Genomic DNA, 284,380 nt, shown 5'->3' with positions numbered 1-284,380 from the left:
TCCCCAGCAGGGTCCCTGCGAATAAACTCTGTGCATACTCTCTCTCTTCCTGTCCCCCTGCAGAAGGGGCAGGTGTTGAAGGTGGCGTTTCCATCAGGCAGTGACGCCTCTTGCTAACCCCATGGGAAGCGCCGGTGTGCACCCATGCCAGGGGCAGTTTGTTTTCATGATCTCCAGCCTATCCACAAAGCATCTGGACCTTTATTATGAGGTGCAATAAACATGAAACATATTTGATTTTTATTTTGTCTATGTGTGCAGGCATGGGTGCACATCTGTGTGGAGGCCAAAGGACAACCCTGTACATCATTCTAACCTTGTGTGTCATTCTTCCTCAGGCACCATCCATCTTTTCTCTTTTTTTTTAACTTTTTTTTAATATTTTGTATTTATTTATGTATTTGACAAAGAAAGAAGGAGAGAGAGAATGAGCGGGCCAGGGCCCATAGCCCCTGTAAACGAACTCCAGACGCTTGCACCCCCTTGTGCATCTGGCTAACATGGGTCCTGGGGAATCAAACCTGGGTCCTTTGGCTTTGCAGGCAAATGCTTTAACCACTAAGCCATCCCTCCAGCCCCATCTTTTCTTTTTTGTTGAGGCAGAGTTGCATAGGCCTAGAGCTTGCCCAATGAGGCTAGACTGGTTGGCCAGTGAACCTCGGGGATTCTGCTGTCTCTACCACCCCAGTTATGGAATTAAAATCACAGGCTGGGGCTAGAGACGTGGCTCAGCCATTAAGGCGCTTGCCACACGGGGCCAGATGCACAAACTGGTGCACACGTCTGGAGTCCATTTGCAGTGGCTGGAGGCCCTGGTATGCCCATCTTATCCCTCCCTATCTCTCTCTCTCACACACAATTTTTTTTTATTTAAAAAATAACGATCCTTCCTTGATATCATTATGATCCAGACAATTACAGGTCACATCTGTGCCACGGTTAGACTCTGAATAGTCCCCAACAGGCTCGTGTTTTGAAGACTTACTGCCCAGCTTCGACCACTGCTTTCTGAGGCTGTGGAACGTTTAGGAAGTGGAGCTTATCTGACAGAAGCAAGCCATTAAGTGTGGGCCTTTGAAGATGATACCCAAGCCCTGGTTCCTATTGTGCCCTCCTCATCATGGTCCACCACTTCCCACTGCCATAATCTGAGCACCTTGATTATGTCAACCCCACCGCAACAGAGTTCTCTGAAACCCTGAGCCAAAATATAGCCTTCCTTCTTTCTAAGTTATTTTGTCAGGTTTTTTTTTTTTTTTTTGTTATCTTTTAAAATTTTTCTTTCTTTCTTTCTTTATTTTTTTGTTTTTTGTTTTTTGTTTTTTTGAGGTAGGGTCTCACTCTGGTCCAGGCTGACCTGGATTTAACTATATAGTTTCAGGGTGGCCTCAAACTCACGGCGATCCTCCCACCTCTGCCTCCCGAGTGCTGGGATTAAAGGTGTGCGCCACCACGCCCAGCTCTTAGAAATATTTTTTAAAGTTTATTTTCAAGCAGAGAGAGAGACAGAGAATGGGCACGCCACGGTCTCTAAGCACTGCAAATGGACTCCAGATGCATTGCCACTTTGTACATCTGGCTTTATGTGGGTACTGGGGAATCGAACCTGGGTCGTTAGGCTTTGCAGGCAAGTGCCTTAACCATTGAGCCATCTCTCTAGCCCTCTGTCAAGTATTTTGTCACCGTAGCACAATAGTAACTAGTATAGTCTGATTGAGTGAGGATTCTGGGCCAGAAAGCGTGCTTACAGAGAACAATGGATTTGAGTATTTGTAGTGGGCTAAAGAATACACAGCATGTTATGGAGTATAAGCATGTCACTATTCTCAGAAATACATGCTGAAGTTGGCATGGGGTAAAAGGCTTCATGTCTATAGGTAGTCCTCCCTTGACACCCGCAGAGGGGATAGTATATATGTAAGAAAAGACACAGCCGAGCCAGGCATGGTGGCACACGCCTTTAAATCCCAGCACTCAGGCAGAGGTAGGAGGATCACCATGAGTTTTAGGCCACCTGAGTCTACATAGTGAGTTCCAGGTCAGCCTGCACTAGAATGAGACCCTACCTCAAACCTCAAAAAAACAAAAAAATAGGGACTGGAGGGATGGCTTAGCAGTTAAGGCATTTGCCTGCAAAGCCAAAGGACCCTGGTTTAATTCCCCAGGACCCACATAAACCAGATGCAATAGGTGGTGCATGCGTCTGAAATTTGTTTGTGGTGCAGGAGGACCTGGCATGCCTGTTCCCTCCCTCTCCATCCCTCTCTCTCTCTCTCTCTCTCTCTCTCTGTGTGTGTGTGTCTCTCTTTGTGACTCTCTCAAATAAATAAAACTTTTAAAAATATTAAAAATAAAACACACAGCAGAGATTGTTCTAGAGACAGAGCAAATGGGAAGTGATGACTTGGCAGAGGGTTTAGGGATCTCCTTGTTCTAAGAGTTGTACTTACATGTTTTTCCCTAAAACTATGTTTTGTTTTATTTTTTACCACAAGAAGAATTTTGAACTGTTCTGATGGAAACACATTATGTTATTCTCATTGGAGTTGGTCCCAAGAAGCCTGGCGGGCAGCAGGAAGGGGAGGCTGTGCACCGGCGCCGCGGGGCCAAAAGCAGGAGTTGGGAACTCAGTCTGGTGGGCACCTCGTTCTAGGACAGTTACAGCTTTCTGGCACTATCACTTACGCCATGCCCCAAGATTCATCTTCCAGAGGCAGTCTGAGCCCAGCATTTTCCACACTCTCCCCACCAGAAGGCCCACGGCTGCCCAGCTCAGAAACGGAACACCGGCTGGGAGGGCCAGACACAAGGCCATCTTTAGCCAAGAACTCACTCAGCTCCAGTTGGCCCAATGCAGGGTCACCCCCTGACCAGGTCCCATAGTTCATAATTCCACCTGATCTCCATTCACTCCAGATACATGGATTCAGACCTGCCCCTTGTCAGCCGCTGCCTCGGGCCCCAGGCTAAGGTAGTGGCGGTAACGGTTCCATTGAGGCTCCCTGGATTCCAGGAAGCCAGCTTGACAGAATGAGTCACCCGCTCCCAGGACCCCACTCAGCCACTCCACCCGTGACTCTGGTATCTTCCAGCTCCTCAACCTGCTCTGAGACTCACCACTCCTTCCCAGTTCACTCTGATTTCTTACTTTTCTGTTCGCATTTTCAGAGATGACCGGAATGTTGGCCTTCACTTAGCTCCTCGCTATAGGAAAAGGAAGGTCAAACATATGCATTCGGGGCTGAGGAGATAGCTCAGAAGTTAAAGGTGTTTGCTTACAAAGCTGCTGGCCCAAGCTTAATTCCCCAGCCACCCACCCACACACCACTGGACCTGTCTTTGTTTGCAGTGACAAGTGATGATGGTGTACCCATAAACGCAAATAAAATTAATATGCATACAAACACACACACATACACATGGATTCATTATACATTCATGTGCACGCAGTCACTGGGCTAGAGCGATTCGGGCTCCATGCCAGCCTGTGATAACTATGCAGAAATGTTCCTGACACCCAGAGCGGGCACAACACAAGGGCAAGGAGGAAACAATGTCAGCGAGCCACTTGCAGAAACCCCCAGTCAGCGGGTCTGGGTAGCCTGGCTCCACTGGGTGCTGTTTGTGGGCCCCATGTGCGGCATCACTTTTGAGTATGAGCGTGTGCCACAGCCTCACGAGGTCTCCCGCGGACTTTGGCTCCACTGGTTTCTGCTGTTCTCACTATGGAACTAACAGAGAGAAGAGAAGGACCCACGTTTTCATCAAGAAAGCTAATTCCAGGGCTGGGGAAATGGCTTAGAGGTTTTAGGTGTTTGCCTACAGAGCCAAAGGACCTTGGTTCGATTCCCCAGGACCCACATAAGCCAGGTGCACAAGGGAGCACATGCATCTGGAATTCGTTTGCAGTGGCTGGAGGCCCTGGAGTACCCATTCTCCTTCTATCTTCTTCCTCACTGTCTCAAATAAATAAATAAAAAAGAAAGAAAGCTAATTCCAGAGAGCAAACCCATTTTCCTCTGCAAACTCCCACCACCTTCTGCTCTACAGGTCCCTGATAGGTGACAAGGGGCTGATGTAGGAGGTCAGTTAGATGTCCTCAGGCACACTGCAGACCCATCTGCCCGTTGTTATTGTCAAAGCCAGATCAACCAGATTGCTTTCCACCCCTGTCCTTTGGTGTCCTCTCCCGGCTTCTGCCTCTGACACACAACGCCCTCAGTGTGGTCCCCAGCAGGTTGGGGTGTCAGCATGGAACAGCCAAGGGCATGTGCAGTCACCCAGCTGGATTGACCCATTCGCCACCAAAGGGGCCCCACTGCTGGGCTGTAAACCTGACCTTGGCAGAGGCAGTCAGTGACCTCACCGCTGGCCTTGGGCTCAGCTTCATGTTAATGTCCCAAAGAAAAGCTGGCACAAACAGTTTCCTCCAGGACAAGGGACGTGACTCCAGAAAAAAATATGCCATTGGGGATGGCCCCAACATCTCAAAGGGAGTTCCATTCCACCAAAGTAAATTTCCTGGGGCTGGGGAAATGGCGCAGCAGTTAAAGGCACTTGCTTGCCAAACCTGTGGGCCTGGGGTTCAACTCCCCAGCCACCCAAAGGTCGGACACAAAAGCTAGTACGTTTCTGGTGTCAATTATACAAGTGTCATTTGAAGCAGCAGGAGACCCTGACCTACATATGAACAAATAAATCAATAAATTTTGTTGGGCTGGAGAGATGGCTTAGAGGTTAAGGTGCTTGCATGCAAAACCAAAGGACCTCAGTTCGATTCCCCAGTACCCACATAAACCAGATGCACAAGGTGGCGCATGCGTCTAGAGCTTGTTTGCAGTGGCTGGAAGCCCTGGTGCACCCATTCTCTCTCTCTCTCCCTCTTTCCCTCTTTCAAATAAATAAATAAAAATAAAAAGTATTGAAAATAAATGTTTTTAAATATTCAAAATGAATTTCTCAAGAGCCACTGTGGCAGCTGAGGTATGTTCTCCTTACCCTATAAATCTCAGATGAGCACTGGGTCTCAACCACAGGTGAGGAATGGTGAGAAACACTCCCTCAAAGATTCCTCCCAGGAGCTTAACCGTCCCAAACCCCATGGACACCACCAGCATCCCCACTGTGTGTACAAGAAACACTTAACTCCCAACCCTTCCCTCCCAGCCCTGCCTCTGGGAAAATGGCCGTTTTCCATTGCAACAAGGAGTGGATAAATGCTGCCAGTCCCAAATTCCACTGGGCTTCAAACACACATGGATGAGACGAGAGGGTATCTAATGTTTCAATCCTGGCTTGTTGGGTTTTTTTTTTTTTCCTGCTTTATTATTTTGAAAACAGTTTTCAGTGACTAAGACCCCCAGCCCAGCCATGATCTGAATCTGCTGAAATGACCTGGCATCTTTTTTTTTTTGTTGCTGGTGGGATTTAGAGACAGAGGCATGACTGGGAAGTGAGTATTGTCCTCCCTCAGCGCTGCGCCTTCGGAGAGGCAGCTGTGTGCTCTCAGTCTGCACAGGAGCCAGGCAAGGCTGAGCAGAGATGCAGTCAGAAGTGACTGTGCGGGCTGGAGAGATGGCTTAGCGGTTAAGCGCTTGCCTGTGAAGCCTAAGAACCCCGGTTCGAGGCTCGGTTTCCCAGGTCCCACGTTAGCCAGATGCACAAGGGGGCGCACACGTCTGGAGTTCGTTTGCAGAGGCTGGAAGCCCTGGTGTGCCCATTCTCTCTCTCTCTCTCTCTCTCTCCCTCTATCTGTCTTTCTCTCTGTGTCTGTCACTCTCAAATAAATAAATAAATAATTTAAAAAAAATTTTTTTAAAAAGTGGCTGTGCTTAGGGACAGCCAGGGGGACACTGGGAAGAAAGTGTGAAGCCCTGCTTCTGGCTGGCAGGTGGCAGAGGAGGCATGGTTTAGACAAAGGTACCTGGGGGAGACCTCGGTGGTGTCCCCAGAGCTACTTATAACTGATGAGCACGGAAAGCCCTCTGCATCCCTTGGGAAGTCTGGGTTGAGATGGGGACATTTCCTGAACTCGGTACATCGGAGCTCCTGTATCAACAAGAGCGCTAGTTGCCTTTCCTTGACTGTGACAAAGACCTGTGATCATGATCAAAAGGAGGAGAGGCGAGGGCTGGGGAAACGGCTCAGCCAACGAAACACTTGCCCCAAGTGTCAGGACCTGAGTTCGTATCCCCTCACCCACGTAAGCGTGAGAACACGAGTTCAAACCCCCCATCACCCACATAAATGCCAGGCACGGTAGTGCACACTTGTAATCCCAGTGCTCATGGGGCAGAGACACCAGGATCCCAAGGTGATCTGGCTTACTAGACTGGCTGCATGAGCTCTGGTTCAGTGGCAGATCCTATCTGAAAAAATAAGGCGGAGGGTAGTTGAGGAAGACATCTGATGTCAACCTCTGCTCTCCATAGCCACACACGTGTGCCCACACACATGCAAACATGCATACACACACCACACATGTGTTCCCACACACATGCAAACATGCCTACACACACACATACTAAACAGATTTTAAAAACAGGAGGCCTAGAGAGATGCCTTAGCCATTAAGGTCCTTGTCTGCAAAGCCAAAGAACCCAGGTTCGAGTCCCTAGTACCCACGTATGCCAGATGCAAAAGGTAGTGCATGTGTCTGGAGTTTGCAGTGGCTAGAGGTCCTGGCGGGCCCACTCTCTCTTTCTCTCCCCCTCTCTCAAACAAATAAATAAATAAAAATTGAAGAAAAAAAACAGAGGAAAGGCCTTACATTTTGGGGAGGCATCAGGCTACAGTTGGCTGGCTGTTGCTTTGGGCCTGGGGTGACACGGCGCACCATGCAGGAGGACCCAGCAGAAACAGGCTGCTCCTCTCTTGGCAGGGGGCAGGCATGAGAGAAGAAGAGGTTGGGGCCCCCCAGTGGCGTAACATTGCCCACCAGAGCCATCTTCTGAAAGGTTCTGCCACCTCTCCACTGTCTATATCAGAGTGAGGGTCTCTTGGAGGGTGACAGGAGAATGCACTCCTCACATCAGGGTGAGGGTCTCTTGGAGGGTGATCGGAGCACCCACTCCTCACATCATAGGAGCACCCACTTTTCACATCAGGGCGAGGGTCTCTTGGCGGGTGATAGGGGCACCCACTCCTCACATCTGGGCAGCCTGGCAGCCGTCCCCCATACAGGGTTTTCTGGCAACAGCTAAACTGGGCGCCACAGCTGAGGCCTGGAGGCTGCGCTGAGTTTGGCTTCCCTGAAACCTGACTCTGGAGAGGCACATGGAACTAGCAGTGAGGGGCCCCAGCACCCCAGGCCGGTCTTGGGACTCCTCAGAGACTTTGAGGCCCATAACTGCCACACAGTGGCCCGAGGCAGAGACCCAAGAGACAGGCAGGCAGAAAAGCAGGGAAAGGCAGGAAGCAGAGGCCCGTCTTGCTCCCACCCCCCACCATCAGCAGAGCCTCACGTGTCCCCTGCTCCGATGCCTTGCTGTTTTCTGTGGTGCCCAGAGGATATCCTTTCAATGCCACATCTGATATCAAAGTGTATGAACAGGACAGTGTGGGACAGTTTTGACTTTTCACTTCAGAGATGTTCAAAGAGTGACTGATTTTGCCATTCATATTTCTGCTCACTGGAATATTGCAAAGAAAGCAAGGGCCACCAGCAATGCTTACCCAAAGTACCGTTTCCTAACATCCTTATTTCTCAAGAGAGAGCCCCGGGCCCCCATCCATGCATGGGGTTGGCAAGCTTTGTTATTGGAAGGGATAACGTGGATTGTGCCCCATCTGAAATCCAGGGTAGAGAACCCAAGAGGAAAGCCTCAGAAATTCAATTGTTCTTTGAGTTTCTCGGGGGAGCACAGCAACCTTTTCAGAAAGGGTCAAGGATGTGCCGCAGTGTTACCTGCCTAGTGTGTGCAAAGAAGAGAGGAGGGAGGAAGGAAAGGAGGGAGAGAGTGAGGTAGGGAAAGACAAAGGAAAGAAAGGACGCCCGGAGGAGACCATGGCTTCGTTGACTACCTCCTCGGCAGGCCCATGAGCGGACAGCTCCTGCCACTGCTGGTCACACACAGAGGTACTGTTAGTCAGCATTTTATTTATTTATTTTTATTTTTTATTTAAAAATGTAACAAATCTGCCAGGTGTGGTGGAGCACACCTTTAGTATCAGCACTCGGGAGGCAGAGGTAGGAGGATCGTCGTGAAGTCCAGGCCACTCTGAGACTCCATAGTGAATTCCAGGTCAGCCTGGGCTAGAGTGAGACCCTACCTCGAAAAACAAACAACAACAACCAAAAAAAGAAAAAACAAAGGGGCATTTCATGTAAACCCCCACACCCCGCTCAGACCCCCTCCTGCTGCCCTTCAGATACTCCAGCGCTTCTCAGCTAGGGGGTGAGGTGGTCCCCCTGTGACAATGGCCAATGTCTGGGGGTAGTTTCCATTGTGACCAGAAGAGTGTGCTACTAAACACTAGTGGGCCAAAGCCAGAGTTCTGCTCAGGACAAGCCAGGGCCCCACTCTGGCTCTGTGGATGCCCTAGAGAACTCAGGTGACCCCAGAGAGGTAGGGCCTGAGCAAGGCGATGGCTCCTCCCTCAAGACCAGGATTTGGGGTGCTGATCAAGAGCTGGACAGCCAGCCAGCCTGAGGGAATTAATTCACCCCGGCTGACTGAAAGCCTACCCGAGATTGTTTAATCAGCTCAGCTGCTCACCAACCATGTATACACTTGCACGCTCATGTGTATAAATGCGCACACATCAGGACACACAGTCAAGTGTCCCCAACAGCAAGAGCTGGAGTTCAGGCGCCAACTTCAGGAGGAGCATACCTAGGACTGGAGTAAGTTTTCAAGGCTGTGGCACTTGAGATCCCGGCTACGGTTTTACTATCAGTCCCATTTCATTTTTCTCTCCATCCTAAAAAGCAGGTAAACACAACCATAAGTGGAGATGGCAGAGGTGCTGTGGCCCACAATCCTGTGGGGTCCCGAGTCTGTCTAAAGCTGCCATCCCGAGGCCCAGTGAGCCTTTGTGCACAGTCACCATAACCTGAGTCTGCAAAGGTCACGTATCACTGTCGTGAATAGAAAGGCTAATCCATACTACCTCTTATATGGTTCATTTTAACTTGAAGGTATACAAACCCTTCACTGGTTTTGAAAATGTAAGTAAATTCAGGGCTGGAGAGATGGCTTAGCGGTTAAGCACTTGCCTGTGAAGCCAAAGGACCCCGGTTCGAGGCTCGGTTCCCCAGGTTCCACGTTAGCCAGATGCACAAGGGGGCGCACGCGTCTGGAGTTCGTTTGCAGAGGCTGGAAGCCCTGGCGCGCCCATTCTCTCTCTCTCCCTCTATCTGCCTTTCTCTCTGTGTCTGTCGCTCTCAAATAAATAAATAAATAAAAATTTTTAAAAAATTTAAAAAAAAAGAAAATGTAAGTAAATTCAGAACTGTATGCTTATGTGTCCACTCAGCCACAGTTTTTTTGATATTTGGCCAACTGTTGCTCCAGATTTCTATGAAAATTTTGTCTCCAATGAGCTCAATGCTGACATCAGAAATGGATGTGGGGATACTATCCTAATCCCAGGGAAAAAGTCATTAAGTGACATTTTTTTAATGAAATTCAAGTCAACAACAAACACAGCAGTTTTAAAAAAAACCAAACATTCTAACACCATATGATCCAAAGATGTACTAATTTGGTACGTGCTGGGGAAGAATGGCAAGAATTGTTCTTTGTTTTCTGCAATTAAACCATTATGTTTCTGTATGAGTAGAAAATTGCATGTGTACACTCAAACCTGTGACTCATCACATGTGAGAGTCCGAGGTCTGAGCCGAGGTGTAATTGCTGGTCTTTCCTAACGGGACACACGCACAGTGCACACGTCGTGTGTTCAGAACCGAGCCTGCGCTGAGGCCACGCAACAGTACACGAGCGGTCACTGCCAGAAACACGCCTTGGATTCAGCGCATTTCAGGTTGAATCACTTCACTGTTTCCAAATTTTTCATGATGCCTACATTCACGTGTGTGACCTCGATGGAGGTTCATGACCCACAATTCAAAAAGCTGAACGCTTGCTGGGCGTGGTGGCGCACACCTTTCATCCCAACACTCAGGAGGCAGAGGCAGGAGGATCATCATGAGTTCGAGGTCAGCCTGGGATTACAGAGTGAGTTCCAGGATATCCTAGGCTAGAATGAGACTTTATCTTGGGGAGAAACAAAACACATCACCATCAGGTCCCCTCATTCATCATGCTGAACACAATGTAAATGCCATGCTGACAGGTGTCACTCTGTTACTTAAGGGGACAGTGACCAACAAAAAGTCTCTACGTACCCAAATACGTGTTCAGGTATTTGTTCAGACAGACGGAACTTTCTGAGTATTTCCATCTGCTGTTGAGAATGTAGGTACTGTGGGTACAGACACACACGTTCTTCTTACGTCCACAAAACAGCACTGGGAAAAGCTATCCAGTATGCGCACAAGGGGGATCCTGACCATGGGTGCGACTCCCTAGGGTCACCACAGCAAGACACAACCAAAGGCCCGAGTCAGTCAGCACCTGGCTCCCAGGAGGAAGATTCTGCCCAGGTAGGGCCCAGAGAGAAAGGGTACAGGAAGCCCCCCAATGTGGAGCAGCAACAGACACTTGGGGAGGGAACAGAAGCTCAGCGGGGTCGAGTCAGAGTCGAACTGGGTGCCAGGTGATCAGCTGGCAAGGCCTGGAGGAAAGCTGGTATCTGTGTGGGGATTCTGGGCACCATGTGGGGGGGGGGTGACTGCATGGTGGGTGGGCGAGGACGTGTTCCTATACCTCACTCGTCTGTCGTGGATTCTGGAATGCCAGCAATACTTGTCAAATGAACAAGATGAATGATAAAAAAACATAAGGATAAATGTATATTGTTACTTACTCATTGCCGCAATGAAATACCTAATGAAAGCAACTTAAGGAGGGGTTATTTGGGCTTACAGTCCAAGGTTACAGTCCATCACAGTAGTTCGTGGAATGGAAACGGAAGTCATGGCAGTGGTCCCTGGCTCTCTAATTGAGCTCACTGAGCACTAAGCACCTTCCCTGTAGGTCCCCTTCAGTCCTCACCGCGGGCCAGGGAGGCTGACTGGCAAGACTCACTTTCCATCCATGACATGACACTTCCCCATGTCAGCCAGTTGTTGTGCTGAAAGGCTGGCCCCTTAGGTATGACCCCCCCCCCCCACACGCACACATTTGTATGACTATGTCTCAGACACACTAGCTGTGCTTAGCAAAATCACAACAGCTCACGTTTCCCATCCACTGCAGCTAAGGGCAACTTCCTCTGCTCCACTTCCTTCATGTCTCCATGGCCCCACGAAGCATTCTTACAGTGGACAGGTTTGCGCTGTCAGGTCTGAAGACACTTCATTTCACTCAGTGTTCATTTACAGTGCAACTCTGTTCATGACAGTCTGATTATTATTTATTTATTTATTTATTTGCAAGCAGAGATATACAGACAGAGAGAGAAAGTATGGGTGCACCAGGACCTCCAGGCACCACAAAGGAACTCCAGATGCATGTGCCATTTTCTGCATCTGGCTTTACATTGGTACTGGGGAATCGAACCCTGATTATCACAGGCAAACGCCTTCACTGCTGAGCATCTTGCCAGCATTATGTGTGATGACACTCTGGTCTGAGCACGGTGGTTGTTCTCTGCACTATTCTAAACATATCAGTTGCTACAAGAGACAGGTAGTCAGTCTGTGGCCCTGGTTTTGAGACCTACACAAAGAAAACAGACCAAATGGCTGATGAAAAGTAACCTACGGGAGAGTAGTCCATCACAGCTGAGAAGACAAGGCAGGAGGAGGCTCTCTGACGGCCGAAGGACGCAGCTAGGACTCTTCACATCTTGGCAGACCAGGAAGCAGAGTAAGCAGAAAGTGGGGCAGGGTCTAAACACCTCAAGGTCACCCCCAGTGACCCACTTCCTCTTACAAGGCTCCACCTCCGGAGGGTTCCACTACCTTCCCAAGCAGAGTCGCCAGCTGGGGACTGCATGGTCAGACACAGGAGCCCATGCAGACAGTATCCAGGCAAATTACAGCAATGTCTTTTCTGTAGTCACTTGGGCCTTTCTGGAACCTGATCCCAGAATAGGCCCTGCACTGGCCAACAGCACTGGGAGGGCCCTTTTCTTTCACAGAATCCTGATAAGTTAACATCAAGCCCAGGAGAGAGAATGAGGGGTTTAATTTTTTTGTTGTTGTTGTTTTTTGTTTTTCTAGGTGGGGTCTCACTCTAGCTCAGGCTGACCTGGAATTCACTGTGTAGTCTCAGGGTGGCCTCAAACTCATGGCGGTCCTCCTACCTCTGCCTCCCAAGTACTGGGATTAAAGGTGTGCATCAACATGCCAGGCTTTTTTGTTGTTGATGTTTTGTTTTGCTTTGCTTTTGTTTTAGGTTCAAGGGTTTAATTTTTAAAATATTTGATTTTTATTTATTTATTTGACAGAGAAAGAGAGAGAAAACGGATGTACCAAGGCCTCCAGCCACTGCAAACAAACCCCAGATGCATGCGCCCTCTTGTGCATCCGGCTTACATGCATCCTGGAGAATCGAACCAGGGTTATTTGGCTTTGCAGGCAAGCGCCTTAGCAATTAAGCCATCTCTCCAGCCAAGGGGTTTAATTTTTGATTGCATTACTGGTTTGATAATGACCATATGATCTCGATATCCACACTGTGATGCCAAATATGGCTTGGTCATCATTCCCATTTCCTGGCATATACTCCTAAAATCCATGGACTCTTCAAAGTGCTAAGGGACATCCTTTTGTATGCTGTGAGCCAACTATTGACTGGTACCTTCCCAGGTAACTTGAGGGTGGAGGCTGGTCACAGGAAAGACTGAGGTGGGATCCGAGTAGAGGCTGACAGCCTCCACTTGGAGGGAGGGCCAGCCAAGGCATTCAAGGTTAGGGTGAACACCAATGGCAGTGGATTTTGTCAATCCTGTCTTCCATGGCTACTCCAAGGACAAGGTTCCAAGAGCTTTAGGCTAATGGACCACATGGACATTCCTGGAGGCAGGGTCTCAGGAGTGGGCTTGGAAGCTCAGCCAGCCCCAACAGCTTTCCTTGTGTCCTTGGTGACTTCCTTTACAATAAGATAGAAGTGTTTGAGTTCTGTGAGCCATTCTACTGGTCAAACCTGAGGAGAGGGTGTGGGAACCTTAATTGATAGCCATAGCAGACCAGAAGAATGCACCAGGACCTGGAACTTGTGACAGGTGATTGGCATTGGAAGTGTGGGATCTGGTGTTACCCCCAGGTAGATGTCAGAACTGAATCAGAGGATGCACAGCTGGGATCTGCTGCCACATCGCTCCTTGGTATTTGGGAGAAGGGGAACCCCGTAATCTAGTATTAAAAACATGTTGTCAAATGAACAAGAACAGAGTAGGAAAAAAAGTGAGTTTGTTTTTTCCTACAGAGGAGCCACCATGATACAATTGAGTAATCCCTCCCATCCAAGGATGCCAACCTGACTGCTGAAGGGAAATCAGGTCTCCAAGGGATGCCAAACACTGTTCACCCGGCTACCCTGGCACACGCTCACACCCTCTCATTGTGAAACTTTAGCTGAGTTTTATAAGGCAAAATCCTGGGAATATTGCCCAGGATTATTAGAAAATTCTAGACTTCTTACAGCCAACAGTGTGTCAAATGAATTCAACACACAGACTTTGTAAAACCACAGATGACATCACCGTGGTTTCGGCTCCCCAGCGTCACCCCCTAACAATTTCCAAAGCACCAAGACATTAACGGCCATTAGCCTACCTCTGGGGAAAATGTAGAGGGAGCTGAGCGCCTATTTTTAGAAGTCACCACAGACAAATCGGAGACCAGACGGTGCACCAGCTCAACTGAGTCACATCCAGAAGGGAGGAGGAAGGGTAAGGGCTGCTAATGGAGGAAATAGATTAAGTCATTTGACCTGGTTTTAGTGAAAGTGCCTCACATAACCACCATGCTTAGAGTGTAAATTCCACAGTGTTTCCTCAAGTCTAACGCTAGACCTGGGGGTGTGGCACGGTGGGTAGCATGCTTTTCTAGCACGCATGAAGCCCCAGGTACTGTATAAATTGGGAATAGTGGTATACTTTTATAATCCCAGTACTCAGGAGGTAAAGCAGGAGGATCATAAGTTCAAGGTCATCCTCCAATACATAGTGAGTTTGAGAGGAGCCTGGGCTAAATGAGACCTGGCCTCAAAAAAGTCTAATACGAAAATCTATGACTTACAACTTTGAGAATAAGCAGTTAAGACGCATACATATGTCCAATTTATAGCATTAGCGAGGCAAACATACAAACAAACGCCGGAGATGAAGTACAGTACGTGTTTTTGGAATGAAATGCTCACTCATAGCTCATATTTCTGTACTCTGGTGCCTGGTGCTCTACACCAGAACCAGCCAGCTGACTCTCACCGCGAGAGAGGGGTAGACTCTAGTCTCCATGGTTTAAAAACAATACCAGAAAGCACACACAAAGCCAGTGGCATCTCTGGTCTTTTCAAAGAGCTATGGGGTGAGATCATTGAGTCAGCAGGGGGAGGTGCTCTTTGTGGTGGGGGAGGGGCGGTGCCGTTTCCCTGCAGACGCAGCGGGCTGGGAAGGGGCTGCTGTATGAATGGTCTCTGGGGAGTTTGCTCATCCCCACCTCAGTATGATGTCTCCACCTCAGACCCGGAACAGTACAGGTCAGCTCCCTCCTGCCTGTCCAGGATCCAGTTCAGTCTCTGCTATAACTTGGCCATAGCCGTCTGTTGCAGTCAAGTTCTCATTGCTGGTAGAAATCACCCAACCAAGAGCAGCTTGTGGGGAAAAGAGGTTTATTTTGGCTTACAGGCTCAAGAGGGAAGCTCCATAATGACAGGGGAAAATGATGGCATGAGCAGAGAGTGGACATCACCCCCTGGCCAACATAACGTGGACAATAGCAACAGGGGAGTGTGCCAAAAACTGGCCAGGGCAAACCGGCTATAACACCCATAAGCCCGTCCCCAACAATACACTGCCTCCTGGAGGTGTTAATACCCAAATCCCCATCAGCTGGGAACCTAGTATCCAGAGCACCTAGGTTCACGGAGGACTCCACACTGTCTTCAGGCTCCCGCGGTGTCTGTTGGCTTTTGGCCCTTGCTCTGCCTCTCAGCCCTGAACACACAGGCTCCTTGTGTTTGCCACTGTCCAGAGATGCCCGTGTCTGTTTCCCTGGAGAGGACAATGGCAGAGACCATCTTTACAATCCCAAAGCCTGAAGGCTCCTAAGTGAGGCAGGTAAAGGCAGAAAGAAGGAAAGAGCCAGTGAGAGGGGGGCTGGCGCCATCTCCCCACATACCTCACTCTTCATAAAACAGTTCAGCCAGTACAACACTGAGCCAACACGGGCCTTGACGTGGGAATTCCTCTGTTTCTGGCCAGCTCATTCCTAGGCCTGCATTTCTTTCTGCCTCCCTAAGTCACCCTACCAGATCTGGACTCACATCTTCCCATCAAGGAAACCTAAGGTGCGAGGTTGGTCAGCTGACAAATTCAACCACCAGTATCTGAAATGTCCTGAGAGCAGCATGATTGATTTGGAGGTCATGGACAGTGTTCTCAGGCTGGCCCCCTGCACCTAGCCTTTGTGAACCCCACGTCTCAGTAGACAGAATTAGAGCATAGTGACTACGCAGATGATGTCACACAGCTGAGGGCAGTGGGAGCTCCTGTTAAACAGTGCCTGCCATTATTCACCCCAGACCTTGGGGACAGAGCACCTCCATTCTTCACTCCCGGCCCAGGGAATGGAGCATTCCCATTCTTCATCTCAGGCAGAGGGACTGGGCACCCCCATTATTTCGGATTTACCAGAGGGAGGAATCCTGTGGCTTTGACCTCAGAGGCATTGTATTTCTCTCTCCCTGTCCTGATAGCAACTTAAGGAACAGCATAAGAAATGCCATCTACACATTTCTTACTATGCACAACGTTTATAGCCTGAAGGGTATGGTTGCACACACCTGCAACCCCGGCATGTTGAGAGCTGAGGTAGGAAGACCATGAGTTTTGAGGACTGGGGGCTACATGGTGAGACCCTCAAAAAAAAAAGTCAATAATCAAATAGTCAGAATTACCACTCTTGCTACATTCTCTCTCTTCTTACTTTCTCTTCCAATTTGCTAAATGCAGAATCTGGCACAGGGGTTCTGATTAATCCATTTATACCTGTGCCATATGGTAACCTGCAGGGACTTCTCGGCTCGTCTTTGAAGTGAGAGCCAAACAAAAGTAGTGAGGGAAAGAGGTGGCCCCAGGCCCCTCAGAGAAAGCACAGCAGAGACCCCTGCTCTGCTGAGATGGAAGATCCTTCAGCTTTCTTGTCTGGTCATGTTTAAAGACTGGGCTTCTCAGTGATGGGATCCACTCTTCACCCAACCCACTCATAGTGAAGTGTACAATGGCTCAGGTCATTGGGTTTGCTGGGCCTGAGCTAAGGAGGTTGTATTGGAGGCCCCAGAAGGCCTCTCCAGGTCATCTGATGGGAGGTGGAAGAGGACTGAGCAATGGTGACTGTGGAAGCTGAGGCTGGAGCAGCCACAGCCCGGGGAGGCCAGCAGCCACCAGAAGTAGCATCGGAGAGGCCAAGACAAGATAAGCCTGTTATGGTCAACAGGAGCAGAGCCCTGTGGACAACGGACTCTAGCCCAGTGGTGCTCCTGCCTCCAGAACTGTGAAAAACAAACTTGCTATTCCTCTAAGGCTGGGGTAACTTATCATAGCAACTCTAAGAAATCGACATATCACCCTCTAGCCCAGCCTACATTTTTGAAGAGACTACTCCCCAAGCCACCGGTTGGGAAAACTTGGACCTCCAGATACATGTTCAAAATGAAACATACTTGAGAGACTTGTAGCTGAGTAAAACTTCCCCCTTTCAAATATGCAGAGGCTTGTTCCAAGCCCACGCGCACGTCCCAGCTTACAAAAGGAATGTGTTTGTTTAGCACAAGAAATGCAGACAGAGTTTTATAGTATTGCTAATACCACAGCCTTCGATACCATCATAACCCAGTTTCTGAGGGAAAACTCTAGCCATGGGAAGCAGCCAGGCCAGGACCCAGCCCTAGCAACGAGCCCAAAGCTCTGGGAACAGACACGTTACTAAACACGGTCTCCACACCGAAGGGTCACACACGCTGGTGTGGAAAACTGCCTTCACACAGCTGGGGCATATGGGATACATATTATTGAGGCACGATTAGAAGCTGGCGTGTGGAGGCTGGGGTCTGGGCATGAAAGAGAACTTGGGTGTGCCCAGCAGAATCAACAGGGAGCTGGTGAAGTGGACGTGGTGAATGTGGTGAGCACCAGCCCCAGGCAGGTGGGGAGCCAGGCCAGTTTGGCAGCCTCGACCCCTAAGTGAGGATACAGATCACCGGAAGCCACTGGAAAGCAACTCCAAGTTGACCAGACGCGCACTGAAGATGTATATGGCTAAAAACGGGTTATGCTGGGCGGGGCAAGAAGCAAAGCTACAGCCAGAAACTGGCTGAGTGGCTACAGACTGGCCAGTGATGCTGGAGGCCAGGAGGAACAGTTAGGGCTGATGAGGACACACCTAAGGGACACTTGAGAGAGAGTATGGCAGGACCTAATGATGGGTGAAGGTAGATATTAAGAAAAAACCAAGTTTCTAGCATGGGCAACAGAGCACACAACAGCCTGTTCAGGACAGGGAAATGAAATAACAGGTTCAGGGGAAGACGGAGTGCAGACGAGTTCAGAGCTAAATTGGGTCAGTGCGAGGCTAGGGGTCACCAGGTGGTGATGTCTGACAAGATGGTAAACAATGCGTGCTCTCAATGCGCGTGTGTATAAGGGGAGGGGATGGGGAACTAGAGATCCTGCTTGGAATGTGGCAGTGTGCAAATCATAGGAAAGAGCTACAGTGGGCTTAACCTTGGGCCAAGCATGGTGCTGGGTGTACAGGGGGCCTGAGGCAGGCAGCAAGCCCGTGAGGAATGAAACGCCCTGGTGAGCAAATGCAGTGGCACCCACGTATGTGGCATTAAGATACTATGGACACAGAGGGAGTACCAACCCGAGTGTGGCCAAGTGGTAGTTGCCTGGAACAGTGACAAATCCGAGGATGGAGTCGTGGTGGGGATGGAAGAGACACAGGACAGCTCCAGTGGAAGGTGGTCCACACCGAACCCTGAGAGGGCTTGCAAGAAGCCCTGAGACTTGTCTGTCTGCACAGCGATTGGTAGAGCCATCGGGCTCTTGTTTGAACTCTAAGAGCAATGGACAATTCACATGCTTGGGCAAGAGAGTTTTTCAGATGGTGACTTTACTTTGGTTGCAAAGTCAGGATGGAATAAAAAGCCACCGTAGGGTTAGCCATGTAGGGTGGCTGCATTTTCAGAGCATTTATGAGAGAATGGTGGCACACCCATCCCTGGGATGGATAAGGACAGCCGGTGGGGTTGGGGGGCAGCCCTAGTAAACCAGAAACATGAGCGCGGCAAGGGCAGAGGTGCCCCTCACACCAGGCTGAGAAGGAGCGGGCAGAGCAGGAAATCCAGGGTAATGGGGCTTAACTGCTGCTGACTTTGAAGAAGGAAGGGATCAAGTATCACAAAGTCAGAGGTCACCTGAAAGATCAAAAGGTTTCGGTTGTGTTTGGCAGTTAGGTCTGTTTTAGTGAACTGGCAACTTGTGGCTGACAGGGCAGCTGCCAGCGTGCAGGCAGCTGAGGGCACCCAAGGCAAGCCGCAGCCAGGTAGGCGATCGCAGAGGAGGCTGCTTTGCACGCAGTGTGGTGAGCTGAAGGCCAGAAAACCTGGCTTCCTACCTAAGTCCCCAGGGACAAAAGTGTGGGCTCGCTCAGTCTCACCACAGGGGACCCTAAAAATATCACCTTCTACATTTCTTTTAAGGCCATTTCTTGCTTTATGCATGCGGCCCCAAATAGAAAGATGATTTTAAAGTTCTTAAGTAGTTGTAGGAAAAATGTTTGAAGTGTGGAATCCTTAGGACTAACAGTCCTTGTGAAATGAGGGGAACTAAAGCAGCCGTCAACAGCTAGGTATTTGGAGACAATTTTCTTCATTTACATCAATCTGGTAAGACTCTCTTTCATATACTCCTCAAACACTTCATAAATGAATTTGCTTTGGGTCACGTACCCAAACAACCTACAAAAAGAAATTAGATGTGAAATTTTACACACTTGAAAGTTTTGAAATGATGGAAGCTAATTCAAGGTCCAAGCAGTTTTTTAAAGGTCTGTTGGAGAAATCCGACTTCAGGAGGCAGTCTTCCGTCCTGCCCGGTCCCATGTTTCGGGGAACGGACCACTAATTCTGTGCGGCTTGTCTCGAGACCCTTTCTGACATGTGACCTGGTTGTCTGAGAGTAGAGAGAGTCGTCTAATAAAGTGGAACGAATTGTCATGCAGGGAAGCCAAGCTGGAGACACATGTGAGAACTGGTGCTTCAGAAAACAAGTCATTGCCTTATCACCATTTAACTCAATACCATCTTCCCAAACCCACCTTATTATTATTGATTATTATTATTATTTTTGAGACAGGGCGTCACTCAGTAGCCCAGGCTGCCTGGGCCTCTGGAGTGCCGGGATGCGGACCGTGTTGGAGCGGCAGGTGTCACGCAGGTGACAAGAGGGAAGGACCCCAATGTGAACAGAGGGAACCTGGGAAGGGACTCTGGACCTGTTCTCTCTGCGGTCCTCCGGGCTATCAAGTCACTCTCGGGAAGGAAGTGGAAATTGGCAAGGCTGTTTCCCGCCAGCTCCCGCATTCGCATTCCGGGGTTTCCCACTCGGGCTCCCCCTCCTACTCCCCGTCGCGCGCCTTCCTCCACGGCGACCCGGAAGTGTGTGGCGGGTGGTCTCCACGCTCGGCCGCCGCTCGTCCAGGCCCGGGGGATCCCGCGGGGCGGAAACCGCAGCCAAATGACCTCGCCGGCCACCGGGGCCCAGCTTCCGACGGGCGACCGAGGACCGCCCGGCCCACGCTCCCTCCGCGGGACGGGCAAGCGCAGGGACCCGGACCCACGCGCACGCCCACCCGGCCCGGCTCCCCCCAGCCCCCCGGCCCCGCCTTCGCGGCCCACGCACGCACGCACGCACGCGCGCGCCCCCCCTAGCCCCGCCCCCCGGCGCCCGGCAGCCAATCCCCGCGCCGCGCACGTGACGAGCGCTGCCTGCGATGACCTCATCCCTGGTGTGGGATGACGTCAAATTCAAGATGGATGGAATCACAGCGGCAGCGGCGGCTGCGGCGCGCGCGAGCCGAGTGTGAGCGGAAAAGGGGGCCCGGCGCCTGTCCCCCCGGGGGGGGCTGAAGACAGGTGAGTAACTGTCACAACCCTCGCCCCACGTGGACTTCAGACCCCTGTGTGTGAGGGGGGCTACAGCCTTCCCACAAAACGCGGCCCTTCCTGACGTAACTCTGAGGTGATTTCTCTCCTCGTTTTTTTTTTTTCTCCCTCCATCGGCGGGTTGCGGGCTCCGGAGCCTTCTGCGCGTGCGCGGGGGCCTCAGCTCTCACCGAGCATGCCCGAGCTCCCACGTCGCCGCGTGCGCCTTCGCACTGCGCATGCTCCTTGCCCGCACCTGGCCTCGCCCTCGCTAGTGCGCATGCCCGGCCTCCTCGCCGGCTCTACGACTCACCGCGGCTCGGCTGCTGCCCCGGCCGGCGTCGCGGGCGGCGTGGGGGGCTTCGTGGGCGCGCGCGCACGCGTCCCCAGCGGAGCCGTTGAAACGCCCCTGCGGGCAGGGGCGCGTGCCCACCCCATCCTCCCTTCCCCCGTTCCAGACCAGGTGTAGGGTCCTCCTGGCCGGAAGCGTGGTGGGCGGCGGTGAGGACCCCGCACCTGTCCGCCCGGCTCCCCACTTGGCTGGACCTTGCGTGACAATCCCTCCGCGGACGCCCGGACCGCGCGGCGCGTTCGTGTCCACCCGAGCCCATGAAGACCCGGTCCCCCTCCCCTCCCCCGCTCCTGCGTGGCACTCTCCGCTACCCCCGGGCTTCTTTCCCCTCCCTCCCCCCGGCCGTAGAGAACGGCGGGGTGCAGAAGACCCCTCTGCAGCCCCCGACCCTGCCCCGGCCTTCCTCCTCCCCGGCCTGCTTCCCCTCCCTCCCTCCAAGCAGCGTCCCTGCGCATCTGCAGACACCCTGCTTGTAGTCACGGCGCTGGGCGCTGGCAGACCCCGCTGCCGGCTTCTGCAGCGTTCACAGCAGTCTATGCGCAGGCGGGGGTAGGAGTTTTTAGACAGGGATCCCCGACACCAGCCGGATCGAGCGGGGGGGGGGGGACCCCTGAACAGCTCTCCTACAGCCTGGGACATTCCTGTCGAGTGCATGAGCCAGTAGCTCTTTTCAACAGCATGACCCTGAGTCATAGGTTCCCGGGTCTGTTTTATGTGCCTCCTACCCTGTCTCAGAGGACAGCAACAAAAAAGCAGGTTAATCCACGTTAGGACGATTTCTCATTGAAAAATGTTTTTTTGCTGAGTAAACCCTACACCTCTGATGAGTAGTTTTTAAGTTTAAATATACCCCTAAATATTAATGTCAAAATAGAAATTTGACTTTATGTTTAATTTATCCCTCCTACTGATTTAAAAGTTTAAAAAATGTGTATATAGGTATGCGTGTGTGTGTGTGTGTGTGTGTGTGTATGTATGTATGTATATATATGGTTTTTCAAAGTAGGGTTTCGCTCTATCCCAGGATGACCTGGTATTCACTATGTAGTCCCAGGCTGCCCCCGAACTCAGCAATCCTCCTACCTGCCTCCCCAAGTGCCCAGCTTAAGTATAATATTTCTTATTTAAAGTGTAGTTTATTGAAAATCTGGTGTGCTTCATTCTGAGGAAATAAAAGTTGAAAACAAGCCCTCCTCCTGAGGAATTTGCAGTGTTATGTACTAGGGACTATTTGATGTGTGCATTGGGAAGGGAAAGCTAAAAATAATGGAGGAAGAATAGGTTCTAGAGGTCTCCAGACCAGGAGAAAATGGAAAGGACCATTTTAGTTGTGTATGGACTAGAACCGGTTAAGGTCTGGGGTTGCAGATGGCAGAGATTAGTCAAAGAGCAAAGGCAGAGACAAGCTTTCTGGCCAGGCAACCCTGGCTGGCCACACCTTAAGGAAGGAAGGTGTGGAGGCAGCAGGTGTGACAAGTGGCCGCCCCGTGGTACATGCTGGGTGAAGACCTGCAAACAGAATGACCTGAGGTGCTGGATGCTAGGAATTCCAGATACAAAAGGAGACCTGTGCACCATGTACCCCGAAGCCCAGAGACACAGATGGGGTCCTAACCCCATTGGCACTCCAGCCACGGAGCTCAAAGAGAATGCTCCATGCTGGGTTCCCAGGACACAAGGGAGAGGATGGTGAGCAAATTTAAGCCTCAAGGCCAGTGAGTTCTCCCTGTGCAGTGGACACAGGCCAGGCCTGGCTGGATGCTAGGAACTCTCAGGTGAAAACAAGCGCTTTTCCTTTCAGGTGGTTTGCCTGAGGTAGCCAGATACAAAGCAGATGCTTTGAAATCATTGTGGGCTTATTGCCGAGCGATGAGGTGATGTTGCTGCTGGCAAAGTGTAAAGACTGCAGAGGCCACGGCGTGGCAACTGGTCTGTCTGCAGGAAGTAGCCAAGTAAAGTAGAGGTAGGACAGATGCTTTAGGTGGCAGAAACTGGGGTGCAGGTTGTAAACAGATGGGAACGAATATCACCCTAGCAAGGATCAGAGGTAAACTGAGACTAGTGTGGGGAGTCTTATCAGCTAGTCTACAGCTTGGGTCTTTTTTAGGAAGTTATTAAAATGTTACAAAACAACAGTGAAGTGAGCAGCTTTATTTACTTAAATCTATTAAAAGCATAATTTCCACTCCTGCATTTGACTGGAGTAGTATAGGAAAAACTAATGGCTCATTGTGCAATATATGAAGTTGTGTACAGTGAAGAGTGCCCAAAGATAGTAAGAAATGGGTTGGTTTTTCCAGTGCTGGCCATCCTGGTGACACGGCTGACTAGCACTTCAGACAGTGAGAAAGCACTGGTGCCTGCTCTGCCTGGCTGAGGAAGTGGCAGGAGGTGCTTGTTCTTTTTGAGGTGGTCTTGCTGTCTAGCCCTTAATTCATGATCCTCCTGCCTCAGCCTCCCACGTACTAGGATTACAGACGTATGCCTCCAAGTCCTGTAGTATTTGCACATTCTATTGCTGAAGTAGTTAAGGACTGTATTCTTTTGGTTGGACCACTCTAATGAAGTACCAGATTCAGCAACCAAAACCACACGTGGATTTCCTCACAGTTACAAAGGCTGGAAGTCTAAGATCAAGGTGTTGGCAGGCTTAGTCTCAGGAGGCCTCTCTCTCTTGTGTGTCTTTTATAGGTGCTCCCTCCATGTATGTCTAGGTTCTCATTTCTTCTTTTTTTAAAAAAATATATAATAAAATTTTATTTATTGCACACAGAGAAAAAGAGGAAAAGCAGGTGCCTCAGGGGTCTCAAGCCATTGCAGGTGAACTCCAGATGCATGTGCCACCATGTGTGTCAAGCTTATGTGGGTACTGAGGAAATCGAACCTAGGTCCTTAGGCTTTGCACGCAAGTGCCTTGACTGCTGAGCTACCTCTCCAGCTCTTTCTCTCTCATTTTATTTTTTGGTTTTGCCAGTTAGGGTCTCCCAGCCTAACCTGGAATTTACCATGTAGTTCAGGGTAGGCTCAAACTCACACCTACCTCTGCCTCCTGAGTGCTGGAATTAAAGGCATGCATGTGCCACCATGCCCTGCTTTCTCTCTTTCTAAAATAATTTTTTTTTAATTTTTATTAACATTTTCCATGATTATGAAAAAATATCCCATGGTAATTCTCTCCCTCCCCCCTCATTTCTTTTTTCTTTTTTTAATTTTTTATTTATTTATTTGAGAGCGACAGACAGAGAGAAAGACAGATAGAGGGAGAGAGAGAGAATGGGCGCGCCAGGGCTTCCAGCCTCTGCAAACGAACTCCAGACACGTGCGCCCCCTTGTGCATCTGGCTAATGTGGGACCTGGGGAACCGAGCCTCAAACTGGGGTTCTTAGGCTTCACAGGCAAGCGCTTAACCGCTAAGCCATCTCTCCAGCCCCCCCCCCCATTTCTTTTAAGGATACCAGTTTTATTGGTTAAGGTGCATTTTAACCTAATTAGCTGTGTAAAGACCTCCAAACATAATGACCTTCTGAGGTGCTGGGTGCTAGGAATTCCAAATACAAACTTGTGGGGGGGCCCAGTTCAGCCCTGACAGGCTTCCTGAAGGATTGGAGTCTGAGTTAAACTGGAAAGAGGTTCAGTGCTTTCAGAATGTTCTGTTGGGTAGTGGAAGAGGGCTGATGGGCAGGTGGTATTTCAGAAGCAGGAGACACTATAGTAAGTAAGGGAAAGATTGAAAACGTAGTTTGAAAGCAGGTGTTTATGTTTTTTTAAGATTTTCATTTTAGACTCATAAGGAATGATTCTTCTTATTTTAACAGGGACAGAGGGTGATTGATCTAAAATGGTCAAGGCAGTTCCCAGACCTCTGCACCCCTAGAAACTGCCGGCCCTCCCTTTCAATTGGGGCACAAAGCTCTTTTTGGAAGTTATCTTTCGGGTTTCCTCGTTTGACACCTAATTTGCTCACTAGACAGTGGGAGCTTTGTTTTGCATAGTCCCATGTTTCAGATGCATTTGATCATGCCTTGCACATGAGAGGGGTTCAGCGTAAGTTGGATGAAGTACAGATATACTTGATGTGTGCGTGTGTGTGCGTGCTGGGTGGGTGACTGCTGAAAGCTTCTCTTTAGGAAGCTTAGTCTAGCCCTAGCTTGTGCAGGTGGTTTTAAGAGGCATCATGGGAAGAGTGAGCACCACTTGGAAACACTCCCTTTAGGCTTCTTCAGTAGTGAGGATAGAAACTGCCAGGCTAATGAGTTGAAAACAGACTTTATTGTAAAAATACATGGTTGCTCTTGGGGTTTGAGGAAAAGTTTAAAAACAGGCCAGGAAAGACAAAAAGGCAAACTGATTACAGGAATGACCAGATTAGGCCCTGCTGGAGTGTGTTCTCAGGCTGCCACTGCTGAGATAAGTCAGCTCCATTTATCTCTTGCTTTCCGGGAACACATATTACAGGGGAGAGTTTCTAGGTGGCCTGGTGTTGAGTGTGTTTCTACTACCAACAGCCTGTACTGAGTGCTGTAGAGCACTGTAGGGGCTCAGCTGTGCAGAAGGATTGTCTGCTGGATAGCCAGAGCAGACACAGCAGCAGCTAAGAGCCTAAGCTGTGTTATAGGCACCCACACTCAAAGTGGGGAGAGCCTAAGACATGGTGAGGTGGAGTACAAGGTAGTAACTTGACCCTCACGAAGATCTGCTCAGCTGGCCTGCGTTGAAATCTGAGGAGCTCTAGGTATCTTCTGGATATCTGCATCGTCACCCAGTGAGGATGACAGGACTGAAGTTCAGCCAGCTTCCCATCCCCATCAGAAGTGGGGTCAGATGGAGAATGTGAGGGCTGAATCCGGAGGTGAAGGGTCTGGGCATGAACTGTGTGCTTAGCTGTGTAGGGCTTTGGGTGTTTACCCTGTGTTACTGCAGCCCTTCCATTTTCAGGTTATGGTTGGGGTTATGTAAGTACCTCCCAACAGACCAAAGGGTAAGGATTCCCAGAGCTTGGTTTTAGGTTAGGGTTTGGGCTGAAGAGACACTTTTCCATAGAAATGGTAGGGCGAGTTTTGTGGGCCTGGCTGTGTGTCACACTCCTTGGCTGTGACAGCAGTCTATGAAACTTGAAAGTAGGTGAGATTATTTTGGTCCTTCTTTCCATCTCCTTTTCTCACCCTCCATGTCTGGTGTCCTTGTGTTGCATCTGACTGCCTGCTTCCTTTGTTATGCTTCTGTCCCTCTAAAAGTCCTCATTCCTTGCAGCCGAAATAACACTGACATCAGGATAGAAATGCTTGTATTGAATTTATATTAAGATTTGGGTGTCTCACCCCTTTAGCAGGTAGTGAGAATCTGTGAGGACATGCCATAATTTCCCAGGATGCAGCTGTGAAGCTTTATGGCCCTTCTAGGAGTTGGACCTGGAGGTCGGGGCAAGCATCAGGAGGTTTTTAAGCTCGGAAAGATGCAGTGAGCTTAATCCCTGAAGATTACAGGCCTTTGGCAGTAACTGCAGTGATGCAGTGAGACTCAGGCCTTCCTTGATGTTCCCACCAATCTCATGTACCCTCCTGCTGCTGGCCAAATTCTGAAAGCAGTGTTCTCTGCACAGTGTGTCTTCTACTGGCCACAGGAATGTGAGGGGCTGGAGACAAGGAAGCACCTGCCAGGTCACCTGCCTTCCTCCACACTCCTGTGGCGCTAGAGCAGGCTGATGGAGGAGAGGACAGGACTGTGCTCGCCAGAGGGGACTCGCTCTGCAGACGGCTTTGCTTATGCCTCGCGGATCGCCACACGGGACAGCCAGTGCTAGCCTCATAGAACAGGTGTGAAATAAGCGCTCAGAAAGGCTAACAAGTGTGACAAACTTACGTCCCTAACAAGTGGCAGGTAGACTGAAGAATTTTCCATGGAACTGTCTTCCCTTTAACTCTTTTAAAAAATAGTTTATTTTTACTTACTCATTTGAGAGAGTGGAAGAGGCAGAGAGAAAGAGATACAAAGAGAGAATGAGAATGGACATAGCCACACCTCCAGCCACTGCGAACTAACTCGTGGTGCTTGTGCCACCTTGTGCTTATGTGGGTCCTGAGGAATTGAACCTGGATCCTTTGACTTTGCAGACAAGCACCTTATCCACTAAGCCATCTCTCCAAGCCCTTCTCTTTAACTGTTAACGGTGGTGATTGGCTCATTTTGAACATTCCAGAAACAACACAAACTGGGAAGAGAGTTGTGAGGAAGTCCACATGCTAAGGGACCCTGCCTGTTTCAGAACCTGGATTTCCAGAGGAGTTTGTCTCAGCTTGTTCTGCTCTCAAGATGGCCTTACACTCCCTATCTCATCTACTTCAGAAGCTGCCAGGTTTTCCACCATGGCCAAAGTGACAGAACTTGAGCGTTTTGAGACAGATGGAGATGGGTAGTGGAGAAAGGGGTAGCCTGTGGACAGCCACTGTGGCATGCAAGTACACGTGATGTGTGGCCCGAAGCATGCAAGTTGTCAGTCCTCATCACTCACAGTTGAAGTGTGCAGGAAAACGATCCCGATGCAGCTGGACACTCTGAGAAAGAACACCAGCGACACCTGGCCTCCCTCAGGGATCAACAGCAGAGAAGCAACAGGTCTGGAGGCCTCATCCTACACCGTGTCAACCTCAGAGGACTGACTGTCACCTGACACTCACAGCTGTCCTTTCTCTTTCTGCCTGCTTCCTCAAGTAGCATGTTCTTTTCCATGAAGTTGCTAAACTCGGTAGTTATATCTATTGTAGTGAAAACACAAAAAGCCAAAATATGCACTGTTTTCAGCTAGATCAGGACAGGGCCATCGCTTTCAAGACTTCATAGATGACAACATAAAGGCCTTAAGTGGACATGAGGCGTCCACACTATCTGGTCCTTTCCAGCCCCTTCAGACCTTGGAGTCCAGGTCCTGGGGAGACTAGAAGGCGCCACACCCTGTGCCATGACCTGTGCTCCAGGATCACGGTTTCCGTAGCTCTCAATCTTCAGGGGCTTGGCTACAGCCACATGAATCCACCTACAGCTCCCAACATGCCTCCTGCACCATCCTGTCTGTGATACTGTGCTTGCTGCCCCCGTCCCTGACCACACCTCTCACCTTTCCTGCCTGTCTCCGCCCCATGCCCCTGACTGCCTTTGTCTCTGGGTGTGCTGGCCAGCACCTGCACTACCTCTGCGGAGCTAGCTGTCTGCCTGTATGCTGCCCTAGCCACCAGCTGTGCTGCTCCCGAGCATGACTCCACCCAGGAGCCAGGCCTGCTAGTGTTGGTGTAGTTCTAGCACATCCTGGTGGGCACTAACTTAACACCTGTGGTTTCAGTCTTCTTAATGTCTTAGTTTGGATTCTCCAAAGAGCAGAACCTGATATAAGGGTTTAGATGTAGATGTTTTATTGGCACTGAGTCCAGGAATCCCAAGAAAGGGAGCAGGGAAAGATGTCCATAAAGGGTTTATTAATAAATTAATTGCCACTGACCTGTAGAGTATCAACTGAAAACACCTGATTTCTCTGCCAAGCCTGTCTCAACACTGGGCATCCTTGCAGCTGTCCTGGCAGAATCCATAATGGCATCCCTGACTCCTCTCCTGCAACTCCACAGTCACTGCGTGGCAACCTGGTGGATCTGCCTACACATCTGCTGCTAGCTGGTCCAGACCCTTGAGACAGTAGATTGCTCCCGTGCCCTGTGCTCCATGGTCCCTGTGTAGCCAGAGCTATCCTAATTCAGACATAATACAGACTAGTTCTTTCTCTAAGTGGTCCAATGGCTGCCCACTTCCCACATGGTAAAATTCCCCCAGTGGCTCACCTAGCCTTACACATCTGCCTCCCTGTTGCTCTTGAGATGATTTTGTCCAGGGCTCCTCATCTCCAGCCCCTCCTGACCTTGGCTCCTCCTGATATGCTAGGACTCCCCAGGGTCATACCCCACTCCCTTGAGTTTCTCAAGTGCACTTGGATTAAGGAATGAATTAATGATACTGTTTGTGGTGTACTACCGATTCTAATATATCTAATACATTCTATTATATTAAATGGGGTAACATGGCACTTATCCCATTTGTGCGTCATTTGTCCCTGCCATCCTGTGGGAAAGGCTGGGGTTTCGGGTGGTTGCTTAGCCCTGGACACTGGTGGTCATACCCTTCTGACTCTGATCTCTTAGAAGAATGCTTTTTACATCTCACCCCAGTGCATGCATATGAAAAGTCTCCAAAGCTCTCATTCATTGGGTGCATTCTGACATTTTCTATTCTGACCTAATGGCTTTATCTCTTTTTTAGTTTCTGGCTTGAAACCACTGAATGGAGTTCAGTAACCCATTTGACACATACCTGTCCAGACTTTGCTCCTGTCCTGCTGTTGTGTCCTGAGTCAGCTTCTTCAGAGATTCTTGTGCTGCAGACCACCTGTATAGCGCTGAACTGATAATTATGGCATTATAAGCTCGTTTCTTTTTCTGATGACCTCTGTAGAAGATGAGAGGTGTTTCTTTACATAGATAGATGTACGGTTCTTGTGGTGGTTTGACTCAGGTGTCCCCCATAAACTTAGGTGTTCTGAAGCTAGGTTCCCAGCTGATGAAGATTTGGGAATTAATGCCTCCTGGAGGCAGTGTTATTGTTGGGAGCAGGCTTATGGGTATTCTAGCCAGTGTCCCCTTGCCAGTGTTTGGCATACTCCTGTTCCTGTTGTCCACCTTATGTAGGCCAGGGAGTGATGTCCACCTTCTGCTCATGCCATCGTTTTCCCCTGCCATCGTGGAGATTCCCCTCAAGCCTGTAAGCCAAAATAAACCTCTTTTCCCACAAGCTTCTGTTGGTTGGGTGATTTCTACCAATGTGAACCTGACTGCAACAGTAAAGTGGTACCAAGGAGTAGGATTGCTGCTAGACAGCCTGACTGTGGCTTTGGCCTTTTGTTGCCAATTTTCAAGAGGAATGTGGAAGGACCTGAAGCCTTGGCCTAAGAGATGCCTTGCAGTGCTGTAAGTACAGCTCGATGGACTATTCTGGTCAGAGTTGAAAGACCTGAATGCAGTGATTGTGAGGTTTGGCTTATGAGGGTGAGAATTAGCTTTGCTTGGACTGGGCTGGAGGCATTTTGTTTGGAAAGCTTGCTGTTATGCCCATGTCCTGAGAAGTTGTACAGGGTTGTTTTGCATAGAAATGAACTGCTGTGAGCAGAGGGATATGGCACAGAAGAAAAATCTTTGGGTGAACTGCTGCCTGTTCAGCTGCAATTGAGAGATTACAACCTTTGAGATTGGACCGGCTAGGAGTAAGGAAGAAATTTAAATGCCTAGCAGAAATCGGACTTGCCTTAGCCAAGCAGTTATAAGTGAGAGTTACATTTTGCCATTGTTTATAAAAGGGTCACAGGCAGGAGTAAGGGGAAACTAGGTGGACTCTAGTGCAGGTTGTGTTTTGTGGCCTAGCTAAAGGCATCTTTCCTACAAGAAAAGCCACCCATGCCCCTGATAAGCATTTCACACACATGCACTGTTTGCTCTGAACAAGTCCAGAAATCCTGGGACTTAAGAGTCCAGCAAAGGCTGGCCGCAGGGAGCCAGTTGAGAACTTGTAGGTATGCTACCGGAGGGGTGTGCTGTTTTGAAGGAGGCCCTCTCCAGGATAAGACTGGCAGGTGTTCTAATCACTTTGGATCCATCCTTATAGTAAAAATAAACTATACATTACAAATACAATTGTGTATGTACATATACATATATGTATGTGTATATATATCACACACATGCACACACATAGTGGTGCTGGTGTTAGGACAAGGGCCATATACGTGATAGACAAGCACCCTACCACTAAGCTACATTTCCAGCACTACAATAGGAGATGGCATTTTTAAACCAAATCAAGGCTGGAGACTCTGTAAATGTGCTTGCTTGCAAAGCCTGCAGGCCATGATTTGATTGCCCAGTACCCACATAAAGCCAGATGCTTAAAGTGGCACATGTATCTGGAGCTCGTTTGCAATAGCGGGAGGCCCTGGCGCACCCATACTCTATATCTTTCTCTCAAATAAAGATTTCAAAAACAAATTGAGGCTGGAGAGATGGTTTAGCGGTTTAGGCCTAAGGACCCATGTTCAACTCTCCAGGTCCCACATAAGCCAGATGCACATGGTGGCACATGCATCTGGAGTTCATTTGTAGTGGCTGGAAGTCCTTGTGTGCCCATTCTCACTCACTCACTCTCCCCCACTTGTCTCTCTGACTCTAATAAATAAATAAGAATCTTAAAAACAAATCAAGGGCTGGGGAGATGGCTCGGTGGTTGAAGGTGCTTCCTTACAAAGCCTGCAGCCTGGGGCAAAAGGTGTGTTCATTTGCAGTAAGAGAGCCTTATGTACCTCCCCACACCATAAATAGATAATTGAAAAACTCAAACATGGGCTGGGAAGATGGCTAAGCATTTAATGGTGCTTGCTTACAAAGAGTGCTGACCAGGTTGGATTCCCCAATACCCATGTAATGCCAGATGTACAAAGTGGCACATGCATCTGGAATTTGCAGTGGCAAGAGGCCCTGGCATGTCCATAATGTATGTGGGTGTCTGTCTCTCCCACCCCCTTTCTTCATAAATAAATGTATTTTTTAAATAGTTTTATTTGCAAGTAGAGAGAAGTGAAGGCAGTGGCCAAGAGCAGGGTGGCAAGTCAGGACCCTCTCCCTTGGTACTGAATTACATCCTGTTCATCCTGCAGTCGTGAAGGTTACTTGCACATGTGTTGAGCACCTGTTACACTTTAGGTGCTGCTTATCTCATCGCTGCCACACTCCTACAAAAGGACACAGTTGTTTGCCCACTTCATACCCAGCACCTGCAGAGTTACCTGCAGGCTGCCCAAGGACATCAGCTCATGAGGGAGAGGCTGGTATCTCAGCCAAGAGTCTGGCATGAGAACTCACACTTGCCCACCAGTCTTCCTTAGAGGACTTACTTAGAATTGCACAAAATAACAATGGTACTTCAGTTTAAAGCCAGGCTAAAATTATTTGTGTTCCTTCTGAAAATGGTGTTTAGTAAGAAAATAGTATTTCACGAGCTGAAGAGATGGCTTAGTGGTTATAACACTTGCCTGCAAAGCCAAGAGACCCAGGTTTGATTCCCCAGGACCCACATAAGCCAGATGCGTATGGTGATGCATATGTCTGGAGTTCTTTTGCAGTGGCTGAAGGCCCTGGCACACCCATTCCCTCTCTATTTGCCTCTTTCTCTCTCTCAAATAAAAGAAAAATAAAGTTTAAAAAAATATTATTTCAAAAAATCTTGCCAAGCATAATGGCACTCGGGAGACAGAAGTAGGAGGATCACTGTGAGTTCAAGGCCAAGCTGATATTACTACATAGTGAATTCCAGGTCAGCTTGGGCTAGGGTGAGATCCTACCTGAAAAAGAAAAAAGAAAAAAAGAAAAAAAAACCTCAAGGCAATTAGTGTAAGAAAGAAAACAAACTTTAGTCTCTGTTTAACCTTTGTTGACATTTTGGTTTAATAATTAGCAAAAAAGAAATTAGTCTCTTTCCAAGTTGTTACCTATTTTCTTTTTTATTTTAAAATATTTTTTTATTTATTTGCATGGGCTGGAGAAATGGCTTAGCAGTTTAGCGCTTGCCTGTGAAGCCTAAGGACTCCGGTTCAAGGCTTGATTCCCCAGGACCCACGCTAGCCAGATGCACAAGGGGGCGCACGCATCTGGAGTTCGTTGGCAGTAGCTGGAGGCCCTGGTGTGCCCATTCTCTGTCTCTCTTTCTCTCTATCTGCCTCTTTGTCGCTCTCAAATAAATAAATAAAAAATAAATAAAAAAATTTTAAAAACTAAAACTTGAAAAAAATATTTTACTTATTTATTTATTTGCAAGCATAGAAAGAGAGAGAGAGAGAGAGAATGGGCAAGCCAAGACCTTTTGGCTGCAGACACAATCTAGATGCATGTGCCACTTTTTGCATCTGCCTGTATGTGGGGAATTGAACCCAGAACTTTAAACTTTGCAAACAAATGCCTTTAACTGCTTAGCCATCTGTCTAGCCTTTGTACTTATTTTAAAAATAGGACTATAACCTATTGTTAGCATACCCACTGTTTCTAAGTGTATATGCTAATGAAACATTTATGGATATGTATAGCAATAAGCGGTTGTGGAATTATAGACCTTAGGGTCTTTTTTATAATTCACATTTATTCTGTGAATTAATCAGAAGTAGAATGCAGCATCAAGTGGGCAAAAACCTAATAATAACCCTTTATTTTCAAGTACCACTTCTCCAGGTAACTGACACATGCCAACAGCCCTTGGATGAAACAAAAATGCCTCAGTTACAGTCTTTGCTTTCAGTTTTCTGAACCATGAAGATAGGTTGTTTTACATCATTGATGTTATTCAGGAGCCCCTATAACCATCTGTTGAAGGCTGACACTGAGGAAGGCAGTAAGCTCCTAGTCCTGGAGAGGTTTGGTTCCTCCCTCTGGAGAGCAGTGTGTTCACAAGTGTATGACTGTGTCACCTTCTGTCTTCCAGATCAGCTGCATGATGGAGGGGCTGCTGCATTACATCAACCCAGCACACTCCATCTCTCTGCTCAGCGCCCTCAATGAGGAGCGCCTCAAAGGACAGCTGTGCGATGTGCTCCTCATTGTCGGCGACCAGAAGTTCCGAGCTCATAAGAATGTCTTGGCTGCCAGCAGCGAGTACTTTCAGAGTTTATTCACAAATAAGGAGAATGAGTCGCAAACTGTCTTTCAACTGGACTTTTGTGAGCCAGATGCGTTCGATAATGTTTTGAACTACATTTACTCTTCCTCCCTGTTTGTGGAGAAGGGCAGCCTCGCCGCAGTGCAGGAGCTGGGCTATAGCCTCGGCATTTCCTTTCTGACGAACATCGTCGCCAAAGCCCCACAAGCCCCCTTTCCAACGTGTCCCAACAGGAAAAGAGTGCCTGTAGAAGACGACGAGACCAGCTCTCAAAAGCGAAGTGTCATCGTGTGTCAGAGTAGGAACGAAGCACTAGGGAAAGCCATCAGTCCAAGTACGCCTGACCTCAGCCATGCTGCCAGGCCCCTTCCGAGCATCGCAGCCAAGACCAGCACCAGCAAGCCTCACGTGGCCAAGCCGCCAGAGCCGCTGCACAGTCTGTCCTTGACAGAAAAGGGCTGGCCCAAAGATAGTGCTGCGGTGTATGCAAAGTCTCTGTCTCATTCTGGGTCTTTGGATGATCCTAACAGGAGCAGTGTAGTGAACAGAAATGCGGCAGTGCCCTCAAAGACTCCAGACAGAGAGCCCATGGACGATAAGCCGGGGGTGAGTGGTCAGCTTCCGAAGGGAAAGGCAATAGAGCTGGCCCTGAAGAGACCACGGCCGCCTGTTCTGTCCCTTCGCAGCTCATCAGAGACGCCCTATCTTTTAAAAGAAACTAGCAAAGGAAGTGGTCCAGGGGAGGATAGGAACCTGCTGTACTACTCCAAGCTGGGCTTAGTGATCCCGTCCAGTGGGCCTGCTTCTGCAAACCAGACCATTGACAGGAGCGGCCCACTGGTGAAGAGCCTGCTGAGGCGGTCACTGTCTATGGACAGCCAGGTTCCTGTCTACTCACCCTCTATAGATTTGAAATCATCCCAGGGATCATCCACACTGGTGAGTGATGCATCAGGGAGTGTGTTTAGTGCTTTATCTCAGAAGTCATCTGTGAAAGATGGCAGTGAAAAGACAGCTCTAGAGGACAAGCCTCAAGTGCTGCCGCATCGCCTCAGGTCCCTCAGCGCCTCTCAGTCCACAGATAGGGAGGGGTCCTCCCAAACCCCTGTGGCTGAGGTGCGCATTAAGACTGAGCCCAGCAGCCCACTGTCAGACCCCTCGGACATCATCCGGGTCACCGTGGGAGATGCAGCAGCCAGAGACCTGCCTCTGAAAATTGAGGAGGACCAGAAGGACATGAGCAGGCTGCCAGCAAAGAGAAGGTTCCAGGCAGACAGAAGGTCACCCTTCAAGAAGGCCAGGACAGATGAGCATGGTCTTCCTGTCTCGGAGGATGCTGGTGAGGATGGCCTGAGTCCTCCTCCCCTGGACAGCAATTTCCCAGATTCTGACTTAAACAAAGAGGAATTTGGTGAGTTGGAAGGGCCGAGACCAAACAAAAAATTTAAATGCAAACATTGCCTTAAGATCTTTAGATCCACAGCGGGTCTTCACCGCCACGCTAACATGTACCATAACCCAGAGAAGCCCTATGCTTGTGACATCTGTCACAAGAGGTTTCATACCAACTTCAAAGTGTGGACACACTGTCAGACCCAACATGGCATAGTGAAGAACCCATCGCCAGCCTCTAGTTCCCATGCAGTTTTGGATGAGAAATTCCAAAGAAAGCTGATTGACATAGTGAGAGAGAGGGAGATTAAGAAGGCCCTGATCATTAAGCTGAGGCGCGGCAAGCCTGGCTTCCAGGGGCAGAGTAGCTCCCCAGCACAGCAAGTCATCAAGAGGAACTTGCGCTCCCGAGTCAAAGGGGCCTACATTTGTACTTACTGTGGAAAGGCATACCGCTTTCTCTCTCAGTTTAAGCAGCATATAAAAATGCACCCGGGAGAAAGAGCCCTCGGAGTAAATAAAGTCGCTAAGCCAAAAGAGCGGGCTCTGGCAAGCGAGGTAGAGAGCAAGGAGGTTTACCCGTGCCGCCTCTGTAATGCTAAGCTCTCTTCTCTCCTAGAGCAGGGCAACCACGAGCGCTTGTGCCGGAACGCCACCGTCTGTCCTTACTGCAGCCTCAGGTTCTTCTCACCCGCGCTGAAGCAGGAGCACGAGCACAGGTGTGAGTACAAGAAGCTGACCTGCCTGGAGTGCATGCGCACCTTCAAGTCCTCCTTCAGCATCTGGCGGCACCAGGTGGAGGTGCACAACCAGAACAGCATGGCTCCTGCCGAGAACGTCTCCTTGCCTGCCCTGGACCACAATGGCGAAGTCGCTGCCCCCAGGTCCCAGCCCCAGCCTGAGCCTGGCAAGGTAAACCACGTGGCTGCCCCCAAAGAGGACAGTGTGTTCAGTGACTCTTCAGAGCAAGTGAACTTCGATTCTGAGGACTCCTCCTGCCTCCCTGAGGACCTGAGTCTTTCTAAGCAGCTGAAAATCCATGTCAAAGAGGAGCCCGTGGAGGAGGCCGAGGAGGAGGCGCCTGAGGCCAGCACGGCGCCCCGGGAGAGCGGGCCCAGCAAGGAGAGCGGCCTGTGGCCTTGCGAGAAGTGCGGGAAGATGTTCACTGCGCACAAGCAGCTGGAGCGGCACCAGGAGCTGCTGTGCTCTGTGAAGCCCTTCATCTGCCACGTGTGCCACAAAGCTTTCCGCACCAACTTCCGCCTGTGGAGTCACTTCCAGTCGCACATGTCTCAGGCCTCTGAGGAGCCGGCTCATAAAGAGACAGAAGTGTGCCCTGTGCCCACCAACTCCCCTTCGCCACCACCTCTGCCGCCACCACCACCCTTGCCCAAGATCCAGCCTTTGGAGCCGGACAGCCCTACGCGTCTGCCTGAGACACCAGCCCCAGCCACCACGGACAAGCTGTTTGCACCCCAGGAGTCAGATACTCTGTTCTACCATGCCCCACCCCTTTCAGCAATCACGTTTAAAAGACAGTTCATGTGCAAACTCTGCCATCGGACATTCAAGACCGCCTTCAGTCTGTGGAGTCACGAACAGACGCATAACTAACTAATTGACCCGCATCTTACTGCCATAGCAGCAGCAGGCCCCAACTTGTGAACTGTGTCCTAAGACACAGAACTAAAAAAAAAATGAACAATAAAGGTTGGAAATTGTTCTGCTTAAATTTAAGTTTGAGATAAACTTCTTAGAAACATCCTCACTCACCTTCAGAAACAGACTGGGACTGACACGGTCTGGACTCAGTATCGGGGTTACCTCAGTGAGTGCATGGCTCCTCAGCCCTAGGTGTCAGCATAATCACTCAATTGAGGGTTTTGGTTTTTTTTAACTGGTTTCTATTTAGTGGGATGCTATTGAAGTGTTCCTTTGATTACTTCAGACACCTAAGTTCTAGCTAAGTCTCAGCCATGTTCTTAAGGCCAAAAATGTACCAGGAAGAAGTTGAGTAGTTATCAGTATTGATTTAGGTCTTAGAATTACCTTAGCAATAAAAAAGATAAACCTCAACTTTAATAAATTATCCTGACACTTGATAAAGACAAATATTTGATATTTTGTGGTCATGTAAAACTTTCTTTTGTATGAAAATTGTGAGAATTTAAATGAGCAATAGTCACACCTACGTTTTTATAAAATAATGAAAATAAGCTCTCGGTCATATTGTAGAATCAGTGAAGGTCATGTGCTAAGGAAGGCAGAGGTACGAAAACGGTGTGCAGGAGCGCCACAGCCAGTTTGCGAGAGCTTCAGCAGTGGTCGGCCTCGTGGCACCTCTGTGCTGTGGCCCTGCATCACAAGCTGACTTCAGACTACCATTTGAGACCCACAAATGCTTGATTTTCTCCAACTTCTGTCCCAGCTTAAAGATCTGAGTGTAACTGGGACAAGAAACAGTGCTAGCACGTTTTCTTTGAATTCCATATCAATGTAGATGCAGCGGGCACATGTGTTTAGGCAGCTCGAGCACACCACATTCTAGGCCACCGTTCCTTCTGGGGACTTGAGGGTCAGGGGAGGAGGCTTCCCCTGGGGCCTGCGTGTGCATTCCCAGTACACCGTGTACGTGCATCCTGCCTCTCTCTTGGAGGCTCCCATTGAATGTGCGGAGCTTACAGCATGGATGTCAGTGGCAGAGTGGCTGCGGCTTGGGTGGGTATGAAAGCACCGTGGAGGACCCGCCGCATACTTGGCCCATGGAGTGGGGCTCCTCGTTTTTGTTCTGTGGGAGATGTAGCTGAAGACCTTTCAGTGCGTGTTCCCTGGTATCCAGTGCAGTGTTGCAAAAGGTCGCACTTTGACTTTGCAAGTGAGGGGGGACTTCTCAGAACTGCCACGCCTTCCCGAGGTGGTGATGCAGATGGAGCTGGTACATTTTCTGCAAGCTGTTGCACCACATCTTAAATCAACCCCTGTGATCGAGAAGTCACTAGATGTGTGCTCCAGCAGTAAGCCTTCCGCCCAGCATTCACATTGCCTCCGCTCCACGCCAGTGGCAGGACTGAAACATTTTTATAAAATACTAATTGACTTTGTATATTACCTAAATTTTGTATGAAATTTTTCCTCACTTGAGAAAGGTGTCAAAAAAGTTCCAAAACAACTTCCACATTGACTCTGTAAATTGGATGAAAGGAAAACAAAATTGGCTTGTAGTCACAGATTCTTTCCATCTTCTTGAGCTATGCATTTTCAAGATGAGAGGAGCATCAGGACACGTGGCTGTACAAAGTGGTGGTCAGTGTGCACTGAGCTCAACCCCGGACAGTGCTGCTTTCCTCCTCAGAGCACTTGGAGCTGTCTTCACCTGTTTGAAGACAGTCTCCCTCCATGTCTGCTCCTGTGTGACCTGTAACTCCACGTGTGTGATCTTGGCATTCAAGTTCAGTATCCCGAGGACTTGAACCTTCATGCTACATTTTTGACGATTTATAAAGTAATACTGTTAATCAGTTTAAAAATATTTTTGATTGGAATATAGGCTCTACATATCTGTTAAATTTTAAAATTCACCAGTGTTTGGTCTTGTTCGCCTTTTTTTGTCTAGGCAAGAAATAAGGTTTCAAGTAAAATTTTGAACCAAAAACATTTATAATGCAGTTCTGGTTTTCTATTGCTTTTTATACTGTATCTTAAAAGCATCAGGCTGGAAGAGTTTATTTTGGTGGTCAAAAATATGCTTCCACTCATGTAACTATTTTAGATGTTAAGAAGTAAAATAATGAAAGACACATTAATTGATTTATTCAGCAAATGGTTTTTTAAAGAATGTTTATCTCAGCCACTAGGCAAATATTTGGTGTTAAATAATTTGGTCTCTCACTGTTGCAAATCTTTAGATAGTAAAGATATTCTTGTAAATGGTTTTCTGATTGTAATTAATTTTTGCAAGTGTAGAAAGCTCATTATTTCTTGTAAGTATTCAGGATGCCTGCTTTTTATACAGTTGTGAGAAGAATGTAAAATGTTTTAATATATTTGCTAATCTGAAAATTGTTATTGAATCATTTCTTTATGTGGGAGAAGAGGGAGTAACATAAAACTTGTTTTTATCATTCAAAGTAAGCAATGGAGGTAACAAATACGCATTTTAATCATAAGATTTCAAGATGACTGCTCACCTTTAAAACGAGTTCACATACATGTACGGACTGTACTGCTAACAGGAACCGTGTTGCTTGCATTCGCGGGAAGGTGTGCTTTTCTGTTTTGGAACATTTCCTGTGTAGCCTTCTCTCTGAACAGATTTCCACGGTTCTTGCTTGCCTGTCTCTGAAATCTGTGCGTAGGTCCTGCTGGTGCTAATGAGGGTAGCCCTGAGGAAGTATGCCTCTCCCCCAGGCTGGCTGGACTGTTAGGGCTGGGCTTCTGTGTGCATGCACACACGTGTTCAACCATACTTGGGAACTTAGTGAAATATTTCCGTTTTCTCTGCACAAAAATAGTATTTCTTTATAGATTTCATCCAGTTAACCATTGGAATATTACAAGTCAGTTTGTTGATTTCTGATGGATGGTTGATGTTTTCGCAGTAATTGTGAACTGCATTATTGACTTTATGCCAATACACGTTCTTTTAGTCAGTGTTCTTTAACACTGACAGATTAAACTTCATGAAGTTTTTTTATTTTGTTTTGTTTTTTTGTTTTTTTTCTGGTAGGGTCTCACTCTAGCCCAGGCTGACCTGGAATTCACTATGTCGTCTCAGGCTGGCCTCGAACTCACCGCAATCCTCCTACCTCTGCCTCCCAAGTGCTGGGATTAAAGGTGTGTGCCACCACGCCCCGCGAGCTTTTTGAAGTTTTAAAATGTGTTTTCAGCCGAGTGTGGTGGTTCATGCCTGAGATCTCAGGTAGCCTGGAGACTGAGACAAGAGGATCATGAGCTCAGGATTTTGAGATCAGCCTGGGCAACATAGGGAGAGACTGTCTCCAAAGAAATAAAGGAGTGAAGACGACAAGGTTTCCTCTTGTGGCTGCAGCACTGTGAAGTCTGTGCACGTTTTAGTTGGTAATGGACTCCTGGTGCGCCGAGTGAGCGCTCGGCTGGGAGGAGCCCGCTGTGGAGTAACCAAAGGAGAGGAGGAAGTTCATGTCAGATGATTTAAAAATTCCTTATAGAGACAGGCTTTGGGGAACCAAAGTATTTTCTGTAAATCTTCAAAATAATTGAATTCAGCACTCTTTAGTCATTTGTTAGTACTGTCTGAATGGCAAATACTAATTCTAAGAAGGTGATAATTTGTTACTGGCTTTAACTCAAGACTGTCTCACGTCTTTCCATTGAATGTTGTCTAACAGAAAACAAATGTGTGGTTTTACAATTGTGTACAAGTTTATCATCATACCTTCACAGAATAGGTCATTCAAGCTTTTTTAGAAATGACCTTTTTTGGACTGAAAAATTCATCATAAAAGATATCTCATGTTAACCCATTGCTTACTTAATATCCAATTCTACTGTCTGTTTACTTTGTTTAAATCTTGACCAAGAATGAGTGGACTCAATAAATTTGTACTGTATTTTGCTCTGAGTTGTGTTCTGCACTGACCTGTTCAGGCCGCTGGTGGGTTGTGGAGGCGTGGGATGCCCCGAAGTCCGCGTTTGCTAGTGTGTGCCAGAGCCGCAGTACTTGGTTTCCACGACCAGATAAGCAGTAGTCTGCTGGTCCCCTTTCATTCCTCTTCCAGTGAATGGTCTGCGTCCGCCTTTTTTGCCTTCAGCGGCGTGAATGAATGTGTATGGTACGTGGTTTTTTTTTTTTTTTATTTCAGTCTAGTCCAAACTGACCTGGAATCCACTATGTAATCTTTTGGGGTGGCCTCAAACTCATGGTAATCCTTCTACCACTGCCTCCTGAGTGCTGGGATTAAAGGCATGTGCCACCACACCCGGCTTGAAATAGATCTTTCTTTTTTTTTTTTAATTTTTTTTTTTCGTTTATTTTGAGAGCAACAGAGAGAGAGAGAGAGAATGGGCGCGCCAGGGCCTCCAGCCACTGCAAATGAACTCCAGATGAGTGTGCCCCCTTGTGCATCTGGCTAACATGGGTCCTGGAGAATCGAGCCTTGAACCAGTGTCCTTAGGCTTCATAGGCAAGTGCTTAACCACTAAGCCATCTCTCCAGCCCGAAACAGATCTTTCTTGAGAGCATCTGCCCAAGTTTCCTGGGCACGCTGTGCCAGTGACTAAGGGCACTTAAAAAAAAAAAAAGAACTACCCCTAGCTGGATGTGGTGGCTCATGCCTTTGATCCCAGATCCCAGCACTGGGGGCTTCACTGTGAGCTCCAGGCCAATTTAGGGCCCTCCCTTAAAACAAAAACAGAAACAGAAAAGCTTCCATTGCTACAGTTTGCCATTAATAAGCATTTAAGAAACCTTTTCTCTTACTCTATTTTCTCGTCGCTCGAACACACTCACCAATTAGAAGCACCTTAATGAAGGAAGAGGGTTTAATTCCTTACAGTTCCGGAGGACGGAGTCCGTCACAATGGGGAAAGCATCACAGGAGCAGGGAACCAGCAGAGAGGACAAGCAGCGAGCAGGGCTAGACTAGACCCCCATCCCGGGGCCTCCCCAAGGACATACTTCCACAGACAGGGCTTCGCCCCCAAAGGTTCCACAGTGCGGCAGCTGGGGATTAAGTGATTAAACGCAAGAGCCGCCCCCCCTCCCCCGTCATTGAGCAGTTTTCTGAGCTTGAGGTTTTCGTGCTCCTGCCTTACCCTCCTCAGCCTCCACTCACACTCTTAAGCGTGTTCCCAACTCTCCCTAGCCAGGGCTTCAGGCCTTGCTCTGTTCTTGGGAACATGAGCTCCAGGGGCCTGGGGAGGTAAGATGCAGATGTTGCTCATACAGGCAGACATCTGGAGGGGACAATTCTGGGTTGTTAAAAGGTGCTTTATTTAAAAAAAAAAACAAAAACAAAAACAATGAGCCGGGCGTGGTGGCGCACTCCTTTAATCCCAGCACTCGGGAGGCAGTGGTAGGAGGATCGCCATGAGTTCAAGGCCGCCCTGAGACTACATAGTAAATACAGGTCAGCCTGGGCCAGAGTGGGACCCTACCTCGAAAAACCACAGCTTCTTGAAACTCCTCTATTGCATCAAGTTGGGTTTTGTGACCATCCACCACCTGTCCTCCACGGTAGTGTTAGTCTTGTGTCGCTGTGACAAAACATTTGAGATAACTAATTCAAAGGAGGAAAGCTTCGTTTTGCCCCACGGTTTCACGGGCTTTAGTCAATGCTCAGCGGGTTCCATTGCTTCAGGCCTGTGGTTAGGTGGGGAGCAGAGGGGGCATGGGTTCCCATACCTCCGCCCGGGGTACAGCGTCACTGACCCGCTTCATCCCACCAGCCTCCACCTCCCAGTGGTGCTCCCTTTAGTGACCAAGCCGTCAACACAGGGCCTTTGGGGGACATTGTGGATCCAAGCCATAAAAGACCTCCTTTGCCCAGCTGAGTGTCCTGGAACGCGGTGTGGCTGGCATCTTCCCCCAGGAACTGCATCCTGACCCCTTTGCCACCCACTCTTCCCACCAATCCAAAGTAGATGGCCCTTGTAAGTGGTCCTGTGAAATGCTGATGTAGACACCCATTCCCCTTCATTACCTTCCTTCTTGTCCATGTATGGTCTTCCCTGAGGGTGTCTGCAAAGGCAAAAGGCAAGGGACAGCTGGCCGGTTTCTGTTTAGCCAGCGGCAGCAAGAGCAGACTGCATGCATTCTCCGTGCTTTCAGTCCCCTAGTCGATGAGATCCGCAGTGCGTTTTAGCTTTTGTGCGGGTCCCAGCGCCAGACCGAAGAGAAAGGTTCAGGTGGTCAGTGTCAGAACAGCAAGCCACTGGCTCTCTTAAATGCCGCGCACTGTGTGCTGCCAACAGTATTGTCCTGAGGAGTGTGATCCACTGAGAGGTGTGCACAGCCTCCCAGTGAACCCACTGGGTAGCCTCAGAACCATGGTAACAGCTGGCACCATGTGGTAGTTTGAATATGTCCCCCACAGACTGAGGAGTTTCATTAAAGCTTATCTCCAGCTGAGGAGGTGTCGCTGGAGGGGATCTTGGGGTCCAGCCCTAAGGTGTGCTGGAGGCAGATCTGAGTTCCAGCCACAAGGTGTGCAGAGAGGTCTGAGCTCTGGCAGGCTCCCTGCTGTTTGCTGCCAGGTTTTTTGGTGGGGTTTTTTTTTTTTTTTTTTTTTTTTTTAAGAGAGAAAGACAGAGAGTTGGTATGGCATGCCAGGGCCTCAGCCACTGAAATGGAACTGCAGAAGCTTATGCCACCTAGTGGGCATGTGCGACCTTGCGCTGTGCATCTGTCTACTGTGGGATCTTGAGGGTCGAGCACAGTTCCTTAGGCTTTGCAGGCAAGCTTCTTAACTGCTAAGCCATCTGTCTCTCCAGCCCTGATGACAGTTTTGTGCTTAACACTTTTGGTGTTTTCTGGCCGCCATTGACGGAACTTCCCCTGGATCTGTGCACTTGAAATGAACCCTTCCTCCCACAGTCTGTGCCTGGCTTGGATGTTCATCCCAGCAACGTGGAGCTCTCTACAGCACACTGTATTACTACCAGTGAGGCCCGTACACCTGCATGTATCATATTTGGAAAACACAATCCTGCACGGGTCTCGTGCTGGTAATCTCAGCTGTGATGAGCTCAAGGGTATAATGGTCACGTCATGTCTGAAAGAATGTTCCAGAGCATTCTTCCCCATCCTCTGACTCTAACATTCTTTCAACCCCTTCTGCCATGGTGTTTCCTGGACCATGAAGGGAGGGGTTCCCCATTTAGGGCTGTGGAACCCTTCATTTTCCTGCAACCCCAAGATTTTGTGTGGATCACCATCCTTCTGCTAGAAGGACACAAATGAACATTTCTGGTATAGATCTGCTACACAAAATTCTTTCAGTTGTGTATATCTAAAAAACAAATTTACGGGCTGGAGAGGTGGCTCATTGGTTAAGGTGCTTGCTTGCAAAGTCTAATGAGTTTGATTCCCCAGTACCCATGTAAAGCCAGATGCATAAGGTGCTGCATGCAGCTGGCATCCATTTGCAGTGGCTGGAGGCCCTGGCGCGCCCATTCTCTCTTTCTCTCTCTCTCTCTGTCTCTCTCCAGGGTGTGATGATGCATACCTTTAATCCCAGCACTCAGCAGGTAGAGGTAGGAGGATCACTGTGAGTTCAAGGCCACCCTGAGACTACATAGTGAAGTCTAGGTCAGCCTGGGCTAGAGACCCTACCTTGAAAACAAAATTTACTTTGCCAACTCTGAAAGATACTGTCTGGTCATCAAATTGTAGGTAAACAGGGTTGGTTTTGGTTTTGGGGTTCCCCCACCACCACCATTTATAGCTTCAGCCATTTCCAGCAAGAAATCTGCTGCCCCTGTCTTTGTTCCCATGTACGCAGTACGTGTTTCACTCCAACTGCTCCTAGCTCTTTGTCCTCAGTGCAAGTCTGTGTAGTCTAATTATGGTGTGTGGTGGAGTTGTGATGCTGTGTGGTCACGTGTGCATGCTTGTGTGTGTATGCATATGCATACCTGGGTTCACTTAATTTCTTGGATGTTTGAATTAATAGTTTTTTTTAATTAATTAATTAATTTATTTATTTGAGAGCGACAGACACAGAGAGAAAGACAGATAGAGGGAGAGAGAGAGAATGGGCGCGCCAGGGCTTCCAGCCTCTGCAAACGAACTCCAGACGCGTGTGCCCCCTTGTGCATCTGGCTAACGTGGGACCTGGGGAACCGAGCCTCGAACCGGGGTCCTTAGGCTTCACAGGCAAGCGCTTAACCGCTAAGCCATCTCTCCAGCCCATGAATTAATAGTTTTTTGATAGTTTGAATTTATACTTTTTAAATGATAGTGGGAAAGTTTTCAGCCATTGTATCTTCAAATACTTTTTTAATTAATTATTTATTTATTTGAGAGCGACAGACACAGAGAGAAAGACAGATAGAGGGAGAGAATGGGTGCGCCAGGGCTTCCAGCCTCTGACGAACTCCAGACACATGCGCCCCCTTGTGCATCTGGCTAACGTGGGACCTGGGGAACCGAGCCTCGAACCGGGGTCCTTAGGCTTCACAGGCAAGCGCTTAACCGCTAAGCCATCTCTCCAGCCCGATATCTTCAAATATTTTTCCCTACCCTCTTCCCCTCCCCCCCGGAAAGATTACTGTGTATGGTTGAGGCCATTTGACAGTTCCCAGAGATTGCTGTTGCTCTAAGGGTCCCTCTGCATTTCATCTTGTATAGTTTATATAATTTATAGTGCTACGACTTCTAGTCCACTAACTTACTCGGTATTACATCTTCCATAACCTCCCTTCTGATGTTTTTTGTTTTTTTTTTTTTGTCTCAGATACCATTTTTGTTTCTAGAGGTTTTTGTTGCTGTTGGTGCTTTCCTGTTTAAAAAAAAAACATTTTATTTATTTATTTATTTAAGAGAGAGCAAGAGGAAGATATATAGAGAGAAAATGAGTATACCAGGGTCTCTAGCCACTGCAAACAAACTCCAGATGTATGTGCTACCATGTGCGTCTGGCTTACATGAGTACTGGGAAATCAAACCTGGGTCCTTGGGCTTCATAGGCAAGTGCCTTAACTGCTAAGCCATCTCTCCAGCCCTGTTGTTGCTTTTGAATTTTATTCTTTTATCATTTTTTCCTTTTTTTGTTTTCGAGGTGAGGTCTCACTCTAGCCCAGGCTGACCTGGAATTCACTGTGTAGTCTCAGGGTGGCCTTGAACTCTCTGTGATCCTCCTACCTCTGCCTCCCGAGTGCTGCCATTGAAGGCGTGTGCCACCATGCCTGGCAGCTTTTTTAAAATTAAATTTAATTAATTAATTTAATTAAGAGAGACAGGGAAAGAGTGTGGGTGCACCAGGACCTCCCACCACTGCAAAGGAAGATGTGCATGCCACTTTGTGCATGGGGCTTTACATGGGTACTGGGCATTTGAACCTGGGCCATCAGGCTTTGCAAGCAAGAGCCTTTAACCACTGAACAATCTCCCAGCCTTGTTGCTTTCTTTTTGTATTTTTTAGACAGGGTCTCTCTTTATTGCCCAGACTGGCCTCAAGCCCACTCTGTGGCCCAGGCTATCCCCAAGTGGCACTGATCCTCCAGGATGGCTTGTCAGCCTCTGAAATCATCCCCGCACGCTGAAGGGCCTCTCTAAACACACCGGGAGTTGTTCTCGCTCCCCTGCCTCTCTTCTCTTCAGTTTCCCCTCCCTACCTCTCTGCAAATAGCAGTGACCAAGACTGCCCCGGCCCCAAAACTTCACACTTCACCTCCTCAAGTTGGGGCCATACCCGGTGCATTTCATCTGCTCTCATCGCCCAATGATCACACAGCTCTTCATTTTAAAACTCTCCTTTTCTTGGGGCTGGAGAGATGCCTCAATGGTTAAGGTGCTGGCCTGCGCTGCCTAACCACCCAGGCTCGATTCCCCAGTGCCCATGTAAAGCCAGATGCACAAAGTGGCAGGCACAGGCATCTGGAATTCACTTGCAGTGGCTGAAACCATGGCATGCCCATTTTCTTTCTATCTATCTATCTATCTATCTATCTATCTATCTATCTATCTATCTATCTATCCATCCAACTATCTATCATCTATCTCTTTGCAAATAAACACATAATCTTTCTTTCAGGGCTGGAAAGATGGCTAAGGGGATAAAGTGCTCACCACTCAAGCTATAGCATCTGAATTTGATCCCAGACCCCACATACAAAGCCAGAAGCTGTGGTGGACTTCTTTGATCCCAGCACACTGATATTGACAGTTAGATGCAAGGCAAGAAACCCTAAGATGAAGTAGACAGGCAAAGAGAGACCCATAAGTTGTCCTCTGACCTCCACACACTCACCTTGGCATATGGGTATCCATACTCCCACATGCGCCCTAACACACAAATAAATTATTTTAAAAAATTTAAGTCTGTGGCAGAACATGTGCTTAACATATGCAAGGCCCTGGGTTGATTCCCCAGCACCAGAAAAAGAAAATTTGTATATTTTGTCTGGAATTTAATTGCTTCTTGCAGGCTGGCACCTGCATCTTTGTTATTCCATATGCACTCAAAGAGTAGCTAAAACTCGTTATTTTATTACTGACAGATTAGCTAACATGTCCTAACACACCTGGTCTAGAGGTCTTGGGACATTATAACAAAAGCTTGTCTGTGGAAAAGCTCCTCAAACTCTACCTGCTTAGGTGGGCAAAAATTCAGTGAAGTTTTTCTCCAGCTTGATGAAAAATTGCAAAGGCATCTCGTTCAAGCCAGACAAAACCAGCGTGGTCCTCAACTGCTCAGCCACAGTCAGACCCAAATAGCCAGTGTTCCCTTCGATACCAATTACTAAGAAAGACGTAATGAAAACAGACCTCTCTCTCAGTCCAGTGTGTGAGTGATCACGGCTTCATAGAACTGGCCAAGGTAAGGTCACGATTTGGAAGTAGCTGGTGCTCCTGGGGCTGCAACCTAAGTGTCATCGTTGTCACAGGGACTCTGCCTGTCCAGTTGTGCTCACTTCCCAACGCCTCAGTCACAGCCCAGCGCTCGGATTTCCTAGCCAGGCAGTGGTGACGGCCTACCATCAGACGGCCTGTACCGTGGCCAGCTCTTCATGTGGCCTGGGAGCAAAGCTGCACCCCACAGGAGGAGCTTGGGGTGGCTCCTAAAATGCTGGCCTGAGGCAGAGCCTCCCTGTGGTGACATAGGGAACACACCAGCCTGCTCTTGTCTGCCGTGTGCTGAGGGCATCAGCAGGTCAGCGGGCGACCTTGTGTCCCCGGAAGTGGACACTTGAAGTAGGGGGAGGCTCGGGTCTCAGATTGACAATCGAGAAGTAAGTAGGTTTTCATGGAATTGACGCTGGATTGCCAAGTTATTTCTACAGAGCTCATCAGAACTTTCTACTCTTTAGATCAAAGATCACAGGGAGGTTATTGAACAATGTGAGGTCCGATGCTATTTTTGTCTGATTTCTTAATAAGGTAAAAGGACAAAAAGCGCAAAGCACCCTGCTAGCCCTTCACTGAACAGATGCGCCCTTGCCTGGGGACACTCGTGTCTCTGAGGAGAGCCCAGTTCTCTTCCAGCCCATGCACACCGCTGTTCAACCAGCCTGAGGGACGGAAGTTGGACTTAGTGTGGCCCCTGCCACCAAGGAAAAGCTGGCCGAAGTGCTTCCCCTAGAACTTTCAGTGTGACACTGGAAATGCTGGTCTTTGGAATTGTCATATGCTAACTCAAGGCTCAGGAGATTTTGTGCCCAGTCAATGGAGAGAATGTGCCCGTGTGTGTGCGTGTGTGTGTGTGTAATTCAGTGATGGTAGACTCACATTGTAACTTCTGTGGGGGAAAAAACTTGGAGGCATCTTTATTGCACATGTATTAAAAATAAAATTTTAAGCCAGGTGTGGTGGTGCACGCCTTTAATACCAGCACTCAGGAGGCAGAGGTAGGAGGATCACCGCGAGTTCAAGGCCACCCTGAGACTCCATAGTTCCAGGTCAGCCTGAGCTAGAGTGAGACCCTACCTTGTAAAAATCAAAAAAGGAATAAATAAATAAAAAATAAAATAAAATTTTAGAGCTGGAGAGATGGCTTAGCGGTTAAGGCACTTGCCTGCAAAGCCGAAGGACCCGTGTTTGATCTTTCTCTAGATTCTACATAATCCAGATGCACAAAAGTGACACAAGTATAAGATATCACATGTGTATTAGGTGACATAAGCATCTGGAATTTGATTACAGTGGCTCTCTCTCTCACTCTCTCTAAAATAAATAAATAAATAAAAATTTAAAAATAGGGCTGAAGAGCTGGTGAAATGGCTTAGCAGCTAAGGCATTTGCCTGCAAAGCCTAAGGACCCCAGTTTCATTCCGCAGGACTCACGTAAGCCAGATACACAAGGTGGCACATGCATCTGGAGTCGGTTTGCAGTGGCTGGAGGCTCTGGCATGCCCATTCTCTCTCTCTTTCTCTCTCTCCGTCTCTTTCCTCTCTCTCAAATAAATAAGCAACACACACACACACACACACACACACACACACACACACATAATAAAAGATAAATATTTACAAGCTGGGGGGACGACTAGGGGTCAAAGGTGCCGGCGTGCAGTTCCCCAGTATTCTGCAAAGCACGGGCGTCTGTGATCCCAGCACACCTGAAACAGCGGGAGGCAGAGTCAGGAGAATTTGCAACCTGGCAGCTCCTCCGCAGCAAGAGACCCTGTCTCAAAGAGGGCGGCACACGGACACCTTGCAGTTGTCCTCTGACCTCCACATGTGCAGGAGCACCTATGCCCCCATACACAAATAAGGAAACCAATATCAAGATAATGCCAATAATCGGTCACAGCCGTGTTGATACAAGAACAACTGTAACCTGGACTCAAATAAAAAAGAAATTTCTTCAATCATGAAAACTCATTTTTTTCCCCTTCTTATTTTGAAATAAATGAAGATATGTTTACCAGCCCTAAAAAGAGAATGTTTTTGTGGTACCACAGACTCTACCCTGAGCCTACTGTGTGTAAGGGGCCAGGTTAGAGGAAGCGAGGCAACAGGGTGAAAGGAGGAGGTCCTGCAAGCCAGCCAAGAGAAACTCAGTCCCAGAGAAATGGAAGTGTGCGGTTTACCATCTTCTAGAATGTTGCCCGGTAGATGACAGCCTTCCAGTGGTGATGTTTGGGGTTTCAGGTCAGATCAGTTGAGGAGTTCTTATTGGGATTTGTATCAAATTCTTTTAAAAAAAAAAAAAAGTAGCAGGATATTGTTCAGTTGTTAAAGGTGCTTGCTTGCAAAGCAGATAGCCCAGGTTGTGTTCCCCAGTATACACAGAGCTGGACCCAAAGTGTGTATGCGTCCAGCATTCAATTGCAGCAGCAGGAGACCTTTACACACATGTGCCTGTGAGCATGCGTGCACAGATAAATTAATTTTTAAAAAATAAATATGGGCTGGTGTAGGGAGCTAATGCAGACGCCATTACAAGATGGCGCTGGCTTCCTGCCAGTCTTGAGGTAAACAATTCCTTATTTAGGCAGCGCCTTGGCGCCAACCTCGCTTGAGGTTGCGCATGCGCTTGACGCACCTTGTCCCGAGCCTATCCCGTGGCTCCTGTGGGCGGGTGAGCCTATGGCAGCCAATCAGCAGGCGCCCCGTAGTATTCTGCCCTATAAAAGCAGCTACACTCCTGCGCCCCTCGCCCCTCGCCATCAGCTTTTCGTCTGGTGTTCATTCTTCTCCTGCAGGACAGGGGGCTCGCCCCAGGCTGGGAGGATGGCTCAGTGGTTAAGTCACTTGCTTGCAAAGCCTAAGGACCCCGGTTCAATTCCCCAGTACCCATGTAAAGTCAGATAGCACATGCGACTGGAGTTCATTTGTAGTTGCTAGAAGCCCTGGTGTGCCTGCTCTCCTCTATCTGCTTCTGTCTCTCTCTCATAAATAAATAAATCAACATGAATAAAATTTAAAGCTAAATAAGTAAATTTAGCTGGGCACGGTCGATGACTCATACCTTTAGTCCCTTGGAACTTTGGGAGACTGCTGTAGGAGGGTCACCATGAATCTGAGGCCAGCCTGGTTTACAGAGTGAGTTCCAGGTCAACCTGGGCTAAAGTAAGATCATGCCTCAGAAAATAATAAAAATAAATAAGTAAACAAAGTAAACGGGGCTTAAATTTCTGGTGTTTGGTGAATCTGACACTCTGTAGCGCCTCTGTCGTCCATACCTACCCTCTTGGTGAGACACGCCTTCAGATGAGGGGCTGGGACTCTTCCCAGCCTCCTAGGAAGTCTCTGAGCCTGGGGAAGTCTTGGGGGTCCCCATACCTGGTCCATAACACTGTGGGCTCACGGGAGAAGGCAGCAACAGTGGTCTTTGTGAAAGCACCTGGGCACGGACCTCAGTGAACTTGCAGGCCCGGGTCGTACCCAGCTAGCAGAGCAGAGGCTGCCAGAGCCTATGCAGCAGGTGCCCGAGCCTGCAGCTGAAGAAAGAAAGTGGGACAGTGGGCACAGGAGGACAGGTGCCCACATATCACCAGGCTGAATGGGTGGGCATAAGAAGAAACAAACAAAAAAAACGTGAAAAATTAAAATTTGACTTAAAATGGCGTGTGTGTGCAGATGCATGAGCCCCGTGTGCACGCGAGCAGAGGCCAGAGGTGGATGTCAGGTGACACCCTCTGCTGATCATTTGCCGTCCTTGTTTCCTTGAGACAGTCGCTCACACTGAATCTGGAGCTTCTGCCTCAGCGATCCGAGCAGTCTTCCTGCCTCCACCCCTGTGAGGGCTCCGATGCATGCACGGCCACACCTGACTTGAATTTTTCATGTTGTGGATGTATGTGTGCATATGGGTGTACTCGCATGTGAATGTGGACACACATGTGCCGCAGCGTGTGTGTGTGTGTGTGTGAAGGCCTTGTCTCCTCATTGGAGGAGGGGTTTCTCTCTCTGGATTCTCCTTGACCAAAGCTTCCCCTATCTCACCATCAGTTTGTGTTGGGATTACAGAAACTTGCTACAGCTTTTGGTTTTGGTTTTGTTTTTCTCAAGGTAGGGTCTCGCTCTAGCCCAGGTTGACCTAGAGTTCACTATGGAGTCTCAGGGTGGCCTCGAACTTGCAGTGATCCTCCTACCTCTGCCTCCTGAGTGCTGGGATTAAAGGTGTGTGCCACCATGCCTGGCTCAGATTCTGTCTTTTTTTTGTTTGTTTTTATTTGAAAGTGAGAGAGAGAGAATGAGAATGGGCACACCAAAGCCTCCAACCAGTGCAAACAAACTCCAGATGCATGTGCTACCTTGTGAATCTGGCTTACGTGGGTCCTGAGGAATCAAGCCTCAAAATGAGGTCCTTAGGCTTCCCAGGCAAGTGCTTAGCTGCTAAGCCATCTCTCCAGCCCCCCCTCTTTTTTAATTAGTTTTATTTATTTATTTGACAGAGAAAGAGAGAGAGAGATAGAATGGGTGTGCCAGGGCTTCCAGCCACTGCAAACAAACTCCACCCGTATGCGCCCACTTGCGCATCTGGCTAAAGTGGGTCCTGGGGAATCTAACCTGGGTCCTTTGGCTTTTCAAGCAAACACCTTAACCGCTAAGCCATCTCTCCAGCCCACTTCTGGCTTTTTAAGCTTGGGGGCTTGAGCGGTGAGCATTCTTATCCACTGAGCCCTCTCTCCAGTCCCCAGTTTAAAACTTTGTAAAAACTCAAGGACTGCATTGAAGAACAGCCTGCACACAATGAAAGAGAGCGGCGAGCAGCAGACACAGCAGCAAAGACCTCAGAGGATGAGCATAGGAGCGAGAGACGGGAGCTCAGTGGGGTCTGCTCCAGCCCGAAGGAGGTGCCATGGATGGCCTGACTTCCTGCCCAGAATATAGTGGTTCATTTATCATGCGTAGACACATACACACACACACACACACACACACACACACACACACACACGCATGCACACAGACACATAAATAAAAAGGTTTCAAACATACACTCATTGCACTGTTTTGCATTTGTTTGTGACTTGGTGCTTCTCTCTGCCGTGTCCAGCCTCAGCACTTTCTCTGTGAGCAAGAGCGGCTCCCAGTGCATTGCAGGGCCTGGAGAGGCAACGCAATGGGCAAGGGAACCTTCCTGCAAGGACACTCACTTATAGTCATAGCCCGAGCCGTGGCAGCCTTAATGAGCCAGCCTCCATCATCGTCCTCAATAAGCCAATAAAAGAGAGAAAGTGATAGTGAAAAGCAGAAGAAAACGATGTCTTCAATGTGGGGGCCACAATGGGAAGAGGAACAAATAGAAAGAGAGGCCCAGTGACCTCCCTCCCCCCCGAGTCCATCTTCAGAGCACTGATTGGAGGTTTAGGTTTAATGGAGGTCAAGAGGTACGCATAGCTAAGCAGACCTGCTCAAGGTGTGGTCCTGCCCATCCCCGACCCCTCAGTGTGGGCTGTAGCCTTTCCTGCGAGGTGGGCTAACAAGTGGGTGAGATGCGTTTCTGGGAGACACATTCCTCCTCTGGCTGCCACGAGGCTTCAGCTTTTTACCTTCCCCCAGCACAAGATGCCCGGGGAACTTTTAATTTCTTGGGGTGCTTTTTTCAACAATCTGATAACCAAATGGAAGGACTGTCTATTTAAAACAATTTCAGGGGCTGGGAAGATGGCTTAGCGGTTAAGTGCTTGCCTGTGAAGCCTAAGGACCCATGTTCAACTCCCCAGATCCCACATAAGCCAAACGCACAAGGTGATGCATGCACAAGGTCACACATGCACACAGTGTGGCACGCGCATATAGAGTTTGATTACAATGGCTGAGGCCCTGGCATGCCAATTCTCTCTCTCTCTCTCTTTTGCTCTTATTCTAATTTCTCTCATTAAAAAAAAAAGGCCAGACTGGGGGCTGGAGAGATGGCTTAGTGGTTAAGTGCTTGCCTGTGAAGCCTAAGAACCCTGGTTCAAGGCTTAGTTTCCCATGACCCATGTAAGCCAGATGTACAAGGTGGCGCATGCATCTGGAATTTGTTTGTAGTGGCTGGAGGGCTGGCGCACCCATTCTCTCTCTCTCTCTCTCTCTCTATCTGCCTCTTTTTCCCTGTGTTTGTTGCTCTCAAATAAATAAAAATAAACAAAATTAAAAATATAATAAATGTTAAAAAAAAGAACAACTTCATTCCTTCCAGGACTGGTATATTCTGAGGAGCAGGAAATGCACCTCACAGAAACAGAGGTGACATTTGTCCTTCCCCCTCCCATCTCCTGCCACCCACTGGTCTACATCTGCCTCTGGAGGTTAAGGTTGCGTCATCCCAAGACCAGGGAGTGCTGCAGAGCGTGGGTGCTCGCCCCGTGCACAGGTGGTAAAGAAGCCTGGGCAGGAGGCGGCTCATGCTGCAGCGGACCTACGTGAGGCTGGAGCCCATCTGGGCACAGCTGGGCTGGAGTGAGGCTCAGCCACAAGGTAGGTCAGGAGGACACAGTCTGGGGCCCTGAGCATGTGACTGGGGCAGATTGCACCTCTTCTCAGGTGTGACCCAGAGCAGGGGACAGCACACTGACAGCTGTGACTGAGGTGGGGGGAGGAAGGAGAGACACAAACAGCATCCTTTTCTTTTCATACATGTATTTTTAAATTTTAAGTTAATTTATTTATTTTATTAGAGAGAGAGAGAATGGGCATGCCAAGGCCTCCAGGCACTACAAAAAAAAAAAAAAAACTCCAGACACATGTGCCACCTTGTGCATCTGGCTTACGTGGATTCTGAGGAATTGAACCTGGGTCCTTAGGCTTTGCAGGCAACGACCTTAACCAAAACCATTTCTCCAGCCCTATCTATGTATTAAAAAACAATTATTTGCAAGCAGAGAGAGATTGAGAGAGGGAGAGAAGCCAGGCGTGGTGTTGCATGCCTTTAATTCCAGCACTTGGAAGGCTGAGGTCAGAGGATCACTGTGAGTTTGAGGCCAGCCTGAGACTACATAGTGAATTCCAGGTCAGCTTGGGCTAGAGTGACACCCTACCTCAAAAAACAAACAGAGAGAGAGAGAGGGAGAGAGAGAGAATTAGCAAACCATAGTCTCTAGCCACCACAAGGGAACTCCAGATGTGTCTTCTACTTTGTGCATCTGGCTTTACATGGGTACTGGGGAAGCAAGCCCAGGTTGTTAGGCTTTGCAGGCAAGCGCCTTAACCGTGGAGCCATCTCTCCAACCTGCACCCTTTCCTTTGTGGTCGGTTATCAGATTATCTCAGAAAGCGATCACTTCTGAGCACTGCTTGGTTACCAGCCTGTATCCCTAGGAGGAAATCTTTCCATGTCTGGACACACTTGTGGGCAGGAGGAACTCCCATACACAAAGTATAGCCCAACCCTGCAGGTGGCAGCCTTGGAGAGCAAGACTGAAGAATAGAGGAGGCTGGGCTGGAGAGATGGTTCAGTGGTTAAGGCGCTTGTAAAGCCAAAGGACCTAAATTCAATTCCCTAAGACCCGTGTAAGCCAGATGCACAAGGTGGCGCATGTGTCTGGAGTTAGTTTGCAGAGGCTGAAGGCCCTGGCATGCCCATTCTATCTCTCTCTCTATCTGCCTCTTTCTCTCTCTCAAATAAATAAAATAAATAAAAACAAATATATGTATATTAGTATCATTAACATGGTCAAAAAAAAAAAAAAAAAAAAAACAAGAAGAGGCTTGGAGCCAGAAGTAGAGGCTAACACCTTCATTTCCAGCACTCAGGAGGTTTGCGTGGGAGGATGCATGACTTCAAGCCAGCCTGGGGCTACCGAGTAAAGTCCTGGTCAGCCTGGACTAGATTGAGACTCTGCCTCAAAAGAAGGGCAGGAATTGGGGAGATGGCTCAGGAGTTAAAGGCACTTGCTTGTCAAGTCTACTGGCACAAAGTGACACATGCATCTGGAGTTCATTTGCAGTGCCAAGAAGCCCTGCTGTACCCATTCGCTCTCTTTCCTTGCAAATTAATACATAAAAATATTTTTTCATTTACTATTTATTGGAGAGAGAGAGAGAAATAGAGGCAGACACAGGCACAGTGAGTATGAGCACACCAGGGCTTCCTGCCACTGCAAACAAACTCCAGATGCATGCACCACTTAGTATATCTGGCTTTACATGGCTGCAGGGGAATTGAACATGGGTCCTTAGGCTTTGCAAGCAAGTGCCTTAATCACTGAGCCATCTCTCCAGGCCAATTTTTAAAATTTTTATTTATTTAGAGAGAGACAGAGAGAAAGAGGCAGAGAGAGAGAGAGAATAGGTGGGCCAGGGCCTCCAGCCATCACAAACTCCAGGCACATGACCACTTTGTGTGTCTGGCTTACGTGGGTCCTGAAGAATCAAATCTGAGTTCTTTGGCTTGGCAGGCAAGTGCCTTAACCATTAAGCCATCTCTCCAGCAACCACCGCCCCCCAAATATTTATTTAGTTGAGAGAGAGGGAGAGAATGGGCACCTCAGGGCCTCTGCCACTGCAAAGAAACTCCAGATGCATGCATCGATATGTGCATCTGGCTTACGTGGGTCCTGGGGAATAGAACGTAGGTCCTTAGGCGTCATAGGCAAGCACTTTAACTACTACTCCATCTCTCCAGCCCCCCCAAAAATATTTCTAAAAAGACCAAAAAAAAAAAAAAAAGAGGGAATGGAGGCCTAGGTTGTTCATCCTCGCTGACTCTTCCTCCACTGCTGTCATCCATTTATTGATGAAGATTTTGAAGCCACCAAAACAGTGGGAGATAGGAAAAAGTAGAATCTAGGTGAGCATGATGACACACGCCTTTAATCCCAGCACTTAGGAGGCAGAGGTAGGAGGATTGCCGTGAGTTCTAGGCCACCCTGAAACTACAGAGTGAATTCCAGGTCAGTCTGGGCTAGAACAAGAGCCTACCTCAACAAAACAAAAACAAAACAAGCAAACACACAAAAAGACTCCACAAGAGACCTTACACATTGGATGGAATGTGGGGAGGTTAGCTAAGACTTCGGAATGCATTTGGCACCCATTCCACACACACAGTCGGCCTGTGACAGTCCTTCAAAGGCAAGTGACAAGCCGGTCTTGGCAGGGCCGTGGGGCAGGATGGCCTGGGGACATGTTAAAGAAGGAGGCAGCATTAAGAGAACTACACTGTCGGCTTTATGCCTTGTGCCCACGAAAAAATAAAATAAAATAAATACAGGATGGTGAGGGGTGAGGCAAAGGAGATTTTTATTGAGCAAAAGGTAGAAATGCCCTGAAGTATCAAGGGATGCCTGCTTAGGATTTTGGCCAGCATCTAAAGAAGATAAAGAAAGGGAGAAAAAGGAAAAGTTACACTTCTTGAGTTAGAACTTAGAAAAAACATCCAGGCTCCACGAGGGTCTGTGAGCAACTGTGTTGCAGGAAGCGTTTTGTGGGGGTATAGTACATTATCTCATTAAGGGGGTAACTATTTCTTGCACTTGTTTAGTATATGGGGGAGCCGGGGTGGTCTATTGACCAGATGAGTGATTGACAACTTCCACCCAGGACCAGGGGACTTAGTTCCTCCAGTCAGAGGGGAGTGGTTTGTCTCTTTCTAATGCCACCAGGCGAACAGGAGGTGGGGTTCATCCTTCAGTGACCTCCAAGCCTAATGTCTGCCTATCTACCACAAGACTGCCCTAGGTCTGGTGGTGACAAGCGTTGACAACTAAAACAGAGAGGGAATACACAGTGGCTTTGTCAAAAAAAAAAAAAAAATACACACGCACGATGAAAAAGTGAGCCAAATAAAGCATTGCTTCTACTCCAGTTAGCTCACGTTGTCTATAATTCCTGACCACCGTCTCACATCTTCTTCTCCTGGAGTGACAAATGAACACTTAGCATCCAGGGTCCAACCTCCACTCTGGCCATAAAACCCCCAAGGCCCCAGGACAGCTGCATATAAAAGTCAGCACAAAGCTGCACGTGGTGGCGCATGCCTTTAATCCCAGCACTCCAGAAGCAGATGTAGGAGGATCTCCATGAGTTTGAGGCCACCCTGAGATTACATAGTAAATTCCAGGTCAGCCTGAGCTAGAGTGAAACCCTACCTCGAAAAACCAAAAAATAAAAAAATAAAATAGAAGTCAGCACAGTGCCTGACACTACCTACACAAGACCATCATAATAGGAGGAAAAGATGATGACATCAAAATAAAAGAGAGACTGATTGAGAGGGGGGAGGGATGTGATGGAGAGTGGAGTTTCAAAGGGGAAAGTGGGTGGAGGGAAGGAATTACCATGGGATATTGTCTACAATTATGGAAGTTGTCAATAAAAATAAATAAATAAAAGTCAGTGGCCCTTGCAATGTCTTCATGGGCAAAGGTCTGCTTAGTCAGTTGGGTTTTTTTTGTTGTTGGTGGTGGTGGTGTTTGTTTGTTTTGTTTTGTTTCAGGCAGGATCCCACACTGTAGCCCAGACCGACCTGGAATTCACTATGTAACCTAGTTTGGCCTCAAATATGTGGCAATCCTCCTACCTCAGCCTCTCACCTCCTGAGTGCTGGGATTACTGGCATAAGCCACCGCACCTGGCTCTGAACCCTATTTTTCATAAGAAGCCCAGCGCATGAGTCCAGAGGCTCGCTTCTCCCGCACCTGTTGATGTGGTTCTCTTCATACAAGAAACTTTCTCAAAGCACTAAACTAAATGCAGGTCAGAAGAGTTAAAACCCTAAGCACTGCTACACGGGGTGGCGACGCCCTTAATTCTAGCACTCAGGGAGCAGAGGTAGGAAGATCACCGTGAGTTTGAGGCTACCCTGAGATTGTTTTACTTATCTGAGACAGACAGAGAGAGAGAGAGAGAGGAGAAGGCAAGTAGATAGATAGAGGGAGGGGGGAAAGAATGGGCATGCCAGGGTCTCCAGCCACTGCAAACAAAGTCCAGACGCATGCACCACCTTGTGCATCTGGCTTAGGTGGGTCCTGGCGAATTGAACCTGTGTCCTTAGACTTTGGAGGCAAGCACCTTAATCACTAAACCATCTCTCCAGCCCAACCTGAGATTATATAGTGAATTCCAGGTCAGCCTGGACTAGAGTGAGACCCTACCTTAAAAAAGAAAAATTCCAAGCACTGATGACCTTAGCCAGTCTATGGCGGGCTCTGAAAGGGGGCGGCAGCAGCATCCACGTGGGGGAAGAAAGCAGTGGCACCTTGCATTTCCAGCAGAATGCAAGCAGGTACCCAGGACTCTAGGTACGAGGGAGCTGCAGGCTCGCACACGGCTGGTCCTCCAGTGTCACCAGCATAAGATGTGGCCAGGCTCCGGGTCTCCAGACAGTGCCTTAGCAGATGCCTGGAAGCTGGCACCACTGCATTCAGGCTTCCAGGGTGAATGCCAGCTGCTAAGGAGAGAGACCAGGGGCTTCCTGCCTTGGCTCTGGCTCCTTCCCATGGTGCTGGGAGGCAGGTAGGCAGGACACTTCCTAGGACAGGGAACTCCTGCAGCATTGGTGCCAGGGTATGGCTCCCTCAGCCCAAGGCCACTCCCATCCGGGCTCTCTGTCTTACTTATTCTTGTGCTGCCCAGCTGTGGACCCTGCCCAGGTTCCCTCCTTCCTCCCAGAGTGGAAAGCGTGGCCTCCCGTATTTTTCTCAACTTACAATGGGACTGTATCTGGCATCTCTTCTGGTGCCTGCTTCTGGGGTCTTTCCTACTTTTCTTTTCTTTTAAATTTATTTTTATTTTATTTTAGACCAAGTGAGCAAGAGAGAGAGAAAGAACTGGTGCACCTGGGCCTCAGCCACTGCAATCCTACTCCAGATGCTTGCACCACCTAGTGGGCATGTGCGGCCTTGTGCTTGCCTCACCTTTGTGCATCCAGCTTACGTGGGTTCTAGGGAGTCAAACATGGGTCCTTAGGCTTTGCAGGCAAGCGCCTTAACCACTAAGCCATCTCTCTAGCCCCTTTTCTACTTTTCACTGTGGAGAAGCTGGGCTGGAAGTGAGGGCGCATGGCCACATTTGAGGGGCACGGGTATCCCTCTTCCCGCCCTCCCTAGCAACATGGGCTGAGTGGTGACTGATTTCCAAAGACCTCGTGGGTGGGCCTGAAGTCCTAGGAAACCGTCCTTAGGCCTGTAGCTTAGTTGCATTGTGGTCTCTGCTTTTTGAAAAGTCCATTTGCAGCCAGTGGAGGAAAACATTCATGCGTGGGAAGCCCAGAGCTGGAAGACACATGACCCAGCTCTGCGAGAAGACAGGAAGAAAAGCCTGGTGAGAAGCACAGGGCTCTTGCAAAGGCCCAGAACTTTCTGTATTGCAGGTTCTGCACCTGCAAAGGAGGAGTATCATCTCTGTCTTACCCATATGACAGTGTAATTTTGAGAGCTCACGTCCAAACCTGGCAGAATCGCAGAATCACATTCCTTTTCAGGGCTTTCCATCCCTTCAAAGCCTCTTCTGTCACTTTTACTTATGGGCTAGTCCAAGGTCAGCTACATTGGCCAAGATTCTAGACACTTTAAACTCTTCTATCTTTCTCTCTTTCTCTCCTTCTTTCTTTCTTTCTTTCTTTCCTTCTTTCTTTTTGGTGAGGCAAGCTCAACAGACTGCCTTTCTAAAAAAAATAATAATTTATTTTTTATTAACAACTTCCACGATTGTAAACAATATCCTATGGTGATGCCATCCCTTCCCCCACTTTCCCCTTTGAAACTCCATCTCCTTCATATCCCCTCCACCTTTCAATCAGTCTCTCTTTTGTTTTGATGTCATATTTTCCCCCTATTATGATGGTCTTGTGTAGGTAGTGTCAGGCACTGTGAGGTCATGGATATCCAGGCCATTTTGTGTCTGGGGGGAGCTCATTGTAAGGAGTCCTACCTACCCTGCCTTTGGCTCTTACATTCTTTCTGCTACCTCTTCCACAATGGACCCTGAGCCTTGGAAGGTGTGATAGAGATATTGCAGTGCTGAGCACTCCTCTGTCACTTCTTCTCAGCACCATGGTGCCTTCTGAGTTATCCTAAGGCCACTGCCATCTGAAAAGAGAAAGTTCTCTATCAAAAGTGAGAGTGGCATTAATATATGGGTATGAACATTAAGAGAAGTGCTTACTGGGCAGTTTGATGAGCATAGTATATACATTTAGCCAGACAGCAGCAGATGTTACACCCCTAGGGCTCATGACTACCCCTGTTGTAGGTTTTCAGTATCAGGGATGTATTCCCTCCCATGGAGCCGGCCCCCAGTACAACTAGAGGGCAGTTGGTTTCTACCATGACATATGTGCCATTAATGCACCTATTGGCTCATTTGGACTGGCTGGCCAAACAGACTGCCTTTATTTAATGCAAGAGTGAGAAAGTTAGAGAGTGAACAAGAGAGAGGGGCGGGGGGATAATTGGTGTGCCAGGGCCTCCAGCCACTGAAATCGAACTCCAAACATGTGTACCCACATGTGTACCCCTTGGACGCAGGTGCAATCTTGCACACTTGCATCACTGTGCATCTGGCTTACGTGGAACCTGGAGAGTCAAACATGAGTAGGTTGTGCAGGCAAGCAGCTTAACTGCTATGCCATCTCTCCAGCCCTCATCTTATTTTTTTTTTTTAATTTTTTTTTGTTCATTTTTTTATTTTATTTATTTGAGAGTGACAGACATAGAGAGAAAGACAGATAGAGGGAGAGAGAGAGAATGGGCGCGCCAGGGCCTCCAGCCTCTGCAAACGAACTCCAGACGCGTGCGCCCCCTTGTGCATCTGGCTAACGTGGGACCTGGGGAACTGAGCCTCGAACCGGGGTCCTTAGGCTTCACAGGCAAGCGCTTAACCACTAAGCCATCTCTCCAGCCCTCATCTTATTTTTTGATGTCCCTGCTGGCTGTCCCTGGAGATGCCTTAACTTTGAACATGGGTTCCATGATGCAGTTTAGCTGAGACGTCTCTAGGGTAAATGAAGTTGACCTCCAGATGGGCTTCTGTCAGGGGTCCCGTGGTCTCCCAGTCTGACACCCCTGCAGTAGGCAGCATGTCTCTATCTCCCTCCAAAATCTGTGTATTAAAGCCCTAACCTCAGTATGATAGGGTGGGTGATGAGGTTGTGGGGGCAGGATCTTTGTAATGACATTAGTGCCCTTACTAAAAAGTCCTGGGGTGAGGGGCTGGAGAGATGGTCAGTGGCTAAAGTGCTTGCCTACAAAGCCTAAGAACTCTGGTTTGATTCCTCAGTACCCACTTAAAGCCAGATGCACAATGTGGTACATGAATCTGGAGTTCATTTGTTGCAGTGGCTAGATGGCATGCCCATTCTCTCTCCCTCCCTCCCTCCCTCCCTCCCTCCCTCCCTCCCTCTCTTCCTCCCTCCCTCTCTCTCTCAAATAAAACAAAAGTCCTCAGAGGATTAGAGGTATAGCTAAGAGGTGAGGCCCTGGCCTGGCATGTTTCAGGCTCTTCATTTTATCCCCAAGAAAACAACAAAAAATTAAAGGCTCTGGGTACCTTTTTAAAAATATTTTATTTTTATTTATTTATTTGACAGAGAGAGAAGAGAGAGAGAGAGAGAGAAAGGGTATGCAAGGCCTCTAGCCACTGCAAACAAACTCCAGTCGCATGTGCCACCTTGTGCATCTGGCTAGCATGGGTTTGGGGAACCGAACTTAGGTCCTTTGGCTTTGCAGGCAAAGGCTTTAACCGCCAAGCCATCCCTCCAGCCCCCTGGAGACCTTTTTTAACCCTTGTCACTATGTAAGGACACAGGAGAAGATAACCATTTGCAACTGGCCAAAGAGGTGCCTCACCAGAACCCCATCAAGTGGCCAACCTCCGACCTCAGCCTGTGAACTATGAACATCAATGTCCATTGTCCCCTAGCTGCTGGGCTCTGTTCTAGCAGCCTGAGCAAAGACACCCCTCTCACAGGATAGCTACGTGGATTTCCGAGGACCAGAGTTGGTATGAATGGGACCCCACAGAGCCGTATTCTTAAACTTGCCCTCACCCTCCACTCCAACTTCCTTGGAAGGGGCTGTTGGAGGTGGGCTCTCAATCTCACCTGCTCCTGTGGCCTTACACCTCTGTGCCTGGTCCAGGGCAATGGGAACATAGCCGCCCAGAAATCCCCTGCTCTCAATTTTTCCTCTTCCTTTCGGGGTGCCTTGAGCTTCTCTTCTCTCCATGGAGCTTAGCCATGCACTTGAAAGGCTACTGGCTAGACTCCATGAGCCAGGATGAGCATGACAGTGTGCCCTGGGTTACTTGTCCCCTGTCCTGTCGGGCACACACTGTGTAGTACAGCGGCGGAAAGATCAGCAAGGTGCGTCAGCCACAGGAGAAGCGGTGATGGGGGGCTGCTTGCTGTGAAGAGAGGATGGAGCCAGGCAGGGCCTTTTTCTCTCTCTCAGAGACTTTCAGTCACCTTCTTCCAGGGGCCTGGAACCTCTGTGACCTACAAAAAAAGAGCACACCTTTAATCCCAGCCCTCGGGAGGCAGAGGTAAGTGGATCGCCGCAAGTTCGAGGCCACCCTGAGACGACACAGTTAATTCCAGGTCAGCCTGGGCTAGAGTAAAACCTTACCTAGTAAAACCAAAAATAAAAAAAATATATAAAATAAGCATGTGGAGACAAGCCTGAACTCCTTTCTCCCTGGCTCCGTTTCCCCAACTTCAGGAGAGCCAGGCTCATCGCGGGGGATGGGGAAGTAGCAGGGTTGCAGGTAGCCTGTGACCCAGTAGCTGACTCCTGGGCAGAGCTGTCCCCTCCCTGGGTACACTCCAGAGGAATCCATGGGAATGAAGGGCCCAGAAGCTATGCCTGGCCTTAGGTGCTCACAGGTGCGGGCAGCCTTCCCACCGCCCTCCATCCAACCCGGGAAGCTGCCGACTGTAGACTGTCTGAGGGTACCGCCGCAAGGGTCATGCAGGGGTCGCCGGATTCCAGGCGGAGCTCCGCCCCCTCCAGCCTCTGATCCCCGAGTGGCTGGGCCTCTGTCTCTAAGTCTCCGCCCTGCTCCCCTGTGGGGCGATGCGCTCCGGCGCTGACTTGAGTCATTTAAGTCCTTGAGCCAAGCAAGCAGGGGCATTGGTGTTTTTGTGAGTCAGAAAAAAATATATATGTTCATTTTGTCATATCGGACTACCCGAGGGACTAAGTGACATAGTAAGGAATATTATTAGCATATTAGTTATTGTAGATAGGAGGTGCGCCTTGGCTGTTCATAAAAGTCCTTTGTGTGTGTGTGTGTGCATTTTTTAAAAATATTTTTTGTTCATTTTTATTTATTTGAGAGTGACAGAGAGAGAGAGAGAGGGAGAGAGAGAGACAGAGAGAGAGAGAATGGGCATGCCAGGGCTTCCAGCCACTGCAAACGAACTCCAGACGCGTGCGCCCCCTTGTGCATCTGGCTAACGTGGGTCCTGGGGAATCGAGCCTTGAACCGAGGTCCTTAGGCTTCACAGGCAAGCACTTAACCGCTAAGCCATCTCTCCAGCCCATATGTGTGTGTGTGTGTGTGTGTGTGTGTGTGTGTGTGTGCATTTTTTAAGTCAAGGTCTCACTGTAGCCCTGGAACTCACTCTGCAGCCCAGGCTGGCCCAGAATTTACAGTGATCTTCCTACATTAGCCTTCAAAGTGCTGGGGTTAAAGATATGAGCTGTGACACCTATCTAAAAGCCCTTCTTTAAAATTTTTTAAAGTTTATTTGTCCTTTGCCCTCCACCGGCACGCGTGTAGACATATACACATACACACTATGTACACACACTACTCCACACATACACACAAAAAAGAGAAAGAAAGAAAAAGAAACCATGCACTGTAAAACTTTAGCCCAGAACTCAAGACTGAGAGCTAATTGCAAGGAATGTGCAGCTGCCTCAGATGGGATGTGCGGTCGTCTGAGTGTGTTATGTAAATGCATGGCCGCATAGACTCAGGTGTTTTATTAAAACTGAGTTTGCGGGCTGGAGAGATGGCTTAGTGGTTAAGCGCTTGCCTGTGAAGCCTAAGGACCCCGGTTCAAGGCTCGATTCCCCAGGACCCACGTTAGCCAGATGTACACGGGGCACACACGTCCTGAGTTCGTTTGCAGTGGCTGGAGGCCCTGGCACTCTAGCAGGCAGATTCCTGCTACAGGGGGTGTGTCGCTGGGGGAGGGGACAGACCCGGAGTCCAGCTCTAAGGTATGTTGGGGGCAGGTCTGAGTCAGGCCTCCTAGGTGTGGAGAGAGAACTTAGAGCTGCGCTTGTTCATGTTTGTGGTGCTGGCCGCTGGTGATGTCTCTCCGGATCTATGAAAGGGAGCCGGCTTCCTCCGCCATTGACGGTGTTCCTCTGGACTCTGTAAGCCTGAAATAAATCCCTTCCCCGTACACTGTGTCTGGTTGGATGTTCATCTCAGCAATGTGGAGCTCACTGCGACGGGAGGAGAGATGCTCTCCTGTGTCCCCTCTATGTCTCTTGTTCAGTGGCCAAGCATGGCCTGTCCAGCCTGGGGGCTTGGCTTTCTTTGGCAGAGCTATAGAGCACACCCCTAAAATCCAGTCAAGGGCTGGAGAGATGGCTAGTGGTTAAGGCGCATGCCTGCGAAGCCTAAGGACCCAGGTTCGATCCTCCAGTTCCCATGTAAGCCATATGCACATGGTGGCACATGTGTCTGGAGTTAGTTTACAGGGGCTAGAGGCCCTGGCACACCCATTCTCTCCCTCTCTCCCCCTGCCTGTGCCTCTAATTAATAAATAAATAAACATAAATCTGAAAAAAAAAATCCAGTCAAAAGCCAGGCGTGGTGGTGCACGCCTTTAATCCCAGCACTCGAGAGGCAGAGATAGTAGAATCACCATGAGTTCGAGGCCACCCTGAGACTACATAGTGAATTCCAGGTCAGCCTGGGCCAAAATGAGACCTACCTCGAAAACCAACCAACCAACCAATCCAGTCAAGCCACTATCCTGAGGTCAGCCTTGGGAGATCCGGGAGGCTCTGAGGTGCCCAGCAAGCAAGGCCTACCTCAGCCACCTCCAGGGAGCTTTTGCACGAAGCCCACCTCAGGATTTTGTGAGGGGAAGAGATCTGCCTCCAGTGTGTTCATCCCTCTGTTCCTCAGAACACCCTCCTGCCAGGTCCCAGGTAGTCCATTCAAATAAGCTTCCAGAAGCTGCATGTGGTGGCACACGCCTTTAATCTCAGCACTTGGGAGGCAAAGGTTGGAGGAACGCTACAAGTTCAAGGCCAACTTGAGACTACATAGTGCATTCCACATCAGCCTGGGCTAGAGTAAGACCTACCTCGAACAAACCAAAATAATACCAAACCAATAAAAATTAAAAATAAATAATAATAAGCTTCCAGGAACGTTCTTTCTGATGGCAACGCCACAGAGTGACAACAAGTGTCCTTGAATCAGAGCCTGGACTCCATAGTTGGGAGAAGACACAGTGGAGGGAATCGTGGTTACACGACTTTGCTCATCAGGGTGGGCGAACCCCTGAGAAGCTTCCCCAAGCTCTCTGGAAGCGGCAGGCTGCCACCCAGTCACATTCGTCCATCTCTCCAGCTTGAGCAGAGTCATGGGCGAGTCCCCAGATGGCCCAGGGCAGGCGGCCCTGCTCAGATGTTGGCTGACTCCTCCCTGATGTCTGTGTGACTCAGGTTCCCCAACAGACACCCGCTGGGTGGATCCAAGACACCCAGTCCCATAGGTCGACCGCACTTCAGTGGGCGGCCTACAGGTCTCCTAGGTGGGGATCCTCTCTGGGATACCTACCGACCACTCCAGATGGTCATCTGAGTCCTGGCCATCTCCACACAGGTGTGGGGACTGGGGCCCTCTGCATCTTCCCCAGAAGGACTTGTGACCCACAGAGGCTCTGTGTTATCCCTTGGGTGAATTCTGGAATTACCTTCTTCTCCTCAGATCTTGGCCTGTGTTTGTGGGAAAGAGGACTCCCGCTTCTAGCTTTTTGATACATATATTTTAAAGTTTATTTATTTACTTATTTGGGGGTGGGAGGGAGGAAGGGAGAGAATGGGCATGCCAGGGCTTCCAGCAAATGGACTCCAGACACATGTGCCACCACGTGCTTCTGGTAGTCTTTGCAGGCAGGCAAGCGCCTTAATTGCTAAATCATCTCTCCAGCCCACTTTTTGTTTTGTAGGGCCTCACTCTAGCTCAGGCTGACCTGGAATTCACTATGTAGTCTCAGGGTGGCCTTGAACTTACGGTGATCTTCCTACCTCTGCCTCCCAAGTGCTAGGATTAAAGGCCTGCACCACCACACCAGGCCACATTTTGTTATTTTTAAACAGAACACATTACCTTTGTGAAAAGACTTGGAGAAACCTGGCTTTGGGGCAGATACCCACTGGAGTTGAACCTCAGTTAGACAAGTTCCTTGGCCTCATTGAACTTAGCTTTCTCATCTTTTTTTTTTTTTTCAGTTTTATTTATTTGAGAGAGTGGGGGGAGGGGGGAGCCAGGGCCTCCAGTCACTGCAAAGGAACTCCAGACGCATGCGCCACCTTGTGAATCTGGCTCACGTGGATCCTGGGGAATCGAACCTGGGTCCTTTGGCTTTGCAGGAAAACACCTTAACCGCTAAGCCATCCCTTCCAGCCCCAGCTTTCTCGTCTTTAAAATAGGACCACCTTGTCCTTCCAGTGCTGTCATGAAAACGAAGTGAGTCGCTGACATCCAGTGCCTCACACAGTGGTGACAGGTGCTCAGCACACATGGCTTTAAATTTTATCCGTCTCTACCAGGTTTCCTCACCGACTGGTGCATCCATGGGGGAGCTGTGGGATGTGGAAGTGGTGTCCCAGGCAGAAGGAACCTGCTCCACAGCACTGCCATCTCCGTTGGCCATGCTGCAATGGGAGGGTGGCTGGCTGCTCTCCCTCAGACACTAGACTTTTGGTTTCTACAAATGCTGGATATTGTTACTCCTCCCAATGAGTCGGGACTCGGCCACAGCCATTCAAGCGAGGAGCAAAGAGTCGGGACTCGGCCATAGACATTCAAGCGAAGAGCAATGCGGGAGGAGGTTGTGGGCCTAATGGAGGGGAGGGGGTTTGGATCAGCTGGGGCTGACCCTGGCCCAAGTTCACTGGCTCTTGCTTGGGCTCCACAAGCACTGCTGGAAAGTGGCCCAGAGCTCTTGGGAGCCCGTGTGGATGGAGACAGGAGCCAGGGCCAAATGTCTCTGCACACCCCCTGGTCACTCAGCACAGCCCGGAACATCCTGCGGCCTGCAGAGAGAGACTTCTCAGAATGAGGAGGGACAGCTGAGGGACGGAAGTGGGCTGCCTGTGGTGAGGCCCAGGGAGCAACCATCAGAGCCCCCGTGCAGTCCTTCAGGCTGCCTGGTACAACCCGACAGCCCAGCTATCATAGGAGGAGGTAATATGAACCATTTCTGGGTGCAGGGGAAGTTTTCATACCCAGAAACAAACTAGGGAGTGACTGGACTCCCATTTCCCCTTTCGCCTAGATATTCAACATAACTATATTGGAAATTTTTTTGAAAGTATGTTTAAAAACCTACAAGAATCCCAGCACTCATGAGGCTGAGGCAGGAGAATCACTGTGTTCAAGGCCAGCCTCAGACTACATAGTGAATTCCAGGTCAGCCTGGGCTAGAGCGAGACCCTACCTCAAAAAACAAATAGAAAAAGAACCCCTACAAGGATATCTGGCCCTCTGGTAATTAATATTTTCTTACATGAATAAATATAACTGTGTGGATAGGAAACATGTAACAGTAGACGTATCCATTGATTTCTGAAAATGTAACTGCCTTACAGCTCCTGGAAATGGGAAACATTCCAATCTTGATGCGCAGATGAGGAACTGCCCCAAGACGCGGTGACTCAGCAGAGACCCACTGGTCAGGGAGCTCCTGCTGGGACCAGAGCATGTCCGCACCGCTTGAGAACCAGACGGGAACACTGGAGCCGTGGCCCTGGCCCCTGCAAAGCGTGCCAAAGGGGAGTTCAGAACGTGGGTTCTGATTCCTCCCTAAGCTCTGGCTCAGGGTCACAGTGGTGCCCTCCTGAGTACCGCAGGTACACAGCTCTGGCTGTATTCCTGCTGGGTGAGGCGGAGGGTGAGGGGCCAAGGTGAGCAGCTGGTAGCCGTCTCATCACCCACCCACCATGGGGAGAATGTGCTGGGGGAGGGGTGGGCAGCATGCGGGGCTCCTCCCCTGACCCGGAGACCTACGCTGTGCCTGCTCATGGAAACTCAATGTGAGCCTGTTGAAAAACCCACAGTCAGGCTGGAGAGATGGCTTAGCAGTTAAGGCACCTGCCTGCAAAGTTTAAGAACCCAGGTTCGATTGCCCAGGACCCATGTAAGCCAGATGCACAAGGTGGTGCATGCACCTGGTGTTCATTTGCAGTGGCTAGAGGCCCTGGCTCACCCATTCTTCCTCTCTCTCTCTTTCTCTAATAAATGAATTAAAATACTTAAAAAAAAAAAAGACTCCACCATCACAAAGTTCCTTTGAAGAGTGGTTAAGCCTATCCAACAACCAGAGCACGTGACTGAGAACCAGCCTCTACCCAGTCTATGGGTGAAGGCCGTCTGTCTCCTTGAGTGCAGGGAAATGGATGCAGGAAGAGATAGATTCCATGGGGGAGCTCAGCATGTCACCAAGGGGAGGTGTCCACTGCTCCTGCCAGAAAACTGGGCCTCGCCTTGTTTCCTGAGCAGTGGACAGATGGCACGGAGTAGTGAAGAAGCCGTCAAACCCAGAGCAGAAACCAGAAAGGGGCTTCGCCTACAGTGACTTGCAGGAAGTTACAAGCTTTCCCCTTTCGTATTGTGGCCAGCTGAGTTGCCCTACAGGCCTGTGTCCTTTTTTTTTTTTCTCACACCCCCTCTGGTTTGCTTCTAGAAGCAAATGCTGACAATCGCCAAGTTGATATGTTGACAAGCTCTTTGTAGAAACATCCGGAGGTGTGTGACAAATTCCAGGCCAGGGCTGGGGGTTAATTGGCAGTTTGTTACAAGCCCGTCACTGCACCAGTGGGGTTGAGCAGCCACCAGAGACAAGGGCTGCAGGAATAAGACCGGTCCCACCAGTCCCACAGGAGGGACCGGCACCCCAAGTCACTGCCCACACAGCTGCCGGCACACACACGTGTCCACATGCGCTCGCACGGCCACAGGCGGACTTGGCCTAGACTGCCAGTGACCTGAACTGTTCAACCACACAGATCTCCACAGAGATCAGAGAGTAGACGTTTCCTGCAAACAAGAATGCCAGATGTCAGTAGAGAAAAGAGCAACCCCTTCCAGCCTGAGGCCTGGGCGGGCGGGCGGACAGGCAGTAACTTGCAAGTCGCGGTAGACCCGGGGAAGCTCCGCTTCCCTGGCAGCTTCCATGTGATCGCATTCTATTCCCTCAAGGTCTCAGCCAACTTCCAACTCCTTCCTCTCTCTCAAACACAATGGGAGCCGTTGCTCCTGCTCTCCAGTCCCAGCTGACTTGGCCAGCCACGGGTACAAAGACACCTATCTACCAGGTAAAAGCAGGCTCAAACCTAGTCCAATTTTGCAGGCTGAGTCCTTCCTGGGACCGAGGCTAGCGCAATCCGTAAGGCCAGGCCGGACTTTAGGCACCAGTCACAGGCTTCTGGATACTTCCAAGGACTTCTCATCCGGACATCCAGTCCTGCTGGTGGGGAAGTTACTGATCTTGGAAACCATCCTTTTAGGTGTGCGTGGAACATACGCGCGCGCGCGAACACACACACACACACACACACACACACACACAAACACACACGTGTGCACAGAGGACCCACCGGGGTCCGGCTGAAGATTCTCAAAGTCGCCGGGGGCGTGGCCGGTGCTGGGGAGGAAGGGACGGAGGCTGCGGGCGGAACGCGCGGGAGCATGCGCGCGCGCGCGGCTGGGTCGACTGGCCGCGGTCCCGGGACGTGGCCGGAGGGGCCGGGGCGGGGCTGGGGCGGGCGGTGGGCCAGCGGGGCCTTTAATGGGGCGGAGCGGTAGGACTGAGGCCCCGCCCCCGCCCCGCCCCCACCCCGGCCTCCTCTGGCCACCGCGGGGCCGCGGGCGGGACGCCCCCGGGGCGGCGCGCGAGGAGGAAGCCCGGCCGGCCTGGGCCCCGGGGCAACTTCCCAGCCGGCTCGGTCGGCTTGCGCGTTGCCAGGTCCCAGGCGTGCGGGGGCTCTGGGCTCGGGGCACCGTCCGGGGCCCGAGATCGCGCGCTCCACCCCCCCCCCCAGCCGGCGTTTCCCTCCAACCGCACCCGGCGGATGTCCTGAGCTCGCTCCCCGCGGTCTCTCTGCGCCCCGGCTCCGGCCCCTCGACCCCGGGGGCTGCTCCGGGGAAGTTGGGGCCAGGCGGGCCCGGTATGCGCCATCACCATGGACTCGTGGCTCGGTGATGTCCAATGGTTCGTTTTGGTGTCGCTCTTCGTCGCGGCCCTGGGCACGGTGGGCCTGTACCTGGCGCAGTGGGCGCTGGCCAGGGCGCGACCCCCTCCCCGGCCGCAGGCCGAGCCGCGGCGCCCGCAGTCCGACGCGCTCCTCTCCTGGATCCTGACGCTGGACAGCTGGAGGAGCCAGTGGCAGGCGGCCTGGGTGGCCGCCCTGAACGAGGAGGCTGCCAGGAGAGGGGTGAGTTCCTGGGAGGACGTGGTGTTCCAGGGTGGGTGCAGGTGGTCCGAAAGAGCCCCGCCACTTCCCTAGAACAGCCCCGAGCCTTCCCGCCGTGCGCATTGGGGTCCTGGCAAGTCAGAAGCGCCGGGGACTGTGCTGCACGAAGCCGTAATGGGGAGTGGGGAGCACATGATTCCGTTTCACACATCAAACATCAGGAGCTCAGGCCCTAGGCTCACCAGGACAGACTGCTCTGGACAGACACTCGGAAGGATGGATTCTTTGGGGTTGAGCCTGATAAATGAATAACTGACCCAAATATGCTTCTGCCCATAATCAGCTAGACTCTGCTAAGAATTTATTTCTAAAATTCTTGCTTCTCTGAGTACATAAAGCTGACTGACCATTTGTTGAGGTCTGCCTGCGCCTGAGGGTGATGGGGACCTGGAGTTTATGTCACCTCTTAATCGGCACAACCTTGCACATAGGCGTCCTCACCGTCACTCAAGTGGGGAAACTGAGGCCCCACGGCCTTTGGTGTCAGCCAAGATGTGAACCCAGTTGTGTTGCCCTCCCGCCCTGGGGCTCATCGCTGAGTTCTGCACCTCACACCCCTGCGCTTATATCTTTTGTTGTTAATTACTTGGTGACTTATTTTTACTTTTAAGAGCTCTTAGTTTAACTAGAAGCTCGTGGCGTCTGCTATTTGGAGGCACTCCTCAGGCCACTGAGAGCCTGGCGAACCCGAGGCAATACTGCTTGTATCGCAGCTGGCCCTGCCCTGAGGTGCATGCATCCTGTACCCACCGTGCCATGCTTGGCACCACTCACCTTGGGGAGAGGGAATACTGCGTGACAGGGCCCATCCACCTTCAAAATATTCTACAGTGGGCCCTAAGCCTGGTCTCTGCGGCCTGGTCCTTGGCAGCTGAAAATCAAAACAAGAAAAAAAGCTTTGATTATGAATTAGTGTGTGTGGGAGGGTGTTAGCTGGGAATGGTGGTGCATGCCTTTAATCCCAGCATTGAGGAGGCAGAGGTAGGAAGATCACCGTGAGTTCGAGGCCACCCTGAGAGCACATAGTGAATTCCAGGTCAGCCTGGGCTAGAATGAGACCCTACCGAAGAACTAAACAAAACAAAACAATAAATAAATAAATTAGTGGGAGGGGGGATACAGTAATTCAAGAGACATTTTTGCAGTCTTTTAGGAAAAAAGAGTAGCTGGTTTTTATACGCAGCAAGACTTCAAGGGCAGTTCCCTCCTGTCTTGGTGCCTAGAACCAGTGTACAATTATCCAGAGGTGCCCCCCACCAGGTCCAGGGGTAAACCTCAAGCTGTGTATCTTCATACCTGAGAGAAAACATGATTGGATGCCGCTGTCACTGACCTGTGGTGACAGGCCTGGCAGTGGCACCGAGTCCCCTGTGGGCTTGTGGCCTGAGCGGATGCCAGTCTGTTCTCCTCCTCTGGAGGGTGTTGGTTGAATGATCTGACAAGTTTCAGGTTCGTAGGCTGTGGCCTTTCCCGTCTATGAATTTGGGATGTTGTGTTTTATTGCCTGTCATTTCTTGGTTGGCTTCCCCATCCATGACCACCTCAGATCGAGTGCTTCCTGAGTCCCCTGTGCCTGGGGCGCTGACAAGGCCGAGGAGGAGATTCGTGCCTTGGCATTGGTCTTGGTTAACAATGAATCTGAGATGACTCACAAATATATATGTGTGTGTGTGTGTGTGTGTGTGTGTGTGTATGTATATATATATATACACACATATATATACACTAAATGTATATGTATATATTAAATATATATGTGTGTGTATGTATGTGTATGTACATATATATATATATATGTGTATATATATATATATATATATGGGTTTGGATGAAAGCCCTTCATCTGAGTTATTCATCATTTGTGGGGGTGGGGAGGCATTCAAGGGGGCGCATGGCCCTATCCTTTCTCTGCTCTTGGTCATCAGCTCATCCAGAGCTCCTGCATGGAAGTGGCCACACTGTGTTGGGAAAAAGCCTGGTGACCCACAAGGCATTTTGGCCTGGCTGTAAATCAAGAGTGGTGTGTCACTGGAGTAGCATTGCCCTGTTTGCCTGGCCCAGAACACCCTGGCACCTGGGGGTGGCTGCTCAGTTTGGCTTCGATGGAGGACTTCGCCGGCACATAGGGCCTCGGTTGCTCATTTTCCCGTTTCCGACGTGTGCGTTGTTGGGGCAGGAATGACGCGTGGGTGAGCGGGTGCTGCCGCGCGTGTCGGGGAGGGGACCTGGCCCCAGTGGCCATGCCTACAGGCCTCTCTGCCCTCCCCTTCTCGAGTGCCACTAATCCCCGATTACGGCTGGCACTCCCAACCTGCTCTAGGCACTGACAGCTTAGTGTCCCGCAGTCCCCCACCCTGTCCTGACATCACTGTCCCAGCGAAGGAGGTGACCGGTGCTTGGGCTATCACTTTTGGAGTGGGGGGACACTAGAAATAACTTGGCTGTATTCCGTGTCTTCCATGAAAAGTGGGATTTTCTACCTGGTAGAAGCAGCAATTCCTTCCATTCTAGGTTTTACCTCAGTTTTTGTAATTTAAAATAGAAACGAGGGCTGGGTAGATGGCTCAGTGGTTCGAGACGCTTGCTTGCAAAATGTGCAGGTTCAGTATTGACTCCCCAGTACCCACATAAAGCCAGATCACAAGTGGAACATGTGTGCTGGAGAGATGGCTCAGTGATTAAGGCACTTGCCTGCAGAGCCTAATGACCCAGGTTCAGTTCCCCAGAACCCACGTAAAGCCAGATGCACAAAGTGGAGCGTATATCTGGAGTTGTTTGCAGTGGCACAAGGCCCTGGTGCAGCCATTCTCTCTCAAATAAACAAAAATATTTTTTTAAAAAGGGACACATGTGTCTACGATTTGTTTGCAGTGACAAGAAGCCCTGGTGCCCTGATACACACATGTGTGTAAGTGAACATAAAAAGGAAAAGAACTGAGCTGAGCGTGCTGGCTCACACCTTTAATCCCAGCACTCGGGAGGCAGAGGTAGGAGGATCGTCATGAATTTGAGGCCACCCTGTGAATTCCAGGTCAGCCTGGGCTAGAGTGAGACCCTACCTCAAAAAACCAAAAAAAAAAAAAAAAAAAAAAAACAATAAGCTTTTTTTTTTTTTTTTTTTTTTTAATTGCTGAACCCCTTCCTTTTCCAGAAATGAGAGTCTGAAGCTTATGGGCTGGAGGGACTTCCCAAGGTCAGCAGAGAGCCTGGACTACTGGCCTCTTTGTGATCTGGTCCTTGCCGCATCCATGTTCCTTGTGACACGCAGATTCACCCCCGAGACCCAAGCATGTCCTCTGAATGTTGTTACAGGGCTGGTTTGTTGACATCCTGAGCAGTGCGGCTGAGGCCTGAGCAATGGCCTGGATTGGCCTCTTTGTGGCCTTAGCAGTTCAGGTGCCACTGCCTCGAGGCGACCTTGATTCCCACCCTTACTCCAGAAGTAGTTTTATTTTCTACAAGGGTGAGTTGGACAGCCCGGAGAGGAAACTCGGTCCACGCGCATCTGGTTGGCAGCCACCACGTGTTCTGGAGGCAGGGGGATGGTGAGAAAGACCAAGCCTGCTAGTCCGTCCCAGCACCAAGTGGGCATGGAGAGAGCTTGGGGGGTGTCTTCCACACATTCCTCAAGGGCCCCCCAAGGGTGAGACGCTGCTGTGCCCACCTGCCCCTAAGCCAGCTGTCAGCCAGCATTCCTGCGCCACCAGCTACACCTCCCCTTGGTAGTTTCATTGTTGTCCTCGCTCACTTCTGCACCGAGTCTGACCCTACAACCACTGACATCTGTTCATGAGCTCGCACTTCCTGATGGAGAGCAAAAGACCCCTGAAGAGCCGGGCGTGGTGGCACACACCTTTAACCCCAGCACTCGGGAGGCAGAGGTAGGAGGATTGCCATGAGTTCAAGACCACCCTACCACCCTGAGGCCCCATAGTGAATTCCAGGTCAGCCTGGGCTAGAGTGAGACCCTACCTCAAAAAAACCAAAAAAAAAAAAAAAAAAAGAGAGAGAGAGAGAGAGAGCCCTGAAGAGACGGTCTCGGTTCAGACTGTGAACCAAGAGCTGGTGCTGTGTTGTCCGAAGGGAGCTGCTGCTGTTTGCCCCGCGGCTCACCAGTGCTCACGAATGTGTCTGCTCATGATAATGATCAGTTATAAGAGGGATGGTTCACACCTTCATACCCCCACCCCAGAGGCTCTGTGGCCCAGGCTGGGTATGTCACGCAGCACGCTGGGAGGGGAGCAAATGGCCTCTCCCACGGCTGCAGCCTTCCTCCTCACTGATGGTCTCTGGATCATGTGTTGGTGGCAGCGTGCAGCGTGGAGTTGAGAGTCATGCCCTGTCACTGTGTCACGGCCTCAGACTGGATTAGGAGGGTTCCCAAACCTGTTGGTTTTAGTCCTTTAATCCAAATTTTTTTAAAAAAAATTATGCGTTATTTATTTGTTTATTTGAGAGTGACAGACACAGAAAGAAAGGCAGAGAGACAGAGACAGAGACAGAGAGAGAGAGAGAGAGAGAGAGAGAGAGAATATGAGAATGGGCGCACCAGGGCCTCCAGCAACTGCAAACGAACTCCAGACGCGTGCGCCCCCTTGTGCATCTGGCTAATGTGAGTTCTGGGGAATCGAGCCTCGAACCGGGGTCCTTAGGCTTCACAGGCAAGTGCTTAACCACTAAGCCATCTCTCCAGCCCTAACCCCAATTTTTTTTTTTTTTTTTTTTTTGTTCAGAGGAATGCTCTAATGCAAGTGACCAAGGTTGTTGGGTAATTGACAGGCTTTGTGAGGGAGAGAAGTGATGCTGTGTGAACTTACAACAAGTGAATAGCACTGATTTGTGTGTGCGTTTCTGTAACTTACATGTAAACAAAATGGCCAGACAGCAGAATCTTCCCATCACCTAATGACCTCTCAGTTATGCTTCCGAGGCCGGGCGTGGTGGCGCACACCTTTAATCCCAGCACTCAGGAAGCAGAGGTAGGAGGATTGCCGCTAGCTCGAGGCCACCCTGAGACTACATCGTGAATTCCAGGTCAGCCTGGGCTAGAGTGAGACCCTACCTCGAAAAAACAAAACAACAACAACACAAAACAACATGAAGACGCTGGCCACCACCCTGGAAGGCTGTCTGTGAGATGTGACAGTCACTCCAAGTAGGACCCACAGCCTGCCCTTCCCTCCACATAGAAGGAAAAGGGGCCTGTAGGGGCTGCGGCTCTGAGCCCTGCACCACAGTCTCCCCCTCCCCCGCCTCCTTTCTTTGGCTCAAACATTCGGGACTCTTCCCTGTTCAGGGCCCTTCCCATGAGTCATTCTGGAATTCCTTGGAATGCTTATCTCCTTTCTCCTGATTTAACTTCTCTGAATCTCTCAGATCCCAGTTTGGAGGTGTCTGGGTTCTCCCGCTCAGCAGGGGGTGCTGCTCTCCTGCCCCCCCCACTTCCCGCCCAGGCAGCCTGCTCTTGTCCCCCGGTTGTGGCAGGTAGCTCACTCATGCATTATGAGCCAGGCTAGCGCCCAAGTCTACCCAGGCAGAGCTGGCTGTGGTGCCAGGTTCAGGGCCCGGAGCAGGCCCTGGCTGTCTCAGTGCGGTGAATGGCAGACCTGATGAAGGGAGAGCACATCACCCGTGTGGACACAGGCCTTCTGACTTGGGAGCTGTCCAGGCCCAGGCCTGGGCAGAACAAGCTGTTTAATGTGCTTTGTTTTTCTCCTCTGAAGAATCAACATGAAGGGAGGCTGGCCTGTGACTTAGCAGATCAATGCGAAAGCCAGGCACAGGCGCCAGTGGCTCTTTGCACTCATGCGGGAATTCAGGAAAGAGTGGGGGTGGTGTCAGCGTCAACGAAAATGCTGCCAAGACTAACTTCCACCCCGGGGTCTGCAGCAGGTTGCTGAGGAGGGAAGGGACTTCTTGAGTCGCGTGGAGGACCTGTTCTGGCTGTCCAAGAGGACAGTCTGGGGTGTGTTCGAGTCCCAGCTCTGCACACACTAGATGTGTGACCCTAGTCAAGTCCTGACCTTTGTGTAGCATCTCCAGGAGGGAATGACTTTGTAGAGATGAGGCTGTTAGCAAAGTGTCTGGCATATAATGAGTCAGTAAGCAGCTGCTCTTTTGTGAGATCTCCTTTTTTTTATGAAAGAGAGAGAGAATTGGCATGCCAGGGCCTCCAGCCACTGTAATCGAACTCCAGCTGCGTGCACCACCTTGTGCTCATGTGCAGTCTTGCGCTTGCATCACGTTGTGCGTCTGGTTTACATGGGACTTAGGGAGTTGAACATAGGTCCTTAGGCTTTGCAGGCAAGCGCCTTAACCACTAAGCCATTGCTCTAGCCCTCCTTTTTTTCTTAAAATTTACTTGTAAGTGGAGCAAGAGAGAGAAAGAGAGAGAAGGGAAGAGACAGAGCACACCAGTGTCTCTAGCTGCTGCAAACAAATTCCAGATGCACGCACCACTTTGTGTATCTGGCTTTACATGGGTACTGGGGACTTGAACTGGGATTGTTAGGCTTTGCAGTCAAGAGCAAGAGTCAAGAGAATTAAGAACTGCTGAACCATCTCTCTAGCCCCGAGATCTCCTTTTTCAACTTGGGTTTATATTCAGAATTGTAGAAAAGTTGGAAAAATAATTGGGAGTGTTCCTATGTATTGCTTATCTAGCCTGCCATAGCCACCATTTGATTATCAGAACCTTGAATTACCATCGGCACGTGCTGCTGAAACTCACAACACAGAGAAGTTAACATTGTCACCTTATGCATCTGGTACTACTTGGGCACTGGAGACCAACTTTGGGCCAGCAGGCTTTGTAAGCAAGTGCCTTTGACCACTGAGTCATCACCCCAGCCAATACTGTCATAGTATGAGGAGTTAACCTCAGTACAATGTTACTATAGCCAATAATACAGAAATTAACATTGTACTAGTACAAGAGTTAACCTGTGTGCAGTTACTGTAGCTAATAACAGAGAGTCGTTAACATTGAGACAGCACAAGGAATTTACTTGGGTACAATGTTACCTACATCTTATAACAAGATCTAGAAGTTGCATGTGCTGAGCGTTCAGTGGAAAACCGCGCACGTATGCCTTCAGCATAGCTGTGTGTACAAACACATGGATGCACACACCTGTGCTTTCATGTCTTGTCAGTATCTTTCTTCCAAACAATGAAGGGTCACTAGTACCTTGCACCCCAGTTTAAGTCCCCTTGATCTTCTTTCTTACTGTCAGTTGCCTTTCCAGGAGGCCAGAAGTTCTGCCTACTCTAGGACGGTGTGAGAGCTCGGTTTTAGTTCCACACGAAACACACGGGGTTACAGTATCTTTGCAGGCAACATAGCTGTCTGAACTTATTTAGGCATGTGTGTTCCCACCTCTGTGGGGTGGTTCTGTTGTCCCTGTTATTTAGGTTTGCTGGTTCATATTTGTTTCCACATCCTGATTAAATTTTTTAAATATCAATTTTACTTATTTATTTGACAGAGAGAATAGGCACACCAGGGCTTCCAGACACTTGCAAACAAACTCCAGACACATGCGCCACCTTGTGCATCTGGCTAACGTGGGTCCTGGGGAACTGAACCTGGGTCCTTTGGCTTTGCAGGAAAACACTTTAACCACTAAGACATTCCTGCAGCCCCTGATTTAAATTTTTTTTTAAAGCCCACCTTATCCAGTTATTTTGGATGTCTCTTTTGCTAGATACATACACTTGAATATGCCTTATCCAAAATGCTTGGGCCAGAAATATTTTGGATATCAGATTTTTTTCTTCATATTTTAAAGTATTTCGTTATGTGTAATGAGGTGCCTTGAAGATGGTCTAAACATAAATCTATTTCATATGCACCTAAGTGGGTGTGTCCCAGCCAGCACAGACTGAAGGCAATTATATATATATTTTAAAATTCTTTTGCGCTTGAAACAAAGTGTCATGGTGTGGATTTTCTACTTGTGGCCCCTTGGCAGTGCACAAGAAAGTTTCAGATTTTGGAGGTCTTTGTATTTTTGGATTTGGAAGTCTCAACCTATACTGTTTCCACGTGTTTGGTCTGCTGTGGGCGTTTTGTTGCTCATTGCTAGGAACCACCGTTTGTTTCTGGGTTTTTTTTTTTTTTAAATCTTTTCATTATTTAAAACTTTTTTTCCTTCGAGATAGGGTCTTGCTGTAGCACAGGCTGACCTGGAATTCACAATGTACACTCAGGGTGGCCTCGAACTCACAGCGATCCTCCTACCTCTGCCTCCCCAGTGCTGGGATTAACAGTGTGCGCCACCATGCCCAGCTAAAACTTTTTTTAAAAAATGAACGACATATTTTGTAGGGGTACTGCATGTGTTGTTCCCTCTTTTCCCTCGTCCCTGCCCCCTTTCCACTGGGAACAACCTCAGTGGCACAGCAGGTTATGCATTAAACTACCATTTTAATCACAGCCCCTCACACATTGACATGAACTACAGAGACAACTGTGATTAGAACAATGGTTCTGTAGTGTGTGTCAATGTGTGAGGGAGGAGCCATTTGCCTAATAGTTTCTCTTTTTCAGAGTTTTCCTGGAAATTTCTACACATGCCTTTTCTCATGGGGATGCAAAGTCTTCCTTTATCCTGGGCAGGGTGGGCTGGGGATTGGCACAGTGTTACATGAGCAACAGAAGTGTGCCCATGTGAGACACACTGTGGGCTTACTGTGCTCCTAAGCCACCAGAATAAGGCACGCAGGAAACAGAAAGGCAGCCTCCTTGTCCTTAAGATTTATTTCCTTTGGAAGACCACCCTGTGACATTAAAGAACTTTCCAAAGTTTTACCTAGAAAGTGTCACCAGTAGAATGGGACACCTTGCCTGCCCAGCTACTCCAAGCCGGACTCTGTGTCCAGGCCAAAGGACGGTGGCTCATACCAGCAGCTGGGCATCTCCCTCACGGTGTGTGCCCAGCAGTGGATTCTGAGCCCGCACGTTCCACTGGCATGAGCAGGTTCGGGGGGACCTCTGGCCAGCAGCCCCCACCAAAGCCAGCGCTACCCAGGACATTCCAGAGCAGCCCCCGAGATTGACTTCATCCCTCTTTGAGACTGGAGAGCTCATCCCCCACATGATGTGTTGGGTGAGGTACGTGTTGTTAGCACAGGGTGGGGTTAGATTCCCTGAGCCACAGTGATCTTTGTCATCGACGGCCCAGAATTCTTCAGAAATAGCAAGGGGGGTCACTTCACCGCTGGCTGATGTGCCCTGTGCCTGCCCCAGCACCGTTCTGTCCCCCGCCCCTGCCCAGGCCTAGGGCCTAGGGGATCCCCACTGGGAGGGCTGAGCTGCAGCATCTGATCACCCAGTGAGGACTTGTTTACATCTGAAGTGCTTCCGGGCAGGAAGAGCCAAAGACAACTTGTCTATAGGTATGGTTGTCAATAAAAAGTTAATAAAAGGGCTGCGGAGATGGCTTAGTGGTTAAGGCACTTGCCTGCAAAGCCAAAAGGACCCGGATTTGACACTGCAGAACCCACATAAACCAGATGCACAAAGTGGTGCATGAATCTGGAGTTTGTTTGCAATGGCTGGAGGCCCTGGTGCACCCATTCTCTCTCTCTCTCTCTCTCTCTCTCTCTCTGTCTAGCTCTCAAATAAATTAAAAAAAATAAAATAAATTTTAAGAAGTTCAAAAAAAGAAGATGGTGACTTAGTCCAGGGCCACCTTATTGTCATACTAGTTGGAACTCTCTGGAGAAGTCACTTAAAACATTTTAAAAATTTGTTTCTTTATTTATCTACTTGCAAGCAGAGAAAGAGATAGAGAGAAGAGAGAGAGAAAGAGAATGGGTACACTGGACCTCCAGCCACTGCAACAGTACTCCAGATGCATGTGCCACTTTGTGCAGGTGGGCTTTACATGGGAGCTGGGGAATCGAACCCCAGTCCTTGGGCTTCACAGGCAAGCGCCTTAACCGCTAAGCCATCTCTCCAGCCCCAGAACTCACTTTTGAAAGGACAGACTTTGGTTGGCTATCCCATGCCCATATTTATTCTTTTATGAGACATCAATCTTGTTGCCTTATGGTTTATTATTTTAAAAAAATATTTATGTATTTGCAAGCAAAGAGAGGGGGAATGGTCATGCCAGGGTTTCCTGCCACTACAAATGACCTCCAAACGCATGCACCACTTTGTACATCTGGGCTTATTTAGGTACTTGGGAATTAAACCTGGACCACCAGGCTTTGCAAGCATGCACCTTGAACCATTGAGCCACCACATTAGCCTGGTTATATTAATTTAGCAGCACACCTCTCACTTGGGGATTTTTTTTTTTTTTTCAGTGAGAGCTCCACTCTGGTAGCCCAGGGCTGGCCTACAACTCACTCTGTAGCCCCAGGCTGGCCTTGAACTCGTGACTGTCCTCTTACCTCAGGATCCAAGAGCTGGGATTTAAAGCATGTGCCCTTGCACCTGGTTCCAGATTTTGTTTTTCCGTTTTCCTTTACTTTTATTTTTTAATATATATATATATATATATATATATATATATATATATATATATATATATATATATTTAACAGAAAAAGAGGGGGAGAGAGAGGGAGGGGGAGAGAGAGAAAATGAATGAGGATGGGCATGACAGGGCTTCCAGCCATTCTAACGAACTCCAGATGCGTGTGCCCCTTGTGCATCTGGCTAACATGGGTCCTGGGGAATCGAACCTGGGTCCCTTCACTTTGCAGGCAAACGCCTCCACTGCTAAGCCATCCCTCCAGCCCTATTTTTATTTTTTAAAAAACATTTTTATTGACAACTTCCATAATTATAGACAATAAACCATGACAATTCCCTCCCTTTCTCTGCTTTCCCTTTCACAATCCACTTTCCATCATAGCCCCTCCTTCTCTCACTCAGTGTCTCTTATTTTGATGTCATCATCTTTCCCCCTGTTATGAGAGTCTTGTGTAAGAAGTACTAGGAACTGTGGAGACATGGATGTGGGGAGGCCAATTTGTGTTGAACAGCTGCATTGTAAGCAGTCCTAACCTTCCTTTGGCTCTTACATTCTTTCCACCACCTCTACTGCAATTGTCCCTGTGGCTCCAGGTGTTTAATTTAAAAGAATTAAAATTTAAAAATAAAAAATATAAATTTAAAAGAGGGCAAGAGACATGAGCTGGAGAGGACTAAGGTGGAGTTGAACCCTGAGTTCAGGAGGCAGGAACCGGGCACTTCTGGCAGGCTGGGGCTGGGGCTGGGGACATAGCCACCAGGCTGGTCTCTTTCCAGCTCCTCAGTCTTGGGTGTGTGTGTCCTCATGTCCTGGGGGAGAGGCCAGGCCCTGGGTTCTCCCCCCAGACAGTGGGAGAGGAGACAACAGGACCAAGACAGCCTCATGGGGCAGGAGAGGTTATACCCCTCTACTCCAGAACAGAGCTGTCACTAGCAAGGGGCGGGCCCAGCTGAGCAAGCCAGCTGCTATGCCAGACCAGCGGAGGTGCCCACGTCGCAGCCCGGGGCTGCGCGTCTCTCCTGCCGTGGGCTGCAGGGCTCGCGTGCTTCCGCTCTTCCTTGGCTCCACCTTTGGTCTGTGCTTGCGCTGCTTGCCTTCTCCGTCTTTCTCCCCGATGTCCTGCTTGCTCTGCACCCACGTGGAAAGCTGGGCACACGGGCGATGCCAGTGCTGAGGGGGCTGGAGAAGGGAGGATTCCCGGGGGCTGGCTGGTTAGCCAGACTGACAGAAAGATGCTGTGAACTCCAGGTTCAGTGAAAGACTGTCTCAAGGAAGAGCCATAGAGGAGGATTTAGAGGACTTACCTAATGTCCTCTTCTGATCTCCGCACAAGGCATGCAGCTGTCCATATACATAGTACATATACCACATACACTACATACATAGCATGCATACACACACACACACACACACACACACACACACACACACACACACGGTCCATCACTGGCTGGTTCCCAAGCATAAACCTGCTGCTAACTGTCGCTGAGATGTTCTGTTCTCTTAAGTCTGCTGTTTTATAGAAAAGTGTGCAATTCAAAACCGTGAACAAATGAATAAAGCCATGCCTGCTGCTGCACACCTCCTCACACTGCTTCTCCCTTCCAGGGTCCCCCGCACCTCTCCTTCCAGCTGGACCCGTGGCCACAACCCCTGCAGCTGGCAGTCTGGGACGTCTCGAGCGTGGTCAAGTCAGCCCAGGAGAAGGTGAGTTACGTGTCCTCGCTGCATCGTGACCGCCCCCTGCAAGCAGAAGGGACCCTCAGGCTGGGGCTGGAGCAAGCCGATGGCTTCAGGCTCTTACTCTAGGGGGAGCGGAGGGTCTGTAAGTGGATGGATGGAGACAGCAGATGGGCCTGCGTGTACAAGGGCATGCCAGTCAGCCCTCAAAGGGACCGAAGCACTGACCAGCATGCCACAGGTGGGTGAGCCTGGAAAATATTATGCTGGGGGCTGGGGTGTGGCTCAGTGGGTAGAGAGCTTTCCTAGCATGTGCAAAGTCTTAGGTTCAATCCCTAGCACCAAACAACTTGTGTGTGTGTGTGTGTGTGTGTGTCTGTGTGTGTGTGTAGTGCAGACGTGTGCATGTAGTGATAAGAACAGGATGTCAGATGTTCTACTTTGTCTCCATTCCTCCTCATTTCCTTAAGGCAGTCTCTCACTGTAATCTCAGTACTTGAGAGGTGAAGGCAGGAGGATCAGGAGTTCCAAGTCATCTTCGGCTGTGTAGTGAGTTCAAGGCCAGCCTAGACTACATGAAGTCCTGTCCCAAAAACCACAATGAACCGGGCGTGGTGGTGCACGCCTTTAATCGCAGCACTCGGGAGGCAGAGGTGGGAGGATCGCCGTGAGTTCGAGGCCACTCTGAGACTACAGAGTGAATTTCAGGTCAGCCTGGGTTAGAGTGAGACCCTACCTTGTAAAACCTAAACAACAACAAAACCAACCAAACACTGCGTGGAAGCCACGCTCAAGCCTATACTGTCTGGGCCTGGTGGCGCACACTTTTAATCCCAGCACTTGGGAGGCAGAGGTAGGAGGATCGCTGGGAGTTGGAGGCCACCCTCAGACAGCATAGCGAACTCCAGGTCAGCCTGAGCTAGAGTGAGACCATACTTCAGAAAACCAAAAAAAAAAAAAAAAAAAAAAAAAAAAAGTTGTATATTCATCATACACGATACTGTGTTATATAAGTAATTTTCATGTACAGATATTATAATTTGCAGTATTTCCCCCATACTTGTCTCTTGTTTCCTTACCCAGCCTCCCACTCCTGTTATCTCTATCCACCCTTTGTTCTCCTCAATATTGTCACCACTACTTTCATTTAGTATATACATGCATTTTATGGATATCAAATTTAGGAACCACAACTAAGAGAAAACATATGTTTATCTTTTTCTTTGTTTTGGTTTCTTTAGAGGTAGGGTCTCACTCTAGCCCCCACTGACCTGGAACTTACTCCTGTAGTCCCAGGCTGGCCTTAGACTCATAGCGACCCTCCTACCCCTGCTTCCTGAGAGCTGGGATTATAGGCATGTGCCGCCACACCTGGGTCATATTTTGTATTCTTTTTTAAAAATAATTTATTTATTTGATGGGGGGAGGCAGAGAGAAAGACAGAATGGGCACACCAGGGCCTCCAGCTACTGCAAACGAACCCCAAACTCATGTGCCCCCTTGTGCATCTAGCTTATGTGGGTCCTGGGAATCAAACTGGTGTCCTTAGGCTTTGCAGGCAAATTCCTTAACTGCATATTAGGTCTTCTTGAGACTGAATTTGTTTCATATGATTGTCTCCAGTCACATCCATTTTCTTGCAAATAACATAACTTCATTTATCTTAAAAATTTTTTTTAGTTTATTAGTAAGCAGAGAGAGAGAGATAGAATGTATATATATGTATATGTGTGTGTATATATGGGGGGGGAAGGGGGAAGAAAGAGAGAGAGAAGGGTGCACCCAGGCCTCCAGTCCTTCATTCTTCTTTTTTTTTTTTGCCATTTATTATTATTATTAACAACATATTTCACATGGATACATCACGTATTGGTACCCTCTTGGTCCTTATCCCTGCCCCCAGTCCGCTAGGGACCCTTCTCAGTGGGGTTGCAGGTATTCCCTATTCCGTTGTGGGAACAGCAAACAAATTTTTTTTTGAGGGGAGGGATTCATTATTGTTTTTTAAAAATATTTTTATTTGGCTGGAGAAATGGCTCAGCAGTTAAGGTACTTGCTTGCAAAGCCTAAAAAACTGGGTTCCATTTTCCAGTACCCACATAAGACCAGATGCACAAAGTGATACACATCTGGAGTTCATTTACAGTGTCTGGGGGCCCTGGTGCACCCCTTCTCTATCTCTCTGCTAGGCATAGTGGTGCACGCCTTTAATCCCAGCACTCTGGAGGCAGAGGTAGGAGAATCACTGTGAATTCAAGGCCAGCCTGAAACTACATAGTGAATTCTACATCAACCTGGATACAATGAGACCCTACCTGAAACCTCCCCCACAAAAAAAAGAACAAAAACAAAACAAACATTAATTATTTAGGAGAAGGAGGAAAGAGAAAGAATGGGCACATCAGAACTTCTTGCCTCTGCAAAGGAACTCTAGATGCATGTATCACTTTATGTATCTGATTTTATGGTTACTAGGGAATTGAACCCAGGCCAGCAGTCTTTGCAAGCAAGCACTTTAACCACTGAGCTATTTGCCCTTCCCACTTAATTCCTCCTGGCTGATAAAAATCCCATTGTGGCCAGGCATGGTGGTGTACACCTTTAATCCCGGCACTTGGGAGGCAGAGGTAGGAGGATCACTGTGAGTTTGAAGCCATCCTGAGACTACCTAGTGAATTCCAGGTCAGCCTGGGCTAGAGCAAGACCCTACCTCAAAAAAACAAAAACATAACAAAAAAGTAATAATTCCGTTGTGTATATATACCACATATTCCTCATCCTTTTCTCTGTTGATGGAGACCTAGGTTCTACCATAATTTAGCTATTGTGAATAGTGACTTAGTAAACGTGGACAGATAGGTAGGTATTTCTGTAGAGAGAATGTAATTTTAGATTGTCACCACAGCAGTGTCCCATCCTCTGTCCCTTGCTTCGCACCTCCAGCGAGGGCTGTTCTGAAGCCAGGCTGCCCTTGCTTCCTAGCCAGCCTCCTGCGCGTGCGTGGCACACCCTGTGTGTGTGCTTTACTGATGCTGGGCTGTGTGTGTTTTATACCTATCGTGGTTCGGTCTCAAGTTAAGTTTGTAGGGTCCCTTGAGCAGACGGTGGGGAGGGGACATCCAAGTGCCCGAGTGGGGGAGAGCTCTGCCGCTCTCATGCACCCCCGTGTCCCTGCGTGGCAAGGGCTAATGTGCTTGTACACATTCAGCATGTGACACGGACAGTTTTGCACCAAGCTTTCTCTCCGGGGGATCTGACCCTCCAGCCGGTGGGTGCAGCTCTGGTTCCTCAGCTGTCACTACAGGTTAAGATCCAGCTGAGAGGAGCTTGTGTATGTAAGCCATTTCTGTCTGTCACTGTGGCATGAAGGGTGGACATTGTAGGGAGCTGTGTGCTCTCTCCTGATAGCCCACAGTCCAGGCGTCCCGGACTTGCTTAACCTGACTAGCTACGCCCAGATTGACCACCAGGTCATTGTACCCCTTAGGCTTGGAGGTTCCTTCCGTGTAGGTTTTTGCCAGTACCGAAGTCCCACCACTGTTTAGCCCTGTTAGTGTGAGTCCAGAGACATCTCTGGAAAATATTGGCATGACAGCCTTTGGTAACACAGACAGGCCCAGCCAGTGTTGCTGATAGGGGCATGCTGACGGATCCTCCATGCCTGTCTTAGGAGGGGGATGGGAGAGGCTCTGGCCTCACGGGGTCCCTGCTTTGGGAAGTGCCTCCTTGGAAAGACGAGCGTTGTCTCTGTTAATGGCAGATAAGGACCGCGGCTGTCCTTGGCAGGGCGGCTTGTATTTGTTATTTTCTGAATTTCCAAATTCAAGGGGAGCAGAGTGCACGGGACTGTGTGGCGGCCAAGTTGGGGGCAGAGGTGAGGAGATAACAGGAGTCCAGTTTTAAAGGTCTTCTTGTTGCTAGAAAAGCAGCCTATGAGAGTGGGCAACAAAACTATATTCTTTTGAGACCAACTACAGAAATGTACACAAACAGGAGCTGAGAGCAATGCGGCGTGTGTACCTCCATGTTCACAATAGTTCTTAATAGTGGTGTGCCCATTCTGACACGTGCTTCTGAATGGATGAACCTTGAAGATGTTATTATGGTCAGAGAGATAAAACAGGCATAAAGCCAGACGTGGTGGTGCACGCCTTTGATCCCAGCACTCGGGCGGCAGAGGTAGGAGGATCACCGTGAGTTTGAACTATAGAGTGAGTTCCGGGTCAGCCTGGGCCAGAGCGAAACCCTACCTCGAACAAACAAACAACAACAACAACATCATCAAAACACTGGCATAAAATTATGAACAAATACTGGGAGACTCCACTAGGACGAGGTTCCTAGAATCAAGTGCAAAGACAAAGAGTGGGTTGGGGTGCCGGGGCTTTGCCAGAGGCTGGGAGAGGGCATGGGAAGTTAGCATTTATGGGGACAGACCTTCACTTTGGGAAGCTGTTGAGGTAATGGTGGTGTGAATGTTCTCGACAGCATTGAACTGTTTGCTGAGAAGCAATACGGATGGGAAATTCTTTGTTGCCCCAACGTAGAAGAGTATAAACTTTTCTGAAAGGTTCAGTTTTTCTTTTTATTTTAAATATTTTGTTTTTATTAATTTACTTGAGAGTGGCCGAAGGAGAAGAGAGAGAGCCAGAGCAAGATTGGATGTGCTAGGGTCTCCAGCCACTACAAATGAACTCTATTGTTCATCTTGTGCATCTGGCTTACATGGGTCCTGGAGAATCGAACCTGGGTCCTTTGGCTTTGCAGGCAAGCGCCTTAATCACTAAGCCATCTCTCCAGCCCAGGTTCAGTTCTTTCACACAGGCCTTATTCAAAAGCTGTCTGCCAGGCGCTGGGCAGATAACTCAGTGTGGTTAAAGGCACTTGCTTGCAAAGCCTGCTGGCCCAGGGTTAATTCCTCAGCCACCCACGTAAAGCCGAACGAAAAAGTGGCGCAAGCGCCTGGCATTCTTCTGCATGGCAAGAGACCTGGGCACACCCCTCCCCACACACATATGCAAACTTAAAATGACTGTTTTAAATGCATCCAGAGCTGTCTGCCTCTGCTTTGGCTGAGTCATGGCATAATCCTTGTGGGGAGGGGGGGTCCTCAATTGGATGGCTGTGGGGGGCCCAGCTTCCTCTGTGTGGACAGGCACACTGCCCTAAGCTGATAGTGACAGGCTCTGGAGCTTAGACCCTGGGTGACAGCTGGTAATTCTGTCTCAGACGGATAAATTCTACGCTCGCAAACAAATCAACACACGTGTGCTGTAGAACCTCAGGAAACAGAAGAGTGTTTGTGAATATATCTAACAGCGTTGTGCAATGCGCTGAGTCCCCGTGCTGGCGGGCGTTGCGGGTTCCTTTCCGTCTCTTTCAGCTGGGAGGACATTACCCCGCTTCCCTCTGTGAGCTTAGAGCTCTCGGACCGTCTTATCAGTGGGGTGCACTGTACGCGCCCGAGGGAATCTGCTCTGTAAATAGCAGTTGTGTTATCCTGGGCAGGAGCCGGGCTCTGAGGACACTGTGCTGGAGTCCCCCATGCCTCCCGTGTCCTCGCTCTGTGTGGCTTGGCTCTCCATCGGTAGGTGTAACTGGTCGCCCGAGCTCTCGCTGGCCTGGGAGCTGGGACAGTTTAACTCAGACTGAACACGGACGTGCTCTGTACACAGCCGCTGTTCTCCAACTTTGTTTATTTCTTCCCCAAGCCTAGAAGTAGAAGTCCTTGGGAAAAAGAAGAAACATCTTATAGGGTAGCAGGGCAGCCGTAGACAATGGACGGTTACCTTGTGGGTTTTAATGGAATGACAGGAAATTAGCCCAAGCTCGTGGAAAAGTGGAAAATGGCACTGAAGTGTACGGACCACAAAACAAGTGTGTTCCTCAGCCTTTGCACACTCCTCTCCCCGCTCCCTGACAGGTGGACGGGGACTGTTTGCAGAGTTGTTCTGTTACTGGAAGCTTATTGCTTGCCCAAGATAAATGGGAAAGCATGCTATGTTTGCCCAGTAGCCAGTGAGGCATGGCTCTTCCTGGTGGGGCTCAGGCTGTCCTCAGAAGGTCAAGTGGACCTGCCAGGTAGGCGGACAGACCCTCCATGGGTCATTTTCTGTGGGTGTAGGAAGGGTGGTACTAGTGTCTTCAGAACCACCTGGGATCCTGTTCTTACCTGCTGAGGGGTGTGTGTGTGTCTGTGTGTGTGTCTTCCAAGGGTCTTGGACAGTAAGTTGATACTAAGTTGGTGCTTGGATTCTGTACATAGCCTTTCCCCCTTCTTTATTTTATGTTATTATTTATTTGCAAACAGGGAGAGCAGAGAGATGAAGAGAGAGACAGAATGGGCATGCCAGGGCCTCCAGCTGCTGCAAGCGAATTCCAGACATGCATGTGCAACTTTGTGCATTTACGTGGGTACTGGGCAGTCCAACTCAGGTCGTTAGGCTTTGCAGTCAAGCGCCTTGTCCATTGTGCACTCTCTCCAGCCCCCTTTCCTTTCTTGAACAAGTGGCTTGGCTAAATTTATTTTATTTATTTACTCATTTATTTTGAATTTTTTCAATGTAGGGTCTTGCTGTAGCCCTGGCTGACCTGGAATTTACACACGCATGCACGCATGCACGCACACACAAACACACACACACACACACACACACACACGCACATATAGTCTCAGGGTGGCCTCGAACTCACAGCAGTCCTCCAACCTCTGCCTTCCGAGTGCTGGGATTAAAGGTGTGCACCACTGCACCCGGCTTGGGCTATTTTTTGAACGGAATTGAGCCAGCTTAATGAGAGCTGTGGACATTGACACCCCATGCCACGTGAAGATGAGACACGGAAGCGTCTTTCGAATGTTCTGGGGCCAGTGGAATAATCCTGCTGAGTCGTCCACACCGGGCAATATGTCCTGCTCTTTGGGTGGTGAGTTCCCCATAGGTTCCAGTTTTACAGTGACGCCTTTGTCGGTCTCTCCACACATTCTCCCACTGGGTATTCCCCCCACCCCTCCTTTGCTCTCTCCTCTCCCTCACATTATCTCTTATATATTTCTGAGCCCTGGTCAAGATTCTATATCTTGAGCTAAGAGATGGATAAGCCCCCCTGAGCCAGTTGGGTTCTACTACATAATAACATCTTCTACTAGCTGGATAAGAATGAGGACCGACTGTCTGGTTTTTAAGCCTGCCTAGAGACCGAATATGAGCCACTTACAGGCAGAACACAAAGGCCTGTATGGAGAACCTAGCCAAGATTGGGGTCTCATGCGTCTTGGAGCAAAGCCAGTAGGACCAAGGATAAGTATTAGAGCCATGCCCCCTTGCCAGGTGCTGGCTGGGTTGGGAGGCAGCTGGACTAGGGTCTGAACCAATTTTGCACTGGGTACTTTGGACATCTAACATGTGGAGGGTTTTTTGTTGTTGTTGTTTGTTTTGTTTTGTTTGTTTTTTTCACATTACTGACCAATTCTGCAACTCAGTGGCACCTGCCGCATGTCTTGTGATTGTGTTCAATTCTGACTCTAATTCTTGGCACCTAGCACACCCCCATGGGTTCCAGGCTTAGGCCCATAGCCTGGCCTCTTGTTGCAGACATCAGTTGCAAACCTTTACTTTGATTGGCTACAAATTGGAGCTTTCCAGTAGCTCCCTTGGAATGGTTCACAGAACCTAGGAGCCATTTCCTCTTTCCTTTATCTCCTTCACTGTGGACTGGGGCTTTATTACTCCTTACGGCCTATTATGATCAGTTATCTGTTGAAGTAGATCTACAGTCCCTTCCCTTCCTGGGATTTTTGAGTCCAGCATCACCACCCCCACCACCACCCTTAAGCCCTCTGGGGACCCCCAGAGACTAGTGGGTCTCCCTGATACCAGTCATCTCATTAAAATACAAAGGGCATTCATTACTCCAGGAGATTCCAAGAGGTTGGGGGGGCTAAGTGCCTGGGCCCTTTCGGGGTTGCAGGGTTGCAGCATTGTTTTAGATGAGGCACAAACATGCCTGGCTTGCTGCCCCAAGCCCTGCAGCCCTGACCCGGTCTGGGCATCCTGTTCTTTGCCTCCCAAGCTGGTCTCAGCATGTACCAGGGGCAGCTGTTGTCCCAGACTTCAGTTATGCACTTACACAAGAGCTGGATTCTTACCTGCGTTCTTTCCTCACATCCTGGGAGAGGCCCGCTCCGGAATGTTCCACCCAGAAGATGCCAAGCCTCTATTTCCATATTGCAAGTGACCTGGAGCCAGCTTGTCCTCCTAGGGGTCCTCTTGCAGATCACCTTTGACGCCAGGCGCCTGACGAGGCCAGGTAGACACCTGACAAGATTGTCAGGACCGTGCTGCCAATGCTTCCATTCACAGGCAGCCCACGGGACAGGTGTATTGGAATGTGATGTTGCAACAGGCCTGACAGGAGCGAAGCTATAATAAAGAGAGAAACTCGGGCTCTTCCCTTCAGCTATCAGACGATCGAAACCAGAGTCCCCAGAGATTTGGAACTTCTCCAGGAATCTCATGCTATGGGAAGCAAAAGGCCTGATGCTGGTCAGGTGAGGAGCTGGTCTCCTCTGAAGAGATTTCACAAAGTGCTAACAACTTGGCAGACCCCCTTGCCGGAGAGACAGTGATGATGGCAGGGACCACACCTTGCATAGAGGCACCCACACTTGTACCTTTATTGAAACATAACCCTCACGTCAGGACCCCAAAGTGGACTTAGGGAGTCACTCTACCCCTTTGTTCCCTTTCCAAGTGTGGGCACACTCAATAAATCTTACCCTGCTTCTTGCCATTGCTTTTTTTTTTTTTAATTATTTATTTATTTATTTGAGAGTGACAGACACAGAGAGAAAGACAGAGGGAGAGAGAGAGAATGGGCGCGCCAGGGCTTCCAGCCACCGCAAACGAACTCCAGACGCGTGCGCCCCCTTGTGCATCTGGCTAACGTGGGACCTGGGGAACCGAGCCTCGAACCGGGGTCCTTAGGCTTCACAGGCAAGCGCTTAACCGCTAAGCCATCTCTCCAGCCCTTTTTTTGGCTTTTTGAGGTAGGGTCTCACTCTAGCTCAGGCCGACCTGGAATTCACTATGTAGTCTCAGGGTGGCCTCGAACTCACGGTGATCCTCCTACCTCTGCCTCCCGAGTGCTGGGATTAAAGGTGTGTGCCACCATGCCCGGCTTGCCATTTCTCTCTCTCTGTGTGTGTGTGTGTGTATTGTGACTGTGCACCCTCATGTTTGTGAGTACTGGAATGGGTGTCCCACACATTGTGTCCCACAGTGAGTGTATGGAGGTCAGAGGGTCACTCCAGGCATCTCTTTATCTCTCTCCTTCTATCTTTTTTTTTTTTTTTAACAGATCTCTTCTTTTTTCAAAAAAATATTTTATTTATTTATTTGACATAGAAAGAGAGAGAACAGGTACACCAGGGCCTCCAGCCACTGCAAACAAACTCCAGATGCATATGCATCTGGCTTAGGTGGGTCCTGGGGAACCGAACCTGGGTCCTTTGGCTTTATAGGCAAGCGCCCTAACCACTAAGCCATCCCTGCAGCCTTCTCTTTCTATCTTACTTGAGGCAGGGTCTCTCCTTTTTTTTTCTGTTTTTCATTAGTCTGCTGGGCTGAGAGCGTCTCCTGTGTCTGCCTCTTTTCTACCTGCAGGCTGGGATTACGCTCCCTAGTCCCTGGATTTTTACTTGGTGTCTGGCCGTTAGAACTGAGGCGCTCCCCGCCCCCCACCGCCAGCTCCCTGGCTTGCCTCTTTAGGTGGCGTCCATGGGGCCGACAGTGCTGCATGAGATTGCAGGGCGGTGCCGTCTTCCTCAGCGAGGGGCCGGGCTCCTGGGCAAAGCTCTAATTGTCTCTGTAGAGGGAGATACTTCCAAATAAGCTAAAGTTCCTAACGGTGTCAGGTCCACTTAGGCTTAGGTTTTAAATAAAAAGTGAGAACCTGGAGCTGGAGAGATTGCTCAGTGGTTAAGGCGCTTGCCTGTAAAGACTACGGACCTGGCTTCTATTCCCGTACTCACGCAAAGCCAGATGCACAAGGCGGCACTTGCATCTGGAGTCCGTTTGCAGTGACTAGAGTTCCTGACGTGCAGATTCATTCTCTCTCTCTCTCTGTCTGTCTCTCTGCCTCTTTCTAAAATAAATAAATAACTTTTTAAAATATTTCATTTATTTATTTATTTGACAGAGAAGGGGGGGAGGAGGGAGAGAATGGGCGCGCCAGGGCCTCTAGCTACTGCAAACAAACTCCAGATGTATGCCCTCCCTGGTGCATCTGGCTAACGTGGGTCCTGGGGAATTGAACCTGGGTCCTTTGATTTTTGCGGGCAAGCATCTTAACCACGAACCATCCCTCCAGCTCATAAAATAACTTTCTTAAAAAAGGGAGAGCCTGTCCAGTGTGTTGAAGTGACCAGCTCATCACCCAGGGACATGTTGGTGGGGTCTGGGCATATAGTGGGCACTTGCTACTCACTCTGGGCCATGAAGATGATGCTGGTGTTGGCCTCAGGTGTGAGTGGGCTGGCCCAGCTTGTGTTTATCCTTCATGTGTGCCCACGGTGCTCCCTCCACTCCTGGAATGTGCCTGTCACACTGAGGAAACGGAGTCAGAGCCTGGGTCACAGCACCAAAGCACCTGGCCACTGCACACAATAAAGTGTTGCCGGTTTTCTTTTGTTACATTCTCGCTGATGCTCCCACATCTGCAAGAGGCAAAAAGGAAAGGGAACCAGGGCCAAGAGCCTGGCACCCTTTGCTTATGTGAAACCATAGCAACAGTGTGGTCAGGTGCCTGCATCCCCCAGATTCCGACTGTGCACTGTGGGCTGGGAAAAGTAAGTGGCTGTTTCTACCTGTGTGTTTGACCTCACGGGAGTCTTGACATCTACCTGAGGTGCACCCATCTCCCAAGAGAGTACTCTGTCTCCTATGAGAGCACCCCGTCTCCTGAGAGAGTACTCCATCTCTTATAAGAGCCCCCATTTCCTGCAGGAGCCCCCTGTCTCCTAGGGGAGGACCCCACCTCCCCTGTCCACTCCTCACTGGCTTGCAAGGGCAGCAGAATGCACAGCGCTGTGTCCTTGACATGGGTGTCAAGCAGGAAGCTTGATCTTCCTGATGCTTTGTGTATGACTTGAAAATTCCAAGCAGTCCAAGGAACCTGGTATCTATGCGCAAATGCTAATAGGCTGTGCAATTGTGAGCTGGGGTTCTTCCTACAGCTGCATTTCTCATGAGGTGCTCCACCCACTGACTGCTACTGCCAGTGTTGCCCTACGACCTGGACCCTGGCCACCCCACAAACCAGGCTCCATCACCTGTCCTCAGTAAGCCAACCAAAAGAGCCAAATTAAAGCCAGGCGTGGTGGCGCACGCCTTTAATCCCACCACTGGGGAGGCAGAGGTAGGAGGATTTCCGGTGAGTTTGAGGCCACCCTGAGACTCCATAGTGAATTCCAGGTCAGCCTGGGCTAGAGTGAGACCCTACCTCAAAAAGGAAAATGAAAAGAGCCAAATTAATAACAGAAAGCACAAAGAGGAGATTTAGTCAATGTAGCCACATTGAGAAGAGGGACAAAGAGATCTGGTTAAGCACATAAAAAAATCCCACATAGGGATTTTTTTCAATGGGCTACCTCCTTTTATTTATTAGAGTCAGAGAGAGAGAGAGGGAGGGAGGGAGAGAAAGCGAGCAACAGAGAGAAAGAGTGAGAATGGGCGCACCAGGGCTTCCAGCCCCTGTAAACAAACTCTGTATGCGTGCGCCTCCTTGTGCATCTGGCTAACGTGGGTCCTGGGGAATTGAACCTGGGTCCTATGGCCTTGCAGGCAAGCGCCTGAACTGCTAAGCCATCCCTCCAGCCCCCATGTAGGGATTTTGACATAGAGTTTAGGTTTAAGTAGCCAGCGAGAGAGCTGCCTAGCCAGGCAGTCCTGGTCAAGGGGTACTCCAGCTCACCACGGACCTGTCATCTCCTGGGCTCCAGTCTCTTCTGCAAGGTGGTGGTCTGACAAGTTGACATCACTGTGTGACATCACTTCCTGAGAGGCAGGTTCCTCCTCTAGCTGGCACCAGGCTTCTGCCCTTTCTTTTTCTCAGCATGAAACTCCTGGAGGAAGGTGCAGGCCTTGGGCATCCTTGTTTTCAATAGTCCGAGAGCTGAAGGGAGGGGTGAGCCTTTCAACAGTCTCTTCGTTTCTGTCAGGGTGGTGATGCCCTGCTCAGCAGGCTGCCTGCGTGTTGGGTGCCAGTGTCCTAAGACCGCCTGACTCTAGAAGGAGACAGGGTGAAAAGATCCTTGGGGCTCCTAGGTTGGGTAACTTGTTGGAACGCAGAGCATGAAAGCTAGGTGACAGAGCGACCTGCTCCCAAGTAGGAAGCGTTCCGCACCAGCCAGGAAAAGACCCAGTTCCTTCCCGGCCTTCCTTTTAAAGGAAATGTCTTGACTATGTCTTTCCATAGGAGAACAGCGCAGCCAAAACACACGTGCAAGCTGTCGGCTGCTCAAGTTCACGGGGTTCCCTTGGTCACAGCTCCCCCGCTTGCAATGCAGCACTACGGCAGAGTGTCCTTGTTGGTCTCAGGAGAGTGGGTTGGGGGCGGACTGGAATTGAGCAGGGAGCCCGCGAGGCCCAGGCCCATCTTCTTAGAATGTCTTGGGGCTGGATGCCATCTTGTTTCCAGAATTTAAAAAATATATATTTATTTACTTGTAACAGAGAGAGGGGGAGAGAATGGGCATGCCAGAGCTTCTTGCCACTCTACATATGAGCTCCAGACACGTGTGCTATTTGGTGCATCTGGCTTTACACGGGTACCAGAGAATTGAACTTAGTCTGTCTGGCTTTGCAAGACAGTACCTTTAACTGCTGAGCCATCTTTCTTGCCCCTCTAGAATTTTGTTTATTTTTATTTATTTATTTGAGAGCGACAGACAGAGAGAGAAAGAGGCAGAGAGAGAGAGAGAGGGAGGGAGAGAGAGAGAGAGAGAGAGAGAGAGAGAGAGAGAGAGAGAGAGAGAATGGGCGCACCAGGGCCTCCGGCTACTGCAAATGAACATCAGACGCATGCGCCCCTTTGTGCATCTGGCTAACGTGGGTCCTGGGGAATAGAGCCTTGAACTGGGGTCCTTAGACTTCACAGGTAAGTGCTTAACCGCTAAGCCATCTCTCCAGCCCTAGATTTTTTTTAAACTCAGCCTCCTGGGAGAGTTCCTTATAAAATACATCCACATAAACCAGATGCAAAAAGTGGTCCAGATATCTATCATTCATTTGCAGAAGCAAGAAGCCCTGGTGAATTACCCCATCTTCCACACATGCAAGCAAATAAGTAAAGAAACTTAAAAAAAAAGAAATAGATCTTTAGGTATACATATATATTGTGATAAGACTTGGCTTACCACTCTGGAAGGCATTTTCAGTTGCAAGTACCAAGTCCATGCCCATTCCTCTAAAACAAAAGTTCTAAAAGACCGAAATCCACATGGTCAGAGTCATTGCACAGCCACACCCCACTCTTGGTACCAATTCTGTTGTAGTCAGTTTCAGGGTGCTGGAATGAACCTCCAGACCAGACACAGTTACAGGAGGAAGGGAATTTATTTGAAGCTCACAGATCCAGGGGAAGCTCCATAGTGGTGGGAAAGCTGGCTCCCTCTCCCGGGTCCGTGCAGAGATACCACCAACAGCAGTCCAGGAGCCCTAGGCCGAGGTTAAGTACTCTGCACACCTTCAGGCTGGAAGCAGATCCGCCCCCAGTAACACCTCCTCCAGGTAGGAGAATGGAAATTTCACATTATAACCTTGAATAAAACCCCTGAATCTGTTGGGGGACATCCACGCAAACTACCAGGGGAGACTTTTATGCCCTTGATGAAATGTGACTGTCCAGTGAGGGGAGTTCAAGGTGTTCAAGGAGGGAACCAGGGTGACCCCTGTTGAGTTTTGGCCGAGTGGTCGGAGAGAAAAGAGGAAGGGTGTGGAGCTCTGAGACTTAACAGGAGCTGATGCTGTGGCTGAGCCCAGCTTGATAGGTCTGTGGAGCCCAGGCTTTGACCCTTGGGGCGCTGCTAACAGTACCTTTGTATTTGTATTCTTTTGTATTTGGGTGCCGTTTCCTCCTACAGCTTGATTAAAGTGAAAAATATAGCAGAACCCCTTTACAAGCATCTTCTCAGCTTCTTACAGTTCTCTGGAGTGTTCTGAGGAGGGTCACCAGGGCTGGTGTGCAAAGCTTAATGGCAAAGGAAAGTGAAACCATGGTGAGATTGCAAGGTATGCTGGGACTTTCTTGTCGCCAAGCAACAGCACAACTTGGGAGTTCCTCGGCCTGGAATTTGGGGGGCTCCTTCCTCATCAGCACAAAGGGACATGGTTTCCAGGTTAGAGCCGTTCGTGCCGGTGTGTGGCTACTTGGGTTTAACCTCCTCAAGCTGAAAAACAAAATGCTGACGGAAGGACTCTGACTGCCCCCTGCTGTGATGGGGCCGGTGCCAGTGACCCTACGCCGTCACCTGTCCACCACGGTTCTGTGGTGCACGCCAGCTTTGACTGCTCTTCCCTGGAACGGAAGGGCATTTATTGGGAATGGCACAGTTCAGTCTTCGGTTGATTTTGAAGCTGCAGGTGGCATGGAAGATTCTGGGCTTACTTGAGGAAAAGGTCTCAGGAGTGAGGCAGGTCTGTGGCTGGTTGTTTGGCCTAGGTGTCCCATGACTGGGAGAAGGTGTCAGTTCTGGGGATTCTAGAGACTGCTGCCACTTAGCCTTGTAAAAAGCTTGTGCTTGGGCCGGAGGGATGGCTTAGCAGTTAAGGCGTTTGCTGGCAAAGCCAAAAAGGACCCAGGTTCGATTCCCCAGGACCCACATTAGCCAGATGCACACATTTGGAGTTTGTTTGCAGTGGCTGGAGGCCCTGAGTGACCATCCTCTCCCTCTCTCCCTCTTTCTCTATCAAATAAATAAAAATAAAATGTTAAAAATAATAAATATTAAACTGTTAAATATTAAAAATATTTTTAAAAAGCTGGTACCAGATGTTCCAGAGGGCAGCACTTAGAACCCCAGGCAAGGATTTAGTATGAGTGTTCATGTGTAAGCATAGGTTTGTGTATGCATGCGTACATTTGTTGAGGCCAGGAGTCAACCTCAGTTATTATTCTTCCTCCTTTTTTAAAAAAAATATTTTACTTTTATTTATTTATTTGAGAGAGATAATGGGTACACCAGGGCCTCTAGCCACTGCAAATGGACACATGTACCACCTTGTGCATCTGGCTTACGTGGATCCTGGGGAATCAAACCTGGGTCCTTAGGCTTCATAGGCAGGCATCTTAACCACTAAGCCATCTCTCCAGCCCCCACCTTCTTTCTTTTTTCTTTTCTTTCTTTTTTTGAGACAGGGTCTCATGGGACCAAGAACTTACTTATTCAGCCAGGCTGGCTAGCCAGTGAGCCCTAGAGACCCTCCTGTCTTGGCTGGTGCTGGGTTTACAGGCATATGCTATCACACATGGGCTTTTTTTCGAGGTAGGGTCTGGCTCTATCCTTAAGCTAACCTGGAATTCACTAGTCTCAGTCTCTGGCCTCCAATTCACAGTGATCCTCCTACCTCAGCTTCCTGAGTGCTGGGATTAAAGGCCTGTATCACCATACCAGGCTTCATGTGTGGCTTTTTAAATAGACACTTGGGGTTAAAATTTAGATCCTCACCAGGCATGGTGGAGCACACCTTTAATCTCAGCACTCGAGAGGCAGAGGTAGGAGGATCGCTGTGAGTTTGAGGCCACCCTGAGGCTACATAGTGAATTCCAGGTCAGCCTGGGCTAGAGCGAGACCCTACCTCGAAAAACCAAAAAAAGAATTTAGGTTCTCCTGCTTGGGTGGCAAGCACTTTATCAACTAAGGCTTATGGCCCCAAATGAACTTCTAAAAGCCCTACTTAAACAGGTCGCCATATTCCAGACTCTGGGTGGGGGTGAGGGTGGGGGTTCGGGTAGCTGGTAAACCTGAGAAGATTCTCAGCACTGGTTTTCTTTAGGGAGAGCTCTAGGGCCTGGTCTCTGCCCTCACTGGCACTAACGTAGACATTAGCTCTGGGCCTTCTGGCTGCCTAGAAAGGCCGATGAGTTTGGGGACCCTCTCTTGCAAGTGAGGGACCCTCTGCAAAGTTTGTGAAGCCCTGCCCATTGCATGGGTGGAAGAAGTTAATCCTCAGCGTAGCATAGCACTTTAATTCGCTAAAGAAGATTACTGGTTTTAAAACGTCCTTTCCAGTTGGTTGTGTCCATTTCGCAAATGGGGCAGCGTTGTTCCCAGGTGGCGGGGCCGGAGGGCGTCCCTGGGTCACCTGGCCCCGACTGAAGGCTTCCCCTCTGACACTGACACGGTGGCAGCTGTGAGTCTGGGTTTGCGCACCGGCGGGATGAGGGGGAGCCGGGCGTGGTGGCACGTGCCCGCAACCCCAGCCCTCGGAAGACTGAGGCAGGAGGATTGAGAGTTCCAAGCCAGCCCGGGCTACTTAGCGGAGTCACCCCGCTTATGCGGGTGCAGTCTGCTTAGTGAGGGTTTGTAGTGGCTGAAAAACCAGGGGGGCACTAACAAATGCCAGTCTGCCCAGCTGCTTGAGGGTGGGAATCCTTAAAGCTGGGGCCATGAAAAAGTTTTCCAACTTAGAGAGATTCCCTTAGTGACTATTCATCATAGCGTCAGTCTCATATGCTATTGTTAGTTCTGTTATTTTGTTCACTTTCTGACTTGTTTTGGAGCTTGAGCACCTTGCGTTTGAAGGAACGGGTGCTCTTAGATTTTGAGGTTAGGATAGAGGCACCAAATAAAAGTGATTTTATGAGCTTAAGACTTTATTGTAATGGCGGAGAGTGAGAGAGAAAGAGAGAGAGAGAAGGAGGGAGGGAGGGATGACCGGGAGGAAGAAAGGAACAGGAAAAGAAAGAGGGAGATAGAAAGGGAAAAGGAGGAGAGAGAGGAAGGGTTGTGCATGCACCAGGGAGAGAATAAAAGGAATCAAGAGAGGGAGTGGGGACAGAGAGAAGGAAAGAGAGGAGATAATGGGGATCCATGCAATGGAGCAGACAGAAGAGAGAAAGAGCACTGAAGGGCTGGAGGGATGGCTTAGTGGTTAAGGCATTTGCCTGCAATGACAAAGGATCAAGGTTCGCCTCCCCAGGACCCACATAAATCAGATGCACAAGGTGGTGTATGTGTTTGGAGTTCATTTGCAGCGGCTGGAGGCCCTGGCACGCCCATTCTTTCTGTCTCTCTCTCTCTGCCTCTTTTATCCCCCCTCTCTTTCAACTAGATAAATAAAAATAAAATAAAAAGAAAAAGAAAAAAAGAAAAGAGCACTAGAGGTGAGAGAGAGAGAGAGACAGAGACAGAGAGAGAGAGAGGTTTATGGAGAGGAGGGAAATTGCTTGGCGATGTGCTGAGGTATGGGGGGGGGTCATTCTTTCTTCTCAGCTCAGAGGTCTCTTCAATTACCATAATAGGAGGGGATTCTAAAATCCCAGGCCTAGTTGGAGCATGGCTGGATAGGAGTAGGGAGAAAGCTTTGGACTCTTCAAGGTGGCGGGCAACATTTTGTGGGGCTGGAGACCCACGTTTCTTATGAGAATCAAGGCACCCACCAAAGCCATCTCCATTCTTAGTAAAGTGGCTGGTTAGCTCAGTGTAGAAGGTTTCAGTGAACCTTCACAGCATCGCCCTGAGCCATCTTCTGTTTTATTTTCAAGCAATGAAAAGCTCAGGCTGTGGAGACCAAGGATGGTGACTTCCCTGTCATTGGTGCATCGAGTTCCTCTGGTAAAATTTTCCAGAAAAGATTGTTTATATATCACTTATTTTTAACATGAATAGGCATGCTTTCTTATCCAAATATATATATTTTTTAGTTCCAACTCTTTGTGATTGGAAACAAGAATATGTAGCTAGTCCCTGACATCCACTTGTTGAGTGTGACGTCCTGGGCATGGGTGAAGAAACAGTTGTGTCACATCCTACAGAATTGAGAAGCCAGATCTCTGTGTTTTAGACCTGCATGCCTGGGCTTTGCTTCCAGACACCAGGTCACCAAAAGCTGCCAGCCAGGGTTCGCACACCACTGTGGTTTTGTTGGAGGAGGGAGCGGGCCTGCAGAAGAGAAGCTTGTGGGAAGCCGGGGGTAAGAAAGGAAGAGAAGGAATGGATGGCCTAGCCCTGAACTCTGCAATAGCAGCCTGGCAAAGTCGTTATTTTTATAATCTTTCCATTTGGTGTTTTGGAGTCTGCTCAATCCACCAGAGAATTAAAGAATTTTCTCTGCCTCTCTTAAGTGCGCTCCCAGTGACGGGACAGCCATTCCCTGGGGAAGATGGAGGTCTATCTTGCGTCACCCTCAGACTTCCAGTGGCTCAGCTTGGGTCAAATCCACAGGCCAGCTACTGGGTTCCCATACTGCCTTCCTGGACAGCATCTAGCATCCCCTAGTGGTCTGGCCTCTGCCCACCTGGCATCGGGCCTCAGTGCGCACTTGGGGTTCCGCTGGGCATCTCTGGGGTCTGGCTACAGAAGACCCATTCTTGTAGGACTGTGGCAGAAACTGACTATTTTTCTGCATTATAATGGCCATAAAATTGCCCTTCTGGAACGCCTTATGATAACAGGATTGTAGTTTGGTTTATTGTCCAAATATGCACGTACGTGTGTGAGTGTGGGTGTGCCACGGCATGCCTGTGGCTATCAGAGGAGTTGTCTAGAGACAGGGTCTCTTGCTGCTGCAAATGAGCCTGGGCCTGTGAGCTTCCCTGGGCTTCACCTCCCGTTGTCTTAGGTATATGGGATCCCAGAGGCATGGGCCACTTTGTGTGTGGCTTTACGTGGGTGCTGGGGAACTGAAACTAGGCTGGGAGGCTTGGCAAGCAAGTGCCTTTAACTGCTGATCCATCTGCCTTAGGCCTACCTTTTAGATTTGGAAACAAGGTGTTTTGGAGCCAGGTATGGTGGTGCACACCTTAATCCAAGCACTCAGGAAACTGAAGTAGAATGACTGTGAGTTTGAAGCCAGCCTGGGGTCACAGGGTGAGTTCCAGGTCAGCCTGGGCTAGAGCGAGACCCTGCCTTATAAAACACACACACAAAACAAGTGCACGTTTGCACGCACATGCACGTGCCTTGGCACGTGTGTGGAGGTCAGAGGACAACCTTGGGATGTTGGTCCTCTCCTTTCACCTTGGTTTGGAGATAAGGTCTCTCTCGATTGCCACTCGAGATCCAGACTGTGGGTGCACCTCCCGCCACAGGACGGGCTGGGATTGCAGATGCGTACCCCACTGCCTGTCTGGCTTCACGTGGCTGCCGAGGGTCCCAATGCCAGTCTTCAGGTTGTGAAGCAAACACTTTTAACCACCGAGCCATCTCTCCAGCCTCTATCTTTTAGATTTATATTCTAAAACATAAGTTCATCGTATATTAAGCTCACATTATAATTCCATTTTGTTGTGCTCATATAATTTCGTATTCATTGACTATTTTACATGTTCTTTGAATTACTCTCACATTTTTGTACAACTTACATCTAGATAGAAACTGTTTTCATGTTCAGAGTTATTTTTTACTTTTTTTTTTTTTTAGGTAGGGTCTTGCTCTAGCTTAGGCTGTCCTGGAATTCTCTATGGAGTCACAGGCTGGCCCCGAACTCACAGTGATCCTCCTACCTCTGCCTCCTGAGTGCTGTGATTAAAGGGGTATGCCTCTGTACCCAGCATACCCACTCCTCTTTTTTAATACTTTTATTTATACGAGAGAGAGAATGGGTGTGCTGGCCTTCTTGCCACTGTGCACATACTCCAGACATGTGCACCACTTTGTGCATCTGGCTTTACATGGGCATTCAGGAATCGAATCCTGGGCCGGCAAGCTTTGTAAGCGAGCATCTTTAACTGCTGAACCATATCCCTAGCTTCAAACTTTTTTTTTTTTTTTTGGCTTTTTGAGGTAGGGTCTCACTCTAGCCCAGGCTGACCTGGAATTCACTATGAAGTCTCAGGGTGGCCTTGAACTCACGGTGATCCTCCCACCTCTGCCTCCCCAGTGCTGGTATTAAAGGCGTGCGCCACCACACCCGGGAAACTTTTCATTTTGAGATTGATTTTTAGGTTGGAACTCTCAATTCTTGTCCTTGCTGATGTAGAAAGCCCAGGTTATTGTGTTTAGTGAGATCTAGATGTCTGTGGGGCACGCTGTCTTTGCTCTCCTCTGAAGGGTCACCTGTTACCTGTTTCTGCTCCAGGTGGTGGTCTGCCACGCGGTGGGCGAGACCCTTCAGTTCCTGGTCAGCACAGAGCCTGCCTCAATGGCAGACTCAGGAAGCCAGCTGTATGATGTGCGCCTCACCCCGTTCCACTTACAGGTAAGGCTGTGTAGATGACGTGGGTCACAGGACTCTTCTCTTGAACTTGTAGTTCCATGCCATAGGAGGGACAGGGATAGGGTTTGTAGTACATTACAGAGCAGTGAATTTCCATCTTCTCATTTAATTCCCAGCATGAACACACATACACACACTTTTGGGAGCTGCCCTTGCGGGGCATTTAAACAAACCAGGTTGTGTGGACCAGCAGGGTGAGCTAAGAGGCACCTGAAATGAAGCGAGCAGCGCAGGTTCAGAGCCAGGCACAGGCCTCAGAGGTCTGCTGCATCTCGGACAGGTAACAGAGCCCATGGGCGTTGTCGCTGTTTCCTTTTTGTTGACCAAAAGCAGCTGAAGGGAGGAATGTTTTTTCTCATTTCGGCTTACAGTCTCGAAGGCAAGCTTCACGATGGCAGGGGAAAGCATGGCACGGGCAGAGGCTGGGCAGCACCTCTGCCACAGCAGATGGAAACCAGCAGCAAGAGAGCGAGCGAAACTCTAGCAAGCTGTAGCATCCCTATGCCCGCCCCGAACAAGCAAGTGGCCACTTCCCAAATTGCCATCAGCTTGGAACCAGATGCTCAGAACACATGAGTGTGTGTGTTTGTGTGCGGGGGGCATGCCTGATCCAAACCACCCCTGGTGCGCATTGCTTTCTACTGAGCCTTTGAAAACGTGACTATCCAGCTATGGTGACACAAACCTGTAGTCCTAGCTTCTCTCAAACCTGGGACAGGTTGACAAGTTCAAGGCTACCCTGGACTACACAGTGTGATGCCGTGTCAGCCTGTGGATCAGCGGTAGAGCACTTGCTCAGCAAGCTTAAGCCCTGCCTTCAATTCCTGGTATTCCCCTAAAACCACATGGTGCAAGTTAAAGAAATCAGTATTGTTTTCCTTGTGGTAGATTTATAGGAAGGCGTAAGTTACGTGTAACTTTATGGAATTCACACATGTAATTTTGTAGAGACAGATAGCTATAGTAAGGGTGATAGACTTGGTGAAACTTCTGGATGCCTGAGTCCTCAGGTTTACTATGCATCTCTTGCATTGAGAAAAATATTCACAGCTTCTACTCAGCTGGTGATTCGAATCTGAAATTTTGGGTCCCAGATTTTTTTTTTTCTTCTTGAGCTCATAACTATCTCCTCTGCCTTATACCTGGCCTCTAATATTGGTGATGAATCGGGTTTTGCAGATTCCTAGCCACAAAAAAAGAAAGGTGATCTTCACTTATTTTTCTTACAAAGACATTGATATAGTTTTTATTTATAGAAAGAAATTGACTCGTACATAACAGTGGGCAGTTATAAAAGCACAGCCTCCATCTGGCATGGCCTTAGCAACCAGCCCCAACAAGATGTTCTGATTACCTGTGTGGTTATTTTCCGACATCTGTTTCCCAGCTCCAGGCAGCAGGCACCCCATCTTCAAGGGTCTACTGACAGTTCTGTTGCCCATGCACCTGCCTGGTTGGGTAGGGACACAAGCTGGTTGCCTGCAGCAATAAAATGAAAGCATGTTTTTGCTAGAATCATCTGCATTTGCAGATGCAAGAAAGATGTCATTTCCCTCACACTTCTCATATGCGTTGTGTCCTGAGGATTCAGGTTAGCCCAAAAGCCATTCTTCCACTTTTGGCTGGAGGTGAGGATGGGAGTGGGGATGTGGAAAGCCTGGACTTTGCCCTAGAACGTGGGTCTGGCTGAGCTATGCAGCCTGGCATATTGGTTTGCTGTCACTGCTGCAGCAGTAAGTGACCACGGACGTGGCTCAGAACAGCAGTTTCTGGTCAGCGTCTGCATCTGGTGTTGAGGTGGTGTCAGGGCACCCCCTCTCTGGAGACTACTGGGGTGTTAGCAGAACTTGGGTCCTTGGGACTGTAGCCTAGGGCCTTTGCCCCTGCTGGTTGGCTGTAGAGAGCTCGCGGGCAGCCATGATCTTTCCTTGTGGGTTCATGGCACGATCAGTCTTTGCCAGCCCAGCCACTGTGTGTCCAGCCTTCATGTCCCACCTCTTGGCCCACTCTGCTGTCATCCTCTCCCTTTTTTATTTATTTATTTGAGGCAAGCCCAACAGACTGCCCCCTTTTTTATGAGAGAGAGAGAGTGAGAGAGAGAATTGGCATGCCAGGACCTCCAGCCACTGTAATCGAACTCCAGATGTATATGCCACCTTGTGCGTGTGTGCCACCTCGTGCACTGGCGTTACCTTGTATGTCTGGCTTATGTGGAATCTGGAGACTCGAACATGGGTCCTCAAGATATGCAGGCAAGTGCCTTAACTGCTAAGCCACCTCTCCAGCCCACCTCTCCCATTTTTAAGGATGCCTGTGATTCCTTTGGGTCACTAAAGAACCAGGGTGCTTTCTCCACCCAAAGGTCCCTTTTTGTCTGATCCCAAATACGGGGCTCCAGGGGCAGGGTGTGGCTATCTTTCCATGATTTTGCCGCCCCCTCCCCCACCATCGGTTAGATTGGGAAACTCGTTGAGGCTGCTGAAGTGGTCTGGGCTAGAGGTGGGAACGTGGCATGACGGTCACCAGGGATCCCTGAGTGTGGTGCTAGGGAGACCCATGCCCAGGCTTGGCAGTATGGCCTGGGTCTCTGCTCTCTCCTCTCCTATACCTTGTTGGCATGCCCAGAAAAAACAACGTAGAGCATAGTGAGTTTCTCACCTGTGGCATGTGACCTCCAGCCACCCGGCCCGAGGGGCTCGTTGCAAGACCTACCCAGGCAGAGGAGGGGCTGGAAAGGAATGTGAGGCTCTCCTCTTCCATTCTCAAAGTACATCATAGGCCAAGCGGGAGGCTGAGTGATGAGTTTTGAGAACAAATGAATAGAAAGACACACACACACACACCAGCTAATCAGAAATCAAGTAGAGGGTTGGAGAGATGGCTCAGTGGTTAAGGCACTTGCCTGCAAAGCCTAAGAACTCACGTTTGAACCTCCAGGTCCCACGTAAGCCAGACGCACAGTGACACAAGCCCACAAGGGGGCTCATGCATCTAGAGTTAGTTTGCACCGGCTAAAGGCCCTGGCGCACCCATTCTCTCTCTGCCTCTTTCTTTCTTTCTCAAGAGTAAATTCTTAAAAATTGGGTTTAAAAAAAAAAAAAGAAGCAAACTCTGGTGGAGAGAGCAGCTGTCCAGTGACCTTCGCTTGTGTGTTTGAGCAGCTGGAGTTCCACCTGGAAGAGGAGAGAGAGGACGTCCAGATCAGATGGTCCCTCATCCGTGTGTCAGAAACCGCCATTAAGATTCAGCCCCGAGCCCCAGGGGAGGTCAGTCCGTAAGTTTTTATCATTCTGTCCATTGGTGTGAGGACACACGCGTGGCAGGACACCTCGAGGAGGAGATGAGACTTGGATTGGGTGGCTCTGAGGTGGGTAGCCCTTGCTAGCTGTCCTCCTCACACCGACCCAGGTCACATGAGACAAAGCACCGTGGGGACATCTTTGATAAAGAGGACATTTCCCTCCTGCTTCCTGGGGTCTTAGGGTTTGAGCACAGGGAATGGTCTGCAGAGAGTCGCCACGCAAGGTGACCCTAAGGTGTCCCTTTCCCTTGCTGGGAAAGCCAGGCAAATCACCTATGACAAAAACTTAGGTTGTCAAGTGCTTCATTCTGGTGACTTTCATGAAATATATATATATGTTTGTTCTATTTCAGACTCCACTTTAGCTGAGACATCAGCACAGTTGAAATGAGGGAATTTATTAGTTTGTCAATAAAAGTTTTCCTTTTCTTGTTTCTATCTCTTTTTCTTTCTTTTCAAATATTTTAGTTACTCATATTCAAGGACAGAGAATATGAGAATGGGCACACAAGGGCCTCCTGCCACTGCAAACAAACTCCAGATGTGTGTGCCACCCTGGGCACCTAGCCTTACATGGGTCCTGGGGAATTGAACTCAGCCCATCAGACCTTTCAAGCAGGTGCCTTCAACTGCTGAGTCATCTCTCCAGCCCCTCTTTTCCTTTCCTCCCTCCCTCTTTCTTTTCTTGGCTATTCTTTTCTTTCTTCTCTTTTGGGGTTTTCATGGTAGCGTCTCGCTGTAGCCTAGGCTGACCTGAGATTCATTATGTAGTCTCAGGCTACGACAGTGCAAGGAAGGAAGGTTAGACTTCCAAGTTCAGATTCTGCTCTTATCCCTTTTGGCCCCATCCGTGCCCTGCACACGGTGACTTGTGTCATGAATGTTTGTCATTGCAGACATACCCCTCCTTTCGTACCCAGCCAATGGCAGGTGACAAGTGCTGCGTGTGTCCTGTTGTCTGTTCTCTGGACACCCCAGAGGTTTCTGCCACCATCACTGAGAGTGGTTGGTGGCTTTCTCTGTGAAGACATTCTGTCAGACTAGGCTGGCTCTGTGGCTCACTGGCAGATCCACAGCACCCCTAGTGGATATAGATGGCACTGCAGATGGAGGATATGGTAAGGGAGGTTGCCCAGGACCTGTTTTGCCATGTTGGCAGCCACTCCCCTGAGTGAGAAGAAATCGTGTATATCAGAAAGGAACCATAAACCCAGCCCGTGGAACAGCCTAGCTGTGGGGTAGGACTCAGACAGAAACAAACAAAAAAAGAATCGGGGGTCCTGGCGCATGTGACAGCCTTCCAAGCCTTGACAACACCGTACCAACGAGAGAAGCTGGGCTCGGGAGGCCACGTGACTGATGCGTGCGTGAGATTTGTCTAGAAGAGGCGGATGCACCGAGAGAGGCAGATCCATGGGTGTGGGAACTGGGGAGGGAGCATGGATGGGAAGTGACTGCTGTCGGGTCAGGGGTCTGCTGTTCGCTTTTGGGGATGGTGAAAATGTTGGGAACATGATGCAGGTGGTAGGTGCGTGCATCGTGTGCGTACTAAAGACTCGCGGTGGCCTGTGGCGTGTCAGGGGCCCTGGCGCCTGGCTTGCAGTCATCTGACTGCTCGTCTCTCCCCAGGTGCTCGAGGCCAGCGCCCTGTCCGAAACCCTCAAGGATCTGCTCGGGCGCCTGGTTAGCGCCAGCTCTCCGTCAGTGGTTCTGAGCACCAGAACCACGGGTGTCAAGGAAGCTCAGGTGAGCCCCATTGCAGGAAGCAGGTGCCTCTGAGCCCTGCTGGCATGCAGCTGCTTCTCTAAGAATTCACATCTGTTCCTTGTGCCTCCACCCCCTGAGGTCGGGCAGAGAACGCACCTATCCTACCGATACAAGGGGTCTTGGCCTGGAGCCTCGAGGTCAGAGCGCAGGATCCAGATCTCACGGTCGGGACAGGCTGCTGGGGTACTCCGTGTTATCCTGCCTGATGAGGCCACGGTCCCCAGGCAGATGGCACTGGCGACGGTGTTTGGTGCTAAGCGCTGGGTATCGAGGTTCATAGGAATGTGAGGAACCGTCTTATAGGCTAGCAGGGGCAGCTCGGCTAGCGGGTAATAGTGAGGGGCTCTTAGAGACACGAGGCTTGGGGCTCAGCCATCCCAAGTGCAGGGGTCAATCAGGCACCTCCAGGGTTCAAGAAAGTCCAGCCACTGTCCCTCCCAGTATTCCTGTCTCACTGGATTACAGCGGGTAAAAGGGACCGACTGACGGTAAATATAAAGATGGAGTCATTTCCACAAAATTTTTTGTGCTTTCCGAATTTATAGATTTAGAAAATGAAAAGACCAGAAGTATGATAAATTTGATAATGTTTTAAAATAAATTTGTAGGATTTTTGGCCAAACGGAACACTCACTGATCAGGGCTATGCAGGGAAACCAAACCCCTGGGGAGACACAGAGAGAGAGACTGATTTATGTCATAAGATGAAGCCACTGGTTCCCATAGTGACGTAGCTGACACACACATGGTGAGATGATAGCCCAAGTCTAAGGCCTTGAACACCAAGAGATCCAGTGGTTTGGCCCTAGCCCATAGGTCACAGGCCCAGGACGTGAGGACAGAAAGCTCTGGAGTTTCCATTTGAGTCTAAAAGCTGAATCCCAGCTGAAGCCGGCCGGAAGGAAGAATTCTCTTTCATTTGACACTGGCTCAGCCTTTTTCTACCCAGGCCTTCAACTGATGGACCGAAGCCCACCCACACCAGGAAAGGTGATCTTTTCTATCAGTCTGTCCATTTAAATGTCCATCTCCTCCCAGCACCCTCCATAGAAATGCCCAGAATGGTCAGGTGTGGTGGCGCACGCCTTTAACCCCAGCCCTTGGGGAGGCAGAGAGGTAGGAGGATCACTTGAGTTTGAGGCCAGCCTGAGACTACATAGTGAATTCCAGGTCAGCCTGAGCTAGACCGAGACCCTACCTCAAACAAAACAAAACAAAAAAGAAGGGCATGTGATCAAGTGTGGGACTTCAGGACCCAGTGGCACGGACACATAAAACCATCGCACACATTACACGTGTACAGTAGACAGAAGAGCTCACCTTCTGGGCTGAGGAGATGGCTCAGTGACTAAAGTGCCTGCCACATAAGTCTGAGTACGTGAGCTTGGATCCGCAGACCCCACGTAAAAGCTGGAAGCTGTGATGGGCTTTTGTGATCACAGTGTGTTTGCAGTAAAGGGAGCCAGGGACAGAAAAAAAAAATTCTTGGATGCCCTCTAAAGGAACCGTGTGAATAAAGACAGCACCCATGAGTGTCACTGGAGATATTAACAAGTGTCCCCCTGTGTTGAAAGCATCCCAGCCCCCCCCCCAGCACCCAGGATCACTCAGCACAGCTCTCACTGGCCGACACCAGCGCATCTCGGGGAACCTGCAGGGTCCTGTGTGCTTGTGCTAAAGTTAGGAGCTGTTGTGAAGGATGTCACAGTGTCCAGTGCTTGGTGGAGGCTGGCTTGGGCAGCACACGTATGTAAGGGACCTTCAGATGAGGGACGATTGCAGTTAGAAATGCTCAGATGCCCTGTGAGGACGAGATGAGAATGATGCCAGCCTTGGCTGCACCTGCTTCTACCCCTTGCTTGTACAGTGTTGCAGATCCCCAGATAACCCTCATGTGGGTCGTGGGCTCTGTGTGGAGGCGAGAAGTGACCACTCACACATGGCTGGTGTTCTACCGGGCACCGTGGCCTGCAGAGGGCATCCCCGCCATGTGACATGCCTGTCCGGGGTCACTGAGTGTGGAGCCATGGAAACTGGCAGGACCTGGGGCAGCCTGGCCTCTGGATGGAGGCATCGCCACATGAGGCTCTTCATTTGGGCAAGTCTATCAGGAAAAGGGGGTGTAGATTCCCGGCTGACCCGGTAGGTCATGTTCCCCGAGCTGGTTTCCTTGAAGATGCCTCATAGCCGGTGTCAGCATTGTCTCCCCAAACTTGAGCTCCCCACAGGCATTGCTCTTTTTCTGTGTAAAGAAATGCATGCATGCGTGTGTGTGTGTGTGTGTGTGTGTGTGTGTGTGTGTGTGTACATGTGGAGGTCGGAAACCAGAGGCTCACGTCAGGTGTCTTCCTTGATCAGTCTCTACCTTATTTATTGAACCAGACTCTCACGGTTGAACCCATGGCTTACAGATTCAAGTAGTCTCACTGGCCAGCTTGCCCAAGGATTTTGTCTTCACCTTCCACACGCTGGGATTACAACTGGGCTGTGGTTTCTGGGCATCTAAACTTTGGTTCTCATGCTTGCATAGTCAGCACTTTATCCAGTGAGCCATTCTTCCTGTTTTTATTTATTTTTTTTCTCAAAGTACAGTCTCACTCTAGCCCAGGCTGACCCGGAATTCACTCTGTATTCTCAGGGTGGCCTGGAACTCATGGTGATCCTCCTACCTCTGCCTCCCGAGTGCTGGGATTAAAGGATTGCGCCACCACGCCCGACCATTGTTCTTTTTTTTAAAAAAAACATTTAAAAACGTTTATTGAAATATATTTGCAAGCAGAGAGAGAGGGAGAGAAAGAGAAAGGGAATGGGCATGCTAGGACTTCCTGCCACTGCAAACAAACTCCGGATGCATGTGCCACTTTGTGCATCTGGCTTTATGTGGGTACTGGATACTCAAATCCAAGCCACCAGGGTTTTGCAAGCACCTTTAGCCGTTGAGCCATCTCTCCAGCCTTTTAAAAATATTTTTAAGCTGGGCGTGGTGGCGCATGCCTTTAATCCCAGTACTCGGGAGGCAGAGGTAGAAGGATTGCTGTGAGTTCAAGGCCACCCTGAGACTACAGAGTGAATTCCAGGTCAGGCAGGGCTAGAGTGAAACCCTACCTCGGAAAACCAACAAAAAAAACATTTTTATTTATTTGTTTATGTATGTGTGGGTGAGTGTGTGAGGGCATGCCAGGGTTGCTTGCTACTGTAAACATTTTGCATCAGGCTATATGTGAATGTTAGGGAATTGAACCCGGGCAAATAGGCCATAGGCTTTGCAAGCAAGTTCCTTTAACTGCTGAGCCATCTCCTCAGCCCATTGTTTTCTTTTCTTTCTTTTTTGGGGGGAGAGGGGTTCTGAGTTTTTTCTTTAAAAATATTTTTATTTATTTATTTATGTGTGTATGTGTGTGTGTGGGGGCAGATAGAGAATGGGTGCACCAGTGCCTCCAGCCACTGCAGTTGAACTCCAGATGCATGGGCGACCTTGTGCATCTGGCTTATGTAGGTACTGGGGAATTGAACCTGGGTCCTTAGGCTTCACAGGCAAATGCCTTAACCACTAAGCCATCTCTCTGGCCCCATTGTTTGCTTTTCTTTCCCACAGAATCCTCAGCGTGCTTCCTCTACTGCTCAGGAACCCTGCCCTCCCAAACCCCCAAGGGCTCATGAACTCAAATTACAGGTGAAGAACGTCCGAGCCACACTGCTGACTGGCCCTGGTGCTTCAGGTGAGAGCTGGTGCAGCGTCTCATGGGGCTACCATCCCTGTGGAAGGGGCATCCATGTACCCTGTCCTGCTGGGCCCTAAGGGGCCTGGGATTCCTTCCAGGGTGCCCTCATAGGTTTTGTGGTGGGATCTCTGTCTTCCTTTGATGATGAGCTCCTGGTCAGTGGCCTGGAGTGGTGCCCTCAGTGTTTTGTAGCATAATGGGCAAATTCAGCTACTGACAACCAGTTGCACATGTCTAGAGAGATTGTACAAAGGATTTGGAATGTTCCCAACATGAATAAGGGACAGAGGGCTGAGGAAGTGGATATGCCAGTAACTGGATATGATTATAACACATGATGTACATGCCACATTGTGCCCCATAAATATATACACATATTATCATGCTGATTAAAAATCCCTATGTGGGCCAGGTGTGGTGGCACACACCTTTCATCCCAGCATTCAGGAGGCAGAGCTAAGAAGATTACTGAGAGTTCCAAGAGACCTTGAGACTCTGTAGTGAATTCCAGGTCAACCTGGGCTAGAGCAAGACCCTACCTCAAAAAAACAAATAATAAAAAATAAGAAAATACATATTTATGCCAGGGGTGGTGGCGCACACCTTTAATCTCAGCACTCAGGAGGCAGAGGTAGGAGGATCACTGTGAGTTCAAGGCCTCCCTGAGACTACATAGTGAATTCCAGGTCAGCCTGAGCTAGAGTGAGACCCTACCTCAAAACAAAACAAAACAAAAAACAAAAAAAATACACGTGAGGCTGGAGAGGTTTCTCAGTGGTTAGGTGCTTGCCTGCAACCTAACAATTGGAATTCGATTCCCCAGGACCCACATAAGTCCAGATGCACAAAGTGGCGCATGCATTTGGAGTCCATTTGCACCAGCTAGAGCTCCTAGTGCACCCATTCTCTGTGACTCTTCTACCTCTGTCTACCTGCAAATAAACAAATAAAAATTTAAAAAACTACTTATGTATATAAATCTTATGCATCTTAGCACATAGGAAGGCCAAGGGAGAGAGGAATGTGGTGGCTGCTTTGCTTGTTTTTAGGTACTGGGCTTTAAAAACTTGAAAAAAAATACTTTTAATGTTTTATTTTATTTATTATTTGAGAGAGAAAGAAGGTGAGAGAGAGAAAGAACAGGCGCACCAGGGCTGCTAGACCTGCAAACTAACTCCAGACACATGCACCACCTCGTACATCTGGTTTATGAGGGTACTGGGGCTGGAGAGATAGATGGCTTAGCAGTTAAGGCGTTTGCCTGCGAAGCCTAAGGACCTGAGTTCGATTCTCCAGGTCCCACATAAGCCAGACGCACAAGGTGGCGCATGCGTTTGGAGTTCATTTACAGTGGCTGAAGGCCCTGATGGGCCATTCTCTATCTCTCTCTTTCTCTCCCTCTGTCCCTAACAAACAAATAAAAATAAGAAAAGAAAAATAAAGTGGATGATGTCCAGAGGATAACTCCCGAGTTTGTCTTCTGGCCTCCACAGTTATACATACATGCATATGTGCATACATACATACACTTAAGAGCACACAAACACGCATACCACCCCCCCACACAAGCATGCAAGTTATTTGTTTAAATATTTTTTACTTATTTGCAAGCAGAAAGAGAGAGAAAATGGGTGCACCAGAGGTCCTCTTGCCACTGCAAACGAACTCCAGGTGCATGTGCCACCTTGTGCATCTGGCTTTACCTGGGTGCTGGAGAAACAAACCTTAGCTGTTAGGCTTTGTAAGCAAGTGCCTTTAACTCTTGAGTCATCTCTCCAGCCTGTGAATTCTTTCTAGAAGCCAACATGATGTTGCTGTGTTTGATCGTAGGCAGCGTTAACGCTGTTTGCATCGCCCAGCTGAATGATCCGGCCCAGAGGTTCACCAGCACCTTAGTGAGAAACACTACTGACTTCTCCTGGGAGGAGGAATTCACCTTGTGAGTATAGCCTTCATTGTCACGTCCTGGTAGCAACAGCTAAGTATGCTCAAGTCCATCCTGAAACCACCATGTAGCACTAAAAACTAAAAACATGGAGTTAAGCCAAGCATCTTAAAGGGTGCTGTGCATAAAACCTGGATTTGGGCTGGAGAGATGGCTTAGCGGTTAAGGCACTTGCCTACAGAGCCAAAGGACCCAGGTTCGATTCCCCAGGACCCACATAAGCCAGATGCACAAGGTGGCACGTATGTCTGGAGTTCATTTGCAATGGCTGGATGCCCTGGTATGGCACACTCATTCTCTCTCCCCTCTCTGCATCTTCCTCTCTCTCAAATAAATAAACAAATAATAATAAAATATTTAAATATTTTATAAACAAAACAAACCCTTCGATTTCTTTCTTTTTTCTTTTCTTTCTTTCTTTTTTTTTTTTTTTTTTTGAGGTAGGGTCTCGCTCTAACCCAGGCTGACCTGCAATTCAGTATGTAGTCACAGGCTGGCCTCAAACTCACAGTGATCCTCCTACCTCTGCCTCCCAAGTGCTGGCATTAAGGACGTGTGCCACCAAGCCCAACTGGCAAAACTTAGATTTGTTTTTTCCTTTTTCTTTTTTTTTTTGTTTGTTTTCTGCAAGGTAGGGTCTCACTCTAGCCCAGGTTGACCTAGAATTTACTATGTAGTCTCAGGATGGCCTTGAACTCATGGTGATCCTCCTACCTTGGCCCCCTGAGTACTAGGGTTAAAGATGTGCACCACCATGCTCGGCTGGATTTCTTTTAAGGGCAGCTCTTGGGGTCAACTTTCTCCTCTTTTCCTGTTGTAACAATCTGGCTGTTCAGTGTTGCATAAAAGAGGGCAATAATAAAAATAATAATGATGTAACATACTAGATATGGTCTAGCAATACATGAAAAATAAATCGGTTGAGTTTGTACCAAAAATGTAAAGACAGTTTAATATGAGAATCTATCAATAAATTTCATTGTATCATCAGATCAAAGGAGAAAATAAATGATCATATATCCCAAATGATAGTTGGTAGCATTTAATACCAGTTTCTAATTTTCAAATGTTTAACTAGGACAAGTTCATGGACACTTCTATAATAAGTAATAATACAATTGTATTTATTTATTTGAAAGAGAGAGAGAAATAGGCAAATAGAGAGAATGGACACACCAGGGCCTCCAGCCACTGCAAACAAATCCCAGACACATGTGTGCCACCTTGTACATCTGGCTTTACGTGGGTCCTGGGGAATTGAACCGGGGACCTTTGGCTTTGTAGGCAAGTGCCTTCACCACTAAGCCATCTCTTTAGTCCTAATAATAAGATTTTAAAGATTCACTGTCAATGATAACTACCAGGAACAGCCCTACTGACATCAAAAGAAGGACAGCCATTGTTTTGCTCTAGAGATGGTTAGTGCAATTAGATAAAAAATGGCATGCAAAGAACTGGAAAGGATGAGTTAAAACTAATGTCTTTTTCTTTTTTTGAGATGTTAATATTGCCTAGAGGGATTACTCAAAGAAGTCAACTAAAACTATTGGGGATAATAATAGATACAGGACAGAAACTGGTAATATTAGTGTGGTGCTGAGAACCGGACCTGGAACCTCATGCATGCTAGGCAGGTGCTCTACCAACCGGGCCACATCCTTAGTCCCAAAAGGTGTATATATATATATATATATATATATATGTATGTATGTATGTATGTATGTATGTATGTATGTATTTATTTATTTAAATTTATTTATTTGAGAGCGACAGACATAGAGAGAAGACAGATAGAGGGAGAGAGAGAGAATGGGCGCGCCAGGGCTTCCAGCCTCTGCAAACGAACTCCAGACGCGTGCGCCCCCTTGTGCATCTGGCTAACGTGGGACCTGGGGAACCGAGCCTCGAACCGGGGTCCTTCGGCTTCACAGGCAAGCGCTTAACCGCTAAGCCATCTCTCCAGCCCTATATTTTTAATTTATCTACTTCAGAGAGGCAGACACACCAAGAGTGAGCATGGCTAGGCCAGAGCCTCAAATAAATGAACTCCAGATGACTGCACCAATTTGCACATCTGGCTTTACATGGGTAGTGAGAAAATTTCACCCAGGTCATCAGGCTTTGCAAGCAAGTGCCTTTAGCACCTGAGCCATCTCCTAAGTGCGTCCCACAAAAAGTTTATTTTTAAAAAAAATCTCTGAATTTAATTGCCTATTAAATGATGATTAAATTTATCCTAAGGAAATGATCACACCGTGAGGAGAGATTTTTATGCGAGGATGTTTTATCTCCTCTTGCTTCCACCTATGAAAATTTGACAATGCTCATCTATTTTTAACCGTTGGCTTTTAAGGATCTGGCTGAACAAAGAAACGAGGTTGCGGGCGCCAGGGGGTTCATTCCCTGGCAGAGGGCTTGTGGAGCCTGGCACTTGTCCTTAGCACTCTGGGCGGGGGGTAATGTTGCTCCTGTGATTAACATGAAATGCTGTCTTTAATATCTCAAGGAAATCAACTAAAACTAGTAGAAATGATAATGGATATGGGATAGAAATATAGTGTTAGACATACTATTTTCTTTTTTTTTAGATTTTATTTTATTTTATTTATTAGAGACAGAGAGAGGGAGAGAGAGAGAGAGAGAGAGAGAAGGGGCATGCCAGGGCCTCGAGCCACTGCAAATGAACTCCAGATGCATGTGCCACCATTGTGCATCTGGCTTACGTGGGACCTGGAGAATTCGAACCTGGGTCCTTAGGCTTCACAGACAAGCGCCTTAACCGCTATTCCTTTTGTTTTTTGAGGCAAGGTCTCACTCTAGCCTGACCTGGAACTCACTTTGTAGCCCCAGGTGGTCTCAAACTCATGGTAATTCTCCTTTCTCAGCCTCCCAACTCCTTCTTTTCTGAGAATAAAGGCATCCTCTTTTCTGTCCATAGAGCAGTGGGCAGCTTCCTCATTTGTACCAATACAATACTCTCCTCTATTGTCTGTATTCCAATGTTTTAATCCCAATCCCAAATGCTGGGATTAAAAGTGTGTGACACCACACCTGGCTTGGACATGATATTTTTTTTTTCTAGGTAGGGTCTCGCTCTCGCCCATGCTGACCTGGGATTCATTATGTAGTATCAGGGTAGTCTCAAATTCACAGTGATTCTCTTATCTCAGCCTCCTGAGTATTAGGATTAGAATTTCATATATACTGCAATGTTGTGTTTTGTGGAATTCATGGTTCTTCTCTTCCCACAGTGAGTTGAATGCCAAGTCCAGGGAGTTGTGCCTGCAGGTCTCAGAGGACGGGTGCTCCTCAGAAGGTAGGTGGGGAGGGCTGCTGGCCAGGGCGGTCACCAGCCCCACTAACTGCAGCCTCAGGAGGTGGGCTGGGACCCGGGTGAAGGGAGACCCTGCAGAGGAAGCCCTCCAAGAACCACTGTAGGTTTTCCCAAGTAAAAGTCAGCGTCAGAATTAATAAGAGCATACAGTTTTAGAAAGGTTTATTTATTTATTTATTTATTTAAAATATCCAGAGCCGAGCCGGGCGTGGTGGCGCACGCCTTTAATCCCAGCACTCGGGAGGCAGAGGTAGGAGGATTGCCATGAGTTCAAGGTCACCCTGAGATGACAGAGTTAATTCCAGGTCAGCCTGGACCAGAGTGAGACCCTACCTCAAAAAACCAAAAAAAAATTAAAAATAAATAAATAAATAAATAAAATAAAATATCCAGAGCCTTTCATTTGAAAATTCTTGGGTTAGGGGGCTGGACAGATGACTTACTTAGCAGTTAAGCACTTGCCTGCAAAGCCAAAGGACCCAGGTTCAATTCTTTAGGACCCACGTAAGCCAGATATACAAGGTGGCACATGTGTCTGGTGTTCGTCTGGAGGCCCTGGCGTGCCCATTCTCTCTCACTCTCTCTCTCAAATAAATAAATAAATAAATAAATAAATAAATAAATAAATAAATAAAAGAATTGCCAGAGTTTGTAGGGGAATAAAAGGTGGGTGTGGTATTACATGCCTTTAATCCCAGCACTTGGGAGGCAAAGGTAGGAAGATCCCCGTGAGTTCAAGGCCACCCTGAGACTACCTAGTGAATTCCAGGTCAGCCTGGGCTAGATCGAAGACCTACCTTGAACAACTAAACAACAACAATAATAACAGCAACATAAAATGTACCGTCATAGCCATTGTCCAGCAGAGTTCAGTGACCACACATGACCCCTGCTACGCAGCCATCACCACCCTCTGTCTCCAGAACTTTCTTTCTACTCTTCTAAACTGGAACTCTGTCCCCAGTGAAAATGAACCTCTGTCTGGCCTCCCCAGTCCTGGCAGCCACTGTTCCATTGTTTTGTCTATGAATTTCAGCTGACATCAGAACACCCACTCTGGCTTAATTTGAATTGGGCAAGAAAGCATAATTTCAGGTGAAGTCACTCACGTGCACATGGAATGTAACTGTGTGTCCATGAACACATCAGTAGTTTCAATGTTATTAGATTCTTCCGTTGTTGTTTTGCAGGTCTGGGCAATCAAACCTAGGGCCTCAAGCATGCTGGAGAAGTGCTCTGCCACTGGGCTACACTGAGCCATATTAGCTCTTTCAAAATCCCCATAAACAGACTAGAATTGGGATGGAAGGGAAGGGATCCTTTGCCTGGGTGATCCAGCTAGGCAGTTAGGTCACTTGGTTATCCCCTAAAGTTGGGTAAACAGTCTTTTGTCTTCTCCCTTTCTCCCTCCCTCCCTCCTATTCTTTTCTCACACTCTACCTCTCTTCTTTGTCCCTCCTCCTTCTCCCCTCCACCTCCCTTCTTCTCCTTCCTTTACTCACTCTTACTGTACACACACAACACCATCACACGGTTTGAGGATAGATTATCATACCTTTGACCCCTTCATTCTTTGCTGAGAATAAAGACATATTCTTTTCTGTCCACAGAGCAGTGGGCAGCTTCCTCATTTGTACTGATACAATACTCTCCTCTATTGTCTGTATTCCAATGTTTTAAAAAATATAGATGGGCTGGAGAAATGGCTTAATGGTTAAGAGGTATGCCTGAAAAGCCGAAGGACCCAGGTTTGATTCCCAGGATGTACGTTAGCCAGATGCAGAAGGTGGAGCATGTGTCTGGAGTTCGTTTGCTGTGGTTGGAGGCCCTGACGTACCTATTCTCTCTCTCCTCTCTCTCAAATAAATAAATAAAAATACAATATTTTTTAAAAATATTTTTTAAAACATTTGTTTATTGGAAAGAGAGGCAGATAGAAAGAGAACAGGCAGGCCAGAGCCTCCAGCCACTGCAAACAAACTCCAGACGCATATGCTAACTTGTGCATCTGGCTTATGTGGGTACTGGGGAATCGAACCTGGGTCATGAGACTTTGGAGGCAAACACCTTAACCACTAAGCCATCTCTTCAGTCCTATATGCCGGTTTTAAAAACATTTTATTTTCACATGTGCATGTGTGTGCATGCATGTGCCACGGCATCCAAGTGGAGGTCAGAAGGCAGTCTGGAAGGCTCTATGCTCCGCTTACTGTGAGGAAGGGTCTCGTCACAAGTCTGGCCTGCAAGCTTCGGGTTTTTCTCTCTCTGCCCCCTGTTGGCACAGGAGCTCTCAGATCACAGATGCATATGGCACTCTGCTTCATGTGGGTACTGGGGAATCGAACTTGGGCTGGCAGGCTTTGCCAGCAAGTGCTTTACCCACCAAGCGACCTCCCTAGCACCTTATTGCGGTTCTTGTCAGTAGGTTCGAGAATGGCCACAGCAACTCCTTTCTGCCCATCGTGGGTCGGGCACTGCCTCAGAGTGGCCAGTGGCCGAGCCTCCTTTCCTTTGGAATGGCCAGTCTGTCTTTAGTCTTTGGTGACATGGAGCCTTTGCAATGTCAGCTAACGGGATGTCCGGGGAGGTGTGATACTAGGAATGTCACCAGTACCCCTTCTTGTCTTCCTCTCTAGGTCTGTTGGCTACAACCTCCGTTCCCCTGGACTTATTCAGGAAGCAGCCTTCGGGACCACAGAGCTTCGCTCTGACCAGTGGGCCGGCAGCTCGTAACACCGTGCTGGGCTCCGTCACTGCAGAGGTATGACGGTACTCTCCTCGCCGCATTCTGGCCTGAACCTCTTGCTTGCAGGGCATGTCTATTACCCACCAAGGATCACTCTTGCCTCTGTGTGGCACTCAAGATTCACCCAGAGCCGGGCGTGGTGGCGCACGCCTTTAATCCCAGCACTTGGGAGGCAGAGGTAGGAGGATCGCCAAGAGTTCGAGGCCACCCTGAGACTCCATAGTGAATTCCAGGTCCGCCTGAGCTAGAGTGAGACACTACCTTGGAAAACCAAAAAAAAAAAAAAAAGATTCACCCAGGAAGCCCTGTTCTCAGCATAGGTCTCCAGGTTCCAGTGGGCACATCCTGCTGGGGTAGGGTTGAGCTGTTAGTTGTGTGAGATGACTTCTTCCAGTGTCATCTCATGGCCCAGCCCAGAGGCCTTCCCTCCAAGTTCCTTTTGCTTCCTCAGCTTTTATACCATTGTGATGAGCTGAATTTATGACGTGCTGTGTTTGGATCTGGCAGTCAGGGGTCTGACTAAGCAACGCACGCTGACAAAACATGTGGTGATCTCAAAGAAAGCCAGTTTTCTATGGCCAGTAGGTCTCTAGCTGTATCTGCATATGTGGCTATACCGAATATGCACAGGCTTTGTTTTCCTATCATAATTCCTTAAATAATACAGATTAATAACTGTTTCCATAGCATTAATAATTCACTGGGAAATAAAACCAACAATAGAAGAGATAGCTAAGGCACTTGTCTGTGAAGCCTAAGGACCCATGTGCAATTCCCTAGAACCCATGTAAGCCAGATGTACATGGTGGTGCATATGTCTGGAGTTCCTTTGCAGTGGTTAGAAGCCAGGGGTGCTCCCTCTCCCTCTCTCTCTCTCTCTCTCTCTCTCTCTCTCATAAATAAATAAAAATATTTTTTTAAATACAAAAAAATAATGATTCACTGGGTATTAAAAACCATGGTTGGGCTGGAGAGATGGCTTAGCGGTTAAGCGCTTGCCTGTGAAGCCTAAGGACCCCGGTTCGAGGCTCGGTTCCCCAGGTCCCACGTTAGCCAGATGCACAAGGGGGCGCATGCGTCTGGAGTTCGTTTGCAGAGGCTGGAAGCCCTGGCGCGCCCATTCTTTCTCTCTCCCTCTATCTTTCTCTCTGTGTCTGTCGCTCTCAAATAAATAAATAATTAAAAAAAAAACAAAACAAAAAACCATGGTCTGAGGAGAAGGTTCACTCAGTAAAAGTCCTTGCTTCAAAACCTGAGGACGTGAGTCTGATCCCCAGGAGCCATGTCAAATCCAGACGTGGTAGTGCATGCTTGCACCCCTAGTGCCGGGGAGATGGAGACAGGCAGATCCGTGAGGCTCACCAGCGGGCCCTTCCAGATTAATAGGTGACTTCCAGGCCAAAGAAAAAGAGATCCTGTTTCAGAAAGAGGCAGATGGTATTCATGAGGAATGGCACTCAAACATATACTTGCGTGCCCACACATGTACAGTCAAACACACACAAGCACATGTTCACAAAGAAGTCATCTAGGGACAGTTGGGTATATGGGAGCATGAGGGTAAGTTGTAGGCACATGCCAAGCTGTGTTGAGGGACTCAAAGCTTTAGGTTTTGATATCCCAGGGGAACTGGGAACCAACTGCCCATGGAGGCTCTGAAGCAATCTAGTTACCAAGGAATAACTGTATTTTTTTTTTTTCTTTTTGAGGGAGGGTCTCGCTTTAGCCCAGGCTGACCTGGAATTCACTATGGAGTCTCAGGGTGGCCTTGAACTCACGCAATCCTACCTCTACGTCCCGAGTGCTGGGATTAAAGGCGTGCGCCACCATGCCCAGCTGAACTGTAATTTTAAATATATTTTATGTGCTTATTTATTTGAGAGAGAGAGAGAGAGAAAATAGATGCACCAGGGCCTCCAGCCACTGCAAAGAAACTCCAGACACAGGCGCCACCTTGTGCATCTGGCTTACGTGGGTCCTGGGGAATTGAACAGGGGTCCTTTGGCTTTGCAGGCAAATGCCTTAACTGCTAAAGCATCTCTCCAACCCCTAACTGTAATTTTTCCATAGTTTTATTACATAGAACCCAGTGAGGTGAAGTCCTGGTCAGCCCCTCTCCCTGTTCCTGCTGCCAAGATAGAAAAGGACCGCACAGTGATGCCGTGTGGGACTGTGGTCACTACTGTCACTGCCGTGAAGACCACGCCTCGCTTTGATGTGGGACGGGCGTCCCCGCTGAGCTCAGGTGAGCCTCTGGAATGTGGTCTCGCGGTGGGAGATCTGCACTGCCCGCTGGCCTGGGTAGTGCCCCCCCTGCCAATACAGTGCGTGTCTTCCCAGGATAGATCACTTGGCCCAAGTTAGGGATGCAGAATTCACAGAGGAACCCTGGCTTCGTTAGAGTGGCTTTGAAATTTTATCCAAGCCTGGACTTTCAGCCCTACTTCTCTTTCCACCATGAAAAGGATTAGAGAGGATTTGAGGATTGGCTCTGGCTAGAGCCAACTTTGGGGCCTCAAGGTGCAACAAAGATGTCCCTTCACTTTCTGGATACTTCTGTTGAGCATTTCCATGCCCTTGGTAATGAATGGGGTCTTGCTCTGGCAGAGTCTCCTGTGAAGACACCCATCAAGGTGAAGGTCATTGAGAAGGACATCTCTGTCCAGGCCATCACATGCCACAGCGCGCCTGTCAGCAAGACATTCTCCTCGTCAGATACAGGTGAGATACAGCCGGTCCTCCCTCTCGGTGGGTCTGAGCTTTCCTAGGAAGCTTTGTGTCCTCCGAGGAGTAAAGACTTCCTTTTCTGAGTCTGGAGAGAGGCTCTCATTTTATCTGTAAATGGACAATGTGCATGGAGAGCAGGAATGTTGGGTTGAGGGAAGGCCAGGAGCAATGGCTGCTGGGATAACTTTCACAAAACAAACAGGGAGGCCTGGGGAGGTGGCTCAGTGGTGAATGCACTGGCCTGCAAAGCCTAATAACCCAGGTTCAATCCTCTAGTACCCATGTAAAGACAGATGCACAAAGTGGCACATACATCTGGAATTCATTTGCACCAGCTAGAAGCCCTGGTGCAGCCATTTTCTTTCTTTCTGTCCTTGCAAATAAAAATAAAATAATAAAAAATAAAGCCAGGCGTGGTGACGCACGCCTTTATTCTCAGCACTTGGGAGGCAGAGGTAGGAGGATTGCCGTGAGTTCAAGGCCACCCTGAGACTACTGAGTGAATTCCAAGTCAGCCTGGGCTACAGCGAGACCCTACCTTGAAAAACCAAAACAGCAACAAAAAAATAAATAAATAAAAAGCGGGGGAGGGGGAACCTGGCAGAGGCTCACTTTGCAACTCTCTCAACATTCTTTTTCCTGTCATTCAACACGTGGATGACATGAAAGTCAGCAGATAAGCACTGGGGACAGCGTCATCCTATGTTAAGAACAGTCTTCCCAGGCCTTTGAGCACTTATACCAGTTCATTTCACACACCTGCAACCAAAACAGCTGTCAGAAACAACTTAAGGGAGGAAAGGAAATACTTTGGCTTACTGTTTCAGACAATTTCAGTGCATCATGGTGATAGGAGTATATGGCAGAGACTGTTAATGTGACGAACCAGGGAGTAGTGAGAGAGAGAGAGAGATTGAAATTGTTTTATTTTTGTCAATAAAGTTTTATTGGAACCCATCCCTACTTATTCATTATATATGGCCCTGGCTCCTGGCTGCTTCCACTCTGCAGAAGGGTGAAGAACTTATTTCAGAGAATACCTTCCCTCCCTTTTTCCATAATGCTCGCCAACTTCCTCCCTTCCTCCCTCCCTCCCCTGGCCATTCCCTCATTTCTGCTAATGGCCTCTCATTTGGCAGAACTGTTGGTGTTGAATGGTTCTGATCCAGTGGCTGAGGTCGCCATTCGGCAGCTCAGCGAGTCTTCCAAGCTGAAGCTCAAGTCTCCGCGCAAGAAGAGCACGATCATCATTTCAGGGATTTCCAAGGTAGGCGAGGGCGGCCTGCTCTTCCCATGCCCAGTGACTGTCCTCCTCTCGGGGCCGTTGTCCCTGGCTTTGCCGGCACACAGGTGTTCTGTTGATAGGTACTTTCTGCTCAGTGATGCTAGGAGTGTGGTGGATTATTTCAAGAAAGATTGTTCGGGGAGGAACAGAGTCACGATGTCAGATGCCCCCCTTGGAATAGATGCCATCTGATTTCAAGGAACTCTCATTTTTTCCACATTACTCACTTCCAGATTATTTCTGTTCTTTTTAAAAAAATAAAAGCTTTTCGTTTATTTTTATCTATTTATTTATTTGAGAGCAACAGAAAAACAGAGAAAGAGGGAGAGAGAGAGAGAGAGAAAGAGAGAGAATGGGCATGCCAGGGCCTCCAGCCACTGCAAACAAGCTCTAGACACGTGTGCCCTCTTGTGCATCTGGCTAACATGGGTCCTGGGGAATCAAGCTTCAAACCAGGGTCCTTAGGCTTCACAGGCAAGCGCTCAACCACTAAGCCATCTCTCAAAATTAATATTTTAAAAAATTTATTATTTGCAAGCAAAGAGGGACACACACACACACTCAGAGGGAAGAATGAAAGGGAGGGAGGGAGAGAATGGACACATCAGGGCCTCTATCCACTGCACATGAACTCCAGATGCATGCCCCACTTGATGTATCTGGCTTTATACGGGTCATAGGGAATTGAACCAAGGCAGTCAGGCTTTGCAAGCAAGCGCCTTAGCCACTGAGCCATCTCTCCTGACCTATTTCAATTCTCATAGTGAATGTTTATTCTTATCTGAAGGAAATGGACGTTGCTAAATAAAATGTTCTTTATTCTCCTCTTCCCTTCTCTCATGCTATGATATCTGAGGGGAGCAAAAGGTGGGTGTTAACCACCTCTCATGTCATGGCAGCCATGTTCCTGAGCTTCCGAGGCCATAAAAAAGGACCCTGGCTCTTCCCTGGCATTCCCGCGGAGGGATGGTTGGGAGATTCTAGTTTTCAGTGAGAGACCGTGAGGAGGAAGTTTTGGACATACCTGGGAAGGAGGTTGGATCCTGCATGGTCACTGAGCGGGTAAGGCAGGTGCATGCCAGAAATCGGTCCCTTGGCTGCTGGCAGGTGCCAGAGGTGAATCACTAATGATGCTGTACCCGGTGCACGGGTAGCCTGGCCTCCAGACACTGACTCACCGATGGTGGTGAACACTGAGGAGCCATGTTCTCTTGGGTGGCTGAGTGCAGCAACAGTGGCAGCCAGCAGGGGGCGATCTCTGAGACGCCAGGCCCCACTAGTTTGGGCTCTGAGTGGAGGCAGTTCACAACAGGGGAGTAAGAGTTGACGGGACCTAAGGCATATAGTAATAAAGCAGGAATGAGGCCAAGTTGTGGGGAGAGCACCATGGAGGAGGAAGGCAGGAAGAGGAGAAGAGGAAAGATTGTTTGAAACACTGTAACGAGGGCTGGAGAGATGGCTTAGCAGTTAAAGTGCTTGTCTGCAAAGCCAAAGGACCTCGGTTTGATTCCCAGGACCCAGGTAAGCCAGATGCACATGGTGGCACATGCATCTGGAGTTCTTTTGCAGTGACTGGAGGCTCTGGTGCGCTCATTCTCTCTCTCTCTCTCTCTTAAATAAACAAATAAAAATAAAATCTTTTAAAAAACCCCACCATAATGAAACCCAATTCTTGGTATACTAATTATTTTTTTTAAGTCCCGAATAAGAAGCTGGGGAGATGGCTCAGTGGTTAAAGGCACTTTCTTTCAGAGCTGGTCAGGGTCCTAATCCCTAGTACCCATGTAGAGTCAGATGCAGAAAGTGGCATTATGTCTGGAGTTCTTTTACAGTGGCAAGAAGCTTGGTGCACCCATTTTTTTTTCTCTCTTTCCTCTCATAATATATATAATATGCTGGGTAAGGGCAGAGCAGGAGGGTCAGTGGTTCAAGGTACTTGTTTGTAAAGCCTGATGGCCAGGGTTTGATTCCCAGTACCCACGTTAAGGTCAGATACACAAAGTAGCGCATGTGTGTGGAGTTCATTTGCGGTGGCAGGAGACCCTGGTATGTCCATCCCTCCTCTCTCTTTCTTACTTTCTTTCTCTCTTTAAATAAACAAGTAAGTAATAAATATTTTTTAAAGTCCTGGATAAATGATTAAACAAGATAAGGGTCAATCCATAATCATGTCTTTTATACTTTCTGGCTTTATCTTAGCATCATCATATGCCTACAAATCTGGATATTGAGCATCTGCAGTCCAGTCTAACCATTAATTTTACTGAGGCTCAAACTTCTCATCAGTGGTCACAGTACTTCTGCAAGTTGGTGCTCACGCCAGGGATGCACAACTGTCAGTTATCAGTCAGTAACCTCACCTCTATAACTGCCACTCAGATCAAGAGCACTGTGCCAGTGCCCAATAGGCCCCACACCCCCTTTCAGTCATTTTTTTCCCCAAGGAACCTGTGCCCAGCTCTCCTTCCTACCTGATAGTTTGGTGCCTATATATTTTGACATACAAATATTCTCAGAAGGACACAAGGAACCTGCCTTCTACTTCTACTTGTACGCAGCATAAACATGCTGTAAGGACAAAGATTAAAAGACAGACTAGAGTTGGGGCTGGAGAGATGGCTTAGCGGTTAAGCGCTTGCCTGTGAAGCCTAAGGACCCCAGTTCGAGGCTCGGTTCCCCAGGACCCATGTTAGCCAGATCCACAAGGGGGCACACGTGTCTGGAGTTCGTTTGCGGTGGCTGGAAGCCCTGGCGCGCCCATTCTCTCTCTCTCTCTCCCTCTATCTGTCTTTCTCTCTGTGTCTGTCGCTCTCAAATTAAAAAAAAAGAAGACAGACTAGAGTTGGAGGGATGTCTTAGTGGCTAAGGCACTTGCCCTCAAAGCCAAAGAACCCAGGTTCGATTCCCCAGGTCCCACGTAAAGCCAGATGCACAAGGTGGCACATGCATCTGGAGTTTGTTTATAGCAGCTGGGGGCCCTGGCGCATCCATTCCCTTAATCTCTCACTCTCTCTCTTTCTTTCTGTCAAATAGATAAATAAAAATATTTTTTAAAAAAGACTAGCCGGGCGTGGCGGCGCACGCCTTTATTCCCAGCACTCGGGAGGCAGAGGTAGGAGGATCACTGTGAGTTCTAGGCCACTCTGATACTCCATAGTGAATTCTAGGTTGGCCTGAGCTAGAGTGAGACCCTATCGGGGGAAAAAAAAAAAAAAAGACTAAATCTGTGTTCACCTCCTTTGTCACTGTGGGTAGCATGTCTTTGAAGGAAGTGCTGGTTCTTGCCTCTTAGCCGGGGCTTCAGGGCTTGGTGGACCTGCCGGGAAGGATGTAGCTGACTGCCGCCCCTCGCCCGGTGTGCACTCGAAGCCTCAGCTATGTAGCTCTGCCTGTGTTTGTTACCGCTTTTTAGTAACGTTTGTTTTCAGGTCAGCTCTCACCCCAGCCCTGGCTGACCTGGAACTCACTCTGGAGGCTCAGGTTGACCTCGAACTCACTGGGCTCCTCCTACCTCAGCTTCCCAAGTGCTGGGATTCTGGGCATAAGCCACCACCCCCAACAGGCTGAAGACTGGGAGGCAGAGGTAGGAGGATCGCTGTGAGTTCAAAGCCAGCCTGGACTACAGAGTGAGTTCTAGGTCAGCCTGGGCTTGAATGAGACCCTGCCTTAAAAAAAAAAAAAAAAAAGCTTCTCTGACTAGACTAAAGGTGAGAGCAATACTTACTATGTCAGAAATATAAATATTTAGAGGGCAGTTTGATGGATACAATATATCCACTTAGCTAAACAACATCTGGCCTCCCCAGCCAGAGGTTCCTAACTAGGTTTTTTTCTTTCTTTCTTTTTTAACACAGGGAGAAAGTGGAGGTGGACAGGGAAGAGAGGTTGGGGAAAGAATGCGATTGAGATTATGGGCCACCAAGGCCTCTTGCCACTGCAACCAAACTCTAGACATAAGCAGTTACCACTTTGTGCTTCTGGTTTTACATGGGTACCGGGGAATTGAACCCCAAGCCAGCAGGATTTGCAAGCAAGCGCCTTGAACGGCAGAGCCATCACCTCAGCCCTTAACTAACTAGGTGTTCACTGCGAGGCGTGAACGAATTCCCTTCTGTGAAGATGGCCTCACATCCAATGGGAGAACAGATGGTCACAACCGTAATAGACATTCCAGTGTCGCACTGGGGCACTCCTTTTGTCCAGCTCAGACCCGCCTGTTTATTTTTTTTAATTTTATTTATTTATTTGAGAGTGACAGACAGAGAGAGAAAGAGGCAGATAGATTAAGTAGAAAATGGGCACGCCAGGGCTTCCAGCCAATGCAAACGAACTCCAGATGCGTGCGCCCCCTTGTGCATCTGGCTAACGTGGGTCCTGGGGAGTCGAGCCTTGAACCGGGGTCCTTAGGCTTCACAGGCAAGTGCTCAACCGCTAAGCCATCTCTCCAGCCCCCCGCCTGTTTTATAAACATCTGCTGTGTGGCCCCAGAGTTTTCTTGGGGGCCAGCTGCAGCAGTCAGAGTATGCTGGAAAATGACGTCCAAGTGGTGCAGAACTGCCCGCCTTCTGTAAGCCCCTTGGTCGCGTCCCCCTGGCGTGGTTTGTTTCCCTTGCCTTCAGCCTCTGACTTGCATCTGCCCCACAGACCTCACTATCTCAGGACCAGGACGCTGCCCTCATGCTGGGCTATGCAGCCTCCATGGACAGCGCCCAGCAGGGGGATGCCCCGTGTGCCCCGTGCCCGCCGGAGGCAGCCACGGCCTCGGCGCCACCTGTAGAAGATGAGCCAGCTGAGAGCATGCCTGCCCTCGAGCCCCAGGAGGACGAGGTGGACCCCTGGGACCTGGAGACGCAGCGCCCCGCAGCCGCGTGGAGCGGCGCCGCCCTGCCAGAGCCCGAGGCAGACGAGCTGTCTGAGTGCTCGCTGAGCGCCTCCGACCTCGGAACTGCCAAGAAGCATAAAGGTACCCGCTCCCGAGCCCCAGGCCTCCCGCTCAGTGGCTTTGCTCCTGTGCTGGGCTCCGTGTACTGTTTCCATCATCCCCCCTCATTAGCCTCCTTCCTTTTGTCCTCCACAAGCCTCTCCCAGCCTCAGCCCCCCAAATGCCCAGAATGACTTCATGCGATGGGATGCTCAACCACTGAGAGCCTTGGGGGGCCCCACATGGCAGCTTGGGGCCGAGTCATCTCTACATTTGGGAGCCTGTGTGCGCTTGTACCTCTGGGCATCCTCCCTGTCTCTGGCTCGCTCCATCTGGGGACAGAACTACCCAAGGGTCCTAGCGGGGGATCATCAGGAGCCAGATGCCATGGCCAGAGACCGAGCAGAGATTGGCAGTTCACCCTGTTTACCTCTCTCAGCCTCTGCCTCCAGCTAGAACCGAACCAGACCCCACTGCCTGGACCTAGCCGAGTCTGTAAGGAATGACACTCCCTAGAGAAACTACTGGCTAACTTGATTTGCCTCTGGTGGTAATGCCGTTTTGTTAGCATAAGCAGTTATTCTCTGTTAGCACTACGCCCCTGCCTTGGAGCTCTATGCTTCTCAGGGGTCTATCGTTTGGCCCAGACCTGGCATCTTAGGCACCTGTGGGTGCACAGTCCTGGAGCTCAGAGACTTGAGACTCACCGTGGCATGTGACTCAGGGACCATGCCCGCGGCTCAGGCCCTTCCCCACGGAGCAGGAGTGAGGAGGTCTCAGTCGAAGAGGCAGGATCAGGGCTGAAGGAGGTACCGAGGCCAAGCCGGGCGGTGTGGCAGCCCAGCGTCCACTTCACTCACGCTCTGCTGCCAGGCCCGTCTCCCTCCAGCAGTGATCAGGACTCCCTGTGAACACAATTTCCCCTGGAGTCCAAAATCCCAGGCAGCCATTGCCACCCTCTGTTCTGGTTGCCAGAGATACGTTGGTCCCCCTGCCAGGCAGTGTTGCCCCTCAGAGGACATGGGCAATGGCTGGGCACAGTTGCGGCATCGCAACTTGGAGTTGTGGGTGCTGCTGGCTCAGTAGGTAGAGGTCCTGGGTGCTGCCACACCCCCCGCAGGGCAGAGGGTGGCCCTGCTTAGGAGTGAACTGTCAGAGGAGGCAAGTTCCAGGTACTGAGGTTGGGAACCTGCCCGGGGGGCTCTGCCCACTCCAGCCTGATTTTGCTTCAGGCCCCTCCACTATCAACGGGTGGTTGTTCTCCTGGGACCTGAGTCCTTTGCCGGTGCCACTTGGGGACAGGTGAGGGGGGAACTGAAAGAGAAGAGAGGAAAGGAGGGGAAACTTCTGGGAGTTATTTCAGAACATGCAGTGTGTTCGGCTACCGCCTTGCCCAGGGGGTCTCCTGCAAACCAGCCTCAGGCAGCCCCCTTGACCCCGTTGTGGGGGGCCATGGCCCAGGTTGACAGGTGGTCTGTCTGCTGGCTATGTGCTGTGGACACTCAGGCGTGGTCTTCGTATGAGGCCCGGAGAAGCCACTAAGAGAGCGGAGCTGAGGAGGTTAGTGAGCAGAGAAGAGCAGGGACATGTGGGGAATGCTCTGTCCTCAGTCTTCTGAGACGATCCGTTTCCTCTTGTCCCTGCAGAAGCCAGACCTTCCCTTTTGCCCTGCCCCAAACGTCCAGCCCAGCTCTCCCACATGCCAGCTGCCAGCCTGCCGCCCTCCTCATCCTCTCTGGTTTCCTTCTGGGTCTCCTCTGGGGTTCCTGCCTTGCTGCACTCTCGCCATTCCGGACCCCGTCGTCACTGGCCATGGCGTATCCAGTGGCCACTCTTGGAGGGTCTGGGTGCTATTAGATGCACTGGGGACATGCCTTGCCTTTCTCCAGAAGCTGGGCATCTGGGAAGACAAGAGGATGTTTGGCTGGTTGTGCACGTTACACTGGGAACCTTCCAGGTGCTGAGGTTGAGAACCTGCCCTGGGGTCTTTGCATTGCATTAACCTAAGGTTAATGGGGTTATTTGGCAACATTTTTTAAAGGTTTTTTTAAAAATTTATTTTAATGCTTTCTGAGAGTTTGTACTTATAAGCTCTATGAGGTGTTGGCCGATTCTTAGGTGGGTGTGTGCTGCGTCATCAAATTGTTTTTTTAAATGTTTATCTTATCTTTTTAATTAAATTAAATTTATTTATTTACTAGAGAGAGAGAGAAAAAGGCAGAGAGAGAGAGAGCGGGAGAGAGAATGGGTACACTATGGCCTCCAGCCATTGCAAAGGAACTCCAGACATATGTGCCCCCTTGTGCATCTGGATTAAGTGGGTCCTGAAGAATCAATTTGCAGGCAAACACCTTAACCACTAAGCCATCTCTCCAGCCCCCAAATTGTTTTTATTTTAGAACAACAAAATAATTGTTTTTCAAACCTGGTGATACAGGCAGCTGCTGGGAGTTAGCTCTTCACCATGGTTGGCGCTTGTGGCTGAGGTGGCTCTGCACTTCCTGCTCTTAGTGACCGGGTTCTCCTGGACTCATGCTGGCTGAGAACTTACATATGGTGATGTTTCTGTCAACAAAAGAAACTGATTTCCCCAATTTAGATTTTTTTTTCCCCCAAGGCAGAGTCTCACTCTAGCTCAGGCTGACTTGGAATTCACTATGTCGTCTCAGGGTGGCCTTGTGCTCACTGGGATCCTCCTTCCTCTGCCTCCGGAGGGCTGAAAGAGAATGGGCATGCCAAGGCCTCCAGCCACTGCAAAAGAACTCCAGATGCATGTGCCACCTTGTGCATCCGGTTTTAAATAGAAGCTGGGAAATCCAACCCTGGTCATTAGGCTTTGTAGACAAATACTTTAACTGCTGAGCCATCTCTCCTGCTCCTTATTTTTATTTTTTTGCTGTTGTTTATTTTTATTTATTTGAGAGCAACAGATAGACAAAGAGGCAGAGAGAGACAGAGACAGAGACAGAGAATGGGTGCGCCAGGGCCTCCAGCCACTGCAAACAAACTCCAGATGCGTGCACCAGCTTGTGCACCTGGCTTATTTGGGTATTGGGGAATCAAGCCTTGAACCAGGGTCCTTAGGCCTCACAGGCAAGCGCTTAACCATCTCCCCAGCCCCCAGTTCCTTATTTTTAATTTAAAGTATCATCAGAGCTGGGGATATGGCTCAGTGGCAGAGTGCTTGCCTGGCATGCATGAGGCCCTGGGTTTCTTTCCCAAAACTATAGATAACAGCAAAATATTGCTGAAGCTGTGAGGTACTGAATACCACAAACCTTATGCAGGAAGTGTCACCATGGAAACTATCAAGCATTGTGAAGTACTGAACAGAAATGTCACCATGGAAACACTCGTGCAATGTGAGGGAACTGAACCCCAACTGAGTCCTGCATACAAAAGGGTCATGATGTAAAAAATCTCACACAACGTGTGCTTTACCCCCCCCCCACACACACACAGAGAATGGGAGAAAATAACAACAAAACACATCAGGGAAGGTTTCAGAAAAAAAATTCAGAATGTAAGAGATGTTACCAAATACCCCGCATGGCGACCTTGCATGTGTGCATGGGTGTGCCCGAGCGTGCAAGCGTGTGTGCATGTGTGATGCACATGACTCCGACTTACTGTCTTTCATTCTCTCGTGTGCTTTTCTTTTTGCTTCTCATATCTCTGCGTCTCATGCTCACTCCCTTTCACCTGAGAAGATTGCTATGCCAACCAGAATTAATTGCCTACACAGTAAGTTATTTCTGTCTTGTCGTCTTAAATTCCACGCCACGGTACTGCGAGGAACGTGCCTAGCGGCGGGGAAGGCTGCCCCCCACCTGCGCTCGCTCTCTGTTCACCAGCCTCGCCTCCCCTGGTCACGGGGCTGTCCATATTCTTGACTCTGACACGGGCTACATGGTCCCCTTCATCCACCAGGGGAGGGCACTTCCTGGCACACTGCCACCACTGGGGAGAGGGAGCCAGGCAGGGTTGTCTCCTCATGGGCCTCCTGTCCTAATAAGTGGTCACCTCCATAAATGAACTACCCATGGCTGTAGTTGCAATCAACTGCAAATAGGACAAATTTAGAAATATATGTAGAAGTAGAGCTATAATTCAGAATATTTAAAAACCTTTGTTGTTTTTGTTTGTTTTTTCCAACCTTCTTATTTGCCTCACATTACACACAGCAGTTCTTTAAATTGTTTGTTTTTTTTTTTCTATTGTGATTGTCTCCATTTTGCTTAAATTTTTTTTTTTTTTTTAAAGACAGGGTCTCATTCTTACAGTCCATGCTGGCCCGAAACTCACTATATAGACCAGGTTGTCTCAAAGTCACGGCAGTTCTCCTGCCTCAGCCTCCCAAGTGCTAGGCTTTATAGGCATGAGCCACCACACCTGACTAATTACTAATTTTGATCTTGCAGATTTAGGGGTACAGGGTGAGGAAGTGATATGTGCACATAACTGTGTTTTGAGCGAGTCAGGGTCCAGGGCACTTGCCATTCTGTAACAGAGCATTTGCCTCTCTGTAAACGTTTAATCTTTATTATCATGTGACAATCATATGAATTCACAAAGGACAGTGTGCTGTCCAGCACATGGGTCCATCCATACTGATCTTTCGTTTCTGCCTCCTCATCATGGCGTGACTGTCGCCTTTACTGCAAGGAAAGTGCCTGGTGGTGGGGAAGGCTGCCCGCCTGCCCGCGCTGTCTGTTCACCAGCCTCACCAACCCTGGTCGCTGGTTTTTCCGTGTTCCTGACACAGGCTGCATTGTCCCCTTCACCCACGCATCAGGGTTATTGTGATGAGGGTTATTGTGAGTGGTGGTCTCCCCACGGTTCTGGAGAACACCAGAACTCGCTCCCGTCATCACCTGACCTCTCAGCCACTCCTGCTGGCCTCCCGCAGTCACTGCCCACTGTGGGCCTATTACCCAGGTGGTAGCGGGAGGGATTGCCAAGGTGTGGGCCGAGTCAAGTCTACGTCTGGGCCCTGCCCCGGGGTGTAGAGGAGCCGAGGCCGGGATCTCAGTAGCCAGGCCTCACAGAGGTCACAACCATCCTTGCCAGTGTTGTGAGCTACTCTGCCAAGAAATGTAACAGGTTCAGTGGTACAAAGTCAAGTTGGTTGTATTGGTCAGTGTTTTCTGAAGAAATCAAATGAAGAGGTGGTATATATATTTTTTGTTCGATTTTATTTATTTGTTTGAGAGTGACAGAGAGAGAAAGAGGCAGATAGAGAGAGGGAGAGAGAATGGGCGCGCCAGGGCTTCCAGCCTCTGCAAACGAACTCCAGATACATGCCCCCCCTTGTGCAGCTGACTAACGTGAGTCCTGGGGAATCGAGCCTCCAACCCGGGTCTTTAGGCTTCACAGGCAAGTGCTTAACCGCTAAGCCGTCTGTCCAGCCCAAAGTTGTATATTTTTTTTGTTCAATTTTATTTATTTATTTGAGAGCAACAGACACAGAGAGAAACAGGCAGGTAGAGAGAGAGAGAGAGAGAGAGAGAGAGAGAGAGAGAGAGAGAGAGAGAGAATGGGTGCTCCAGGGCCTCCAGCCACTGCAAACGAACTCCAGACGTGTGCACCCCCTTGTGCATCTAGCTGGTGTGGGTCCTGGGGAATCTAGCTTCAAACCGGGGTCTTTAGGCTTCACAGGCAAGCGCTTAACCGCTAAGCTGTCTCTCCAGCCCAAAGTTGTATATTTTAAGGAACTGGCTTACAGGTCTATGGGCAATGAGTCTTTACTTGGATCTTCGAAACAGCCTGGAAACTGAGGCAGGAGCCAGTCTTTTCTAGAAGGCTTTCATCTGATTGGATCAGGCTACCCACATTATCTAGGGTCATTTCCTTTCCCTCCTATCTTTGATGTTAACCACATATATACAATACCCTCACTGTAGCACCTCAACTAGTGTTTGGTTGCACCACTGGGCACTGTGGCCAAATCGCCATGGAACACTGGCTATCCCTGGCATGGTCAATTAAGGTGGGCAAACAGGTGGGTTCCATATATTTTCATTCCCAGCAGGCAGGACAGCAGGTCCTCTGAGCCCACCTCCCTCCCCACAGAGCAGCCGTGTCTACACAGGGTCACGGTCGGTCACCAAGCAAGTCTGTAGCCACAGTTCTTCCAACATGAGGAATATTCCTAACCAGCACCATGCAGCCCCCCTTCTCAGTTGTTTCCCCTGTATATGGCCTTAGGGTGGTGGGGGGCAGTTGTACAACCCTTTCCCAGACTTCTTGTCTTCCTGAGTCTCTGGAACTTTCTTCCTGATCTCACCCCCCTGGAAGTAATGTTTCCGTTTCTAATTAACATACCCTTGGGTAGTTAGCTGGTCTCCTAACTGCCCCCAGATGTCATGCGAGTTCTTCATGTTTTCTGTGAATAGCTCGTGTGTGTGTGTGTGTGTGTGTGTGTGTGTGTGTGTGTGCGTGTGTGTGTGCGTGTGCTGCTGTTCCCTGTCTTGTGTCCAGCCACCTGTGGCCCGGGCTAGTGAAGCCCTGCTTTGAAAACTCAAAAAGGAAAAAAATTGAAGCGTCCCCTCTCCCTCTCTCTTTCATTCTCTTCACTTCCTCCCTCCTTCCCCCGCGTCCTTTCTCTCTTTCCTTGTGCTGGGGATGAAACTCAGGGGATTGTTCATACTACATAAGTGCACTGTCACCAAGATACATACAATCCTAGCCCAGCGTAAAGCTTTATAGATAGAAAAAGATCATAGCTGGGTGTGGTGGTGCATACCTTTAATCCCAGCACTCAGGAGGCAGAAATAGGAGGATCACTGTGAGTTCAAGGCCAATCTAGAACTACAGTGCATTCCAGATCAGTCTGGCTAGAGTGATACTCTACCTCAGACCAAAAAAAAAAAAAACAAAACAACAACAACAAAAAACCCATAAAAAGATCACGTAACAAATTTCATATGACTTTTATATGTGGATGGATAGATAAATGATGGATACATGGATGGATGGATAGGTAGGTAGGTAGGTAGGTAGGTAGGTAGATAGATAGATAGATAGATAGATGATGTCCTATTTTAAGTGTGTATGCACCTGAATGAATAAATCTTATTCTCCAATGAACAGCTATTATTTAAGTTTCTCATGGTTCTCAGGGCCTTAGCTGGGGTTAGGAGCATGGCCTCTCTTCTTCTCTCTTCTCTCTGAAGGGGAGGAGGTGGAGTGAACCCCAGCCTGCCTGCCCTTGAGGTGGCAGGGAGTCAGTTTATAAATGCCTCCTCAGAGGTGCAGACTTGCTGCTCCTACTGTGAGAATCCTCTTTGTTCCATCCTGAAAAGTAGCTTCCAGGACTGGGGAGGTGGCTTAGAGGTTAAAGGTGCCTGCTTGCAAAGCTGCCGACTCAGGATCGATTCCCCAGCGCCCATGTAAAGTCAGACGGGCATTTGCTTGCAGTGGCAAGAAATCCTGGTGTGCTCACGCATGCGCGCAAATAACTAAGTCCATAAATATAGTTTTGAAAAGTGGCTCCCACAAGCTAGGCTAAAGTGCTTACCCTGTAGGCAGTGAAGTGACCACTCTTTGAGAAAGTGCCAGGTCATTGTCACAGGCGTCCAGCGTCCTTGCTGTCTGGTCACCCTAGACGTGTCCTTCTCCATCCCCTGACTGCTTCTGTGCTTCCCTTTTGCAGGAGGAATTCTGAGGAAAGGCGCCAAGCTCTTCTTCCGCCGGAGACACCAGCAGAAAGACCCAGGCATGAGCCAGTCACACAATGACCTGGTATTCCTGCGGCAGCCAGAGGGCACGCGGAGGAAGGGCGCGACCTTCAGCCGGCTCCTCAACAAGAAGCTGCTCACCAGGCACAGAGGCAAAGCCACCATGAACGGAGCCCCCAGGGAGCCCTGCACGTAGCCTAAAAAGCTGGAGGGTGGGAACCACGATGGCTCTTTCAGGACATAAGGGGTCGGCTGGCATCACATACCCACTTGCCAAGCTTGGTCGCTCCCCGCCCCCTCAAAAAAACAACCAGGCTTTTAAAGGGAGAAAACAATCTATCTCCAGCCAGGAGGCTTCCCCAAAGAGGACTGAACCAGTCCAGTGGGAGACCGGCTGCCAGCAAAGGGCGGGTGTGAGGGGTTCATGTTAGCGCCTCCACACTCTGACAAGGGCTGCGTGTGGTCTGCATCTGGACCGCAGCACAAGGAAGAGATGTCCCTCTGGGCTGTCACTTATGAACGGGATGGTCACCTTACCTCACATGCTGCTTAAAATTAAAAAGTGCTCCTGGCCTTGGGGGTCTGGGGGTGGGGTGGAATATAGGCAGGATTTTTTTGTAATCCAGGAAGAAATTATGATAGGAATGGAAATGCTTTGCCAAGTATAGGAAGGCAGTCGCCTTGAACATTAGCCATAGAAGTTGGAAGCTTATGCAAACACTAAGTCAGTCCTATGCATCTTACGCTCAACACTTTTCCAAGTTGACCTGGAGCCTACTTGCAATTGACGGTGGATACCGTCAAATGTGGCTTCCTATCTTTTTCACGTTAGAGGCTGTCTGTACTCCTGGGTACACAAGTGCACCACAGGCCCATCAGAGGACATCAGGAGCAGTGAGCGACAGCTCATAGGACAGGACCACATACATATGGCTCTTGCCAGATATGGCCAACAGCCAAAACAAAGTGCTTGTAGAGCCGTCGAGGAAATCATTCTCCTTCTCAGGTGTCTATCTTAGGAATGGAAGCTTAATGACAAGTGGGCCAAACGTGCGTGCAGTTCTTTGTATGGACACTCCAAAATTCCACTGGGAACAGGGCGTCTGCGAAATTTTGGGGGTGACCTCGTTTGGTGTCCGATGGCAAAAATGATAAACCTGGCACCCAACTTTAAAGTATCTGTATCCATAGATCACTGTCCTGGGCATACCTGGCTCCGCGGGGTCACCTGCGGTCCCACAGCGCCCTGCTTCTGTTGATCGTGTTGAAGCCAGTGTGCCTGCTCAGGGGCTCTCACTGGGGTGAGGTGTTTGGACTGTTTGGTAACATTCGTTTTCCTCCTGTTTTAATGTTGAAAAGGCTGATAGGAAAATCTGACTTCTACCCTGGATGTGAAATTGAGTAAGCGCCTTCCCGTGGCCTCTTTGTTATTCCTTAAAAGCATGTATTTCCGGGGGAAAAGAGTCATTGATTGAGCAAAAATCTTCATAAGCCAAAGTTATAGGAATGTTTTACTTTTTTTTTCTTTCCTGTTTTTGAGGAACAGAGCAGAAAACTACAATAGAAATTTTACCTTTTTTGTGGCAATACTTGGGATTAATCCATGGGCCTTGAACATACTGGGCAGGCCCAAATCATCTGTCACATCCCTAGTCCTTTGGTCACTTTCTTAAAATTTTGAGACAGGGTTGCCCAGGCTGGCCTTGAACTCTCTCTAGCCAAGCAGGACTTGGATCTATGATCTTCCCACCTTAGCCTCCCAAGTGGCTGAGATTACAGGCCATTTACTTTCAAATAAACATTAGACCTTTTTTTGGGGGGGGGGGGCTAGATGTGGCACACACCTGTAATCCTGGCATTTAGAAGGCAGAGGCAGAAAGACTTTTAGCCAGCCTAGTTTACATAGTGAGACCCTTTCCCCATCTCTAAATAAATTTGATCAAGGAAAACCCTAAGGTGCTGTAGGATTCAGGTGACTTCAAAGTGGGTTTCCTAAGTCACACTTCGCTTTTGAAGATCACATACTCATGTTAATCACTGCAGTCACTGGGTTACTTTGAAGTGGGTCCCCAAAGCCAGTCAGCACATGCTGCGTTCTCACAGCTCTCTCGGGAATGGAGGTCACTTACACGCTCAGCTTTGCTTGAAGCGCAGCTGTCCTTTCAGGTGGCGTATAGATGGTGACATGCAAGAACTCTAACAGGCAATTGTAATGTCAGAAGTTCACGCTCTGTGATATCAGACATTTTCCATACAGGCTTAGTATCCCTTATCCAACATGCTTGGGGCTGGAAGTGTTTCAAATGAATTCTTTTCGATTTGGAATATTTGAAGTAGATGTTACCAGTTGAGCATCCCCAGTCCAAAATGCTCAGAAATAGGAAGCTTTTTGAACTATATAATGGACAGAATGTTTCAGGTTTGGGGACTTTGCGTGGGAAGTGCCTCCACCTACGTGGGTGTGATTGATGAGTTTGGTTTTGAAACTTAGGTTCAACATATTCAAGTATGAAGGTCAGAATTTTAGGTTGTACTTTTTCACTGTCAACAAAAAAAAAAGGCAAAAGGTTTTTAACTATCCTAGTCCCAAATAACCTCTTGAGCATCCCTTCCTGTGCCACACCCACGCCGAGGGCATTTCTCTCTCTGGACAAACGGGGCACGTCTCCATCCTTGGCTTTTCATTCCAAGAACACAGTGCCACAGATAGTTCAGGGGACATCGGAAGCAAACAGGTGGCCTCAAGGAGTGCCCTGTCCCCATACTGTGAACTCTCCTTTCCAGCTGTTTATCCATATCTGTTTTTTCACAGTGTAAGATATTTATGTTAAAGTGACTGTCATTAAAGGTAAAGCCTGATTAAGACTATGCACCAAACGCCAACAGCACTGGTGGCGAGGCTACCTCTGTTCCTTGACCTGCTCCGCACACTATGGTGGCTTCAGCTTTTGTCTTGGGGTCTTGGTGGAGCGCTGGCTTAAGAGCGACCCTTGTGAACACTAATATTGCTGTGTGTTTGAATCTGGAAGCCTATCTCGACTTGGGTAGAGTGAGTAGGGCACACTTCCCTATTGCTGTGATTAAGAATGTATACGGATGGAACAAGAGGTGTGTGTGTGTGTGTATATGCGTGTGTGTGCATTAATGTAGCAATAACAAAATGTGGGCTCTTTTCGCTCAGGTTGAAAACCTGCTGTGAGCAAAAGGGTTTAGACCGGCACTTTATTTTAATTTAAGTTCGAAACCAGCCCTGCTTCCTGGCTACCGTGACCGGGCCGTTCACTGCTGCCCAGTTACAGATCAGGTATCTTGTCAAAAACTTTTTTTCTTGGGTCTCACTTCTCAAGCAGAAAGGGAAAGATTTTACTGCTGCCACCCAACGCATTGCTGTCTGGGTAATAAACTTGGGGCTTTGGTCTTGAACTCTTGGAGAACAAGTTGCTGGATACTGGAAGTCAAAATGTGCATCTGTTACACAGAAACAGGTCTGGATACCGACCCGGACGCCACCACGTGCTCTCTCCACTGCCCCAGACCAGCTAAGAATTAGTCACCAAAACACCCTCATAGGGACACGGCAACCAAAGCACCCTTCCAGGGACATGGACACCATCAAACCCAAAGAACAAGCCCAGATCGCCTCTGGTTTTTTATGTAAGACATCCTTGTTTGATGTGTAAAATTTGGAAACAGTGAGCAATGATTTGCTCTGCTGACCACAGGGTCGTGGCACATGGCTTCTCCCGGGGGCTTGTTGCCCAAGCACCTCCACCCACCAGGTCAGATAAAACCCATACTGCAGGTGTGTGCCAAGGGCTGGCATGGTGGCATGTGGTGATGGGGGTCCACGACAATGATTGTATTCCTCGGTGGCACTTTAGAAGCAGGCGTCACCCTACATGAACTGTGCCCTCAGCCCTGTGTTCCTTCCTCTGAAGATACGTGGCTAGAACCTTACCAGGCTCAAGAAATAAATGTGCCCACGGAACACCTTGGACCAAGTTGTTTTTGCTGCGTCCTGTGTTGTCCAGAGAGATTCTCTGATGTCCAAATCCCAGCCAACTCTGTCCCTCTGCCGTCATTCCTGGCTACAGCACTGTCCCTGCACGGTCTGTGTGGGCGACCATCCAGGCTAAGGACTTCAGTCCTTTACTGTAGGAATTTAGCAGCTGCAGTGGTCTCCGAGGGAAGGGTGAGCTGTTGGAGTTGCAAGCCAGGGACAGCAGGGCCTAGGATGGCCCATGGGATGCCCCCTTATGCAGGTCAGGGCTGGAAGGAATCAAGAATGTGTCACCTGTTGGGGGTTGCCGCAGGTCCCCACATGATTCACGAGGACCTGAGAGTGCTGCCTGGGAGGAGAGGCAGGGAAAACGTTCCTCAGCCCATGGGGTCCTATAGTCAGTGCCCCCCCCCAATGGCACAGGTGGGGGCAGAGGGGACAGGTGCCTGGTCTATAGGCAAACATATCCTGTGCCACCTGTTGCAGCTGCTTTGACCCCTCCGTGGTTATCGGTTTCTATGGTTTCCTTGGGACTCATTCCCCCATGACGTGCGTTTGGAGACCTGCTTACTGGAGGATTCCAGGTCCTGCCCCTAAATGCCCCTCACTCTTCGGCCCTGTTATCCTGTGTGTGTAGGTGACCCGTTACTGACACTTGCCCTTGAGAACAAGTCATGCTTTGCATGGAGGTGACATCTGCTGTGGAGAGGCCTCACCTCTTCGGGAACAGCCATGTCCCGGTTCTGACCCCAGATCCTTGTCTCTGCATGGACAGCCACGTTCCCTGGTCCAAGCCCAGATCCTCAGCTGAGTTCAGTGCATAGGACATAGTGACAATGGCCATGCCTGTGTCTGGGACGAGAGTGTGTTAGGATGGGGAGAAGTGGGACCGCAGGCTCCTGTGGACCAGTGGGATCTCTTTTGTGTTGACATCTCAAGAGGAGACCAGAAAGCCAGGCTGGTCATAATGTACCAGCTTTCCAAAATGATTGCTACTCACTCCGTGGGGTGTTTGAAGCCAGAGGAAACCAGTACAAAGTGAGATGTCAGAAGGCAGTTTTCTTCAAAATAGTCGTTTTCTTATCCTTGTATTTTTAAAAATCGTTTATTTATTTGAGAGAAAGAGGTGGGGATGAGGGGGAGAGGACAGGTGCACCAGGGCCTCCAGCCACATCAAACAAACTCCAGATGCATGTGCCACTTCATGCATGTGGCTTTATGTGGTTACTGGGGAAGTGAGTTCAGGTCGTTAGGTTTTGCAGGCAAGCGCCTTAACTGCCGGGCCATCTCTGCAGCCCCATGATCTTTGTATTTGGTAGATCAAGATGATTTGGGGCTGGAGAGATGGTTCAGTTTCCTGCACAAGCACAAAGGCCTGAGACCACTGAGTTTTATGCCCAGAACCCACACAAGCAGCTGGGCACAGCCATGCACATCTAAAGTCTTAGCTCTTCTGGGAGCAGGGACTGGATACCTAGAGGATCACTGGGGTTCAGAACCGGTGAAGAGACTCTGTCTCAAGGACACAAGGTAGGCAGTGGGGGGGGGGGTACCAGCATTCTCCTCCAATTCCCACACCTGCAGTGCACCAGCACACACGTGCACCCCACCCTTGACACCCACTACACGCATGGACAAACAAAGCCTTAAAAATGATTTCAGTGCAATGTTTTCGTTGTTGCTGTTCACTGTGAATGCTTTCTCAGACACTCAAGAAACCACGTGTTTCCTTTCTGTGACGTTATATGCCCCTCATTTTTCTGTTGTGTGCTATCTTACTGATTCATAAAACCTCTCATATATGGTGAAGGAGTCCTGTGTGGTTCAGATTATTGTATGCATGTGTGTGTGGGGGGGGGTGGGGAGTGGTCACAGGAAAGCTTCACAGTCATGCTTAGGAAAACCATGTGCCTTTTCTGACATAGGGTCCCTCACTGGCCTGCAGCTCATCGATTAGGCTAGACTGGCTGGCCAGTGTGCCCCACAGTGCCTCCCAAAGCTGCCCCCCCCCCCAGGGCAGGCATTACAGGAGCATGCTCCTGCACCCAGCATTTCGACAAGGGTGCGTGAGGTTGGACTCAGGTCCTTGTGCTTTGCCAGCCAAGCGCTTTACTGTTTCCTCAGCCCTCGAATCATTTTCCCATTGCTGCCTCAGTTCATTCTCTGCTTTAAGAATGGAGGTTTACAAAAATGAACATAGCAGTTTGCCTCTGAGTCTGAGAAGCCAGAGATGAAAAGATAGCCGGGACCCTACCATTTTAAATATTTTGTGATCCCCCCACATTTGGTAATAGGTGGGGGCAAGAAGTAAAGAAGTCTCCAGGGCTGGGGAGATGGGAGGAGGCGGAGCCTCCCGGGTAGAACAGGTTGCTCTGTGGTCACACTTTCCTCCGGGCTCACATGCTCGTGAACTGGACTCATGGTCCACGTGGCCATGTTCGGATCCTAGCTCCGGTCCATGCCAGCCAGCTGTTAAGCTTGGATGATTTATAAAATGAATCAGATAGCCAAGAATGGCAGCATGTCCGTCAGCTATTCAGAAATCATGACTGCGCAATATCCCTGAGGTGCTTTAGAGGAAAACTCCACCCTGGTCTAAGACCACCCCATGTTCCCTGCAGCCATGGGAAGACAAAAAAAGAGGGGGCTGGAGGGATGGCTTAACAGTTAAGGCATTTGTCTGCAAAGCCAAAGGACTCAGGTTCTACTCCCCAAGACTCACGTAAGCCAGATGCACAAGGGGACACACGCATCTGGAGTTTGTTTACAGTGGCTGGAGCCCTGGCGTGCCCATTCTCTCTCCCTCTCTTTCTCTGTCAACTAAATAAATATTTTTTAAAAGAAAAAGGAAAGAAAAGAAAGGAAAAGAAAAGAAAAAGCAACTTCCCTAGAGTGAGGACGCTGGATTCTGCCACGTGGGTCCCACCTCTGCCAAGGCTGCATCCCCAAGGCCTCCAGCATCCTGCACCACGCACACTGCCCTGATTCTACAACTCTGTGGTCCTCCTCACCCTTTGCTTGTTCCCCATCAGTCCCAGTTTCACTGCTTCTCTAAGCATTTCTCAGCAGCGAGGTGTTCCCCGAAGCCTTTCTGTCCCTGCAGCTTCCTGGTCCAGGCAGCCCCTTCCGCTAGCTCTCTCATCTACGCATCGCATCCCACTGGCTCCTTCCTCAACGGGGCAGTTTCCCCAATCCATGCATGTTGGCTGCCTCGAGTCCACGTACCCGTCCCTCCAGTTTGGACCCCAAACTGTGGAGACCAGTGAGTGAACTGGAGGGACATCGTGTTTCTCCTAGTCCATGCCCACACAGCCAGACCACTTGCTTCTCTGGGTCCATGCAGCCAGTTTCCCTGGTCCACGTGCTACATCTCCCCCGTGCACATAGCTCGCCCAGGTCCATACAGACCACTTCCCTAGTCTAAACCCGGTCCTCCAGCTCCCTGGTCCACATGCGCGGTGAACTCAGCCAGCTGGTCCATGCACCCTCGTCCCCCTCAGCTCCCCAGTCCACAGTCCCAGCGTCTCTAGCTCTCTGGTCCTTGCACAAACCCTCACAGAACCCAGGTCTATGCAACCTGCTCACCCAGTCCACGCTGCCCTTCCCTGGTCCACGTACCCTGTCCCCCCAGCTCTTCCGTGTCCAGTCTCAGCTCCCTGACTTCTGCAGCACACACTTCACCCCCGCTCCACCGGTCACGCAACCTGTCCCCAAGCACACTGTCCATGCAGCCTGTCCCCCAGAAACCCGGTCTACACATCCTGTCCCCCAGCACCCCCACCCCGTCCACACACCCTGTCCCCCAGGACGCGATGTGTGGATTTGGTGAGTTGTTATTAATATTTATTTATTTGTAAGCAGAGAGAGAGAGACAGAGTGCGTGTGTATGTGTGTCAGGCCCTGGGGGCGGGGCATGAGAGCACCCCACTGGGCCTGTCTCTTTACAGGTCACCCAGACCCACTGCCTGGGTTTTCTCCACACACAAGGGTCCAGTCCTCCCCTGCGGACTCCACTGCCCGCAAGGTACGGCCTGTGATACTGCTCAAAGGCTGGCTTGGATGTCCACTTCTCTTTCTTTCTTAGGTGAAATCACATGCATTATATTAGCATCTCGCTATACAGCCTATGTATACAGAGCTTTCCAAACCTTAGCCTCTCTTATCCCTTTCCTATTCCCCAGGTGGCCTGACCTCGGGTCTTTGCTTTCCTGAGGCCCTTCACCTCTGCCTAGACCAGACTTTCAACTTTGGTCTTGTAATTTCACTTGTGGCAGGTGAAGTCTTGTGGTCGCATACTCTGTTCCCATCCCACTGCTCCCCAATGCAAGTTTCTTAAATCAATGTACACAATGCTAACATTGAAAACACTGGCTGCTTAAATGAATTTATTAAGGCATTTCTAGCATACTCTTATTTGGATGGCTGGTTGACATTTTTTTAAAGCAGGGTCTACACATCCTGACCCCAGCACCCTGTCCATGCATCCTGTTCCCCTGTACCCCATCCACGCAGCCTGTCTCCCAGAACCCCGTCCACACATCCTGTCCCCCAGCACCCCGTCCACGCATTCTGTCCCCCAGCATCCCGTCCACTCATTCTATCCCCCAGAACTCTGATCTATGAATTCTGTCCCCCAATACCCCGTCAACGCATCCTGCCTCCAGTACTCCGTCCACGCATCCTGTCCCCCCGAACGCCGGTCTATGCATCCTGACCTCAGCACCCCATCCACGCATCCTGTCCCCCAGAACCCCGTCCACGAATCCTGTCCCCCAGAACCCCGTCCACGCATCCTATCCCCCAGTACTCCGTCCACGCATGCTGTCCCCCAGCACCCCGTCCATGCAGCCTGTCCCCCAGAGGCCCGTCCACGCATTCTGTCCCCTTGCACCCCGTCCACGTAGCCAACCCCCCGCTCCCCGGCCCACGCACCTCGTTCCCCCAGCTGCCGGGTCCACGCGGCCCGTCCCCCTGCCCGCGCCCCGCCCGCACCGGGCTGCGCACTACAACTCCCACGATGCCGCGCCGCCGCCCCCCGGCTTCCGGTGCTGCGCAGTTTCCGGAGCGGATCGCAACCCGGAGTCCGGATCCGATCCCGCTCAGCACTTTACAAAGGCAGGTAAAGCCCCAGGCCCGCGCCCGCCGCCCGCCGCGCCCCGCCCCGCCCCGCCGCGCCGCGCGCCCCGGCCCGCGCCCGCCCGCCCGCCGCCGCCGCCGCCCTCGCCCCGCCGCCCCGCGGCGCCCGCCCGCCCGCCCGCCCGGTCCAGCCGCCATGCCGACTGTTCTTTGTTACATTCGCCGGCCGCGGCCGCCGGGGGCGATCGGAGTCAAAACCCGGCTGGATTTCCGGAGCCGCTCCGGGATCGCCCTGCGCGTCCGCCCGCCAGCCCGCCCGCCGGCTCCCCGCAGCCTCGGGCGCTCCCGCTCGGCCCGGGCTCCTCCGCCCGTCGCGGGGCCCGGCGGGCCGGGTCCGCCGCCCATGGCCCGGCGCCCACGTAGGGCCCGGCGCCTGCGGTCCACTTCGGGGCCTCCGGGGTCCGGCCCCGACCCCGCGACGCCCCCCCTGCGCTCGGCAGGACGGGCCCATCTCCAGGCTTGGCGGACCCCTTTGCCCAGCCCTCCCCCCCACCCCCATGCCCGGGGCCCAGCGCCCTTCACGTGCCCAGGGCCCAGCAACCCTACGGGCTGCCGGTGTGGAGCCAATTCCCGGCTCCCGGGCTGCTGATGGCCTCGGCCATGCCCCTTGGCCCCGTGTATGGACACGGCCCAGGGAAGACCCTTGCCCCCCCCTCCCCAACGCCCTTTTGCGTTAGGAAAGCAAGGGGTTGGGCGGTGCCCCCCCCCCCAAGCTCCCAGACGCTTTTTACTTTTCTACATCTTTTGGTGGCCGAGGGATGGCAGTGAAAAGACTTCTTCCAATGGGAAGAGGATGGTCAGGTGGGGGACAAGGAGCAGGTGTGGCCTCTACGCTTTGAGAGGACAGACATTAAGACACCACCTCCCTGGCGGGTTAGGCAGTGCACACTTACCCCAGCTCGGCCCTTCGTGCAGTGGACTGGGAGCCTCTTCACACATGCTCAGAACCGGTCTCCTGCCTCCTGGGGGAGGGGGGGGGTTTAAAATGGTCCAGGGGAGTGTGTGATCTGAAGACACGTGGGCTTGTGCCTGAATTTAAAGCTGTCAATGTTCCTTTGAAAAACGCATTTGCTAAGAGCCACTTCCGCCCCCCCCCCCATTCAGGAGGGCCCTCTGAGATCCTAAAGGTGTTTTCAGGCAGAAAAGTCAAGGACTGCCCTAAAGAGCCACAGGGACCCGTCTCTGCACACACAGTGCGTGATGCAAACACAGTTTTCATTAGGGACGTGATCCCCCTGCACACCCCGACCGTATTTTGTTTCGAACCTTGCTGGTGTCACATTCTCTACATTTTCCATGCTCCACTCTGGCTTCCCAGGTTTTCCCTGAAATCACTGCCTCACAGCCAAGGGTGAAGAAATAATAGAACTACAGATTGGATTTTCAAAGCTAAGGAGCGCTGTATGGAGTTTATTTTTCTTTTGATGTCCACAGTTCATGCATCTGCAAAAAAAAAAAAAAAAAAAAGTTCCAATTTGGAAGCACAAAGGGTAGTTAGTTCTCCACAAGACACATTCAAAATCAAGCACAGGTAGACATGGTGGGAAACGCTTGTCATCCCAGCCCTTGGGAGGCTGAAGCAGAAGGTTCTTGAGGTCCGCCTGGGCTAAAATAGTGAGTCCAAGGTCAACTAAGACCTTGCCTTAGAAACAAACGAACCGAAAACACGAGGCTAAATAGTGTCTCTTGGAATGATCGTTGAGAAGGAGCTCTGTTCCCATAGAATGTGGTTTTCAGGCCATTTCTTTCCCCCAGTATGGTTATCCGTGCAGAAGTTGGGGGACACACTGCTGTCTTGTACACTTTAGAGGAGACTGAAAACTGACCGCGAGCTATGACTTAAAAGCATCGCAGACTCAGTTTCTCATCTGCCATGTGTGCGTGCCACCTGCCCGGTGTCATTGTGGGCCCGTCGCTTACGCAGCCCTTCATTTACGTGGTGAATGCATATTGGGTATTGAATACCCGTGCTCAGGCAGGTGCAGGAGGCCGTGTAGACCGTAAGCGATGAAGCTATCAGACAAGAGCGGTAAGGCATGAAGGAAGGCAGGCAGCTGGGTGGACGGAAGTGGGCACCCTTAGCTGGGACCACAACAGCCTGTGTCTGCAGTTGGGTGGGACCAGTGCTGTGATGGAAACTAGCCTGCGTGTGGAGAGCAAAGTGGGCTGGTACATGGTGAGAGCTGAGGTCCTGGGTAGGAACGAGCTTGGCTCTTGGGCCCAGGTGAGGAGGTAGCAGGGCTGTGCGGCTTCTGTACTGAGTACCATGAGGACGCCGCGGAGGCTTTGAGCAGGGTTGGAGCAGTGCCTCGGTCCTTTAAGCTGAGCCTGCGGATGCCTTGGGGAATCTGGACACCACAGAAATACAGAACCCAAGAGGATTTGCCCCAAATCGGAGTATAGGCACTGGGGAGCTGGTTGGGCCACCGGAGGTGCTGCTTAGTGAGGAGCCCATGCAGCTGGCCCCAGAGGCCCTGCACCTTTCTGGGTAGGGATGGGGGCCGGGCTTGTCCAGTGAGAGCTAGGGGCATGGCTGGGATCTACCTTTCTACTGGCCTCCAGGGGTTCCTCCTAGGGAAGGAGCCCTGTCAAAGACAACAGATCTCAGGCTGGAGAGATGGCTTGGTGTTTAAGACATTTGCCTGCAAAGCCAAAGGACCCAGGTTTGATTCCACCTATGTTAGCCAGATGCACAGGGTGACACATGCGTCTGGAGTTCATTTGCATTAGCTAGAGGCCCTGGTGTTCCCATTCTCTCTCTCTGTCTCTCTCTCACCCTCTCTTTCTCAATCTCTGCCTTTCTCTCAAATAGATAAATAAGTAAAAATTTAAAAAAATTTAAAGTAAGAGATCTCAACCTCTGACATCCTCCCAAGCCCGGTGTCACCACTGCCCTTGGGAATTGAGTGACTTGGTCCACAGGTTTAGGGGGACTTCACTGTAGGTGTGCAACCCTCTGCCACTTACAGGACCCGCCCACCTTGTAACTGGGAATTGGTCTGCTAGAAACTAAGGTTAAGCGTGAGACCCTGCTGTGTCCTGCCTTCCAAAGCCTCCATCTCCTCACCTGTGTGGACATCACTCGGCTCCTATGCTGGGAAGGAGAGAAGCCAGGGTGGTGAACTATTGGGGAATAGTATGCCCCGTGTGCTTTCTTTTAAACTTAAAAAAAAAATAATTTAAAAAATTATTTATTTGAGAGCAACGGACAGAGAAAAAGAGGCAGAGAGAGAATGGGCACATAAGGGCCTCCAGCCACTGCAAACGAACTCCAGACACATGCGCCCCCTTGTGCATATGGCTTATGTGGGTCCTGGGGAATCGAGCCTCCAACTGGGGTCCTTAGGCTTGACGGGCAAGCGCTTAACGGCTAAGCCATCTCTCCAGCCCGCGTGTGTTTACTTGAACCTAGCTGTTCTATGAGGTGATTAGTTCTCTTAAGGGTAAACCTGTTTCTGGTTGCGGGGTAGAGGCCCAGTGCATGGAGCAATAACTCACCGGGAAGAAACAAGCACAGCCCGTGTTCCTATGGAGTCGAGTCTGATTCAATGTATAGACATACTTGTGTTGCGAGGAGTTTCGCCAAAGGCGTCAGGAGAGCAATTCCAAGTGGGAACGGTTAATGGATGGTTTGGGATTCTCTGGAGAGGAAGCTGGAGGGCATGGCGAAGAGGCGGGGTCAGCGTGCTGGTGCCCAAGGAGGAGCTGGTCCCCGTGAGGGGGAGGACGGGTCATCCCGTCGGAGGCCTTAGATTTTAATAGATGCATTTACAGGAGTGACATCCACTTTTATTTTAGAGGTCCGTATTTGCAGTCTGCTGGAACGCACATCCCTTACACCTCTCTAAACTAGGCATGAGCAGGTAAGCCGGCCTCTGAAGTGGAGGCTGATGGAGCACTTTAGATGAGCCTGGCTGAGGGCTTGCTGTGCCTGGTATCAGCTACCAGGTGGCCGCAGAGATGGACCTGGACCTGGGAAGGGACAAGGGCCGTGCCAGGATGCTGCCTTACAGGTGGCTTTCAGGTTGGGTATGTGCCAAGCCCAGAGGGAGAGAGGGCCAAAGAACCTCCTGGACTGTCCCACTGCCAATCTGCTTCAAGCTGCGCAGAGTCTCGACCAGCAAAGGGACACCAGGCAGGAGACTGACCCCTGAGGAAAGGGGGATAGTTGAGTTGTTGATGGGGGTGAGTGGCGGGGGTGTCCTGTGAGTCCTTCAGTGAAGCCAGGCACAGAGTCTCTCCAGAGCCGTCAGGAGGCAAGGAAGCCAGCTGTTCTCCCCGGGCTTTTATAGTAGAGGGAGGCAGACAAAAGTCGTCATGATGGGGGGGGGGGGCAGGGTGACCTCCAGGTGAACCCCGTTTGTTTGTTTCAGTGTGTGAGCTCTGGGTGTTCTTAGACGCTTCGGGGACTGTGTCCAGGGCAAAGTTGGGTGGTGTCTACGCGGTGTGTGGCAGTCATAGACCAAGGGGATTTATGAGAGGAGGGCTGGCTGTTTGATGGATGGGGGACAGGCTTTCTGGATTAGCCTGTTTGCCAGACTGGATAATGGATGAAGAATTGGACTGTATTTCCTGCAGTCGGGAGGCTGGGAGACCAGAGCCCGGTGCTGGCCTCCTGCCATGCCACATCATCGCACTCACGCGGAGCGAGCCTCCCCGGGGATGGATGGAGGGGGGTGGTTTGCTATGCAATTCCCTCCCAGCCCCAGGCTGTTCTTGAGGGTGGTGTCTTGTGGCCCAGTCACTTCTCAGATCCACCCGCTTCCTAAAACTGTCACAGTGGCTCCCGTATCTCAGCCTGAGCTGCAGAGGCCACATGCGTCTCCCAGCTGTTGTGGGAAAGGAGAGAGCGCAGGGCTCTGAAGGCTGGGAAGCAGGAAGAGGACAGTGGGGTTCAGGAGGAGGAGGAGGAGGGGCTCTTCGGAGGCCCTGCATCCTCCTCCAACCTCAGTCACATCCCGAGAAGCTGCTGCCATCTGCCCCCAAGGTGATGCTTTGAGCTTCACTTATCTGACCCGGAGCCTGGAGCGCTTGCAGACGCTGTTTTCTCGGTGCCGAGATACCAATGCCCGGCTCCATTTGACCTGTTGTCCTGGCCAGCACGGTCCAGGTCTCCCATCACAGGCCTTACGGCCGAGCAAGTGTCCGTGTCACCAGGAAGCCTTGGCTGCGTGATGTGGCTGAAGGCAGCGCGCTGGGCACCGAGTACGTGTTGAGTCCTGGGTGGCGTGGAAGTCTGCTAGAGTGACCCGGTTGCACTTTGGCCAATTGTCCTCTGAAGAGAAGACTGAAACTTCTGTGACAAGTGCCCTCCTTCAATTATTTTGTTTTGTTTTGAGAGAAGATCTTACAGTGTAGCCTTGGCTGGCCTAGAACCTGCCACTTGAGTGCTGGGATTACAGGTGTGCGCGGTAAAGGAGAGTGTGCCCTGTGTGTAGTGGCTGTTGAGGCCTTTGGCATTTTATAAGTGTAATAAGCACATATGGTAGTTGGTGGTGGGGAGTTTGCTTTAAAAAAAATTCAGAGAGAGAGAGAGAGAGAGAGAGAGAGAATTGGTGTGTCAAGGCCTCTAGCCACTGCACATGAACTGCAGATGCATGTGCCCCCTTGTGCATCTGGCTTACGTGGGTCCTGGGGAATCGAACCAGGATCCTTTGGCTTTGCAGGCAAATGCCTTAACCACTAAGCCATCTGTTCAGCCCATCAGTTTCCATTTCTTTGGCTTCAGAGTCCGACTCCCTAACCGCTAAGCCATTGGCCCTTTCCATAGTTTCCATTTCTTCATGGAGGACTCTATACCTTTCCTGTGCCTGCACGAAGTCCCTTATAGAACTTCTTCAGAACCAGAAGTGAAAATCAGTATAAGAGAACACAGAAGAACACGGGTGCCAGACAGGCCACAAGGTGACAGGTGCTCAAGCAGACCTCCTGGGGGCTGTGGGCGGGGGGGGGGGGGGACTTGTACACAGGCACCTTGCTGAGATGAGCAGCACTGACCAGAAGCTGAAGGCAGTATTTTGTCCCCAACATCAGGTGCTCCGAGTGAGACATGCTGGTGTCCAGGTGGCCAGCTGTGGCACCAGCCCTGTGGATGTTCGCCAAAGGCTCACCCACATGGCTTCCCAGGGAAGCTTGGAGTGCTCCCAGGGGACAGACCCGGGAAGTGAAGTGATGGGGCTCAGGAAACCAGCACCCCACTGAAGCAAAGCAAGGTCCCAGTGCCAGGCCCAGCGTGGGACCTAAGGTCAATGGAGAGGAAGGGGCTCCAGGAAACAGCTGAATAGCCCACTTCACTGGCTTGACCAGGAGAAGGTGTGGAGTAGATGAGAGCCCGGCGGAGGCGGAAGCGTGGAGCCCTGGCTTCCTTTCCTCCCTCAGCTGCAGATGCTGCATGTCACTGTGTCCCACAGCAAACCCTGGGCATAGTCAGCAAAAGAGCACATGCCAGCCGCTCAGCATGTGCCCCATAGTACACGGCACCACAAGGCAGGTTTGGGTCTGCATGCATATAACACATGTAAAGTGTCCATGCGAGAGCTCCAAGCCGTATTTGTTCCCAAGAACTAAGCAAATATGAAAAGGTAACTTTAAAAAGGTTGTGCTCAGCAGGACATGGTGATAAACGCCTTTACTCCTAGCCCTTGTGAGGCTGAGGTTGAAGAACCACCATGAGGTCAAGGCCAGCTTGTGGATACAGAGTGAGTTCCCGGTTAGCCTGGGCTACGCTGAGACCCTGCCTTAAAAAAAAATCAACCAGCCATCCAAATAAGAGTATGCTAGAAATGCCTTAATAAATTCATTTAAGCAGCCAGTGTTTTCAATGTTAGCATTGTGTACATTGATTTAAGGAAACCTGTATTGGGGAGCAAGGAGATGGGAACAGAGTATGCGACCACAAGACTTCACCTGCCACACAACAAGTGAAATTACAAGACCAAAGTTGAAAGTCTGGTGTAGGCAGAGGTGAAGGGCCTCAGGAAAGCAAAGACCCGAGGTCAGGCCACCTGGGGAATAGGAAAGGGATAAGAGAGGCTAAGGTTTAGAAAGCTCTGTATACATAGGCTGTATAGCGAGATGCTAATATAATGCATGTGATTTCACCTAAGAAAAAAGAGAAGTGGACATCCAAGCCAGCCTTTGAGCAGTATCACAGGCCGTACCGTGCGGGCAGTGGAGTCCGCAGGGGAGGACTGGACCCTTGTGTATGGAGAAAACCCAGGCAGTGGGTCTGGGTGACCTGGAAAGGGACAGGCCCAGTGGGGTGCTCTCATGCCCTGCCCCTAGATCCTGACACACATACCCAAGTACACTCTCTCTATGCTTACAAATAAATAAATATTAAAAAAAAAACCCCACCAAATCCACACAGCTGTTTCCATCCTTACCGCTCTGCTGGAGGGCAAGGCTGGGGCCTCGGGGCTAGGCTGCCTTTGAGGTACAGGCGAGTGGCAAGGGCTCCCAGGGGAAGGACTCCCCAGGTCTCTGGGTGTCTAAAACCAGACCCGAGCAGATTCCCTTCCTCCTCCCACTCTGCTTCTGACGAGCTTTGCTGGCCTGTGTTCCCCTGGGACCTAACTAGTTTGGGGGCCTCTTGAGACCTGTTGTTCTTGCAGGAGCCTGTGAACCGAGCGGAGCTGGTAGGCGCTCTGGGCTCCCGCCGTGGTGTGTGATGGGATACGGTGCACAGGTCTTCAGGCTGGGGGACGCGTCAGTGACTCGTTAGATCAGTCGCCCCGCCCTGCCCCCACCCCATCCCAGTGCTGTTTCTACTTTTTTGTTACATTTTTTTTTATCCTAAATGTCCCCCAAAAGCTCATGTTTTGAAGGTGTGGCTCCCAGGTGATGGAGCCATTGGGAGGTGGTTGAACCTGTTGGAGGCGGAGCCCAGTGGGAGAAGTGAGGTCATCAGAGAAGGGGACATTTGCTTCCTGGCCACTTGTCCCCACTGTGCCCTTCTGCCTCTCACAGGCCCCATACAGCAGAACCAACCACCATGGGCCCAAACGAGCTTTTCTCCCTGCAAGTGAATGATTACCAGTGTTTTGTCACAGCATGGGAGAGACTGACATTGTCCCTCTTTGCCTTCTGCTCAGTGACCAGCCACGGCCCTCAATCCCAGGAGCCCACCTGTCCATCTGCCTTGCGTCTGGGGACCAGAGGCAGAGATGTGGACTGAGTTGGTCTTGCTGGGCCTGTGAGCTGGCTTCCAGGTTAGCCAGGAACACCGATTCCTAGATTCCAGGAGAAGAGAATGTGTGGCTGTGTTTGAGAGGTGGGGGCAATTGTGCCGTGGCTATTTCTGACATTTTACGAGCGACATGGAAATCCTCTGTCTCATCAGCCTTGCCCTGTGTACGGCCAATTCATTGTTTCTTTGTGATGGTTTTGGCTCTCTGACCTTCTCTGCTCACTAACACAGGCTCGGACAGTCCGAGCCTTCCCTGGGCTCTGTGTATCTGCTCTGCAGTCTTCAAGCTGGAGGTGGACGTAAGATTGACATTCAAGGAGCATGGCTCAGGCTTGCATACTTTCCTACAAGGATAGCCAGAAGTGGACCAGAGGGGCAGAACATGAAGGTGGCAAGAAAGATGGGGGTGGGGGTGCTGATCTAGTAGCTTGATGCTTCCCACACTGAACAAGGTGGGCGTCTTGACATCCGTTTGACAGCCCAGGAGTCTGACGTCCCATGCTAAACAATGACTGAATCACCCTGTCTGAATCGCGTGTATGTTGGGGGTTGGCCCGTGTTCAGCTGTTCGCTCGGAGATGGTTTTTGAGGCGATCTTCAACAGGAAGTGGGGGATCTGACAAAGGTTTATCTGGGAGCAGGAGAGCCCTCCATGCACCACAACACCATGTGGAGCCCATTACCCAGAGAAGGGTGGGGTGGGGCACTGGGCACAAGTTAGATGCTGAAAGGGACATGGGCAGCAGTAGACATGACTTCCCAGGAGGAGTTCGCAGGCTGGAGAGAGAGGAACAAAAAACACATAGCAGTGTGAAAACTGGCTTTTAAAAATGCAGTGTTTTCTAATAAAGAGGGATTGAGAGCTGCTTTGAAAAGATGCCAGTCCACGTTCATGAAGACTTCCTACTCGTGGGGCCATTCAAATCCACTGCTCTTATTAAAACAGTGCTCTTTTAGGTGAGAAAATGGTTCAAATGACCTATGATAACGATTCCACTGCTTTTCCCCTTGAAAGCACACCATCGCTTCCCTGCACGTTCCAGAGAGGCTTTCATAGGAATTGTCTTTCCAAACTGTTGGTAAAAGCTCACCTTTAACAGGCTCTTTCCTGTCCTGACAGGTGTGGGCCATGGCTGAGGATGGCAGCGATGAGATCATGTTCATCTGTAAGTGGCCCATGGGCCTGTCTGGGGCTGGCTTATCATAGGATACAGATGACTTGACACTTGCTGACTAGGCAAAGTTTCAGCCACATTTTGTTCTTGTAACACAGGCCTATTTTCATTGACAGAGAGAATGGGTGCACCAGGGCCTCCAGCCACCGCAAACAAACTCCAGACACGTGTGTCACTTTGTGCTTTTGGCTTTACATGGGAACTAGGGAGTCAAACCCAGGTCATTAGGTTTTGCAGGCAAACACCTTAACTGCTGAGCCATCACTCCAGCCCCCAGAGCTGTTTTTGGAATGAGTTGACCTGCTTTGAGAGTGAGATGCATTCTCTGTGCAGCATGCTGCAGGGTTGGGGTCTTCAGGGCCCATCCTCCCTAGTACTCTTGCTGATACAAGGGAAGAGCGTTAGATTTAGGATGAACGGGCTAGCGTTGGTGACTTCACTGCCCTCATACCTCAGGGAAGGTCTTGGGCCTTGTTACCACAAAGGTGACACACAGGATTGGACAAGGCTCTCAGGTCAGGAGGGAGTTTCCATCCATCCTGTGTTTGTGGGAGCACCAAGGGCTGGATCTCGGGATCCTGTGTGTGGGATCTGCTCAGTGTCTCATGTGGGCTGGGGTTCTGTTTCTCGGGTTTGTGATTTTTGGGTTGCTCCTCCCCTGGACACTGTCCTTTCTGACACTTACTGTCTGTATGCAGGGTGTGAAGATTGCAGCCAGTACCATGACTCTGAGTGTCCTGAGCTGGGCCCCGTGGTCATGGTCAAGGACTCCTTTGTGCTGAGCAGGGCCAGGTGAGTGGCCTCCTGAGCTGCCCTCCCAGCCCTGGGAAGCAGGGCTGGCTATTGGCTGCAGGCAGAGCACAGAGGCCTGTGTGTCTGCAAACCGAGGGGCCAGTGAGAATGTGAGGCTGTGCGTGTGCATGCCTGGGTGTGAGTGGTTTCCATCCCTCGGGGAGCTGGGTGTCTTCCTGCTGGGGCAAGCTGTTGGGGAGTCAGGGCATCAGAGTGTGATTCTTTTTTCTTTTTGGTTTTTCGAGGTAGGGTCTCACTCTAGCTCAGGCTGACCTGGACTTCACTATGAAGTCTCAGGGTGGCCTTGAACTCACAGCGAGTCTCCTACCTCTGCCCCCCCCGAGTGCTGGGATTAAAGGCGTGCGCCACCACGCCCAGCTCAGAGTGTGCTTCTTTGATGGGGTTCAGAGCCCTTTAGTTGGGCTGGGCTGGGCTAGCCTGAGCTTCATTGTTGTACACATGGAGCAACATTGGCCAAGCTGTAGGTTTGCTGTATTCTGAGTCAAGTCTCCCACAGACAGATGCCCACCGTGGATAAGATGGCTGGGGCGGAGGGCGCTGGGCAGTGAGTGTAGATCATAAGTCAAGCCAGTGCAGCTACCAGAAGAAGTACCTGTAGGTGTGTCGAGGAGGCTCAGGTAGACATTGGGGTCCTGTGCTCCTGGGGGAAGCCTGTGCCCTGAGAGTCTGGAGTCCAGTTCCCCATGGGCTGCCATGTTAGTCACCCTTTGGACTCTACAGCTCAGTTGCCTCTGTGCCATGGAGCCTGAGTTACCCCTTGACGTCATCCTGCAGTGGTGTCTGGCCCAGCTGATGCTAAACGATGGCCAGTGTGTCGTTGGTCCTATTTCCAGAAGCCTCTCAGTGATTCTTCCCACCCATGTACCTAGTTGTGTCTCCTCTTCTAAACAAAGTGATTAACGTTTTTTTGCCCAAAGCAGAGAAGACGGTCAACTGTCTTCTTCCCCCAAACCTCCAGGAGTTCCCTTTGCCCCCCAAAGTCCAGCTGCAACCATTGCATATGAGCCCTCTGCTGCAAGCTCATGCTTCTCAGCCAGCCCCTACAGGCCTGTCAGGCAGGGCCTGCCTCTGCTCCTGTGCATGTGGTTTAAGGGAATCGAACCTGGGTCCTTAACCTTCACAGGCAAGCACTAAGACATCTCTCATCGCAGCCTGTGCTTTTGGTCACGTGTCTCTGACTCTCAACTCTCAACCACACTGAGGTCCCCCCCCCAGCCTTTGATCTGCTCCTCCTGCCCTTGACCTTCCAGTTAAACTAGGCTGTATCCTAAGTGTACCCTCCCCCAGGCTGGAAGCCCTTTTTAGCCTTCAATATGTGTGACGCGCCATCCCTCCTCCCTTCGGACATTGGACCTCTGATTCAGTTCTTGTGCCCAGCGCTCAAACCTAGACCGTATGTGCCCTTCAGTGAGTGACCTCTGTTTCGTGTGTGTGTGCGCGTGCGTGCGTGTGTAGGTATAGCTCTGATTCAGCCCTGGAGGATTTCATCTCAGGAGCTATGTGGTCAGTGAGGAGGTGTTGCAGGCCATGTGTCTCTGGGCCATGTACCAGGTGACAGGGCCTCTTATGAGACCCTTCTCCTTTCAGGTCCTCCCTCCCCTCTAACCTGGAGATCAGACGCCTCGATGATGGGGCAGAAGGTGTGTTTGCTGTAACCCAGCTTGTCAAGAGAACACAGTTTGGCCCATTTGAATCCAGGAGGGTCGCCAAGTGGGAAAAGGAGTCCGCATTTCCCCTGAAGGTAAAGGCTGCTGCCTGTACCCACTGCCAGGGCCAGGGGTGGGGGGCTGCATGACTCCCCATGTGGGCCGTGAAGACCACTGCCAGGGCCAGGAGGCGGGGGAGCTGCATGCATAAGGGTGAGGCCTACTGAGTGCTAAGGATTTTTAAGGACCTTGAAACAGCCATAAAAGTTGGATTAGCTGGGCTTGGTGGTGCATGCCTTTAATCCCAGCACTTGGGAGGCAGAGGTAGGAGGAGCACTGTGAGTTTAAGGCCAACCTGAGAATACAGAGTGAATTCCAGGTCAGCCTGGGCTACAGCAAGACCCTACTTCAAAATACCAAAACAGGAGTCGGGCATGGTGGCGCATGCCTTTAATCCCGGCTCTTGGGAGGCAGAGGTAGGAGGATGCTGTGAGTTCAAGGCCACCCTGAGACTTCATAGTGAATTTCAGGTCCGCCTAGGCTAAAGTGGGACCCTACCTCAAAAAAACCAAGAAAAACCCAAAACAATAAAAAAAAAATAAATTAATCTTTCCCTTCAGCTTGTTTTATGTGAAAAGAAAAAGTTAAGGTAGCATTCAGTCATTTGCAAATCTTTAGAGATGCATTTAGAGCCTGGCAGGTGTGAGCCTGCGCCGACGGGAGCCTCATCCCAAGGTCGTGGCCCCTTGTATCTCCCCAGCGTATCGTTTTCTCACTGTGTAAGCCAGAGGCACTCCGAAGATTCTCAGACTGAACTGCAGCTCAGGGCTCGGCAGCCCCACCGAGTGTGTCAGGCTGAGGGGGATGGCTGTATTCTACTTTGACATGACATTAAGAAAATCAAAATGGGAGCCGGGCATGGTGGTGCACGCCTTTAATCCCAGCACTCGGGAGGCAGAGGTAGGATCGCTGTGAGTTTGAGGCCACCCTGAGACTCCATAGTGAATTCCAGGTCAGCCTGGACTAGAGTGAGACGCTACCTCAAAAAACCAAAAAAAAGAAAAAAAAGAAAGGAAAAACAAAATGGGGACTCGGGACATGGCTCAGTGGTTAAAGGCACTAGCTTGCAAAGCCTGCTGGCCCTGTTCCAAGTCCCCAGCACCCATATAAAGCCAGATGCAAAAACCAGTTCTTGTATCTGGAGTTGTTTGGAAAGACAAGAGACCCTGGCGTGGCCATACATGCAAATAAAGAAAATATTTATTTGCAAGCAGAGAGAGCGAGGAGAATGAAGAGAAAGCAAATGAACTCCAGATGCATGTGATGTGTTGTGCATCTGACTTTCCACGGGTACTGGAGAATCAAACCCAGGTCGTCAGGCTTTGCAAGCAAGCGCCTTAATCACTGAGCCATTTCTCCAGCCCCAAGAAAAGTGTATGTTTTTTAAAAAAGAGAAAATCAAAATGGATAGCAGTTACAAGGGAAACTGAGGATCTAAAGTGAGATCTCTGGAAACCCCTCTGCCTGGGAGGCCCTGAATGTGGAGCTGCACCTAGCACCGAGCCGACCTTCGGAAGTAGTTGGGACATACAAAGGAAGGGCTCGCTCCTCAGCCCAGAGCGCCCACGGTGGACATGCTTGTCGGCTTCGGCCGCCGGGCAGGCGCAGGCCTTGCACTGGAACACCTTTGGAAAACAGAGTAGCATATTTCAGCAGAACAAAAAGAAACGAGGAAAGGAGAGAAAAGGGCTGATTTATGTTAAGGAATGATTTTTGGTTTTTTGAGGGAGTGTCTCACAATAGCTCAGGCAGACTTGGAATTCGCTATGTAGTCTCAGGGTGGCCTTGAACTCATGGCAGTCCTCCTACCTTTGCCTCCTGAGTGCTACAATTAAAGGCGTGTGCCACCATGCCCGGCACTTTTATTTTTATTATTTATTTATTTATTTGAGAGAGAAAGAGGCGGATAGAGAGATTGGGTGTACCAGGGCCTGTAGCCATTGCAAACGAACCCCAGACACATGCGCATACCATATGTATCTGGCTTATGTGGGTATTGGGAAACCGAACCTGGGTCCTTTGGCTTTGCAGGCAAATGCCTTACCTGCTGAGCCATCTCTCCAGCCCCTATTTTATTTATTTATTTGAGAGAAAGAGGCAGATAGAGAGAAAGAATGGGTGCACCAGGGCCTCTAGCCACTGCAAATAAACTTCAGATATATGCTCTACCTTGTTTATCTGGCTTTATGCGTGTATTGGGGGAGTGAACCTGGGTCCTTAGGCTTTGCAAGCAAGCGCCTTAACCACTGAGCCATCTCTCCAGCCCCTCCTGGCCATTTTAAATGCCTAGTCATCAGGTGCCACCCCCCACTGGCAGACTGCTGGGTTAGTGGCCCCTGGTCCTGCTGCAGGTGTTCCAGAAGGGTGGGCACCCCGTGTGCTTTGACACCTCCAACGAGGACGACTGCAACTGGATGATGCTTGTTCGGCCGGCGCTGGAGCCCGGGCACCAGAACCTGACCGCCTACCAGCATGGCAGTGACGTGTACTTCACCACCTCAAGGGACATCCCCCCGGGCACTGAGCTGCGCGTGTGGTATGCCGCCTTTTATGCCAAGAAGATGGACAAGCCCATGCTGAAGCAAGCCTGCTCCAGCGTTCCGGGTATGTCCTGCGGCTGCCATCCCTGCTTCCTCAGTGGAGTTAAGAGATGCTAACCCAGTGTGGACAGATTAAATGACTCTTCTGACCCCCCACATTGAGTGAGTCTCTCGTGAAGACACTTTCTTCCTTTGACCAGCACTGAGTTATACAAATGAATACTTTCTTAGGCAAGGTTCCTGTCCTTGGAAGGCTCTGGTCTGTCCTGTGCCTGCTGGTCATAGTTGAGTGTCTTTCTTTCTCTCTCTCTTTCTTTCTTTCTTTTTGAGATAGGGTCTCACTCTAGTCCATGCTGACCTGGAATTCACTATGTAGTCTCAGGGTGGCTTTGAACTCATGGTGATCCTCCTACCTTTGCCTTCTGAGTGCTGGGATTAAAGGTCTGCACCACCACACCCAGCTAAGGGTCTTTATTTATTTATTTATTTTTTTTTTGAGAGAGAGAGAGATAAACAGAAATAGGCAGGTAGAGAGAGAGAAAATGGGCATGCCAGGGCTTCCAGCCACATCAAACAAACTCCAGGTGCCTCTTCCCCCTGTGCATCTGGCTTACGTGGGTCCTTAGGCTTTGCAGGCAAGTGCCTTAGCCAGTAAGCTATCTCTCCAGCCCCACCCTTTTTTAAACCATTAATATTGAAATGTCTTCATTCACAAAAGTTAATATATGCCTTTTCTTCTTACTCCCATGGAGAACTGTTAAAATTGATACAGTATTTTAAGCCTTTTTAAAAAATCGTTTATTTACTTAGGAGAGAGAGAATGGGCACACTAAGGCCTCTAGCCACTGCAGATGAACTCCAGATGCACCACCATGTGCATCTGGCTTATGTGGGTTCTGGGGAATTGAACCTGGGTCCTTAGGCTTCACAGACAAGTGCCCTAACCGCTAAGCCATCTCTCTAGCCCTTTAGCCTTTTCTTAATCAAACCTGAAATACGAGATCAGTTGTTGGCCTGCTGCAGTCTCTTTACACCAAGCCTTTTCCTAGAAAAGTGAAGAGGCAAGAGAGGAAGACAGGGCTTCGCAGTAAGTGGCTGTTGTGCACTCTCTCCTGGCTCCCCTGCCAAGAATCCATCCGCTGCCCCATTTCCTCCCGTGCCTCCCAGCCAGCACCTACCCCCAGTCTTCCTCCCCAGCCCCCACACAGAGCCTGGGCATGTATGCTAGACGTGTCCCCCAGCGGAAGCCAGGCATTGCGGCCCAGTCCTCTTTGCACCTTAGAGACACAGCAGATAGTCAGGGGGGGGGAAGCATCTGGAGAGCAGTGCCAGCTGACTTCAGCTCCCGGGGTAGAGCTAGGAGGGACAGTTCACTGTTCCACTTGGCCTAGGGTCTTGGCCATGGGCTGCTGGGGAGATTGCCACCCACGATGGAAGAGAGAGGTCCTTTCTGGACATCACTGTGCCCAGGTCCTAGGAGAAGAGACTCAGCAGTCACCGGTACGCACTTTAGAAACATGTGGCTGGGTGCTCAGGAAGCCTCCCCGTATGTCACGCCGTCACTCAGTTTGGTGGCCCGTGCTTGCTGGGGAGCTCAGGCCTGCTTCCATTCCAGCCCCTTTCACAGCCCCGTAAACGGTGGCAGTTTTGCAAGTCTGTAGAACCAGCTTCCAGATACAGATGGTCTCCAACTTAACGATGGTTCAGTTTTTCAACTTCACAATGGCACAAGCGTAGTAGTAGGTATTCTGTAGAAACTGTTTGGAATTTTGCTGTTTCCAGGCTGGTGGCGGTGGCACAGTTATTGCTCGGGAGGCTGGGCAGCCACAGCTCCCCGTGATGGCCGGGGAAATGGCCGAGCTCTACAGTGCACTGGGGGCACCGTGGTCAGGCGCACTGAGTGCATTTCCTGTTTACTGTGGCCTTGTTGGATTATCATTATGAGTTGAAGGACATCACAGAGAAAACTTAGGTTTTGTCTTGACAGGGCTTTTTAAAATTTTTTAAATTTTTTTTTGTTTTTCGAGGTAGGGTCTCACTAGCATAGGCTGACCTGGAATTTACTATGTAATCTCAGGGTGACCTCAAACTCATGGCAATCCTCCTACCTCTGCCTCCCAAGTGCTGAGATTAAAAGCATGCGCCACCACGTCCGACTGGCTTTGTCTTTTTAAAAACTTGATTTTCATTGTATTTTCCTGATAATGGATCACTTCTCCCCTGGCCCTTTTGTTTGAACTCACATTGAAGGTGCTTTTTTTTTTTTTCTCCCATAATTCTGACTCGGCTGGGGAGGAACATGGAGCATGGAGGGGGTGGTGGTTTGATTCAGGTGTCCCCCATAAACTTAGGTGTTCTGGATGCTATGTCCCCAGCTGAAGGCAGTTTCAGAATTAACGCTGGAGGTAGTGTATTGTTGGGGGTGGCTTATGGGTGTTATAGCCAGTTTCCCTGTGCCAGTGTTTGGCACACTCTCCTATTCCTGTTGCCCCCTTTATGTTGGCCAAGGGGTGATGTCCACCCTCTGCTCATGCCTTTGTTTTCCCTGCCATCATGGAGCTTCCCCTCGAGTCTCTAAGCGAAAATAAACCCCCTTTTCCCACAAGCTGAACCTGGGTGATCTCTGCCAGCATGCGAACCTGACTGCAACAGAAGGGCATGTGGTTCAGAGTCACTCTTCTCGTGACAGAGCTGGAGAGTAATGTCCCCTGTCCCCGGGAAGCCCCCACCACCCTGTCCCATAGCCCCAGGAAACTTCGTACCATGCCACAGGCTGTGCGCAGTCAGCTGTTGCTGCCGTCCTGAAAGACCCAGCGCCGACAAGCACACAGCTGCACGCAGCAAAGCCCGCCGATCTTCAGGCACGGCTTCCGCGCTGTCCACGTGGCGCGCAGCGGCGGGGTCTCCGCACCGGGCCTGCGGAGCGGCCAGCCCTCCCCACCCGCCGCAGCCCAGGTCTCCGCCCTGGCTCATCTCTGCAGACACGTAGCTGCTTTATCCTGCTAGACTTACCAGTTTCTTTGGAGCGGGGTCCCTCTGTGGCCCAGACTGCCCTGGATCTCACTGTTTAGCCTCAGGCTGGCCTGGGGCTCACAGGGATCCCCCTATCTCAGCCTCTAGAGTACTGGGATTAAAGCTGTGCTGGGCTCTTTTTTTTTTTTTTTTTCCTCCATGGTAGGGTCTTGACCTAGCCCAGCCTGACCTGGAATTCACTGTACCTCCGCCTCTCATGTCTGCATCCCCCTGTATCCGGTCCTCCCAGGCTTGCGCTATGGTTACCTGCTTTCATGTGCGCACCCATCTCTACTGTCCCACTACCCCGGAAGCTCCCGATGCCACTTGGTTTACGTGCCCGTCTTTGACCTACACTAGCACCCCAAGCCTTGCTGCCGCTGCCACTCCAGGCTGGTTTTGTGCCCGTTTTGTGTGGCATTTGGAGGACACTCTGCCCTTTGTTAGAAATTTAAGTGGTTGACTGTCAAAAATTGACTGCTGATGGTCGGCTACTTGTTTTTCCCTACGAAATTATCTCTTTTCAAGTTGTCTTTTGAAAATGCTGGTCCTTTCCTGAGAGGACAGTTGCTCTGACCACCTGGTTCTTCCAGTCAGAGTTCTTCACGCAGCACCAGAGCAGCGGGTGGAGGAGCTGGGGGGGGGGTTACCCTTTTAGGGCAGTGTGACTTCTCACGCCTGAGTCACTGTTGCTGGAGATGGTGACCCGCTTGAATTAGGAGGAAGCCACTGTTGCCTCAAGGGCACCTTTCTCGAAGCCCTCACATGCATCCCTCATGGAAGCCTGTATGTTTAGGAATGTGAGTTGGATGAGAATTTGGCTTTGATTTTCATTCTTCCCACTAGCTACCTTTCTGTTGTCTTTTTTGTTCGTTTGTTTGTTTTTCGAGGTAGGGTCTCACTCTGGCCCAGGCTGACCTGGAATTCACTATGTAGTCTCAGGGTGGCCTCAAACTCATGGCAATCCTCCTAACTTTGCCTCCCAAGTGCTGGGATTAAAGGTGTGCACCACCGTACCTGGTACTTCCCCCCCCCCAAGCCAGTTATTAATTTATTTATAGTTTGTTTTTTCCATATTTATTTACAAGAGAGAGAGAATAGGTACACCAAGGCCTCCAGCCACCTGGCACTTTTTTTAAAAAAAGTTTTTATTTTATTTATTTATTTTAGAGGAGAGACAGAGAGAAGATGAATGTGTGCGCCAGAGTTTCTAGCCACTACAGTGAGCAACTCCAGATGCATGAGCCACCTTGTGTATCTGGTTTTACGTGGGTACTGGGGAATCAAACCCAGGTCCCCGGTCTTTTCAGGCAAGCACCTTAAACGTTGGGCCATCTCCCCAGCCCCGGCACCTTTGTTTTTTGAGTAAGCCATTCCATGTTGTATGCGGCTTCAGCCCCTGCATGATCTTAAGGAAGCCCTGCATGCTGTGCCTACAGCAGGTCTTTTGGTCCTCAGAGCGCCTTTGGGATGCAGGGAGAGATGCGCCCCCTCCCGGCATAGGATGGTAGTGCAGCCACGTGCTGGGCAACCGATTAGACTCCAGAGCTCCCTCTGCAAGACTGCTGCAGTGTTCATGGTCACGGGCTTCAGTGCAGCTCAGGTATAGAGTAGAAAATTGATCCCGGGTCATGCTCCCTCAGAACTGCAGGTCCCAGGAGAGTTCCTGTGACCATGAAAAGGAGCCTGCAGGCCCCGTCTGTCTAGCCATGAATCCTGTGTGCTTCGAGCCCTGTCTGCATAGCCAGGGCACCCTGTGTGCCATCGATGGAGACTCCAGGCACTGCCCAGGCAGCAGCCTCCTGCCCCAGATGGTGTCTTATTAAAATTGAGTGGAGTTGAACTCACTCCTGCCTGGGTTGTCATCTCAGAAAGTTCCTGGAACATGCTGGGTTGGGGCTGCCACTGGTAGGCAAGGGGTACGGTGAGCTGACTGTTCCGGGTCCCGTCTCCCCGTTACGTGAGCCGCTGAGAGAGAACTTAGACCCAAGCCTCTCTTCTGTTGTTGTTGTGATGGGGATTGAGCCTCTTCAGCACTTTACCACTGAGCTGCACACACTTAGCCCCTTCTTAAAGACGTTTTTGTACGTGTGTGTGTGTATGTTCTTATGTGTAGGGTGCATGTGCACATGGATACACATGAAGGCCAGGGGTTGACTTTGGGTGTCTTTCTCCGTCACTCTCCTTATTTTATTGTATTTTTTTGGTTTTTTGAGGTAGGGTCTTGCTGTAGCCCACACTGACCTGGAATTCACTATGTAGTCCCAGGCTGACCTTAAACTCACAGAGATCTTCTTACCTTTGCCTCCTGAGTGCTGGGCTGGGATTAAAGGCATGTGCCACCACACCTGGCTTTTCTTTCTTTCCTTTTTTTTTTTTTTGTCCACCTTATTTTTATTTTACTCTATGTGTGTTAGCGCGGTGCATGAGCGCCACAGCGCACACGTGGACAGCAGAGACATATTTCAGGTCCTTCCCAATCCTTCCTCCTCCTTTGAGGCAGGGTCGCTCTCTCTGGATTATCACTCTGCTCTTGTTCCTTGCTGTGCTTACAGGGAGCTGGCAGGTTACCCTGCCTCTGCCTCCCGTCTCCTTGTCCTTGTGCTGGGATCACAGAAGCCCGCCATGTCTTGTGGATTTTTATGTTGGGGGTCTGAGGATCAAACTTGGGAACGACAGTTTGAGCGGCAAGCACTTGATCTGCTGAGCCATGTCCCCAGCCACCCTCCACCCTAGTTTTCAAGACAAGCTCTCTGGCTGAGCCTAGAGCTCCCCTATGTGACCACACTAGCAAGCTTCAGGAGTGTCTGCCTATGCCTCCCCAGCCCTAGGATTACAGGGGCACCACCACGCCTCGTGTGTGCTGGAGATCTGAACTCAGACCCTCATGTTCATGCAGCAAGCACTTTGCCCACTGAGCCATCGCCTCAGTGCCTACTTTCAAAACACTTGAGGGCTGAAGCGATGGCTCAGTGGGTAAGGCACTTCCCCACAAAGCCCAAGGACCTGAGTTCGAGTCCCCAGTACCCACTTAAAGCCAGATGTACAAGGTGATGCATGCATTTGGAGTTCGTTTGCAGTGGCTGGAGGCCCTGGTGTGTCCATTCTCTCTCACTCTATCTGCCTCTTTCTCTCACTGTCTCATAAATAAATAAATGAACTTGAGGGCTGGAGAGATGGCTCAATGAATAAGGTGTTTACCTGCAAAGCTTAACAACCTGGGTTTGAATCCCCCATTCCCACATAAAGCCAGATGCACAAAGTAGGGCATGCATCTAGAGTTTATTTGCAGTGGCTAGAGGCCCTGGTGCACCCATTCTTTCTTTCCCTCTCTCTCTCTGTCTTCCTCTGTTTCTCCTTGCAAATAAGTAAAATACTTAAAAAAGAATCTTGAGACAAGGCCTCACTAATTGCCCAGGCACGCCTTGAACTCACATCTCTCTGCCTCAGCTTCCGGAGTAGGTGAGATTGTGAGCCTGACTGTCACTGCCTTCATCCCTTAGGGGACAGGCCACGTGGGGGAGGCATGGAGACCCCAGGCTCTCGTGGTTCACCCCGCTCCTGTCTTGTGTCTTCCAGCTCCAGGCCCCCCTGAGCCCAGTGCCCCTGTGGAGCCCGAGCGTGGCCAGTGGGCATGTAAGGTGTGCTCCAGCTCCTTCCTGGAGCTGCAGCTCCTGAACGGTAAGGAGGCGGCGGCGGGCGGGTGGGCAGGGGACCCCCGCGTGCGTCGCTGCCAGCTCTCGTCCATGCCGCTTTGCCCTCACAGTTCTCTCAATGTCCTGGGCAGGGGCAAGCCTGGCCCCTCCCTGCGTTCCGCTGCCAGCGGCTGGTTCTGATGGGAGGCACGTGGACAGGCCAGCACTGCCTTTGTGTAGTCTGTCACCTCAGCTTTGCTTCCTTGGAGGGGGTGGCCAGTAAGAACTGACCGTGCCTCCTGGCCATGCAGTGTCCTGGGAGTGTCCGTTCAGCTCCTGGGGAGTGGAAAGAGACGCTGGTCATATCAGCCATGGACGGGGAAGCCAGGGGTGAACACTCTGACCTTTCATCACAGGTCAGTGGTCAGAATGTTCTGGAACCTGGGAGGTCAGATTTTAGCCACCAAAAAAGCTAACATGAGGGCTGGAGAGATAGCTTAGCGGTTAAGGCGTTTGCTTACAAAGCAAAAGGACCCAGGTTCGACTCCCCAGGACCCACGTCAGCCAGATGCACAAGGGGGCGCATATATCTGGAGTTCATTGCAATGGCTGAAGGCCTTGGCGTACCCATTCTCTCTCTCCCATTCTCAAATAAATAAAATAAATAAACTTAAAAAAAAAAAACAGCTAACATGAGTATTCCTGGGAAACATCACAGTCACTCAACAGAGATTGTCAGTCTCTTATGGCTGGGTACTGTCTGACTGTGGCCATCTTGGTCTCGTATTTCTAGAATGCCCTCTTAGTTTTGGTCTCAACATATTTTTCCCTTTGCCTGGAAGAGCAAATCACTTCTATTGTCACCAAGACAGCAACAGCACTGCAGCTGCAGAGTTTGCTAGGAATGACGAGTTTGTGAGGAACGCCCCTCTAGACATGGGTGGGCCCAGCTATGGAAACCAGAGCACATAGGGATATCATGCCAAATGTCACACCCCTGATCAAGAAAGGCTATTTAGGGGGCTGGGTGTGGTGGCTCACACCTTTAATCCCAGCACTTGGGAAGCAGAAATAGTAGAATCACAATGAGATTGAGGCCAGCCTGACACTACTTAGTGAATTCCAAGTCAGCCTGGGCTAGAGTGAGATCCTACCTCAAAAAAAAAAAGAGGCGGGGGCTGGAGAGATGGCTTAGCGGTTAAGCACTTGCCTGTGAAGCCTAAGGACCCCGGTTCGAGGCTCAGTTCCCCAGGTCCCACGTTAGCCAGATGCACAAGGGGGCGCATGCGTCTGGAGTTCATTTGCAGAGGCTGGAAGCCCTGGCGCGCCCATTCTCTGTCTTCCTCTATCTGTCTTTCTCTCTGTGTCTGTCGCTCTCAAATAAATAAATAAATAAAAAGAAAAAAAATCAAAAAACAAGCCAGGTGTGGTGGCGCACGCCTTTAATCCCAGCACTTGTAAGACAGAGGTAGGAGGATCACCATGAGTTTGAGGCCACCGTGAGACTACAGAGTGAATTCCAGGTCAGCCTGGGCTAGACTGAGACCCTGCCTCAAAAAAAAAACAACAAAAAAAAGCAATCTAAAAACAGGTTATTTTGTTTAATAATTTTCCTTGATGAGTACATTTTTTGGTGTGTGTGGTGTGTGCACATGTGTGGTCATGGGAATGTGCAGCATGTATGTGCATACTTTTGCAGCTGTGCACATGTATGCCTGAAAAGGCCAGATTGACATCAGGGGCTGTCTTTAGTCCATCTGCACATCATCCTTTGAGACGGGTCTCTCACTGAACCTGGCGCTTTCCAGCAAGCTCTGATCTTGTCTCTGCCTCCCCAGGGCTGCGATGGCAGCCGTGTGCCTCCACTTCTGTCGTGTGCGTAGGTCCCCAAGCTTCAGCCACTGAGCACACCTCCCTGTAGCCTCACACCAAAATTGTGTGTTGGACAGGGGAGATTGTACTTATTTGCAATGTATGATGGTTTGGGTTCATTCCCCAGTACGTGTGTGTGTGTGTGTGTGTATGTGTGTGTGTGTGTACGTGTGTGTGTGTGTGTGTAGTTTGCTTATTTTCAAGGTAGGGTCTAGCTCTAGCCCAGGCTGGCCTTGAACTCATGATGATTCTCCTACCTCTGCCTTCTTTTTTTTTGAGGTAGGGTCTCCCTCTGGCCGAGGCTGATCTGGAATTTACTATGGAGTCTCAGGGTGGCCTCCAACTCACTGCGATCCCTCTACCTCTGCCTCCCGAGTGCTGGGATTAAAGGTGTACGCCACCACGCCTGGCTTAACCTCTGCCTTCTAAGTGCTGGGATTAAAGGCTTGAGTTACCGTGCCTAGCTGTGACTAGATTTTGTTTGTTTGTATTTCGAGGTAGCCTGTACCTCTGCCTCCCAAGTGCTGGTATTAAAGGCATGCACCACCGCACCAGGATTGTGACTAGATTTTTAGAAATGAATTTATCCATTTGCACTTGTGCACCTGCGTGCCCGTGTCCATACACTAGGTCAAACAAAGACCCAACTCGTGCATCGCTGTTTGCATCCAGCATATGTGGGTGGCTTGGGGATTTGAGCTGGACCAGCATACTTCGCAAGCAAGTGCCATTAACCACTGAGCCATCTTCACGCCCTCTTCCCCCTCCCCACCCAAGTGACTAGCTTTAGTTGAAAGACAAACATACCCTCACTTTGCTGATAGAGTCATGCCAGCTGCTGCCCGTGGAGGTGGTAGACATTCGGGCATTCCGTGTGCTCTGAGGCCAGCGTTCCCAGACACCTCACGGTGGGCCTCCGGTACGCATGTGCTTCCACTGACTCAGCGAAACCTCACTGCAGCTGTTTATAGAGCTGCACCCACAGGGGGGCCGAGCAGCTCGGGACTGAGTAACCCGCGGTCCAGCCTGCAGACTGCTCCTGCTGGAACCAGGCCAGACGCAGGCAGCCTCGCCCTGCCCTCTGCTGCCACCCATCACATCCCCTGACCCCCCCCCCCCGTGGCGTCACTGGGTCTTCTTTTTGCTGCAGCCTCTGTGAGTGGCTCACAGTAACCTGATGGCCAAGAGGCTGGGAAGAGTGGCGGAGGCATGAAAGACGGTTACAGAGCCAGATCCCAGGGAGATTGGCTGCAGAGGAGAGGGGCCCTGTTTGTCCCCCACATCCAGGAGCTGTGGACAATCCCAGAGCCAAATGACATGTGTATTGTGTGCAAGTCTGCAGAGAAGAAGTGACTCCGTCATGTGCATGTCAGCTGAAACTTTTCCTTCTCAGCCATTGTCACCCTGTGCCTAGAGCTGCCTTCTACAGGGCATCATCTGAGAGGCTTGGCTGGCATGGGAAGGCTTGGTTCTGCAGTTTCTGCTTGTCCCACTTGCCATGTTGGGTAACTCCCAAAACCAATCATGTTTTGAACTTGACTGTCTATGCGTTTATTTATTCTCTGATTGAGCCCAGCACATGCTTGACTTCCGGCAGTGTGTGTTTTGGAGTAGGACTCGCACACAGCACCAGGAGACCAGATGAGTTGGTTAACAGTAGCGTGGGGAAACAGGCTTTTGTCCTTGGCCTCTGAGGCTGCTGTTTCACTCATGTCCCCTTGGGGACCTCTGCTTCCGTCTCAGGAGTTCACTGAGGGTGTCTGGTTAAATGTGAACCATCAGTGGGTGCTGGTCTTGATGCCCTCCAGGGTTCCCATAATTCCATTCAAATGCAAAGACAAAGAAGAAGGAGACACAGAGCGCCAGGAAGTGTTGGATGGGCTCCGAAAGTAACCACCAGGCTTCCACAGGCCAGCATCAGAGAACCCAGGAAACATGTCTGCTCCTGAAGAGCTGGAGACAGAGCCTGGGGCCAAGAGAGGACAGGATGCCAGGCCCACGTCTGAGAAGCACTCCAAATCCTGCCCTCCTGGCCCCTCAGCCACGTCTCTCTTCCCATCCGCAGAATGCTGGGTGGGCTTTAGATACCCTGGAGGTCTGTGGCACTGACTACAGGAACCATAGAGTCACATTCTAGAATGTGAGCTGTTTCAGCCTCCTCCCATGGCTTCCCTGCAGGCGGGCAGAGCCAGCTCCAGCTTGAGGGAAGGAGGAGGGGTTTCTCTGAAGAAAGATGACCAGCCCAAGAGAAGAGGCCAAGGATGCACCAGGATGAGCGCTCGCCTACTGACCCTCGTGTAGAGAGAGTGGTGCTCAGGCCTGGGAGAAAGGTCAGTGTAAGCCAGAGACCAAACCAACAGAAGCTGCCTGTGTGAGGAAACTGGAAAGCAAACCTGAGAAACCCCAGACTGTGGTCAAACCCCGACCCCCCCCCCCCAAACTGCAATGCTGTTGCAGGTGAGAGGGTGGCATTGCATCCCTCAGAGCAGGACACACCGGAAACGTCAGCGACAGCAGGTAACTAGAAACAGAAGCTGGAGTAGCAGAAGTCAGTGTGGTGGAAGAGCACTGAGGGAACCTTCCAGAAGGAGGAGCATGTGGCAGATGCATAAGGCGTAGAGAAGAAATGTGAAGACCGGAGGGTGGTCTGAGACCCCATTGTGTGTGCTGGGAAACTGAGAAGGCGGGCAGAGGGAGAATCAGTCACAGAAGAAATGCGTGGTGGCGGACACCTTTAATCCCAGCCCTTGGGAGGCAGAGGTAGAAGGATCGCCATGAGTTCGAGGCCACCCTGAGGCTACGTAGTGAATTCCAGGTCAGCCTGGGTGAGACCCTACCTCGAAAAACCAAAAACAAAAAAGCCTAAAACTGAAGGATGCAGGTTTCTAACAGGTAACCAGCACATGAGTGACAGTGGCCTGCCTACATCAGGGAACTCAATATGACTTGGAGAGGGACATGTGAAAGTCAGAACGTCATCATCTTCGCCCTGCCCCCACCTGGAAAATCTTACCGCCAACTGTTGTTCCCATGGGAAGGTAAGCCCAAGGTGTCACAGTCAGGCTCAGACCTTGGCCCTCCTGTCATTTGTCTCTGGAAGCTGCTGGAAGGTGGGCCACGGGAGCTCTGTCAGGACGGGAAGGCGAGCTAACGTCAGATCTGCACTGTAGCAGCATGCTGAAGGCGTCAAGCAGTCTAGAAGCTTCCCAGAAGAGTGAAAGCAGCGATGCAGGCTGGCACAGTCAGACCCACTTGGCATGTGTTGACACCCACCCTGACGCACTGAGGGGCCAGAAAGCACGTTCTCACGCAGCGAGGGGCGGGCCTGTGCTGGGCGCGGGAGAAGCCGGGAGGGAGCTTTGCACTGAAGGTGAGGCTCGGGCCGTGAGAAGCCTGCAGCAGGCCAGAAGGATATGCCACCAGAGCACCTGGCACTGCCCTGTGCCACAGGGTCAGAGCCCTGACCCAGGCTGAGGAAGACCAAGGGCTCCAAGAAGAAAAAGGAGAGGGACCAAGAGGTGACAGGTATTTGCAGGGAAAGGAGAGAGGCCGGGAGTTAGAGGTAATGAGAAAATGGTACGTGGAGGCTGGAGAGATGGCTTAGCGGTTAAGGCGCTTGCCTGGGAAGCCTGAGGACCCAGGTTCAACTCTCCAGGTCCCAGGTAAGCCAGATGCCTGAGGTGATGCAAGCACGCAAGGTCACACATGTCTGGAGTTTGATTATAGTGGCTGGAGGCCCTGGTGCACCAAAGCTTTCTATCTCACTCATACAAAAAAAAATTACCAAAACAAATTGTACATGGGAAAATGAGCAACTGGTTAAAGGTAAGGCAGTAATTAGTACCAGGAAAAAGAGCATTGATCACAACTCGTGTGGCACAACTGTGAATAGATTTCTGTGGCCACAATCTTGTAAGCATCAGTTGTTGGCTTATAACAATTGTGATTTGAGAACGCTGGTGGTGTTGGTGAGGCACCTGACATTTGAGAAGGAAGCAGAGGGGTGAGAAAAGCCCTCCCTGTCTGTCCTCCATGTTGAGTCACCAGAAGATGATATCTAGTCCAGTCAGACCTCTTCCAACACTGCACATCAGAAATAGTCAGAACAGGGGCTGGAGAGATAGCTCAGCAGTTAAAGGTGCTTGCTTACCAAACCTGAAGGCCTGGCTCGATTCCCCCACAGAAAGCCAGATGCACAAAGTACCACATCATGCATCTGAGGTTTGTTTGCAGTGCCAAAGGCTCTAGTAAGCCCATTTTCATTCTTTCTCCCCGCCCCCCTTGCGAATAAATAATATATATGTATACATATTTTTTTTCATTTTTCTACCTTTCATTAAAGTTTTTATATTGTGTGGTAAAAAATAAAATAAAAAAATTGCTGGGCATGGTGGCGCACGCCTTTAATCCCAGCACTCAGGAGGCAGAGGTAGGAGGATCACCATGAGTTCGAGGCCACCCTGAGAATTCCAGGTCAGTCTGGACTAGAGTGAAATTCTACCTCAAAAAAAGGGGGGGGATAAATAAAAAAAAAATCACACATAAAACCAGCCATGTTAAAATATGCAACTTGGCTGTACTACATACAATGTTAACTACCACTTCTGCCTGTTTCTAGAGCTTTTTTTTCAACTTACAAAGGTGATACTTAGAATAGGTTGGACTATAAATGACTGAAAATTCAAATTGACACAAGTACCAGAGATCTACCATGTTTCTCTCTCTTTTACATGTATATAATGTATTTTGATCACATCTGCCTCCCATTACCTTCTCTTGACCTTCCCACTTAGTTTTTAAAAATCCAAAAAAGTCTATACTGAATATTTTCAGATCATTTTCCTTGTCATTATTCCCAATTATAGTATAACTACTTGAAAACCACTTATGTTGCATTTGGTATTTTATGTATCTAGACATGATTCAGGGTCTCACTGTAGCACAGGCTGACCTGGAATTCACTATGGAGTCTCAGGGTGGCCTCGAACTCATGGCGATCCTCCTACCTGTGCCTCCCGAGTGCTGGGATTAAAAGCGTGTACCACCACACCCTGCAAAGTGTTGGACTTTTAATAGTATTGTTAGCCATCTTAAAGAATCAACTTTTAACCTTATTTCTATTGTATTTTCTTTTTCAAAAAGCAATTTCTGCTTTTATTGTTTTCAGGTTTTTGGTTTTGATTTAATTTTTGGGGGGGGGGGCGTGTGAGGTAGGGTGTCACTCTAGCCCGGGCTGACCTGGAATTCACTCTGTAGTCTCAGGGTGGCCTCCAACTCATGGTGATGTTCCTTCCTATGCCTCCCGAGTGCTGGGATTAAAGGCGTGCGCCACCATGCCCGGCTTAATTTTTATTTTATTTTATTTATTATATACTTGTAAGTAGAGAGACAGAGAGAGAATGGTCACCCCAGAGCCTCCTGCTGCCGCAAGTGAACTGCAGATGCAAGTACCACTCTGTGCGTCTGGCTTTACATTGGTTCCGAGGAATTGAACCCTGGCCGTCAGGCTTTGCAAGAAAGTGACAGATGAACTCCAGGTGCATCTGCCACCAGGTGCATCCAGCTTATGTGGGTTCTGGGGAACAGACCATGGGGCCTTAGGCTTCTCAGGCAAGCACCTTAACCACTAAGCCATCTCTCCAGTCTGATTTTGATTTTTTTGAGACAGAGTCTCATGTAGCCCAGGCTGGCCTTGAACTCACTGTGTAGCTGAGGGTGACCCTGACCTTTAGGGGCCTCGCGCTTCCATTGCCCAAGTGCTGGAAATATAGGCATGTGCCACCAAGTCTGACTCCTTTTTATTCTTTTTTTTTTGGTACCATTCATTTCTGATCATTAAATTGAAGGTTCATTGATTTTTAGAAGCCATTTTGTTTTCTAATCTAAGCACTGACAATGAATAATTCTCCAGAAGAACCACATTCAAAGCTCTGTTCTCCTTTGTGTCTAAGCTTCCTTGACCTTATAGGCTAGAGACGATCAAGGCAAAACAGCATAGCTTTATGAGTAGAAATGGCAAAAGCCAGTCTCATCATGGAAGATTTTCATATATCTGCCGTACAATTAGTAAGTCCCATAAAAAAGACTGCAAAAGGGGCTGGAGAGATGGCTTAGCAGTTAAGGCGCTTGCCTGCAAAGCCAAAGGACCCCGGTTCGATTCCCCAGGACCCACGTAAGCCAGATGCACAAGGGGGCGTATGCATCTGGAGTTCGTCTGCAGTGGCTGGAGGCCCTGGCGCACCCATTCTTGCTCTCTGTCTCCCTGCCTACTTCTGTATCTCTCTTTCAAATAAATAAATAAAAATAAAATATTTTTTAAAAAAATCACAAAAATGCAAGATTTGAAGAGCACAATTAAAAGACTTGAAGTAATAGCCTAGGAAATTGCTGTCTCAACAAACAGTTTCAAGTGGGGAGTGGTGGCACAGGCCTGAAACCCCAGCACAGGGCCTGGGGTAGGAGGATAAGCATGAGTGCGTTCAAGGCTAACCTGGGCTGCAGAGTGAGCTCACACCGTGCTGTGTCTGCTTTCTCACCGCCTTTGCCTCCTAAAGACCTGGGTCCTCGGGGACCCACCTAACACGGGCATCTGCGGGGAGGCAGGATGATGCCACTTGAGCCTGAGGTTGACTCAGTTCAGATTTGCCTTGGGAAGAACCAGTCTGAGGCCTGACTTTGCGCAAAAGTTCCCCGACCATCTGTGTGCTTAGTCAGCTGTCTCCTGCCACTTCCTCCTGCTGCTGCCCGGTGTCCTATGACCCAGGGAGCGAGTCTGTGTCACGTCTACCTCCCCTCTGCTGGGCATCCCCTCCGCGTGGCCCCCTGGCCTCACCCTCCCATGCATTTCTCTAGTAGACACTCTTAGGTCATGCCTGGGGCTTTCTGTCAGCTGGAAATAAGCAAATTTACACTCAGAAGGCACAGATAGGAGGATTGGTGTGAGTTTGAGGCCAGCCTGGGGCTACAGAGAGAGTTCCAGGTTAGCCTGGGCTACACTGAGATCCTACCTTGAAGTCATCCTAATCTAGAAACTTTTTCACAGACATGCCCAGAGGTTAGCTCCTGGGTGATTCTAGATCCTGTCAGGCTGACAGTAGAGATGGATCATCATAGAGCAGGGGCACACTCAGCAAACAGGGTGAAGAGAGCCTGTGAGATGAGGCTGACAGTGGGCAGGTGCTGAGTTCTGAGCTGCTGGTCTCTCTTTGCAGAACATCTTTTGAGCCACCTGGAGCAAGCCAAAAGCCTTCCTGCAGGTGGCCAGCACGAGGCAGCTCCGGAGAAGGAGCCGGACGCACCCCAGGGAGAGCCTCCCGCCGCAGCGGAGAGTGGGAGCGGCCAGGGTGTCAGGGCCACCAAAGAGCCCAAGCAAAAGCCTCGAAGGGGGAGAAAACCCAAAGCGTCCAAAGCCGAGCAGCCCCTGGTCATCGTTGAGGACAAGGCGCCTGCAGGTGAGGGCCGGCGGGGCCTGCGCTGGGTTGAGGGTGCACAGCCCATGTCCCTGACCACTGGGTGACATCTTGTCATGGAGGGCTCATGTGGAAAGGGCTTCTCAGCCCTTTTCCTGTACCTCAAACAACTGTCCAAGTGTGATTGTCACATAGTACATTTTATCCCACAAAACGTGCAGGTGGTGAATTTTCACAATTGGGCACCTGGCTAGCCGGCCCCTCGTCAGGACGGAGAGGCATTCCCAGCTCCTTGCCACTCTGCACACTGTCTTAAGAGTGGATTAGTGTAACTGCTGGAGCTCCATCTATTTGCCTTTGTTTGTTTCTGAGACAGTCTTATATGAAGCCCTGGCTAGCCTTGAACTTGCTATGCAGTGCAGGCTGACCTTGAACTCTCAATCTTCCTGGTAAAGATTCCCGACTAGCCGGTGTTACAGACCTGTGCCACAGGGCCCGGCTTGTGTCTGGCTTCTTCACCAAAGTGTGAGCCTTGGTGTCACAGCCAGGTTCACATTGCTGGTAGAAATCACCTGGCCAAGAGCAGCTCCTGGGGGAAAAAAGGTTTATTTTGGCTTACAGGCTGGAGGGTAAGCTCCATGATGGCAGGGAAAACGATGGCATGAGCAGAGGGTGAACATCACCCCCTGGCCAATGTAAAGTGGACAAAAGCAACAGGTGAGTGTGCCAAACACTGGCAAGGGGAAACTGGCTATAACACCCATAAGCCCTCCCCCAACAACACACTCCCCCCAGGAGGCATTAATTCCCAGTCTCCATCAGCTGGGAACCTAGCATTCAAAACACCCAAGTCCCTGGGGGACACTTGAATCAAACCACCACTCTTGGCCATGCTGTGTCTGTCCATCTCAGCTCTCCTGGTAGCTGAGCAGTGTTCAGACCACGGTGTGTTGCTGCCCACTGCCCGTGGGTGGACACGTTGCTGGCCCCGGCCCCAGCTAGAATTCATTCTTTTGATTGTTCAGTGTCCTTAGTTGAGTTTGGAGGGAGTTTGGATCCTCTGTCAAACCCACATGGTCCTCCACAGATCAGGGTTCTGCTTCCTTATGTGGCCCCTGCCTGAGCTATTTGGCCCTACAGATGCCTGTCGGCCTCACTTACGGGCCTTGAGGACAAGGCAGGTGCTCGGTGCTAGCCCCTCTCAATGAACACCTTTTAATTTTACTGTCTGGGATAGCCCAAGATTTGTTTCTTGGAAATAGGAAACAATCTTTGGAATTACAAAGATAATTCAGGAGCTGAGTGTGGCAGTGCAAGCCTTTAATTTCAGCACTCAGGAGGCTGAAGCAGGAGGATTACCATGAGTTTGAGGCCAGCCTGGGCTACCGAGTAACTTCTGGGTTACCATGGGCTATAGTGAGACCTTGCTTACAAAGAGGGCGGGGGGTTTGGGGATTCAAAGGGTTAGCCTTCTTGGAACATTCTCCAATTTCCTCCTCCCCTCTTCGGCCAGGGCTGGGTTCATGCATGGTGTGGAATTGTCTGGACATGAGAAGGAGCACTTGGAGATCCCAGCCCCGCTATAGATAGGCAAAGCACATGGGAAGGGCGGGAAGGGCTGTTTCCTGGATGTTGCTTGTGCCCGGGTGACACAGTGCTTGGATCCTCCATACTTCATTCACCCCGTTCCTGCCCTGGGCCTGTATAAATGGACATCTGCCTTTTGAAGTTGCTTTTTTGGTTTTTCGAGGTAGGGTCTCACTATAGCCCAGGCTGACGTGGAATTCACTATCGAGTCTTAGGGTGGCCTCAAACTCATGGTGATCCTCCTACCTCTGTCTCCCTAGTGCTGGGATTAAAGGTATAAACCACCATGCCCGGCTAAAATATGATATTTCTAAATCTCCTTCAGAACTCATTTGAAAAGCTATGAGAGCTTGCTAAGGTGTTTCTGGCTGGTATAGAGATTAAAGTTATGTGATACCATGCTTGAGAAGGAATCACGAGTTGTGACTTTGGTTGGGGTTGAGAAAACATGTTGCTTTGCTTTATACGCAGATAACTGTTTAGATTCTGAAGTATCCAAGTTTTCTCCCTGTGAGAACCCGGGTGGTTGGGAACCATGGGTTTGTAGCGGGTCTCCTGGGTTTGAGGTGTCCTGTCCCTGAGCTGGCGCTGGTTGGGCTGACTGCATCCCCTCTCCACAGAGCAAGTGGCAGAGATTGTCACCGAGGTCCCGCCTGATGAGCCTGGGCATGCAGGTGCCACCTCCGATGAGCGGATCATGGAGCTGGTCCTAGGGAAGCTGTCCACCCCCACCAACGACGTCAGCTCGGGGCCCAAGTAAGTCCGGCACTGCGCACCGCTTGTCCCCGGGACAGAGCACAAAGGGGCAACGTGGCCGTGCTAGAGGGACAGCATCTCCCAGCAGGATGGGCTTTATCGCTTCAGACCGGGGTTACTCAGGCGTGAGGAATGTTCTGGATCTTGGGATTTTCACAGTTCATTACAGTGAAAACTGAAACATGTTTTGTGACTGTGGTAAATCCCTAACAGAAAATTTGCCACTGTGACCATATTGTTTTGCATGTGTGTATGTGATAATGTCATATATGCACGTGTATGTGCAAATGTATTTGCCCCATGCATGTGCCTTCAGAGGCCAGAGGAAAATGTCAGGTGTCCTCTTATTTCTCATCCATGGATTTCCTTGAGATGGAGTCTCTCCCTCAACCCAGCTCTGCTGTCAGTTGAGGGAGCCCCGGCAATTCCCTGGTCTCCGCCCTAGGCAGATGGGCTACAGATGTCGTGACTAAACCCAGCTTGTTACGGGGAGTCGGGTTCGGCAGTCTCTCGCCCAAGGGGCCCTCATGCTTAAGCAGTTCTTAGTCACTGAGCATATACACAGGTGACACTTTCTGAGTCTCTAGGGTTGTTGTCAAAATGTACCAGCATGGGCTGCAGAGATGGCTTAGCGGCTAAGGCGCTTGCCTGGAAAGCCAAAGGACCCAGGTTCAATTCCCTGGGACCCACATAAGCCAGATGCATGTGGAGATCAGGACTGAATATTGGACGTCTCCCATCCCTCTTGGCCTTCAGAAGCAGGGTCTCTCAGTGAACCTGGAACCCACTGATTAGCTAGACTAACTGGCCAGCAGGTCTTTGGGAACCTCCTGTCTCCTTCACCCCAGCACGGGGATTTGGGGCACATGCTACTACTGCTAGTATTTTACAAGGGTGTGGGGGATCCGAGCTCAGGGCCTCCTGCTTGTGTAGCAAGCACTTTTCCCAGTGAGCCGTCTCCCCAAACCCTGTTTATTATGTACGTACACACTATCTGTTCACCTGGAGGGGTTCATGTGCTGGTTAAGAGAAGCACACTTAACAGGAGGAAGGTAGAGGGGTCAAGTACAAGAGCGGACTCGAGTCAAGGTCAAGGGAGGACAGGAAGACCTGGTGTACCTAGGCAGTGTGGAAGGAGGCCGTTTCCAAGGCGCCTGTGGCTGGGGACATTTGCTGTCCCCGCACACCCGGGATCTTACCTGTTCCTGACCACGGGTCCGTGTCTCCGGCAGGTTCACGCATCACACCAGCAGCACGATCGCCCTCAAGAGGGGCTTGGTTCTGTCCAGCAGGCACGGCGTCCGGCGGAAGCTCGTCCGGCAGCTGGGGGAGCACAAGCGGGTGCACCAGTGCGGCACCTGCAGCAAGGTCTTCCAGAACAGCAGCAACCTGAGCCGGCACGTGCGCTCGCACGGTGAGAGCCTGCCCCGCCGCCTGGCTGTCCTGGCCCTCGGCCCGGCGGAGGGCCGGTGCCCACAGAGCAGTGCCGAGGGCACCCCGGGCCTGCAAGGCCTCAGCTTGCGCAGGCAGGCGCCCCTTGCTGAGCAGTGCCTGAGGCAGTGAGTCCACTTTCTGCTGGCTGCTTCTTTAGGTGACAAGCTGTTTAAGTGTGAGGAGTGTGCAAAGCTCTTCAGCCGCAAGGAGAGTCTGAAGCAGCACGTCTCGTACAAGCACAGCAGGAATGAGGTAGGTGCAGCCCTGCATGCTTGACCTGCTCACAACTATCTGCTATGGAGCTCCAGTGGGAGGCTGTCCCCGTGTGACCTGAGGCCCTGGCCACCACCACCCCCTTGCCAGCCCCATGCCCACAGACGAAGGCAGCGGGTGGAACCTGGGTGGCTGGCATTTGGAGTATGGCCTGGGTGGGAGAGTCTCTTTCTAGGGCAGTTGGACAGCAAGAGTGTGGTCCTCATAGAACAGGAGAGAAGTTGTAGGGTAGCCTGCCTTAGAAGTTGCTAGAACAGCACCCCAAGGGAGCGCCTGTGCTTGGCTCATGTGCCGTTCTGCCTTGCTGACCGTGTGCGCTTCTGAGCAGGTGGACGGCGACTACCGCTACCGCTGCGGCAGCTGCGGGAAGACCTTCCGCATGGAGAGCGCGCTGGAGTTTCACAACTGCAGGACAGGTGAGGCGCCCCAGTGCGGCGCCCGCAGGTAGCCAGGCACACCCGGAGCTCCGGGAGGAAGTGGCTGCTGCGTCTAGCACATAGCCACTTGGGCATCTCTCTGCCCCTCCTGCTTTAAGCAAGAAGGGTTGAATCGGCCATGTCAGACCAGCTCTGTGTTCTCGGACCGTGGGAGATCAACACAAGGGCCAAGCCTTCGCTCTCCCATGTCCCCTTTCCGCACCTCGCTGGGGACTTTGTGGCTACTTTGGGTACTGAGCCTGCTTCTGTCCACCACTCTTAAAAAAAAAGTAGGGCCAGGAGTGGTGATGCGCATCTTTAATCCCAGCACTCAGGAGGCAGAGGTAGGAGGATTGCTGTGAGTTCAAGGTCACCCTGAGACTCCAGAGTGAATTCCAGGTCAGCCTGGACTAGAGCGAAACCCTACCTCAAAAAAAAAGTGGGAACTCATGTTTCTTGAATGAGGCCAGAAGCTGCAGTGTTCTGAGCCAGCTGTCTGTGTTGGATGCAGCTGAGTCTCCGGACTCAGGATCGTCTTAGGCCCCGTCTATCTCTCAGGCAGGTTTACAGCTGACTAGTGAACTTAAGCTGTGGAAATCTGAGCATGGAGTAAGATGCCCATGGCGGCGTGGGGTCGGGGTCCAGCAGGATGCCCCATCCTGCCTGACCGGCTCCCAGATGCTCTGTGCTCTGGGGGGGGGGGGTCGGACCTCCCCTGCTTCTCAGCACTGGCCATGTAGCCCAGGCCCAGGCAGTGAACCCAAGGGAGCAGCGAGGGAGAGTCACCGAAGCCTTGTGTTCTGTCTGTCTAGGGTTCCCAGAGCCCCTGGAAGGGTGGCCACAGGCAGTCAGCCTAGAGACCTGCAGGTTAGCCCTCGACGCCCACCCTTCCTGTGATCGCGCTATCCGCTTGTGCCTCTGCTGAATCCTGTGGAGGCACCTGGTGGCTGTTAAGTCTCTGAATGTCCCCTGCTCCTGCCTGCCTGGCCTGCCTCCAGATGCCAGCACCTCTGTCAGCTGTTTTCTTGTTCCTTTGGCTTTGATGGCTTCCGATTGCAACTGTGGCTGGTTTCCTCTGTCCTCGGCTCTGGGGCCTCAGTGACAAGGTTGTTCTGAGGGGCCCATGCTTCCTGAGCTCTGGCTGCTGGAAGATGCCAGTGGGCCGCAGGATTGTCTGCCTCCAGTGGCCGCCCGTGCTGCGTGTCCTCCGCACGGTGGTACGCCACCAGAACCTGTCACACGCCTGGCCGGTGTGGCCTCAGGCAGATAGTGGCCTCAGTTGTCTTGAGTGGGGCTGGTGTCGCCCTCCGGTGGTCCTTCAAGGATCTGCAGAGCTAAGGGGACCAGGATTCTCAAAAGTCTCATATTTAGGGTGGCAAAAGCCCCCGTGTTTAGTGCAGCAGTCAATATTGAGAAAGAGCATTTCTTTATTCTCTTGATTTTTTCCTTTTTTTTTTTTGTTTTTTTTTTGTTTTTTTGAGGTAGGATCTCACTCTAGCCCAGGCTGACCTGGAATTTACTGTGGAGTCTCAGGGTGGCCTCGAACTCATGGCGATCCTCCTACCTCTGCCTCCCAAGTGCTAGGATGAAAGGCGTGTGCCCACAACACCCAGAGTTTTCTCTCAACCTTTGATGATTTCTCTGGTCAAGAGTGGGGCAGGAAGGGATGACAGCTGGAGTCACTCTGCGTGGGCTGAGGTAGTCGGAGCAGAAGCTCGGCTTTTAGACCAGACACGGAGAGTGAGAGGAAAGGTCAAGGGAGAGGAGGCTCCATCCTAGAGGTCGCTGACATGTGTGCCGTGGGAGTTAGGAGAACAGCTGTCCTCTTAGCCGCTGTGCGAGGCCGGAGGTGGGCTGGCAAGTGTGGTGGGCAGATGTTGCCCTGTGCAGTGACTGGTGCGTTTCTGCCTCGTCCACATGTTTGGCGCGCCTCCTTTAACCCCGGGAGGTAGCTCAGGCCCCAGAGCTTAGCCCGAGGCCATACTGCAGCCTCCACTCGGTCTTGTCTATGCCCTGTGCCCTGTGCCCCTTGCCCTGCACAAGATCCTAGTGGGCATTCTTCCGCAGTGGCTCTGTTTATGAAAACATCAGTAGTTTCGGGATTACTGGTGGGAGAAGCAGATGTTGGGAACAGGGGCTGGTCTGAGGTCCTGCACCTCAGGTGTTACGTAGGAGTGCTGCAGAGGGCACTTGGTCAGAGAGGGGCTAGCTGGCCAGTGGCACATTGCTGGGTACACAGGAGGCCGGTCCCTGGGTCTGAAGAAGTGCCGGGCAAGTGTGGAGGGAGGGAGACGGGCCCAGAGAGCTTTGGCTCTGGGCAGCTCTTCCGGGCAGGAGGGCTCAGGCACCGGTGTTCTTGTGTGGGCAGCAGAAGGAGTATTCCTTGGGGAGATGTACAGAACTGAATAGCCAGGGAGCCCCTAGGTCCTGGTGTCCTGTGGGGCTCCTGCCCTCGACCGTGCCGGTCACCACGCGAAGGCACGCGTTGTGTCTTTGTTTGCTCTCCGGACAGATGACAAGACGTTCCAATGTGAGATGTGTTTCAGATTCTTCTCCACCAACAGCAACCTCTCCAAGCACAAGAAGAAGCACGGGGACAAGAAGTTCGCCTGCGAGGTCTGCAGCAAGATGTTCTACCGCAAGGACGTCATGCTGGACCACCAGCGGCGGCACCTGGAGGGTGAGCCCTCCGTGGGGGTGGCCTGGGTGCCGCATGGGGCGCCTGATAGGGGAGGAAGGTCACCTGAGGGCAGAGTCCTGAGATTCCCGCCACCCTTCAGGAGGGAACGAGGGACGCTGTTAACAGCGCTGGGAGCAGCTCCACAGTTGTGACATTCCCGCCACCCCACCAGGATCATAGAATGTTCTTGATGGAGCTGTGAGCCTGTGTGGGGAACAAGTAACAGCAGACTGCTTGTCAGACTCCAGCCAGACATCCAGAGTGTGTGTGTGCACAGATGTCTGCCTCAGTTGCTCTCCATCTTATCTAGTAAGGCAGAGTGTGCCACTCACAAGTCGTCCAGTCTGCACCAGGATCCCTTATCCCCACCTTCCCAGGGAGGAATTACAGGGGCTGCCATGTCCACCCAGCATTTAGGCAAGTGCCGCGGGCCCCACTCAAGCAGTGAGCTCTTCCTCCACCGAGCTGTCTCCCCACCTCTGGAAGTATTTCCTTGAAGGGTTTCCCAAGACAGCGAGAAGCGCCTGCAGTTATAGCAACACGTGGGAAAAGACCCCACAGCGTGGCGCTGAGGTGGGCTCCAGCCCCGCGCGAGGGACCCCATGCCTCAGCGGTGTGATCCCGCCAGCCAGGCCCCCCGTGGCCCGCTCCACCCTCATCACCGTGGCGCAGTGGTTCCCACCTTGTGCAGCAGACTGGGACTGGGGTCCGTCTGTCCACACGGGGTTGTAAGAGGCTAGAGAAAGAAAGCGAGGCAGCTCTGTCCACATGTGAGGCAGCGGCAAGCACGGAATGAGAGAGACCTGGAGCCAAGGTGGGGGTGGCCCAAACACGCCTGTGTGAAGTGACCTCTGGTCCCCACGGTGTACACATAGTTACGGTGTACACATAGCTACGGTGTACACATAGCTACGGTGTACACATAGCTACGGTGTACACATAGCTACGGTGTACACATAGCTACGGTGTACACATAGCTACGGTGTACCCATAGCTACGGTGTACACATAGCTACGGTGTACACATAGCTACGGTGTACACATAGTTACGGTGTACACATAGCTACGGTGTACACATAGCTACGGTGTACACATAGTTACGGTGTACACATAGTTATGGTATACACATAGTTACGGTGTACACATAGTTACGGTGTACACATAGTTAAGGTGTACACATAGCTACGGTGTACACATAGTTACGGTGTACACATAGCTACGGTGTACACATAGTTACGGTGTACACATAGCTACGGTGTACACATAGTTACGGTGTACACATAGCTACGGTGTACACATAGCTACGGTGTACACATAGTTACGGTGTACACATAGCTACGGTGTACACATAGTTACGGTGTACACATAGCTACGGTGTACACATAGTTACGGTGTACACATAGCTACGGTGTACACATAGTTATGGTGTACCCATAGCTACGGTGTACACATAGCTACGGTGTACACATAGTTACGGTGTACACATAGCTACGGTGTACACATAGTTATGGTATACACATAGTTACGGTGTACACATAGTTACGGTGTACACATAGCTACGGTGTACACATAGCTACGGTGTACACATAGTTACGGTGTACACATAGCTACGGTGTACACATAGTTACGGTGTACACATAGCTACGGTGTACACATAGTTACGGTGTACACATAGCTACGGTGTACACATAGTTATGGTGTACCCATAGCTACGGTGTACACATAGCTACGGTGTACACATAGTTACGGTGTACACATAGCTACGGTGTACACATAGTTATGGTATACACATAGTTACGGTGTACACATAGTTACGGTGTACACATAGTTACGGTGTACCCATAGCTACGGTGTACACATAGCTACGGTGTACACATAGTTATGGTGTACACATAGTTACGGTGTACACATAGCTACAGTGTACACATAGCTACGGTGTACACATAGTTACGGTGTACACATAGTTATGGTGTACCCATAGCTACGGTGTACACATAGTTACGGTGTACACATAGTTACGGTGTACACATAGTTACGGTGTACACATAGTTACGGTGTACACATAGTTACGGTGTACACATAGTTATGGTGTACACATAGCTACGGTGTACACATAGTTACGGTGTACACATAGTTACGGTGTACACATAGTTACGGTGTACACATAGCTACGGTGTACACATAGTTACGGTGTACACATAGTTACGGTGTACACATAGTTATGGTGTACACATAGTTACGGTGTACACATAGCTACGGTGTACACATAGCTACGGTGTACACATAGCTACGGTGTACACATAGCTACGGTGTACACATAGTTACGGTGTACACATAGCTACGGTGTACACATAGTTACGGTGTACACATAGTTACGGTGTACACATAGTTACGGTGTACACATAGTTACGGTGTACACATAGTTACGGTGTACACATAGCTACGGTGTACACATAGCTACGGTGTACACATAGCTACGGTGTACACATAGCTACGGTGTACACATAGCTACGGTGTACACATAGCTACGGTGTACACATAGTTACGGTGTACACATAGTTACGGTGTACACATAGCTACGGTGTACACATAGCTACGGTGTACACATAGCTACGGTGTACACATAGTTACGGTGTACACATAGTTACGGTGTACACATAGTTACGGTGTACACATAGTTATGGTGTACACATAGCTACGGTGTACACATAGTTACGGTGTACACATAGTTACGGTGTACACATAGTTACGGTGTACACATAGCTACGGTGTACACATAGTTACGGTGTACACATAGTTATGGTGTACACATAGTTATGGTGTACACATAGTTACGGTGTACACATAGCTACGGTGTACACATAGCTACGGTGTACACATAGCTACGGTGTACACATAGCTACGGTGTACACATAGTTACGGTGTACACATAGCTACGGTGTACACATAGTTACGGTGTACACATAGTTACGGTGTACACATAGTTACGGTGTACACATAGTTACGGTGTACACATAGCTACGGTGTACACATAGCTACGGTGTACACATAGCTACGGTGTACACATAGCTACGGTGTACACATAGCTACGGTGTACACATAGCTACGGTGTACACATAGCTACGGTGTACACATAGCTACGGTGTACACATAGCTACGGTGTACACATAGCTACGGTGTACACATAGCTACGGTGTACACATAGCTACGGTGTACACATAGTTACGGTGTACACATAGCTACGGTGTACACATAGTTACGGTGTACCCATAGCTACGGTGTACACATAGTTACGGTGTACACATAGTTACGGTGTACACATAGTTACGGTGTACACATAGTTACGGTGTACACATAGTTACGGTGTACACATAGTTATGGTGTACACATAGCTACGGTGTACACATAGTTACGGTGTACACATAGTTATGGTGTACACATAGTTACGGTGTACACATAGTTACGGTGTACACATAGCTACGGTGTACACATAGCTACGGTGTACACATAGTTATGGTGTACCCATAGCTACGGTGTACACATAGTTATGGTATACACATAGTTACGGTGTACACATAGTTACGGTGTACACATAGTTATGGTATACACATAGTTACGGTGTACACATAGTTATGGTATACACATAGTTACGGTGTACACATAGCTACGGTGTACACATAGTTATGGTGTACACATAGTTACTGTTAGTTGATAGAAGCACATGGGCCACAGGTGCCCCTTGAGGGGATCCTGGGGAGACTATTTTTCTGGGACAGATCTTTTTTTCTTTTATGTCCCCTGGGTTGAACCTCATTAAGACCACTGTTCTAGTTCAGGTGAGGTGGTCCATTGACTTTTCTGCTAATAGCCACTGCTCCTTTCTGCCAGCCTTCGTAAGTGACATCTACTGACCAAAATGACCTTTTCTTTAAAAAAGATTGATTGATTGATTGATTTGCAAGCAGAGAGGGACAGAAAAGAGAGACAGAGAGAATGGGCCCGCCAGGGCCTCCAGCTACTGCAAACAGACTCCAGATGCATGTGTCACTCTGCATATGTGGCTTTATGTGGGTACTGGGGAATCAAGTGGGTTGTTAGGCTTTGCAGGCAAGCTCTCAAACCACCGAGCCATCTCTCCAGCCCCTAAATAACCTTTATTAAAAATTTTTTGACAATTTTAAAAACATCATTCGTACACAAAGTAACAAAGTCATGCAGAGAGCGTGGGTGTCCACACAGATGTGCGTGTGAGCATCTGAGAGTCCAGTTTTGAGACCAAAGCCAGGTCACCACTTAGGAGTTCCCTCGCTTTGCTTTTGTGCCTGGCTCATGAAAACTCATAATTTTTCCTAAGATACTTTAGGGGTTTCCGTGGGGCTCTACTCGGCCACTAGGAGCCATGGGCCAGCCACCGTGCCTCAGTTTCCTTGCTCATGAAGAGTCAGTGTCATGGTGGTGTCCGACCTTGCCCCGAGACTCCCAGCAGGGCCCAGCACAAAGCAGGTACTCAAAGCCACTACTGCCACAGGTCCTGCCAGAAGCCACCGTATCCTGCGATGAACGTGACTGGGCTCCGTGGGCCGCTCACACATGATTCACTTCACCTGCGATGGGTGTAGCTCAATGCTGGGCTGTCTCATGGGTCTCCGTCATGTGGGAGCCAAGGCCACACCTGATCTCAGACCTGCTGTCCACTGTGCCTCTGTGTCCCGGGAGTCCTGAGTCAGTCTGTTCCCCTGTCACCAACTGTGCGTTTGTGCCTGGTTACACAGAGCGCCCAGAAAGAGACCCCGAGAATGCAGCTTTCTCTTTTGTTCAGAGATTACCTACTCCACACAAATACTTCTTCCTTCCTTCCTGTTTCCTTTCATGAGGTGGGGACCTCGCTCTGTTGCCATGAAACCTCTGGGCTCCGGTGATCCCTTCCTCAGCCTCTCGAGTGTCTGAGGCCACGGGCGTCCGTCATCACCATGCTGCCAATGCAGTTCTCCGGCAGCTCTGCCCCTCGCCCTCTGGGGGTGCCTGGCTGTGTTCTGACCTGATCTGATCTGTCTGATTTCAGGCGTGCGGCGGGTAAAGAGAGAAGACTCAGAGGCCAGTGGGGAGAGCCTGGTCCGCTACAAGAAGGAGCCTTCAGGGTGCCCCGTGTGTGGCAAGGTAATGCCCTGTGATTGCTGTCAGTGTTGATCACCAGGCAGGAAGGTTGAAGACAACAGAGCTCCGCTGTCTCAAGCTGAGCTGCACCCCAGCCACGGCGCATGCTAGCGTTTGGCTCCCCTTCGCCTCTGAGGCGATTTCCAGCAGTGTCTTCCAAGGGAGGCTTTTTGTTTTTTTTCCTTGACTACATTTTTCTTCCTTCCTTCCTTCCTTTATGTATTTACTTATATTTATTTATTTAGTGGCAACTTCCATAATTGTAAACAATATCCCAAGGTAATTCCCTCTCTTCCCCCACTTTCCCATTTGAAACTCCACTCTCCATCATATCCCCTCCCCCTCTCAATCAGTCTGTTTTATTTTGATGTCATGATCTTTTCCTCCTGTTATCATGGTCTGGTGTAGGTAGTGTCAGGCACTGTGAGGTCATGGATATCCAGGCCAGTTTGTGTCTGGAGGAGCACGTTGTAAGGAGTGAGACTGCGTTTTTCGTGATTTTCCACCCTGGCCGCTCTGCGGCTCACTTACCCTTGGTGAGCATCAGTGACCTTGTCCTCTTGGTAAGGGTCAGGCCCAGCACAGGGAGGAACGTGAAGCCCAGGGTTTTATTTGCTCTCAGTGTTGGTCTTCCCTGATTGGAAGCCAGGTACCGTTTTCTAAGTTCAAGGTGACCCGCTGCTCAGTGGCCACAGTTAGGTAGTGGCTTTGGTGCTCGCTGTCTGAGCAGGCTGTGCACTGCCCTGGCCTCAGCCCACGTCTCTGGTGGGGGTGTCTGGGGTTCCCAGTCCGTCCTGGCTGCCAAATGCTCATGGCTCCGTTCCTGGATCATGAGCACCTGCCCTTGGTCGGAAGGAAGTCGCTTGCTCGTTAGATTCAACTCTCATGACTCAGAGACTTAGGCATCCCAGCTGCATCCTCAGAGGATGGGAAGTCATGTCCCTTGCAGTGACCAGAGCACTTGCTGCAGGATCTAGGCTCGGAGGCTCCTCAGAGCGTCACTCAGGCAGCCTTGGTGTTGCCGAGAGGTTGGGACATTGCTGACCCTGTGCCAGTCACACACTATTCACGGGCGCTGCTGGCGGGCGTGTGGGTCCCTGGCACCTGGGCACCTCTACACGGGGGAACCCAGGCCCTGTGTGACAGGCAGCCGGGCCATCCAGCCCTTCCTGCCTGCCACCTTGGGGCAGCATGGCTAGACCTTGAACCTTTCCAGACAAAGTGGAAAGTTGTAATTTTATATGATGTTTCCTGATTTTCTTTTTCAAGCCACACCTATGGGCTAGCAGTGCAGAGTGAGTGAGTGGGGCCTCTGACTTGGAGCTGTGGGTTTTGGGGGCCAGAAGAGGCAGGAACAGGACATGGAGAACCCCCCCCCAGACAGGCCCCAGCTTCTTGGCCATGGGAAAGCGGGGCCAGACAGTGATACCCCAGGGTCTGTGGACCTCCTGGGACCCTGGAGATGGTCCTCTGAGCTTCCTCATCCATGACTTTCCCTGATGGGCAGAGGGGCCACACCGGTCCTGTCAGCCACATGCTCCTAGTCCCAAGCTCAGTGCCAGTCGTACCACGGCCCTCAGGCTCTAGTGGGGGATGTATGAGAGTCTATACCATCTCTCTAGGTTGGAGATAAAAAGAAACAGGGGTGTCAGGAGAATGCAGCACGAAGCAACAGGCAAGCAAGGGTCGACTGTCTGGGCATTTACTTTGAGGAAATTGTAGGCATCTCTATATGGCCCCTGCCGGCTCTGCTGGTACAGTGTGTAAATGAGCTTAGTAAACTGAGCTGTGCTCCCATCGCAGCAGAGACTGGAGATTGCCTTCTGTACTGAGGCATGAGTGGTGTCTAAGTCACTGGATGCCAGCCTTGGTGATTATTTGTGTGCCACAGAGCAAGCCCGAGCCTACAGGCCAGCAGTGCAGTGAGTGAGTGTGGCCTCTGACTTGGAACGGTGGGTTGGGGGCGAGGCGGGGCAGGAGCCAGAGGTGGAGAGCATGCTGTGAGGCATCATCATCACCTAGTCGAGAAGACCTCGCGAGCTTCCTGTGCCCGGTTGGGGTATCTCCTGTGGGCCAGACAGGGACGCAGGTGGGGCGGCCGCCCCGCTCAGCCCAGCTCCTCTGCCCCAGGTGTTCTCATGCCGGAGCAACATGAACAAGCACTTACTGACTCACGGCGACAAGAAGTACACCTGCGAGATCTGCGGGCGCAAGTTCTTCCGCGTGGACGTGCTCAGGGACCACATCCACGTCCACTTCAAGGTGTGCGTCCCAGGCCAGCCCGCCCCGCGTGGCACTCACAGCCCCGCACAGCCTCAGGCCAGCACCTTCCTTAGCTTGCTTTGCTCCAACAATGCACTAGAGACCGGTGTGTAGCAATAGCAGAAATTCATTCCCCACAGTTCTGGGTGCTGGAGGTCCAGGACAAGGAGCTGATATATTCAGCATCTGAAGAAGGCCTCTTTGCTCATGCATGGCACCTCCTGCTGTGTCCTCACACGGTGGAGGGACGAGGGTCTATGTGTTATGAAGGCCCTGAGGCTACTGACAAGGGCTCCACCCTCACGACCCCATCACCCCCCAAAGACCCCACATCCTCACATCATCACCTTGGTGGTGAGTTTTCATACACAGAAACCCAAATTCAGAACACTGCTGGTCCTGCCATCATTGTCACCTTGGCCACTGGGAATCTCGTCATAGCAGCGTCTCATGTAGTCCAGTTGTGGGGCCTGAAGAGAGATTCCTCCCTGTGGTATTCAGCCTCACTTGCTGGGATGAACTTCCAGATCAGACACAGTTTATAGGAGGAATGGAATTTATCTGAAGCTCACAGAAAGAGGGAAGTTCCATAATGACAAAAGAAGTCCCCCCCCCCGCCCCCCCACAGGTCCACACAGAAAGAGAAAAACCACCACGACCAGCCCAAGCAAGACGCAGGCACTCTGCATACCTTTAACTGGAAACTCCAAATCTGCACCCACACCTTAGGGCTGGACCCTAGGATCTGCCCACAGTGGCACCTCCTCCACCCAGGTGGCCAGAGATCTAAATTACAAGCTGTGCTGAACTCCTGAAAGTGTTTGGGAACATCCAGTCAAACACCCACACTCCCCCTAGGGGCTTAAAGGAAGCTTCTCGCCATAGGCCCCTCCTAGAAGGGGTGTAAGGGGCACGCCCTAAAGGAAAGAGAACTGATCAGAAAGGCTCAGAGAGTAGAGAGGACTTGGGTATGGTGAAGCAGAAAGTACCCGTTAGGGGAAAAAAGTGCCCAGCTGAAGTAGAGCCCAGACCAGAGCGATGCCCACGGCACACAGTGTTCCCCATCTGCACCAGCCTAGGCTCAGGTGGAGCTGTGCTGGGCAAGTGTGAGGGGTCCATAGGGCGTAGGCAGTCTGATGGTCCCGAGGTCCAGTGGTGAGCACCTGAGCTGAGGCTGGCCAGCCCCAGTGTGGTCCCAAGGTCCTCAGCCATGTAGCTCAGGAGGCAAGTGACTGCTTCCCCCATGATGTACTGGCCAGAGGTCTGGCACACCGTGGTACCGGTCAGGTGTGGGTCTCCCGTACAGGACATTGCTCTGATGGATGACCACCAGCGGGAGGAGTTCATCGGCAAGATTGGGATCTCCTCCGAGGAGAATGACGACAACTCGGATGAGAGCGCAGACTCGGAGCCGCACAAGTACGGCTGCAAGAGGTGTCAGGTACTGCCCGCCCCGCCGCTCCCTACCTGGCTACCTGGGGCCTCCGCGCCATTTCCTCTACAAAGGAAGACCATCCTGCGTCCCCTGGGCTGACGGGGCTAACTGTGTGTCTCACACTCACCAGGGCACACTCATGGCCCCGTGTGCTCAGTCTTTGAATTGGGTGAGGCCAGTGTCCTGGAAGGTGGTCTTGCCAGCTTCGGGCTCAGGCTCCCCCTCCCTCATTCATATCCTGCCCTACCAAATCTAAAGTGCTTCGAGAAGTCACTCCCCTGCTCATAGAAAGGTTAAGTGTACAGACAAGCCATTTCTGAGGTACCCCATGCCTGAGTTTCTGGCTGCTTGTCCTGCGAACAGAGGGTCCCACAGCTAGTGTCCCTTCCAGGGAAACCCCTGTGCACCATCTCTCTCTGTCACGAGCACTGGACCCTCCCAAGGTGTCTCGGAGACTTAGGGGGTCGGCAGCCTCTGTCTGTGTGCCCTCAGCTCACCTTCGGCCGTGGCAAGGAGTACTTGAAGCACATCATGGACGTGCACAAGGAGAAGGGCCACGGCTGCAGCATCTGCCACCGGCGCTTCGCCCTCAAAGCCACCTACCACGCCCACATGGTCATCCACCGCGAGAACCTGCCCGACCCCAACGTGCAGAAGTAAGACTTGGGAGAGTTTGGGTGCTCCGGCAAAACTGGGGTGCCCAGCCTAGGAAGTCACAGCACTCGGGTCTTGAACCAGGGATTTGGGGAGCCCATCTCCTCTGTTCCAGGCCTTACCCTTGTCCTGGACCTCTCCCAACAGCTCTCTAATGGGAAGGTAGGACAGTTCTTGTCCGATGTGCCAGCATAGCTTGGCACCCCGTTTTCATCCATAGCACCCCATGTCAAAGGTCAGCCTGTAACCACTGTTGTGTGGTGAGTGGGTAACAGTACCCAGGTTAGAGGCCACCCCTACCAGGACGGCCATGACTGCAGCCCTGGGCCTCACACGCCAGAAGCTAGCGTTTCCCTCCTCAGTTCTGGAGGCTGGGGTCCCATCCCGGTGGTTCCTGAACCTTCTCTGCTCAGAGTCAGCCTTTGTGCATGTCTGTGTCCTGAACTTAAGGACATCAGCTGCATTGGCTGGGGCCACCCTGATGACCTCACTTCACCTTAATCTTCTTGTAAAGACCTAGCTTTAAATACGGTCATACTGTAAGGGACTGCAGGCTGAGAGTTCAGCATAGCAGTTTGAGAGTCACAATTAAACCCATTATAAAGGATTCTTGCTTCTTTGAAAAAAAGTTTTTTTAAGAGAGGCAGATAGAATGAGTGCACCAGGGCCTCCAGCCACTACAAACTCCAGACACACGCACCACCTTGTGCATCTGGCTTTACTTCAGTTCTGGAGACCCAAACCTGCCTCCTTTGGCTTTGCTGGCAAGCACCTTAACAGCTAAGCCATCTCTCCACCCAGCTGCTTGCTTCTTATGTGAGCCACATGGTACCTTTTTTTTTTTTTTGCCTCACATCTGCTTATAAAGATGTTTGGGTACATGCCTCTCACAGCAGACAAGCCCCTCACAGCTGAGGCGATCCTCACAAGTGACAAGCCCCTCACAGCACACCAGCCCTCCACAGGTGACAAGGCCCTCACGGGAGGTACGCCTCTCTCAGTAGATGATCCCCTTAGAGGTAAGGAGCCCCTCTTGCTAAGGGCCATTTCTGCTTTCAGATACATCCACCCCTGTGAGATCTGTGGGCGAATCTTCAACAGCATCGGGAACTTGGAGCGCCACAAGCTCATCCACACAGGTAGCGTGTCCCTGCAGGCACCTGCCCCGCCTCGTGGAGGGGAGCTGGTTCATGGGCGCCCTACAGCTTCATCCCCCAGCTCTCCAGCCTTTCCCCTTGTGACCCATCTTGCCATGTGCAGCACGTGCCTCCCCCACGCTGTCACGGGCCCAAGTCCTCATTGTGCCAGAGGACGACCCTGGAAGGTCCCACGGAGCCCACTGGTGCCTGGTGGCTGTGCCTCTGGCTTCAGGGAGCCCGGCCTCGGTCCCGCCGGCCACGATGGCTTTCTCTGCTGCTCGTAGGTGTGAAAAGCCACGCCTGTGAGCAGTGCGGCAAGTCCTTTGCCAGGAAGGACATGCTCAAGGAGCACATGCGCGTGCACGACAACGTCCGCCAGTACCTGTGCGCCGAGTGCGGGAAAGGTGGGTGCCGGGCGCACAGCCACGGGGGTCCCCGGAGCCCATCGGCTGCGCGCCTCGCTGCGCCCGAGGGTGCCGCCCACGGAGCGCAGACTCCCTGACGGGGTGGCGGTGGGAACTGGCAGGTCACGGTCAACAGGGGACACCAGGGCCACCTCCCAGGGGGACCCGCAGACGTCAGTCACGCACCAAGGGAAAGACGGGCCCGCGGCGGGCTTTTAAGTAGGAGGGTCCAGGAGAGGGAGGCAGATTCACACGCAGGCACCCCCGAGTCACTTCAGCAGCAGGAAAGCCATGCGTCACATCATGTCCTTCCCCCACTGAAATACAATGGCCACCTGGGCTCACCCTGACTTAGAGAGGGCTCCGCAGCCTGTCTCCTGCCTTGCTGGCCAGAGGTCTCGTGAACTGAGTTACCTCCTAACAAACCTGACGTCAGGAAGTGAAGCGAGAGGGAAGGCTGATGTCAGGGCATGTTAGAAGTTTAACCCATTCCTGTTGGAAAAGGGAAACGCCTGTGGGTCGTTCAGTGCCCGCTGGCCTGGTCAGGCGCAGCAGAGCAGCCCCTTTCACCCCTGAGGCAATCGAGCTTCTCTGCTTTGCCCTTAGGATCCTTTCAACATTCCCTATTCCATATACGGTTTATTTTTTCCTTTAGTTGGCCTTTAGTAAATAGAAATGTAGGAAGAGCACTCATGCCCACAAATCCTCTCCCTGAGTTCCCCACGTGAGTGCATATAAAACAGTGCTGCTGCCCAAGGGGGAAAACTCAATCTGAAGGAAAGCAAGACCTGGGCACCTTACTTGCCCCCCCCCCCCCCCCCCCCGCATCCTGCCCCTCGGCACCCTCAGCAGAGGCCATCACCGCTTCAGAAGGCCAGGAGCAACAAGGACATAGGCTGGCTCCCATCTCCTTAGGCCCCTTCTCCACTTGCTGTTGCTTCCTTCTTCTCTTCACTCCCCCACCTTTTTTCTCCAGCCCCTTAAAGTTAATTGTTTTTTGTTTTATTTTGATTTTGAAATGAGGCAAGCCTGGCCTGGCTGCAGCAGTCTTGCACAGGGCAGAGCCAATGTGCCAGGAGACCCCAGCAGAGGAAGGGTGGGAGGTCAAAGCCACATTTTTATATCATATACTTAACATTTGAAGTGTGTTAGAAACTCAGTCCAACAACTTCTTGGCTGCATTCTGGGCACGTAAAATGCTGGTGTTGGCACCTGGGTCACCACCTTTGTGTCACATAGAGCCAGAGTTGGTGTTGCATCTCATACAGTCACTAGACATACACACAAAGGCTGCTGTTTACTCTGCCTTATAAATATTCCTTAGAGAGCTTTTCAAAGCAGAACAAAGTATTGTTCTACTATTTTCAAAGCCCTAATAGTATTTCACTGTGTGGTTTCATATAGCCAAAGTTATGGGAACATTCTTTTTTTTTTTTGATTTTTATTTATTTATTTGAGAGCGATAGACACAGAGAGAAAGACAGATAGAGGGAGAGAGAGAGAATGGGCGCGCCAGGGCTTCCAGCCTCTGCAAACGAACTCCAGACACGTGCGCCCCCTTGTGCATCTGGCTAACATGGGACCTGGGGAACCGAGCCTTGAACCGGGGTCCTTAGGCTTCACAGGCAAGCACTTAACCGCTAAGCCATCTCTCCAGCCCTATGGGAACATTCTTACAAATCATCACTATACATTTTTTCCCCTAAAAGTTGTAGATGTGAGGGAGATAGTAGTGTAACCACTGGTAAGGAGCCCATGCTCCTGGGAATAATCTCCCCCTTGAACTTGCTATGTAGCCAAGGATGACCTTGAACTTCTGAGCTTCCTGCCTCTAAGGGATGGAATTACAGGTGTGCACCACCACACCACCTTCAGGTTTAGGAATTTTTTTTTTTCTATTTTTATATATTTGAGAAATGTGGGAGGGTGAGAATGGGCACGTCAGGGCCTTCAGCCACTGCAAACGAACGCCAGACATGTGCCCCTTATTCATCTGGCTTACATGTGTCCTGGGGAATCAAACCCGCATCCTTTGGCTTCGCAGGCAAGTTCCTTAACCATTAAACTGTCTCTCTAGCCTAGGAATTATTTTATTTATTTATTTAAGATAGAGAAGAGGCAGGTAAGAGAGAAAAGAACAGGTCCACCAAAGCCTCTAGCCACTGCAAATGAACTCCAGGTGGATGTGCCACCTTGTGCATCTGGCTTTACACGGGTACTGGGGAATCGAGGCTGAGTCCTTAGGTTTTGCAGGCAAATGCCTCAACCACTGAGGCATTGCTCCCTACAGTGATATGTAAATAGGGTACAAACTGAATCCCAGTAGCAATGGACAGACCTTTAACATTTCTACCATGGGACCATTGAATTTCATTTTTTTTAACTTTCTCCTTTTTAAAAAAAAATCATTTTATTTATTTATTTGAGAGTGACAGAGAGGGAAAGAGGCAGAGAGAGAGAGAATGGGCGCACCAGGGTCTCCAGCCACTGCAAACGAACTCCAGACGCGTGCACCCCCTTGTGCATCTGGCTAACGTGGGTCCTGGGGAATCGAGTCTCTAACCAAGGTCTTTAGGCTTCACAGGCAAGCGCTTAACTGCTAAGCCATCTCCCCAGCCCACTTTCTCCTTTTTTAGTTTGATTTTTTATTTATTAGAGAGAGAGAGAATGGGTGCATCAGGGCCTCTAGCCACTGCAAACAAACTCCTGATGCACGTGTCACCTTATGCCTCTAGCTTGCGTGGGGAGTCAAACCTGGGTCCTTAGGCTTTGCAGGCAAGCACCTTAACCACTAAGCCTAAGTTGGGTTTCTTTTAAAACCATCCCTGGGATGTTTTTAAAATGGAAAGGAAACAGATCACAAAAGAACATTGGCTGGGGTAGAGGGTAGAGTGGGAGATGGTGCTTGTTGCCTCTCCTGCTGTATTTTTTATGACCACACATGACTAATAATTTAGGGCACCCTTTCCGTAGACAGTATTCTCGTACGCGCTGCGCTGGGACCTGTCAGGAAGGACGTTAGGCACAGCGCTTGCTCACGTTCCGCTCCCACTCTGGAGTCTAACCTGGAAGGACCCAGTGTGTCTAGAGTCAGAGCCCCGATGTCAGCCTGGGGACCCCGGTGCTTGGATTGAAGAGGCAGGCACACTCTCAGATTTTGGCAGGAATGAGTACGGTTCGGGTGGGCGGTCTGACAAGTTAATGGAGCTGAAATTGACCCTGTCTGCGGGCTGAGCACCCAGAGTCCAAAAGCCTAAAACACTGAAATCTGAGACCGAGCGGGACATGATGTTCAGAAATCTTAATTTTTACGATTTTGGGTATCCATACAAGGAATGCTCAAGCAATTAAGTCTCTCCAGATATTTCAGAATTTGAAAACGCCCCACTTCTGAGTCATTTCCAGTCCCAAACATCATGGACAAGGGGTCCTCAATTTTGTTTGCAATTTTGACGCATCAAAAGTGACCTCTCAGCCTGCTCTGACAGAACCACCTGGTTAATCTCATGCATGTGGGCCCGCCTCTGGCCTGTCGTTCCTCTTCTGGGAACCTCTTCGATTTCCGGTGCGGGGATAGGGACAGCCCCACCCTTACCTTGCTGCCACCGCCTCCCATCCCCGGCCTGACCGGTTCTCCCCTCCATCTCAGGTCACACTCTGCCAGTTCACTTGGTCCCTCTTCCACCCAGAACAGCAGCTATGTGAAGCCAGGGCTCTGCCCAGCTCACTGCCTGGCCTCTGACACCCAATGCCTAGTTGGGGCTCAGCAGTTAGGTGTGTGACCAAGTGAGGCGCCCCCTGGGAGCAGTTTGGCTGTTGACATCTGCACAGGGGTGGGCTTGACCTGGCAGACGAGACAGAAAGGCAAACAGTGGTAGATGATGTTACTCCTTGACACTGTCCCACGAGAGGGCCAACAGGATGAGGAGATTCCAAGTGTAGACATTAATACCCTGAGGCAGGGACCATAGGGGTCTAGAACAGACTGGGTGTGCATGGCTCCCTGCCAGGATCTGAAGAGCAGGACACTGGGTGGCCAGCCTTTGACCTAACCTCTCACCACATGTAGTTTTTGTCCCTGTGGCTGTGTGTGACTTTTTTTAAATTACCAGATTGGGAAGATCTGCTGAAGTGCTCTTGTAAACCCTGCCTGCCAGAGGCTCAGTGTGGGGCTCGAGCTCCCCCTGCTGGCTGCAAAACACACACACACACACACACACACACACACACACACACACGGCTGTAACACACACACACAACACCCCCACACCAGCCCCCTAAACACCCCCCCCATCCGTAATTGCAGCAGGAGCACCACATGCGGAGACAGGTATAGATGACTAGGGAGATGATGGAACTGGGTGGTCTTTTGCCAGCTGAAGATGAGGCTGTGAATTACTCAGTCCCCCACCCTGGAGGCCTCGAAGTGAAGGCTTCGCCCTGTCAGCTGTCCGCTGGCGTCCCTGGACTGAACCCCGAGTGCGAGGTCGTGGGGTTGGGCTACACAGCTGGGTCCTGGCAGGGAAGACACTCCTCTACCACCCAGTCAAGTTGTGTAGGGGTGTCCCCCTCCCCACCAAGCTGAGGTCATGATTAGCCTCATTTCAACTCCTGAGGTTGCACGCATCAGATCAAAAGTAGAGAGACAGGCCAACATGGTGGCGCACGCCTTTAATCCCAGCACTAGGGAGGCAGAGGTGGGGTGACTGCCGTGACTTCGAGGCCGCCCTGAGACTACATAGTGAATTCCAGGTCAGCCTGGGTTGGAGTGAGACCCTACCTCGGAAAACCAAAAAAAAAAGTAGATGGGTTGGGGACATAGTTTAGTCAGGAAAGTGCCTTTTTGGTCCCCATTACTCACATAAAAATGCTGGGAATGGCAGCGTATGCTGTAATCTCAGCACTGCAGAGCCAAAGACAGGCGGACCCCTGGGCCCCCTGGAAAGCCAGGCTGACCTAGTTAGGAAGCTCTGGGGCCAATGAGAGACCCTGTTTTATCCCGAGGAATGCCATCCAAGGTTGTCCCCTTGGCACCCGCACACAGAAAATAGATGGAAAGTCACTACTCAGACCTCCCAGTGCCCTTAAACACTAGCGGTCACTAAGCCTCTCACCGCCTCTCGGGACCTGGTGCCCACACGCTGCCTTCCCGGTGTCGCAATAACCTCTGGCGGCTTTCTGGGCCCGTACCTTCACGGTCGGCAGCGGGGCAGCAGAACTCCGGCCTGAGCCCCCCGCCTGGCCCTCCCCCGCCCCCTCTGCCCGTGCCCACTGGACCCAGCCGGACTCTGCCAGGCAGTGGGGTGGGGCGTGGGCACCCGGCAGGGACTCTGGCGAGGCCTGGCTGCTCACACACGTGTCTGTCCCCAGGGATGAAGACCAAGCACGCACTGCGCCACCACATGAAGCTGCACAAGGGCATCAAGGAGTACGAGTGCAAGGAGTGCCACCGCAAGTTCGCGCAGAAGGTCAACATGCTCAAGCACTACAAGCGGCACACGGGTGCGTCCCGCGGCGCCTGCGCGCTGAGACCCTCGCCAGGCCGCCGCGCGCCTGCGCACTGAGACACCCCCCCCCCCAGGCCGCCGTGCGCCTGTGCACTGAGACATCCCCCACCACCGCCCCGCGCCTGCGCACTGAGGCCCAGCATGCCTCGTGGCCAGGCTTCCCCTCTGGCCCCAGAAAGCCCAGGCTGGGCGAGCCTCCTGTCAGGGGTGGCCCGTGTCTCAGAGCTGTCCTCTCTGAGCACCAGAGCCCATATTGCCCCACACATGAGCAGGCACCACAGAGCCATTTCCTTTCCAGGAGAGACGCATCTGTGCAAAACATCTTGCTAAGAGTTTGCCAATGCACCCCATTTGGGCCCAGGACACAGTGGCCACTTCTTGGGTCACCGTGTGCCTCTAGGAGGCCAGAACATTCCACCAACCATATATGAAAGCCCCTTTTCCCTCCACAGCTCTAATAATTTCTGTGTTTGAATAGTGGTCACTTCGTCAGGGTCACTTAATTTGCTGTTTTCCCTGAGTGCCTGGTGGCAGTGAGAGTCTTTTCATAGACTTGTGTCTGTTGGATCATTTGCTCATTGCTTGATTTTTTAAAGGGATTTTTGCCAGTATGTGTGTGTGGTACGCATGGGTGGGCATGCATGTTCATGTATGGGGCAGTTTTGTGCTGGTTTGTGGAGGCCAAAGATTGACACCAGTGTCTTGCCCAGTTGCTGTCCTCCTCAATCGTTGAGACAGGGTCTTTCACTGAATCCAGAGCTAGCCACAATCTCCGGGGTCCTCCTTTCTTTATCTTCCCAGTCCTACGATCGTAGGCATGTGCCACGACAACGGACTTCCGTGTGGGTTTTGAGGTTCCAATTCACGACCTCATGCTTGTGTGGCAAGTGCTGTCTCTACTGAGCCATCTTCTCCCTTTATTTAAAAAAACATTTATTTATTTATTTATTAGAGAGAATGAGTGTGCCAGGGCCTCCAGCCACTGCAAACAAACTCCAGATGCATGCGCCCCCTTGTGCATCTGGCTTTACATGGGCACTAGAGCACCAAACTCACATCATTAGGTTTTAAAGGCAGGCGCCTTAACTGCTGAGCCAGCTGTCCAGCCCCAAACCACCAAAATGTTTATGCAGAGTGAGAGAGAGCCATCAAGGTTTAGTCTTTCGCACATAGATATAGTTTGCCCAGCACTGTTTGTTGAAGAGGCCGTCCTGTCTCCGATGTAGGTTTTTGGTACCTTTATCAAGAATCACATGGGTTTACTTTCTGATCTCTGCTCTGGTCCACTGGCCGAGGTGTCTGTTTTGATGCCCACACCACAGCGTTTCAGTCCTAAAGCAACGCAGCACGTCTTGAGATCAGGCATTGTGATGCCTCTGGCTTTGTCCAAGATGGCTTTTCCTGAGCCAATCTGTCATGTTTCCATTTGAATTTTAGGGTTGGTGTTTCTGGTTCTGTGAAGAATGTCATCAGAGATTACATTGAATCAGTAAACCACTTGGGATAGTGTGGACACTTTGACAATACTCTTTTTAAAATATATTTTATTTATTTATTTGAGAGAGAGAGAGACAGAGAGAATGGGTGCACCAGGGCCTCCAGCCACTGCAGAAAACTCCAGAGGCATGCATCTGGCTTACGTGGGTCCTAAAGAATCAAACCAGGATCCTTTGGCTTTGCAAGCAAATGCCTTAACCACTAAGCCATCTCTCCAGCCCGACAATATTAATTCTTATGGTCCACAAGCACGAGATTCTCTTACCATTTTTTGCCGTCTTCCATTTCTTTTTTTTTTTTAATTTTTCTTTTTTTGGTTTATTTTTATTTATTTATTTGAGAGCAACAGACAGAGAACGAGGCAGAGAGAGAGAGAGAGAGAATGGGCGCGCCAGGGCTTCCAGCCTCTGCAAACGAACTCCAGACGCGTGCGCCCCCTTGTGCATCTGGCTAACGTGGGACCTGGGGAACCGAGCCTCGAACCGGGGTCCTTAGGCTTCACAGGCAAGCGCTTAACCACTAAGCCATCTCTCCAGCCCTCCATTTCTTATTTATCTGTATGTGTGTGGGGGCTTGCTTGCATGCCGCGGTGCACGTGTGGGAGTTGGTGATACTGTTGAGATGCCCATGACCCCCTCCTTTGAGGCAGGTCATCTGACTGCTACAGATGAGCGTCACAGCGCAGGTGAAGCCAGCCTTGCCTGTCTGAGAGCTTCAGACCCTTCTGGCTCCACCTCCTAGGGTCACGGGCAGCTGAGGATCACACATGCATGTATCACTTTATACCCAGTTTCATTTGGGTGCTAAGAATTGAACCCAGGCAGGCTTTGCAGGCAGCACCTTTTACCACTGATTGAACCCAGACAGGCTGGCTGGCTTTGCAGGCAGCACCTTTTACTGCTGAGCCATCTCCTCAGCCCCTTTGGTGTTTTGAAAGAATGTTTGAGTTTATCAAATGTTCGTTTTCTTCATCTACTGCAGTGATCATGTGACTAGATCTTTACTCTGTGGATATGACATACTGCATTTATTGATTTATAAATCACTGTATTGATTTTATACGTTAAGTCATCCTTGCATTCCTGGGATAAATTCCACTTGATCCTGGTAATCTCTTTTTAATATTTAAAAATTTTTAAATTTATTTTTATTTGAGAGAGAGAAAGAGGAAGATAGTGAGAGAGAGAGAATAGGCATGCCAGGGCCTTCAGCCACTGCAAATGAACTCCAGACACATGCACCACCTTGTGCATCTGGCTTACATGGGTCCTGGGGAATCAAACCTGAGTCTTTGGCTTTTCAGGCAAGTGCCTTAACCACTAAGCAATCTCTCCAGTCCAATTTTTTTATTTTTATTTATTTATTTGAGAGAGAAAGAGGCAGATAGAGAGGGAGAGAGAATGGGCATGCCACGGCCTGCGGCTGCTGCAAAGGAACTCCAGACACATGCTCCACCTTGTGCATCTGTCTTACGTGGGTCCTGGAGAAGTGAATCTGGATCCTTTGGCTTTGCAGGCAAGCACTTTAACCACTAAGCCATCTCTGTAGCCTCCCTGGTGATCTTTTGATTGCTGTCAGGTAGTTTTTAAAAATGTGTGAGTTTAGCATTTCTGTGGTCTTTTCTTACATTTTTCTGTCTTGGTTGAGTTTGGTTCTGGCTTTTAGTTATTTAATTTCTCCGTGTATGTCTCAAATACCACCTGAGATCTTTTTGCTAAATGGAGGTATGAATAAGTTAGTGTTCTTGGAGAAAAACTGGTTTTTCAGTTTTGACTATGCTTTTTTTCCCCCTTTATTTCCTTTTTTTAAAAAAATTTCTTTGAGGCAGGGTTTCATTCTAGCACAGGATGACCTGGAACTCACTCTTTTAAAAATTATTTTTACTTTTATTTATTTGAGAGAGAGGCACAGAGTGAGTGAGAGAGAATGGGCACTCCAGCCACTGTAAACAAACTCCAGACAATGTACCTTGTGCATCTGGTTTATGTGGGTCCTGGGGAATCGAACCTGGGTTCTTTGGCATTGCAGGCAAGCACCTTAACCACTAAGCCATCTCCCCAGCCCGTGGAACTTACACTTTATTCCCAGCTGGTCTTGAATTCATGGTGATCCACCTACATCAGCTTCCCAAGTGCTGGGATTAAAGGTGTGCACCACCACACCTGCATTTCATTTTCGCTCCTGGGCTGCGCTCTACATCCATATTCTCTGACAGACCTTCCTACTTCTCGCTCACTTTTAAATATGATATATCACCAAAAAGGAGTGAATTTTCGGGGCCACAATTTTCAGAATTAAGTAAGAAAGTGAGCATTGATTATTATTGCTTCTAGAAACTTTCCTTTCCCCAGAGGGGCTACAGATGCTAAAGTGTGGAAGAGCTAAGATGCCGTCTGTGTGTACTTAGTCGAGACACTTCACTTAGCATGTGAGACCAGGCATACCTTTCCCTGCAGGAATTAAAGACTTCATGTGTGAATTGTGTGGAAAGACTTTCAGTGAGAGGAACACCATGGAGACCCACAAGCTCATCCACACAGGTAGGCTGTGTGAAGGACACTCAGCCATGCCGCGCTCCGGCGAGGCTCCCCAGTGTTCATGGACGCAGCAGCTCCTCTGTTACTCATTTGTCTCCAGAGTGCCGAGCACTGTCTTGGCTTGCTGGTGGGCCACTGCCCAAGTGTCCATTATTCAAGAGCCGAAGGTCACTTGCTCTTGCTACCCTTGGGCCGTGTGTACCATGGGCTGACCTGGTGGCGGCTGTTGGGGGGACAGGACGGGTTGGTTTGGGAGGGGGCGGGGCCTTGCGGGAGGACCCTCTGCTGACCACATTTCTCCTTCCCACCCCACGTGTGTAGTCGGTAAACAGTGGACGTGCTCTGTGTGTGACAGGAAGTATGTCACCGAGTACATGCTGCAGAAGCACGTGCAGCTCACCCACGACAAGGTGGAGGCGCAGAGCTGCCAGCTGTGCGGCACCAAAGTGTCCACCCGGGCCTCCATGAGCAGACACATGCGGCGCAAGCACCCCGAGGTGAGCCTGCGGGGCCCCCCACCTCCACACTGCGGGTCCGGCTCTGCTAGGGTCTTGGGGTCCTTCTCTGAGTTGTACAACCTTAAACGCCACCTGTAGGAACTTACCAGGTCTCCATGAAGGGGTTCTTTCTGCTGCAGTCATGTTCGCATTGCTGGCAGAAATCACCCAACCAAGAGTAGCTTTGGGGGGAAGAAAAAAGGTTTATTTTGGCTTACAGGCTCGAGGGGAAGCTCCACAATGGCTGGGAAAAACAATGGCATGAGCAGAGGGTGGACATCACCCCCTGGCCAACATAAGGTGGACCACAGCAACAGGAAGGTGTGCCAAACACTGGCATGGGGAAACTGGCTATAAAGCACATAAGCCCGCCCCCAACAATACACTGCCTCCAGGAGGTGTTAGTTCCCAAATCTCCATCAGCTGAGAACCTAGCATTCAGCACACCTAAGTTTATGGGGGACACCTGAATCAAACCACCACACTTTCTACGCATAAAAGTAGCAAAAGAGGCCAGGTGTGCTATTGCATGCCTTTAATTCCAGCACTCAGGAGGCAGAAGTAGGAGGATCATCATGAGTTCAAGGCCACCATGAGAATGCATAGTAAATTCCAAGTCAGCCTGGGCTAGAGTAATACCCTAATTCAGGGAGGGAAAAAAAAAAAAAGCAAAAGAAGTAGTGAGCAAAATATCACTAGACTTGAACCTATAGTCTCTTAGGCTTTCTTTAAGTAGGGACAAAAGCAAAGAGCAAACATAGATCTGAGTAAGCTTTTACTGTCTCCAGCAGATCAAAACTCAGAATGAGGGTTAAGGATTTAGCTCAGTGGATGAGCGCTTGTCTAGCAAGCACAAGACCCTGGGTTCAGTCCTTAGCTCTGGGGGAAAATAAAAACTTAGAGTGTGTGGGGGCTGCTTGGAGGGTAAAATGCTTGCCTTGTAAGCATGAGAAGTTGAGTCAGATCCCCAGCACCTTCCTGAGAGCGGAGCATGGTGGTGTAATCCCAACACTGCAGGCAGAGACACAAATGGATCCCTATAGCTTACTGGCTAGCTAGTCTAGCTGAATTGTTGAGCTCCAGGTTCAGTGAGACCCTGACTCAAAAAATAATAATAGTTCTGTGTAGATGGCTCAGCAGTTGAGGCCTGCAATGTCTACCGACCTCAGTTCAGTTATGCAGTACTGGTGTAAAGCCAGATGCACGAAGTGGTGCGTGTGTCTGGAGCTCATTTGCAGCAGCTGGAGGCTCCGGCATACCCATTCTCTCCCTCTCTCCCCTCTCTCTCTCTCCCTCTTTCTCTCTCTCTCTTGATTTCCCTCTGTGTGCAAATAAATAAATAATTTAAAATACATTGGAAAATAGGGCTGGAGAGATGGCTTAGTGGTTAAGATACTTGCCGGCAAAGCCAAAGGACCCAGGTTCAATTCTCCAGTAACCACATAAAGCCAGATGCACGTGGTGGTACATGTGTCTGGAGTTCATTTACAGTGGCTAGAGGCCCTAGTGCTCCCGTTCTTTCTGTCTCTCTCTCTCTCTCTCTTATTTCAAATTAATACATAAATAAAATATTTTTTAAAAAATAAAAATTGAGGGCTGGAAAGATGGTTTAGCAGTTAACCGCTTGCCTGTGAAGCCTAAGGACCCTGGTTCGAGGCTCAATCCCCCAGGACCCATGTTAGCCAGATGCACAAGGGGACGCATGCACCTGGGGTTCATTTGCTGTGGCTGGAGGCCCTGGCGTGCCAATTCTCTCTCTCTCTCTGTCTCTCTCCCTTTTCCTCTTTCCCTCTCTCTCTGTCTGTCGCTGTCAAATAAATAAATAGAAACAAAAAAATTAAAAATAAATACAAATAAAAATTGAAAAATAATAAGGTGAAGAGTGTCTGAGGAAGACACCTGTCTGTCTCTGGCCTCCACACATGTGTGCACAAATATGTACCCACACACACATGCCCACATAACATACAACTATATTTACACATACATATGCATGCCACATACACAAGCAAAAAGAACCAACAACAATAAAAAAAAAAAAAAACCTTAGTATTAGCAGCTTGCTGATCCTTCTTACACATCCCCAGCATGGTCACTTGTCTCCGCCTCATCCCACTGCCTTCGGTGTGGATGACTTAAGTCGTCCACAGTGATGAGTGTGAGCACTCAGTGACAAGGGTCCCTCACCGTTCGGCAGGACACTAGCTCTGGTAGGCTGCCCTGTAGCCACAAGACGAGTCAGCACAAACCTGACATGAGCGTAGCTTCAGGTGTTAGGCTAAAAAGTACATTGTTTCCCAGGTGTGCTGGCACACACTTTAATCCCAGCTCTCAGGAGGCAGAGAGAGGATTCCTAGGCGTTAATCCCAGCACTCGGGAGGCAGAGGTAGGATCACTGAGTATGATGCCAGCCTGTGACTACAGAGTCAGATCTAAGCCAGTCTAGGCTAGAGTGAGACCCTACCTCAAAAACACCACATAAAGGCTGGAGGGATGGCTTAGCAGTTAAGGCATTTGCCTGCCAAGCCAAAGGACCCAGGTTTGATTCTCTAGGACTCATGTCAGCCAGATGCACAAGGGGGCACACGCTTCTGAAGGTCGTTTGCAGTGGCTGGAGGCCCTGGCACACCAATTCTCTCTCTGTCCCCTGTCCCTCTCTCTCAAATAAATAAAATATTTTTTAAAAAACCACACACACACAAAAAAAAGCCAGGCGTGGTGGCGCATGCCTTTAATCCCAGCACTCGGGAGGCAGAGGTAGGAGGATCACCGTGAGTTTGAGGCCACCCTGAGCCTCCATAGTGAATTCCAGGTCAGCCTGGGCTAGAGTGAGACCCTACCTCGAAAAACCAAAAAAAATAAAAAATAAAAATAAGATGGAGAAATTAGTGGTTAAAGTGCTTTCCTGCAAATTATAAGAACCCAAGTTTGATTCCCAGGACCCACATAAGCCAGATGCACAAGGTGGCACATGTGTCTGGAGTTTGTTTGCAGTGACAAGAGGCCCTGGCACACCCGTTCTCTCTCTCTCTGCTTCTTTCTCTCTCTGTCGCCCTCAAATAAAAAAAAAATAAAAACAAATTTTTATTTATTTATTTGAGAGAGAGAGAGAGAATGGGCACACCAGTGCTTCCAGCCACTGCAAATGAACTCCAGACGCGTGCGCCCCCTTGTGCATTGGGCTAACGTGGGTCCTGGGGAATCGAGCCTCGAACTAGGGTCCTTAGGCTTCACAGGCAAGTGCTTAGCTGCTAAGCCATCTGTCTAGCCCCAAATTTTTGTTTTTAAAATACAGTATTTGGCACACAGGAGTCTCAGGTGAGTTCTTGTTGGGCAGAGCTGCTGGCCCACAGCTCACCTCGCTCAGCTCGAAGGGCGCTGAAGCCACTGCCCTGGGCCACAGCGGGTAGAAGGAAGGAGCATCCATCCACGGATGGACAGACGAGATGATAGCTCCAGGCGGCAGCCAGCACTGGGCCTGAGAGCGCCGTAAACCCTGGAGAGCAGAGCCAGGTGGACGCATGAGCCTGGGGGGACCTGGGTCAGTTTCAAAGTCGGTCCCAGGCAGAGGGGCGGCAGACGGTGGCAAGTGAGTTCTTTCCAGGGGAATGACAAGTGTCAGCTGGTGGGCAGTGCCCTGCAGCAGGTAGCCGTCCATGGCGCCTCTGGGTTCCTTCTGCATTGTCAGAGTAGCCTGCAGGTGGGCACAGCAAAGCTCACTGCCCTGTGCCCCTTGCAGGTCCTCACCGTGCGGATCGACGACCTGGACCACCTTCCCGAAACTACCACCATCGACGCTTCCTCCATCGGCATCGTCCAGGTGAGGGGGCAGCGCGCACCTACAGGAGGGCAGCTCACCCAGCTGACAGGAGCAGGCTTCCGGCACACTCCTGTCCGCTCCTCGCACCATCATAGTCTCGCTGGGTTTTGGTTTGACCTCTTGAGAGCATTCTAGACTGTCTCGGTTTCTGAGTAATTATGTGTGGCTTTAGTCTTTTTACAGATGTAGCTTACTTTGGAGAAAAAGTAGTCTCCAGAAATTTTTCTTTTTTAAATATTTTATTTATTTATTTGAGAGAGAGAGAGAGAGAGAGAAAGAGGCAGATAGAGAATGGGTACATCAGGACCTGCAGGTGCCACAAATGTACTCCAGACACATGCACCACCTTGTGCATCTGGCTTTCATGGATACTGGGGAATCGAACTTGGCTCCTTTAGCTTTGCAGGCGAGCGCCTCAACCGCTAAGCCATCTCTCCAGCCCATTTTAAAAAATATATTCTATTTTTATTTATTAGACAGAGAGTAGCTTTAAAAAAAACATAGTCTAGGATGACCAGTAACTGTTGTGTAGCCTGGCCTGGCCTTGAATTCACAGTGATCGTTCTACCCAGTGCTGAGATTCGAGGCATGCACCACCACGCCTGACTAGTTTCGAGATGTTTAATGTAATGAAATTGTCCTAAGCAAAATAAGTATAACCATCGAAGCGAAGCCTAGATATTTAAAGAAAATTTTACTTAATGCCTTTTAAGAAAAAAACATTTATTATTTATTTATTTATTTGTAAGCAGAGAGAAAAGAGACAGAGAGAGAAGGGGTGTACCAGGGCCTCCAGCCACTGCAATTGAACCCAGATGCATGCGCCCCCTTGTGCATCTGGTTTATGTGGGTCCTGGGGAATCGAACCTGTGTCCTCTGGCTTCACAGGCAAGCGCCTTAGCCATTAAGCCATCTCTCTAGCTCTTTTTTTTTTTTTTTTTTGAGACAGAGTCCCAGGAGCTCAGGCTGGCCTTGAACTCTGACCTTCCTGCATCTACCTCTCAGTACTGGGTTTAGGATTACAGGCATGGAACCTAAATCACCTACTCAGTAATCCTCATAGCAATTTCTGTCCAGTCATAGAGAGGCCATGTCTTGCAGTCGGGGTCCGATGGTGCTGGTGGGTGGGGCATTAGTTTGAGTGGTTAGATCATATTGAGTGAGCAAGGGGAAGCCAGCGCCCAGCCCAGGAGCCTATGAGCGATTTGCGTGCTTGATACGTAACTAGGCAGAGGATGGGAAGCTCCACTCACGGGCCCTCACCCTGGCCAGCTTCTGGCCCAGGTGGAACAAGTCAAATGGGATGGCACAAGGAGCTTGAGAGGAGTGCCAGTGACAGGGTGGAGCCACCCAGCCACTTCTGCTCCTGGCTTCTGGTGCCAGGCTAGCCACAGCCTCTCTTGCTTTTGAGACTTGCAGATACACATGGGGAAGAATCAGCTTGGGATCTACTTAGCTGTGCCAAAAGGAACAAAAATTTCAACACAGCACTGAAGAGGTAGAGGCAGGAGAATCAGGAGTTCAAGGCCACCCTCAGCTACATAGTGAATTAGAGACCAGTCTAGACTACATAAGACTCTCTCTCAAAAAAATAATTGTTATTGTTGTTTTTCAAACATGTTTCCATTTTAACACAAAGAGACCTGTCTGTTTGGTGGCTAAAGAGCCACTCTGGTAGCTGGTGTTTTCAGGGCAGTGCAAGGATGCCCTGGCCCCCCCATCTATGCACTGTCCCCCGACCTGATGGGAGCTGACGTCTGTCTCCCCACAGCCTGAGCTGGGCCTGGAGCAGGAAGAGCTGGCTGAGGGAAAGCATGGAAAGTCCTCCAAGCGCGGCCACAAGAGAAAACAGAAGCTGGAGGAGGAGGCAGGGGCTCCGGGGCCCGAGGACCCCTCCTTCGGCGAGTACTCCGAGAAAGAGCCCGAATTCACGGGCAGCGTGGGCGACGAGACCAACTCCGCCGTGCAGAGCATCCAGCAGGTTGGTTGTCAACCCTCCTGTCTGCAGAGGCCGCTTCCCAGACCGGCTCCTGTTGTACAGATGTCTGTCCCATGACCACGTGGGCTTCCATGGTGAAATCCACACTCACACTTGCTGCCCGTGCAAGCTCCGCCAACGTCACATGGGCCGTTGTTCACCAACAGACGACAGTGTAGTGTGTGTGGGTTGGGAGTGCGGAGCCTTGTTCCCAGCTTTGAGGAGCAGGACGGTGTGGGAGCACGGCTTGGGGCTCTGCAAGCCAGCCAGGGAGAGCAGGGCCTGATGGCCAGAGGGGCGGTCTGGAGAGGGATGGGGCAAGACAGAGATGGCCACTAAGCCTCCTTCACAGCGCTCTCTGCCTCGTTCAGCCTTTGTCACTTTGCCTTCCTAGGCCTCGGTCTGTCACGGGTGTGTGTCTGACATGCATGTCTCATTTTGGGAGACAGTGATCCCTCTGACGAGCCCTCAGGTGCTCAGCCGCCCTCCCCGCTGGGCCTGCGGCGCCCTCTGCTTCCTTCCCACTGCATCCTATGCCCATCAGGGGGGCTGGAGGTGAATGAGAAAGTAGGGGTGTATTGTGGACTTTTCGGGCTTGCTTTAACTGTTGATTTCTTCCCCTTTTCTTTTGCACATGTGTATGTGTGTGCCGGGCATATGTATGTGGTTGCATGTGTGTGGGTGCATGTATGTGTGTCCATGCACATGCACTAGCCAGAGGTTGGCAGCAAGTATCTTCCTCAATACCTTCACTTTATGGAGAGGGGACAGGCTCCCTCACTGGAGCCCGGAGCGCTGATTCAGCTACTTGGCGAGCCACTTTGTCCCAGGGAACTGCCTATCTCCACTTCCCAACACCAGAATGCCAGGCAGGCCCAGCATTTATGTGGGTGCTGGAATGCAAGCTTGGGTCCTCTTCAAGGGCTTTACCTTAAACCCTGAGCTCTCTCTCCAGCACCTTTTGTAACCTCTCCTAGCCAGGGACCTTCATGTGACCCTCGGTCCTGTCTCGCGGCCTCTGATTGCTGGATGCATCTTGTTTCTCTTCCTCAGGGATGACCATCCCAGGACGCAAGTCACGCGGGTCCCTGCTTCACCGGGGCCATTTGCTTCTGCTTCTTGCCACACACGGAGGGTGACAGGGGGACCTTTTCCTTTCCCTTCTCCTTTGTGCAGAAGCAACTGACCATCTCTTGCTCCCTGTGGCTCTTCCAGGTGGTGGTGACCCTCGGGGACCCCAACGTGACTACCCCTTCAAGCTCCGTTGGCCTGACCAACATCACCGTGACTCCCATCACCACCGCAGCCGGGACCCAGTTTACCAATCTGCAGCCAGTGGCTGTGGGGCATCTCACCACCCCCGAACGCCAGTTACAGCTGGATAATTCCATCCTGACTGTGACCTTCGACACCGTCAGTGGCTCTGCCATGTTGCACAACCGCCAAAACGACGTGCAGCTCCACCCCCAGCCAGAAGCCTCGAACCCACAGTCTGTGGCTCACTTCATCAACCTGACCACCCTGGTGAACTCCATCACACCCCTGGGGAACCAGCTCGGTGAGCAGCACCCGCTGGCGTGGCGGGCAGTGCCCCAGACGGACGTGCTGCAGCCCTCGCCGGCACCCGCGGCCCCGCAGCCGGCCGCCCAGCCCCAGGTGCCGAGCGAGCAGCAGATGTACACCTACTGAGACGCAGGGCGCCCTGGGGCCCCCGCGGCGTGTTTGCTGGAGACCAAACGGGACACAGGGCACAGCTGCAATGTCACGGAGGCGGAATCTGCCTCCAGATTGCCCAGCACTGACAGTCTTGTCAGTTTCGCTGGTGAAGTGACCCTTGGCAGGCAGGTGCTTGGAGCTCTGGAGTTCCACCATGCGCCTTACCAAGGCTGTGTGCTCTGGCCAGACCACAGCCCCATCGTTGGAACTGGGTGGTTGTCAGAGGGCTCATGCAAAGGATGCAAGAGAGAAGCAGGATCCTGGAGACGAGGCGGAGATGCTGAGGACCCAGGTGGTTCGTTTCTACTGTCTTTCGAGCTCTGCTGTCTGTGGACACAAACGGTATTCAGGCAGCTCTCCCACATCAATGAACCAGGCTCTCCACCCTCCTGGATGTCGTTAGCAAGTGAGCAGGGAGAAGTTAACCAAAACCTGAGCTGAGTCCAGTTGTCACAGAGCTGTGGGCTGAGGCCGTGTGTGAGTGCTGTGGCCCTGGCCTCACGGTAAGCAAGGGGTCACATGAGGCCATCAGCTCAGGGCATGAAAAGCATCAAAGGAAGTATCGATCGGTCAATTTTGAGTATAGTTCTTTCATTTTCTTTCCACTTTACGTCCAACATATGTTATGTATTCAAGACCCTCCAATGGCCAATATTATTTTTTACCTTGATATGATAAAGTCGTTTGCACTGTAGGACTGTCAGCCCCTGTCCAGCTGCCTGGGTGTGGAGACACGGGTGTGTGAGTAGCGAGCCCTCTTGTGTTCGTCCCCAAAGGTTCCTTCCACACTGTCTCAGGACTCTGTCATCCAAGTGTATTTATTGTGACCGGAGTTCAGCCACAGCCCTGAATGGAAGGACAGGGAAGGAACCCATGTTTTCTTTCTAAGCCTTAATTCCAAAGGTGATTGTGTCTGAAGACCTGATTTCATATCAGAATGTAGGATGAGTTTGCTCCGTGCAGGGGAGACCAGGTGTGTCCTGCTGGTGGGACAAGAGCAGAGGTGACCACAGCAGAAGCACAAATGGTCCACACAGGTGTGTGCCGGCTACTGCCCTGCCCCCAGGCTCTGCTCGTGTCCGCAGTCCCCTAGCATGGGGACACAAAGAGGTGAGGGGAGAGGAGTGAGGGTGAGCTTGCTTTACTTTGCCTGTTAGTACATGCGGAAGGCCACCCTGCAGACACCCCAGCCTTCCAGCAGTGGGCAGAGGAAGCCATCGCTAGCCCAATGTTACCCGGAAGGCCTCAGGGTGGTATGTGTCAGATGAGACAATACCTTCTCAGCACTTCACTTCATTTTAGAAAGCAAGCTTTTGAGGACGAGGCTAGAAGTTGTTTTGTGCAATGCGTGCCTTGTGGAGCTAAGGGACCGTTCCTCACGCCCAGTGCGGGCGAGAGTGCAGAGACCTTGGCCCTCACGCCCTCCAAGTCCACACGCTGTAGTCTTGCCCCTCCGTGGAATGTGTAGTGGGAGATCCTTGAACGTTTTTAATTTATGACAGTTAATGTTTTATGTTATTTATGTCTGTAATGAACTACTTTATACACAGTACCTTCATCAAATGAACATGGGCTAGGAATGAGTCCTTTTTAAAAACTTGGCCTTCATCCTCCAAATCCAAGTAATGTAGGCAGTTGTGGAACAATCAGGGGATCCCAGGTTCCTATAATAGTTTTAAAAACTCAGTGACAGTTCACTCTTGGCGTTTGCAGATTCTTACGAGCAAGTGACCTGCCTAAAGATTGACATTGGCCCTGGGCTCAATTCATTACCTGCTAGTATTTCATTTTTATTCTCTTCCCTATGAAATAAAGTCCTGTGAGTTTTTTTTTTTTTTTAAGACATTGCTCTTGTGCCTCTAGCCAGAGTGTATCAAATGTTCTTAAAGAACCAAATTCAGGTTGTGTGACCCCGTGGGCTACTGCTGTTGGCTTAAATGCACAGAGGCATCCTACTTGCTGGTGGAAGTCACGTGCTCCTGCCAGGGTTCTTGTCTGAGGGAAAACAGGTGGTCTCAAAGCAGGTGCTACTAATCGGCATTTAAGAAGTTAGCATAATGAAGGCACTGCTCAGTCATGAGCACCTCCACTCTCCGTCCTTCTGCGTATGTCACCTGTGTTCCGTGTCCTCCACTGTACATCCCTCTGCATCTAGAACCACTGCTTATTGGTGGGAGGCATTTATTTTATTTTATTTTTTTAACCTGATCCAGGGTGCACAGATGCACAGCTCTGTGCCCAGCAAGCCCCGTGACTCCATCTTGCTGCTTCTGCATTAATGAGTCTTGTGAGTTTGGTTTCTACTTGTGGACGGTGAAGCTATAGGTCACGTGCCATAGGGTGACCTGATCCTTGCAAGTGGGGCACAGGGCCAGCCTCTGGTAGAGGATTGTCAGCCCCAGATTAAGGGCCCTGGCCTCTGGAATGGCTAGTGTGTGCCCTCTCCCATGTCCCGAGAAAGCCACACATTGCAAAAGGCAGATTTTACTTCCTTTCATGGTTTTTCCCCAGCCAGTACCCAAAGGCAGAGGCTTACTGCTTCCCAGCTAGAGGCGACGCCTGTGACTCCTGGGGGTGAGAGATGTCAAGACTGTTCTGCTCTGAGGGTGTTCTGTGTCACCACGTGTGTAGGACGGTGAATAAAAGGTGCTGTGACCTGTGTTTTTCAGTCTCTGGCCCTCTGCTTGCCTTCCTGTGATTAAGCTGGTGTCCTTGTGTCTGGGTCTGACCGCCATGTCAGTGACATTTTCATCCCTCCAGCCCTGAATGGTCATGTGCTTAGGCCATTTGAAACACCTCCTGAGAAATTGGGGTGTCAGTTTTCCTGGGGCTACAGAAAGGCCCTAGAAAATGTGCATGTAGGGTTCTTTCCAAGCCAAAGTCAGGGAATGGGCATGGGGTAGTTCTCCAACAAGCCTTTTCTATGGGCCACCGATCCTTCACTGATTGCTTATGAGGATGTGTGCTGAGTTCTTGGGAGTGGTCTGCGTGTTTTTCTTTGGGGCGAGGTGTTTTTTTTTTTTTAATATTCATTTATTTGACAGAGAAAGAGGGAGAGAGGGAGAATGGGCGCACCATGGCCTCCAGCCATTGCAGATAAACTGCAGACACATGCACCCCCTTGTGCATCTGGCTAATGTAGGTCCTTTGGCTTTGCAGGTAAATTCCTTAACCGTTAAGCCATCCCTCCAGCCCAGGGGTGTTTGTTTTTTGCATGTTTACGTGTATGGTATGCACGCATGCGTGTATGTGTGCCCATATGTATGTAGGTACACATGTTTGTGTTGCACATGATGGCCAAAGGTCAGCTGCTGTCCACCTTACTTATTGTGACAGTGTCTGTTTTTAAACTTAGTTATCTGAGAGAGAATGGGCGCACAAGGCCTCTAGCCGCTGCAAATTAACTCCAGACGCATGCGCCCCCTTATGATTCTGGCTTACATGGATACTGGGGAATCAAACCTGGCTCCTTGGGCTTCATAGGCAAGCACCTTAACTGCAAAGCCATCCCTCCAGCCCATGACAGTGTCTCTCACTGGTTTAGCCAACTTAGTGAGCCAGCTGGGCCCAGGATCTGCCTATCTCCACCTCCCCAGGCCTAGGATTGCAGGTGCTCGGAGCTTGGCCCAGCATGTGCACGGACGCTCATGCCCTGACACTTGCCCTGCAAACACTCTACCCACTGAGCCATTCTGCCTGCCAGCCCCTTTATGGTTTGTGTTTTTTAAATGGGGCCTCAGGTAGCCCATGTTGGTCTCAAATTCACTGTGTAGCCAAGAATGAGCTCCCAGTCCTCCTGCCTCTACCTCCCAAGTGCCGGGATTACAGGCATATCACGGTTAGGGTGGTCCTTTAAAGTTACAAAACACCTTAATTACCCAATCAAGATTCCGAACCATGAGAACCATGTCTTGGGTACTTACAGGGCATCAGGTAGCAGCTGGCTCTCTTGCAAGTAAGTAGATCCATTCATTTAACCCTCACTTAGGAACTCTTGTCAGTGTGCCAACCTAAGTAGTTCTGGGCACCCCAGGGCAGCCTTACAGAATGCTCCAGTGGGAGAAATGGGGCAGATTGTCATTGGTGTCCACACTCTCCCCTCCAATCCCCACCAGCATCGCTGTGCAGCACAAACTGCCACAGGGTGACTTGTCCTGCGAACCACGAGATGTGGTGAGGTGCTGTGTTGAGTTACACTCCGCTTCACTGTGACCAGATACCTGACAGAAAGGACTGGAAGGAGCTAATGGGGGTTCGCTATTCTGTGCGGTGTGGTTCACAGCGATGGAGTCGCTGCGTCCACAGGGCCAGGCGGATGGGGAGGCAGCCTGTTCATGGCGTGGACCAAACACGAGCCGAGGGGAGACAGTTCAGATCCACACTGAAGCGTTTTACCTCCAGTCCCCACAGGTCATCCCAGACCCCCATAAACTCGTGGCCATCCTAATGCAAACTGCACTCAGTCTGACTACAAGAATCTCTACACTGTTCCAGAGAGAGACAGACACAGAGTGTGTGTGTGTGTGTGTGTGTGTGTGTGTGTGTGTGTACACATTTCTTCCCTCTTCCCTGTTCCTATTTCTCTGGCGCCCTCAGTGGGATTGTGAGCTTCACTGTGGCATCATGAAAGCCTCAATCAGTCCCAATGGGATATTGTGGGGGGGGGACTGAGCCCTTAGGATATTCCCACTCACTCTGGGGCTCTTACTGTCTTCCCGCCCGCTCTTCTGCAATGTCCCCTGAGCCACGGCGGGCCTTTGGGCAGTCTGAATTAGTGCTGAGTTCTCCGTAGCCTCTGGATTTCTGCTTTGATCGGTTTTGGTTGATCATTGTGTCAGCTTCCAGAGATTTTAGTGAGACTTGAAGCCATCTCTTAGCTGTGTGAAATACAATAGATATTTGCAGCGTACAATTACACAATGTAAATATGACCTCTCCAAAAGGGAGAAAGGATAATGAGGAAACACAAACGCACCAGGGCAAACATTCAGTGCCACAGCTCTGTGCCACCTAAACCCAGTGGTCTGCAGCAGCCCCACCCCTACTGCTCGGCTCTCTGTGGCACACGTGGCCTCTCTCAGGCAAGCTCTCCTTGGTAGATGTCTCGCTTTCCATTCCGTTTTTGTTTTTGTTTTGCGCCTCATGCGCAGTCCACCCAGGAGGCTTTGCTCGGGACACGTGGTGTCAGTCTCCACTTGAAATCCCGCATGTGCTCCGAGCCGGCGTCACACGGACGACGTCAACTTCTGCTCCTGGCTCGAGGCGTAGCCAGGCCTCCTGGGACCATGGCTGCTGTAGCCTCCCAGTACCTGTAAGGCTGACATGAGCCCACGGGGGACAGTTCAGGTGTCAACCCAGCCATTGTCTACGAATGTCCTCTCCATGGGCAACGGAAGCAAGAGTCCCCCGCCCAGAGGGAACTAGTGGGCCACTGGCCCCTGTCCTCTGTTTCCGTCTGGCTTGAGTGTGCATCGGTGTCACAGACCCTAGATCTACAGTGGCAGGGACAAAGCCACCTGCTGGTCTGGTTGTGCAATCAGAATTTTGTGGTAGAATCCCAACAAAGAGCTGTGTGGGACCAGCCTTCCACCCAACCCTTACATTCCCCTCGCTTGGTCAAGGACTGTGACTTCCCTGCCTGAGGTCCCAGGTCGAGAGCTGACATTCACGGTGGCTTAGAAACATAGGAGTCCACATGCAAGTGCCTTGGACCCCGACAGCTTTTTCCCCACTTCAGACAGGGTGGTCCTCTCACGTGTCCCACGAGACGAAGACTCACAGGTGAGAGTGTCCTTGCCTGCAACACACCTACCCGTGGGTGTCTCCAGAGACACACTTGGAGGAAGAAGGTGTTTGGGGCTGGGCGTGGTGGCGCACGCCTTTCATCCCAGCACTCGGGAGGCAGAGGTAGGAGGATCGCCATGAGTTCAAGGCCACCCTGAGACTACTTAGTGAACAGCAGGTCAGCCTGGATTAGGGAGAGACCCTACCTCAAAAAACCAAAAACAAAGAAGGTTGTTGGGGACCCAAGAGCTGGCTTCTGGCAAGCATAACCCATTCTACATGGGTGCCATCAGTCTATCTGAATGCTGGTTGGCTGCTGATTTGCACCCTGGAGCCTGGCACAAAGTCAGGTGCTCACCTCTCTCCAGAGCTGTAGCCAAAGTGCCCGGCATCATGTTCTGAAGGAAATGGAGCTGCAACCATGCCAGCTCTAGAGCTAGCCTCCAAGAACCTACTGTGGTTACGCCACCTGCTGGTGGAGGCCGGGGATGGCAGCTGTGGTCAGGAGAGGACAGGACCATGTGCTTTGCTATTTCTTGTGGGATTAAACATCGTCTCCACTTGGTGTCTCAAAGGACGGTGGAACTGGCCCCCTCTAACTCATGAATTCATGGTCTTCCCTCCGCCTCCTGCTGCTCCAGGCCTGGCCCTCCCATTGTCCCCACGCTCACACAGCCCAGCCATTCCCCTGATTGCACAAGCTGAGCAGCTGTCAGGCTGGACCTCCACAGAGCCTCTGAAGTGGTTTGAAAATGGCCGGGTTGCACAATCCTTCCACCCACTCACCGCCCCCCACCCGTTCGGACGTCAAGAGACACCCCATAAGAGTCCATCCAGGTCCCCATTGTCCTTTGGAGTCTGATCTCCACACTGAACCTCAGCGACCCTTATAAATGAGTGTGTCTTATCCTGTCACCCAAACACCCAGCTCAGTGTTCTCCATGGGTGCCTAGGTTCCTGGGAGTACCAGCAGTTGCATGCAGATCCTAGGGTGGAAAAGGCCCTGGAGGTGGTCAGAGTTGAGCAGCTGGCACACTGGACCCTCTGCAGGTGCCCCCCGGATATCGCAGGAGCCTCTCTTCAGCTCAGGAGCCACTGACCTTCCCTCACTTCCCCCACCCCAGGCCTTTGTACCCGCTCTGTGCGTGTCAACTGCCTTTCCCTTGCCCCTCCCTGTGGTTCAGGTTAATGCCTATGTGCCCCTCAGATCCAGACTCAAAGATCTCTTCTAGGAATCTTCTAGAAGCTCACGTTTCCTGGCTCTGTTGGCAAACTGTGGGTTATCTTTGCAGTCACGTTGAGTACTTACTAGTGAGCTCATTGGTTTATATCTTTCCTTCCTGCCCCTAGTAAGCTGTGGAAGGATTTTCCTGGAACTTGCTAGCACCAGTGCCTTGACCAGTGAAGACTAATAGACAAGAACAGAATTTGCTGCACTCTGTGTGTGTGTGTGTGTGTGTGTCTCACACTCATGGATGGGCTCCGTGCCCATGCTTATCTACACATCTTAGACATCATCACTCAGTCAGTTTGTTATACCGTAATTACCCTAAAATCTTAGCAGCCTAAAACAACAAATTTGTCTCTTTTACTCAAGTCCCATGAGGGTGGGGGAGCTCTCATTAGAGCCACTCAGAGGACAGTCCCCTTGCGTTGCTGGCTGCCATGCAGATGGAAAGAAGTGCATCCCAGTCCTCTGGCCCTAGCTCTTTTGCTCTGGCTGAGATGGGTGCTGTCATCATGGGAAACTGTTCCCCTTGGGGAGACGCGAACACACGTCTTCACCCCAGCTAGGGCTCAGATGGCAGACCAAAGTACGATTGCACCAATACCAGTTTGGCAAACCAATGAGTTCACTGGGGCCACTTTCAGAGCGTGGAGAGGGGCTGTTTATAGGAGCATGGAGCCCCCAAAGCAGCCACTTTGATGGGGCTCCCTGGGTCAAGATCACTCCTCAGATACTCCTCCCTCGTCTGCAGGATGAGAGCCTGCTCACAGAGCATCGGGACCCCAGGGCAGCCGCACCACCCAGAATTCTTATCCCACTCTGAATGACGACTTCCCCATGACTGCTTCAAGGAGCTTCTTGACCCTGTTCAGGAATATGGGACCTCAGAGGAGCACTTTAGAGGAGCTCACTATATTGGGGTTACCCCTGAGGATAACCTCAATATAGTGAGTCTCCTCCCTCAGCCTTGGGGTGAGAGCTTCCTTACAGAGCAACACTTTGGGGCTCTCTGTTGGGATTACCCCACTGATGGCCCTCCCTGAGCCTCATGTGTGAAGATTTACCTCCCCCTACCCCCCCCCAGTCACCTCAGGGGAGCTCATTGTTCCTTGATCTTTGACTCTTTCTACACACTGTGTTCCCCTGCGGTCACAAGACCTCATGTGTTACTGAATACAGCTGGCAGAGGGGCCCCTGACATCTTAGCGGTGAGTCTGATGGCCCTCCCTGGCCTTCTCCTCCCAGCTGGTGTTGATAAAGCTGACAGCAGTTTACCGCTTTCAATGCAGAGGAATTTTGCCTTTAGGACAGGTGGGGACCGAACTGACCCTTCCCCATGAAACAACTGAAAAGCCCAGACAAAATCCATGAGGCGGAAGCTTCAGACGCGGCCATCAGGACTGCGGACAGTGGTCCCTGGGGGGCTGGGGGAATAGCAAGGAAAGACACGGGACCACCCAGCAGTACGAAGAGAGAGCTTGGGCTGAGTTGTGACCGAGGCAGGAGCCCAGGAAACGCCTGGCTGCTGGAGTCCTGGAGACAAAGTCTTCCAGAGGACAGAGCTACGCAGTGACAGTGTAGGCACGTGGGGACTGGGGCAGGGTTCTCAGAAGCACTTTGCCTGACGTCAGAGAGAAATCAGCCCCGGACTCTGTTCTGATCCCACCCAGCGTCGCTAAAAGCAAAACAGGACGGGACCCAGAGTGGCTCGGAGTCTCTGAACACAGAAGGATGGTGAGCAGAAACTGCCAGTAATCCTGACTTGGTCACCACATGTGTCCAGGTTGAAAAAAATATATATAATAAAAAGGAGAGAAAAGCTTGTGTAATCACCTCACATGAATGCAATTTTAACCTTTTTTGGGGAGGGAGGGTTTCTGAGGTGGCGGTCTCACTCTAGCCCAGGCTGACCTGGACCTCACTCTGTAGCTCTAGGCTGGAGGCTGGCCTCGAACTCACAGTGATCCTTCTACCTCAACTTCCCAAGTGCAAGAAATGCAATTTAAAAGAAAAGCAAAAAATGAAGTTTGGGGCCAGGGAGATGACTCAGCGGGCAAAAGCGCTTGCCACACGAGCGTGAGAGTGTGAGGCGACGTGGGTTTGATTTCTAGTGTTCTCATAAGCAGCTGGATATGGCCGTGCATGCCTGGGACTCAGTCTTGGGGAGAAGTGGAGATGGGAGAATCCATGGGCTCTGGCTTCAGTGAGAGACTGAATCTCAAGGAAATCTGCAGGTGAGTGACACAGAAGGACCTTGGACACTCTCTTCTGACCGCCACATATGCACGCATGGGACATGCACACTGGCACATACATGTACATACAACACACATACTACACATGCAAATTAAAACTAAATTTAAAATTTATTTGTTGTTTTTATTTATTTATTTATTTGAAAGCAACAGACAGACAGAGAGAGAGGAGGCAGGTAGATGGAAAGAGAATGGGCGCGCCAGGGCCTCCAGCCACTGCGAACGAACTCCAGACGCATGCGCCACCTTGTGCATCTGGCTAACATGGTTCCTGGGGAATCGAGCCTTGAACCGGGATCCTTAGGCTTCATAGGCAAGCGCTTAGCTGCTCAGCTATCTCTCCAGCCCCTAAATTAAAATTTTAAAACAATGCCTGGCATGGTGGCACACGCCTTTAATCCCAGCACTTGGGAGGCAGAGGTAGGAAGATCACTGAGTTCAAGGCCACCCTGAGAATACAGAGTGAATTCTAGGTCAGCCTGGGCTAGAGTGAGACCCTACCTCAAAAAACAAACAAAAAAATTAAAACAAATCTAGTACCATATTCAAGATGCTTAACTGATTCTCAGCAAGAAACTCAAGAATTTTTGTAGGAATGCAAAAACATCCCGTGCTCAACACTGTGAAGTTCAGAAGGGCATCCCAAGATATTACTAGGAAAATACAACCCCATGAGGGGGATTTCTTAACTAATTAACTAATGAAATTGATTTGCAAAGGACAGAATTGACAGACAAGGATGGGAAGAAAGTGATGGTTTTCCTTTATTATTTTTTTTCTTTCTTTCGTTTTGAGACAGGGTTGCTTTGTGTAACTCAGGCTCGAGACAGCATCTCACTGTAGCCCAGGCTGACCTGAAACTCACTCAGCAGCCCTGGGCTGGCCTGGAACTCACAACGATCCTCTGACCTCAGCCTCCCTAGTGCTGGGATTAAAGGGGTGCATCACCACACCTGGCCTCTATCCATCTTGTTTTGAGACCGCACTTCTCATTAGTCTAGAGCTCACCAGTTAGGCTAGACTGGCCAGTGAGCCCCAGGAATCTTCCTGCCTCCGCCTCCATGCCCAGCGTTTAAGTGGGTACCGGGTAACTCTCGGGCCCTCGCGCTGGTTTGGCTCAGCGAGTTAATCACAGCAGCAAGATCACTAATTACTTCTTCCACCTTGTTTATTAAGTTGTAAGTTTTGTCCCATGTTAGCAAATAGTAAAATGTAAAAATTTGAGCCTTCTGATTCTCCACGGTCTTGACAACATGTGACTGCTCAGTTCCTCCTTCATGTTTGAGACATAAGCCAAAAATTGTGGTTATGTACTGGAGGACCCGAGGAACATGTTAGCACTGAAATACAGAAGCTGCTGACATATCGCTGTTCCCCGTTTGATCTTCAAAAGCCATATCTCCTAATCGGCCCCACGTGTCCCAATTCCTCTTGCATAACTCTCTGGCATCCTACCTTGAACAGTAGATTGGAGACCCTTGACAGATAAAATAACAAACAGTAGGAGTTTCCAATAAATGGTTGGAGGGATGGCTTAGCAATTAAGGTGCTTGCCCGCAAAGCCAAAGGACCCAGGTTTGATTCACCAGGACCCACATAAGCCAGATGCACAAGGAGGGACATGCATCTGGAGTTCATTTGTAGCAGCTGGAGGCCCTGGAACACCTATTCTCTCTCTCAAATAAATACATAAAAATAAACTTTTTAAAAAAGAAGTTTTGAGCTGGGCGTGGTGGTGCATGCCTTTAATCCCAGCACTCGGGAGGCAGAGGTAGGAGGATTGCCATGAGTTCAAGGCCACCCTGAGACTACATAGTGAATTCCAGGTCAGCCTCAGCTAGAGTGAAGCCCTACTTCGAAAAACAAAACAAAACAAAACAAAACAAAACAAAAGAAGAAGAAGAAGTTTCCAACACAGACCACAGAGGAAAAAAAAAATAGCCAGGGGTTAGAGAGATGGCTTAGTGGTTAAGCTCTTGCCTGCAAAGCCAAAGGACAGGTTCAATTCCCCAGGACTCACGTAAGCCAGATGCACAAGGTGGTACATGCATCTGGAGTTCGTTTGCAGTCACTGGAGACCCTGGCACTCCCATTCTCTCTCTCTCTCTTTCTCTCTCTGCCTCTTTCTCTCTGTGTCTGTCGCTCTCAAATAAATAAATAAAAATAAGCAAAAAAAATTTTTTTTAATAGCCAGTCCTCATTCATTGTCTTAGTCTGCTTGTGCTGCTGTAACAGAATCCCAAAGGCCAGATGCTTCATAAAGCAAAAGCATTTATCATGACACATTATTACCATGGCTGGAAAGCCCGCACGGCATGGCCCTGGGCTGTGCAATGATGTGACAGATAGCACCACGTGACGTGAGTCCATGCAAAGAGTCACCCAGCGTGAGAGGACACAGGGGAGAGCCTAAGCTGGCGCTTTTATAACAGGCCTTCCTGCAGCAGCTAATCCACCCCGTGGAGCTAACCTGCTTGATGACACAAGGATCCGTCCTCTCAGAGGAGGTCAGTCATGACCCAGTCACTTCCCACTGCCTCATCACCACCTCAGCACCATTACACTGGGGGCCAGGCTTCCCCTCCCTGTGAAGATGCACCACAGCACCCCTGCTTTCAGCATCTCAGTGTCCCCAGCAAAACTCATTAAGAAATTTAAAAAAAAAAAAGGGCTAGAGAGGGCTGGAGAGATGGCTCAGCAGTTAAGCGCTTGCCTGTGAAGCCTAAGGATCCCGGTTCGAGGCTCAATTCCCCAGGACCCACTTTAGCCAGATGCACAAGGGGGCGCGTGCGGCTGGGGTTCGTTTGCAGTGGCTGGAGGCCCTGGCACACCCATTCTCTCTCTCTCTCCTTCTCTCTGTCCGTTGCTCTCAAATAAATAAATAAAAATAAACAAAAATTTTAAAAAAAAAGGGCTAGAGAGATGGCTTAGCGGTTAAGGCACTCGCCTGCGAAGCCTAAGAATTCAGGTTCGATTCCCCAGGACCCACGTATGCCAGATACACAGAGTGGCACATGCATCTGGAGTTTGTTTGCAGTGGCTGCTGGCCCTGGTGTGCCCATTCTCTCTCTATATATCTGCCTCTTTCTCTCTCAAATAAAGAAGTAATTTTTTAAGAGAGAGAAGAAAGGGGCCAGCGTGGTGGTTTGAATGTGAAGCATCCTCCATAGCCTCATGTGTTTGTGATTAAGCCTCACACCTGATCCCCAGCTAGCATAGCCTTTGGGGGGTGGAGCCTCGCTGGGGGAGGAGAATCACTGGGAACGGGCCTTGGGGTTTTACAACCCAGCCCCACTTGCTAGGTAGCCCACTCTTGCTGCTTCCTCACTGCTGACATGTGATGTGAGCCAGCTTCCTGCTCCTGCCACGCTTCTCCCGCCATGGAGAAACTTCCCCTCTGGACTGAAAGCCAAAATCAACATGTCCATCAGCAGCTTCCAGCTGGGTGTTTTGTCCCAGCCATGAGAAGCTAACAGCTACCGCTGGAGAAATATCTCAATTGATAAAATGCTTGCCTTGCAAGCCTGAGAAGTGGTGTTGGATCCCCAGAGCCCATATAAAAGCTGGGTGTGGTGGCTTGTGCCCTGTAATCCCAGCAGTGGGGACGTGGAGACATGAGGATTTCTGGGGTTTGCTGTAAAACAGGTAGACATTCCTGACAATGACGCCCAAGATTGTCATCTGGCTCTAGCCCAGGCTGACCTGGAATTCACTCTGTAGTCTCAGGGTGGCCTCAAACTCACAGCAATCCTCCTACCTTTGCCTCCCGAGTGCTGGGATTAAAGGCGTGCGCCACCGCTCCAGGTGTGGGTCATGAACTTTGGGAAGCCTCCTTTCCCTGGCTCCGACCAGACAGTCCTCTTTAGGAGAAGCACACTGCCACCGTCCGCACCAAGGGAGCTTCTCAGGCTTCCGGTGAGAGCATTTCAGAAAGGTTCAGGAGGCAGGAGAAGTGCAAGGTAGAGACCAGCCTGGGCGACACAGCAAGACCCTGTCTCAAACAAAACAAAACAAATCCATACAGAACAATCCAGAAATACCCAGCATGTGAATGTGGCACTGAATAGTAAAAACCTGAAAAAGAAACAAAAAAAAAAAGAAAAGAAAAGAAAAGAAAGGGTATGTTTTCCCTTTCTCATTTGAGAAGTACCACAAACATGTAACCCACTTTGCTGGCTCCTGCACCCAGCTTTCTTTCCCATGCACACAGTGAGGCGCCCCACTCCAGCTGCCTGCAGGCGGGGTCCAAGCTTAAAGATTTTAGCTGATTATTCACCGCCAAAGTCAGACTTCTGACTCTTGGGGCTTAGCACCGCCTTTGCTCTGCCGTGCAAATTATTGTGGGAACTTCTCTGGGTGGACAGCTCACGGTGAGCCTCGTACTGACTCACCCTGAGCCCAGCGTCTGTCTTCAGCGCTGGACAAATCACGTTTTATAGCCCTCGGCAGTGATTTGAGGGCCATGACTTCAAGCCAAGAACAGAAACATGGCTAAACCACACCAGACATGATTTATTTTGTTATTAAGGAAGCAAAGGGAAGAGATTTCTCAACTGGCACAGTCATTTCACCAGGGTTCCTGCCCAGAAGCACCCTCGTGTTGGATAATTGGGAGTACCCACTTTTGTTCTGTTCTTGGTCATGGTCAAGATCAAGAAGAGCTGATTATAGCCCTTTGCCTAATAGCCTTTCACTTCTTAGACCCCCAGGCTAACTCAACAACGCCCTACCCTTCCAGAGTTTCTCACACACTTTCTCCTCTCCTTTCCTCTCTCCATCCCTCCCCTCTCCTCCTCTCTACCTCTCCTCTTTTCTCCTCTTCTTCCCCCTTTCTCTGTTCCTCTTCCTCCCCTCCTGTTCTCGCCTCTCTCCCTCTCCTTTTCGCTCTTCTCCCTTCCTCTCCCTGTAGACTGCCAAGGATTTCCAATGCAAGTGGTAACTGTTCTCATGAAAAGTCTCTCTGGCGAGGGCTGGGTGTTTGACAGAGTCATTTTTATCTCATTTGCACATGACTTAAGTCCACAGGAATTTTCCAGAATGAACTGACGACGGGACCATCTTTGGCAGTGAAGTTTGCAGAACATCACTGAGATGGCAGTGGTTCAAAAGAGATACATTTGTGACAGCTCTAGCTGTTGTAAGGAACACACACACTACACACAACACACACACACACAACACACACACACACCCTACACCAGGCTGGGTGTGTTGAGCGGTCCAGGCACAAAGCAAGGAGAGGGCTCAGCACCATCTTTGGATGCCTTTGTTCCTAGGACCTTCTATCTTAGAGACATGGGGTATAGGGCATCCAGGGCTCTTTGTACCTTTCCTGTCGCTTTGTGAAAGTTTAAAAAGACATTATTGGGCAGTTTGTCCTTGAAGGGGTAAGCTCAGTGGTGAAGGTGCTTGCTTGGAAAGGGTAAGAGCCAGTTTATAATCCCTTTGGTTAGAGGTTCACAAAGCCAATGAAAGAGAACCATGTCCCCAAAGAAAATGAATATTTCACTTTTATTTTAAAAAAAAATACAACCCAGGTGTGGTGGTCCCAGCACTTGGGAGGCAGAGGTAGGAGGATCAACATGAGTTCAAGGCCACCCTGAGGGCTGGAGAGATGGCTTAGCAGTTAAGGCACTTTCCTGCAAAGCCAGAAGACCCAGGTTCAATCCTAAGGATCCATATAAGGCAGATGTATAAGGTGGCACATGTATCTGCAGTTCATTTGCCCTTGAGGCCCTGATGTGCCCATTCCCCCACCACAATTCCTCTTTCTAGTTTTTTATGTCTCTCTCTCAAATAAATAAATAAAAGTAAAATATTAAAAACAGAAAAACAAGCTGGGTGTGGTGGCACACGTCTTTAATCTTAGCACTCAAGAGGCAGAGGTACATGAAATTACAAAGATTTTGCACTGCAAAGGACACAGTGAAAAAAGCAAAGAGGCAACCTACAGAATGGGAAAATATCTTCACCAGCTATATATCTGATAGAGGATTAATATCTAGGATATACAAAGAACTCAAAAAGTTAAATAATAAGGAATCAAACAAGCCAATCAAAAAATGGGCTATGGAGCTAAATAGAGAGTTCTCAAAGGAAGAAATACGAATGGCATATAAGCATCTAAAAAAATGTTCTATGTCACTAGTCATCAGGGAAATGCAGGTTAAAACTACATTGAGATTCCATCTCACTCCTGTCAGATTGGCCACCATCATGAAAACAAATGATCATAAATGTTGGCGGGGATGTGGAGAAAGAGGAACCCTTCTGCACTGCTGGTGGGAATGCAATCTGGCCCAGCCATTGTGGAAATCAGTGTGGAGGTTCCTAAAACAGCTAAAGATTGATCTACCATATGACCCAGCTATAGCACTCCTAGGCATATATCCTAAGGACTCATCTCATTTCCTTAGAAGTATGTGCTCAACCATGTTTATTGCTGCTCAATTTATAATAGCCGGGAAATGGAACCAGCCTAGATGTCCCTCAACTGATGAGTGGATAATTAAGGTGGCACATTTATACAATGGAGTTCTACTCAGTGGTAAAGAAAATGAAGTTACAAAATTTGCAGAAAAATGGATGGATCTGGAAAGGATTATACTCAGTGAGGTAACCCAGGCCCAGAAAGCCAAGCGCCATATGTTCTCCCTCATATGTGGATCCTAGCTACAGATGATTGGGCTTTTGCATGAGAAGGAAAATACTTAGTAGCAGAGGCCAGAAAGTTAAAAAGGAGATAGAAAGGGAAGAGAAAGGAAGGGAGGAGGGTACTTAATAGGTTGGTATTGTATATATGTAAGTACAATGATTGAGATGGGGAGGTAATATGATGGAGAATGGAATATCAAAGGGGAAAGTGTGGGGGGGAGGGAGGGTATTATCATGGGATTTTTTTATAATCATGGAAAATGTTAATAAAAATTAAATAATAAAAAAAAGAGGCAGAGGTAGGAGGATTGCTGTGAGTTTGAGGCCACCCTGAGAATACAGAGTGAATTCCAGGTCAGCCTAGGCTAGAGTGAAACCCTACTTCTAAAGAAAGAAAGAAAGAAAAACAGGGCTGGAGAGATGGCTTAGTGGTTAAGGCACTTACCTGCAAAGCCAAAGGATCCAGGTTCAATTCCCTAGAACTCACATAAGTCAGATGCACAAGGGGCACATATGTCTGGGGTTTGTTTGCAGTGGCTAGAGGCCCTGGCATGCCCATTCTCTGTCTGTCTCTCTTTCTCTCTCTGCTTGCAAACAAATAAAATAAAAATAACTTTAAAAAAGAAAAACACCAAAGCCAGATGTGGTGGTGCATGCCTTCAATCCTAGCACTTGGGAGGCTGAGGTAGGAGGATCTCTATGATTGAGGCCACCCTGAGACTACATAGCAAATTCCAGGTCAGCCTGAGCTAGAGTGAGACCCTACCTCAAAACAAAACAAAAACAAAAAATCATGGGCTGGAGAGATGGCTCAACAGTTAATGCACTTGCCCGTAAAGCCTAATAACTGGCGTTTTACTCCCCAGTACCCACATAAAGCCAGATGCACAAGCCCTGACATGCTTATTCACCATTCTCTCTGTCTCTCTCTCTTTCTCTCTATCTGTGCTTTAATCCCAGCACTCAGAAGGCAGAGGTAGGAGAATCACTGTGAGTTCGAAGCCAGCCTGAGACAACATAGTGAATTCCAGGTCAGCCTGGGCTATAGCGAAGCCCACAAAAAAACAAAACCAAAGGAAAGACATGGGGTGCCATCATATAAGGGCCTTTGTGTCTACTTGACATCACACACCTTGGCCAGGTACAATGGTTCACAAGCACCTGTAATCCCATCACTGGAGAGGCTGAGGCAGGAGGATGGCTGTGAGTTTCGGGCCTGCTTGTATTACATAGAGACTACCAAGTCAGCCAGAAGTAACAACAGAGTTTATGGGATCACTTAGGAACAGCCAGCCTGTCTCCCTGCACTAAAAAGCCTGGGGCGTGTCGCGTCTCTCAGGGATGTGTCCCCTCCTGCAGGAGCCAGCCTTGTCAATATTTACCCAGTGGGGAGCCCTGGCCTGCTTCTCACGCACACACCTCTGCCCAGTTCTGTGTTCCGTGGGACTGCACATGACTACTGGGTAGTTACAGATAAAAATAGCATATTTTTAAAAAATGTATCAAAAAATGTGAAAAATAATGCTTTCATCATCCACATATTTAAGATATGTAGTTAATATAATAACGAATGACTACTTAGTTCATTTAGTTATTAATTTTTAGTCATTAATTAATGTCATGTGCCTGTTGGTTTGTTTGGCTGGTTTGGTTTTTTCGAGGCTGACCTGGAATTCACTATGTAGTCTCATGGTGGCCTCGAACTCATGGTGACCCTCCTACCTCTGCCTCCCGAGTGCTGGGATTAAGGGCGTGTGCCACCATGCCCGGCTTCATGTATCTGCTCTTGTTCATTCATGGTAATAAACGCACCATACCAACTGAAGATGTTAATGATATGGTGGGACTTGAGGTCCTCCAAATGCCGACACGTGGAATGTGCTGGTTTTCTTGGTGGACGGCGGATACATCTGGCTAATAGTGATGGATGGGGTCAGAGAGGGAGATGTGAGCCATGCTGGCATGTTCTGTCCTATCTGGGCTGCTCCAGTGAGGGTCAGTGTGGCGCTTCCTAGGTTCTCACATGGGGTGCACATACACCCTATCAACATGTGAACTAGCATGCATGCACATATGTGCACAAAGAAAACATGAAGAAATGTGCAGCAGAGAAGGGCAAAGGAGTCTAAAGATGAGCGCACGACTTTAATCCCAGCACTCTAGTGGCAGAGGTAGGAGGACCACCGTGAGTTTGAGGCCACCCTGAGACTACATAGTGAACTTCAGGTCAGCCTGGGCTAGAGTGAGACCCTACCTTGAAAAACAAACAAACAAACTAAAAGCTAAACACGAGGCTGGGGAGATGGCTTAATGGTTTACAAGTGCTTGCTTGCATCGTCTGCCTGTCCAGGTTCCGTTCCCAAGCCACTCACATAAGCCAGAGGCAAAAAGTGGCATCTGTTGTTCATCGGCAGGGGCAAGAGGCCCTGGAACACCCATATATACACACTGCATGTGCACACACATGCGTACACACACACAAATAAACAAAAAAGCAAAGCTCATACCTGTAATATTAGCAATCTGGAAGCAGAGGCAGATGGTGGCTTTTGTGAGTTTGAGACCAGCCTGGTCTACATTGTGATTTTCCGACCATCCAGGGCTACAGAGCCAGACCCTGTCTCAAAAACAGAAAAAAATCAGGAGAGGTGGTACATCCTTTTAATCCCAGCATTCAGGAGGCAGAGGTAGGGGGTTGCTATGAGTTCAAAGCCAACCTGAGAATACACAGTGAATACAAGGTCAGGATGAGCTAAAGTGAGACCCTACCTCAAAAATTAAATTAAATTAAATGAAAATTAAAAAAGGATTTGAGGGCATGATATATCTGGTAGAAAGCAGAACAAAGAGTGACTTTAGAATACCTGAAAATGTTATCTTTTTCTTTCTTTCTTTCTTTTTTTTTGTTGTTGTTTTTTGTTTTTTCAAGGTAGGGTCTTGCTCTAGCCCTGGCTGACCTGGAATTCAATATGTAGTCTCAGGTTGGCCTCAAAGTCACTGCAATCCTCCTACCTCTGCCTCCTGAGTGCTGAGATTAAAGGTGCATCACTATGCCCAACCCATATTCTTTTTTATGGGAATCTTTGTATTTATTTGAGAGAGAGAGAGCAAGAGCAAATCAGCGCACCAGAGCTCCTGCCCCTACAAACAAACTCCAGACACATGTGCCACTTTGTGCACCTGTGTGTTCTGGGGCATGAAACCCAGACCATCAGGCTTTGCAAGAAAGTGCCTTTAACCCCTGAGCTAAATTCTTCATGATGAATATTGACTCTTATTTTAACCAATTTAAATGGTCATTTAAGTAATGCCATCCTTTAAGCTGTAAGTTACAAATTAGATGGATAGGAACACAGTGGATGTCTATTGGAACATAATTTAAAGATTATGTTAATCAAGGCCCCATTCATCTGAGCTCTGCAGCCGCCACAGGGCATGGGTGAGCCCACAGGGCCATCTGTAAGGGCAGGTGGGGCAATTTCAGCACACGCACCTGCGGCACTTCGGGTCCTGAGTCAGCCCGCCAGCAGATTGCGGCAACACGAAGCCCTGATCCTGAGGAATTGAACTGACTGAATTGCAATGTGACTTGGGCCTACTGTTTTCCCCAGCCTTCTTTCCTTTTAAATATTTTACGTCTTTAATTAATTACCTATTTACTTGCAAGCAGAGAGAGACAGAGACAGAGAATGGGTGTGCCAGGGCCCCCAGTGGCTGCAAATGAGCTCCAGACGCATGTGCCACTTGGTGCATTTGGCTTTACGCGGGTCCTGGAGAATCAAAGCCGGGTCATTAGGCTTTACAGGGAAGCCCTTCACTGTGGGCTCATCTCCCAAGCCCTCTTCTTTCCTTCAAAAGTGCCGAGAATCAGTGACTGTCAGGTGCTAAGCGCCCCTTGAGACATCTTTATCCCACCCCTTCCAAGGAACAGGGAAGTTTGCAGAAGAGAAGTCAGAAAGAACGAAAGAGCCAGAGGATGGGAGGAGGACTGCGGGACACTGCCTTTCAGTCATAACGGGGCCATTGCATTCACGACCTTAGTGGCTGCTGTAACCTGCACACTATTGGGCCCATCAGCATTCTGTCACGACACGGCGCCACTGTAAGCCAAAATGAAACCTTTCCTCTGATCAGCCACTTCTGATGGGGTTTCTTTGTCCCAATCACTTCAAGGGACCATTCACACTATTGCAATATTAGTAGATTAGTGGCCCTATACAAGGACGGTGCCCTCAAGAGAAGAAGAGGAGACTTTGAACACACCTAGGGGAAGTCAGGCTATGGAAGAGGAAGTGATGCATCTATAAGTCAAGATATTCGAAGGATTGCAGGAGCTGACGGGAAATAGCCAGGACCAAACAGAGTGAATCCAAGAGGCCTGGCTTTTCACCAGCCACATAAGAATCTGGAAAGGATGATTCCAAGGTCCGTTGTAGTGATGCACACGTTTAGTCTCAGCACTTGGGAGGCAGAGGTAGGACTGTCATTAGTTCAAGGCCAGCCTGAGACCACATAGTGAATTCCAAGTCAGCCTGAGATAGAGAGAAACCCCACCTCAAAAGAAGAAGAAGAAGAAGAAGTAGAAGAAGAAGAAGAAGAAGAAGAAGAAGAAGAAGAACCCAAAAAAGAGGAAAATCAATGAACACTGAAATCAACCCAGAAGTGACAGATATTTGTAACTGTAACCCTTGGGTCCAAGAAGCCAAATGGACGGCTAAGGTAATAGCTCAGCAGTTAAAAATGCTGGCTTGCGTCTGGAGTTCGTTTGCAGAGGCTGGAAGCCCTGGCGCGCCCATTCTCTCTCCCTCCCTCTATCTGTCTTTCTCTCTGTGTCTGTCGCTCTCAAATAAATAAATAAAAAATTTTTTAAAAAATGCTTGCTTGCAAAGCCTGCTAGCCTGTGTTTGACCCATGTTCAAATTCTCAGTACCCACATAAGGCCAGATGCACAAAACGGCACATGCCTCTCGAGTGAATTTGCAGTGGCAAGAGGCCCTGACATGCCCATTCTCTCTCCCTTTCTCCCACACCTCTTTCCATGCAAATAAATAAATAAACAAATAAAATATTTTTATTTACTTATTGGCAAGTAGAGAGGAGAGCAAAGAAGAGAGAGAGAAAGAAAATGAATGGGTGCGCTGGGGCCTCCAGCCACCGCAAATGAACTCCAGAAGCATGCGCCACTTTGGGCATCTGGATTTACGTGGGTACTGGGGAATCCAACCAGGGGGCTCTTCAGGTAAGTGCCTTAGCCCCTGAGCTATCTCTTTTTTTTTTTTTTTTTTTTTAAGTTGCTCGATAGGGCTGGAGAGATGGCTCAATGGTCACCCTGGCATGTGAAGGTAGAACTGGAGCGCAGTCCTGGCCAAGCCCGCTCCCCTCCCCACTACTTGCCCTAAGTCCCAGGGAGGTGACGGACGGGTAGTTCCGGGTCCTTTATCTGCACCCACAGCAGTCCCCTAGCCCAAGGCCGGAGCCCCCAAGGGCATGAGTTGGGTGAACGCACAGCCAGGCTGCAGTTCCCAGCACGGCCTGCAGGCGGCGTCTCGGGACGCGCGGGCAGCCGAGCTGTGCGGGGCGGGTGTGAGAATCGACCCCGGGGAGGTCTTGGCTGCGGCGGCGCGAGCTGGGACGCTGATAGAGGGACCCCGCGGGCGCGCGGCGGGCACGCAGGGCTCCGCCGCTGACTCACCGCGGGGCAGGCGGGGGCGGCGGCAGCAGCCGGCCTGGCCTCGGTCGCTGCGGCTTGCTTTCTGCAGAAGGGGGCGGGGGAGCTCCTCGCCAGTCACCGCTGGACTTGGGCAGCATCAGCAGCCTTCCTTAGACATAGCTTTTCCAAAGCAAAGAAAAAGAAAAAAAAAAATTTTTTTCCGAGGTAAGGTCTCACTCTAGCCCAGGCTGACCTCGAACACAACTTTGTAGTCCCACGCTGGCCTCGAACTCACAGCCATCCTCCTACCTCTGTCTTCCAAGGGCTCGGGTGAATGTGATGCTCCACCATGGCCCGCTTTAAATTAAAGAAAAATTTAAACACACACACACACACACACACACACACACGAGTCAAACAGTCTGCAAAAAAAAAAAAAAAAAAAAGTGAATTCAGGGAGTTGGAGGGATGGCTCCGTGGTTAAGGGGTTTGCCTGCAAAGCCAAAGAACACAGGTTCAATTCTCCAGAACCCACGTTAGCCAGATGCACAAGAGGGCCCAGGCGTCTGGAGTTCGTTTGCAGTGACTGGAGGCCCTGGTTGCTCCCATTCTCTCTCTCTCTCCCTTTTTCTCTGTCAATAAAAAATGTTCAAAAATTGTGAATATGGCTTGGTTGGTCAGGTGCTCACACAACGCGCATGAAGGCCTGGGTTTGACCCCCAGCCCTGCATAAACCTGGCATGGTGGTGCAGGCCTGTGATTCCAGAACTTGGGAGGTGGAAGTAGGAGGGTCAGAAGTTCAAGGTCATCCTCAACTACCTAGTGAGTTTGAGGGCATCCTAGGATACATAAGACCCCGTCTCAAATAAGAAAAAACTTTCTTTTGGTTCTTGAAAATATGGTCAAGGCGAAACAGGAAAGCTGTCTCTTGCGGCTTGGGGAATCTGAAGAAGCAGAGTGGGCTACGTGTATATTACGTAGGTAACATGCATGGAAACAGAACATGGGATGGTGTTCTGCTGAACTCAGGACACAAACTCGAGAACGCATTAAGGGATGGAGAGATGGCTCAGCAGTTAAAGGCTCTTGTTTGCAAAGCCTGCGTTTGATTCCCCAGTACCCATGTAAAGTCAGATGCACAAAGTGGCATATGTATCTGAAGTGTGTTTGCAGTGGTAAGAAGCCCTGGTGTGCCCCATCTCTCTTATTCTATTTATAACTTATAAATAAAATATGTTTTTTGTTTATTTTTATTTATTTATTTGAGAGTGACAGACAGACAGAGAGAGAAAGAGAGAATGGGCACACCAGGGCCTCCAGCCACTGCAAACAAACTCCAGATTCGCGTGCCACCTTGTGCATCTGGCTTACGTGGGTCCTGGGGAATCGAGGCTTGAACCGGGCTCCTTAGGGTTCATAGGCAAGTGCTTAACTGCTAAGCCATCCCTCCAGCCCCCCAAAATATTTTTTTTTATTTGAGAGCGACAGACACAGAGAGAAAGACAGTTAGAGGGAGAGAGAGAGAATGGGCGCGCCAGGGCTTCCAGCCTCTGCAAACGAACTCCAGACGTGTGCGCCCCCTTGTGCATCTGGCTAACATAGGACCTGGGGAACTGAGCCTCGAACCGGGGTCCTTAGGCTTCACAGGCAAGCGCTTAACCGCTAAGCCATCTCTCCAGCCCCCAAAATATTTTTTGAAAAGAAAAAAGAGCCAGGTTTGTGACATATACCTTTTAATCCTAGCACTCAGGAGGCAGATTTAGGAAGATCCCTGTGAGTTTGAGGCCACCTGACACCTAGTGAATTCCAGTTCAGCCCAGCCTAGAATGAGAGTAAGACCCTACCTTGAAAACCAAAAAAAAGGGGGGGGGCTGGAGAGATGGCTTAGCAGTTAAGGCACTTGCCTGCAAAGCCAAAGGACCCAGGTTTGATTCCCCAGGACCCACTTAAGCCAGATACACAAGGTGGTGCATGTGTTCATTTGCAATGACTAAAGGCCATGGTATGCCCATTCTTTCTCTCTGCCTCTGTCTCTATTTCTCTCAAATAAAATTAAAAAAAAACAAAGAAACAATTTTTAAAAATGCATCCTCTCAGTTCTAGGGCCAGATGTCCAAAATAGAAGTGACAGCAGAGCCACCCTGCCTCTGAAGCTCTCGCCTCTCCTGGCTCCTAGTGGCCCCTGGACATCTTTGTTGTCCTTCTGGGTATAATAAATACCTTGTTCTAGTCCCATCTCCAGGACCTGACTCTCTCACTCTCTCTCTCACACCCGCTCACTGTCTTCCCATCATCTTTCCTCTGCTCATGTCTGTCGATGTGTTCTAATAAGAACATAGCCATATATTGGACTAGAACCTCTAATGAACTCATCTAAACTCAACTGTCTTCATAGACAAGACACGGGCACGCCCTGAGATTACATAGTGAATTTCAGGTCAGCCTGGGCTAGAGTGACATCCTTCCTTGAATCCCCCCAAACACACTCAAAAAGAATAGAGAAAGTTTATTGTGACCTAAGCATGAATGACCATGGCCTCGGAACATGAATTCAGGCTATTCTGAATGACATTCTCTGCTGTGGGTAGAAGGAGTCAATGAACTTTCCCTGTCACAGAACAAATGACATTCGTAAGTGAAGGCACTTTCTAAGTACAGCGGAGGAGATATCAGGTAGACAGTTATACCAAAGTGGGGGAGCCTCTGATACAGGCCTGAGATGCTATCTGATGTCTTTTGTGTTGGTGGAGGCTAACAGGTGCTAAGTTAACACATTGCAAAGGCTTTGCCTGGTAGTCAAAATGATGTTGCATCAGAGAGGTGCCTATGAAGTGAGCAATGACTATGAAGGGGGGACTACAGACAGCCCCAGATCATTTTGGTTCTCATTCTGGGTGCAGGGAGACAGGGAAGGCTGCTAACTGGGTGCAGCTGAGGCAGACAAGCACAGAGAACAGGTCAGCTATCTGGGACACTGCCGGACTTGAGCACTAAACACACCCTTCGACACAATGCACCTAGCAGCCTGCTGGGAACCTGGGACCCCCACCTGAACCAAATTGTACTGCTCCCCGACTCCGCACAATGCATTAGTGCCCTTCTCCCCTTTACCAACCATTGTTTGTGATCATTACCTGCTCAAACATGTCCTTAGACAGATCTTGGATCTGAAGAGCAGTGACCATCCAGCCTGGACTGGTTTGGGGTGCCTGCAATAAGGCAAACTGTGCTCTAAGTAAACTTTTATGGAGAAAAACCCCTATTTGCTATTTTAACGTGCCTATGTCCAACTGAGCATATGCATGATTACAATGCATTGTGGGAAGGAATGTGCCCATCATTCCTTTGGCAGCTGTTCAAACCTTTTGTTTTGCTCTTAGTTTTATTTATTTATTTATTTGAGAGAGAGAGAGAAAGAGAGAGTCAGTACGGGCACGCCAAAGCCTTTTGGCACTGCAGACGAACTCCAGATGCATGCACCACTTTGTGCCTCAGGCTTTATACGAGTGCTGGGGAATTGAACCTGGAGCAGCCTAGGCTTTGCAAGCAAGTGCCTTTAACTGCTGAGCCATCTCTCCAGCCCTTTTGTTTTTCACTTTTCAAAAATATGTTTTTGTTTATTTGAGAGAGAGAGACAGAGAGAAAGAGGCAGACACAGAGACAGAGAGAGTGGGTTTGGCAGGGCCTCCTGCTGCTTCAGCTGAGTTCCATACTTGACTTTTTTTGTTGTTGTTATTTTCCAAGGAAGCGTCTCGCTCTGGCCCAGGCTGTTCTGGAATTCACTATGGAGTCTCAGGGTGGCCTCAAACTCATGGTGATCCTCCTTCCTCTGCCTCCCGAGTGCTGGGATTAAAGAAGTGCACCACCATGCCAGGTTTTTTATTATTTATTATTTTTTTAAACTTTTTATTTAGCTATGCTCTTTAAAAAAATCTTTATTTATAAACACACACACACACACACACACACTGAGAATGGGCACACCAGAGCCTCTTGCCAACACAAACAAACTCCAGACACATGTGCCACTTTGTGCATGTGGCTCTATGTGGTTACTAGGGAATCAAACGCAGGCCAGCAGGCTTTGCAAGCCAGCACCTTTAACTGCTGAGCCATCTTCCCAGGTCTTTGCTTGGCTCTTGATAAAGCACCTTTCTGTATAGCTAGTGCTGAGTGCCTTTCTTCAATTCTTTGAGTAAGATGCCAAGAACCTGGAAACACCCAGAGAGAAGCGACTGGCAACATAGTTGTTCCAAGTTACCGTGTCATTGCTGGGACAGAAAATTAGATGCAGCTTGTGGGAGGCCTGCAGTTGCTAGGGGAGGCTCTGTCATGGCCCAGAGGGATGGCAGGGAGCTGCAAGAGGGAGCTAGCTGTGGGCAATCTGCGCTCATGTCATTGCACGGACCCCGAGCGTCAGGTGGTGCAGACAGGGGCATGCGGGTTGGCCGCCCATCTTCCACTGTGAGAGTTGGGTGTCAGTGAGTGCCGAAACTTCTTCACGGTGTGCGGTCACCCTTCCAGAAGTGGACGTCTTGGGGAAGTCACTGGTCTCAGTGTTTGAAAATCATTTGGAAGGAAAGAATGAGTTACTGCAAGCAAAGGAAAGAGGAAGAAGAGGGGCTGTGCAGACAGTTCCAGAATGCATTCCAGCATCACCTTAATGGCTTGGCTGTTAACTGACTCAGCCTACGCTGATGAGCGCAGCTCCCAGGCTGTCTGTGGGGCGCCCTCGGCAGCACAGAGCATCCACATGAGGCGGCGGGATATTGGAAATTGTGGCAGGAGCCAGGGAAGTCTGTCAGAAGTCACAGAGGCTGTCAGCGCTGAGTAACTCACACGTTCAGCGTCAGATGAAGGTGCATTCCTGTCCAGCTTGGGTTGGTTTGCTTGGTTTTTGAGATGGGGGGGGGTCTGTTGCCGTCTGGTTCCCAGATCCTCCTGCCTCCACCTTCCTAGTGCTGGTAGCATTACAGGCATGCCACACCATGCCAGGCCATGCATTCCTCTTGATGATGTCATGTCTTTTCATAGCTGGGTTTTCGGAGCTCTCTGTGATGCATGGTGCGTGAGAACTAGTGTGGGATTTGAGTGGAGTGTCACCGGGCCTGGGATAAGGCCCATGTCGGAGAAGCCAGCTATGTGCAACATGCAGCTGTCCCATTAAGTATTCGGCTGTGATATTTTCCTTTACTTTTAAAAAATATTGTATTTATTTATTTCAGAGAAGGGGGAGAGAGACAGAGAGCTGGGCGTGGTGGCGCACGCCTTTCATCCCAGCACTCAGGAGGCAGAGGTAGGAGGCTCACCATGAGCTTGAGGCCACCCTGAGACTACATAGTGAATTCCAGGTCAGCCTGGGCTAGAGTGAAACCTTACCTCAAAAAACAAAAGAGAGGTGGGGGGTGGAGAGAGAGAGGGAGAATGGGCATGCTCAGGCATGTGAAGTCTTCAGCAATAGGGTCTTACCATCTGTTACTCATGGGAAACCAAGAGCCTTGGCAATAGCCTGTAATGTTTTGGAGGCAACAGGGACCTCCCTGGCCAACAGCTCACTGGAAGGCATCCCATTCCTTGCACTGAAAATTTTCTAGTAGCACTCTATGGCTTCTGTATTGCCATTACCCATCTTATTTTTTTTTTAATTATTTATTTGAGAGAGAGAATATGGGCAAATGAACTGCAGATGCATGCACCACTTTGTGCATCTGGGTAGTAAGGAATTGTCGCGAGCACTCTCAAAGATGATTGGTTGAGAGGATTCCGCCCACGAAGGTCAATAATACTCAGACACTGGTGTACTCGCAAAGGAGTTTACTGGGATGAAAGTCACACACAAGCAAGTCCAAACTATCACAACTAATATTATAGCTAATATAATATATAACCAAACTATATTCATCACTACTAACACAAGAATATTTCTAACGAGTCTAACATGTATACAACCTGATATCGTGAGACTTGGGACGCAGTAACGCGAGACTCGGTCGCAACGCGAGACTCGGTCTGCGAGATTTCTGACGCTTTACAACCTGGTGGCGCGGGTCCGTGCTCCGACTTTTCTCTCGGTTCGCGGTGTTTCAAGGCGAGTCTCGGTCGTTCGGACAGCGTGTCGGGCAGATGAATTCGGATCGGTGATGCGTCTCGCGGAGGTCTCAGTCCGGACTGCTGAGCAGCCGTTCAGTCAGTCATAGTGTCGGGAGGACTGGGACAACGGCTGCTGAGCAGCTGGGGTTTTTATATTTTCCACTACTTATCTAGGGTTCCACACACACCTTCTGCTAATCTCTTACTATGTCATTGTACTCAGCTTACTCTTAGTTTTTGCTTACAAAGTTTGACTTTGCATTTTTACTCTCATACACAAAGAAAAAAAACTTATTTATCTAAACTGTCCCTGGACCATATGCTGGTCCTTACATGCTCATAACAGGAATCGAACTCAGGCCAGCAGGCTTTGCAAGCAAGTACCTTTAACTGCTGAGTCATTGTTCCTGTCCACACCACCCTTCTTAAAGTTTTAAAATACCATATAAACCAGGCATGGTGACACATGCCTTTAATCCCAGCACCACGGAGGCAGAGGTAGGAAGATCATAGTGAGTTTGAGGCCAGCCAGAGACTACACAGTGAATTCCAGGTCAGCCTGGCCTAGAAGAAGATCCTACCTTGTGCATCTGGCTACTTCAGAGAGGCACCAAGCTCCTCCTGGCTTCCAGAAGTGGTGGGGGCTGTTTGGAGGAAGTTACAGCTACGTTAGATGTGGTTGCACATAAAGGTGTCTCTGAGGAGGTGGCATGGAACCAGAGACATGTACACAGAAAGGATGCCAGTCAAAAGTCAAAAATTAGCCAGGCATGGTGGTGCACACCTTTAATCCCAGCACTCAGGAGGCAGAGATAGGAGGATCACTGTGAGTTCAAGGTCAGCCTGAGACTACATAGTGAATTCCAGCTCAGCCTGGGCTAGACCGTACCTTGAAACTTCCCTCCACCAAAAGAAAACCATAAAAGGTCAGAAATTACAACCTGATAAAAGGGGAGCAGGAAGTGTAAGGGTTGGGGAAGGGTCAAAGGAAGGCCCCCATGGCTGTTTAGTGAGGATTGAGATTAGGGCTCAATAGAGGCTGGGCAGGTGTGCAGCTGGCCAGTGGATTTGAGATGGAAATTGGGGTAAGAAAATTTAGAAGCCCCTACCCCCAAAGTTATTTCCTTTTGCAAATGTGTGTGTGCGTTTTTAAAAATATTTGATTTATTTTTTTAAATTTATGTTTATTTATTTATTTATTAGAAAGAGACAATGGGATGCCAGGCATGGTGGCGCATGCCTTTAATCCCAGCACTCGGGAGGCAGAGGTAGGAGGATTGCCGTGAGTTCAAGGCCACCCTGAAACTACAGAGTTAATTCCAGGTCAGCCTGGACCAGAGTGGGACCCTACCTCAAAAAACCAAAAAAAAAAAAAAAAAAAAAAGGGCACATCAGGGCCTCTAGCCATTGCTAACGAACTCCAGATGCATGTGCCACAATGTGGATCTGGCTTATGTGGGACCTGGAGAATCAAACCTGCGTCCTTAGGCCTCACAGGCAAAGTGCCTTCACCACTAAGCCATCTCTCCAGCCCTGCTTATATATTTTTTTTCTTTTCGTTTTTTATTTTAAGTTTGTAAAAAAAAAATGGTTTATCAGTTCTATTTTTATATAAAACACAAGAGAGAAACCTGGCCAATCACATATAACTGTCACCACATAAAAGAGCTTAATCAAACTTCAAGTCTAAGAGCATACCAATCATTCTTTTATTGTGCCAATAGTAACCGTGCTTTTCCACTGAACTGTTATCAGAAATCCCGCACATCTCCGCTGCTGTCTTCTGTGCAGTGTAATGACAGGCAGGAAGCGGGTTCATGAAAACAGGTCTCCTAAGCAGTTTTCTGTTGTCCCTTCTTTCCAATCAGAGATTTGAGGATGTGAGGGATCACACCACCCCCAGCTACGGTAGCCCTGAGAAGAGAACCCGAGTCTTTATCACCACGGATTGCAAGCTGCAAGTGACGTGGAATGAGTGATCCGCTGTGCTGTGAGAGCCTTGGACGCATTACCTGCCAACGCCAGCTCCTCAGCAGTGGGGCGCTCCAGTGCTAACTGTGGTCCAGCTCTCTGAGAGCCAGACACTGCCTTAGCTTTGGCCTTCCCACCATCCTTTCCAGCCATGCCACCCCGCCTCTCTTACAGCCCTGACCTCCCGTTTTTGCTGCTGTTTTTTTGATTTAATGTCTCACTCTAGTCCAGGCTGACCTGGAATTCACTACATAGTCTCAGGGTGGCCTTGACCTCAAGGCGATCCTCCTACCTCTGCCTCCTGAGTGCTGGGATTAAAGGCGTGCGCCACCACGGCTGACTTGTAATTGACTTTTGTGTGGGTTGTGTCCTGAATGGTATGGTCTCTTGTGTTTGTAGTTTTCATACTGCTTCAAGGTCATGGTTTGTATCGCTGCTTCTGACCTGAAAATCACCTTGTGTTTCTTTTTATTGCCATAGCACAGATGCAGCTGTAGGCATCTCTCCGCTAATTAACCATGTTTTCTGGAAAATTTGCCTAGTTCGTATTCAAGGTCTGTGGCACTAGACCATGGCTTTGCACTCTCAGACTTAACAATAATAACACTAGTCCAAGATAAGTTATACGTGCCTGAACCAGTGAGAATCAGGGTCCAGGCTTTGGAAGAGATTCCTCTTTGCCCATGCTGGACTGAAAATAAACTGATTGTCCACTCAGTCTCTGGTCCCGGTTCTCTAAGCCTGTTTCCCATCTCAGTTGCTCTGAAAGGTGGGACAGAGGTGGCTCTTGGCCCATAGAGCCCTGGTGAAGGGGCCAGGGATTAGCCCATCAATCAATGCACACAGTGGCACACTAAGCCACAGGCCTATGAGTTTCTAGCAGAGTAGTCTGGCTGTCTCAGGTTCTAGGAAACCTGAGACAGGCTGAGTGGGAGCAAGCCAGGCAGCAGCTGAGAGAGAAGAGGAATGCGAGAGCGCTCCAGAGGGCACGCTTCATGCAAACGTTCTGCTCTGCAAAGCACCGGAGACCCCAGGACACAATTACTCAGTCCAGGCCCAGTTCTACCCTAAAACAAACTAGCCTGCTTTCAAAACATCAGACTGCCCTATGAGGAATGGACTGGACAGAGGTCAGTGTGAAGCTGACATGACCCAGGCTCAGGCCCTGGCACAAAACTGCTACATTAAAAGAGATTCAGGGCAGCTTCCAGGCGTGGTGGCGCACACCTTTAACCCCAGCACTTGGGAGGCAGAGGTAGGAGCACTGCTGTGAGTTCGAGGTCACCCTGAGACTGCATAGTGAATTCCAGGTCAGCCTGGGCTAAAGCGAGACCCTACCTTGAAAAACAACAGCAACAACAAAAAACACTGTAAGGAGTCCCACCCTTCCTTGGGCTCTTACATTCTTTCTGCCACCTCTTCTGCAATGGACCCTGAGCCTTGGAAGGTGTGATAGAGATATTGCAGTGCTGAGCGCTCCTCTGTCACTTCTTCTCAGCACCATGGTGCCTTCTGAGTCATACCAAGGTCTCTGCCATCTGGAAAGAGAAGTTTCTCTAAACAAAAGTGAGAATAGTATTAATATAAGGTTATGAACATTAACAGAAGTGCTTACTGGGCAGTTTGATGAGCATAGTATATACATTTAGCCAGATAGCAGCAGACGTTACACCCCTAGGGCTCATGACTACCCCTGTTGTACGTTTTCAGAATCAGGGATATATTCCCTTCCATGGAGTGGGCATCCATTCCAATTAGACAGTGGTTGGTTTCCCCCATAACAGACATGCCACTATTGCACCTGTTGGCTCATTTGGCCTGGCTGCCCAAATATAAGGCTTGCAGTGTCCACTGTTGAGTATCTTCACTGGAGATTTCTCTCTCTGCCATTGAACTGCATGCAGCAGAAGAGGTGGCAGAAAGGATGTAAGAGCCAAAGGAAGGGTAGGACTCCTTACAATGTGCTCCTCCAGACACAAAATGGCCTGGATATCCATGACCTCACAGTGCCTAACACTACCTACACAAGACCATCATAATAGGAGGAAAAGATCAAGACATCAAAATAAAAGAGAGACTGATTGAGAGGAGGAGGGGGTATGATGGAGAATGGAGTTTCAAAGGGGAAAGTGAGGGGAGGGAGGGAATTACCATGGGATATTGTCTATAATTATGGAAGTTGTCAATTAAAAAAAAAGCTAACAGTGACAGAAGACCAGCAGGAAAGACTGGATACTGTCCAAGTCTATTTGCATAAAGTTTCTAGAAAAAGCAGAACTAAAGAAACATTAAGCAGGTTGTTGTCTGTGGAGGACAGCAGGGATCCCTACAGAGTCCTGAGGAGACACTTTGTGGGTGACAGGGGAGTTCTAAAACTAGATTGTGGTAGGGTTGTGCCTCTCAATGCATTTACGAAAACTCATAGAACAGCAATTGAAGTTTATGGTGCATAAATTATACCTCAATAAAGCTGCTTTAACAAAGAAAAAAAAAAAGAAAGAAAAGAAAGATAGCCTGGAATGGTGGCGCATGCCTTTAAACCCAGCACTCAGGAGACAGAGGTAGGAGGATCACCATGAGTTCGAGGCCACCCTGAGACAACATAATGAAATCCAGGTCAGCCTGAAAAATTTAAAAAGAACCTGAGATCCTATCTCAAAATAAAACAAGAAGCCAGGCGTGGTGGCACATATAATCCCAGCACTTGGGAGGCAGAGGTAGGAGGACCACCGTGAGTTCAAGGGCAGCCTAAGACTCCATACTGAATTCCAGGTCAGCCTGGGCTAGAGTGAGACCCTACCTCAAAAAAAAAAAATCACCAAAAAAAAAGAAAAGAAAAAGGTGGGGGGCGGGGCATAGCTCAGTGGTAGGGCACTTGCTTAGAGTATGAGAAGCCCTGAGTTTGTTCCATCCCCAGGAGAAGGGGAAAGAGAGAGACAGAGCCCGAGAGGCAGAAGAGCCCAGAGCTGGGTTCGTGAGCCAAGGCTCAAGGACCTGTGTTGATGAAAGTTCTGAATCAAGCTGAGGAAGTGTTGAGTGAGTGTGTTCGGTCCTCCCAGCTCACATCACCCTCAATGGCAAGCCGGAGGCCAGGATGTGGGTCCGAACTCCCTGGCACACGCATTGCCTCTCTTCTTCCTTCCTCCAGTCCTGGCCCATCCAGCCAGGGGCCTCTCAGGCACATGGGGCTATCTGGGCTGCAGCCCTATTTCTGCAAACAGATTCCCCTTGGCCATGCATGGGGACCAGGTGCTCACTCCAGTGCTGTGGTCACCCTTGGGTGGTGTGGGCTTTGGAACTACGGGGCTGGTACCCTGAGAGCTCGTGGCCCTGTGTACACAGGCAGGCACAGGAAGGGCCAAGTGGGGTTGGGGGTGCTTGTAGACTGGTGGTGGGTGTCTTTACTGGTCCACCTGGGTCCTCTGCGGGGGGCACGGGAGCTAAGCTGCCTTAAAGACATTCTAGCATGGACGCTGTTAGATATGGGGGTGACGCTCAGAGAAGAGATCTGACCTGGAAAGAGAGGTGGCAGGCTTTTCTTTCTTTTTTTTTTTTTTTAACAAGAAAAACAAAAAACAGAAGCCAGGTGTGGTGGCGCGCGTCATTAATCCCAGCACTTGGGAGGCAGGGATTGGAGGATCACTGCGAGTTCGAGGCCACCTTGAGACTACATAGTGAATTCTAGGTCAGCCTGAGCTAGAATGAGACCCTCAAAAAACAAAAAGCAACAACAACAAAAACAAAACAGATAATAAACTTTTAAAATATTTTTATTTATTTATTTACAAGAGAGAGAGAAGAGAGACAGAGAATGGGCTCACCGTGGCCTCAAGCCATTACAAATGGACTCCAAATGCATGTGCCACTTTTTGGCATCTGGCTGGCTGTACGTAGGTACTGGGGAATCGAGTGCGGGTCATTAGGCTCTGCAGGCAAGTGCCTTAACGGCTGAGCCATCTCTCCAACCCCTGCAGGGTTGTGATTTGGACAGATGGAGGTTGAGGCTGGGGCCAGACCGCCACAGAGACCTAGGCAGAGAGACATGAAGAGGGCCTGAAGGATAACTTTTAGAAACCCAGCCTGATGAATTCGCAGACTGTGTAGGGGTGCAAAGGAGGTGTAGAGCAGACTGTGGCACCCACACGGTGTGATCCCGCACTAGACAGCACGCCCCTGGTGCAGACTGGCTGTCTCCTCGGCCTGGTGCCCCTGGGGTACAGAATGAATAAAAGGCCTCCAGAGGACCGTGGGAAAGACGGCTGGGAGCAAAAATGATCCCGGACCAAAGGAGGGGGGGCAGCGTCTGTGAGAGGGGAGTGCTTGTGTAAACAGAAAATATTTGCTAGACAAAAATGGAGAAGTGGGGAGCCAGGGAAGTGGGGGGAGGGCTTTGCCCTTGTCCCCAGGGCTGCTAAGGACTGTCTCCCCAGGCCTGCCTCCAGCTGCACCTTGAGAAGCACACAGAGTCACTACTAGGAGCAAGCTATATGCTTTTAGAAACACCGCTCACAAACACTCAGGGGCTTCTCAAAAACAGCCAAGCAAGTTGTAGCAGGAAGGGGACAGCAGCAGCTGCATGAGGAGAGAGGGAGGGGCGGGGGGTGGGTGGGGGGGGGGCGCCATCCTAGAATGAGAACGCCACTCGCCAGCCATACAGGAAGCCCTGGGTTCGGTTCTCCGCTCTGCATGCACTGGGTGTGGGTGGTACGCGCTTGTGATCCCAGTTCGTGGGGAGGTGGGGACAGGACGATCAGGAGTTCAAGATGAACCGGAGGCCAACTTGGAGTCCTTGAGACTCTGGCTCAAAGAAATCAAGAATAAATAGATAGGATGGGAGAGGTGGCTCAATACTTAAAGGCACTTGGCTTGCAAAACCTGATGGCCCTGGTTCAATTACCCACATTAAGCTGGATGCACAAAGTGGGGCACACGTCTGGAGTTTCTAGTGACAAGAGACCCTGGGGTGCCTGTTTTCTCTCTCTTTCTCCCTCCTCTTGCAAATAAATGGAAAAAACAAACATTTTTTTTTAAAGTCCCTTGGGGTTGGGCATGGTGCCAGATGCCTTTAATCCCAGCTCTCAGGAAGCAGAGGTAGTAGGATATATTGCTATGAGTTCAAGGCCGACCTGAGACAGCAAGATCATACCTTGGGGAAAAAAAAAACCCTTAGAGCAGACACACACTAGCGTAGTAAATGACAGTCGTTACTCATTCACCACCCAATACTGAGCTTGTGCCCGTTATTACCTGGGGAGGCTATTTTGAAGCAGGTGCCCACCTCCTGCATCACAGCGATGCGCATGCTCACCTGGGCTCACTGTCTTGGGACCCCAAGCCAAGCAGAACAGGTGCAGTCCCAGAGGTCTTCATTCTGGCCCCCTGAGCCTGGAAGGCTTGTGTGTCCCTTATGGTGGGACACCAGAGGCAGCTACCCTGCTCTCTCCAGGATCCTCTACCTACCTCACGGGCCTCGGTGTGGCCTTGAATAGCGCCCCCGACCCCCGTTGGAGTCTCCCAGGATGAGCTGTCAGGTGAGCTGGTATAGGTAGAATCCTGACTTTGGAACTCTTACAGGTAAACAGCTGGTCGTGGTGATGCACACCTTTAATCCCAGCCGTTGGGGTACAGAGTTAGGATGATGGTTGTAAATTTGAGGCCATCCTGGGGACTACAGAGTGAGTTACAGGTCAGCCTGGGCTACACTGAGATCTTACCTCGAAAAACCAATCGATCAGTTAACTAATCAATCAAAAAAGGGCAGGATTCGCATTGATAGGGTAGGTAATAGTGGTCTGCAGACGTGGACTGTCAGCCCCTGTCCTCCCAGCGCCAGGGAGCAGCGCGTTTCCAGTTCATTCCTCCTGGCTGTCTACAAACCTTCGAGGCATGCAGTCCGCTGTGTGCCTGGAGATGGGCTCTGTGGCGGCCATCTGAGCTGACTGGTTTCCTCCTAACCACAGAGCACCTGGCCGTGCAGCCCTTCTCAGAGGATTTGTTGTTCAAATTTTTATTAACAACTTCCATGATTATAAAAAATATCCCATGGTATTACCCTCCCTCCCTCCCCCCACTTTTCCCTTTGAAACTCCATTCTCCATCATATCCCCTCCCAATCTCAATCAGTCTCTCTTTTATTTTGATGTCATCATCTTTTCCTCCTTTTATGATGGTCTTGTGTAGGTAGTGTGAGGCACTGTGAGGTCATGGATATCCAGGCCATTTTGTGTCTGGGGGGAGCACGTGTAAGGAGTCCTACCCTTCCTTTGACTCTTATAATCTTTCCACCACCTGTTCTGCATTAGACCCTGAGCCTTGGAAGGTGTGATAGAGATATTGCAGTACTGAGCACTCTTGTCACTTCTTTATAGCACCATGATGCCTTCTGAGTTATCCCAAGGTCACTGCCATCTGAAAAGAGAAGCTTCTATAACCAAAAGTAAGAGTATCATTAATATAAGGGTATGAACATTAAGAGAAGTGCTTACTGGGCAGTTTGATAAGCATAGTATATACATTTAGCCAGGCAGCAGCAGACGTTACACCCCTAGGGCTCATGACTACCCCTGATTTAGGTGTTCAGTATCAGGGATGTATTCCCTCCCATAGAGCAGGCCTCCAGTCAAATTAGAGAGCCACTAATGACAGATGTGCCACTATTGTACCCGTTGGCTCATTTGGGCTGGCTGGCCATATATAAGGCTTGCAGAGTCCACTGCTGAGTATCTTCCCTGGTGATTTCTCTTTCTCCTATTGAACTGCATGCAGAATGGCTTCTTCCAGCTGTCTGTCAGCTGGGCTACATGGAGGAGGTTATCAGCTCAGTTCCAGTAGGATTTCTCAGTGGCCTTGCAACCCAAGTATGTGGAGTCTTCAGCAATAGGGTCTTACCATCTATTCCTGGTGGGAAACCAAGGGGGTCGGCAGTGGCCTATAATACTTTGGGGGCATCAGAGACCTCCCTGGTCAACAACTCACTGGAAGGTATCCCATTTCTGGCACTGAAAATTTTCTAGCAATGATCTATGGCTCCTGAATGGTCCATATGATTTATTTATATCCTCTTAGATTTTGATTAGCCTTCCCTCCACCTTTTCTTTACTCAATCTCAGAGGATATTTAGTTTAGTTTAGTTTAGTTTTTCAAGGTAGGGTCTCACTCTAGCTCAGGCTGACCTGGAATTCACTTTGTAGTCTCAGGGTGGCCTCGAACTCACAGTGATCCTCCTACCTCTGCCTCCCCAGGGCTGGGATTAAAGGAGTGCTCCACCACGCCCGGCCTTGGGTTTTGTTCTTTTTTTTTAAGTTTAAGACTTTATTATAATAGGTGTAAGTAGGGCGAGGTAGAGAGAAGGTGGGGGGTGACAAAGAGACGGGGAAGGGAAGAAAGAAGGTGGGTGAGCATGCCAGGGAGACACCTCAAGGGTCGGGGGTGGGGGAGAGAGAGAGAGAGAGAGAGAGAGGGAGAGAGAGAGAGAGAGAACAGGTATCATGGAGCAGGAAAGCTAAAGGGCTTCTCAGAATTTAAATGCTATTTCATGAACCCTAAAGACAGCCTCCTCCCAAGTTCAGTTATTTATCACTTATTTTTCTTCCAAGCAATCTTCCATTTGAAGTGGGATTTCATTCTATGCTTGGATATGCCAACCTCAGCTGCCAGTAACATCAGGTAATTGCCTGCCTGCAAGCCCTGACCGTTCAGACCGTCCCACAGACACTAGCCAATGGCCTGTCCAAGAGGCCTCTGTCCAGTGGAGTTGGAGGAGGAACACGGATGGATTTCTAGCCCGAGCCACGCTGCACTCTCTGGCCCTGTCTACCACAGCCGAACGGGGGAGGGGGAAGGGGGCTGGCTGTTTTGATCTCCCCTGGGCTCTGGTTCTAGGGCCCTGGGGTTTCATCTGGAGCCTGTAGCAGACACTCCATAAATATTTGTCCAGTGAGGCACATCCATGATTAAATAAATGAAATTGGAGTGTTTTATTACCTGACTACTATGGGCTGTTAATCACACCCCACCCCCAAACCCAGGTAACCTAGAAGCGAAGCGTCAGGGAGAAAGATACCTCCTGCTGAACCCCGGAAATGCACATGACTCATTTTCTAGTCGATTCATTGCTTTTTTTCCCACCAAAATAATGACTATGTCTCCTTTCAAGTTATTTTTATGTAGTCAAAACTCCCAGTATTCTTTGTTTTGTTTCTTTTTTACATTTTAAAATCACGATGGCTCTTGTTTTGTTGTGTTATGGTTTTTTTTTGGGGGGGGGGCAGGGTCTCTCTAGCCCTGGCTAACATGGAATTCCTGGTGATCCTCCTACCTCAGCCTCCGGAGTGCTGGGATTACGGGCATGAGCCACCACGCCTAGCTTCCCATTGGTTCTTGAAGTGTAAATAAACATGAGGTAAAATAGCCATTACTGCCCCGGGGCATAGATGGAACAGTTTTGATTCCAAGACTATGTGGAGGAGCCCAGTGGGAGAAGGGCCAGGTCACCGTGGGATCCAAGGCAGTGATGTACTGGCAGTGATTGTCAAAGTGCCTCTCCTCCCCTCCCCTCCCCTCTGGCCCACGATCCATGTGCTTTGGTGAGGAGTAAGCTCACTCACACGCGCCTAGTGCAGGGATGAGTGTACATGAAGGCGTAGCAGTCACAGGCACGTCCCCTCTTACTCTCAGGCTATACACAGCCATGGTTCTGTTAGGAAAGGACTTCCCATATTTGAAATGGAGGGGTGATGACATTTTTCCTGTTTTTTTTTTTTTCCTTTTCTTCTTCCTCCCTCCCTCCCTCCCTCCCTCCCTCCCTCCCTTCCTTCCTTCCTTCTTTTGTTCTTTCTTTCTTCTTTCTTTCCTTATTTGGTTTTTCAAGGTAGGGTCTCACTCTAGCCCAGGCTGACCTGGAATTCACTATGTAGTCTCAGGGTGGCCTCAAACTCATGGAGATCCTCCTACCTCTACCTCCCGAGTTCTGGGTTTAAAGGCATGCGATTAAGTTTTAAAAGAACAGTTTTGTTCTAAGAGGGGCAGCCTGTAAAAAAAACAAGACACTGTGAACCTGCCTGGAATTAAGATGAACAGGAAAGAATTCCAAAGGCTGTGTGTCCCATGTAAGTCCCAAATATAAACACACTTTTGAAATAACAAAAAGAAATGGAGACAAGGTTAGTGATTGTCAGGTCCTGAGGGTGTGGTTACAGAACGTTCACTACCTGAACTGGTGTTGAATACAGAAATCTACCTGGGAGATAACATTGTGTAGAGCTTAGTGTGCTCGAACAAGCACAAAATCTGGGAACTCCCGTTTAAGATCGTGATCAGATCTAAGTCAATGTCCTGGCTGTGACACTTTATACATGTTTTTGTTTTTATTTTTTTCAAGGGAGGGTCTCACCTAAGCTCAAGCTGACCTGGAACTCTGCTATCTCAGGCTAGCCTGGAACTCACAGGGATCCTCCTACCTCGGCCTCCCAAGTACTGGGATTAAAGAGGTGCGCTTGAATGACCGCTTTATATCCCCAAAACCTTTGTGAAATTCTGGGAAAGCGAATGATTTCCCACAACCCGACAAGTAGAGAAGAAAGATGCACACAAAGAGCAAAACCCGGGGAGGCTGGGCTAGAGTGAGACCCTGCCTCAAAAACAAAACAAAAACCCGGCCAGGTGCATGGTGGTGCACGCCTTTCATCCCAGCACTCGGGAGGCAGAGGTAGGAGGATCGCCGTGAGTTCGAGACCACCCTGAGAGATGACACAGCGAATTCCAGGTCGGCCTGAGCTACAGTGAGACCCTCCCTCGAAAAAAACAACAACCCCCCCCCCAATAACAACAGCAACAAAACATGGGGAAGCAGCCCACCGTGCACGCGGAGGGACGCGAGGGCGCGGGGGCGGTGGGCAGGCGTGGAGCTCTGGTTCGGAGCGCCGACCCCACCACTTGGACAGGACCCGGGGTGGGCGTGGCCGGGGGGGGAGAGAGGCTCCGGGGTGGGCGTGGCCATCGCGTCGGAAGTGACGTCAGCGGGCGGGTCGCGCACCTGAGCACCTGGGCGTTCGCGTTCGCGGCGGCGGCGGCCGCGGGACGCAGCGCGATGGAGGGCGAGGGCCGGGGCCCGTGGGCCCTGGGGCTGCTGCGCACCTTCGACGCGGACGAGTTCGCGTGCTGGGAGAAGGTGGGCTCGGGAGGCTTCGGGCAGGTGTACAAGGTGCGCCACGTCCACTGGAAGACGTGGCTCGCGATCAAGTGCTCGCCGAGCCTGCACGTCGACGACAGGTCAGCGGCCGGGCGGGGACCGGGACGGGGACGGGGACGGGGACCGATCGGGGCGCCGGGCACGGGAGAGGGGGGATTCCCGAGGACCGGGGACGTGACCGGAGCTCTGCCGGCGCCCCGGGGGGGGGGGAGGAGGCGATCGCGCTCGCCCGGGGTCCCACCTGGACGCTGCGGTCTGCGCGGGGCTTAGGGAAATTGCCGTGTGGGCCGCCGGCGCTTTGTGAGCGAGCTCCACTCCGTTCACACTCACTCCCTAATTTCAACGTTGCAGCACAAATTGCTGTAAGACGGCAATTATTTCGGTCGGAGGCATTGGCTTGGAGCGCGAGAGCCAGCCGGGGCGGCGCGGTGAAGGGCCCCGCCGGAGCCCCGGGGACCCTGGCACCCTGCTCCGCCCAGCGCCCCCTCCCTCGCCGCACACTCTCATTTATTTATTTGGCTTTTCGAGGTAGGGTCTCACTCTAGCTCGGGCTGACCTGACCTGGAAATTCACTATGTAGTCTCAGGGTGGCCCCGAACTCACGGCGATCCTCTCTCTACCTCTGCCTCCCGAGTGCTGGGATTAAAGGCGTGCGCCACCATGCCCGGCTGCACAGTCTCTTTTTAGGGGACTTCAGGAGGGGGGTGGCGGGGTCCTGGCTTGATTTCCCACCGCCAGGGTCGTCCGCACCCTCCTAGCACCGGCCTGAAGGCGTTCGTAAAGGACGCACAGTGGCCGGGATCAACAAGGTTGTGATCTGTTTTGGAGTGTGGGAATTGAGGCGAGCGGATTTCTGAAGGGCGTCCTCCCCCCCTCCCCCGTATTGATAGTTGACTTTTGACAGTTTATATATAAGCTTTGCTTTATTTAGCACATTCAAGTAACTTGTCCTTTTAACCGAGTTGACTTCTAACTCTTCTAAAAACCCTTTTACCCTTAAGCTGTCTTGGAGACCTGGTTTAAGCCTTTGGGGCCTCCGAGCCCAGCTTTACTGTGCATGGTGGGGGTCGGAGAGGGGAGTAATAAGTATGCTGGTGAGGGTGAGACCTCTTCCTCGCTGGCCAGGTGACTCCATCTGAGAGCTCTTGGGGTTTTGTTGGACTCAGCGTTTATTGGAACTGTGGGTTCTAGAGTGGGGACTGGTGTCAGAAAAATGCCACCAGCTCAAGGTGCGATGGTTTCTCAGGCTGTGTTAAAAACCCTTCCTCCCACTTCTGTGGGATCCTGGGAACCTTTCGCCCTGGAAGGGGGGCGCTGTGGTTATTTTGATAAAATCCAAACCGCCTTGAGTGCCAACTTCTCACAGGTAAAACTCTGCAGGGGCATTTTTGTGCCCTTGGGGCATTATTGTGCTAGAGATTTCCTGGTAAAGTGAGTGTTATTCACCAGCCATGATTTATTTTTATTTATTTGGGGGGTGGGTGGTTTGAGAATGGGCACACCAGGCTCTCCAGCCACTGCAAATGATCTCGAGACGCATGCACCACCTTGTGCTCCTGTCCAATGTGGGGTCTTGGGGAATTGAACCTGGGTTCTTTGACTTTGCGTGCAGGTGCCTTAACCACTAAGCCACCTCTCCAGCCCACCAGCCAAGATTTTTAGCACGGGTTTCTCCTGTTGGAAGGTTAACGTGCTTCACCTCAGGCTGGTCAGCAGCAGTGGGTGTCCTTGGAATCTGTTTCTCCAGTGGTCAGACCCTTGTTTCTGGGGTAGCCAAGTTGCTGGTGGGTGGGAGGGGGGGGAGAGGCTTCTCCCCTGAGGCAGTCGCTAAGGATCCTGCTGAGCCTGGGTTGAAAAATGTTTGTCCTTTAACTGGAAGCCTGCCCTGCCCTGCCCAAAGCAGGCAGGTGGTGGCATGTCAGTGCTGGGACCTGGTCAGTGGCGCCCAGCCGGAAGCACTTGGGCCTCCAGGTCGAGCCCGCTGCTGCACATGGGTACAAGATTGACTTCTCCAGCTGTGGCCGTACCTGATTGCCTGCGGGGTTAATGATCGTCTCCATCCTGCTGCCCATGTTGCCTGGGGGCGGGGGTGGCCTGTAGCCTCGCTGTCTTGCCAGGTTGCTTCTAGCCCTTGGAACAGCTGTTGGGGGATTCAGCCTGCTGAATTGTCAGGGTCATTTTGTTTTGATGTACCGCCCCACCTGCATTTGCATCACCTTCCTGGAAGGAGTAGGATTGTCTTCTTTTTTTGTTTTTGACACTTCTTTGAGAGAGAAAGTAAAAGTGAGAGAATGGGTACCCCAGGGCCTCCTGCTGCTGCACAGATTCCAGCCACATAGGCCAGCTTGTGTACCTGGCTTTATGTGGGTGCCGTGGAGCCTGACCTGACCCATCCAGTTTTGCTGGCAAGTGCCTTTAACTGCAGAGCCATCTCTCCAGCCCAGGAGCAAGTTTTCTTGGGATCTTTGTGTACATCCCCCAGCTCTGTTTTGCCCGTCTGAGGAAACATAAGGTCCTGTTTGCAGGTTCTTAGTCTCGTAGACGAAGGAATTTAAAGAGGGACTCAGAGGAAACTTGAGCACGGTTTTTGGATTGTGTGCAGGCGGCCTGTTGGAGAGACAGCAAGCTCCCCAGTGCTCCTGAGTATGAATAAACTTACGAAGCAGCCATGCTTTCACAAGAGGAAATAGCTCCCCTTGGGGATCTGCTACCTCCACCGTTCCCCTTTCCACTTGGTATTTTATTTTTAATTATTATTATTTTTGCTCTTTTGAAGTAAGGTCTCGCTCTGGCCCAGGCTGAGCTGGAATTTACTATGTAGTCTCAGGGTGCCCTTGGACTGAAGGTGATTCTCCTACCTAGTACTGGGTTGGCACTTAAAATTTTTATTTATTTATTTATTTGAGGTGGGGGGGAGAATGGGTGCGCCAAGGGCTTCACCCACTCCAAACAAACTCCAGACACATGCTCCATCTTGTGCATCTGGCTTACATGGGTCCTGGGGAATCAAATCTTGGTCCTTTGGCCTTGTAGGCAAGCACCTTAACCACTAAGCCATCTTTCCAGCCTGGTGTTTTCACTTTTAAGGAGAGGCAATTGGGATACTTTCCCCTTTTTAAAATTAGTTCTGTCAGGGCCACAAGAGGTGTGGGTCCAAAGCCGATGATGATGAGGAAGGGGTCCATCCTCAAAGGCCTCCAGAGCAGCTCATGTCTGTCTCTGTCACGGGGGTTGGCCCTTTCCCAGGGTGACTGGGGCCCTTTACGGCCTTCTCGTGTTGCTTAGGGGCCCATCCGAAGTGGGTGAGGCCTATTTCATTGGCCAGGGCTTCTTGCCCCTTCAGACCCTTACCTCCATTTCTGTGCACGGTGGTGGGCTCTTCAGGCTTAGGGCCCCCCTGGGGGCCTTTTGAGGGTAGGGAGTGCCTGCTAAAGGGGGCCTGTTTAGGGGACCTCTGCACGCTTCCCCGGTGATCCCCCTTGTGATTTGAGTTTCTCCCCATTGTCAGGCCACGGTAAGGTCATGGTGGTTGGCTTTAAGACAAGGCCTACCCCCTGCTGGCTGGGTCTCACTGAGGGGGTCTCGGGCACAGAGGGTCGGGGCTGGCACGCTTATGGAGCAGGGGAGAACAAAGCGAAGAGGCGCTGGGAATAAGAGAGTCCCTGGTGCAGGCGCTGCGCCACGGATCAGCTAATGCTTAGCTGGGCCCCAGCTAGTCGGGGCGAGCCCGAGCAAACCCCGAGTTTGTAGCTACAGAGCTGAGAATTGGACAAGCCCGATTCTTGTCGGTTTTAAAAATAGCAGTGTGGGAACCCCTCCGAGGCTCCTGGGAACGTAATTGTGTTGTGTGCAGGAGGCCTTGCGGAGAGACAGCCGGCCAGTGAGCGAGGAGACATTTTTCTGGCTGGCACCCCTTCTGCAGAGGGGCTTCCCCGCCTCCTGCCCCTGCCCTTGCAGGCCTCGGGCCCAGCCCTGAGTGCTTCAACAGACATGAGACCTCAGCCTCCCTTGCCATCCCAGGCTCTTTCAGTATTTGGAACTTTTGATTGAACTAAAGAATAGGACTGCTTGGTTTCTCTAGAAAGTTCTTCCTGGAAAGGATGGTTGGAGCTACTTTTGGCATTTCTGCTCACTCTAGTTTACCCCCTAGGTGTGTTGGGGGGGGGGTTTGCACATTTCAGCTAGGCATAGATGAGGAAAACAATTTGAATTAAATGGAAATGCTATGGAAAGTGTGTCTGTCTCAAGCCAGGCCCATGGTGCATGCTGTAATCCTAGCACTTGGGAGACTGACTGCCATGAGTTTGAGGCCAACATGGACTATAGAACTAAAAATCCACCAAAAAAAAAAAAAAAAAAAAGGAAAAAGAGGACTGGGGATATAGCCTAGTGGCAATGTGCTTGCCTAACCTGCCTGAGGCTCTGGGTTTAATCTGCAGTACTGGGGGAAAGTCACTTTATAAATTGTGACCCCCTAGCTGGGTGTGATGATTGATGACCCTAATCCCAGCGCTTGGAAGGCTTAAACTGGTGGATCTCTGTGAGATTAGCCTGGGCCACGGAGTGAGTTCCAGGTCAGCCTTGACTAGAGTGAAGTCCTCTCTCAAAAAACCAACACCCACCCCTCAAGAAAGAAATTGTAATCCCTTGGGGCTGGGGAGATGGTTAAAGGCACTTTGCAAGCCTGCTGCCCAGAATTAGGACCCCCAGCACCCACGTAAAGCTGGGCGCAAGCAGGAAGCAGCCTGTGTGCCTGTAATCCCAGCGTGCCCGTGGCAGTCAGAGTCAGGAAAACCCCAAGGCTGGGGCCAGCTCGTTTGCATAGTTGCTGGGGAGCAAAACAAGAGAGACCCTATCTCAAGCCAGACTGACGCACGCCGCAAGGTTGACCTAACCTCCACGTGTGCATTGTGGTACGCACACACGCACACCCAAGAAATCATAACCCGAACTCGATCCTATTTGCCTCCAGATTCCCCGTTGGAAACATTCTGTGTCCCTGCATGGAGACTGAAATAAGGGCGAAGTAGATGAGAAGGTGACACCAGCCTCTGCCTGTGTGAAACGGAGTCACGGCTTGACAGCACAGCCCTCGAGTTGTGTTTTAATTAGGCTGACGTCAGTGGGCTCTGTGGACCAGAAACATCCACCGCACTGAACCAGGAGCCAGCGGTGGGGTAGGGAGTACGCCTGGCTTGCGGCCAGTGAGCGCCCAGCCTCGCCCCAGCACCAGGCCAGGGACAAGTCGGAAAATCCTTCAAGATTTCAAGACAATAGTCATAATTATACATCTGCCTGGCTTCTGTGTTATCAAGTCAGAAGTACTACTTAGAGGAGAGATGTCTTTTGCCTGATAGTTGCCATTGACCAAAGAAGCAACTGGTGGGTTCTTTGTGTGTGGTAGTCCTCTGCCTCTCCCAGGCCGAGAGAGCTCCTTGCCCTAGGCAGCCTCAGGGCATGAGTCCTGGCAGCAGAGGAGAGGCTTGGCATGGGTGGGTTTTGATTCACAAGTCTTGAGCACTGTGAAAGTTTTCACAATGTGCCGGACCCTTGGAACAAAATTGTAACCGGCTTGCATGTGAAGGGGGCCCACAGTAGCCCTGAGATTCTTTTTGTCACGAACGTGGCTTATTTTGTCCCAGTAAACAGTGGTTTATTTCCCAGGATAGCTGGTATCCAAAGAAATACACTGAAGTGTGTGTCCCAGGCAAAAGGGCGACATACTGGTGGTCTTGGGGGTGCAGTGTGTGGGGGGGGCGGATGCGGATGGGACTCCACAGAATGGTTCTTTTTTGTTTGTTTGTTCATTTTTATTTATTTATTTGAGAGTGACAGATAGAGAAAGAGGCAGAGAGAGAGAGAATGGGCACGCCAGTGCTTCCAGCCACTGCATATGAACTCCACACCTGTGCGCCCCCTTGTGCATCTGGCTAACGTGGGTCCTGGGGAATCGAGCCTTGAACTGGGGTCCTTAGGCTTCACAGGCAAGCGCTTAACCACTAAGCCATCTCTCCAGCCCCAGAAATGGTTCTTTAGGAAGTGCCACTGGGCAGTCTTTCTGCAATAGACCTGTAGCTCAGGCTCTTTTTAAGTGGGGTCTTTGTCCTGCAGCAGCCCCCCCCCCCCCCAGAGAGGAGGAACTTGTTGAACTTGGGGCAGTGCAGAGGGAGGAGCTGTCGTCTCCAGCCTGGCTGTGCCGTGAGCAGAACTCGGCCGTGTGTATCAGTCCCTTTGGTCACATGAGGAAAACACTTGGTTGACTTGCTGAGTGGCTCAGGTTTTCCGCTGAGTGTGGAAAGTGGCCCTTGTGCCTGGTCAGTGTGTAAACACCAGCATTGCCAGTTCCTCCTCCAGGGACTGGAGGGTGTGTCTTGCACAGAGCACATGGAGGTGAACCTCCACACTTCAAAGCAGGACGGCAGTGCTGTCGTCCGGGCAGGAAGGACATCCGCACCATGCGCCGGACGCCTGTGAAGAAAGTCAGAGCAGTGGGAACTTCATGCTTAACAACATACAAAACAGAAGCCACGGCTGTAGCGGGTCCCGGTTGCAATGAGTGTGGAAAAGTGACTGGTCAGAGGTGATCTTTGTACCAGGAGCTCCCATTAATAACCAGCCAGGTCCTCAACAAAGTGGCTTCCTCTGTGGAGAAAGAGCCCAAGTCAAGGCATCCTGTTCTCCTTCAGGGACCATCTTCCTTTAAAATGTTTTATTTTTATTTATTTGAGAAAGAGAAAGAGAGACTGAATAGGCACACCAGGGCCTCCAACCATTGCAGACGAACTCCAGACACATGTACCACCTTGTGCATCTGGCTTACATGGGTCCTAGGGAATTGAACCTGGGTCCTTTGGGCTTTGCAGGCAGGCAAGTGCCTTAACCGCTCAGCCATCTCTCCATCCTACCATGTTCCTTTAAATGATGCTTGACTCTGGCATTTATCAGATGCCTGTGGAGTCCAGGAATGGGGCTGAGAGTCCTCTGACCTGGGGTAGACTGTTGGTGACCAAAGGCAGAGGCAGGAATGGCTCTGTGGTCTGTTGGGTACTGGACCAGACTTTGGGCTCTGAGAGTCTTATCACCGGAGAAGGGACAACAGGCAGGATCCTAGTGCGGGCCTAGCTTGTCCTGCGTGGCCTAGGGCCCCACGGGCTGATGTGACTCCTGTGGGTCGTGCCCTGACTGGTCACTTCCTCAGAGGGTTGGGACGACACTCCACCCTACGCTCTGGCTGCTCAGAGCCGCTTAGTGAGTCATTTCAGCTACTTGTATCACTTGTTCCCCAGGCCAGGGGTCTGTTGCCTGGCATTCTGACAGCCTCGGGGTATAGGTCCAAGGTGAGTTAGCCTGTGCTGAAGAACTGGCACTGGGGCACTGGGCAGGGGGCTGAGGGGTGCGCGGCCCTGTGGGAATGCTCCCGGTCAGAGAGTGACACCCAGGAGACCTGCTGCTGTTATCAGTTATTTTGGATTTTTTTTTTAGGTAGGGTCTTGCTCTAGCTCAGGCTGACCTGGAATTTGCTATGTAGTCTCGGGGTGGCCTCGAATTCTTGAAGATCCTCCTACCTCTGCCTCCTGAGTGCCGGGATTAAAGGTGTGCGCCACCACACCTGGCTTGTGTTTTTTTTTGATCTGTGTGTGGATAGTATGTCTGGTATGTGAGTATGTGTGTGTGCCTGTTCATTGTGTGTGGGGGGTTGCTTGTGTACACGTGAATGCATGTGTGTGTCTGGTATGTATGTGTGTATGCCTGTTCATTGTGGGGGGGGGGTTGCTTGTGTACATGTGAATGCGTGTGTGTGCAGGCTGACATAGATGATGGGGTCTTCACCCGTCATTCTCTGCCTTACTCTTTGAGACAGGGTCTCTTAGGTCTTCCTGCACCCCAAGGTTTCCCATCGTCCTCTTCCCCAGGGCTGGAGTTATAGGCACAAGCTGCTGCGTGGGCACCGGGGATACAAATTTAGGTCTTTTTAAATTTGTTTTTTAAATTTTCTTGGTGGCCTCAAACTCCTGAGTGTTGAGATTAAAGGTGTGTGCCACCACGCCCAGCAGGTTTTTTTCTTTTTAATATTTTATTTTTAATTACCAGAGAGAGAGACAGACAGACAGACAGAAATAGGAAGGTAGAGAGAGAGAGAGAGAGAGAGAGAGAATGGGTGTGCCAGGACCTCCAGCCATTGCAAATGAACTCCAGATGCATGCACTCCTTGTGCATCTGGCTTATGTGGATCCTGGGGAGTCGAACCTAGGTCCTTCGGCTTTGCAGGCAAGTGCCTTAACTGCTAAGCCATCCCTCGAGCCCCAAATTTATGTCTTTATACTTGTGCAGCAAGCACTTGACCCACTAAGCCATCTCTTCCCATCTCCAAGAGTTGCATCTTGCTTCAACTTTTGGTGACCAGTAGGGTCTTGTCTGCAGGCGTCCTCCCTTCATGGGGCTAAAGCAGCCTGGGAGCCCGTTATCTCAGAGAGGAGGCCAGGTCAGTATGGGACTTGCTGACACCATTTTGGATTCTCCAGCAGGCTGAGAGCTAGGAGCAGGTAAGAGTGGCTTCCCAGCAGCTCTGTGTGTGTGTGTGTGTGTGTGTGTGTGTGTGCGCGCGCGCGCGCGCAGTGATGGGTTCAGTGAGTCTCAGGTTATAGGTAGGGGCTTGTGCTGGGCTCTGCCTTCTGGGGGGGACACTTTGGATGCCCCAGCCTACACTGGCTATGTGTAGCTCAGTGCCTGTCTCCTCAGGTCTCTACAGATGTGGGTGTTTCTGGATGTCCCTTCAGGGCATTCCTTTGCTAGAAGGCACTTCCCCAGCTGGGCCTGGGAACTGGGTTTCCCCCGCCTTTTGGGCAGGCGTCGCCTTTGTCCGTCCTAGAGAGACACTGACCCTGATCCTGACCCTGACCCTGACCCTGCAGGGCCATGGCACACCCTCGGGTGCTGTGGCCTTTCCCCTGAATGCACGCTGGGACTTTTGACCCCTGGTGCTGTCACGGTCCATTACACAGTGACCTGCAACTGTAAAAACACTAGAAGGCAACCTTTGGCTGGGTGTTTGGAGAGCGATCCTCAGGGGGGCTGAAGGGGGCCAGCAAGTGTGTGCTGTGGCCACACGTCTCCTCCCCAGCTCATGTGTAAGGGGTGGCGGGGTGGTGTCCCCGGTGGAAGATCACTGCCGAGCGGGTGGCCAGCCGTGGGGGACAGCCATGGGGCTTCTCCCGGGTTAGTGTAGAGCTGCCACGTTGACCCAGCAGTTCCTCTCCCAGGAATATATGAGGAAGAACTGGCACTGAGGGCCAGTTCAAACACACATTCGCTTTTGCATTTGAGTACATGTGTGTGTTGTACATGCGAATGTCTGTGCATATGTGTGTGTGTGTGTATACACGTGTGTGTGTGCATGTGTACGTATGGAAACTAGAGGTTAACGTCGGATGGATCTTCCTCAGTTGAATTTCCTTATTTGTAGTGATAGGTCTAATACTTGAATCCAGAGCTGGCCAGTCAAGCTAGCCAGCTTGCCCTGGGATCCTGTCTCCACCTTCTGAATGCTGGGATTACAGGCTGCTGCCATGTCCACTGGCATTTTTGTGGGTGCTAGAGATGCGAACTTAGACCCTCACACTTGCATAGCAAGGGCTTTTCTGACTGAGCCATCTCCCAAGCCCCTAAAGCACACATTAAAAAAATATATATTTTATTGTTCATTTGAGAGAGAGAGAGAATGGTGTGCCAGGGCCTCCAGCCGCTGCAAACGAACCCTAGATGCATGGACCACGTGTGCCTCTGGCTTTACGTAGGTTCTGGGGAATTGAACCTTGCTTGGTCCTTTGGCTCTGCCAGCAAATACTTTAACTGCTAAGCCATCTCTCCAGCCCCCTAAAGCATACATTTTTACCCTAAAGGTTTAGCATTTTCCAGAGCCAACAGGTAGGAGCAGTCATGTCCATTAACACGCTAACAAAACGTAGTCTATTCACCGAGCATTGCTCAGCTCTGGAAAGGAAGCTTAACTGTGCTTCATAAGTAGGCTCTGAAAATGTAACTAGAGAAGAAAGCCAGCCACAGGAGTGTGTGAGTGTGAATCCTCCTTTGTGCAGACGCACGAGCACACAAGTGTGAGGCAGTGGGATTCTGTGCATGAGGAGACAGGCTGTGGGGAAGGGGAGGCCTTGCTGTTTTGTTTTGTTTTGTTTTTCTGAGGCAGGGTCTCATTCTCTAGGTTGACCTAGAATTCACTCTGTAGCCCAGGCTGGCCTCAAACTCACGGCAGATCTCCTAACTCAGCCTCCAGAGTGCTGGTATTATAGGCATGCGCCACCACATCAGACTTGAAGCCTTGCTGTTTAATAGACACAGTTTGTTGGGGAAAATGAAAAGGTCCTGGGTGTTGTTGTTGGTGGTGGTGATTGTAAATGCAGTGTCACTGCATTGTGGTCAGTGGGATACAGGTGACCTGCATGTATTTGAATATACTAGAAAGTGGCCGGTGAACATGACTCCTGGCAAGCCCTGCTAGGAGCCAGTGTTTTAACCCTCTTGAACGTGGGCTTAGCTGTAGGAGTGATGGGCCCATGAAGGTGCTGGGCTTAGATAGAGGGGAGCAGAGTTCCTTGTAATGGGTAGTTAGCTGTTTCTAGTCCAGCCCAAACTGCTCTTCTGGGAGGAGACTTGTCACATTCCATCTCCAGACTCGGGACCCCCAGCACTGGCCTGGCGCTGTCTGTAGGTGTCTAGATAACAGTTAGTCTCACAGTGACGCCGCATGCAGAGGTGGGTGTGGACAGTGCAGGACCTTAGGCTCTGGATGGCCCAGCATATAATTATACTGGCTTGTGCTGGTGGAGCTGGCTGTACCCTGGCTAGTGGCTCTGTTGTCCGGCCAGGTGGCCGCTTCCTGCCCCTCACACCTTTGAACTTTCTTTCTTTTTTTCAGGGAGCGCCTGGAGCTTCTGGAAGAAGCCAAGAAGATGGAGATGGCCAAGTTCCGCTACATCCTGCCAGTGTATGGCATCTGCCGGGAGCCCGTCGGGCTGGTCATGGAGTACATGGAGACGGGCTCCCTGGAGAAGCTGCTGGCCGCGGAGCCGCTGCCGTGGGACCTGCGCTTCCGCATCGTCCACGAGACAGCCGTGGGCATGAACTTCCTGCACTGCATGTCCCCGCCGCTGCTGCACCTGGACCTGAAGCCCGCAAACATCCTGCTGGATGCCCACTACCACGTCAAGGTGGGCACCGCATGCGCCTCACATGTGACCAGGGTGTTGGGTGCTCTGAGAAAGGAGAGCTCTGAGTATGGGGTTGAATGGGAGGTGCATGTTTGTGGAGGGGCTGGCTTGTGCAGTCACAGTCTCAGCGGGAAGGATGGATTCTCCCCCAAATCCTGGCACGTGGCCCGCTTCTGAGCACCTTGGAGGCAGGTTAAGGAGTTAGGGATTCCGGACTGACCAAGCGTCTTGTGAAGTCAGATGTGTGGTCTGGCTGTGGGCCGCTGCCTGGGTCCACGGGCGCTTTGCCGTAAGGACGTGTTTCCCCTCGCTGGTTCAGGGCTGGAGTGATGCTCAGCTGTGGTGGCCGCAGTGTCCTGGGCACCGGCTCTTCAGCGGATTCGTCCCACATGCTTATCCCTGCCGGGGACGGAAGGCCACGTCGCATTAATGCGAGCCCATGCTGGCTGCGTGGAGTCAGTGTCGCTGCTGTCTTGTTGGCACCAGGGTGTGTGGCATTGCCCGAGTTTCCCACCGGATGCCTCTGTGTTGTCTCGTCCTTGGCACCAGGGGTGGCATCTGTCGAGGCCTGTTTCCCATGGCTCGTGCACACAGCCTCACCAGCGGTCCACACTGTTGGTCAGCTCACGTCTTCTTTCCTTCTGCTTTTGTAGAAAGCACAGGGGCCTCAGTGAGAGAGGACCAAGAACTATGGCCTCAGTCCATTCTGCTCTCACAGGGCATGAGCCATGTCCCCAGCCTGGGCGTCTGAGCCCCTTGTCGCACAGCACCTCCAGAGCCTCTCCTGTTGCCCAGCTTGACCCAGTATGTGCAGCATATGGTGACCTGTGTGGCACGTGCATAACCCTCCCCCCCCCCTGCACTCAGACTCTGCCAAGCTGGGGAGTTGATTTCACTCTGTGAGTTCTTCCTGGGTATTGCTGCTCAGCCATGAGGTGTTACTTAGAGATGGCCCTTCCGTCCCACTATGTGAACTGGGGACTTGATGTCGTGGAGATGCATGCAGGTGACAGTGGCCTACATCCTTTGCTGGTGGCCTGGGGACCCTAGGCTCTGTTGTTCTTCCTGGACAGTACAGGATTTGTGAGCCTGTATAAGAAAAAGAAAATAATGAGGAGTGGAGACATGGCTCAGCAGTTAAAGGCACTGGCTTGCAAAGCCTAACAGCCCGGGGCTCAGGTTCGATTCCCCAGTACCCACATAAAACCAGGTGCACAAATGGTGCATGTGTCTGGACATGTTGCATTTGCAGCAGCTGGAGGTCTTGGTGTGTATCTATTCCCTCCCTCTCTCTCTCTGCTTGCAAATAATAATTATTTTTTAAAGGTGTTGGGCATGGTGGTACAGGCCTTTATTCCTAGCAGAGGTAGGAGGTTCACTATGAGTTCAAGGTCAGCCTGGACTAGAATTAGACCCTCCCTGGATAAAACAAGACACCAACAACACAAAGGAAACAATGATCGGGGCCTCACCGTAGAGCAGAGGTATAGTGCAAACGATGGCCACCGAGGGGTTATTAGTGGCTATAGTTGTCCAGCTGTGGGTTGAGAAGCATCTGGGACACTACTCTCTAGCCTAGCCCCGTGCTTGAGCCACGTGAAAGGACCGCCCAGGCTGCCTTTGCATAGTACTCTGTAGTTAGTCCCCATCCAAGGCTGAAAACAGACAGAAAGACTTGCCTTAGGCAATGTGAGTTTCTTTGATTCTTAGAAACAGCCACCTGGGCCAGCACCTTCCTGTGGGTCTCCTCTTGGTTTCTGGGCCTTTTTGAGGTCACTCTTCCTCTGGGGTCTTGAACCCGGGCTGTGAGTTGCTACTTTGCCTCCTGCCCTTCCTTGTGCCCAAGGTAGGCGCTGCCTTTCCGAGTGTGCCCCAGTTATAGCTGGTACTTCACGACGGTCCCCCTTTTGCCCAGTGCCTCAGTTGTCCTTAGCATTCAGAACAGGCGGCGTATTCAAAGTGCTAGAGCAGGAGGCCTTTCCTGCCAGCTCCAGAGGCGCCTCCCTCTGTCGTGTAGCTGTGAGCCTCTGTGTCAGCCTGGTCCGGATGGCCCCAGGGTAAAGGACGACACTCTTGGGGGGGGCCTCTCGAAGCTCTGTGAATAATGAGGCATTGGGTGTCCACTGCTGAGAGTTTGGGGGAGGGCACCGTGGGCATGGAGGGCGAACTAGAAAGGCCCTCCTCGGGGACTCCCGCGTCCCAGCGAGCACATGGCACCGGGCTTCCACGCGGAATTGGCTGGCGGGCTGCACGGGGGGGGGGGGGGGGGGAATACCCGTGCTCCGGTCCCCCAATCCTGGCAGATCTTCATTTCTGAATGTGACATGTGGCAGGTGGTAGTTGCCAGACTGAAACCTCCTGTGTCCCTAAATTCGCTTGGGAGTGCAAAATGTGCTGTCTTCCACTTCGGTGGATCAGCAGCCCAGGGTGGTGGCTTTGTCACACTGGCCAGTGGTTTCCATCCCCGAGTCAGGGGTTTCTGGGGACTTGTCGGCAGCAGAACTGAGGGGGCCTGGGGTGGGTGCCTGCACCTGCTGGGCCCAGTCCTGGGGGGGAGAGGGCAGGGTGGCTTCCTGTCAGCTCCCCAGCCGTGCTCAGAGTTCCTTAGTCACCGCTCATACATTCTTTCCCTCCCCTCCCCTCTTGGGCAAGGCCAGCCTGGAAATGGAGTCCTGACTCAGCCTGTTTCCTGCATGGGTGAATGTGTTTGAGGAGCACAGGAGTGAATTAAAAGGCTTTAAATCCCATTAGTCTTGAAGGAGAAGAGAAAGAGGTCAATACCACTTGCATCAGGAAGTCCTTTGGTACCCCCAGGTTGTGGCTTAAGCCAAGATGTGGAGGGGGCGCTCCACAGGGAGGCCGGCCAGGGCTGCTGCCCGTGCTGTGAATTATTTAGTGTTGAAAGGAGACACCATTTTACCAAAGGGGGACCTGCCTCTTCCACTGACTTGTAGAGTCAGAGGCGGGCGACCCGTAGTGGTTAGCGTTGGAGGCTGTCACGTGTCCCAGAGGCGGGGGACACGGTGTATCTGAAGGAGTCAGCGAATATGTGTCACACAACATCCAGGCAGAAAGCAGGGAGCTCGGAGAGGTGGTGAGGCGTGTGTTTTGCTCGATTTAAAGGCCTCGGAAGCTGAGTTATGCTGTAAGGGGCTTGCTGGCACTTGCAGCCTCCCCAGCTGGAAGGTTGCATAACCGGACTCCCCAGTTTGTCCCCAGTTTGTCACGTGCTCCCCTTGCCTGAAAGCTGAGGGCTGTTTTTCCCTCGGTGCGCACAGTGCTGTCTGCCACCAGGGCAGACCTGAAGCCTTACTTACAGAAGCGAGACTGTCATTCTCCTTGAGCTCTGTCTCCCTGTGAATTCATTCCTCAGAGTGTGATCTTTTCCCCCATCACTAAGTCCATAGCTCATGTCCCCAGGTTTGGCTCTCCTCCTCACCTCTTGTCTGCCTGGGTGCACGGCTGTCTAAAGTAGCAAGGAAAGCCCCCCAGGAGCACAGCCCCCTGTGATTGGGAGTGAGCCCCCATAGTTGGTGTTGGGGAGCAGATGTCTGACACGGTAGAGATGTTGGCCAAACACCTTGCCTGACTCTTAACATGCCTTCCCCTGCTGTGTTGCAGATTTCCGACTTTGGGCTAGCCAAGTGCAACGGGATGTCCCACTCTCACGACCTCAGCATGGATGGCCTGTTTGGCACAATCGCCTACCTTCCTCCAGAGCGCATCCGGGAGAAGAGCAGGCTCTTTGACACCAAGCACGATGTGTACAGGTGTGAGATTCCTCCTCCTGCCTGGGACAACAGCTTCCAGAAAGGCCTCTCAGCTGTGGGGTTTGGTGCATGCCCGTTGGGCTCAGAGACTTTAGCTGGCGGACTTAAGCAGGTTCCCCAGGCGCACAGGGGAACTGCTTCCTACAGGCGGTGCTGGTGGGGCAGGAAGCTGTTCTTGGCTGGTGCCCCATGGAAGCCGGTAGCAGCAGCCAGGCCAGCACTGCACACCCGCGTTTTCATGAGATGTGGGTTTTACGGCTTGTCTGTCGAAGAACCTGTTGCTTCATGTGGCCCACGGATCCGCGTGCGCACGTGTGTGTGTGTGTGTGTGTGTGTGTGTGTGTGCTCCTCCTCCTCAGGGCTCTGAAGCAAGCAGTTCACACTTGCAGGTCACCAGCCTGATGTGGGTCCCTGGAGTTCCCAGGTCGCCCTCTCCTTCCCATACTGTAAGGGTCCTAATCCCAGCACTTCTGGGAGAAGGAGAGAGCACCAGCCCAGGGCATCCGGCTCTGCCTTTTTGTCATCAGTCCTGGCCGACTGGTTTGACAAAAGCCACCGTGCCTGTGGGGTGCCCGGCCTTTGAGCAGAGTCTGCTGGGAATGGCCCTCTGGGGGACTAGTCAGGGCTTGTACTGTGGGGAAGAGTCAAGGTACTCTTGTTTATTTTCAAGTTGGCTTTCCACTTTTGAACCTGCAGGTCTCAGCTTCTTCTCATTGTGAGCCTTCATGTCCCCAAATAGCCACTGTCACACCACCACACTCAATATGTTAGTGGCCCTTTTTGGTAGTTTATTTTATAGAAATCAATGTCCCCCAGCAGTCAGAAGAGGTCTTGGAGCTCAGCGGTTCACCTCCTGATAGCATCTTCATCACCTGCCCCGAGTACTTGGGAGCTCCTTGCTGGTTTTGGTCAGAACCCGAGCTTGTGTCTTGAAGGGGCCAGGCTACAGCAGAGGAGGGCAGAGGGGCGGTGAGAATGTCCTTGCGAAGGCCTGAGCACCTGCTCTCTGTCTCCTTTTGAGCTGCTGTCTCAGGTGCCTGGGCTGTTCACCCTGCGAGCCGAGGTCCAGCAGTAGAGTGGCCCCTGGGGACCTGCTCCTGTCCAGAGGCTGTGGCTCGGCTGGCGGAGCTTGGACCTGGGGGGGGGGGCAGTGGGTGCTGTTCAGGCTTGTTGGCTGTGCTGTGGATAGCACCCTGACCGATGCCTGTTCCTCTTCCAGCTTCGCCATCGTGATCTGGGGCGTGCTCACACAGAAGAAGCCATTTGCAGGTGAGTGGTCCTGCCTGTGAGGATAATGGGGTGTGCTTCCCGTGCCTTCTCAGCCAGTGCCTGTGCTCCAGGCTCCTGGGTCCTCAGGGCGGGTGCCTGCCCTGTCCTGCCCAGCAGGTTCCTCATTGCAGGCAGGCGGCTGACAAAGCATTCTTGTGGTGCCATTTACATACAAGAATAGGCAGATCTGAAGGCCCCCGTGTTTGTGGTGCCAGTTATGCGTGGTAAGAAAAACACAACAATAAAAGATACCAGTTCACCATTTTGAGTCACGTTTAGTACAGTCACAGTTAAACAAGCATCACCACTCTAGAACGTTCTCTTGGCCCTAGCAGTAACCCTTTGACCATTAGCCGTCCCAGTGATCCAGCACTGCATCCCTCCCTCTCCCTCCTTCCTATTGCAGTAAATACTCATGACAAAAGTCTGCCACGTCAACTGTCCTAAGCACGCACTGGAGTAGTGGCGAGGACATTCTTACAGTGGGAACAGCGAACCCCTCACCTGGAACCTCCCTCGCCCATCCCACAGCTATTGCTCTATAACGTCTGCCCTCGGAATTTCAGTGCCTCAGCTTGAGTTCCTGTAAACCTTGGGGATTTTTTATTTTATTTTATTTTTTTTTAGCTACATTGGAAAAAGAGCCCTGCTTCCTTTGCTTTGTATTTCTGGGTACTCATTGCGATATGTACCTCAAGATCTTTGAGACTACAGGTCATTTGTAGCGTATGTGAGGCCCCAGTTCAGTTTCCATCGCCAAATGTACATAATACAACTTACATATCTGTTAGAATCATCGCGTGGGTGGCTGTGGCCCTCTGGAAGCCCATTGCCAGCTGAGGCTCAAGCTTGGGGCCTGGGTATGGAAAGGGGGCCAGGGCAGGAGGAGATCCTCTTAGTAGGGCAGGATTGAAGGTGTCCCGGGAGTTACTCAGCTCCCACGGAGGGTGGTTCTACCAGCCATTGCCTTTTCCTCCTCTCTCTGCCCTCCCCACCCACCCACCCATGGAGGTTCATGGTCTGAAGTTTTTCACTGTGGCGGCCTGCCAGTGGACACGAAGTGTCCGATGGACATAACACCCTGAGCCAGGAGTGCGGTGTAAAGTGCCACGGACTGAGGCCCTTGGGTTTTATTGCCTCCTAGATAGTGGGATCAGGGTGCAGGGTTCAGAGTTAGCGTTTGACAGCAGAAGACTCTCCAAGTGTTCACTGACTTCTTGTTTCGTTCGTTGTGCCTCTGGGGGGTTTGGAAAGCTGTGTCACTGTGGAAATAACCCACAGATGCTGAAGAGATTGGGTGGGTGTGGGGGGGGGGACATGTTACGTAAGACCTAACGGGAAATGGACAGCATCAGAGTCGAATCCTGGCAGCTGTGGGTGACTTTGGGCCAATTTCCCACACCTGCCGATACGTGCCTGCCTCTCCAAAGGGAGTGTTTGGAATGCAGGGGTGGGGCGCTCTGTGGGAACAAGCAGCGCCGAGTCTGGCTGAACGGGTAGTAAGTAATTGGTTCGGGATGTGCAGAGAAAGAACCTGGCCCACCGAGGGCTGCCCCGCACCCCTCCTAACCCGGGCTGGAGCCAAGGCTGCCTCAGCAGCGGAGACTGACCCTGCGCATGTCCGTGTGCCCTCCCGAGGTTGGCTGAAGGCCTGGGAGGCAAATAGCAGGCAAAGGTTCTGGTGATAGGCATCCCCAGGTTTAGGGGGTGGGGTGGGGAGTGGCCTCACTGTGCCCCCCGCGTGGCCCTGGCACTTCCCTGCATTTGCCCCCCGGGGAACCGCCCGCAGCCTGTGCCACCCCGACACGCGCCTGTCCTTTGCAGAGGAGAAGAACATCCTGCACATCATGGTGAAGGTGGTGAAGGGGCACCGGCCCGAGCTGCCACCTGTCTGCAGACCCCGGCCGCGCGCCTGTGGGAACCTTATATCCCTCATGCAGAGGTGCTGGCGTGCAGACCCTGGGGAGCGGCCCACCTTCCAAGGTGAGTGCCCCTGGCCTCTCTGGTGACACCAGCCGTAGAGCTGATGAGGAGGACAGGGTTGAGGACCAGGCTCCAGTGGGAAATACATGGGAAATGTGCCTCGGGTCGGGTGGACTGACCGGCCCAGCGTGGGCAGGTTGGCCCAGTCTCTGCTCAGTACTCAGGGCCAAGATGGGGGGCAGCCAGAGCCAGTGGTCAGCACCAGAGCTTTGTCATTGCGGGGCGCGTGTACCCCCATGGGTCAAGGTCTTTGCAGACACCCCAGCTGGTGGCTTGCAGCCGTTCCTTTCCTTCTGTTGAGTCTCGTCATGGACACTTGTGTCTGTGTAGGAAAGGGACCCTGATGGTGTGCCTTGTACCCACACGGGAGAGACGTGAGTGGACTGGGGCCCGCCTGCTGCCCCTCGCAGCTCTGCCCGTCTCTGAGGAAGACACCCCCCCCAGCACTGAGCCTGGGTCACCTTGCAGATGCAGGCAGATCCCGTTATGGCCATCCCCCTCCTCGGGGGCTGGCCTGGGCTGTGGCAATGCCGGTGGTGCAAACGTGTCCTCTGCTGCGTAGGCTTGTGCAGGGGTCATCCCTATATGTTACGTGTGCCCCTTTTCTCTTTCCTCCTCCACAGAAATTACTTCCGAAACCGAAGACCTGTGTGAGAAACCTGACGAGGAGGTGAAAGAGCCAGCCCAAGGGCCGGTGGGGCCCCGCTCCCCGGAGCCCAGGAGCGAGGTGAGCCGCCCTCTGTGCGCCCCCCAGCACCCCGCACTGCTCTCCCCTCTGCACCCGAGCTCTGCGGTCCCGCTCCTCCTCCCCCGTGACAGAATATGTGACTCCCCCAGACACGCGCTTAGGTGACCACGGGGGCCCAAGGGTGGGCGGAAGTGGGGTGGGCTGAGTTCTGCACACTGGCTTCGGGATTCCCTTCATCTGCTCCCAGTGAGCGCTGCACACGTGACACAGGCGGTGAGAAGTGCCAAGAGCCAGGGCTGGCTGAACACCTGAGGGTCATAGTTGAGGCAGGTGTGCACGGGAGCACCCGATAAGCAACCGCCGTAGCAGTGTTATTTGACGCGGGGCAGTCTCTCCTAGAGACGTCATAAACATTTACAGGGAGGTGAGAGTCGGGGTCAGCAGTGCAAGGGCAGCAATAAAGTGGGGGACTCGGCACTCCGCCCTTGATAAGTCAGTGGTGGGCAGGGCTCAATGTACCAGCAGCCAAATTGAGCAAGTCCAGAGGTTCCCAGCAGGAGGGGGATTTGGGGCCACCACTTAGAGAAGAGTTGTGAGCCACCATCAGATTTAGTCACCGGAAACCTGCCTGTCTCGTGAAGTCTTTCTAAAGATCCCCTTAGTGTACCTTGGGTTGACTCACCATGCTGCCCCCTACCCCCCATGGTTGGGCCCACAGCCCCCAGGCCAGACATGCTCTGCCGAGGAGAGGTCGCAGGCTCTTGGCAGAGCAGGGTTGGCCGTCCAGATCAAGTCTTTGCTAGGCCAACAGTCCTGGGTGGACATGACCCCGCCGCATCCTCTCCACAGTCTTGCAGCTCATCCATGGCTGCCTTCAGCCTGTACTGTGCCTACGTGGTGCCCCTGAGCACCTGGGTGCCCTCCAGAGCAGTGTTACTGGGACTTTGTTTTTGTGAAGTCACTCTTGTCTTGCAGTGTCTTTGTACCAGGGAAGCTGGTGTGAGGTGTCTTTGCAGCCCTAAGTCCGGGCTCCCTGTTCCTGTATATTCTTGGCAACAGGCAGCCTGCATTTCTTCCTGGCAGCTGATAGGGTTTCAACGTCCTTGTTTTTTGTTTATTTTGTTTTGTTTGGGGTTTTCAAGGTAATGTCTCCCTCTAGCCTAAGCTGACCTGGAATTCACTATGTAGTCTGAGTGTGGCCTTGAACTCAGGGCGATCCTCCTACCTCTGCTTCCCGAGTGCTGGGATTACAGGTGTGCGCCACCGTGCCCGGCCCCGTGGTCCTTTTTGCTTCTTGGTGCCATGCTGTGCAGGATAGGGCAGGGTAGAGGCCTCACCACTTCCCTCTATCCTTACAGGCGAGGCCCGGGTCATCGCGCCTCAAGCGCGCCTCTGCTCCCCCCTTCGATAATGACTGCAGCCTTTCCGAGCTGCTGTCACAGCTGGACTCGGGTATTTCCCAGACCCTCGAGGGCCCCGAGGAGCTCAGCCGCAGCTCCTCCGAGTGCAAGCTCCCGGCGTCCAGCAGTGGCAAACGGCTCTCGGGGGTGTCCTCCGTGGACTCAGCCTTCTCCTCCAGAGGATCCCTGTCATTGTCGTTTGAGCGAGAACCTTCCACGGGTGGTGAGTGACTCTCCGACGTGGCGAGCTTGTATGGGACTTTGCAGCTGCAGAGTTGAGTGTCCATCTCTTGCCCTGATAGTAATTCTTGTCTTTTCAACCGCCCCCCCACCTTTCTTTTTTATATGTGTGTAGGGTATGGGATGTGGGGGGGCACATGCACATGTGTGTGCACACACAACGTACAGGCATGCGTGCAGAGACCAGAGGAAGACATCAGATGTCCTCTGTTACTTTAGTTCTTTACGGCAGACTCTCTGAACCTGGAACTTGCTGCTTTTTTAGTTGGATTGGCTGACAAGCCCAGCATCCTGCCAGCATCATGGCTAGAGGTCTGTGCAGCCATGCCTGGAGTTTCACATGGGTGCTGGGGGTTGAACTCATACCTTGTGCGGCAAGCACTCTTACCTGCTGAACCACATCCCTGATACCATCTTCTCTCCCTTCACTATCCACTCCTGGGTGTCAGTAGCAGGGATGGTGCTCTGAGTATAGATCGGAGATACTCACACCCGCCGAGTGGTTCCACTGGGTGTCATGGTAGGAGGCAGAGGCTGGCTTCTGGTGTGCAGATGGAGAGCCCGAGTCACAGCCAATGAGACCAGTAGCACTTGGAGACCTTTTTCTTGTGGTGCTAGCCCTGTGTCCGTTCTTAGATAGTTCTTAGTAACCCTCACCAAGCATTTGTGCATGTGGGCACCCCACTTACAGTAGCCTTGCATCACCCTGGGCTGGCTGTGTTAGGAGGGGCCCACGCCGCCCCTCTGTAAACTGTCTACGAGGTGGAGCCTTCCCCACTCAGCCAGTCTCATTTTTTTCCTTTTTGGTTTTTGAGGTAGGGTCTGGTGCTAGCCCAGGCTGATCTGTGATTGTGTGGTCTCAAACACCCAGCGATCCTCCCACCTCTGCCTCCCGAGTGCTGGGATTAAAGGCGTGCGCCACCAAGCTCAGCCCATCTCATCTTTCCATGCTAGTTTTGAAGGGATTTTTGCCTGTCTGGCCTCAGGATGTTAGTGTTGGTGTTTTCCTCTGTACACCTGGTGGTGAGACTGGTCCTGCTCTGTCCCCAGGGTTCTGTGCAGCTCCTCTGGAAAACACAGGCATTTTCACCCAGGCCCAGGTAGGAGGGACAGTGGAGACAGTCAGGTTTCCAGGCAAGTGGGTTAACTGGACCGGCTGAGTCAGCTCTGGGTTCAGTGAGTGACCCTGGCTCAGTAACTAAGGTAGAGGACAAAAGAGGGAGACACCCAACATCCGCCTCTAGCTTCTACACCCGCACAGACTTGCACCCGCACATACACACAGCACATAGACACCCAAGTGTGTGTTGGGTGTGTGTGTGTGTGGCAGATGCTTAAAGGCCTGCAGTGACCTGGAGGCTGTGTGCTTCCCAAGTGCCCCGGCCAGGGTCGAGTGAGGAGCTGCCTTCCTGCATTGACTTCTGCCATGTCTTTTCTCCCACTGCAGACCTGGGCACCACAGACATCCAGAAGAAGAAGCTGGTGGACGCCATTGTGTCAGGCGACACCAGCAAACTGATGAAGATCCTGCAGCCGCAGGACGTGGACCTGGTGCTGGACGGCAGTGCCAGCCTGCTGCACCTGGCCGTGGAGGCCGGCCAGGAGGAGTGCGTCAAGTGGCTGCTGCTCAACAACGCCAACCCCAACCTGACCAACAGGAAGGGCTCCACGCCGCTGCACGTGGCCGTGGAGCGCAGGGTGCGCGGCGTCGTGGAGCTCCTGCTGGCCCGCAAGATCAGCGTGAATGCCAAGGACGAGGACCAGTGGACCCCGCTGCACTTTGCAGCCCAGAATGGAGACGAGACCAGCACGCGGCTGCTGCTGGAGAAGAACGCCTCGGTCAACGAGGTGGACTTCGAGGGCCGGACGCCCCTGCACGTGGCCTGCCAGCACGGGCAGGAGCACATCGTGCGCACCCTGCTGCGCCGCGGCGTCGACGTGGGCCTCGCGGGCAAGGACGCCTGGCTGCCCCTGCACTATGCCGCCTGGCAGGGCCATCTGCCCATCGTCAAGCTGCTGGCCAAGCAGCCCGGGGTGAGCGTGGACGCGCAGACGGCGGACGGGAGGACGCCCCTGCACCTGGCCGCCCAGCGCGGGCACTACCGCGTGGCCCGCATCCTCATCGACCTGTGCTGCGATGTCAACGTCTGCAGCCTGGCCGCCCAGACGCCCCTGCACGTGGCCGCCGAGACGGGGCACACCAGCACGGCCCGGCTGCTCCTGCACCGCGGCGCCGGCCGGGAGGCGGTGACTGCGGAGGGCTGCACCGCCCTGCACCTGGCCGCCCGCAACGGGCACCTGGCCACCGTCAAGCTGCTCGTGGAGGAGCAGGCCAACGTGCTGGCCCGCGGGCCCCTGAGCCAGACGGCGCTGCACCTGGCCGCCGCCCGCGGGCACTCCGAGGTGGTCGAGGAGCTGGTCAGCGCCGACCTCATCGACCTGCGCGACGGGCAGGACCTCAGCGCCCTGCACCTGGCTGCCGAGGGCGGGCACGCGCGCACGGTGGAGGCGCTGCTCAAGCACGGGGCCCACATCAGCCTGCAGGGCCTCAAGTTCCAGGGCGGCCAGAGCCCCGCGGCCACACTCCTCCGGCGGCGAAGCAAGACCTAACCGGCTGCCCACGGACTGGGGCTCCTTGCGGGCTTCTGGCCCGCCACTGTCTCCCTGTGGGACCAAACCCGTGTCGCGCTGGGACACTCGCCCCGTTGGGGGCTTGCCCATACATTAACCAAGCAGAGGCTGATGCATGACGCGGTACTGCTGTGTCAAGACAGAAGCACCTAGTAGCGCGATCCTCCGTGTCGGGTCGTGTCGAAGGCAGGTGGCTGATGACCCCATCACCAGCCAGGGCGTCTGTCGTCAGAAGGGATGATGGGTCAGTGTCATTTCATTGTGCCCCTCGTGGGCTGCTGATGTGGGTCCCTCGGTGACAAGTCTGGGCAAGGGTGTCCCCTCTGTCCCAGAGCAAGCCACCTCTGCTCAGAACACAGCATCTCTGGTAGAGGTGGGGGAGGGGCAGTGTCTTTGGTCCTCAAACCGCGGCGGGCAGAGGAGCCCGTCGGCTGGCTTTGCATGAGACCTATAAGAAGCGTGTGTGGCCTTGGGACAGTCTAGTCTGTGAGAAGTGACTGTAAAGTCACGGCTTGGTGCCAACACCAAACAGCCTTACCAGCATTGATATCCAGTGTCATTTGCCACACCCTCTTCCCAGCACTGCCCTTGTAGTGGCTGAGTTCTCCTCACCTAAACACGGCAGAGCCACATGTAAAAGTCTCTGAAAAAAATCTTTATAAACCGAGTTTTGTACTAGAAAGTGTTAGACAACGTTTTTGGGCTTTTGTTCTTGGCAAAGTGGTATCTTGTGCCAGGGGATGTTTTGGCATCTCGGGCTTTTCTGCCCTGCCCTGTGGTGACTCCAGAGTGACTGAACTGCAGTAGTCAGGGTGTGGCCCGGGGTGGCTGTAGATGTTAGCCCTCTTGATGTCAAAGGACCTGATTGGCTCCCTGTTAAAGGCTTGGGGCCTCCTGAGCCCCAGGGCTCTAGAAGAGTGCGTTGCAGAAGTGACCTTGTGTGCAGACGTGCTATAGCCTGGCGAATGCCGTAGCGATTGATATCGAGTACTGTGTACGTCGATGTGAATCACGGACAAGATGCTTCTCTATGTCAGGAAATACACAATCCGGAACTGGCTATGTTTTAATACGCCTCAGTGTGCTTTCACTGGATTCCGCTCCTGCTGTGTAAGAGAAGACCTCAGGTCTGTGATGTTTAAATAAAGTTCTTGGAAGTCAGCCACACTTTTTATTTTTTTTCCACACGTGTGTTTGTGGTGTGTTTGCCCATGTGTATGTGGGTGCGTGTGTGTGTGTGTGTGTGTGTGTGCGCGCACATGCATGTGGAGGCCAGAGGTCAATAATGATCGTCTCCCTGACTTACTTGATACAGGGTCTGTTGCCGAACTTAGAGCTCACTGATTTAGCAAGATTGGGACCGGCAGGCAGGGCATCCTCGTCTGCCTCCTTCGTGCTGGGGTTATAGGCCTGCACCCCTGCCTGTACTTAGCTTTGATGTGGGCCTTGGGGAACCGAACTCGGGTCCTCCTGCTTGTGCAGGAAGTGCTTTATTGGCTGAGCCATCTCCCTAGCATTGAAAGAGTAGAAATGAAATCTCCAAGTGTTTTTTTTTTTTTTTTTTTTTTTTTAGTTTTTCGAGGTGTCTTGTGCTAGCCCAGGCTGACCTGGAATTCACTATGTTGTGTCAGGCTGGCCTTGAATTCTCAGTGATCCTCCTGCCTCTCCCCCCCAAGCACTGTGATTAAAGGCGTGTGCCACCATGCCCAACACGCCTCTAGCAGTCATTGCACTGGTTTCCTCAGTCTTGTCTATCAGACTTTGACTTCGTGGGGTAGGAAGCTCCTGTGTCAGGCTTTCCTTGTGACTCTGCAGACACGCCACAGATGGGCCCCTGTGAGGAGGGTCCCCATTCCCTGTGTAATCATTTCCTTACATCAGTGCATGGTCCTGGATCCTGGCTTAGCCAGTGGGTGGTCCTCCATGATCTCTTTGCTAGATGCTCAGTAGTCCCTGATAAGGCCAGTTCGAGGCCCACACACAGGCCTTCTGAGTCCTTGTTGCATTTGACTCAGCAGTAGTTTTACCCTACTCATACCCCCTTGCCACCTGAAACAACTGTTTTTGCAAGGAAGCCAGTTCCTTTTGGTCGCTAATGCTGTTGAAAACCTGGTTCAGGCCGGGTGTTGGTGGCGCACACTTTTAATCCCAGCACCTAGGGGTGGGAGGATCACCATGAGTTCGAGGCCACCCTGAGACTACAGAGTGAATTCCAGGTCAGCCTGGGTTAGAGTGAAACCCTACCTTGAAAAACCAAAACAAAAAATCTGATTCATGTGCTTGGCTGTTCACACTGTTACTGGGGTGGCCTGCCTTCTGGAACCTCCATGAATCTCACTTTTTTTTTTTTTTTTTTTTTGAGGTAGCATCTCGCTCTAGCTTGGGCTGACCTGGAATTCACTCCGTAGTCTCAGGCTAGCCCCAACTCCTACCTTGGCTTCACGAGTGCTGGGGTTAAAGGCTTGTACCCCCACACCTGGCCAAGTCTCGCTTTCTTTGGCTCCAACCAGTGGAGAAATACGGCCCCCAGAGCACAGGGCCATCAGGATTCTACTGTCAGCCCGCCACCCACTCCCTTGCGGTCACACCCTTGAAGCCCCTGGTTCAGGAGGGGCGTGTCTCCCTCTTCCATGGTCTGAGGACTCAATCCAGTCCCCATGATGGCCTTTCTTATTTTACTATTTTTATTTATTTAAAAAATATATACTTTATTTGAGAGTGACAGAAAGAAGCAGATGGATAGAGAATGGGTGCACCAGGGCCTCCAGCCACTGCAAATGAACTCCAGACGCATGTGCCACTCTGCATCTTGGCTTATGTGGGTCCTGGGGAACCGAGCCTCAAACCAAAGTCTTTAGGCTTCACAGGCAAGTGCGTAACTACTAAGCCATTTCTCCAGCCCCAATGTTTTGTTTTATTCATTTGAGAGAGGGAAAGAGGCAGAGAGAGAGAGAGAAAAAATGGACGTGCCAGGGTTTCCAGCCATTGCTAACAAACTCCTGATGCATACGCAACCTTGTGTATCTGGCTGATGTGGGTGCTGGGGAATCGAACCGAGGTCCTTTGGCTTTGCAGGCAGGTGCCTACCTAAGCCATCTCTCGAGCCCCCATGATGGCCTTTCTGAAGTGCCTGCTGGGCCCAGGTGCTTCACCCTGAAGGCTGACCACTCACGTCTGGGCACCCCAGGGTTCACTGATAACTGGTGTACCTCCTGAAGACTCCAGGCCCAGCCTCAGAGCCCAGAGTACTCTTTGAGGTCATGGAGTGTGACCTTGGGCTTCAAGGGGGCTGAGCGCAGGCACATTCTCAGTGCCAAGTAGTGGTTGTCTGCTTCCAAAGTGGATGAGACCAGCATTCAGAAGACCTAAGGTTATGGGTGACACCTGAACCAAACTACCACAGGCATCAAGCAGAGTTGAGCTGGCTTTCTGCCAAGGGTAAGTGCCATCACTTGTGTTAAGAATGGCTGGGGCCGGAGAGAGGGTTCCGCAGCTAAGAGCACTTCCTGCGCAAGCCTGGTGACCCAAGGAGGCCTGAGAGCTTGAGTTCTGTCACCAGGACCCCATAGACAGCTGGGCGTGACGTAACCTCCATCCGCAGGGGCGCAGAGACCCGTGAATCACTGGAGCTCATGAAAAGCAGCAAGTCCTGGGATCAATGAGAGACTCCAGATTGGGGCCTAGGAAGATAGCTAAGCAGCTAAGTTGCTTTCAAAGTCTGCTAGGCCTGGGTTCGATTCCCCAGGCGCCCGTGTGCACCAGATACAACAAGTGGCACAGGCAGGGCTGGTGAGACGGCGCGGCATTTACAGGCACTACCCCAGGTTCGATTCCCTGGTACTCACGTGAAGGCAGACGCAATAAAGTGGCATCTGGAGTTCATTTGCAGCGCAGGAGGCCCCAGCATGCACGTTTCTTTTCCTCTTCGGAAACAAAAGCGGCATAGATATTTGGCTTTTTGTGGCAGTCAGAGGGCCTGGCATAAGGGTACAACACCTATATGCGAACAAACACAGTGGCACAAATAAGAATGGGCAGACACCATCATGAAAACAAATGATCATAAACGTTGGCGGGGATGTGGAAAAAAAGGAACCCTTTTACACTGCTGGTGGGAATGCAGTCTGGTCCAGCCATTGTGGAAAACAGTGTGGAGGTTCCTAAAACAGCTAAAGATTGATCTACCATATGACCCAGCTATAGCACTCCTAGGCATATATCCTAAGGACTCATCTCATTTCCTTAGAAGTAGGTGCTCAACCATGTTTATTGCTGCTCAATTTATAATAGCCGGGAAATGGAACCAGCCTAGATGTCCCTCAACTGATGAGTGGATACTGAAGATGTGTCACATTTATACAATGGAGTTCTACTCAGCGGTAAAGAAAAATGAAGTTATGAAATTTGCAGAAAAATGGATGGACCTGGAAAGGATTATACTAAGTGAGGTAACCCAGGCCCAGAAAGCCAAGCGCCACGTGTTCTCCCTCATATGTGCATCCTAGCTACCGATGATTGGGCTTCTGTGTGAGAATGAAAATACTTAGTAGCAGAGGCCAGTAAGTTGAAAAGGAGACATAAAGGGAAGAGAAAGGAAGGGAGGAGGATACTTAATAGGTTGATATTGTATATATGTAATTACAATGATTGTAATGGGGAGGTAATATGATGGAGAATGGAATTTCAAATGGGAAAGTGTGTAGGTGGGGAGGGAGGGAATTACCATCGGATATATTTTGTAATAATGGAAAATGTTAATAAAAATTAAAAAAAAAAAAAAAGAATGGGCAGAGAAGCAATGGAGCAGGACACTCGACATTCCTCTCTGGCTACCACAGGCCAGCACACCCTGCTTCACACGAGCTCACGGGCACACACATATGCATGCACCAATACTCACCCCCAGCTCTCACAAGCCAAAACGAAAACAAACTTCTGCCCCCAAACGAGGAAGCTTAAACAGCCCTGCTGAGGCCGGATTCAGGAGAAGAGGCGGCGGTGTTTCCTCTCCCTGTCGTTCGTGAGTTTACCCCAAAGTGGGCATAGCTCTTTAGAAAGATGATCCGCCCCCAGTGTGACCCTACCCTAAGGGTGGGATTCTGGGTGAAGGGGAAGGATCCCCCTTTTCCATCATCATCATCACCATCATGCCTGGCTAAGACATTGCTGCTTGGAACAGAGCCTGGATATTTCAGCATGCCTTGTCCTCTTTGGACACCTAGAAGGGTGCTCTCTCCTCCTCCTCCTGAGCTCATCACTGCCAGGAGCAGCTGGGCCACAGGAAAAACAAGATTCAGGGAGGTGGCAGCTGAGGTGTGTGTGGCAGCTGTTGGGGAGAAAGGATGGCAAGGCCTTCACTAGGCTGCAGCCACGGGTGCCCCGAGTTGAGCCATCCCGCATCTTTCTTTCCATCTTCCCTGGAGGTTATGGGGACTGCTTGCCTGTTCCACACTGGGAAAGACACTAAGCAACAGAGACCTCACCTTTGCTGCTTAAGGTGATGTGGGAGATGCTGGAGCCATCAAGGATGGTCCCACGTGCTAACGACAAGCCATGTGCCGCCTCTCTGTGGACTCAGACACCAGCCCAGGCCCAGGGGCTGGTAGAGCTGGTTGTCCTGGGGGCTGGGAAGGTGGGTGGAGGAGCCCAGTGTCAGAGAAGGACCTATGGATGGAGGGAAGGGGGAAAACAGGACCAGAAAGGCTGTATCCAAGGGAGGAGATGGAAGATACCGTCAGTGGTAAAGGTTTGCTGTGTGATGTCTGTGTCCCTTCAGTCAGTGACCAGGCAGGAATATGTGACGGCGAGCCCACACAGCCCCGCTCATGAGGTGTTTCTCAACTTGACAGGGCAACGTCTGGATGTGGCCACCTGTGTATGAGCCATGAACTTGGTGCAGACCATGTGGCGGGATGATGTGAGGCTGGAATTGTCCGTTCTCAGTTCACAGTAAGGCATGGGCAAACCCAAGGACTGGCTTTCAGAACAGCCAGAGAAGCGGGAGTGATGTGTGCTGATTCTAACACCGTGCCAGTCTTGGGTGGTGAGAGTCACTCTGTGCCGACTCTAACATTATACCAGTCTTTGGGAAGGAAGGCACCACAGTCAGAGGAGCATTTGAGTGGGACAGACATGAAAACTGTCACAGTCTCCAGCAGGAGCAGCTGGACCTTCAGGGATCATCCCCTCACTTCCCATTCTATTAGCAGACAGACAGAAGGAGTTTGGATCACGTGTGCCCAGGCTTCAAGGACCTCACGTAAACCCGGAGCAGGCCTTGGGAAAGGAGCTCACTGGGAGGAAATGGAGTGCATGGGCCACTTAAGATCATCCTGTACCCCACTACCATGCCAGCCACTGCCCCTCAGCACAAATGTTGAAGTCAGCTTGGCAACGCTGGCAGAAAACACCCGACCAAGAGCAGCTTGCAAGAAGACAGGGTTTATTTTGGTTTACAGACTCGAGGGCAAGCTCCATGATGGCAGGGGAAAACGATGGCATGAGCAGAGGATGGACATCATCTCCGGGCCAACATCAGGTGGACAACAGCAGCAGGAAAGTGTGCCAAACACTTTGAAGGGGAAGCTGTCTATAACACCGATAAGCCCACCCCCAACAATACACTGCCTCCAGGAGGCTCCAATTCCCAAATTGCCACCAGCTGGGGACCTAGCATTCAGAACACATAGTTTATGGGGAACACCTGAATCAAACCACCACACCATCCAAGCAGAAATGATCTCCAGACCTGACATTTAGACCCTTCCTCCTGCAGGAATCACTACTGATACAGAGATTTCAAACACTTGTCGTTTACAAGTACAAAATGCACAGTGCCCACAAGATGCAGGATGCCTCGATCATGAAAGGAAGACACAACCATCTCAACCAAGCTGAGAAGTGAATTTTAAGAAATCAGATAAAACCGACACCAAGTATGGAGCTGAAGAAAATGCTCAAAAATCTATAGTTGGGGGCTGGGGAGCTGGATCAGTAGTTAAAGCTATTTGCTTTCAATGCCTGCTGGCCCTGGGTTCAGTTCCCCAGCACACAGATAAAACCAGGTGCATAAAGTGGTGCATACATCTGGAGTTCATTTAGAGTGGCAAGAGGCTTTGGTATACCCATGCTCTCTCAAGTAATTTTTTTTTTTTTTTGCCAGGTGTGGTGGCACACGCCTTTAATCTCAGTACCTGGGAGGCTCAGGAAGGGGGATTGCTGTGAGTTTGACACTGCATAGTGAGCTGACCTAGACTCTACCTCAAAAAAAAAAAAAAAAAAAAAAGAATTTGTTTTACATCTACAATTGTCTCAGGTCTTAAATAGATGTGGAAACCAGCACAGGATAGTAGTAGGATAGTGTGAACACTTAGAATACAGAAATAGAATTCTTTTTTTCTAAATTTCTTTTATTTATTTATTTTTGATTTTTTTCTTTGGTTTTTTTTTTTTTTTTTTGAGGTAGGGTCTCACTCTAGCCCAGGCTGACCTGGAATTCACTATGGAGTCTCAGGGTGGCCTCGAACTCATGGCGATACTCCTACCTCTGCCTCCCAAGTGCTGGGATTAAAGGCGTGCGCCACCACGCCCGGCTATTTTTGGTTTTTCAAGGTAGGCTCTCTCTCTGGGCCAGGCTGTTCTAAAAAAATTTTTTATTGATAGCTTCCATAATTATAGATAATAACCTATGATGATTCCCTCTCCACTCCTATCTTCCCCCTCACGAATCCACCCTCCACCGTATCTCTTCCCCTTCTCAATCAGTCGTCTTTGATTTTGATGTCCTCGCCTTTTCCTTCTATTATGAAGATATTGTGTAGGTAGTGTCAGGCACTGTGAGGTCATCAGGCCATTTTGTGTCTGGAGGAGCACGTTGTAAGGAGTCCTACCCTTTCTTTGGCTCTTATATTCTTTCTGCCACCTCTTCCGCAATGTCTCTGGGCTGAGCACTTCTTTGTCATTTCTTCTCAACACTATGGTGACTTTTGGGTCATCCCAGTGGTTACCACTATCTGTAAAGAAGCTTCTCTAACCAAAAGTGAGAGTAGCATTAACATATTGTTGCAGTCAGGTTCGCATTGCTGGTAGAAATCACCCAACTAAGAGCAGCTTCTGGGAAAAAGGGGTTTATTTTGGCTTACAGGCTGGAGGGGGAAGCTCCACGATGGCAGGGGAAAACGATGGCATGAGCAGAGGGTGGACATCACCCCCTGGCCAACATAAGGTGGACAATAGCAACAGGAGAGTGTGCCAAACACTGACAAGGGGACACTGGCTATAAAACCATAAGCCCAGCCCCAACAATACACTGCCTCCAGGAGGCGTTACTTCCCAAATCTCCATAGCTGGGAATCCAGCATTTAGAACACTTAAGTTTATGAGGGACACCTGAATCAAACCACCACGTGTATGGATATACGCATTAAGAAAAGTGCTTACAGGGCAGTTTGATGGGCATAATATATGCACTTATCCAGACAACAGCAGGCGTTACTCCCCTAGGGCTCATGACCTTCCCACCAGATGCTTTTGACTAGGTTTTTGGTGCCAAGCATGTATTCCCTCCCATGGAGCAGATCTCCAGGGCAGTTAGAAAGCAGTTGGCTTACTTCATAAAAGACATGCCACTATTGCACCAGTTGGGTCATTTGGCTTGGCTGGCCAAACTTAAGGCTTGCAATGTCCACAGTTGTTTATCACTGTTAATGACCCCTCTCTCCCATAGGGCTGCATGCTATGTAGCTTTTTCCAGCTTTCTGTCAGCTGGTCTATATGAAGTTTTCAGCTCAGTTCCAGCAGGGTTTCTCAGGGACTTTCAGCCCAAGCATGTGGAAACTTCAGCAATAGGGTCTTACCATCTATTCCTAGTGGGGAACCAAGAGCCTTGGCAATGGTCTGTAATGTTTTAGGGGCAATAGGGAACTCACTGGAAGGTA

The 284,380-nt window shown here is 50.5% G+C and overlaps 4 protein-coding genes across 8 annotated transcripts; all 4 read left to right on the top strand.

Annotated features, from left to right (window-relative positions):
• The first annotated feature begins 20,332 nt into the window (after positions 1–20,332).
• Zbtb21 (zinc finger and BTB domain containing 21) lies at positions 20,333–40,510 on the top strand. 3 transcript variants are annotated; one of them, XM_004654495.2, is made up of 3 exons: positions 29,767–29,795; positions 33,346–34,930; positions 35,531–40,510. In XM_004654495.2, exons 1-3 carry the CDS (start codon positions 29,781–29,783, stop codon positions 36,523–36,525), a joined length of 2,595 nt encoding a protein of 864 aa, XP_004654552.2. In that variant the 5' UTR covers positions 29,767–29,780; the 3' UTR covers positions 36,526–40,510. The 3 variants fall into 3 exon arrangements, with proteins under 3 accessions (XP_045005414.1, XP_045005413.1, XP_004654552.2); XM_045149479.1 differs by lacking the exon at positions 29,767–29,795 and adding an exon at positions 20,333–20,432 and having other exon boundaries at positions 33,346–40,510; XM_045149478.1 differs by having other exon boundaries at positions 29,765–29,795; positions 33,346–40,510.
• Positions 40,511–70,663: 30,153 nt separating this feature from the next.
• On the top strand, positions 70,664–142,998 carry C2cd2 (C2 calcium dependent domain containing 2). 2 transcript variants are annotated; one of them, XM_045149244.1, is made up of 15 exons: positions 70,664–71,118; positions 83,256–83,354; positions 103,625–103,744; positions 106,924–107,028; positions 108,693–108,809; positions 112,426–112,549; positions 114,383–114,491; positions 117,749–117,813; positions 120,468–120,592; positions 122,648–122,822; positions 123,185–123,298; positions 124,444–124,571; positions 129,234–129,552; positions 133,221–133,254; positions 137,165–137,298. In XM_045149244.1, the coding sequence occupies exons 1-14, from the start codon at positions 70,867–70,869 to the stop codon at positions 133,241–133,243; spliced, it is 1,875 nt and encodes a 624-aa protein (XP_045005179.1). In that variant the 5' UTR covers positions 70,664–70,866; the 3' UTR covers positions 133,244–133,254; positions 137,165–137,298. The 2 variants fall into 2 exon arrangements, with proteins under 2 accessions (XP_045005179.1, XP_045005177.1); XM_045149242.1 differs by lacking the exon at positions 133,221–133,254 and having other exon boundaries at positions 137,165–142,998.
• Positions 142,999–146,256: 3,258 nt separating this feature from the next.
• Prdm15 (PR/SET domain 15) lies at positions 146,257–215,083 on the top strand. 2 transcript variants are annotated; one of them, XM_045150493.1, is made up of 24 exons: positions 146,257–146,304; positions 155,634–155,679; positions 156,387–156,480; positions 158,089–158,242; positions 160,559–160,811; positions 167,339–167,440; positions 176,478–176,717; positions 178,883–179,018; positions 180,251–180,432; positions 180,610–180,704; positions 181,054–181,141; positions 183,654–183,821; positions 188,883–188,977; positions 191,105–191,236; positions 192,543–192,677; positions 193,164–193,327; positions 194,385–194,464; positions 194,749–194,868; positions 200,239–200,370; positions 204,329–204,412; positions 204,731–204,906; positions 208,646–208,726; positions 210,498–210,707; positions 211,920–215,083. In XM_045150493.1, exons 2-24 carry the CDS (start codon positions 155,643–155,645, stop codon positions 212,391–212,393), a joined length of 3,432 nt encoding a protein of 1,143 aa, XP_045006428.1. In that variant the 5' UTR covers positions 146,257–146,304; positions 155,634–155,642; the 3' UTR covers positions 212,394–215,083. The 2 variants fall into 2 exon arrangements, with proteins under 2 accessions (XP_045006428.1, XP_045006427.1); XM_045150492.1 differs by having other exon boundaries at positions 146,258–146,308.
• Positions 215,084–252,139: 37,056 nt separating this feature from the next.
• On the top strand, positions 252,140–276,605 carry Ripk4 (receptor interacting serine/threonine kinase 4). The gene is made up of 8 exons (XM_004654494.2): positions 252,140–252,321; positions 263,172–263,463; positions 267,085–267,233; positions 268,453–268,502; positions 270,327–270,485; positions 271,109–271,212; positions 272,532–272,796; positions 274,261–276,605. Exons 1-8 carry the CDS (start codon positions 252,140–252,142, stop codon positions 275,421–275,423), a joined length of 2,364 nt encoding a protein of 787 aa, XP_004654551.1. The 3' UTR covers positions 275,424–276,605.
• Positions 276,606–284,380: the final 7,775 nt, after the last annotated feature.

Source organism: Jaculus jaculus, chromosome 5, assembly GCF_020740685.1.
Source record: "Jaculus jaculus isolate mJacJac1 chromosome 5, mJacJac1.mat.Y.cur, whole genome shotgun sequence".
NCBI lineage: Eukaryota > Metazoa > Chordata > Mammalia > Rodentia > Dipodidae > Jaculus > Jaculus jaculus.
The sequence above is the reverse complement of the archived record's forward strand: the minus strand, read 5'-3'. Positions and strand labels throughout refer to the sequence as shown.

Excerpts from the sequence above, each read along its gene's own strand:
- C2cd2 (XM_045149242.1), top strand. The coding sequence starts at position 70,867 with ATGGACTCGTGGCTCGGTGATGTCCAATGGTTCGTTTTGGTGTCGCTC. Across the intron at positions 83,355-103,624 it reads TCAAGTCAGCCCAGGAGAAG|GTGGTGGTCTGCCACGCGGT; the intron begins GTGAGTTACGTG and ends TTTCTGCTCCAG. Across the intron at positions 112,550-114,382 it reads GACTGGCCCTGGTGCTTCAG|GCAGCGTTAACGCTGTTTGC; the intron begins GTGAGAGCTGGT and ends GTTTGATCGTAG.
- Prdm15 (XM_045150493.1), top strand. The coding sequence starts at position 155,643 with ATGGCTGAGGATGGCAGCGATGAGATCATGTTCATCT. Across the intron at positions 155,680-156,386 it reads CGATGAGATCATGTTCATCT|GGTGTGAAGATTGCAGCCAG; the intron begins GTAAGTGGCCCA and ends GTCTGTATGCAG. Across the intron at positions 156,481-158,088 it reads TTTGTGCTGAGCAGGGCCAG|GTCCTCCCTCCCCTCTAACC; the intron begins GTGAGTGGCCTC and ends TTCTCCTTTCAG.
- Ripk4 (XM_004654494.2), top strand. The coding sequence starts at position 252,140 with ATGGAGGGCGAGGGCCGGGGCCCGTGGGCCCTGGGGCTGCTGCGCACC. Across the intron at positions 263,464-267,084 it reads ATGCCCACTACCACGTCAAG|ATTTCCGACTTTGGGCTAGC; the intron begins GTGGGCACCGCA and ends GCTGTGTTGCAG. Across the intron at positions 271,213-272,531 it reads CCCCGGAGCCCAGGAGCGAG|GCGAGGCCCGGGTCATCGCG; the intron begins GTGAGCCGCCCT and ends CTATCCTTACAG.